General features: G+C 38.5%; 8 protein-coding genes, 1 long non-coding RNA gene and 1 pseudogene across 22 annotated transcripts; 7 read left to right on the forward strand and 3 right to left on the reverse strand.

Annotated features, from left to right (window-relative positions):
• LOC133641467 (vesicular glutamate transporter 3-like) overlaps positions 1-4789 on the reverse strand; it is a 6504-nt pseudogene extending 1715 nt beyond the window's left edge.
• A 12826-nt stretch (positions 4790-17615) lies between these two features.
• Positions 17616-41289, forward strand: LOC133641774 (basic helix-loop-helix ARNT-like protein 2). Of its 3 annotated transcripts, none has more exons than XM_062035767.1 (17): positions 17616-17926; positions 23535-23664; positions 23756-23809; positions 23961-24002; positions 24092-24249; positions 26337-26416; positions 26559-26651; positions 26908-27025; positions 27098-27247; positions 27427-27670; positions 30936-31042; positions 32370-32520; positions 32600-32670; positions 32747-32855; positions 33495-33588; positions 34082-34181; positions 40987-41289. In XM_062035767.1, the coding sequence occupies exons 1-17, from the start codon at positions 17869-17871 to the stop codon at positions 41124-41126; spliced, it is 1899 nt and encodes a 632-aa protein (XP_061891751.1). In that variant the 5' UTR covers positions 17616-17868; the 3' UTR covers positions 41127-41289. The 3 variants fall into 3 exon arrangements, with proteins under 3 accessions (XP_061891751.1, XP_061891750.1, XP_061891752.1); XM_062035766.1 differs by having other exon boundaries at positions 34707-41130; XM_062035768.1 differs by lacking the exon at positions 26559-26651 and having other exon boundaries at positions 34707-41130.
• Positions 41290-45565: 4276 nt separating this feature from the next.
• On the forward strand, positions 45566-93072 carry LOC133641825 (liprin-beta-1-like). Of its 7 annotated transcripts, none has more exons than XM_062035864.1 (28): positions 45566-45755; positions 61191-61272; positions 61857-62062; positions 63755-63844; positions 63928-64041; positions 64158-64289; positions 65100-65192; positions 67658-67750; positions 68218-68335; positions 68505-68537; positions 73053-73114; positions 73187-73271; positions 73594-73724; positions 75331-75428; positions 75518-75575; positions 75659-75833; positions 80995-81027; positions 81525-81666; positions 81756-81887; positions 81980-82130; positions 86396-86507; positions 86605-86693; positions 88322-88444; positions 88519-88644; positions 88718-88906; positions 92303-92467; positions 92572-92637; positions 92706-93072. In XM_062035864.1, exons 2-28 carry the CDS (start codon positions 61209-61211, stop codon positions 92784-92786), a joined length of 2961 nt encoding a protein of 986 aa, XP_061891848.1. In that variant the 5' UTR covers positions 45566-45755; positions 61191-61208; the 3' UTR covers positions 92787-93072. The 7 variants fall into 7 exon arrangements, with proteins under 7 accessions (XP_061891848.1, XP_061891847.1, XP_061891849.1 ...); XM_062035863.1 differs by having other exon boundaries at positions 45567-45755; positions 75515-75575; XM_062035865.1 differs by lacking the exon at positions 80995-81027 and having other exon boundaries at positions 45567-45755; positions 75515-75575.
• A 2355-nt stretch (positions 93073-95427) lies between these two features.
• LOC133641954 (uridylate-specific endoribonuclease C-like) lies at positions 95428-110868 on the forward strand. The gene is made up of 8 exons (XM_062036105.1): positions 95428-95521; positions 95644-95703; positions 95777-95876; positions 95942-96053; positions 103625-103746; positions 106360-106472; positions 109524-109674; positions 109742-110868. Exons 1-8 carry the CDS (start codon positions 95511-95513, stop codon positions 110015-110017), a joined length of 945 nt encoding a protein of 314 aa, XP_061892089.1. The 5' UTR covers positions 95428-95510; the 3' UTR covers positions 110018-110868.
• A 141-nt stretch (positions 110869-111009) lies between these two features.
• Positions 111010-127796, forward strand: LOC133641749 (uncharacterized). 2 transcript variants are annotated; one of them, XR_009824334.1, is made up of 4 exons: positions 111010-111434; positions 116611-116688; positions 125969-126137; positions 127189-127796. It is a non-coding gene; the product is annotated as an uncharacterized LOC133641749 (long non-coding RNA). The 2 variants fall into 2 exon arrangements; XR_009824335.1 differs by lacking the exon at positions 125969-126137.
• On the reverse strand, positions 117236-136685 carry LOC133641748 (phospholipase A2 group XV-like). Its single transcript, XM_062035715.1, has 7 exons — positions 136390-136685; positions 127597-127753; positions 126001-126119; positions 125081-125179; positions 124741-124965; positions 124419-124531; positions 117236-118685 (listed from the first exon to the last, which is right to left on the reverse strand). Exons 1-7 carry the CDS (start codon positions 136535-136537, stop codon positions 118284-118286), a joined length of 1263 nt encoding a protein of 420 aa, XP_061891699.1. The 5' UTR covers positions 136538-136685; the 3' UTR covers positions 117236-118283.
• A 5245-nt stretch (positions 136686-141930) lies between these two features.
• On the reverse strand, positions 141931-164917 carry LOC133641747 (phosphatidylcholine-sterol acyltransferase-like). Of its 3 annotated transcripts, none has more exons than XM_062035714.1 (8): positions 164769-164843; positions 164213-164258; positions 155729-155885; positions 155427-155542; positions 153388-153483; positions 144799-145023; positions 144530-144725; positions 141931-142801 (listed from the first exon to the last, which is right to left on the reverse strand). In XM_062035714.1, exons 3-8 carry the CDS (start codon positions 155821-155823, stop codon positions 142426-142428), a joined length of 1104 nt encoding a protein of 367 aa, XP_061891698.1. In that variant the 5' UTR covers positions 155824-155885; positions 164213-164258; positions 164769-164843; the 3' UTR covers positions 141931-142425. The 3 variants fall into 3 exon arrangements, with proteins under 3 accessions (XP_061891698.1, XP_061891697.1, XP_061891696.1); XM_062035713.1 differs by lacking the exon at positions 164769-164843 and adding an exon at positions 164455-164660 and having other exon boundaries at positions 141932-142801; positions 164213-164372; XM_062035712.1 differs by having other exon boundaries at positions 141933-142801; positions 164213-164372; positions 164769-164917.
• A 7258-nt stretch (positions 164918-172175) lies between these two features.
• On the forward strand, positions 172176-191307 carry uba2 (ubiquitin-like modifier activating enzyme 2). 2 transcript variants are annotated; one of them, XM_062035379.1, is made up of 17 exons: positions 172176-172391; positions 176183-176266; positions 176401-176471; positions 177889-177953; positions 178036-178136; positions 178257-178378; positions 180952-181019; positions 181137-181258; positions 182244-182343; positions 182508-182659; positions 185465-185558; positions 185637-185749; positions 187548-187703; positions 187943-188039; positions 188271-188376; positions 188468-188610; positions 190788-191307. In XM_062035379.1, the coding sequence occupies exons 1-17, from the start codon at positions 172251-172253 to the stop codon at positions 190985-190987; spliced, it is 1935 nt and encodes a 644-aa protein (XP_061891363.1). In that variant the 5' UTR covers positions 172176-172250; the 3' UTR covers positions 190988-191307. The 2 variants fall into 2 exon arrangements, with proteins under 2 accessions (XP_061891363.1, XP_061891362.1); XM_062035378.1 differs by having other exon boundaries at positions 172179-172391; positions 190779-191307.
• A 7219-nt stretch (positions 191308-198526) lies between these two features.
• On the forward strand, positions 198527-223050 carry ca5a (carbonic anhydrase Va). 2 transcript variants are annotated; one of them, XM_062036030.1, is made up of 7 exons: positions 198527-198972; positions 206514-206711; positions 209306-209424; positions 214060-214155; positions 215923-215985; positions 219266-219424; positions 219515-223050. In XM_062036030.1, exons 1-7 carry the CDS (start codon positions 198828-198830, stop codon positions 219683-219685), a joined length of 951 nt encoding a protein of 316 aa, XP_061892014.1. In that variant the 5' UTR covers positions 198527-198827; the 3' UTR covers positions 219686-223050. The 2 variants fall into 2 exon arrangements, with proteins under 2 accessions (XP_061892014.1, XP_061892015.1); XM_062036031.1 differs by lacking the exon at positions 198527-198972 and adding an exon at positions 205613-206374.
• A 33306-nt stretch (positions 223051-256356) lies between these two features.
• Positions 256357-285888, forward strand: slc7a5 (solute carrier family 7 member 5). Its single transcript, XM_062035938.1, has 10 exons — positions 256357-257103; positions 261838-261963; positions 272268-272373; positions 272548-272592; positions 272679-272802; positions 275372-275475; positions 275585-275681; positions 279166-279315; positions 283567-283744; positions 285154-285888. Exons 1-10 carry the CDS (start codon positions 256548-256550, stop codon positions 285198-285200), a joined length of 1533 nt encoding a protein of 510 aa, XP_061891922.1. The 5' UTR covers positions 256357-256547; the 3' UTR covers positions 285201-285888.
• The last annotated feature ends 1612 nt before the right edge of the window (positions 285889-287500 follow it).

Here is a 287500-nt window from a genome sequence, read left to right on the forward strand (position 1 = left end):
TGTATATATTATATAAAAATATTAGATAATAATATAATATATCAGTATATATTATATACTGTATATATAATATGTAAATATTACATATATGTTATATTTTATATTGCTACTATGGTGCATTTTTAGTCTACTTAATACCTGCATTATCCTTTCCATCCTTACCCTTTCCATCCTTTGAAACTGAGCTACTGTGCGGAACAATTTCCCTTGTGGATCAATAAAGCTTGTGTAAGTCTAAGTCTAAGTCTAAGTGATTTAAAGGAGACCGATTATGCAAACACAACTTTTCTTACCTATTGGTACCTCCTATTGGTACCTGTTTTTGAGTATTTGGGATTTGTAAAAGTCCCAAAAATGTCAAATCAAATCATGAAGGCATAGCGGAGATATTTATAAAAACAACCTTGCTTTCCTTCGAACTTCCTCCAAAAGAGCCATTTGGAATTTGCTCCTTTTGTGACATTCTTCCCATCGGTGACGTCAGCGGATATCTCCATATATGGTAAAGTTTTACCCGAAGACCTTTGCGTGAGTCCGCGCTGTGGTCAATAAGTTCCTTCTTTTTCTCTATCTTCTTGTTGTGGGGCAGACTGGCTCGTACATTCACATGCATCTTCTGCTGTTGCCATTTCTAATACAAAGTAGCGTGTAGTTCAAACTTTTATTCGTCAATAGACTCATTAAAACGTACAACATGGCTGACGGGGAGAAGACGGAGTTGTAGTGTACCCACATAAATAAGACCGCCCACAAAAAGGTGCATCCAGAGGAGACGGTCAGAAAGCGGCCTGTACGGTCGGTAAAACATAATCTATTTTGACCAATGAACCACCATTACATTAAAATCTGAATAAGACCCCTTTAAGGGTTTATTTCATGTCTAGAGGGGTCTCATGTCAAAAAGTATGTTTAGAACCTAGTAAACCGTTTTTTTTGTATGCTCTGGCTAAGAAAATATTAAATTCATAATTAATGATTCTTGCTTTGCCGAAATATGTTTGTCGCGGTCATGTCCAGAGCCAATTAACAGCAAAAACGAGGGACAACTGTAATCATACTCACCCCATCCCCTTGCAGTACACTCAGACATGCCCATGGAACCTCTCCCCCTACACTAAGTGCATTTTATATACATAATATTTTGTCAATTACTGCTCACTGGTCAGGTCATTATTCATACATGAATAATTTTAGTCATTTATGCTGTTTGGTTATCACTTATGCTGCTACTGAGTACTTTGATCATGTCACCAACCAATCACCAACTCCTGCCTCTATGACTTACCACCCATTATCTTAGTTCAATATTTGCAAATATCGTTTTTTGGTAACACTTTAGTATGGGGAACATATTCACCATTAATTAGTTGCTTATTAACATGCAACTTAGTAACATGTTGGCTCTTAATTAGTCATTTTTAAGTACTTATTAATGCCTTAGTCTGCATGGCCTTATTATACAACCTAACCTTAACCCCAACGCTAACCCCAACCCTAACCCTAACCCCCTAACCCTAACCCTCTAACCCTAAACCTAACCCTCTAACCCTAACCCTAACCATAACCATAAACCTAACCAAATAACTCTAAATGAAGTCTTTGTTACTTAGAATATGTTCTCCTAGTGTCCAAATAACTCTAAATTAAGTCTTTGTTACTTAGAATATGCTACCCCATACTAAAGTGTTATAAATGTGTTTTTTTGTCATTGTTTTTAAAGTGTCCTTTATTTAAAGCCTCGACAAAAATGTTGTTATGTTTGATTGACTGATTGAGTAGTTTATTGACATCTTAAAGAATTGAATCCATGTAATGCTTTAAAAAGGCAAATGGGTGGCACAAAAAGCCAAAAGGCTTGTTTCCATTGTGGTCCATTAAATATTGATCACATTTGATACATTGACATCCATTGCTTTCGGTCTCCCCTATATATAACCCACATATGCGGTCCTCTCCCAGGTTTCTCATAGTCATTCACACCGACGTCTCACTGGGGTGAGTTTTCCTTGCCCTTATGTGGGCTCTGAACCAAGGATGTCGTTGTGGCTTGCGCAGCCCTTTGAGACACTTGTGATTTAGGGCTACATAAATAAACATTGATTGATACATTAAATAATAAAATATATATAACCTGTAACATGTATATTAAAAAATATGTTAAAAAATTGATAAATGATAAAAAATTGATAAATGATGTACATATACACAGTATACATGTTAGGTGATTTGAAAAACAATATATACAAAAAATGGGGGAGGGGGGGAGGGTTATATACACTACGTTGACATAAAGACAATAAATGCCCTTGAATCTTGCATCTCGGTGATGGCACTTTAAAAGTGGAAAAAAGCAACAACAACAATGGCAAAAGTAAGAACATCTCTGCTGTCATGCCGAGGTCAGAAGGTAAGCAGTCAAGGCACATAGCACAAGGTTGCCAGACTTTTGCTATCAGGTTGCATTCAGGTAGATTACACCTGTTCCATTACCATCTTTTTCAATAGTAGTCTGCACTCCTGAACTACATTTCATCCGATATGTGCAGTACATGCAACACATATGCGCGACAAAATCAACAACAAAAAAAGTCTTCTCCTTTATTCCACATTTCCACAATTTACTTTGTTCTTGTCATATTGTTTGTGCCACATAGAAACATGCAGATCTTGTCATGTCTGTTGATCATGTTTTTGTTTGGCCATGTGCTGTTTGTTTTGTGGACTCTTTTTTTAGTTCCTGGTGTCACTTCCTTGTTTGGTTTGGTTTCCATGGTCACCCATTAGTTTTCACCTGTCATGTCACGCACCTGTTTCACGTTTTGAGTCACGCACCTGTTGTTAATCATGTCTGTGTTATTTAAGTCTTTCTTTCTGTTCACTCGTTCTGCGTTCATTATCTTTATGTCACACCAGTTCAGGTATCATTCTGACCAAGTAAGTTTTCATAGTCCATGTCATAGTTTCTGTTAACTAGCAGCTTCATTTGTGTTTTAGGCACGCTTGCCTTTTTTGTTGTATTTTTGTGGTTATGGTAGTGATTTATTTATGTTAAATAAATCCAAGCCTACCTTCACGCTGTCGTCCGGAGCCGTCTTTGCACTGGAAGAACAACCCCGCAGCACGCTGCGACCCCCCAACGCGACAGATCTCCAAATTGTATAGTTGTCAACCGTATATCCTTATTTGAGAATTTATTTCAAAGAGTAGCCTGTCTTACTTGTTGATAGTAGGTTGACTATTGATTTTTAATAAATATTTTGTGTAGCCAAAATGTTCAAAATAGATATAATTATATATTTTTTCTATAACTTACATTGCAGTTTTTGTCTGATTTTGCGAAAACTGCATCCAGTGGCATCACAGTAGAAGTGTTCATTGGTTACACCAGATATGTAGTGAATTAATGAATTAAATATATATTTTTAATATATGATAATATTATTATGATCATATTAAACATAATACTGTATATGTTTACTTTGTACTTTGTATATATGTGCATGTATATATAAATGATCATATGCATGGATATAAAATGTTTGTTTTTTTTGTTATAAAAAAATACAATCATGTGTGCTTACGGACTGTATCCCTGCAGACTGTATTGATCTATATTGATATATAATGTAGGAACCACAAATATTAATAAACAGAAAGAAACTATCCTTTTGTGCGAATGAGTGTGAATGAGTGTAAATGGGGGAGGGAGGTTTGTTGGGTTGGTGCACTAATTGTAAGTGTATCTTGTGTTTATTATGTTGATTTAATAAAAAAATAAAAAATTTTTTTTTTTTTTTTTTTTTTTAATTTCTTGTGCGGCCCAGTACCAATCGATCCACGGACCGGTACCGGGCCGCGGCCCGGTGGTTGGGGACCACTGCCCTACATCACATTTATAATACACGTCAATTTACATAGTGATGTGAATTTTACAACTCCTCACGATCCAATTTGATTCCAATTTTCGGGGTGACAGTCCAATTCATAACGATTCTCGATGTAACCCATTCTCATAATATATAATTTGGTATAAAATCATAATAAAAACATTTTCAAAACAGGTTATAAAAGCTCTATTTGGCCTGAGAGCCGAATATTTAAAAAAAATTATCGAGGTTTTATATAAATCCCCTGATGAGCAGGGAAACCTGCGAAACAGGCTTGTAGGGATGATATAGCCTCTTGTGTTTTTTCCTGACCTAACATATATTCCGCTCTACCCCGGTATTGAGCACTGTATAACTGATAAACCACAGAAACCTATATATATATATATATATATATATATATATATATATATATATATATATATATATATATATATATATATATATATATATATATATACATATTGTTGTTTTTTTTATTAGATTTTTGAAAATTGAGCCAGATAAATGAGATTCGCGAATAGAAAATAAAGAAAAAAGAGTTGATATAATCACCAGTACGAAAGCATGTACCAGCACCAAACACTGTAATGTATGAGACATCAAGTAATTATTACTGTCTTTTAATACATTCTTCAGCCTGGCAAGCACAACAACCAAATATGTATCTTCTGATAACAATTAACATATTATTATACTACCAGACTCTGAGTGACACACCAGCACTCTACAGGTTTTTTTAAATTACAGATGAAACATTGCTCTTCCCATCATTCTCTTTATAATAAAAAATGCTCTTACCTTTGCAGTTTGCCTAACGAATTTCCAACTGTACTCTTCACATCTTCTTTTCCAGGCTTTAGCACCTGTTCCTTCAAACCCCCCAAAGCACCAAAAGGCATGTTGACTGGTCTCCGTTAAGCAAAAGGTGTCTTGGCGTCTCTGACCGACAAAATCCACTAGACGTCCATCCTTCATAGGCTTGTGGCACGAGATGTTGACTCCACTGTTGACTGCAGGTGCCAAGGGTGACACAGACAGACTAACCCTGCACCCTTCTCAGACGTGCAGTGAGGATTCAGAGGACAAAGATGATGTTGGCCAAGTCCTCGAATATAATTTCATGTCTTTGGAAGACTTTTAAACTAACTATTTCAAACTACAGAATCCACTTTTTTTAAGCTCCTTGCCACGTTGATCATCTATGTATCCAGCTGGAGTGGAAGCATATCTTCAAGCCACCGCTCCATCTCACGCTCTCCAAGAAAGGAGGGGAAGGTGTTGCCCAGCCCCTCTATTCATCCTCTTTATCATTACCACCATCTTCCCCCCAACGTCATCTCTGCAGGTTCATCTGATGTCAGTCTGCTGGGCGAACAATGAAAGATGAATGAGCCTGACAAAAGGTATATAAGTTCAGGTGACAAACTTCTCTACATGCTACTCTCATAATTTCTGTCTGTGGACCAAATGACAAAACTTATTACAGAATCTCAATTTACAATTTATTTGTATTTTTATTTTTTTAAATAAATGAATCCATCCAACACAATAATACACAATAATACCATAATAATACAATTCCAATTCCAAAACCAAACATGGCCCAGCAACATTCAGAATAGCAATCGACTGAGCAATTGAGAGGACACACCAACATGACACAAAACAATCCAAAAGTAGTCAAACAAAAATGAATATCAGCAACAGTATCAATATTAATAATACTTCCAACATAACAGTGATTAGAAATCCCTCATTGATATTATCATCACAGCCATTTATAACATATAAAATAAAAACATTTAAAAAATGAACAATAATGTTACACTTGCATCACATCTCATAAGCTTGACAACACATTGTGTCCAATATTTTCCACAAAGATAAAAGAAGTCAGTTTTTTCTACTGATATAATTTCCATAGCTTGTGTATACCAGTCAGTATGAGTTGGACTATCAACATCTATCCATTTTTTTTAGTATTACCCTTTTTGTTATCATGCATGTTGAAAGAAATGCCTTTTTACTCTTTAATGACACGTTACTAAATTGATGCAGATCACCAAGAATACAAGTTTGCAGTGTCACTGGGATGTTTATATTTAGGAATGTGATTGCTTCTTTAGTTGTTTTTAACCATAACTCTTTTATTCTCTGACATTCCCACAATGACAAGAGTTCCCTCAGCTGCCTGACACTTCATACATAATTTGCAATCTACTGCACCAATTTTAAACAACTGAGAAGATGTAAAATACAATCTATTCAAGATCTTGAATTGACTCAGTTTAATGCTTCTAAAGGGCTTATTGGCAATTTTCCATATATCATTCCATGATATGTCTCTTTCATCTAAAATGTTTAAGTCGATCATCCATTTCCGAACACATGCATCATTTCCATTTCTAGTATGGTGTTCATTTGTTATTCCATACAATCTTTTAATTAATTTCTTAATTGTATCTTGATTAAAAAGTGCATCTTCCAGTCCATGGCTATTTAAAGACATACTTTCAGATTGGGTTCTTTGATAGAGTTCTTAACTCAAAGCACTTGCATCTCAAATCAACGTCTCCCATTGAAATTAATTCATATCAATTTAATAGGTGCCTGGCCCCCCAAGACAGCACAATTTGAACATGTCTTTTAAAAAGAATAACAAACTTTTAGATAAGAAATATTTTGTGAAAACCACACAATAGAATGTGATACTTACAACTACAGTAGTTTTATGAAGTCATGTAATAATAATGTTCACCATTCACGTTGTAGAGTGAAGTGAATTATATTTATATAGCGCTTTTCTCTAGTGACTCAAAGCGCTTTACATAGTGAAACCCAATATCTAAGTTACATCTAAACCAGTGTGGGTGGCACTTGGAGCAGGTGGGTAAAGTGTCTTGCCCAAGGACACAACGGCAATAACTAGGATGGCGGAAGCGGGAATCGAACCCAGAACCCTCAAGTTGCTGGCACGGACACTCTACCAACCGAGCTATGCCGCCCCAGTGGACCTCTACGGTATCGCCTTCCAGTTGCTTCTGTCAATTACACCGTCAACAGCTTTTCTATATTTTCATGGATACATGTAGATATTATTTTAACATTCTTAGACTCATTCTGCTTCTGTATGGTGCAGGCCAGCAGTGATGCTCTCCAATTCCTTCGCCAAGTTGGGGACACGCTCTGTCACGTTCTTTATGATTTATTTCTTTTAATTCAATGAATAGCATCCACTTCTACTTCTCAGCGCTGTTTTTCGCGTGCATTCTTCCTTCCCCTGGTTGGAAAAAACAAAGTTTGTTTTAGTCAGATCTTACGGGGTTCACTGTGACATTTGCTACGCCGACGAATGGCGCAGATACTTGTAACTCAAATGTTTGCTTGCAACTTTTAAAGCATAACAATTAACTGAGAGGCAGCTCTTATCTCAAAACAATCTTAAAGGGGAACTGCACTTTATTTGAAATTGTGTCTGTAATTCACAATTCATTTGTAAGACAAGAACACATACTGTATGTATTTTTCTATTGCATTCTAACCCGTAAATAAACAGAAATAAAAGTCAGTTTACAATGGAGCAAATGCGAGCCATGACGTCATTGCACTTACTGCGTTTATTCTAACCATAAAACCCAATAAATAACCATCTAAAAAGCGCCAACAATATTCCATTTACAATTCATGACCTGAATATTAACCATGTATAAGTGATATTGTATTATAAGCGCTAACGTTAAGGACCTACATTTAGCGGCGCATTGATAAGAGAGAGGCAACTTTTATGCTGGCTGTATTGACATCCTCAGCTACTGAGCTGCTTTCTCGCCTCGGAACTCGTGAAAGTTAATTCTAGTTCAAAAATATTGCCTCTCACCTTGAAAATAGAAGGATAAAGACATAAACTGAGAAGTTGGTAAACTTTGACAGCCAATTTAGACCCGGAAATGGTGAAAAAGACAAAAAGACGGCGGTTTCCATGCCCTTTTTTTCTTTGAGAAGATTATGAGTCATTCTTGATCGAAACGGGAAGATATAGACATCCCATCAGTCGGCATCCCAGTGATAGCAGAAATGGTACAGTAAGTGATGTTTTATTATGTTTGTTGGCTATCGTGAAGTCTGCTGCGAGTAGTATCAGGGATGTTGACAAAGGAAAAAGCAAAAGTCAGGATGAGTTTTTTAAATTAAGTATGCTTAAAATGACCAAAAATTTTAATATCACATTTTATTATAAATGTGCCTGTTACTACATTACATATATAGGTGTTGAGAGGCGACACTTAAGCAGACTTTTGATCGCATTTATTTACCAGTAACTTAGAACGCATAAAAAAGACAAAAAATATGTATGCAGTTTAAGTTGGAGCACTCTCAAGTTGAGGTACCACTGTACATGTAAGGTGTGTCAGGAAAGTTCCAGGACTAATGTCACAAAATGTATAATTCAAATTTACACCCTTCAAAGTAATCCGTCTATAGCCTCACACACTTTCCAAGCCCCCATACTTTGGCAGTGATCTTCTTGGCCAGATGCTCATACATTATGAGCAGGCGCCACCTGCCACAACTCTCGCCTCTCCTTGCGTACTGAACAAAGCAGGATCTCTTTGTAGACGAGCTGGTTGATGGTCTGGCCTTTTAACAGCAACTGTCCTGGAATTTTTCGAACACAGCTCCAACTGTGCATGGCTGAGCCCTAAAGAAAAGTGCACAAATCAAAGTCCATAGATACATACTTAATACAGTGGTTTAGAATTTAAATAGCAGAGCAACAAGTTTATACAGATTGTCATACTTTTTCTTGCAATGTCTGGTTTTCGGGCTTTAGGGCGGAGCCACCTTCGCACACACCTGATACCCATTTCCTCCTGAAGACTTAAGCTCTCCAGTCCATTCACTCGGTGCCCGTTGACTCCTGTTGCTTCACCCTTCCTGTGGGGTTCATCTCCTCTGCTTTGGCTCCATTCACGCACCTTATTCCTGTGTCTCTTTCCCAGCCCTGCCGTGTAGTGTTTACTTTTTCCTCTCCAGACCTTTTGTGTGCCATTTCTGTTTCTCCACAACTTTTGTGTGCGTTCTGAGTTGCTTTTACTCACTCCTTTTTGAGTGCGCTTTTTGTTATTATTTTTATTCTTTCTTCTCTGCGTTGAAGTGCTACTCCGGCAAATTCTGATCGTGACACATGCAGATATGAGAGCAAACTCCACATTAAGATATTAAATTCACCATTCAGAATTTGGTAAAGAGTTATTAGACTTTTTTTTTGGCAATTTTACACCTATTTTCAATATTATTGCCTTCGTTTACCCTCCAACAGTTCTTGTTTCTGAGAAATGGTATACTGCACTAACTCTCATGCATACAGCCAATAGGGCACAAGGTTTGACGGCAACAACTCAATCAATACTATTGCCTTTGTGGTTAATATAAAAGGGTTTCCTATATGTGGAATTATCGTATGTTTTCATGTTTACTCTCAAAAACATGTGTTGGAGACTCTATACTGTCAAGTCAGCTGGGAGAGGCTCCAGTTCAGCCATGACCCTATTGAGAACAAGCAGTTAGGAAAATAGATGGATGGCTTTATCATATTTGTGGGGGTTTATTTATTTTTTATTTCCCAGTGGTTTGATATATAGTACAGGACTATAGTATAGTATAGTGCTGCCGCAATGTGTATTTACAGTATTTACATTTAATTTAGGCAAATGAATATCAGAAGTTGGCAGAAAATGATTAAAGGAAATAAATAAAGATAGTGCAGTTTTAGGATTTTTTATACGATATATTTTAAAAAATCTGATTTAATTAGTCATTCGTTTCTTGCTGGTGTATTTACAGATTTTAATTGTTTTTATTTTGCCTGTAACACTGTATTGATGTCATTATTTAATCCATCCATCCATCCATTTTCTACCGCTTGTCCCTCTCCGATTTAAGCATCTTAATGGAATAACTGGCATTATAAACAAGTGGACAGACAATTAAAAAAACAACTATGTGGAGGGGGGGGCGTGGTCTGCGGGTCTGCCGCGCAGCTGGGTGTGTAAGGACCGGCCTCGAAGCCAGCGGCAGGTGAGTAGATTGCCCAGCTGGGGCTGCTTATCTAATCACCTGTCGCCTTTATTAGCAGCAGCCGGACCGAGACACGTGGTTGGAGTTGGAGCCAGAGAAAGACACACGCACAGAGACAGAACGAGGAAGAGCAAAGACACGCCGGACTGGAAAGTCCAAAATATATTACTGGAAAGTAATCCATACTTGTGTGTATGACAATAAAAACTTGCTCAAACCCTGTACACCGGGCTCAAACACAGATCTATCGAACTCAGGAGAACCCTCCACAAGCAAAGACGCTCACAAACTATTTTTAACAGCCTCTGTTGCTATTGTAAATAAGTATATTTTTAACCAGGATAAGATTTATATCTATTGGTTAATTTGAGAAGTGTTTATGCAAAAATGACATCACTGCACAGTACAGTACACAATACATGTTATGGAGCTCATAGGTGCCGATCCCGTGGGTGCTTCGAGGCCCGAGCACCCACGGACAATGCCGAGCACCCACGTGGGATTAATGGCAAATTCTTTCTCACCACCAAGCAAAAACTGCGCATGTGCATCACAAAAGTAGGGTCAGATTTACCGCCCGTCCGAGCACCGACTGGCAGAAATGTAGATCGGCGCCTATGATGAACAACACAGTACAGATTATACATATTTAACAATCATACACATTTACACACAAAAAAAAGAAAAGAAAAAGAATGACCAAAAAAGGAATAGGCTGAAGCCAAAGCTTATATTTGCCTATCCTATACCTCCAGTGAAAATAAGATTGCCTGGAACATCAATGTTAAAAAAAAAAAATCAATGGGATGAAAGTAATTGTTACTATATTTTATAATTGCTAATTATTTCACCTTTCAAGGTTTTCTTAAACCTTAACAAAGAACTACATGTCTTCAACTCATCACTGAGCTTGTTCCACCATTCAACTCCTTACTCGGAAATACATTTGTATTTTATATTCGTTCTTACTTTACCTATTTCAAAAATCAATATCCCCCGTAAATTATAATTTTCTCCTCTTAATTGAAATAACTTAAGAATACAAGCTGGAAGGCTGTTGTTCTTTACTCGAAACATAATTTCCATTGTTTTTAAAAACACAATATCTAAAAATGTTAACACGTTAGAACTTATAAATAATGCATTGGTATGTTCATAGTAGCACGCTTTGCGTATTATTCTAACGACCCTTTTTTGAAGGTTAATTATTGGGTCTATGTTTGTTTTATTAACATTTCCCCAAACTTCAACACAATATGTTAAATATGGAAAAATAAAAGAATAATATAACATATGCAGACATTTCTTATTCAGCATGTGTCTTACTTTATAAAGAATAGCAATGGATTTAGATATTTTTCCCTTTATATATTGAATATGCGGTTTCCAACAATGTATGTATGATGTACCTATAGAATGTAGCTGTCTTTTCCACACAAAAAGTCATTGAACTGGACAATAGTTTGTCATTATTAACAATGTGTTGCATTTGTATAACGTCACTAAATTATAAATTGGCTTTCTTTGCTTGTAGTGTATATTTAAGTTGTATTTACTTCATATTTATATTCATTTCTCTGACCATTTTTGTATTTATGTTCCTATAACTAATTATATGTCAACATTGCATATTTTATTTTATTCTTTAGTCGTTCCATTCTTTTGCTGTTGTGATCGTTTTAGTATGGTTGGTATTGTCTAGTACAGGGATTCTCAAACTGTGGTACATGTACCATAAGCAGGCTCTATCTAGTGGTATGCCAAATAATCACTTGAATAAAGTACAGTGTTTTATTTTCCTATATTCAAATGCAGTGTAAATGTTCAAACTGTGTGTAACGTTACAGTGGCCAGAAATATTAAATGTACTTGTCAAATAGAACCTTTGTGCTGTTTTTAATGAATACTCAGGCCTACTACGCTGCTGTATTTATTGTTGGTCATTATGGTGGTACTTAGGGAGCCAATAGTGTTTCCAATAGATTGAGAAGCACTGCTCTAGTACATTTTATGTATTATTTATTCCTCTCTTTTTAGTGCCATTAGTTACCCTTACCTATTGTAATTGAGCTACTGTGTGTCAAACAATTTCCCTTGGGGATCAATAAATGTGCCCACTGTTAGTCTAAGTCTACGTTGACTGTGCTGTTAAATTGGTAATGTTTCGAGTTTAAAATATATAAATTATATACATTTGTAAAAAAATATAAAACTATAATTTCAACATAATGTATGGCCATTTTTTTAAGTTTTTTTTTTAAATTAAAGGCCAAGCCATAATATTAAGTAGCATTTTATATGTTTGGAAAAGATACATTGTTGTGGTCTTTATTGTGTACAATTGAAACATCAGAGTTTGTCTTTTCGTGTTAGTTTTATCTTTTATTGTAGGTAAGCTTTCTTTTTTAGTTGTTTGTCTAAATGCAGTATAGAGATATTTGCTGATGACATACTGCTCTCTACTGGTATAACCTCTGAACAGACCCTTTTACTGTTTGCAAACAGTGATGGAATTATGGAATGGATTAAGCACATAAATTAAACAATATGATCCAGTTTAAGAGGCTGTTCAAACTAAAATATAATTTTGGTGAACATCTTCAATCTGATTGAAAATTAGATAATATTCATCTCGTGGCGAAGTTGGTAGAGTGGCCGTGCCAGCAATCGGAGTGTTTCTGGTTACTGGGGTTCAATCCCCACCTTCTACCATCCTAGTCACGTCCGTTGTGTCCTTGGGCAAGACACTTCACCCTTGCTCCTGATGGCTGCTGGTTAGCGCCTTGCATGGCAGCTCCCGCCATCAGTGTGTGAATGTGTGTGTGAATGGGTGAATGTGGAAATACTGTCAATGCGCTTTGAGTACCTTGAAGGTAGAAAAGCGCTATACAAGTATAACCCATTTATCATATATGAACCATAACTGACTTAACTATTATTAAGAGATCTGATGTATTCATTGATGGAAATTGTGTTACAAAATGAGGACAGGAAGTGACTATGTCCTACAAAATTGCTATGAATTGGAAAAGGGGTAGGAATAAATAAGCTTGGCTTCTTCCAACTCCTTTTCAAACATGTTGTAAAGAGAAATGTAAATGTGTAAACTATATGATATATCATTTGTAATTGCACACATGTTCGAAATAAATTTAAACCAACCAACGTTGATGTTGATGCGCGCGCATTTAGCTCTGTTTAGACTCGCACTTGTGGACCCGGGCGTTCAGTGCTTGTGTATACGGAAGATTGATGATGGTAGGCACGTGAGTATCGAACGTGAATCACATTTTTTTGTTGAACTTTATAAAAGTTTTTTTTGCCGAAACTGTATTTTACAGCGTAACTAACGTTTGACTGTAATACGTTTACTGCTGGGGCGGGGGGAGCGATGGCCAGAGACAGGAGCAGACCCAACAAAGCAACAAAGAGAGCCGACTACACCCTCGGCCGCCCACTAACTCTCGGCCAGTGTCCAGTCCGCATGGATGAGCGAGGATGCGTCTAAGGAGGCCGAGGTGTCCGATACCTGCTCATTCAGCCAAGACACTGTGAAGCTTGTCCGTCCCGGCGCTCAGCGCTAGCTACTCAACCCTGTCTCTTCATCCGCATCTATGTAAACTATTTGATTGTAGACTATTTAAAGCTGTTTTGTCAATATAACTCCATGCAATAAATGATTGCATGCAGTTATCCGTCCATTTTGATTGATTGATTGATTTTCTTTCTTGCGGTGGGGCTGCCGCCTATCCCGGATGCAGTTGGACGGAAGGCGGGGCACATCCTGGACAAGTTGCCACCTCGTCGTAGGGCCAACACAGATTGGCAGACAATCACACTCACATTCACACAGTGTCTTTCAAATTATACAAGAGGATTAGCAACAGAGGATGGAAAAATTACTTTGATAAATGATTTATGGCGAACGGAAAGGGTCAAATCTATACACAAATTTGGTTCACACATTACAGTTCTCGAACCTTGAACATTTTTCAAGATCATTGAATAGTTGTGTAATGTTTGCCTTAATTTGTTGATCATGATTATAATTACAATACAGGACAAGGATTTTAGGCAAATATTTATCAACACAAGTTTTTGAACATTGTACAAATACACTATTATTAAGACCCTGTAACAATTTAAACAAAAATTATAAGATTATTACTTACAATTTTTTGAAGCAAAGTAGGTATATATTACATTCTGATTTACATTCTGATAAACCGGAGAGGGAACGTCCCAAATCTCAGATAGACGGGGAAGTCAGCCAATCATTGTGTTCATGTGAGCAGAGCCCGGATGAGGAAGTAAAGACTCAGCGGCTGATTGGTTGATTTAGTTTGTGATTTAGGACATTCCCTTTCTGGTGTAGGAAATTGTAAGTTGTTTTGACTCTAGTTTTTGTGTTTTCTGACATTGTGAATTGTTTCGTCTTTTGTAAATTTGTTTTCTGAAATTGTAAAATGTTTGGTCTTTAATTTTTGTGTTTTTTGAAATTGGAGTGTTTCGTCTCTTGTTAATTTGTTTTCTGTTGTTTTAGTCTTATTTTGTGTGTTTTCTGAAATTGTAAGTTGTTTTAGTCTTTTTTTGTGTGTTTTGCAAAGTGTGATACTAACTATCTACACCATAAATCTATGGATCGATCCTCCCTCCTTTTAAGCGCTGTGTACTGCCTGCAACATTGCTGACACATTGTTATACTATCCTCCTCTCCTTAGACCACCAATTAATATCCATCCATTTTCTACCGCTTGTCCCTTTCGGGGTCGCGGGGGGTGCTGGAGCCTATCTCAGCTGCATTCGGGCGGAAGGTGGGGTACACCCTCGACAAGTCGCCACCTCATCGCAGGGCCAACACAGATAAACAGACAACATTCACACTCACATGCACACACTAGGGCCAAATTCTGGTGTTGCCAATCAGCCTATGAATAACTTTGGAGGTGGGAGGAAGCCGGAGTACCCGGAGGGAACACACGCAGTCATGAGGAGAACATGCAAACTCCACACAGAAAGACCCCAAGTCCAGGGATCGAACCCAGGACCTTTGTATTGTGAGGCACATGCGCCAACCCCTGGTCCACCGTGCTGCCCTGCCAATTAATATCTAATAGTTAATTTCCTGGTAATATCTGCTTATGTAACATTTTACTGTAATGTGTTTTCATGTGCACTTCTTAAACTTTACTAAGCATTTATTTCATCTGTTGTTTTACACTACTGTACTTTAGCTACTAAGATGCCCGATCTTGGAATGCTCTTACTCATTGTGTATAATGTTTAGCCTCATCCTCCAGTGATAAGGGTACATAAGATACTGAGCAATGCAGTTTTTTTGCTGTAATGGAGGTGATGATTATTAGCTTAGAGGAGCAGCTCCACACTGTGTATGGAAACACGTAATTAGCTGCTGTAGATGCTTGTCAACTAGGGCACTAAGAATAAATACAGTGTTATCCAAAGGGGATCGGCGTATGTGATCAGCATTAACCAGCAATGGGGATTATATCCTTTTTCACAAATATTGCCTGATACTGAACAGTGGCACATCTCAATCAATCAATCAATGTTTATTTATATAGCCCTAAATCACAAGTGTCTCAAAGGGCTGCACAAGCCACAACGACATCCGCGGTACAGAGCCCACATACTGTAAGGGCAAGGAAAACTCACCCCAGTGGGACGTCGGTGTGAATGACTATGAGAAACCTTGGAGAGGACCGCATATGTGGGTAACCCCCCCACCCCTCTCTAGGGGAGACCGAAAGCAATGGATGTCGAGTGGGTCTGACATAATATTGTGAAAGTCCAGTCCATAGTGGATCTATGGACTGATTATTATCGTATACAAACGTTTGTCTAATCAATAGGAGTGTAACATCTAATATCGATTAATATTCCTGAGTTTCAACTATGTTGATCTCTGCTCTGCAGGTTTACACCCTGGAAGATAAGTATCGAGCCAAGATCATTTTAAAAGGAAATCCATTGATTTGATCAATACTAGAAAAAAGAAAACATTGGATTCAAGAACGGCAGACTCAGTCTGTTGCATGATCAAATAAAAAATGGCGGATACCTGCGGTGATCGAGAAAGGTCAGAACATATGCACAAGATAATATCATAAATTACAACACAAAAACTTTCAGCTACAGCACGATTGCAAAAGCCACAACAAAGATAAACGACACAACACAATAATATAAAGCTGCAAAACAACTTTAAGCCACAAAAGATGTTGAAAATGTGAGCAGAATAGGTATCCTCTTGTTAATTCAACCTAAAGTTTTGGTTGCACTTCAAATAAAATGTGAATGCATTGGTCATTAGTTGTTGATTACCGGCTTGTTTGTATCCATAATTTCTTTATACACAATTCCCTTACAATAAGTAGCAGAAATATAGTAAACATCACCTGTAGTGCACAGTATCTAGTATTTATTTCTTAGTCAAACTTCTTGATTTTTTTTTGCTAAAAATGTACTGAATCGTTATGGATCGTATCGTTCTAAAATAACAATAACAATAATGAACCGTATTGGCAACCACAAATTCTGAATCGAATCGAATCGTTGTTAAAACAAATCGTTACACTCCTGATAATGAAGGTTACAATAGCAGAAACACCACATACAGTATACAAGACAATGGAAATAGCTGCACACCACATAGACTAAACAGGTGAAAATGAAACACAACAGTTAAAAAAAATGATAACAACTACCTGAGAAAAATCAGTTTTTGTTTGATGATAAAGGCAGAGGCTGTATCGATCCGTTGTGGTGAAGAAGGAGCTGAGTCGGAAGGCAAAGCTCTCAATTTACCGGTCGATCTACGTTCCCATCCTCACCTATGGTCATGAGCTTTGGGTTATAACCGAAAGGACAAGATCACGGGTACAAGTGGCCGAAATGAGTTTCTTCCGCCGGGTGTCGGGGCTCTCCCTTAGAGATAGGGTGAGAAGCTCTGCCATCCGGGGGAGCTCAAAATAAAGCCGCTGCTCCTCCACATCAAGAGGAGCCAGATGAGGTGGTTCGGGCATCTGGTCAGGATGCCACCCGAACGCCTCCCTAGGGAGGTGTTTTGGGTGCGTCCGACCAGTAGGAGAAGACCCAGGACACGTTGGGAAGACTATGTCTCCCGGCTGGCCTGGGAACGCCTCGGGATCGACCGGGAGGAGCTGGACGAAGTGGCTGGGGAGAGGGAAGTCTGGGCTTCCCTGCTTAGGCTGCTGCCCCCGCGATCCGACCTCGGATAAGCGGAAGAAGATGGATGGATGGAATAAAGGCAGATGATCATATTATATTAAAAATGTAACAATATGAACAACACAACAAAAAAACATTTGAAAACAAAGAAATTGAAAATAAATATATTTACATTTAACCCTTACCCTAACCCACAAGACATTGAAACAATGTTAACTTGTCCTTTAAAACTGACTTTGAAACAATGTTGCGAAATAGTTATATATTTAAATTGGGGCAAAAATTGATGTCTTGGTTTGGAAAAGACCACATTTCATCAATGTCAGAAGCAGACAATAATACATTTCGTAAAAACGTTGCCTAATGATAAATAACGCAACAACGTTGTACATAGTGGTAATAGAGCGTCCACATAACAGAAGAGTTATAGCACAGTGTGACACTACAGTGTGCCGATAGGAGGAGACTGTCATCTTCCGTGCTTTCACCACAAAACTGACCCAAAACAGTGACGCCTCCTGTGCATGTTTCTCAACACTTTTTTGTTGACTTGTGCGTACAATTATGCACTTTTGATCGGCTTTACAACTCCTCCTTTTGGATTTCAAAACAAAAGCACAAAATCTGCGTCCCTCGACGGCCTCATCCATGCATTGGAGTCCTGGGCCGCAACGCACCGGCTGCAGCCATGGCGGCCAGGAACACCGCCGCTGGCGGCTGTGACCGAACGGAAGGCGAACCGGGAGGTAAAATAATTGCTTTGATGGCGGTACGGTCACGATGACATTACCGGTGCTGACATTTATTAGACGAAAGAGGTGTTTGTGATAGCTTGTCTGCTCAAAGGCTTGACCCTAACTTTGCGTTTTTGCAAAAAGTAGGTCAGTAGATCAGTAGAGCAAAGTCGTTATTTACATAGTTTTTGTAAGGCTTCGCCATATTTCATGTTTCCAACGGCATAAGTCAAACACGACGACGCTTCAGTGCCATTGGTGAATATTACTCTACATTAAACAAGCGCTTTCCCAAAGTAGCCCGAAAGAGAGGCAAATGTTAGCTTAGCATCATAGCTTGGCCTGTTTACCAGGTCTCAATCAGCCGAGTGGTTAAAACTACTCACCACAGCCTTTTTTTTAAAATGATAATAGACTTCACGGTAATGCGTCCATTTTGTCTTTTTAAAATATAAACAATGCTAGTGTTTGGCCAAACATAACTTTTGCTTTTTAGACTATTTCACGTCTGTGATCCTTTGAACGGTGTTGTTGTTTATTCACTTGACACGAGTAAGGACAAAAGCTGTACATAAACCTAGACGAGTGAGTTTCTTCTAAAAGTCCGCTGTTGAAGTAAAAATGGCCTTTTGGGAAGAATCCATTTTTATTACACCATTACCTCAATGTTCTTATTTTAACCTTAAAATTGTAATTATCCATATACAGTAGTACCTCAATTTACGAGCATACTTGGTTGTGTGACCGAGCTCGTTACTCAAAAGCCTATTTTAAAGCAACATCTCCCATTGATATTAATTGGTGCTCCCCCACCAAAAACATCACAATTTTAACATGTTAAGATATTAGCAAATTGTATTATATTGTACAAACACTACAATATACTGTAGTACCAACAACTACAGTAGTTCTATGAAGTAATGTAATAATGTGTTGCAGATGATTTAAGAAAAAACAAATCCATGTTTTTTATCCTTTTGCTCCAGCATATTTTTTTCCTCCCAAGAGCTTTCGTAGCTTTCGCCCTACCCCTTGCTACCTTATAGATGCACACACCTAGTAAAACTTGGCTAATTCTAACACAAACAAAAGTGAGTCGTAAGTTCCTAAGAAAACAAATGTATGATGAGAAAGAAGCACAATGCACAGAGCAAACAGTAAAGCGCCAAGATGTGGCGCACATACAATGGAAAAGCCTGCGTTTATCCAGTTACTAAAAAGCTTTAGTCGTCTCAATTTAACTTGATAATTTATTTGCCTACAATGTACAATACTAAATACATTTTTATTTACAGAATTTTTATTCAAGAAATAAGTTCTAAGTTCGTACTTTATCGAACTGATTATTTTTTATTACTATTTATTGATTATTGGTGTTTTTATGGATTTATTTGAGTTTATTTGAAAGCAATTTTGTAATGCTACATTTGTGTTTACAGAAGTATTTTATTTAAGACAGAAGTTTGAAGTTTGTACTTTATTAATATCAATGTTGGAGATGATTTATTTGCTTGCAATGCTATATTTTGTGAACAGCAGTAATTTGTTCAAAATATTGGTATTGGTAAGGTAAGGTATTGCCTACCATAGAAAGCTCTTAACTTAGTTATTTGAAAATTGTTCCATAAAAAGTACAATTATTTGGTCTAAAAAGAATAACATATAAATGTAACTTTTGCCACGCGTAAGATGCAGTGCATGGTGTCATTCCAAACCACTAGTTTTGATGGGGAATTTTTTTTTTTAAATGATCTGTAATTTGTATTCATTGGTTTCTTTAAAAAGTAACAGGGAAAAATCAAATAGAATTATTTTGTAAAAAATGTGAGATTTTATTTTCAGTCCGTATTGCCCAGGCTAACTCTACAGTATTCAGCTGCTTCTCCATCAAACACACCGTCATCAGCTTCGCCATATTTTCATGGATAAATGTCTGCCATTTAGATGGTAGAGTCTATCAGTGATACTTACCAATTGGTTCACCAAGTTGGCGACACGCTCAGTCATGTTCTGATGATTTTTTTGTTTTAATTCAATGAATATCATGAGCTTGGACTCATGCATGTAAGTAAGTGTATGCAAACTAACTATAGCAGGAATCTGAGCAGAATGCTTGCATGTAAACAGTCATTTTGACCAAGCAGTTTAGTTAACTGGTTTCAGTAAAGTCCCAATTTTTTCATTTTGTGTAGAATGGATGAAGCTCACATTAGTCCGCTTTCCACCAGCATTTTGAGGAATTTGTATTGTTAATTGTTTGTTGACCTGTACAAAAAAAATATTGGTAATCTGTGTGCTTTGTGTTTCCGCCACAGCTCAAAGGAAAACAATGTTGTAACCTTAACTGAGCCAAGGAACTTTGTTTACGTTTGAAAAGTTTCACGGCACACCACCAAGAGTGTGATTACTTATTCTGTTGTATTAAAGGAAAGGTAACTTTCCACATACTGTATGTACCTTCTGCTACCAACAGCATGTAATTGTTCTGCCTGTTACTATACATCATTGGCAGCCATAGATAGATAAATAAAAATGCTTATTTGACCAATTAAGTGAAATTGGATAATGTCCTTATGATTTCTCAAAAGTGCAACAACACATTACTTTGGAATCACTATGTAAATGAACAGATTATATCAGAATCAGAAGAGTTTTTATTGCCATTGTTTGAGAACGGGTTCACAAACTAGGAATTTTACTTGGCGCAATCGTGCAACATAAAACACACATAACACAGAATAGAATAACATGAGCTGTAACTGAGCTATCAGATATTGTTATTGTTCATGTGCCATATGGGTCAGATTGGTCTGTTTATGTTGCAGATGCATTGGGAGATATGCAATTCATATAACATGTATATCTACTTATGCAAGACTGGCAATCAGTCCAGGCCCAGGGTGTAACTTGTCCAAACTTCTCCCTAAAGCATTCCGACTTCACACTTAAAAAAAAAAAAAACTGTCCTCTCATCTTGTTGTCTTTACTGTTGACTGTAACCTGGTAGTCCAGCTGGTAATTTCTATTTGGGTCACAGTGTGGAAAAGATCTAAAAATAGATGTCATGGCTATCTGCTGCATTGGGTCTGTTGTAGTCGTTAGCTCACATTTCTTCTCCCTGGCTCTCTTCAGAGCCATGTCAGCTTTGCCTTAGCCTTGCCAGATAAACAAGTTCAAACTAGGGCAGTGTAATCCAGAAATGCTAAAGTAAATCCTATGTGAGGTTTACTATTTCAGCTAATGTCTGATTGAGAGGGGTGTTATATGAATGGGTTCATATTTAAAATGTGCTGATTAAAAGTAATAAATGGTATCAGTGAAGGGATGTAATGATATAAACATTCCGTATCATGGATATCGTGACAAAAACTATCATGGTTATTATTATTATTGCTATATTGTTGAATGTGCTCAAATAGTACTTATACACACAGAATTTTTTGAGCCAAGTTTTTTTTTTTTAATAACTAGACACACTTAGAAAACACACTATTTTGCATGTTTTGTTATGCTTCACTGATAGTGTTTTAGTCTTAGTATTTTATCTGTTTTCATGGAGTGTTTTAGTCTTAGTAGGTTATCTGTTTTATGGCTAAGCTTTTATCATTTTGGAATATTGCTTTGTACTTTGGCACTTTAAAGTACCAGTAGAGTGGAAAAACAAGTTGCTTCTATATTGAAGCTATTATCATATATATCAGATTTTTATGACACAGAAAGATTTATAAAGTTTGCGAATAAATAGATATGATCAAAATAGTAACAATCACACAAAGATTCCCAAGCCATTTTTAAAGGATAATGACAAAGCCCGTGACGTAGAGGTAGGGACAGCAGATCCCTTCTCTACCAAAAACAATGCAAATCATGCAGCCTTTGTGAGGGCCAACAACAATTTCTTTGGGAAAAATTATGAAGAAGAACCTTATATTTTTTTATCCTGAATAATAAGGAGGATGATATACAAGTTTTAGAAGCTCTGCTAAACAAATCCAGCTTTAGTGAAACACTAAGCATCATGTAGCAGTATTGCTAAGTTCGAAACAAGAAATACAAACTACAAACATAATTAATTACTGCACCATGTCTGCTCTTACTTCGATGACGACTGACAGGATGTCCATATCTTCCTGTTTAGATGAACAATTACTCGTGATGCACATGAAGGGTTAACAAGGAAAAGTCTCCCTGCAGACACAGTCTTCGGTTGTGTGTGTTTATCTCTATCTCTGTGTATAAATTGAATGTCACAGATGAGCAACTTATAGATTCATGGTTAAATCCTCCTATTATCCAGATGTGAGGCATGATTTATAATTTAGTATAACTTTAACGAGCCAAGACACGATGATTCGGGAGCAGCAGAACATCGCTGTCAGCTCACAGTAAAGCAGCATAGGGCTACTTAGGTGTTTAGATCATTGTCCCGCTAAAAAAAGTTTGTCTGCGTTTGCACTTATAATAACAACATCGCTAATATTTGGTTAATATTCAGGTCACTATTTGTATATAGAGTATTGAATGTGTTATTCTTATAGCCACATCTGTGTGTTTACTTCCGTACCTGACGGTTTTGGCAACAGTTGTAGCCGAAACCGTCAGTTACGGAAGTAAACACACAGTTCTGACTATAAGAATAACAAATTGCATAATTGTTTTGAAGACTTAATGAACATCTTTGGATTATATAGAGTATTGTCGGCGGGTTTTGGATGGTTATTTAGAGGGTTTTATGGGCGAAATAGAGAGCCCTCATTGACTACCGGTACATTGTTAGCGCACTTTTTATGTGTTTATTTATTTCCGACTTAGAATGCATTAAAAAAAGAAAAACATGTGTTCATGACTTACATAGGGATTGTGAAATCATAGACAGCACGTCTAATTTTTGCCTATTTGTAGTGTGACTGATCTAATCAGAAGCGTTACACCAGTGACGTCAATCTGCAGGAATAGCCGAAGGTATATGGAAGGGAATATTTAAAATGGCGGCCTGAATTTGTGGCAGTTTGTGATGTTTAAACTGTGTTTTTACATACTTTGCAAATTGTAAATATGATTGGATATGGTTTAAGATGTATTTAAATGAAAAGTGTAAAGAAAATCTATAAATTATTTCGGGTGGGCGTTGCGGCATCCTACTGTGTTCAGCTGTCCTTGAACGGTAAATATAGAACGATCACTCTGAGCACAGCCTGTAGGTTCAATGTGCACAATTCAATAGCTTAGTTGCTCAGAAAGCAATGTGTTTATATAACTTTAGATTGGTGTATGTCATTTCTTAATGGGAAAGACATTGTCTCCTGTTTTCATGTTAGCATTTAAGCTACCGAGCTGGCTGGATAGTTTTAACCATCAGGAGTTTCACCGCAGTTATCATTAATACCGTTTATCATTACATTCCTGTATCAGTGTTTCCCATACATTCGTTTATTCTTGGCGGTCCGTGACGGACCGCAACAGAAAGATTGGCCCTGCCTTTTTCTTTTTGAAATTTTAAATTATTGCTTCTGCTGTATTATTATTTTCAGAAAGAAGCAATATATAGGACATGCCTTTTTCAACTTTTAATTTTTCTTATTGAATCTGCAGTTCATTTTTATTTTCCCTTCTTTTTCAGAGAATGTAATTGTTGAGGAAAACCAAATGACCTCCATCTCTCTACCCAGTCTAATGGCTCCGACCTCGATGGTTGGCATGTCCTTGGGCCTGGAAATGCCCCGTAAACGAAAGGGCAGTGTGGACAACCAGTAAGTATGAGTGTTTGCTTCTGACTTAGCTCTTCTCAAAACATATGAATCAAATTAAATTAACTTTGTTGATGTCGCTGTTTTTTCTTAGGGAAACTAAATTGCCATCCTTCTCAAGTGAATATATGGATGAGGACCAAAATAGGTTGGTGCTGTTTACTTGAAATAAAGCTGAATTCTACACTTTGTGGTTCGAGCTCAACATTTCTACATTTTACAGGAGTTTGTTGCCATTTTACACCCACTCTATTGAAATATGCCACATAGTTGAGAATTGTTTTTTTTCTTGTCTGCAGTTCTGATGGAGAGGACCAACATGCTAAAATGAAATGTTTTAGGTAGTACAGTACATTAATATTGAATCAATTAGCTGCGCTGCTGAAGAAAAAATATCTTAATCCTCATCATCATCTTCATCTCCTTGCAGGGAACCACACAGCCAAATTGAGAAAAGGAGACGGGACAAAATGAACACGCTCATTGACAAGCTGTCAGTCATGATTCCAACATGTAACCCAATGTCTCGTAAACTGGACAAACTCACTGTGCTCAGAATGGCCGTGCAGCACCTCAAATCCCTCAAAGGTACTTTGAAAAAACTATAGTTGATTATTAGTGTTGGCTGACCCATTCACTTAATCATGAATAATTATGACTTCTGGTAAAAAAAAAAATGGACTCACCAGTCTTGGTGGATGTCCATCATTTGTTTAATTTTGTAGAAAAAAAGAAGGTAACAGACATGACACAGAACTTGTCATTTCAAATGGCTACTTTATGGCTTCAAGAAATCAAGAAAATACATTGTGGTAGTCAGTAACAGTTTCATTTTTAGCCCAATTACAGTAAAAAAAAATATGAAAGCACTCAATTCTCAGGAAAATTATTGAATCATGAAAAACAAACAAAAACACTTCAAGACACACCGTGCCTCACAGCCTGAATGCAGTCTGTCAGGCATGGACTTAGCGAGTGACAAACAGTGCTCTTCATCAATCTTGCGCCAACTTTCTGATTGCTGTTGTCAGATCAGCTTTGCAGGTTGGTGTCTTGTCATGGACCATTGTCTTCATTTTCCACCACAGATTTCTAAAGCCTAATGACTATATTTTTGTGTCATGTTTGTCTGCTTTTTTTAAATAAAAAAATTAAACAACTGAATGAACGTCCTCCAAGTCTAATTTGCAATTCCATGAGTATACCCGCAGGGTCTTAAAAAGCTTTAAATTCAATAATTCGAATTCAAGGCCTTAACAGGTCTTAAATTCTATCAAAATCTTGTTAAGTCTTAAATACGACTATGAAAGGTCTTAAAGATAATTAGTTATGCTTAGAACAAATGGATAAACTTCAGTCTCATTTTTAAATGTTTTGATTTTTAAGGGGGGTATATAACTACAAAACTGAATTAATTAATTAACTTTGCAGCCCGGTCAGAATTTATCGAGCACAACAAGTGTGTGCATTTTGTTACAGCAGAGTTTAGCTAGCAACGGTGGTTATGAAAGCCCACCATTATTTGTGTAAAATGGTAAGTGCAATTTCAACGATTTGTGGCTGTGGAATTAACAAGTTAATGCATGATTGAAGCTGGTGGATGGAAAAATTATTATTTTCACCGATTTTACAACTCTGGTCAGGATGGGCAGCGTTTGTAAACATTGCAGTGAAAGTGAATGGGACAATAATGAAAAAGGCGAAAATCCGAAACAAGTTTTTGTCAAAATATGTTTAAACGCCACAACACCTGCACAACTGTAAAGGGATCAACTTCAAAAAGAGCGTTATGTGGGTAAAGTGACAATAATTACAGAAGAATCAGAAATAATGCATCTCAGCTTTTACAGTATAAGGATGATGACGTAATCAGACATGTCGGTATACTTTGACAGCCATTTTAGACCTGGGAATGGCGAGAAAGACACGTAAAAACGCATGGTTCCACCCCCCTTTTCCTCGCGAGGATTATGAGTAATTCTTCATCTAAACGGGTCTATAACAAGATTCTATCAGTAGCCGTACCAATGAGAGCAGACATTGTACAGTAAGTGATGTTTTATAATGTTTGTTGGCTCGAAAGAAAGTCTGCAGTGAGTAATAATCAGTGATGTTGTTGGGGGGGGAAAAAAACTAACCTTGTGATGCGTTTTATTAAATTAATGTGCCGCGTATGATTTAAAATGAGCAAAAAACGTAAATATTAAATGTTATTATAAATGTGCCCGTTACTACACTGCATATACTCACAGCATGTATATAAAATATTAATGAAGGTGTTTGGATGTTTTTAAGGGCCTTATAGGCAAAATAAAGCGACTCCCAAAGGCTCAATCGTAAGCAGACTTTTGATCGCATTTATTTATTATTTGGAATGCATAAATCAAGTAAAAAATGTTCTTGTCTTACATAAGGATTGTAAATTTAAAAAAGTGCTCTTCCCCTTTTAAAATGTATTCATTATGGTCTTAAAAAAGTCTCAAATGTGACCTGTAATAACCCTGCAGAGACCCTGTATATCGATTAATAATAACTAATCAAGAAAGTTATGTTCCACTATAGCTTAGGTTTAATTGTATTGTTATAGTTTTGGCCATGACATATTGTTGTAAGACTCTCAATAATAGCAGGATGTAACTTTTGTGGAATGGTTTTTAAATTTGCGCGCATTTCAGGTTCCTCAAGCGCTTTTTCTGAACTCAACTGCAAGCCATCATTCCTGCCTGACGAGGAGCTCAAACACCTCGTCTTAAAGGTAAAACAATACTTGATTTGCACAAATCTGCCATGTTCAATAATTGATTTTAAAGGCTTTTATTTTTGAAGGACTCTCACATTTGATTATCAGACTGGCACATCAGATGCTTCCTATTCTCTCTCTTTTTGTTGTCGTGCAGGCTGCGGATGGCTTCCTGTTTGTAGTTGGCTGCGATCGGGGGAAAATTGTTTTTGTCTCTGAGTCCGTCTCGAAGATATTAAATTATAGTGGGGTAACATCTTTTTTTGTTATTGTTTTTTTCCTACTCTATCTGCAGTAATAATGTACATGTTTCGACAGACCAAATAGGCTTTTTATAAAAAGTATCAAACTTTCATTATCCATTACTTTCTTTTACATTCTTCCTTTGTTTGACTCCGGTGTCCAACATGTTTGTACTTTGTGTTAAATACTTTGTAACTGTATGGTTTTGTAATTATTGGCAGCCAATTTTGGTCAATTTGACAAGCTTTACCTTTTCATTACAGGCAGAGCTGATTGGACAGAGCTTCTTTGATTATGTACATCCTAAAGACATGGGAAAAGTAAAGGAGCAGCTGTCAGCGTCTGAACTGTACCCTCGTGAACGGCTAATTGATGCTAAAAGTAAAGCATTTATTTGTTTCTTACTGTGGGAGTGTGTTTGGAGTGTGTGTAATGGTTCTGTCGTTTCCGTAGCTGGTCTGCAGGTGCAGGCAGACCTCCCGATTGGAGCAGCACGAATATGTTCAGGCGCACGACGCTCTTTCTTCTACCGCATGAAATGTAACAAAATATCTGTCAAAGTTGAGGAGAAAGAATTCCAGGCCAGCACCTCCAAAAAGAAAGGTAATTAAATAATTCTAATCAAATATTAATTACTTTTGATACTGATCTTAATATAATACACTATAAAAAAGGCAAATACCTTACCTTAAGCAGCCCTAAAAAAAAAAAAAAGGATTTTAGATACATGTATGCCATGTAGTTTATAACAGTCAGTTTATATACTGTATGTGTGCCTCCAGAGTTACAGAAGTACTGCACAGTCCATTGCACAGGCTACATGCGCAGCTGGCCCTCAAGTCAGCTGGAAGCAGAGGGTGAGGGTGATGCAGAGAAGCAGGAGAGCTCCCACTTCAGCTGTCTGGTCGCCGTGGGGCGCATCCACTCCCACTTGTCTCCTCAAGTCAATGGAGATTTCCGGGTCAAACCCACCGAGTTCATCACACGGTATGCCATGGATGGCAAGTTCACCTTTGTCGACCAAAGGTAAAATGTAATTGTACGTTCTAACCTGCAAGTGTTATTAGGGTTGTCCTGATCCGATATTGATATCGTTCAGATTACAGCAAAAAAAAAAAAAAGTATTGGATGATATCGGCTTGCATCTAAAATCCCTGATACAAACAGTCCTGCGGCGCATTTACTTGTACAAAGTTTGACTGACAGTTAACAGCTAAATGTCTTCCAGTTAGCACACATGGTTGGTCTTTTCTTGTACTTTAGTGAAGTAATTTTACAAAAGTTAAACATGGTAGGCTATACTGTTGGCCAGGTGTCCCCAAACTAAGGCCAGCGGGCCAGATCCGGTGTATATGTATTAGTGCATGTGTGCGTGCAAGCTCACACGATTATTCCATCCATCCATCCATTTTTTCCCTTTTACACTTATTTTACCATCATACAGTGAATGCTTTTTGGGTAAAATAGAATAAAATATTTGTTAATTAAATGCAAAAATCGTCCTATTTGCGTGCGTAAAGTACTTTTTTGAAACCTTTATTTTGTTAGTGCAGTCAGACCAGATGTGGCGCACCGCACTATTATTGTGAAGGGAGGAAGTGTGTGTGTTGCTGTTGTTCTCAACTTGACGAATAAGACAATTTGAGACTATAAAAAAAGAAAGCCTCTCAAGGTGCGACTGCTGTTTATTCATCTTACATAGATGATGTCGTTCACAACAACAGAAGTAGATGAGATGTGTTGTGGGTGTATGGATCGATCTTGCTCGCTTTAGCTTTGTATATTTAGTTGCTGTTTCAAGTGACCGTATCGACATTGTTTAGTTCAGGATGTGGCTGTCGACTGTGTCGGGATGAATGAACGGCCCAGAACACATTATTTTCCCAAACAAATGTTCTTTCTCTTCACAATAATAACATTTCACTTACATTTTTCTCGATTTCTCTGATATTCTATGCTTTTAACAGTGGAAATCCCCTATTATATTGGCCAATTATGTGGCTCTGTCCGTGGTTACGTGAACTCGCGCGGAAATCATGTGCCTTACCTTTTTTTGTTGAGTTGAGTGATTATTGATTAGGCATATTAGCGCTGTGTTAAGTAAAAAGTAGCAACAATGGTGAGATCCTAAACTTCTAGTAGGTGTGGTCTTGTTTTCACTCATTCGCTCCTCATCTGTTTCACTGTTACATGCTCCAGAATTTGAGTGCACCTGTCGCGGCCCATTAATCTTTTTTTTTTTTATTACCGGTATTATATTTTCATAACCGTGATAAGCCATAATCTAAATCATAATTTGATTGTGTGTGTGTGTGTGTGTGTGTGTGTGTGTGTGTGTGTGTGTGTGTGTGTGTGTGTGTGTGTGTGTGTGTGTGTGTGTGTGTGTGTGTGTACAGTAGGTATATGCATGTATGTATATATACATACATGTACATGTGTAATAGGTCATTAAGTAAACAGTACCACATTTGTCAATATAAACCAGTATTCAATTACAAACCCCGTTTCCATATGAGTTGGGAAATTGTGTTAGATGTAAATATAAACGGAATACAATGATTTGCAAATCATTTTCAACCCATATTCAGTTGAATATGCTACAAAGACAACATATTTGATGTTCAAACTGATAAACTTTTTTTTTTTGCAAATAATCATTAACTTTAGAATTTGATGCCAGAAACACGTGACAAAGAAGTTGGAAAAGGTGGCAATAAATACTGATAAAGTTGAGGAATGCTCATCAAACACTTATTTGGAACATCCCACAGGTGAACAGGCAAATTGGGAACAGGTGGGTGCCATGATTGGGTATAAAAGTAAATTCCATGAAATGCTCAGTCATTCACAAACAAGGATGGAGCGAGGGTCACCACTTTGTCAACAAATGCGTGAGCAAATTGTTGAACAGTTTGAGAAAAACCTTTCTCAACCAGCTATTGCAAGGAATTTAGGGATTTCACCATCTACGGTCCGTAATATCATTAAAGGTTTCAGAGAATCTGGAGAAATCACTGCACGTAAGCAACTAAGCCCGTGACCTTCGATCCCTCAGGCTGTACTGCATCAACAAGCGACATCAGTGTGTAAAGGATATCACCACATGGGCTCAGGAACACTTCAGAAACCCACTGTCAGTAACTACAGTTGGTCTCTACATCTGTAAGTGCAGGTTAAAGCTCTCCTATGCAAGGCAAAAACCGTTTATCAACAACACCCAGAAACGCCGTCGGCTTCACTGGGCCTGAGCTCATCTAAGATGGACTGATACAAAGTGGAAAAGTGTTCTGTGGTCTGATGAGTCCATATTTCAAATTGTTTTTGGAAACCGTGGACGTTGTGTCCTCCGGACTAAAGAGGAAAAGAACCATCCGGATTGTTATAGGCATAAATTTGAAAAGCCAGCATCTGTGATGGTATGGGGGTGTATTAGTGCCCAAGACATGGGTAACTTACACATCTGTGAAGGCGCCATTAATGCTGAAAGGTACAAACAGGTTTTGGAGCAACATATGTTGCCATCCAAGCAATGTTACCATGGACGCCCCTGCTTATTTCAGCAAGACAATGCCAAGCCACGTGTTACATCAATGTGGCTTCATAGTAAAAGAGTGCAGGTACTAGACTGGCCTGCCTGTAGTCCAGACCTGTCCCCCATTGACAATGTGTGGCATATTATGAAGCCTAAAATACCACAACGGAGACCCCTGGACTGTTGAACAACTTAAGCTGTACATCAAGCAAGAATGGGAAAGAATTCCACCTGAAAAGCTTCAAAAATGTGTCTCCTCAGTTCCCAAATGTTTACTGAGTGTTGTTAAAAGGAAAGGCCATGTAACACAGTGGTGAACATGCCCTTTCCCAACTAATTTGGCACGTGTTGCAGCCATGAAATTCTAAGTTAATTATAATTTGCAAAAAAAAAAAAAAGTTTATGAGTTTGAACATCAAATATCTTGTCATTGTATTGCATTCAATTGAATATGGGTTGAAAAGGATTTGCAAATCATTGTATTCCGTTTATATTTACATCTAAAACAATTTTCCAACTCATATGGAAACGGGGTTTGTAATAATAGTTGCATATTACTTGCACATACTAAGTCTCCTCGGCAGATTCGTGCTAATATTGTATTGGATTAATATCGTTATCGGCCAATACTCCAATATCAGTACCGTATTTGAAGTGAAAAAGGACACCCGTATGTAGTTTGAAGAAAAAAGACTGAGTGACATGTCAAGAGGGAAAGTGTTTTTCTACCAGATTCTGTCATTGAGACTTGTTTTACAGAGCAACAACCATTCTTGGTTATCTTCCCCAAGAGTTGCTTGGGACTTCATGCTATGAATACTTCCATCAAGATGACTTACCACATTTAGCTGACCGGCATCGAAAAGGTAAGTTTATATGTAAGCCCATGTATTTAGTTTTGATGTTTTTTATAATTGTGTAGACTAGGGCTGCACGATTAATTGAAATTGAATCGACATTGAGATTTTAATTACTGCGATTAATAACCAGCATATGTTTTTTTGGGGGGGGGGGATCTCTGCCGTTGGCCGCCATTTGAGTGACAGACATGTTGACCAATCAGAATTGTTGAGCCTCACATTTGTTTGTCTCTCACTTCAAACAGGAAGAAAGATGTCTTATCTTGTGGATCGCTCTCAGCACCTGAGCGTGTTTATTTAACAGTGTACCGTAAATAGCTGAACCGAGTGACCCCTCTTTTCAGTCATTAACAACCTTTGTGTTGTTGGAGGCGAAAGCAGGGCGCGGCCGCAGACACAGACTACGGAGAGCCTAGCGACTCGCCGATGAAAAGTGCTGCAAACTAACACAAATTAGGAAAATAAAGATTACAAAGCTAAGTCCCGTTGTGGGAATATTTCAGCTTCAAATCGAATGGGTGATCTCAGCGGACACGGACAAATTAACAAAAATGCCATCGCGATCACGTGATAGCAATAAACAAAAAGACAACATCCAACCTCATTTTTCCCTCTGGGAAAAAACAATGCACAGAAATGAGTAAAAAATGTTGTTTATTCATTTAGGATAACAAAGTTATTTTATTTACCGTCCAATGGTAAACCATTCTACTGTAATGAGAAATAAACGTTTATATCCTTTTAAATGTTTACTTGCATAATTATATATTTTGATTACATCCATTCTTCCATCCATTTTCTACTACTTCTCCCTCTTTTTGTGTGGCGGGGGGTGCTGGAGCCAATTCCAGCTGCACTCGGGCGGAAGGCGGGCTACAGCCTGGACAAGTCGTCACCTCATCACAGGGCCAACACAGATAGACAGACAACATTCACACACTCACAATTACACACTAGGGCCAAATTACATTATAATCACTGTATAGTTTTAAGAAAATATTTATTCAGTTAAAGAGCATGATGTTGAAAAAAGTTCTGTCTGCATAATGTCAAATATGTTTTACAGTAAATTATTGCACATTGTTCTTACATGTGGCACCATGAGACAAGAATATGTTGATTGACAGTTTAAAAGTTAAATGTATTCCTTCACTCATTATTTTTGCAGTTTTATGCAATTGTATGTATAAAATAAAAAAATCGCAATTTTGGAGAAAAAAAGAATACAATAAGGTTTTTTCTCAACATCGTGCAGCCCCAGTGTAGACCTCTTCAACCAAGCTCGAATGTCGAGACTGAGATTTTTCCAATGCTGACTGTTTCTTTTTCTTAGTGCTGCGGAGTAAAGAGAAAATAGAGACAAATCGCTACAAATTCAAAACGAAATATGGCTCTTTTGTCACTCTGCAAAGTCAGTGGTTTAGTTTTGTAAACCCCTGGACCAAAGAAGTTGAATATATTGTGTCAACCAATACAGTTATATCGTAAGTAGATGTTTAACACGTTATCTCATTGTATAAATCTGTCTGCTTTTAATAGAGCTTCCCCTTTTTTTCACTTCAGGCATGACCACAGTCGAACAATCCGGTCAGGAAACAAGACTGAACAGTCAAACCCTTCAAAGGCTTTTGGAGGTGAGTTAAAATAGGCATTATAAACATTGAGACATACAGTAGTATGTTAATGACATGTGGTATTTCTTTCTGTCAGAAGATAGAAAGAAATCTCTTCCAATGATACCAGGCATCTCTACCACACCTGGCGTATATGCTGGAAGCATCGGGACCCAGATTGCCAATGAGCTGCTTGACTTCCACAGGTTTGGCATTAAAACGCTGAATTTAGTATTTTAGATGTTTCGGTTTAGGTTAGGGCTGCACAAAAGATGTGGAAAAAAATACGATCTCAATTCAGACGAACATGCAATCTAATTTCCAAGTGACGACAATCCTTTTTTCTATTTTTACCTAATAAGCTGCAATATATACAACCCATCCATCCATTTTCTACCGCTTGTCCCTCTCACACACTCGGGCCAATTTAGTGTTGCCAATCAGTCTATCCTCGGGTGCATGTCTTTGGAGATGGGAGGCAAACACTGCCATTTTACTCAAAATTACTACTAAAACTACTACAGGTATTACTGTCTAGTGAGTAAGAATGCCAGGGGTTTTTAATTTGATGGATTATTGTCAGTCTTCCTATTAATTTCTTTCAAGAAAGTCCCCAGTCAACTGTCCCCCATGTAGCAAGGCAGAGTGACCAAAGGAGCCTTCTTTAAAGCAGAACAAGAAAAAGAGTGTGATTTCTTTAAATAAAAAACAGATTGGTGTGCATGCGTGCGCGCACGTACATTTTCCAGATTAGTGCAGCCCTAATCATAATGCATGTTATTGTTAAACTGTTTTATCATGTTTAAATGACAGGGTTTGGCATATTAAAACGTGTTATCTTTTAGAATGAACTCAACGCCCTCCAGTGGTAGTGTGAGCCCGTTTAGTCTGCTACAGGACAAATCTCCACTCACTGTTCACAATCTAGTCAACAACAATGTAAGTGCATCTTATATATATATTGTATTTGTTTGGCTGTATTTGGGTTTTGATTGATTTATTTGTTACTGTTTTTTGTAGTCATTATAGTTGTTCATTTTAGATGGCAGAAAATGTTTTTTTCCGACATGCATTCTTTTATATCTAGAATAGAATATCACTGTGAATGATATGAACTTTTGTTTTCATTGAAGTGTCACATCGAGCAAAATGATTTAATTATTAAATAATATTTTAGATTTTGAAAATTCGGAATTAGAAATTAATGTCATAAAATATAATCATGGAGACAAACTGGTATCTTAGCTGTGACTCATGCTTTTTTTGTTCAATCTGAATGGCCTGTAATGCAATGGACATATTTGTTGTGCCTTCCATATTACAGTAACGGTTTTATTAGGTTAAATCAATTGATTTTGTTGCCAGGTTAGATTTAGCCTCAACAGATGAATTGCCATTTTCTTTTCATTTCATTATGTCTTTTGCTGTATAGATGCCAAATGGTGAAGCCACAGAAATGGAGATCCCAGAGAAATCGAGCTCAGAGGGTGACCCTAAAGGGGCTTTATTCCCTGGAGAGGAGAAACTCATGGGTACGTTTTTTGATACTGTTCATAAACACATCACTAAATGTAGTCAGGGAAAATTGTTTTACGCCTTTAGTTTAGGCATGTGCACGTATGTCATAGCCAAAACAATTATGGCCAACCACTGGACACTTGCAGTATATGTACGTAAAACACTTCTCCAACTAAGTTACGGCACCGTTATGCATCCAACTTATTACATCAGTCAATCAAACTTTATTTATATAGCACTTTTCATGCCAAGGCAAGTTGTGCACACAAGGTGCTCTAACCTATTAAAAAAAAAAAACAGCACTAAAGAAAATATTAAGATGTGGCATGGCACTGAAAATTTAGGAAAAAACGCCACGGTTGTGGCATCTGTGCAGATGACGTTAATTTTTAGTTATTCTCCAGTGTAAACACCCTAGGACATTTAGTTGTTTCTTTGATGGTGTCTATTCAAAATTGTTTAATTGGATAAGAAACTGTCTTTATGACGAAAGGGCTTCTCACCTTGTTCTTGTCCAATGTCCCTTAATCTCACCACAGGGGAGAACTCCCAGTTAGATTTGGACAGCGTGGTTGAACCGGGCTTTGGGAATCTTACCAATGACGAGGCAGCTATGGCCGTGATCATGAGACTTTTGGAGACAGACTCGAACTTGGGCGAAGCAGAGGACTTTGAAGATATGCACTGGTCCTTATAGAATCCACACTTGAAAAGCAAGACAGTGACACCAGGTTTTTAGTTTTTAAACCAATCGTATGAACTGTGCAGTCCTCAAATGGCAATATGCAACCGTTTTGTCGGCGAAAAGGAACATCTGCTCTTTCTCTGGAGGAGGTCATGCGCCAAACTCGGCCTTACAGCAGTCTGCCTGCCATGGAAAACCTTCATCACATTTACCTCTTTTCCACTACGGCTGTTTCAGAGTTGGTTCGGGTGGGTTCCAAAAGTTCCTGCAGAGATTTTATTTTCTGTTATTAAGTGTGCTGAGCAAGATATGTTTTTTCTGATTCTCGACTGTCTCCAAAAGCTTGTTGGGCGGAGTTACCTCCCGTCATGGCCGGATTTTAACCGTCCAATTTTGCAAACATTTTTCACTGCCAATCACGATGTCCGACAAACAGTGTAGTAAATGATGTTGAGTATTATTAAAAGTGATTTTCACAGGCACATTCTGTAATAATACATTCGCTGTTATTTTGGCCATCAAAAGCGTGCTGCCGTGCCATAGAAGGAATGTGCTTCCACCGCTTACACACTAGAAACTTTGCTTTATTCTAAGTTTTTCGTTTTATTCACCCTCATATAACATTTACTATGTTTATGGTTCATATATTGGTGGCTGGAGAGAAAACTTTTATTTGGAGCAGACCATCACAGAGCTGTGTTACTGTGTGTTTGACCTAATTTTACATAACGTTTTCCTGTTTGCACTTAGTTTTTGTTTTTTTACGTGCTCAAAGTTATGCACGTTTCTCTTATTCGTATTCTCTCATCCAGCCTCCGTACACGCCCCAAAAGTACTTAAGTTTTGAATGAAGGCAGGCTCATTTTTAATGAGGCGTATTTGCTGTGACACCTTTTTTTGGTTGCATGAAAATTGTAGAACATGGAGTTTTAAATACCAGTTGTAAATGTAATTTAAATCCATGAAAAAGATAACACTTTAAATTTGAAAAGACTGTATCCATCCAGACAGTGCTTGTCATGTGAACGTCTGTGTCGCCGTGGTAATGTAGTGTGTGTATGCACGCTTCAACAGCGTCTTCTACTTCCTGGCTGGTTGTGAATAATAATCCCTAGATAGAACTTTATTTACTTATTATAACCATCCTGATGTCATTTGTGGTGTTAAGAGTTATGTTTCGTACAAATGTTTGGGAAGCTGGGACGCGTCAGAGGGGCTTGAACAGCTTATATGTGTGTGTGTGTGTGCGTGTGCGTGCGACAGTTTGATTTTAACTGTCAAAAAATCAATTGATAGACGCCATATTTTATACGTATTTTCTATAAAATAGTCACATAGTTCAATAATCACAGTCCTGACGCATTGAAATTCGGTTACGATGTTCAAACACCACAGATATACGTTGTCTTCCGCTGTCACACTTACGAGACAACGATGTGCATTTCGATTTATGATAGTTAATATAGAGTGACATGATGGTCATTTCATCTTCATTTTAATGGATGTTTCCAGGTGTGTCAATTGAAGCAATCAGAATGGATTAGATAGTTTTCTGGAAGTTTCGCTTATCATTTTATTACATGTGGTGTACACTGCATCCCAACTTTAGGAGCAATGCAATAATTCACCTTCTGGAGGCGCTGAACTTATTCCAGCCTCAGAAACATGTAAGAACAAAAGTACTTAAAAGTAAACTGCACTTTTTTGGAATTTTGCCTATCGTTCACAATGATTATGAGAGACAAGAAGACAGACATACTCTACAAAGCACCAACAATACTTCCATTTACATTTTCTAACTTCAATTTTAACCAAGTATTAGTGATATTGTTATTATAAGCTCTAACGCAGACAAACTATTTTAGTGGCGCGTTGTCGAGAGAGCTAACTAGCTTGTTGCTGCTATATTGGCATTATGAGCTAGTAGACTGCTTTCTTGCCTCCGACCGTTTATTTTCGATCATAAATAATGCCTCTTACCTTGAAAGTAGAAGGATGAGGACATAACCTGACAAGTTGGTCAACTTTGGCATCCAATTTAGACCCGGAAATGGTGAAAAAGACGCTGGTATCCACACTCTTTTTTCTTTGCGAAGATTATGACTCATTCTTGATTAAACTGGAAGATATAAACATTCCATCAGTCGGCATCCCAGTGACAGCAGACAGTGTACAGTAAGGGATTGTTTAGTATGCTTGTTGGCTATCATGAAGTCTGCAGTGAGTAGTAATCAGGGATGTTGACAAATGAAAAAGCGAAAGTCATGATGCGCTTTTGAAGTTAATGCATCGCCGTATGCTTTGAATGAGCAAAATGTGTAAATAATACAGGTTATTTTGAATGTGCCTGTTACTCATTACATATATACATACAGTGTGTATATACAAACTTGATGGAGGTGTTTGGATGTTTTAAGCGCTTTATAGGCAGATTAGAGCGACTCCCACTAGCTTCATTGTAAGCAGACTTTTGATCTCATTTATTTACTATTTAGAATGCATTTAAAAAAAAAGAAAAATCTAGGTGTGCTTGTCTTACATAATGATTGTGAATGATGGGCAAAATTCCCCCAAAAAGTGCAGTTCTCCTTTTAAGTTGACGAGAGAATACGCTTAGGGCCAGGTTTGTCAGGGAATGCCCACATTTAAGATTGCTCTACTCAAAGTATGTGGATGAAGGCGCGCAGCCGTGTCTGCGCAGTTGCACACTATTTTTCACATAAGCACGTGGGAGAATAGGGAGTTACATGAATCGTACTGTACATGCAATAACACCTGGAGGTGTTTTTCATTGATTAATTGGTACATAATGGGGAACTGCACTTTTTTGGGAATTTTGTCAATCATTCACAATCCCTATGTGAGACAAGAACACACGTTTTTTCTTTTTTTATGCATTCTAATTCATAAAATTAGCAAGTATGAGGTGGCTAATAATGCAGCCACTGTAATGCCATCCATCCATCCATTTTCTACCGCTTGTCCCTTTTGGGGTCGCGGGGGGCGCTGGAGCCTATCTCAGCTACAATCGGGCGGAAGGCGGGGTACACCCTGGACAAGTCGCCACCTCATCGCAGGGCCACTGTAATGGAAGTACTCAATTGCATCTATAAAGCCCATTAAAAATATCCAAAAACCGCAACTCCATTTACATGCCATGGCCTCAATATTAACCAAGTATTAGCGATATTGTTATTATAAGTGCTAAAGTTAAGTAACCATTTTAAGCGGAGCTGTGATCACAGAGAGCTAACTAGCTTTTGCAGCTACAGTAATGACATACTGAACTGCTTCTTTGCCTCTGAGTTGGTGAAAGTTAATTCTAAATTATAAATCATGCCTCTCACCTGGATGATAGGAAGTTATTGCCATAAACCGAGACGTTGATAAACTTTGACATCCAACTTGAACCCAGAGATGGAAACAAAGACGCTCGTTTGCGCCCACCCTTTTTTAAGAAATAATTCCTCATCTAAACGGGAAGATATAAACATCTCATCAGTCAGCATTTTAGTGAGAGCAGACATTTTACAGTTGGTGCTTATTTTATTATGTTCGTAGTTTTTTATTTCTCTTTTAGCGCTTAGCGATACTGATACTTATCACTCAGCTTCTAAAACTTGGAACTCATCCTCTGTATATTCAGGCTCAAAAATATAAGGTCTTGGATCATTATTTGTCCCAAAGTAGTCCTTGTCTCATATGAAGTCTGCCATGATTAGTAGTAGTTAATTTTGTTGTCGAGGGAAATAGCTAACCTTGTGATGTGTCTGTGTAATTAATACGCTACTGTATGCTTAAAATGACTAAGATACATAAATACTACATGTTGTTATGAATGTGTCTGTTACTGCATTATATATATACCTAGTGTGTATACAAAACGTTTTCGGAGTTTTTCAGAGCAATTCATACGAGAAATACATCGAAACCCATTTTACCCATTGTTAGCTGACTTTTGTTAGCATTTATTTACGAGTTAGAATGCATAAAAAAAGAAAAACGTGTGCTTGTCTCACATAAGAATTGTGAATGATAGGCAACATTCTAGAAGTGCAGTTTCCCTTTAAATACTGTGATATAATGGCATGGTTTTCCAGGATGGTGAAATGGGGTGGTGTGCTTTGAACTGCATCGCCTCCGAACTAACCGGTCATCAGCACCAAAGTTGGCTATAGTGGAAAAGGAGTGACTGTCATTTAGTGAGGACTAACACAGTTGGAGAATCTTAGTGGTTTGGCAGTCCCACTTATACTTGAACAGAGGACAGGAATAATGCAACAAAATGCACTGAATCAACTTGCTGTTTTTTTGTTGTAATTTTTTTTACGGTGTACTTTAAAAGTGTCTGTGAACCCTGCCCTCTATACCCGCTTCTCAGACCATTTGCACGGTTCAGCAGCCATTTTTTAAAATCATGAGACCTTATGGTTTTGTGAGCATAATAGCACTTAAATAGACATTTAAAGCCAATGACTACACAATCACCTCACACCTGTTAAATTATAGTTTTTTGTCTGAGTGATATAGCAGTAGAAAAGGTGACTACTCAGGAGATGGTGGATAAAAGCCACCAGATTTAAACATACAGTATAGTGACGCAGTTCTTAGTAGCAGTAGTTAACATAGTTCCCTACTTATTGTAACCTGAAATATGTTTTGGTTCACATGTGCAACAGTGTACTTACGGTCTGTTTCATAGTGTCCCGAAAGGATAGAGTTTAGATGTTTATTCATGTTATTTTCAATGGCAGTCATCCATGCATAGATTTTAGGGTTATATTATGCAGTCGTCATTCCATAAATGTTGAAAGTAGGCCCTATTTTCCCAGGCTTACTCCCCATATCAAGCAGGTACATTTGTTGCTGTACCGTGATTTACATTTGAATGAGTCCTTCACTTGCAGTCATCCCGTTGCCATTCTTACCTCATCTTGTATCACAATAAAGACTGACCTGCATGTACGCAGTGAAGTAAAATGGGCTCAAAAGGAGCTTTATGACAGTATGTCAACTCTGAATATGTATACTAAAGTATTAGGTTATATAGATTAGATATATATTCATCCGGAAGAACATTTGTGAGATGTCACTAATTCTTATTCATCCCAAAGGTTTTAAGAGCTTGGATTTGTTGTTTGAAGTTTCATATATAATGTGTTAAGACTATATATACATGTTAAATGGTACCCTAATGATGAAAAGTAGAATTTATATTTCTACATGATTTAAAGGAACGTATTGCATTATAATGTGTTTTAAAAGAAATGTGTTCCACACCAATATGTGATATTGTAACCTTCATTTGTCATGATAAAATGAGTGCATGAAATCAAGAATACACATAGACTTTATTGAGCACCCACTCAGTTAACTGACACCAATTTGGCCACACTGAATTGAGAGTAATATAAATCCATGCTGCCATTTTTTCCTATTGGTATCTCTTAAGGTTTTATAATAACATCTGTGTATAAATCATGATCTGAAGAATGATGTCTTTCCTGTCATATGCTTGAAATATGATGTGTCCACGGATGGAGCATCTTACCTCACGGACGCTCTCGCTTGTGTCCAAAGTGCCTTTGGACGTTTCCGCCATGACACACGATAAGCATGTTTGTGATTTTTTTTTGTCTTTAATTGTTTGTTTTTTTTGGTTACACATCACCTAACTGAAAGGAGAGGGCATCTTGTACTACGTTCAAATGCATTTTTGGACCCAACTTGACACCATGTGGCACAATTTATTGACTGCATTAACTATCTGACCAAACTTGGGGAACAGGGCAGCTTTTCACAGACACAGGCTATCACTATCCGTTTTCTATTATCTGTCTGTGTTTTCTATTTGGATTCAATTATCGTCCTGTTGTAGTTCTACATTTCTGATGTATTGTGGGTGCTTACACTAAAGCTTCTTTTGTGAATAACCAACCATCCAGGAAGATGTCATTCTTTGCCTCATACTCTTTTTGAACTGAAACGGTAACATTTCTGTTTTCATTTGCATGCCACTTACAATACTCTTTAACTGGCACTTGTGTGCCTTGATACAGTTGACTGCCCATGCACAGGAAGTAGAACGCTGACCTTTTGAGCTTGAATTTAACACTCGTTGAAACTTCTTTCAGCCACTTCCTGCCACTCTGACTCAAGCGGAAGCCCTTACTGTATTGTTCCATGTTGCTGCTACAATGAACTGATGTCTCTGGCCATCTTGTCAATAAATGTTAGTTTACTCTCAATGTACTGTGACCTGAATTTGACATGATTTATTTCAGTGATTCTCAAATGGTATGCGGGATCCATCTAGTGGTACAACAAAGAATGACTTGATTGAAGTAGTATTTTATTTTCCTATATTCAAACACAGTGTTACTGTTCAAACTGTGTGTAATGTTACGTTGGCCTAAAATATTAAACGTGTTAAAACTTCTGTCTTGTATTTAATAAATACCTGGGCCTATTACGCTACTGTATTTTAATGTTGGTCATTGTGGTGTAAGTATTTCTGGGTTGGTACTTGGTGAAAAAAAGTTTAAGAACCACTGCTTTAGTCGAACACAAACGTATTGTGATTATTGTACACTACTGTGTCATGGGAACAAATATGACCTTTGATGGTAGCTGCATCTCGAATGGGATATGCAAGATCAAAAAGGGTTCCAGCTTCTTCTTTTTTTTTTTAAATGGAAGATATTGGTGGAATTTGTGAGTGGCACAGAAGCTTGACTATAAACTTGCTCTGATTTGTGTTTGACTATGGCAAGGGTCGGCAACCCAAAATATTGAAAGAGCCATATTAGACCAAAAATAGCAAAAAAAAATCTGGCTCCAACAAATTAAAAGCCTTATATAAGTGTTATAATGAAGGCAGCACATGATGTAAGTGTCTATATTAGCTATATCAGCCTACTATCAAAGGCTGACGCAAATCTTTGTTGACAGAAATGTATTTTAATTTTTATTCTACGCATTTTTACAACATTGGAAACCATTAATAAAATGGAGGCTTCTCACAAGATGAGATAACTTCTGGAAATTACTGGCTCAGAATGGCCAAATGTGTAGATGTGTGTGTCCAAGTTTAAGGAAACGGCAGGCTGTCTTCTTCTAATGGATTTATTACAATATTTGCAAGCTGGGTAACGTTTGCTGTGGTCTGGAACAACATGGCACACAAACAACTATCAGAAATGCAGCCAATATTACATACATAGATTAAATACACAAAGGACATAAGTAAAGGAAATTAAATGAGCTCAAATATACCTACAAACGAGGCTTAACGATGTAATATGTACATACAGCTAGCCTAAATGGTACTTTAACTTTAACTTTTAAATAGCATGCTGGCATAAATTAGCTTGCAGTCATGGATTGACCAAATATGCCTGATAAGCACTCCAGCAAATCAATAACTTCAACAAAGCTCACCTTTGTGCATTGACGCACATTATAAAACGTTTGGTGGACAAAATGAGACAAAGGAGTGGTATAAAACATGTCTTTCTGTGGCAGCATCGGAGAAAGTTGTACATGTAAACAAACTACGATGAGTTCAAGGATTGCTAAAATTAGTAGGACAAAACTATGCTTGCCAAATACTCTCATCAGTGAAATATATTTAATATAAACAGTGGAATTTCTAACAATTAGGAAGGTTTGAGTCATGTTTGTTCTCCTACAGAAAATATATTAAAATAAAAAAATGTCTTCATCTTTTTCCATTTTCACACATCTCTGAAACACCACAAAGCAAATGCAAAGGGGACATGCTGCAAATTCAAAATGGAAAAGCAAAAGTGCATTTTGCCAGGCTACCATAGGGGAGCCAGGTCTATGCTACGTTAACATTAGCTATGTACATTAGTTGCTCTTTAGTAGATTGTAAAATATGGGGAAGGGTATATTTCGCAACCCATACTGGTACTAATAAAATGAAACATGTACATATATTTGTGTTACATGTTTTTTTTTGACATTTGATTTGAACAGATTAATAATCGTAGTAAATAATTATTGTGCTGCACAATTTTTTCTGGTTTAGCATTATAATTGTATCATAAGAGTGTCCCAATCTGAGTTGACTGAATTTGTATATGGTGAATGGGTATCTATATTATCAAGATGCAATAAAGTGACAATATATGATGTAAAAAATAAAAGAAAATAAAAACTTTTTCAACTGAATATAATACATATATTGAACTACTGAAAATGTGTATTTATTGGCCCAACTCATGCAACTTTGTTTTTTATTCAAGCTTTATGTGGCAAAAATGGTTAAATTGAGTAACAAGACTAAAAGTAACAGGGTTGTGTTTTAAGCATAGAATTGGCAAATATAATAACCTTAGCCAAATGACCATTATGCAAACAGCATGTTGGCACTAAAGCACATTACAATGATTCAACAAAAAGATATTTAAAAAATAAATAACACGAAAGGGACAAGCGCTAGAGAGTGGATGGATCAAAACAATAATTTAGGTAACAGGACTGTGTTGAGATTTCCATAGTTGAAATATCAGCGAAAGTCCGAGAGGGACAAGCGGTAGAAAATGGATGAATAGATTCTTGGGGGTAACAATTCGATTCAGAATTGATTACTTTAACAATATGATTAACTACATTTCTCCATAAAATAGATAAAGCTCTAATACATTTCTATATTACTTAAAAGAAAACTGTTTTTTTTATTGTTTTTAAAATATACCAAACATTAAGTAATGTCAAATACAAATAAGGCAACAAGAGAAGTATCCAACATTTCTCTTTTCTAAAGTATATCTGTACAGCAGATATGGGCATCTACATCAACCAATCAATCAAAGTTTACTTATAGCCCTTAATCCCAAATGTCTCAAAGGGCTGCACAAGCCACAACGACATCAAATCCCACATCAGGGCAAGAAAAAACTCAACCCAATTGGAACAACAAGAAACCTTGGAAGGGAACGCAGATGTGGGGACCCCCCGCTGGGTGACCGGTGTAATAGATGCCGAGTGGATACAGTTAATAATGTGAGAGTCCAGTCCATAGTGGGGCCATCAGGGAATCCTCCTGCATGTAGACACGTTGGGGCACAAAGATGTCATCGAGTGGTCACCTTGGGTCCCGACTTTATGTGAAAGACCAGTCCATTGGGAGACCAACAGGGGATCATCTTGAATGGAGACAAATCAGTAGAGCAGAGACGTCACTCACTGATGCACAGAAGAGTGGTCCATCCTGGGTCCCGACTTGGAACAGCTAGCGGGTCCTCCGTGGAGGCTGATCTGTGGTCACCTGATAACCTCTCCACGCAGGAGAGAGGGGCTGAGCAGAAAAGAGACGGCAGATCAATTGGTCTAAAAAGGGGTCTATTTAGATCAGGGGTGTCAAATTAATTTTAGATCAGGGGCCACATGGAGAAAAATCTACTCTCAAGTGGGCCGGACTGGTAAAATCACGGCACAATAACTTAAAAATAAAGACAACTTCAGATTGTTTTCTTTGTTGAAAAATAGAACAAGTACATTTAGAAATTGTACAAATCATAATGTTGTTGGGTTTTTTACACTTACATGTTGCGGTTAATAGTATTTTTTCTTTATTTGTAGTTATTTCTGAATAAATTATGTGATAATGTTCATCAGTCAACTCATTGGTTTTAAGTTTCAATCTGTTAAGATAAAAAATGATATATCAATCAAATTACAGTAGGTTATTTATGTAGTTTGATAATTTTCCTCGACTGATACTGTACTAACGTGGTTTATTTTGTACATATGTAGCATCATCTACAAAGATACAAATAATTGCTATTGCGACATCCAGTGGACATATTTAGAACAGCTGTTTCTTTCATTTAAAAATTTCAGGTTAATTTTTATACTTAGCAAACCCAGCCCGCTGGCCAGATAAAATCTGTTTGCGGGCCTGATCCGGCCCTCGGGCCGTACGTTTGACACCCCTGATTTAGAGGCTGGAGTATACAAATGAGTTTTAAGATGGGACTTAAATGTTTCTCCTGCCCGGTACAGCATTCCAGAGTACTGGAGCCCGAATAGAAAACGCTCTAAAACCTGCAGACTTTCAACAATATGATTTGCCTGAGTGGCTGGACAGTACCGATTAAAAAATTTACTTTTTCATTTATCACATTTTTTTTTTTTTTTAATCGATTAAAGAATCGTTACAAATGCAAATCACGAGGGACAAGCAGTAGAAATTTGATGAAATTCGAAAATTGGAGTGTGAATGTTCTCTATCTGTGTTGGCCCTGCGATGAGGGGGTGACTTGTCCAGGGTGTACCCCGCCTTCTGCCCGGATGCAGCACCCCCCGCGACACTGAAAGGCACAAACGGTAGAAAAGGGATGGATGGATGGATTTTAATTTTTTTTACACTAGTACTTACAGCTTGGAAAGGATACGTTTCCATACGTGACCACTAGATGTCCCTGGTCTTTATAAAATGGAAGTTGTATTTACAGCATCGTTTGAATCCAACTATAGTTTTTAATATTTCTTCTTATTGTGTGTGAGTTCTTGCAGATACATTCTGGCAGTCGACAATGACTGAAACGTATTCCTTTCCCTATATATATTTTTTTATTAACTTTTGTGATACCGGTACGTCATCATTTCAAAGTTGTCCGCTGCTGAATCCCTCAAAATTAATTTGTGTCCTACTTTCGCCGGCGCGCTTGAACGCATCACGAATCCAAGGGTGGGATTCTTTGGCTGTGACGTCACAGGCGTCATGTCAGGGGCACATCATGGCGTAGCAATGTGGACCCACGGCTGCACTGGTGGACACGGAGAAGTTCACAAACGAGACACGCTCGGCTTCGAGGACTCACTTAAACGCGTAGAGTAACGGAAACGCGGACGTGTTCTGTCGAGGGTTTCGGTAAGTGTCCTCTTTGTAACGAGTTAGGTTCTCCGTTAAACTTTAGTGTTTAAAAAAAAAAAAATCTGCGCATTTCATGTTAGGGGAGGCAGTTGGCTTTGTGGCTCGTTTTCCACGTCGTATAACCACTGGAATGTCTCTTTGTCACTCTTTGCTTCTTTATAACTCCCCGCCGGGCTGAGATTTGACACTGGCTTGAATTGGCTAGCAACTTTAATAACTGTAAATAATTTAGTGGTACTCGTAAAATGTTAGCATGGAGGAGTTTCCGTGTACTGTACAAACTGTCCAATTGTAATTGAAAGCAACATACTGGACGTATTGTCGCAATTTGACGGTATAATTGCGTCTTCTGTCTTTGTTAAAAGGCGTTTTGAAGGCTGCCACCACAGTTGTTGATCAGAAACTAAACTAGACAAGGGGACACACACACACACACACAAAGCCCGGCCCCCGGCCAATTTTTTTTAAACCAAGTCAAAAAGTTCGGGGACCCCTGCTCTATAATGTACGTAATAATCATGGAATAATTTACCATTTACACGTCTTATGCCCTAACTTGGGATAGATCCCCAATTTTGTTTTACACTTTGCAATGACATTAAACATTATAAATTCCTTCGTTGGCACAGATTAGTTCATCTGTTTGACAACCTATTTTGATAATGTTGTTTGCCTGCACTGCAAACAAAGAGTTTTACAGTCTGCATGTTTTTTAATGTATACCGGTGACATTTGATCAGCTGTTGACCTTTTTAAAAATCAATTGTTGTGGACTGGCTAATGATAATGTCAACACAAATTTGTATTAAGTAGCACCTGCATCTTGAGTATACAGTGCATAGTATTCACAGTGCTTCATGTTTTTTTTCATTTTGGTATGTTACAGCCTCATTCTGAAATGGAATAAATACATTTTTTTAAGTATTATAAGTAGGGCTGGGCGATATATCGATATACTCGATATATCGCGGGTTTGTCTCTGTGCGATATAGAAAATGACTATATCGTGATATTCGAGTATACGTTCTCACGCAGTTGCTTTTAGGTGCAGGCATTACACTGCAGGCTCTTCTCACTCTTTCTAGTCTCTCCTTCTCACAGAGACGTAAAACAAGCGCACCTTTTTACATACGTCACATACGTATACGCCCCCGCGGAGCAGAGAGGTAGCAGCATGGGTAACGTTAGCTGTGGTGCGAGTGGTAATACAAGAGAAAGAAGGTGCGAATCTGGTGATAAATGAAGGAATAATTAATTCCCAAGAAAAACAGCAGGGGGTCCATCGTCTGGCGGTGGTTTGGCTTCAAGTGGGAATATGTTGAACAGACAACCGTAATTTGTCAAGTGTGGAGCAAAAGCGTTGCTACAAAGAGTAGCTTTACTGCTAATATGTAGCATCATTTGAAAAGTCACCTGCTAGAGAATGAAGAGTGCTTACTCCGCATGTCAACATCTCCGTTCGGTGCCACACCAACAAAATGCAGAGGCAACCATTTCCACATCAACACCGTATGAAAAAATAGTCCACGACCTAAGGAGATAACGTCCACCGGAACCTACCACATAGCGAAGGATTTTATTTCCTATTATGCAGCTCATTTTTATTTGACAGTTATTGAAATATCTTGTGTGACATTATGCACAAAAGTGCACTTTATTTGTTTTAAACTATCGTAGCGGCGTTCTGTACAAAAAGTGCACTTTAATTTAGTGTTGTTTTGATATGTCATCTTAGTGACATCATGCACAAAAGTGCACTAATAGCTTGTTTTAAAAAGGTCTCTGACAATCTCGCAAGTTCTGCTTTGAAATGACATGAATGTTTGTGCCACTGCTTAATAACTGTTTAATAAATACAGTTTTGGTAAATTGACTTACTTGTTATTTCCCTCTCTGCATGAAAGTTTAAAATGAGCATATATTAATGCAGTATGAACAAGAATGTTTTAATGTAGACACATAGAATCATCATACTGGTGTGATTATATGCATCAAGTGTTCATTCAAGGCTAAGGCAAAATATTGCGATATATATCGTGTATCGTGACATGGCCTAAAAATATTGAGATATTAAAATAAGGCCATATCGCCCAGCCCTAATTATAAGTATTCACAGCCCTTGCTCAATACTTAGTTGATGCACCTTAGGCAGAAATTACAGCCTCAAGTCTTTTTTAATATGATGCCACAAGCGTTCCTCTTTGCTGCACCTCTCAAGCTCCATCAAGTTGGATGGGAAGTGTTGGTTTTCATCCAGGATGTCTTTGTACAATTCTGCATTCATCTTAGTCTAGTCAGGGAGGTGACCAAGAACCCGACGGTCACTTTGTTTGAGCTACAGCATTCTTCTGTGGAGAGAGGAGAACCTTTCAGAAGGACAGCTATCTCTGCAGCAATCCACCAATCAGGCCTGCATAGTGTAGTGGTCAGATAGAAGCCATTTATTTTGTAAAAAGTTTGCCAAAATGCACCTAAAAGACTCTTAAACCATGCTAAACAACATTATCTGGTCTGATGAGACAAAGATTAAACTCTTTAGTGTAAATGCTAGGTGTCATGTTTGGAGGAAACCAGGCACCACTTATCACCAGGCCAGTACCATCCCTACAGTGAAGCATAGTGGTGGCAGCATCATGCTGTGGGGATGTTTTTCAAGGACAGGAACTTGTGAGATAATAAAGTTGGATTTCTCACCGCCTAAACAAAACTGTATGCATTTAAACAAGTCCCACGTCGTAATATGTGTACACCTAGAAAAAAGAGAAGACGACTCAAATCGACTAAATTTACTGTAATTTTAGCTGAGTAAAATGTTGTGTAATTTAGTCGACTTAAACTGGATGGACTAAACTAAATCAATTAGATGGTTAAAATATGGCTAAAACTAAATGGTATTTTCATCAAAAGACTATTAAAAAAATTAAATTACAAAATTCTGTCAAAATTAACACTGACCAAGAATAATCATTTAAAAAATTACCGGTAAATATCTCAAGGGGATTAGATTACATATAGCACAATTTTTTTTGCTTTTTTACCCGTAACACAAAGCTAAACTGTGGATGTTTTGTTTAGATAGTTTAGATGATTTTGATTAACCTACAGTGTATTGACTTTGGTATCTTTTAATGTACAAATTGTATCAAAGTGGCCCGCACATTCTTTGACTTTTCTGTATGCAATCCTCGCTGAAAATAGTGGACAGCACTGCTAAAAAAAAAAATCAGATTTTGATTAAAACTAAGGCCATGTAGAATACTGATATTTTTAAAATGCATATTTTTGGCTTCACATCCACATCCAAATGTAGGTTTTTGGGCTTTAAAACTGAGTTTTTGAAATACTTTAGCCAGAGTAGAGATATACAAAAACTCAGACTTTAGTGATTGTGCATGCATGGGTAAAACTGAACTTTTTAATAACAGAATGTAAAGTTATTGACATATGGGTGTGGGTTTCATTTTGTGCAGCGGTAGTTGGGTGTGCTTACCAGCGAGCTTAACACACACAGGCGTTTAAAAAAACCAAACAACATGTATTATATTTCTTGGGCTCCGTGTAAGTGTGTTGATTTTAAATGTAATGTACATGTCATTGTACATTTAATATCATACTACCGTATATTGATGAATATACAGTCATCAGGTCACCGCTGCTGCTCATTGCTTCCCTCACCTCCCAGGGGGTGATCAAGGGTGATGGGTCATATGGTCAGAGGATCATTTTACCACACCTAGTATGTGTGTGACAATCATTGGTACTTTAACTTTAATAACGTTAAACCAAGTTAGTAATGGTTGCTTTTTCAGGCTTCTGATTGCGAATGTGTTCTTAAGTATTCGTTTTTTAGTTTTGCCTCTAGAATTTTCCTTTTCACGTTATCTTTATGTCTACCCTTGTGAAAAATAAAAATAAAAAAACGTTTTTTGACCTTTGGACCATATTTTCCTTTAAATTTTAGTACTTATTTATTGCATTCCGATGTCCATAATTGATCAATATTGTGTGCAAATTATATATCTGTTATGTTTTAAGCATCAGTATTAAGGGCCCTGCTCTGTTTGGGACATTGTCAAATAACTACAGTAATAAGTCAAGTAGAATGCAGTTGGTTCAAATGAAAGGAATGTGCCCTGCTATCCAACTTCAACAACTGTCTGCTAAGATCTTTGGCAAACATTCAAGTCTTTGACATTTTAGACTATTTTAATCACATGGAATTTAAAACAACAGAATCCATTTCCTATCTTTTACTTAGTTGCCGTGTGCAGTTTCTTTTTCCCAATTTCTTCTCTAAACTTCCATATAATTTGTCAATTGCTTGTATAAAATTACTGGTGATGCAATCTGCCCATTTGCTGAGGTTGGAAATAGTGTCAGTTTATTCTCAGAGCAGGCGACTGGTGCTTGCGAATTCCACAACTTAACTGGACGGCAAGACAGCATTATTGGTGTTGTGATGAGAGTATGTAGTAAGACAACTATTATAATGTGTATTCTTTATAGTCTTTTTCATTCTAATGGTGGTGGAGCCACCTTTTTAGTGTGCTAGTAGTTTGTATGTAATTAACAAATCAGGGCACTGTGTCTTGCGCAAAGCCAAGGTGACAGGGATCAAACTAACAGCTAAGAAAGATTAGTGGACTACCTCCCAAGCAGGTTGCTTTAAAATAGACTAGCTTGGCCTTTAAGTGTGTCATAAGTTTAGCGGCCTAAGCAAATTGCAAAGTTCTTATAGACACGTTTAATCCTAAATTGTCGTCTCGTGATTAAACCTAATCTGTACGTTTAATGCTTTTACCTGATTAAAAACCGAGCATGTAAATGTCTGCATGATTTATGGGGAGAAGGAAAATTCTACTCAGCGCAGACTGTTTTGTTTACAGTCTCATCCCCAGCTGTGAGTTAGTAAATTGTATGGCTGCTGTGAGGCAAGGGGCCCTAAAGCTATTGTTTTTGGGGGGGTTATTTCTCATGTGTTCAGACTCGAGGCAGATGGGGTCGCACACAGATTGAGGGATTGCAGGTTGTCCCTTGGATAAAATGAATACTTCAGCTGTTTTGTGCGTCCAGTGATAACAGAACTGTTCTCTCTGCCTGAAGGGACCATAGCTGATGGATTTAAAAAGCCGTCATAATGGCCTACTCTCTTTCTCTGCATGTCCCAAGAAATGATATGGATGTTTTTGTCCCATGGGTTTGTTTGGAAGCACTCTGGATTAGAATATGAGGGCAAGTTTGTGATTCACATGCCATGTGTAGTGTAGCGTTGCTTTTCTTCTACCCTTTAGTCAAAACACCCTGCTAGCAGCAACAATGATGCTCTATGTGTTATGGCGGTTCTAAGGGTTACTAGGGAGATTTAGACAGTAAGACTTTGTGTTTGAGAAGGATGCTTGCATATTCAGACTTCAAGAGATGTCTCCTTTTATAGCCATTGTGCACAGATGGGATATTTACATATGGATCAACTGAGGTACAAACTGATCCTCCATAGTTCTCTTTTGCTTCAACATAAGTAATAGCCCAGTAAAAGCAATCTATGAATGTATAAATTTTACTCATTGTAAACTTTATAGTGGAACTTCTAGTCGATTGAATGACCCCTAAAGGCTGGCACACATACCAAGATTTTCTAAGTCTCAAAAAAATGGTATCTGTTACAGACCCCACACGCCCCACTACAAAGACAAAAAAATCAGGCATTGAGCAGTTTTGATGTTTAGAATAGAATAGAATAGAACAGAAAGTACTTTATTGATCCCTGGGTAAATTCAGTGTGTGATATGCTACAATAATATCAATACAGCACAACAAACCCATATAAACATTCTTTCCCACCATAGAACCAGACTCTAGTTCTTCAAACCCAATGTCTCGCTTGAACAAACGGGATTTAAAGGGGAAAGCGAATTGATACTATCTAAATATAGATAGTATCGTTACCAAGGTGGGTATTTGTTTCAGATTGATACTAGCCTGGTGGGATTCATACTTTTGGTGTTTCTCTTTTATAGGTCCATTATTTGCAGAACATATTTTCTAAAGGCAAATGCACAAAATTATTGAATGATCTTGACGTTTCAATTAAAAAAGTGTTGATTTCTGTATCGTTTAGGCGGTCCTAGCCCTGTATTTACAGTACTTGGTATCTTACCGATACCAAAATTCACAGTATCGCCTACCGCTGGTGACCTAACAAAATCCAAGAAAAGGAAGCTTCATAACAACCAACTGTCGTAGCAGAAGCAAAATAACAGGCAAAATAGAAGGAAAGAAGGGAATGATGGTTATCTTGGGACTATTTTTGAAAAAACATTCCTAACCAAAACAAATGAAATAACTTTAAAAGTCTTGGAGACAACGTGAACACAGATTTTATCATCTTGGTAGCGAGCTGAATGTGAGTATGTTCTCAACAAAGTATCAATGCTTTTCTTTTTAGCTTCCTGAATGGTTACTCTGTGTAGTACGTCACAATTCAGCTTTCCCCACAGACATGAAGAGTTTTGATTGTAAATATTAAACAATATTAAACGTGTTTAATATTTAAGATTGTCACCCGACTCGTTTTGGAGCCAATTATTCGGACAAATTCACTCTTTGACCACAAGACAATCTCAAAAGACAATCTTATAAAATAATCTGGCATTTGCTGTCTTTGGTCGGAAGGTGGAAAATTTGGACAAAAACAGCCCGATTGTCTTTATGAGTGTACCCCGCTTAAAGGCCTACTGAAATGCGATTTTCTTATTTAAACGGGGATAGCCGGTCCATCCTATGTGTCATACTTGATCATTTCGCGATATTGCCATATTTTTGCTGAAAGGATTTAGTAGAGGGCCCTGTGATGAGGTGGCGACTTGTCCAGGGTGTACCCCGCCTTCCGCCCGATTGTAGCTGAGATAGGCTCCAGCGCCCCCCGCGACCCCGAAGGGAATAAGCGGTAGGAAATGGATGGATAGATGGATTTAGTAGAGAACATCGACGATAAAGTTTGCAACTTTTGGTCGCTGATAAAAAAGCCTTTCCTGTACCGGAAGTAGCAGACTATATGCGCGTGACGTCACCGGTTGTGGAGCTCCTCACATCTGCACATTGTTTACAATCATGGAAACCAGCAGCGAGAGCGATTCGGACCGAGAAAGCAACGATTTCCCTATTAATTTGAGCGAGGATGAAAGATTTGTGGATGAAGAAAGTGAGAGTGAAGGACTAGAGGGCAGTGGGAGCGATTCAGGTAGGGAAGATGCTGTGAGAGGCAGGTGGGACCTGATATTCAGCTGGGAATGACTAAAACAGTAAATAAACACAAGACATATACTGTATATACTGGGCAGCACGGTGACACAGGGGTTAATGCGTCTGCCTCACAATACAAAGGTCCTTAGTAATCGTGAGTTCAATCCCGGCCTCGGGATCTTTCTGTGTGGATTTTGCATGTTCTCCCATGACTGCGTGGGTTCCCTCCGGGTACTCCGGCTTCCTCCCACCTCCAAAGACATGCACCTGGGGATAGGTTGATTGGCAACACTAAATTGGCCCTAGTGTGTGAATGTGAGTGTGAATGTTGTCTGTCTATCTGTGTTGGCCCTGCGATGAGGTGGCGACTTGTCCAGGGGGTACCCCGAATTCCGCCCGATTGTAGCTGAGATAAGCTCCAGCGCCCCCCGAGACCCGAAGGGAATAAGCGGTAGAAAATGGATGGATGGATGGATGGACATATATATACTCTATTAGCCACAACACAACCAGGCTTATATTTAAAGGCCTACTAAAATGACATTTTCGTATTTAAACGGGGATAGCAGATCCATTCTATGTGTCATACTTGATCATTTCGCGATATTGCCATATTTTTGCTGAAAGGATTTGGTAGAGAACATCGACGATAAAGTTCGCAACTTTTGGTCGCTGATAAAAAAAGCCTTGCCTGTACCGGAAGTAGAGTGACGTCACAGGCTGAAGAGCTCCTCACATCTGCACATTGTTTTCAATCATGGACGCCAGCAGCGTGAGCGATTCCGACAGAGAAATCGATGATTACCCCATTAATTTGAGCGAGGATGAAAGATTTGTGGATGAAGAAAGTGAAAGTGAAGGATTAGAGGGCTGTGGAAGCGATTCAGATAGGGAAGATGCTCTGAGAGGCGAGTGGGACCTGATATTCAGCTGAGAATGACTTAAACAGTAAATAAACACAAGACATATATATACTCTATTAGCCACAACACAACCAGGCTTATATTTAATATGCCACAAATAAATTGCGCATAACAAACACCTCCCCCCTCCCGTCCATATAACCCGCCAATACAAATCAAACACCCGCACAACACACTCAATCCCACAGCCCAAAGTACCGTTCACTTCCGCAAAGTTCATACAGCACATATATTTCCCCAAAGTTACGTACGTGACATGCACATAGCGACACGCACGGACGGAAAAGCGATCAAATGTTTGGAAGAAAGCTGCGTACTCACGGTAGCGCGTCTGCTATCCAACTCAAAGTCCTCCTGGTTGTGTTGCTGCAGCCAGCCGCTAATACACCGATCCCACCTACAGCTTTCTTCTTTGCTGTCTTCATTGTCCATTAAACAAATTGCAAAAGATTCACCAACACAGATGTCCAGAATACTGTGGAATTTTGCGATGAAAACAGCTGTTTGTATTGGGACACAATGGTGTCCCAATACTTCCGCAAACCCCGTGACGTCACGCGCAAACGTCATCATACCGAGACGTTTTCAGCTGGATATTTCCCGGGAAATTTAAAATTGCACTTTATAAGTTAACTCGGCCGTATTGGCATGTGTTGCAATGTTAAGATTTCATCATTGATATATAAACTATCAGACTGCATGGTCGGTAGTAGTGGGTTTCAGTAGGCCTTTAATATGCCACAAATTAATCCCGCATAACAAACACCTCCCCCCTCCCGTCCATATAACCCGCCAATACAACTCAAACACCTGCACAACACACTCAATCCCACAGCCCAAAGTACCGTTCACCTCCCCAAAGTTCATACAGCACATATATTTCCCTAAAGTCCCCAAAGTTACGTACGTGACATGCACATAGCGGCACGCACGTACGGGCAAGCGATCAAATGTTTGGAAGCCGCTGCTGCGTACTCACGTACCGCGTCTGCGTATCCAACTCAAAGTCCTCCTGGTAAGAGTCTCTGTTGTCCCAGTTCTCCACAGACCAATGGTAAAGCTTGACTGTCATCTTTCGGGAATGTAAACAATGAAACACCGGCTGTGTTATCCGGCACAACAGTCAGGGGGTGCATTTACAGCGGGGGTGGGTTATCCGGCACACCTGCCGCAATACACCGCTTCCCACCTACAGCTTCCTTCTTTGCTGTCTCCATTATTCATTGAACAAATTGCAAAAGATTCACCAACACAGATGTCCAGAATACTGTGGAATTTTGCGATGAAAACAGACGACTTAATAGCTGGCCACTATGCTGTCCCAAAATGTCCTCTACAATCCGTGACGTCACGCGCAGGCGTCATCATACCGAAACGTTTTCAGCAGCATATTTCCGCGCAAAATTTAAAATTGCACTTTAGTAAGCTAACCCGGCCGTATTGGCATGTGTTGCAATGTTAAGATTTCATCATTGATATATAAACTATCAGACTGCGTGGTCGGTAGTAGTGGGTTTCAGTAGGCCTTTGAGGTCATACAACTACAGAGATTACCAAAATTTACATGAAAAACAAAAGTCAAGAAAAGTCACCATTGAACCAATACAGTACCTAGCCCCAGTGCTTGGGAATCAATATTCAATACTTATGTAGTAATAAATGTTAATTGTTTAATAATACAATCTCATATCAGAACCAGCTCATCACAATGGTTACTATACGTTTGAGCATTTTCTATCAGGCATGCTTGCTTTGTTAGAATGGCTGAGTACACTCTGAGTGCTGTTTCCCTGCCAAGTGTTTGAGCCTGTGTCTAGTCTGCAACTAGACATGACGTCACAGGCAACAAAGGTTTGAAAATATGGCACCGTATGATTTTAACTGAATCAATACCCAGTAGTGCTGACGTAATCTAGTCACTACCTATAAAAGTAGCGAATTTGGTACCCATCCCTAATTGTGGAAAATAATTACACCTTTACCTGCTGATTTTAAGTTAAAAAACACATGAACAATTCTGGTCTTATTGGACACTTTTGGAGACTCTAACATTAAAGCATATATTGTTAATCTCAAAATTTAGAATTCAAGGTGCTAATGTCAGTGTGCTGAATAGGTTCCTTAACTGCTGCATTTGATCGTAGGTTCTGTTTGGTAACGACCGTGTGTTACAGTTTTAGTGTTGTGCCATCTAAAGGAGGTGTTCCACGAACTAAGGGCAATCTGGGTTTCCCTGTAATTAGTTTTTCTCTGTCCTCCACTCCACATGATGATGCGTGTACACAGTCTTTATTTACACTTGTTAACTGGAGACTGAAACAGACTGACGAGCATGTCTGGTCTTGTGTTTGAAATGTTTCTGCAGGAAGCTTTGTGTATAGCTACCCCCTTTCTTGCATGGCCTCTTTTGTCGTCATGATGTTTAAGTATCGTCTTAGATTTAGTTTGCTATTTTAATTCATACAAAGTTTGTTCTTTTCTGATTTTTAGTGTAGACATGTCTAATTGACTAAAGTCACTTGACAAACATTAAATATTGTTGTAATTTGGGATGGATGCCATGTTAAGGTACCTGTGTTGCGCATTACATCACGCCCGGTTGCAGACTCTTCGCACTTCGGCACATTGCGATCACTCCAGCAGTACTGAGAGCACACTCAGCCAAACTACATCAAAGTAATGTTGCTATTTCCAATGCCAACAAAGCAATTGACTCAAAAAAAACTCTCCAGCACAAGTTAAGTAAAGCTCCACTCTTTATAAAATGCGCAAGCTTAAAGCTAATATACATTGACTTTGCTGTTGACATGCTACTGATTTGCATTAGCGATTTTACATGGTGATTTCAACACCTCCAAATTTTAGACTATGTTTACACTGCAGGCAAGACTGGCCCAAATCGGAATATTTCGAAATCCTATTTTTTCCAGGTGACTGTTTGGACCGCAAGTAAATTGTGATATTTATTAGACTCCAATATAAATGCGCAAAGGGCCCAATGTGGCACCTATGTGGCCTCGACGTCACTTGCATGCGCTGTTCGATAAAGTGAAAACAAAGGAAGTTGACCGTATTCCGTAAAGGAACAAGGAAGTCGCTACTACTAGTACAAAATAAAATAAGTTACCCCACCTTACAAATGTGTTTTTTTACGTGAAAATAAATTAAAGTAATATAATGTATGAATTAATGTATATAGTGTAATATATTTAGGAGGGTTCTAATCTTTTAATGGCTGTTAAGTTGAGGAGGCACGGACATTAATGTGGATTTACGTTAGATTTATTTTTCAACTCACCTACGTAAACAACTTCCGCAATGTATGTAAGCAAATACACAGCGTCGATTCCTATTCGTCAGCAATCATTATTTCTTCAGATTCAAAATATAAATATTACTAGGGATGTAACAGTATCATTATTACATACATATTGTGGTACAATATTATCACAGTATGAAGGCCACGGTACGATTAGTGCGGTATATATCAAAACCAAAAAAAAAAGCTTGGTAAAATTGCCGTAGTGTGTAAAATTAAGTAACAGGAATGTTTAGGATACACACTTTCTGTAATTGAACACACATGTAGTGTTCAAATGTTGTAGTTATATTTTTTATGACAAACAAGTATTTTTAAGTGCAAATAATTGTGCAGGAACACCTACTGTTTCAAGCAAATATTAAAAATAATACTTACATTTGATGTATTTAAAGTAACAATGTAAAAATCCAGTGTAACAAGTGTTAAACAAAAATGTCTTCTAACTTTTACATTATTGGAAGCAGTGTCCTCAACAGCGGTCATTTTTTATATCAGTCTGGAAAGTGTTGTTTATCAGAAAAGTAAACCAACAATATACTGTACCTTTTAATAATGCAAATACCTCACAAACTGATGTTTGGCATCAAGTATTGTTTCTTTGTGGCAGTTTGATGTGGCAACTTGTCCAGCCCTGCCTTCCACTGAAGTGCAGCTGGAATAGGCTCAAGCCCCCCCTCGACATAGACAGTTGAAAGATAGATGGATGGATTGAGGATGTATCGAGTAGCTTATTAGTTTATTCTTATTTCCTGTGTTGACATTTTTTTTGTGTGATTTCCCGGCGTGCGGTACGCTGCGACCGGCTGGCCATGTGTCGCCTTGAAAACGCTCGAAATTGCTTTGTCAGACGCAGACTTTCTTACCTCCGCCAAACAGGTTATGTTTTCTCCTGGACTTTTCAGAGGCGGTATAGTACTGAATATGATTCATTAGTATCGCGGTACTATACTAATACAGGTATACCATGCAACCCTAGTTTATGCTGATAAATGAAAGTTAAGTCGGTAAGTTTTCCATAGTCGATAAATCGCCATGTGCATGCTTTAAGAGCATTTACACTTTTCATTGGTTTAAGCAGCTGTGCGTGTTTGTGCCCCGGCAGAATGAAAAGAAAGGGGTGAATTATGTTATCCTTCATCAAGTGATTTGACTTTTTGTGAGTTGAAGCTGGGCTGACGCTCTTACGTTCATATCGAAGTTTGTCTTTTTTTAAATTAATGTACAATTTCGGCGAGCGAGACGGTCTGCAAGATCAGTCACTCTTTTACATCTGTTTCTGCAGCTGCAGGCGTTTGTACTACAGATAAACGTTAGTAATGATAACAGTTTTAAAACTCCTGATGGTTAGTATTACCGTATTAAATGAAAATGATCTAAGAACCGTCATTTATAACTGCACTTTGATATGGACGGACTGACGGCGCTACAATGCTCACATGTAAACAACAGACATTAACGTCTTTCCCCATCACGAAACATCATTTCCCAATCTAAAGTTGTACAAACACATTACTGTTTATACAACTGAGCTACAGTATTTACATTAAACAAAGAATGTGCTGTTTTTGCACAGTTATGGATAAACTCGACGAAGTCAAGTTGAAAACAGATTTACACAAACTCCGTTAACAAGAAATGTAAACAATTGATCTAATATTGCAAGTATTTTACTTCATATCCCACACCCCGGATTGTAAATAATTCATTGTATATACTCTGATGATTATCTTGTGTGATGACTGTATTATGAAAATAGTATATATCTGTATCATGAATCAATTTAAGTGGACCCCGAATTAAACAAGTTGAAAAACTTATTCGGGTGTTACCATTTAGTGGTCAATTGTACGGAATATGTACTTCACTGTGCAATCTACTAATAAAAGTTTCAATTAATCAATCAATCAATTTCAAATCAGCAGGATTTTTTCCTTTACACCCACAATAGGTATAGTAGTTTTTAATTGATTTAATTGATTTTCAAACATACAAAATACATGTTCTTAAGATAGATGCACATAGACAATGGATGAACATGCTGGGCACTTACAAGACTGTGTTTTAACCTCACATATTCAAATAAATATTATCACTGACTTTTGGTCATGAAATTTTAGTGTGTGAGAAAAATGTCCAAGACCCAACATAAAACGGGAAAAAACAATTATGTCAATGTTATGGCTACACAGATATGAGCTTTTATGTATTATACTATCCATGACCTGTAAGGGTCCTTGATAAGCTAATATGGTTGTACAATAGGTGCACATCCTGAGTCGTGTGTATAAATAACATTTAATTATTAAATGTTTGGTACAACTATGTGCCGGGTTGTCCCTTTTCCTCATGACTCTCCATGTTTCTGTTTTTTAGTGGATGCTAATTTAATATAAAGTGGAAAATTTGCCCACAGGAATGCTGAAATAGCAGTGCTAAGTCTGTGGGCGGTTTCCATAAAGTTTGAGAATGTGTCCCAGTGTTGGGCACTCCCAGGATGTGAGGCAGCCAATTGAATGGAGGAGGGTGTGTGTCAGATATTCCTCCCATGTCGCCAACATTTTGGGACAAAATAATACAGTATACATAACATAAACAGTATACAATGGAGTCAGGATTTAATTAATCACAGTTTAAGCTTAAATGGCTGCAGTGTTCCCCATTAGATGGAAATGTGCACGCATACACATGAGTGTATGTGTGTTGTCCCTCCATGGTCATACTGCTCAGCCTTTTGGTAAGACACAAGAATGGGACCACTATGCTCTTGCTGTCAAATGTTTAGTTCAAGTGTCCACTGTCTTATGAGTGAAAGCTCATTCATCCAAAAGTGTATGCCTCATTGATATTCTGAAAGGCCACGCTAACCAGCTTTTTCCTATCAAAGCTAATTTTATGCACTATTATCATCATGTAGCAATACATAGGAGCCTTTCTAATAATTAATTTGGTCATTTCTGCACATTGAACTCCTGACAAAAACAGCAAGTGAGCTAAAACTATAATGCAGTGTATTTCATCAGTATGCTGTCGATTATTTACTCAATTGTGTTTATAATATTTTGTAGAGGAAGCTGTGCAGTACTGTTAAAAGTTGGCTCAAGTTAGTAGACTGTAATTAGTGTGTGTGTGTGCGTGTGTGTGTGTGTGTGTGTGTGTGTGTGTGTGTGTGCGTGTGTGTGTGTGTGTGTGTTTACAGTCGAGTACTGTTAAACGTTGGCTGAAGTTGTATAGACTGTAAATAGTGTGTGTGTGTATTTACAGTATATTAGTTAATATATGCTATTATGGGGGCAGGACGGTGAAACGGGTTAGTGTGTGTGCCCCACAATAAGAAGGTCCTCGGTTCGATCCCCGGGCGAGGGGTAATTTTGTGTGGAGTTTGCATGACTCCTTGACTGCGTGGGTTCCCTCTGGGTACTTCGGCTTCCTCCCATCTCCAAAGACATGCACCCGGTGATAGGTTGATTGGCAACACTAAATTGGCCCTAGTGTGCGAATGTGAATGTTGTCTGTCTATGTTGGCCCTGCAATGTGTACCCAGCTTTCCGCCCGAATGCAGCTGAGATAGGCTCCAGCACCCCCCACGACCCCGAGAGGGATAAGTGGTAGAAAATGGATGAATGGATGGATGATATTATGGTAAACCCTATGAACTCTGCCTGAAAACAAATACTTCATCAACATAAATTCATGCTTTCTTTAATTTGTAGAAAAACTTGCCTAAAATATTCAATTTAATTATGAATACATTCTTACTTGTATTTTATTTAATTGCACAATTCATTATAATAATCCATTTCTTATTTGGCTGCATCACATTTACTCCTGTCCCGTTTGTATTTTAGAGCTATCGTCTTTTGCATGTTTAGTGACTAGAAAATTGCTAGAGATTTTTGTTGAAATACCAAATGTAAAAAAAATAAACATATTCATTTTTTTTTACAGTTTCATCAGAGATTGAAGATGATGGCGGATGCCAGCGACATGTTGGCAGCTGCTCTTGAGCAGATGGATGGCATTATAGCAGGTAGTCTGTTTCAGTCGTATCGAAACCATGAGGGCTCCAGGAGAGTACAGGCTGAGATTTATTTTATTTTCAGAGAGATGAACACTATTGCACAAAACTGGCATACAATTTATTGTTTCTCAATTTAAACTTTGTATCTTACAGCCATGTTCACCAGTATTGCAGTTATGTTCAGTGCTGTATTGTTACTCATCTCCAAGGGGTCACATGACAGGCCAGCCATTAGTTACTGTTGCAGGAGTGTGTCTATTTCCATTTTGTGCCTACAAAAGTATTTATGATGCATAGAAGAGTGAATCATGAATTTGTGTACAATTAATTTAGATTCTTAAGTAAGACCACCCAATATGTTCTATCATACCAATAGTCTGCCAGTAGACATACCATAATTGACAAACGGATTCAGTAGACACTGAGGTTAAACATTAGCAATTGAGGCTTATTGCTCATTGGAATGTTTGTGTTAGGTTGATGCACAGCAATCGGTGTTTGTCTTCCATCCTACTTTTACCTTTAGGAAACAGAAAGTTGTTAAAAACTGTAATGTTGCACTTGGTATTCAACCTTCTTCTCAACATTTTCAGGCTCCAAGGCTATGGACTACTCCAATGGGTTGTTTGACTGTCAGTCACCCAGCTCTCCCTTTATGGGCAACTTACGGGCTCTTCACCTTTTGGAAGACCTGAGAGGTATCCTGGAGTTGCTGGACAATGAAGGAAGAAACAGTCTTCGCTGTCAGATCCCAGACTCCACTGCCGAAAGTATGGTGGAGTGGCTACAGGGTCGCCTGGTGAGAGCCTCCTAGCCACAAAATGTATTTTTGTCTCAATAGCATACAGTCTCACTCTTAACATCTCGTCAAACTCCCTTACCCAGAATTAAATTTTGCAACCTAAATATTGGTGATGCCTCATTTTCAGAGTAAACGCAGTAAGATTTTACGGTTTACATTCATTTCCTATGTTAATTAAAAGACACAAGTACATGATATTTAAAATGTAATTTGTTTGTGTTGACTTAGCACATCTTGCTGTGCATAAAGTGCTTGCTAAATTGTTTGCTAAGTGAAAACATGACTGCCCTATTTGCGCAGCTCCACCGGAATGCAAGATGAAGTGTTTGTCTTTTGTCACAAGAAACTGACTTATTGGAGAGCTAAGTTGTGTCTGGGAAAGAGTTGGGCTAAAGCCAGCCAAATGCCACAATTTGTGTGTACTGTTGTCAGTCTCTCTGTCCAACGGTCTGATTGTCAGCCTCCCTTTGCACCATGTTGGTTTTGTTTATGCTCTTTACTCAAGAGTAACTAACTCATGTCAGCATTTAAAACTCACTTTGTCGTTAGAAACTAAAACATTTACTGTTGTAAAATGTTTGTGTTTCCCACACAATCATTTAGACAACAACAAAAATATGTTCCGATACTTGTTCGTTCTCGCTTATAAACATGTTGTTATGCACCTTGTCTGCCAAACAATAAGAAGACCCAGCAGGAGGGTTCGATGTTACCAACATGGAAACATTATCAGCATGAGTTATAAGTTCCTCTAGAAACTTGCAACCAGTGACTAAGCTAGTGAAGATAACCATATATTGTCCCACAAGTGATTGCTGACAAATGATATTATTGTAACCATTATTTTAGATAGATAGTACTTAATTGATTCCTTCAGGAGAGTTCCCTCAGGAAAATTTATTTTGAGACCAAATTAATGTAATGTACATGTAACGTAATCATAATAATAATCAAAGCAGGCCTTTCAAACACAATACACTTTTATTTTTCATTAGTATTTTTTTACCATTGTAGTTGGACGGTCAACAACGTTTAATTACCCTAAATAATTAAAACTTTAAAAAAAATTAAACCGACTCAATTTCTGTTAGCAAAAATTGAAATTCAATAAATGTCAAACATGCTGAAGTGCAATTTTTTTATCCAGTTGGAAAAATTGGGTCGGGTGGTCTTTTTTTTGCCTTCACTCTACAACAAATTCTGCATGCTGGCTCGTTCCATCCCTGTAGATGAGCTCATCTTGATCATTCAGTATGAAACTGAAATATGTTTGAAGCGACAAACAAAGAAAACAGGCACACACATATGTGGCAATTTATCAATGCCAGCAAAGTTATCAAGTTCATTTTCATTTATTGTTAGACAAAGGATGTACTGTTGCTCATCTCAACGAGAAGCGCGCACTGCTCTTGGCCCTTCCTCCGTCTAAAAGCACTCAAAGGTGGCATTGTCTTGTTGGTGGAAAAAGCTACACAATCAGAAAGTTAATTTGGAGTTCTAAACATATTTGTTTTGATTTTCATGTTTTCACTCACTTTTTGGGACTGTGTTGTCATTATGTCACCTCTGCCACAAATAGATTGTAGTGTTGTGGGAATCACTGCATCTGTATGTTTCTCATACATTACACTTCCAGCCAGTTCTATAAACAATTATTGGACTAATCTTTTTTGGGTTCTGTGTTTGCAGTCCAATGGTCACATCAATGTGGGTGGAGGTGACCATTACCAGGAGAGGCTTACTCGGCTAGAGGGTGATAAAGAGTCCCTGGTGCTTCAGGTCTGATCTAAGCCCACAAAGGCCACACATACACACATCTTTTTTTAAAGTATTCTAGGAACTAATGTCTTGTTTGCATGCAGGTCAGTGTGCTGACAGACCAGGTGGAGGCTCAAGGAGAGAAGATTCGGGACCTTGACGTGTGTTTGGATGAGCACAGGGAAAAGCTAAACGCCACTGAAGAGATGCTGCAACAGGTTGCCTTTATGCTCTGTTATTTTTCTATTGTTTTGGTTTTTTTTGCGCTTTCTCCTATCAGCTTTCATTTGCTTCTTACAAATTCTGGCATTGTGTTTTTTCTAATACCTTGTAGGAGCTTCTGTGCCGGACAGCCCTCGAGAATCAGAAGCTAGAGCTCATATCAGAACTGTCCAACTTAAAGTTGAAGCAGAATTCCTTGGAGAAAGAGCAATTGGACTTTGATGAAAGATCTCGGGACAGTGAGGTATGCGGGCTTGTGCTGTAGACATGAGAAGTCTGTTTTTTTCTTTGCGTCTTTCTCTTGCAACTCCTCCATTCCGACCCCCAAAACACACACACACAACCACCCTTACCACACACCAAATAGATGAGGATTCATGTTGTCAACTGGGGGCGGGGGGCAGATTTTTCAAAGCAGCTGCATGCTTACCTTGGGGAAATGCCAACATTCCCTAATCAAGGAATGTGGTGGGCTTGATTTCAGTGTTGTTAATAAAAGTAGTACTGTTATGTATTAATTTATTTTGAACATTCATACAGGCCAGGAGTGTGTCTGCATGCATACAGTTACATTATGGTACATCACATTCTCTTATCGGAATTAAATTACTGTTGTTATTGTGAATTTAGTGTACTGGCTCCTTGTCGAAATGTTAATGTTTGAATTTTGTCCTAGATGAATGTTTAAGAATACATAAAAACGTTTTGACACACGGCACACTAGTGCTGTTGTCGTCTCCGCCCTAGTGAAACAAATTGTTCTTTTCAGAGAACTCACATGTTCCATCAATCAATCAATCAATCAATGTTTATTTATATAGCCCTAAATCACAAGTGTCTCAAAGGGCTGTACAAGCCACAACGACATCCTCGGTACAGAACCCACAACTTTGCATTGTCCCTGCCCCTACCATTTGTCAACCATCTGTACACAACTATGGTTATCCCAGATGTCACAGGGTGCATTGTTTTTATAGAACTTGCTAATTGGGGGCTGTTGGAGCTGATTACCTTTTGGAAAAAATACTTTTACAAGAGTTTCCTTTTCTTTCAGGATTTGATTCTAGAAATTAATGAACTGCGGTACAGATTGACCGAGCACGAGAGTGAAAAGCAACAATATGAAAAGAAACTTAAAACCACAAAGGTAAGTTATCGCACACAATGCTTTAAATACAAACCATTCTTGTCTAACTGTTTGCTTTACTTGGTTTGTACTTTCTTCTTTTTTCCCCTTTACGGTCATGGTCCAAATAAAACCTAATTTAAAGCAAGCACACATCTTCAGCCTTCCATACTACATCACTTCAACATACAATAACCTTAAAAGTTTCACTCATTTCATGTACCGTAGAGATTAGCATATATCTATGAACGTTCTCATTCATTCAGGTTATTGTAATCACAGGGCTTTTAATCGACCGCAACTGGACTGTTTGGTTTGTCTCATCCGAGTAGGCTTCATCAGTTCATGGTCATAGACTTAGCTTGGTCAGATCAAATCAAGATTGGCATATAGTTTTATGTTACCTCTATACTAGATATGATGGCGAAAAACCGCAAATTATGGATGCAGCCATAAAAAGCCCTAAAATGTCTATTTTTGATACTCTAAATTCGACTATATACTCTTACTGTTCTTAAACATATTTTGAATTCAGTTTTACATATTTAAAGGTGACTTGTCCAAGGTGTACCCCGCCTTCCGCCCGAATGCAGCTGAGATAGGCTCCAGCGACCCCCCCGAGACACGGAAAGGGACAAGCAGTAAAAAATGGATGGATGGATGGATATTTAAAGGTGCTGTTTGCAACTTCCTCACAGTAACATATTTCAAAGCAAAACATTTAAACAAGTACACCAGCTTATGTTACTATTACTGGTTTAACAGAACACATTTGTTTGACAATTGCCTATATTTTTTACAATTACAAAGTTTATGTAATACAACTTTTTTACCAGCCCAAATAAAATGATTGGTGTTCACGGTGGTCACTCACCCTGCCTCGTCAACACGTACATACAAAAACAGTCCAAGAGAAGCAACGAACAAGTTGCAGTCATGTTGTTGTTATGTTAATTGATACAGTCTAACGCTAGCAATCCATCCATCCATCCATTCATTTTCTACCGCTAGTCAATCCAAATTGCTATTTTTAGCTAACCACACCTAAAGCTAATGCATGTGCATGTGTTCCGTAATTACGTCATTACGTACTAGAAGTTGTGAGAGAGTGGGAAATACTGTGTAAAATACATTGGAAAATTGGCGTCATCTAGGCATCTGTGTAAATGTTGCAAAGAGCCCCTTTCAAGAGACAATTACAGGCATACAGTACACAGTATTCTACCAACAAAACTTGTTAAAGCATCTTTCTGCTAGAAAATGTTTGTGAGTCAGCACCTTCTTCTGGATTTACAGCAGCAGCCTTTTCCCTTGTAGATAGCATTCTCTATTTAAGTTACCATTCAAAATACAATTTATAGAACAAAAAATTCATTTAGCAAATGCCAAACTGCGAATACGCGGGGATCTTCTGTTTTACTGTATGTGAACAACTTAAAATCATGATACCACAACATGTGGGGGCTCTTAGTTATTTATGTTTAAGGTTCTGAACTGACTAAAGTTTATTTTACAAGCTCCAAATTGTCTTGTATTTTTATCGGGCTATAATTAAGCACCTTATTGAGCCCATTTCTTGTACAAAGCAAGTAGCAAGTAGCTTCTACAAAGCCACTAACCTGCGATGTCCATGTCTTATTTTGAGATGCTTGGTATAAAGTTAAAGGTTTATTGAGTTGGGACGGCTATTCAAACACATTTTCTTGATAATTGTCTCAGATACCGAGACAAAGGTTTTGTCTTCATGCATTTGATTTCTTTTTTTACTGTCCAGCCTTTGGTTTGCAGAGTTAATTCCAAGCCGACTGTACCAAGAGTGTGCACAATCCATCTCTTTTTTAAATTGCCTTGTTCTACAGAACCCAATTACAAGTGTAAAGACATACCAGGAGAAATCACCAATGCTATGCAGGGCCGCCCCTGGCTAAATTGACCCCCATTACAATTTTTTTTTTCACTTTTTAATTTATCTATATGATGAAAAGTTTAATTTAATTTTAATATGTTTTGGACTAAAACCAATTCATCTGAAAGAAATTGTTCCGTCTTTGCAACAGTAACAGTTACAACTCTTCTGGTGAAGCTTTTAAAAAAACAAGGTGTTGGCGCGCATGTGAGAAATTGTATCCTTTCAAGCTTGCGGTAAGTTCAGTGGTCACTAATGTTTAGGGTCAGACCTTCTTTCAAACCAAACTTGTCCAAACATGCCTTTATGGACCTTGCTTTGTGCACTGGTGCACAATTTTATGGGAACATACTCTGCTCCCTAAACTGTTCCCACAAAGGTGAAAAAATATAGAATTGCCTAAAATGCCTTAGTGAGAAATAAACATACAATTAGGATTTAAGTAGTTTGAAGTGCCCCAACCTTGAGTAATGATTAGAAATATGTGCTTCAGTACTATTGTCTTTATGGTGTATCTCTTTCACTTCTTCTTTCTTTCACATTTTTTCTCCTTGTCTTGGTTTTCTTTCTCTACCGTTAGTCTTTAATGGCCAAGCTTTCTAGCCAGAAAATCAAACTGGGCCAGATGCAGTATGAGAAACAGAGGAAGGAGCACAAACTTCTGGCTCTGAAGGTTGGCGTTTCTCAGATCACTGTTGTGTCTGCTGTATCATTATAGGTCTGGCCTCTCCCTTCCTACGGCTCCTCCTCTGTTTTATTTTTAAGGATGTCAAACAGTTTCAGTGGCCTTGCAGACCTACTTTGGGCTTTAACCCTTTAGACCCAACATTTACAGAATGTATATCCTTAATTCAGACTTAATTTTAACATACCTTCCTTGAATTTGTTTTTATGTCTGAGTCCTGCACTGATCCTCCTATATTTGCTTTTATAATGTGTCCTGAATGAGTTGGTTGTTCCTTAATGAAGCTTACTCTGTGCTTACAGTACCACTCACCTCACACCTTTGCAGTAGGTGTGGCCTGCTTGCCTGCGCATCACATCTGCATCTGTGAACCTTGTGTTGTGCTTTTTGTAATGAGACGTTGGGCTTGGTATAAATGTGTAGAATGACCTCAACACCTATTCTCTGTTTGATAGGAGGAGATTGGCATGCTGAGGAGACAACTGGAGGGCAAAGATGGAGAGATGGACAAACCTCAAGAGGAAACGGGCTTCAAAACCATGGCCTCAAGCAGTGCAGATCCTTCAGAGAGAGGTGAGAAATGGTTCAGCATGATTGAACAGGAGCATACATGACGTGTGAACTCGCATGTTAGCAATATAGTTGAATCACCAAGACAGTGGGGTACTTTTTAATCAAAGTCCCGATTGACGGCAGATTCTGTTTTTCCCCTATTTTTTTCCCTCTTTATTCTCTCATCCAGATGAAACCCTTAAAAAGAGGCTGAAAGAAAAACGTAAGAGGGTCTATGCTTCCATTTATAATTGCACCCATCTTATCTTCTACTTGCATGAACGAGCATGAGCCATGTGAACTCTGCTTGTCCGTTTTTGTCCATCCGAGTGCTAATATTTGCCCTAAGAGCACCACAACTCTGACAAATTGTGTCATTTTCATGCAGCTTCTAAAGATCTAAACCGAACCAAACCAACATCATCCTCAAGGCAGTAGCCGTGTGTTTTTAACATGTAAGCTGGTACAGCAACAAGGAGTGTTTTGTTTTGTGATTTTGACAAGAATGAGGAATGAAATGTGTTTGTAACCTTTCAAGCTGTTCACTCATCCCTCTGCCTCAATTCCTGCAGCCCTCATGAACCCACCACCCCAAACCTATCTAAAACACTCCCTGTTCACACCAGCGACAAATGTGTGTCCTGCTAACCAATGTCGTTATGTGCAGTGACCTGTGAGACACTGTTTGTAATGTGTCCATATTTGTGCGTTCCAATCTCTTTTGTGCATTTAAAATGCTTTATCACTCTAGTCTGTTACAAATACACATTTAAAGAGTGCCTTGTTTAAGCTACTGTGCACTTTCTCACTTGAACTTTATCGTATAATTCAGCAGCAGGTTGACTTATTACACGTTCAATACTGTGTCTCCCATAAACCGTTCCCTCTGAACCTGTGTTATCTAGGAAAATTTACATTGCAATCCTAGATATAGTAATAGTCATCAAAGCGGTGGCACTTGCAACTTTCTTTGGGTCCACTCCATGGTGACCTATTTTACAGCTATAATCAATATAAAAAGCACAGACTCTCTGAAAGCCAATTCGCCCAACACTACGCAGTGTACTTGAACGCCTCATAATTGCAGGGTACACAGTGCTTAACAGAAGGAAGAAAATAGACATCAGTTGTTTGTTTTTCGTTCATTCTATGAACAAATAACCCCCACCACTTACACACACACACACACACACACATACACACACACACACACACACACACACACACACACACACACACACACACACACACACACACACACACACACACACACACACACACACAATAAAGATGATTAAAGGAGTTCCTGGCTGGAATCTGTCCATAGTGTCCCAACTCTTAAAGAACCGCTATCCGTTCCTTACAGAGACAGTCACCAACCCGTGGAATATTTTGTTTGGGTTCTCATCCATGGAATGATGTAGTGGCAAAAGGACGAGTTTGTTTGGCGCAATGTTTGGCTGCACAATAACCGAGACATTTCTGACATTATACTTCCCCGAAAACCCAAATACTGATGTAGCACTGTATGTGCTCTTGGGGTTGTCTGTACTGAACTTCAGCAATGATTAAACTTAAAATGAAATATTCAAATATTTTTTGGTATCTTCTAAAGATGTAGGATGTAATTATATTCCATCCGTAGGTCGTAAAATACATCACATTTATTACCCGGGCGGCGTGGTTCGGTTGGTAGAGTGGCCGTGCCAGCATTTTGAGGGTTTCAGGTGCGATCCCCGCTTCCGCCATCCTAGTCACTGCCGTTGTGTCCTTGGGAAAGATACTTTACCCACCTGCCACCCACACTGGTTTAAATGTAACTTAGATAATGGGTTTCGCTTTGAGTCACTAAAGAAAAGCGCTATATAAATATAATTACCGTTAACATACTCGGTCGTTACTATTTTTAACATTATTAAGATGCATCAGTGCTGGAAAAAAACAATTTGGTATTTGTTGGAAACCTTTAAAAAATAATTAGTGCTGTCAAATGTTTAAAAAAAAAAATCTGATTAATAACTATTTTCTTTTGGAATTTAGATTAATCATGATATCCATCCATCCATCCATCCATCTTCTTCCGCTTATCCGAGGTCGGGTCGCGGGGGCAGCAGCCTAAGCAGGGAAGCCCAGATTTTCCTCTCCCCAGCCACTTCGTCCAGCTCCTCCCGGGGGATCCCGAGGCGTTCCCAGGCCAGCCGGGAGACATAGTCTTCCCAACGTGTCCTGGGTCTTCCCCGTGGCCTCCTACCGGTTGGACGTGCCCTAAACACCTCCCGAGGGAGGTGTTCGGGTGGCATCCTGACCAGATGCCCGAACCACCTCATCTGGCTCCTCTCGATGTGGAGGAGCAGCGGCTTTACTTTGAGCTCCCCCCGGATGGCAGAGCTTCTCACCCTATCTCTAAGGGAGAGCCCCGCCACCCGGCGGAGGAAACTCATTTCGGCCGCCTGTACCCGTGATCTAGTCCTTTCCGTCATGACCCAAAGCTCATGACCATAGGTGAGGATGGGAACGTAGATCGACCGGTAAATTGAGAGCTTTGCCTTCCGGCTCAGCTCCTTCTTCACCACAACGGACCTATACAGCGTCCGCATTACTGAAGACGCCGCACCGATCCGCCTGTCGATCTCACGATCCACTTTTCCCTCACTCGTGAACAAGACTCCTAGGTACTTGAACTCCTCCACTTGGGGCAGGGTCTCCTCCCCAACCCGGAGATGGCACTCCACCCTTTTCCGGGCAAGAACCATGGACTCGGACTTGGAGGTGCTGATTCTCATCCCAGTCGCTTCACACTCTGCTGCGAACCGATCCAGTGAGAGCTGAAGATCCTGGCCAGATGAAGCCATCAGGACCACATCATCTGCAAAAAGCAGAGACCTAATCCTGCAGCCACCAAACCGGATCCCCTCAACGCCTTGACTGCGCCTAGAAATTCTGTCCATAAAAGTTATGAACAGAATCGGTGACAAAGGGCAGCCTTGGCGGAGTCCAACCCTCACTGGAAACGTGTCCGACTTACTGCCGGAAATGCGGACCAAGTTCTGACACTGATCGTACAGGGAGCGGACAGCCACAATCAGACAGTCCGATACCCCATACTCTCTGAGCACTCCCCACAGGACCTCCCGAGGGACACGGTCAAATGCCTTCTCCAAGTCCACAAAGCACATGTAGACTGGTTGGGCAAACTCCCATGCACCCTCAAGGACCCTGCCGAGAGTATAGAGCTGGTCCACAGTTCCACGACCAGAACGAAAACCACACTGTTCCTCCTGAATCCGAGATTCGACTATCCGGCGTAGCCTCCTCTCCAGTACACCCGAATAGACCTTACCGGGAAGGCTGAGGAGTGTGATCCCACGATAGTTGGAACACATCCTCCGGTTCCCCTTCTTAAAGAGAGGAACCACCACCCCGGTCTGCCAATCCAGAGGTACCGCCCCCGATGTCCACGCGATGCTGCAGAGTCTTGTCAACCAAGACAGCATCCAGAGCCTTAAGGAACTCCGGGCGGATCTCATCCACCCCCGGGGCCTTGCCACCGAGGAGCTTTTTAACTACCTCAGCAACCTCAGCCCCAGAAATAGGAGAGCCCACCACAGATTCCCCAGGCACTGCTTCCTCATAGGAAGACGTGTCGGTGGGATTGAGGAGGTCTTTGAAGTATTCCCTCCACCGATCCACAACATCCGCAGTCGAGGTCAGCAGAACACGATCCGCACCATACACGGTGTTGACAGTGCACTGCTTCCCCTTCCTGAGGCGGCGGATGGTGGTCCAAAATCGCTTCGAAGCCGCCCGGAAGTCGTTTTCCATGGCCTCGCCGAACTCCTCCCATGTCCAAGTTTTTGCCTCCGCGACCCGATAGGACTCCTTCTTCAGCTTGACGGCATCCCTCACCGCCGGTGTCCACCAACGGGTTCTAGAATTACCGCCACGACAGGCACCAACTACCTTGCGGCCACAGCTCCAATCAGCCGCCTCGACAATAGAGGTGCGGAACATGGTCCACTCGGACTCAATGTCCAGCACCTCCCTCGTGACATGTTCAAAGTTCTTCCGGAGGTGGGAATTGAAACTCTCTCTGACAGGAGACTCTGCCAGACGTTCCCAGCAGACCCTCACAATGCGTTTGGGCCTGCCAGGTCTGTCCGGCATCCTCCCCCACCATCGCAGCCAACTCACCACATGATATATCACAGGTTATTACTTGGGTGTATAATTTAAATTAACTTAAATAAGAGGCCAATATTTGGACACAAATGCAATTTTATTGTCAGAATGGCACACACAAATAGTTTTTTTAATGTTTTACTTGAATGCACTTCCATTTATTTGCTCAAAATTTGGTAATAGTTTTATCTAAATTCCAGTTAGTATTTTGAAGGGAAATTTGCCAGAAAGCACAATATTTAGTCTCCTACTCACCTGATCACTGACCGTATAACAACCTGCACCACTTTTCAGGTGACCATCCGCGGTTAGGGTAAAGGAGCAAGTATGGTTTAAATACATTTTGTGATTAATCTGCGTATATAATGATTCATGCGATATTTTTTTGTGATTAATCACATGAGTTAACGCGTTAATTTTGACAACACTATTGATAACACAAAACCACTAATGAAGTATGTTTTTTAGCAGATCCAATAATTACAGTTTGTGCTCCAACTGACTGCTCATCGAGAAACCGCTGACTTTCACGGGTCTAACAATTGTTGTTGCTCACTAGATGTGGAAGTGCAGAGAATGAAGAAGGCGGTTGAGTCGTTAATGGCATCGAATGAAGAGAAGGTACAGTTGATTATTTGCCTTGAAAGGTCGTATGCGCTCCATTCTTCATGTTAGTTCATCTCTTGTTTGCAGGACCTTAAGATTGAGGAACTGAAGCAATCTTTGTTGAGGTACAAGAAAGTTCAGGACATGGTCATGTCAGTGCAAGGAAAAAAAGGTTAGACATCTTACAGTAGAAAGTAATTCTTACAATGTAAGGTCATCAAAAATAGAGATAATGACAATACTTGTGTTCATAAAACTAGAACCCATCTGGGTGCTAGCCTAGTGTACCATAAACATTCTTTGAGATGAGAGAATCTCATTTGAAAGGATCTTTGTTTAGTTTTTACTCAGTTGGGAAGCTGCTTAAACCAGGATTTTATGTTGTTTGTTACTATGTGACCTGTGGACAGTATTACAATTGATATTATATATAATCGAACAAAGTACTATTCTGTCACGTGACATGGTGTTTTATTTTTAATTATCTGCAACAGAGAAACCCAAAGATAATGAGCATGTGGAGAGTAATGGCGATGGTTCCTCTTCATGCTTACCTGCCGACCATGTGTTTGTTGACCAAGACGAGCTTAAAAATGCTGCATCGCAAAGGAGGAACCGGGATGAGGTTTGTACAGCACGATGTCAACATCTAAATGTAAAGTAGAATCTAAACTATATTCAGTAGGGCTGTGAATCTTTGGGTGTCCCACGATTCGATTCAATATCGATTCTTGGGGTCACGATTCGATTCAAAATCAATTTTTTTTTTCAATTCAACACGATTCTCGATTCAAAAACTTTTTTTTTCTCGATTCAAAACAATTCTCTATTCATTCAATACATAGAATTTCAGCAGGATCTACCCTAGTCTGCTGACATGCAAGCAGAGTACCGGTAGTAGATTTTTGAAAAAAGCTTTTATAATTGTAAAGGACAATGTTTTATCAACTGATTGCAATAATGTAAATTTGTTTCAACTATTAAATGAACCAACAATATCACTTATTTTATCTTTGTGAAAATATTGGACACAGTGTGTTGTCAAGCTTATGAGATGCAATGCAAGTGTAAGCCACTGTGACACTATTGTTCTTTTTTTTTTTTTAAATGTCTAATGATAATGTCAATGAGGGATTTTTAATCACTGCTATGTTGAAATTGTAACTAATATTGATACTGTTGTTGATAATATTCATTTTTGTTTCACTACTTTTGGTTTGTTCTGTGTCGTTTGTGTCTCCTCTCAATTGCTCTGTTTATTGCAGTTCTGAGTGTTGCTGGGTCGGTTTTGGTTTTGGAATTGGATTGCATTGTTATGGTATTGCTGTGTATTGTTTTGTTGGATTGATTACCGGTAATTTAAATAAAAAAAAATTTTTTTTTTAATAAATTAAAAAATAAAAATCGATTTTTTTAAAAATGAGATTCGATTCTGAATCGCAAAACGTAAGAATCGCGATTCGAATTTGAATCGATTTTTTCCCCACACCCCTAATATTCAGTAATGTAAGCAAGTTTGGACACCCCAAAGGTGTACAGTATGTATTTTCTGTGTAAGCTACTCCTGAACGGCTGCACACAAAAGAACATTTGGCCAAAAGGCCCAACCCAACCGAATAGAGGTGCACCCTAGTGGGTTGCTCGTGCTATTATTATCTGACAAATACATCACCCGGGCTGTTACTAAACTTATGACTTGTAATTTCTCACACAGCTCAATGCACTTTACAAAACATTCGTAGTAGCATTGGGGTCTCGTAGAAATTTGGTACACACCTTTAGGGGACTATCAAGCACAAGATCAGCAAAATCGGAGCAGGATTGGTTGAAAAACATGGCCACCATCAAGCAAAACATCTTAACAACTCATTGGCCATAAGTCATTATGTCTTCCAAAGCAGTTTGACGACAACTCAAAGGGGGCACCACAAATACCAACATTTATTTCATGACATATTGAATGATTAATCCATCATGTGTCAAAATGTCAATGTGTAGAACGAAGGGCACAAGGGACGTCAACTCTCAATAAACTTTAAAACGGTTAGACACAAATGGCTCACATACACACACAATTCACACATTTAAAATTAGCATTGACGTGTTGACAGCCAATTTAGCAAATCATTTATTCTGTCAGTTATTGTGCAGTTTATGCTGGAGGCTTTGGCAGGAAACCTTCATTGACAGTGGACTCTACTGCGTTTTGTTATTTTGTCTTTGGCGTGTAGCTGGAGCTCATAAATAGGCTGAATGATGATGGTACACCCTCGCCCAGCCCTGCTGATACAGAGCAAGTCGCAGAGTCTGCAGAAGCACATGTGGAAAGGTGATTTATTAGAAGATATTGTCCCCAACATAATACAGTAAGTCATGTGCTAAATCCGCACAAGCTGATCCTGATGCTTTTTACAGCAGCCTAGATGCAGCCATGACTGTCTCCCACAACCTTGTAGAAAGGAGCAAGAATGACAAGGCAAGGAACATGTTGATTCAAATTGTATTTTGTTTTAATCAGCTCTTTTTAAGTCCCAATCCAACTGTGTTGCATTATTCCAGAACACAAGTGAGGAGATCATTCAAATGGCTGAGAAGCCACCAGTGAATCCCCCTGCCACCTCGATCGCCACCGCAGGGGATGAGAGCTTTGGCTCCAAAAAGGCACGATCATCTTTTGGAAAGGGATTCTTCAAGCTCCGCGGGGGAAAGAAGACTGGAAACTCACAGAATCTTGGTAAGCACGCAGCAAGGTGACTGGCCTTTTCCCCCCTCACGGAGAAATGTTTCTATAGCTCCAAGCCACACCCAAGTGAAATACCACACAGACCATAATTTGCTGCTCACAAACTGTGGCCCTCATTTTTATACAAAAGTCAGTTTGCATGCTGGTGTATACTAGGGCTTTCAAATTATCATGTTAATTAAGAAAAATTAATTACAGTCAAATTTAGCGCGTTATGTTTTTTACTTGCATTAATCAAAATTGTAATCTCTAAGGTTACTGTCTCTGTATGCCTGCGAGTTGTCTCACCCTTTTCTTGTGCTTGACTGAGATAAAAACACAATCGCCATGCCGCAAAATAAAAAATAAAATTAAAAAAATATATATAAATATATATATATATATATATATATATATATATATATATATATATATATATATATATATACTACCGTTCAAAAGTTTGGGGTCACATTGAAATGTCCTTATTTTTGAAGGAAAAGCACTGTACTTTTCAATGAAGATAACTTTAAACTAGTCTTAACTTTAAAGAAATACACTCTATACATTGCTAATGTGGTAAATGACTATTCTAGCTGCAAATGTCTGGTTTTTGGTGCAATATCTACATAGGTGTATAGAGGCCCATTTCCAGCAAATATCACTCCAGTGTTCTAATGGCACAATGTGTTTGCTCATTGGCTCAGAAGGCTAATTGATGATTAGAAAACCCTTGTGCAATCATGTTCACACATCTGAAAACAGTTTAGCTCGTTACAGAAGCTACAAAACTGACCTTCCTTTGAGCAGATTGAGTTTCTGGAGCATCACATTTGTGGGGTCAATTAAACGCTCAAAAAGGCCAGAAAAAGAGAACTTTCATCTGAAACTCGACAGTCTATTCTTGTTCTTAGAAATGAAGGCTATTCCACAAAATTGTTTGGGTGACCCCAAACTTTTGAACGGTAGTGTATGTATATATGTATATAAAAAGAGGTCTTGCTCTGTCACAAGATTTTTTAGCGACTATAAAAGTGGCGATAGGATGATTATTATACAAATAGTCTAAAATATTCATAATGAACCTAAAGACAGATCAGAAGTGTGTTTATGGTTTGTAGAAGTTTGAATGTTGTCTTGTTTTTATCGTTAATGTGACAATGCCTTTTTAAAAATGTTTCCAAGAGTAATGGCGAAGTTGGTAGAGTGGCCGTGCCAGCAATCGGAGGGTTGCTGGTTACTGGGGTTCAATCCCCACCTTCTACCATCCTAGTCACGTCCGTTGTGTCCTTGGGCAAGACACTTCACCCTTGCTCCTGATGGCTGCTGGTTAGCGCCTTGCATGGCAGCTCCCGCCATCAGTGTGTGAATGGGTGAATGTGGAAATACTGTCAAAGCGCTTTGAGTACCTTGAAGGTAGAAAAGCGCTATACAAGTATAACCCATTTATCATTATTATAATATGTATCGCTTTATTAGACAAGCTATAGAGGAATGTGTCACTTCTAGATGTGTTTTACATTACACATTAAGCTGACTTTATACTACTATAACACAGGGCTGGACGATATGGACCAAAACTCATATCCTGATATATTTTGGCTGAATACCGATATAAAATATATATCGCAGTACTTTTTCTGGAAAGCGGATTTAGACAAAAGTCAAACCCAAATATGCGTGTCAAGTTGTTATTTAAACAAATACTTAACATGAGTACATTTCTGGAATTTTTTAAGTTTCATGCATAGATAGATAGATGCACAAAAAATATTAAAAAAGCCTTGAAAATAATACAGTAAATATTATTGATATTCATCAATAATATAGTAAAGTATAATCCTCAATCTTCTTTAAAACAAACCTTTAGCTATGCTCAATTCTTTAGCTCATAAGAAAAACACACAATATAAAATAAAGTCCCTGGTTTAAGAGGACATTTTAAACCTCAGCAGCAACTTGGAAATAATTTACCTTTAACAAAAATGTTTTTTTTTAGCTCAACATTTGTAGAAAACCCTTAAAATTGAAGGCCAGGAACACCAAGACGCCAACTGCAGGATGCAGTGTGGCAGCTGACAATGTTGCCACTGCAGCTAAACACCCTTTCAGATTGTGTATACATTTCTTGTGGCAGTGCTTCTTGAGCAAAGTAGTTGTGACTAAGAAGCTCATATAACGAGTTAATTACTTCTGGCAGCTTTTTAAATCTGTTTTTTTTCATAATGTTTAATCTAGAACATATCTATTTACACAAAGTTCATATTTTGGCAGCAATATGGTGAACCCCCGCCTTCCGCCCGCATGCAGCTGGGATAGGCTCCAGCCACACCCCGTGACCCCGAAAGGGAAAATTCGTAGAAAATGAATGGATGTCTTCTCCATCGTTTTTTAAGTGCATCCTTCTCTCTCGCGTTGTTAATTTGATATAATCACGTAAATTGCAACTCGCCACGCTGCTGTCATAAATGCGTGTTGCCGAGGCTTAGGTCAAAGATCCCATTGCTGGCAATACTCCTGAGGATTTTTTTTTTATTGAGAGCAACATCTGGGGGGAAATTGGGATCGGCATAATTTGTCCTCCTTTCCCGGGAAAGGAGGACAAAATACGTGACTTCCCGGCAAAAAGGGAAAGGTTGCCAGGTATGCTCCACACACTCAACGTACTGGACTTTGTGTCAAGTGAGCGTGGTTTATACCCTTCCTCACTCTTTGCGTGGAGGAGGCGGGACAGCACCCTGCGCAGACAGGATGAGCAGAAAGACTTCCGCGTCCACACATCAAGGCTTACATATATTGGTATGGCATAATTGTCCCAAATACAGTACATACCTCTTTCTAAAATATACCAGTATAATTTGTAATACCGGTATACTGCCCAGCCTTAACAACACATCTGCGTATCAATATAGTGATATATTACATGTATAATATGTATATTATTATTATTTTTTAAATCAGAGCACACTTACATAGCGAAAAATGTTGTTTTAATCGCGAGGGCAATTCATAAGTTGCATGCTTGTGTGTCTGCCGGTCCACAAAATGAAACTAATTGCATAGGTTTATGTTATGTTGTTAAATAAGGTTAAAGACATGGTATAGTGTATACATGTACGTAGTGCTGGGCGATATGACGATACGTATTGTGGGCACGATAGAAAAATGTCTATCGTACAATTTCTATTTTTATCGTTTCAAGCGATAGGCTGTATTTTATCCATAGGCTTTGTGCCATCAGATGATTCATAGTAACAACAATAATAATTGCACACATTCAGTAAGTGTATTTGGTGTCAAACGGGAGAGAAAACAATATTTTCTTACAAAGAAAAGAATGCGTTGACATGTAGGCTCGCATTTCTCTTTCGATTTTGCGACATGACGCCGCATTACGTGCCCTCTTTGTGTCCAGCGTCTCACGCCGTTGCGGGTTACCTGGGTTACACACATGAGGCAGAGACGGAGTCCAAGGACGAACTCCTACCCAAACGAGGGCGTAGCTCGTCAGTCTGGCTTTATTTTGGTTTCAAAGTGACGGATTCAGAGCAGAAAACGCTCATATGCAAAGTATGCAAGAAAAGTGTTCCGTCACCTGACGCTAACACAACCAACCTATTCTACCACCTCAGAAAACACCACGAGAAGGAGTACATTGAGACCCAAAAGGCAAGAGTCACACCAATCAATGCTACCAGCGCTAAACCCAATCAACCAAAAATTCAAGACGCTCTGGTACGAAACAAACCCTACGAGAAAACGTCCCGCATTTACCGACAAATAACAGACGCCATTGCACGCCTCATTGTTAAAGGTATGGTCCCGGTACACTTGATAAACCAAAAGTATTTGTTTAAATTTCATTCTGATCTACTGTTCTGACTGCACTAAAGGCTAACGTTAATGATGCCAGAGACGTGCACTTCAAGATTTTTTATTGCAATTGCTTACATCGGATACCAAAAGTATGTTTATTTTTAGTTATGATCTAGCGTTCTGACTGCACTTCAGAGAAACTTGAATACTTGTAAAACTTTAAAAATGTGTTTTAAAAACTTTAAAAATTTGTTTTGTTGCTATTGTTGTTTGCTATATCAAATGTATTTGTTTATTTCACTTGCAAATAAAGTGAGAAAAAAGGTAAGAGGTCATGTATGTTGTTAAATTTTTCATAGAACTGAAAGCGTACCATAGCTATATCGTGGTATATCGTGATATAAAATGATCCATATCGTGATATACATTTTTTTCCATATCGCCCAGCACTACATGTACGAGACATTATCACATGTGACTGACAGTCAGGAAAACCAATCAAAGCCAAAATGTCCTTTTGATCCATTTTACAAATTTTAACATGTAATTTTGACAAAGTTTTATTTGTAAAATTTATTCTCTTAAACATTAATAGATTACATTTAATGGCGATGTTTTATTTAGTTTTTTAACATCTGAAGCAGGGACAACGTTCAAGTTCAACATTCAGTACTAATTGCTCAGAAAAATGGTAACGGTTTTGATGTTAACTTCAACACTTTATATTACCTTGTGTTTTATTGTAGTAAATAAAACAGACGCTTTAAATCTGTTAAAAACAATAAATTATTTTATAAACCACTTTTTTGTTTAAATACCTATCTTAATAATAATGTAATAAATTCAAATGAAAATATTTCAAGTTGAGGACTTTTATTATAATTTTTTATCCATACATCCATTTTTTACCGCTTGTCCCTTTCGGGGTCACGGGGGGTGCTGGAGCTTATCTCAGCTGCATTCGGGCGGAAGGCGGGGTACACCCTGGACAAGTCGCCATCTCATCGCAGACAACATTCACACTCACATTCACACACTGGGGCCAATTTAGTGTTGCCAATCAACCTATCCCTAGGTGCATGTCTTTGGAAGTGGGAGGAAGCCCATGCAGTCACGGGGAGTATGTGAGAATAAAAAGATTAATTTTGTTAATAAATTACAGATCCTAAGGAATTAATCGCTATTTTTTTTGTAATCGCTTGACAGCATCAGAATGTACCTTTTGTCCCCCAGGACAGACCCTCGTCTATTAGTCCCCTTCCAAACTTTAGTTTTTTTCAATCATGAATTCTGATTGTCTTGTTTTTCTTTTTGATGGGTACCTGTGGTGTGTTGTGTGTCCATGTAACACATGAAGACCGCAGCCGGAGTGCGAGCGCACCTATGCTAGGTACAGTATAACACACGGGTCACTGCAGGAAGGACGGCGGAAAAAAACAACTCTTCCTTCTTCTGCTCATCCTCCGGCTCACATTGTAGCAGCTGCATTGTCCCAATGGCAAAACCATTGTAGCTAGTCACATGCCTGTGCAACATACAAGTAGTCTGTTGTGTATGTTCATTTTCCTTTGTGCCTGCATGTATATTTTTCTTCTTTCTTCTTTGCTGCAAAACCCCACCCAAGACACAAACATGTATCCAACCGAAATGATACATCATACATCTTGATCCTCCTACAATGAAACCTTTAACTCTTTTTCATTAAGGAAAAAAATAAAAATGTTTTTGGATGCATGCACCAATCTGCATGCAAAGACCAGCTTTCTAGCCCCATGTCAAACAAGGAGTCATCACATGTCTGTTTGGCTGCTTTCAGGCACTACAAAGGAGTTGTGCTTTTTAATGCTCATCAACCTGTTAACGTTCTGTTTCCATTTGTCTGCACAGCTGAAACTGAGCATCAAGGTACCGACCATCTGGACCTGGCTGGACTGCCTCAGAGGTCGGCAAACAGCGACAGCACAAACACACTCTCCACCACCCCAGAGGGCAAGAAAAAGTCCAAAGGAATTAAGAAATTATTTGGCAAGTAAGTGCAAAATTACATAGCTTTAATTTTTTGTATCAAATATTCCGACAGACACCTTTTAAAATGTTAATTATATTATTTGATTTAAGGCTTAGAAGAAGCCAGTCTACTACATTTGACCTAGACGCCAACCTGCCACCTGGAGATTTTAAGAGGGGTGGTGTGCGAGCCACAGCTGGACCCAGACTGGGCTGGTCTCGTGATTTCCAGCAAGTCAACAAGTAGGCATTCATTCAGTAATTACACACCCAGTGGGAGCTTCTTGTCTTGAAAAGCTGACTTTTCATTTTATTCTACTTTCTGATTATCTTAGTGACGTGGACGCTCCCTTCGCACGCTGGTCAAAGGATCAAGTGTGCGACTGGTTGCAGGATCAAGGTCTTGGTCTTTATGTGAACATGGCACACGTGTGGATTTCCTCCGGACAGACACTGCTTCAGGCTTCCCAACAGGACCTGGAAAGGGTGAGATGAATCAGTATAGCAGCTGTCTTCTAGTAAATAGTAAAGGAAAATAAAGAGTCACAAATGATGTCATTGACTAGTTTGCATAATTGACCATGGACGAATAATAACGGACACAAAATAAGTAAAATGACATCTTGATATACAGTCATAGCTCATAATAGCTTACTAAATAAACACAGCTGTCATGGTGACTATGATATTCATCAATAAAACGTCATACACACTTAGGATACATCAATGTGTTTTACATAAAAAATGTTAGGATACAGCAATGTGTAATACATTAAAAATGTTAGGATACATCAATGTCTATACAGTAATAAACTTTAGGATATATTAATGTCTATACAATAATAAATGTTAGGATACATTAAAGTCTTACACGTTAGAAATGTTGGGATACATCAATGTCTTATGCATAAAAAAATTAGGATGCATCAATGTCTTCTTATACATTAAAAATGTTAGGATACATCAATGTCTATACCAAGGGTCACCAACGCGGTGCCCGCGGGCACCAGGTAGCCCGTAAGGACCAGATGAGTAGCCCGCTGGCATGTTCTAAAAATGGCTCAAATAGCAGCACTGTCTCGTCAGCTGATGCGCGAGCGCGTAACTGCGGCTGCTTGGCAACCAGCCAAACCCCACTTAATAAAATTGTATTTTATTTTACAGCACATCCACATCCCTATTCACCTAGGCAACCCCAGGAAATGTATATAATTCGGCATTATTATCAGTTTACGTTCACGCGCAGGTATAACGCGGCACGCTCCCGTCTCGTCTGCTGGTGCGCGAGCCCGGTAATTAGACAGCTGTGTCAAATCAAGGAGTACAAAAGACGCCAGCGCAGAGTGGAGAAAGGTTTGGTTCATTACAGATAACACAGAGTTGTGCCAAAAGTGTACCAAAACCAAAAGCTGAACGGACAGCCGGTAAGATTGCACTTTATTTCTCTTTGTGGGTGTGGCGCACCTGTTGCGCTGGTGAGATGGAGGGGGGTGCTAGGAGTTGTGTGCATGTAGCGTGCTTAGTCTGGAGGCTAAATACACACGGTGTTTTGTGTAACTGTTGTTTAGTAAGGAAGTGTTGTGATTCTTTGCTTAGTTTGATAAATGTTGGAGCAGTTTGCTTCATCAGGAGGGTGAAGTCGCTCAACTTAAATTGTTGGATTTAACTGTGTTGGATCATTGGCTGCTAGTGAGGGCATAGAAAAGGGGTATTTTTCTACCAGTAGACAGCGTTTAAGATTGAGTGTTTCACTGCTAAATTAATAATATATTTATATTGGATATGGATTTTAAATATGTATCTAAAATAGGTGGTTAATTGGTTAGGTATTTATGTATTTGCATTTTGGGTTTTCTGCGGCATTTATCTATTGTGTTTCTGGTGTTAAATGTATTTTATATGTATCTTGGTGCATTTATGTTGAGACAATTTATTTAAAATCTGAATTAACTTAAAGGGAAAATATTAATCCATTTTCTTGCACTTGTTTAATTGTTAAGTGTTTGATAGCCTAATTAATAATTGTAAATTATGGGATTGATAATTGATTGATTTTTTTACAGCATGTTAATCTTGTGGTGTTTTGTCCTTAAAGGTTTTTCACCTACTAAAGAAGCTAAAGGCTACTAAAGACAGCTAAAGAAACTAAAGTCTACTAACACTGCTAAAGACTGCTAAAAAGACTAAAGAAGAAAAAAGAAGCTGTTTCTTCGTTGGAAAAACTGTTGCAAACTAAAGGAAAATAAAAGGAAAAAAGTAACTACAGTCTGGTCTTTTGAGTGAAATCCAGAAGCTACATTCAGCATTGGTACATCCCTACAAGTGTGGGATAAGCACAGTGAAAAAAGCAAAACACTTGACAAGCACTTACCAGTGAGCTGCCTCTATTTTTTAAATGTTATTTATTTACTAGCAAGCTGGTCTCGCTTTGCTCAACATTTTTAATTCTGAGAGACAAAACTCAAAAAAAAAATTAAAATCCAAGAAAATATTTTAAAGACTTGGTCTTCACTAACTGACAAAGAAACAGATAACAGATTTGGTGTTCAGTTCAAAGTGTGACATGATTTATTTAAAAATTTGAGAGTTGACTTTTGTATTTTACATAAGTTATTATTTGTACAAACATGGTGCAAAGTAATTCATGATTTGTTCAAAAATGTTAGTGGCTAGCTAGTTAAAATGGGATATTGTGATTTCACAAGACTATCTTAAAAGTGATCATTTGAAAATGTTCAATTTGAAAAATGTGCACTTAGAGAAAATATAAAAATAAAGTGTTGCATATTGATATTTATCTGTTTCTATATATATTTATTGTGAGAAATCATTAAGATGATCAGTGTTTCCACAAAGATAAATATCATTAATTATTAATAATAACATAGAGTTAAAGGTAAATTGAGCAAATTGGTTATTTCTGGCAATTTATTTAAGTGTGTATCAAACTGGTAGCCCTTCGCATTAATCAGTACCCAAGAAGTAGCTCTTGGTTTCGAAAAGGTTGGTGACCCCTAGTCTATACAGTAATAAATGTTAGGATACATTAAAGTCTTGTACATTAAAAATGTTAGGATACATCAATGTCTATACAATAACAAATGTTTTGAATACATTAAAGTCTTATACATTAAAAATGTTAGGATGCATCAATGTCTTATAAATTAAATATTGGTAGGATGCATCAATAAAATTGCACGCATTTTGGAAAAGCCGTTAATGCTTCAAATGTATCTTTCAAAATGTTAAGACAATGGGTACAGACAACCCCAATGCAATGACTTGTACACCAATAGAAAGTGGCGATCGTAACAATCAGAAGCAAAAGTACACTAGCAAAGTAAAAGTGAATTATGGTTATGCAGCGCTTTTTCTCTAGTGACTCAAAGGGCTTTACATAGTGAAACTCATTATCTACATCTTTAAGCTACATTTAAACCAGTGTGGGTGGCACTGGGACCAAGTGGGTAAAGTGTCATGCCAAAGGACACAACAGCTGTGACTAGGATGGAGGAAGCGGGAATCGAACCTGGAAACCTTAAGTTGCTGGCACGGCCGCTCTACCAACCGAGTTCTGAATGCGTAGCAGAAAATCTTTTTGTAGCGGTCCAAATGTATCTGTGGCTGGCCACGACAAAATAAGTAAATGTATTGGAAACAATGACTTTTGCTCCAAAATTTGTCAAATTGCCTTAAGCACACTTTGAGATTTGGATTTAGTTGTGTGCTGAGTCACTAAAAAATGTCAATCTTCTTCTTATAAAGCCATTATTTTGTTATTTTTGTTACATCCTGGTGTGGTGTTGTTGACCCCAAGTTGCAGAGTCAGGAGATGCAATGTTCCAGTCCAGAAGATAGGGCTGGCATATTAAGTATCCTAATTGGCAATCAGGGATAGGTGAGTAAGCCAGCGCCCAGACTGGAGATTAGGGGAATAAAGCAAATACATCTAGCTGCGGCCATTTTAAGTTGAAATTGCGCCCACTCTAAGTCATGTCCATTGTAAGCCGCGCCCCCTTAAAGATGCCCACAGGAATGACGACAATGGAAGTGAAGCTTGAGAGACAAAACGTAACACGGAAATCAGAAATAAATAAATAAAATATTGCTGAAAATAAGTTAGGGGTTAGGTTTGCATATAATCAGCCGAAAAAGCAATACATTCAACAACTTAAATACAGTAATGGTGCGTTCATAGAGCGATATGGGTGTGTTTCAGTATCCACCTTGGATCACGTTACAAATCAAGTGTCCACTCGCGTGTTGTCCGCACCACTATGGGCATGTCTTTAAAACACGGTTCACTTCTGTTGTCGTCACAACTGTGGGTGCGACATAGAATGTCTGCGGCAAGACCCTTCTCGAAAAGAGGCAAAGAGGAAATGGAAACCAAAATAAGAGCGCTGGACAGGAAAATAAACAAAATACAGGAACATAATAAGAAAACAAAGTCCCAACCTGTCATGACATGTAGTTATTAGTTATACATTTCTAGACGTATTGTTGGGGAATTTATTGTGTTAAGTGTTCTTCTTACGAGACTGTTTTGTGTCAAAAATGATAGAAGTTGTTAAATCCTTCTCCACAAGCCCAGTTTTCAGTTGCAAAACAACACTTTTTAGTGAATGTAGAAATAAAAAAAAACCACCTTACTTTGTCATTTACATTTTACATGACAAAATGTGTTTGTCAACTCTTTCTCTCCATCCAAGTCGTGTACTATTGACACATGTGTCCTTGGTGATTTTCAGGAGCTGGGCATCAAACACCCACTGCATCGAAAGAAGCTGCAGCTGGCTCTGCAGGCTCTCGGCTCAGAAGAAGAGGACAGCAAGGGAAAGCTGGACTACAACTGGGTGACGAGTAAGTATCAGCTGTTCATTCCACTCTCCTCAGAAAATCTCTTTTGCATTGACACTTTGCGGCAGTGTTTTCATTGTTGTTTTTGCTCGTCCATTAGGGTGGCTGGATGACATCGGGCTGCCACAGTATAAGACTCAGTTTGATGAGGGACGGGTGGATGGTCGCATGTTGCACTACATGACTGTGGTGAGTGGTTTTGACGGGTGACATAACAGCATTTTGCTCTGCTGACAGTACCAGAAGCTTAAAATTATTGTATTTTGAGGGAAATTATCTTTCATACCGGATTTGACGTTTCTCAAACCCACCTGCTACAGTAAAAAATTATTGCAGTTTTTCTTTCAACCCTCAAGGGACAAAGGCTGACTTTTTTGTCCTTTCGGTACATTTTTGCTGTATTTTGGCAATTGGTTATTCCATTATGATTTATTCAAAAAGTTTTTTTCCCCACATAACATTTTTTTATTTCAATGTTCAATTGTTTCACAGGTGTACAATACACTGGCAGTTTTTTCACAATACCCCAAAGCCAAACGGGATATTTAAGTCCTTCATTTTTCAAAGGGCATAAAAATATTTGGATTCTTTTTTTGTACAAATCTCTCAATTGATTTCAGCCCTAAATAAAAATACCGGACATGTTATGTTTTTTTAACCCTTTGAATGCCTTTTGATCAAATGATGTCATTGTTTTCAACTGCAAAACAAGTAAAAAAAAATAAATCCAAAATGTTTTACATCCATCCATCCATCCATTTTGCACCGCTTGTCCCTCTCGGGGTCACAGGGGTGGTTGGAGCCTATCCCAGTTGCATTTTATGCCTTTTGTCCTGTTTGGTTTTCAAAATAATTAAATTAAATGTCTGCAGAGGGTTAAATAAACATAGAGCACTGTTTGGAAAAAGACTGCCACTGATAGAACAGCGCCCCTAACAGGCTGTAAAGAGGCATGTAAGACAATGCACAACACCAGGTGCAATGCAGGATGCATCCTGTTATTGTTTGATATTTAATAAAGGGGTCAAATTATCATACATTTTTTAGTTTTGTATCTATTGTAATACATTAAACATCATACGTGTGTGAATGCTGTTCCTGACTGTTGACACCTCACTAACAGCAGTACGGGGTAAACTCATATTGCCTCACAATTTGCTTCTTTTTGTTATTCAACATTTTTCTAGAGAAATAATGAACGCTTGAGACTCTTGGCCTGCCATGTATTGAATATACTTTATTAAGAATTAAATTGTAGGTAATTCTAAGCAATTTCTGTTGTAATACATTTTTTACCGTATTTAACTGAGGTCTGAGGCCCAGCTGTGAAATCACATGGCAGGACTCATTAATTATAGATCAAATGATTTCAAAGCTAGAACATAAAAACTGTTTACCACATTCTAAATAACTTTGTGAATATTATGAGAGGCCTTTAGACATGAAATAACACCTTTTAGCCAACTTACACTGTTCCAATATGTAAGCCTGATGCTGAGCCAATCAGTGGCAACGATACTGAACAGACCGCTCTGATTGGTTTGGTCTCCTTTTTATTGGCCAATGCTACTGTGGTGTTGATATTTTTAGTTCACTTAGCAATTTTCAAAGCTTGAAAATGCTGAATTTAGGACCCAAAAAATGTTTAAAGAAAAAAATCCTACTAAAATCTGCCACGTGATGAAGCCGCAATATTTGAAGCGAGGTGTGGCAAGGAACGTCGATATGAAATGTTGGTACCAATGTTGCTCGTGCTTTTATATTTATGTTATGATTATTCTTCACTGTTGGTAATTGATGTGTCCTCGTCCCTTCAGGATGACTTGCTCTCCTTGAAAGTGGGCAGCGTCCTACACCACCTCAGTATCAAGAGAGCCATCCAAGTGCTTCGACTCAACAACTACCAGCCAAACTGCTTACGCCGCAGACCATCTGATGAGGTGCGCACCCTCATTTCTCTGCTCTTTTGAACACTCCTTTTACAAATGATTCTCCCTCTTGCTCGTGTCCACAGAACAATATTTCCCCTGCAGAGATTTCCCAGTGGACCAACCACAGGGTCATGGAGTGGCTGCGCTCGGCGGATCTGGCAGAATACGCTCCCAACCTGAGAGGCAGCGGCGTGCATGGAGGCCTGATGGTGACATATTCTGATTTCCATTCTTACTTCGTTTTTGTAAGAAACAGATAAAAGACAGTTTATCTAAACTCAGGTGCTGGAGCCCCGCTTTAATGTAGAGACTATGGCGCTGCTGTTGAACATCCCCCCCAACAAGACTCTTCTGCGTCGCCACCTCGCCACACATTTCAACCTGCTTGTTGGTTCAGAAGCCCAGCAGCTCAAACAGGAGTGTCTGGAAAACCCTGACTATATGCTGCTTACTGCTACCATCAAGGTTAAGGTAGGTATACTGCACTGCTTCCTTGTTTACCTCATATATCAGGTGTTATTTTCTTCGCTAATTGGCAAAAGTTGAATTGTTGCAACCAGACTACTTCATATTATGGTGTACTCGCACTAGGCACCCCACAGCTTAATTTGTATTGGACCCCAGGGAATATTCCAGGGTTTCCCCTGAAACTGAGGTTTTATAAAGTAATATATTGTATGTATGGATATGCACTATTATTTATGCACTATTGGCCATAGTTAGTTTGAAAAACAGCTAAAATATCATAAAAATATTCCTCTATGCTTTATTTATTTTTTTAAAGCGTGCCTCTGAATCACCTGTCAGCTTAAGCGCTACAGCTTGTCACGCACCTGACCGTAATTGGCACTAGGCAAAAGTAAGGACAGAAAAAAAAAAGGTATTTCTTGTTCAAGGTTATGAAAACTACCCTCATTTTGACATTACAACCGACAGTAATGTCTAACTTACGCCATGCGTGTCTTCGAAACTCCCGTTTTACACCTCTGTGTGGGGTTTGCATGTTCTCCCCGTACGTGCGTGGGTTTTCTTTGGGTACTCCAGCTTCCTCCTACATTCCAAAAATATGCACGTTAGGTTCTTTGGGGACTCTAAATCAGGTGTGCCCAAATTGGATCCCGGGGGCCAAATTAGGCCCCTCGTGTCGTTTGATTTGGCCCGCCAAAGGGTGGTTTCCAAATGTAATACATATTCCTATAGACCTTTTAAGCTCACTAGGGGTGCCCCGATCTGATATTGATATCACACATCAATCCAATATCAGCATAAAAAAAGTATTGAATTGTATCGGCCTGCATCTAAACTACAAGCAGTCCTGCGGCATGTTTACTTGTGCGAAGCTGGACAGCCAGTTAACATCTAAATATCCTCCAATTAGCACACAATGTTGGTCTTTTCTTCTATTTTAGTCAAGTCATTTACAAAAGGTCCCCATGGTAGGTTATAGGCTACTAGAAGCTAGCTACACAACAGCTAAGCACACAATAGCACACAAGCTAGATATAAGTAATAAGTGTCCTTACTTGAACAATATTGCAGTCTAAAGCAGCACATTTGTCAATATAAAGAGGTATTAAATATTTATAGTTGTATATGACTTACACATACAAAGTCTACAAGGCAGAAGCGTATTAAAAAGTATCCAGTAACAAACGTGTCCGCATCATCATTCAACTTACTGTGCCATGAGCTCAGCCTAATTAATTGTTGTGACCATTAGGTGTCGCCAAAAACTATTACCACTCCACTTCAATTGAAAGACAAATTAAGTTAATTCCAGACGGTCAATAATAAATAGATTAGTGTATTTCATACCTACCATTGATTTCTGTTTGACTAGTATCACTTCATCAAACTATTTCTAACATTCCACGCTACGAAATAACAAAAGTATGTATAATTCCTGCTGTTATCGGATCAGATCAGTATCGACACTGTATCGGAAGGGAAACAGTTTGGGACACCCTTAACGTTCACACAATCATTAATGGAATGTTCGCAAGGCTAACTAGTTTGCTAACCATTTGTCATCTATCATTGTTATTGGCACTAAATATAGAAAGTTTTTGGGTATTTGTGTTTCATGCTAAAAATTGCGATGTTTGGCCCGCGACCTATTGGCTCATTTTAACTTTGCTGTGGAGGTTGTGCGGTCATGATAGTGTGACATGTTGTGCTGTAAAGGGCTGTCTTACGTATATGTTTGATCGCATCAATTGATCTTGGCTATATAGCATGACAAGTCAGCACTATTGAAATATATAATAGGAATTTAAGAACTCCAACCAAAGTACGACAGAGGTTTTAGTATTTGTTGTGCACAGGTCACAATGTTGTTTGGATGTTGTTGTATGTCAATTTATATGAATTTTAGTTTAATTTAAACAGCTGGTGGACATCAGAGGTGGGGTTTGTAGTTGCAGGTACCAGAATCTTTTGAACGGAAACACAATAATAGACAAATCAAGAAGAAAAAAACGAGACGTTTTGTTGCATTGCCTTCTGCTCTGTGACACAGATGACAAAATTACCAATTTATGACTCATATAGTCGTTTCAAGTATTATGCAACTCTACCGACAGATGTTAGCCTCATGAGCTACTTTAGGGACATAATTATAATATAAATCAAACACAATTGTTATATTTTAATTATTTATCATAGATTTAAAGGGGAATTGGACTTTTTTTTGGAAGTTTGCCTATTGTTCACAATCATTATGAAAGACAAGACGATGGATGTTTTTTTTTTATTATTATGCATTCTAACTTGTAAATAAAAGTCCCCTTACAATGGAGCCAATAAGAGGTCCTCTATTCTGCCCATAAAACCCAATGAAAAAACATACAAAAAGCGACAACGATACTTCATTTACATTTTGTGACTTGAATATTAACCAAGTATTAGTGATATTGTTACTATAAGTGCTAACGCAGACAAACTATTTATAGCAGCGTAATCACTAGCTTGCGGGGCTATGTTTACATCATCGGCTGGTGAGCTGCTTTCTTGCCTTGGAGCTCATTAAACCTTATTCTAGATCATAAATAATGCCTCTCACCTTGATAGTAATAGGATAAGTACGTAATCTGACAAGTTGGTCAACTTTGACAGCCAATTTAGACCGGGGAATATCGAGAACGACACGGAAAGAAGCTCGGTTCCACCACACTTTACTTTGAGGATTATGAGTCATTCTTCATCTAAACGGCATTATACTAAGATTCTATCAGTCAGCATCCTAATAACAGCAGACATTGTACAGTAATTTATGTTTTATTTTGTTTGTTGTCTCTCATAAAGTCTACAGCGAGTAATAATCAGCGGTGATGTTGAAAAAAACGAACGTTGTGATGCGTTCAAAATGAGAAAAGTATGTAACTATTACATGTTATTATAAATGTGCTTGTTACTACATTACATATATACTTAGTGTGTATGTAAAACTTAAATAGAGGTGTTTGGATGTTTTTAAGGCCTTTATAGGCAGAATTAAGCGACTCCCATTGGCTCCATTGTAAGCAAACTTTTGATCGCATTTATTTACTATTTAGATTGCATAAAAAAAGAAATATATGTGTTCTTGTCTTACATAAAGATTGTGAATGATAGGCAACATGCAGTTCCTCTTTAAATAATACCGGTTCATTGAAATAATACTGTAACAAAATGCCATGGTATTAGTTTCGGGGAGGTAAATTTCATTAACATGTTCTGCAACCCTCTCAGATGTGACTAACAACATTTTACCTGTTATTAGTCAACGTAAATACAAACAAAAAATATATCTGCTATTGTAGAATATGTCTAGCAGGTTTGGTTGTGAAAGCACACTTAAATTTTGTCCTGTTTTTTTACTCTCCTCAGCCCAGGAAACTTTCGTTTGGTAACTTTGGGAGTCTACGCAAGAAAAGGCAGGAGGAGAGCGAGGAGTACGTGTGTCCTATGGACGTGGAGATGCCCAAAGGAAGAAGTTTTCAAAAAGGCTTTGAGCTCCAAATCTACGAGGACGACCTGGATCGGCTAGATCAGGTGACATTTGACGCCACTTCTATGAATACGCTACAATAATCAGGTACATCTTGCAGTTTTAGTCATTGATATTTAGTCTGATGGTGTTTCTTTGTAAAAACAAGATGGACGACTCTGAGGGAACCGTCAGACAGATCGGCGCCTTTTCTGAGGAAATCCAGAACTTGACGGTAAAATAGTCCAATTTTGAACTATATTGGTATTTTGAACTAACAAGTATTTTTCTCTGTTTGACCAGAGTATGTTGAAAGAAGATGAATTTTTCAAGATGTCCCACTCCCCAAACCCGAGTGTAACAGACGATGACTCCACCGCATGAGACTGACGGCTCCGTGTGACCTGGTCCTGCTGTGAAAACCCTAAATTAAAACGTCTCCACTTGCTCAACACGCTCCCTTCAAAAGATGAGCCATAGCTATTCACATCCCCTTTCTCCGTTTATCGCTTATTTTTGTCTCCATTGCCACCGAAACGTCAAAGGGAACATTTGTAGGACGATGCCACTGCCTGCCAGCTGGTTTCTGGAAATATTTTGTACTAAGTTATGTGCTGGCATTGCTCTGTTTATTGTCAAACTAATGCCAATATAGATTTAATATACCTTTCCCTTTGCCTCGTCATTGAAAATACTTCATTGGATATTATTTTTCAACGACAGCTGCTATATTTTCTACAAAAAATAACCTTTCAAATTCAGAGTAAGTTGTCTTATATTTTCTATTACACAATAATATTCTGCATGCATTTGCACCAATACCTATACAGTACACACCTAATGCATACCAAACTGACACGATGCCATGTTTTTGTCTTTTGTGGTTTTGTTCACAATGGATTTTGAAATATAATTCCTATTAGCATTTCCACTGATTACAGAGCTCTTATGTTTAGTGGTAATCATACCATGCAGAAAAGGATTTTGTTGTACTGCAAATATGTCAAATCCTGTGAGCAATAAAGTAATTTAAACTAGTGTGTTTGTTTCAAATGTGCAGGATATGTACCAAGGTACCTATAATGTTACACCACAATTTGTATTATAGTAGTAGGAAATCTAAACCTTCTGCTCATATTGGCCCCTAACTATGCACTGTTTTATTGAGCACAGCGACACCTAGCGGTGTTTTTTCCGTGTTGTCACTTGACCAGAGGACAGTGGAGAGTAGGGGTGGGTGATACAGCACATTGTGGTATGGATTCGACATGAGATAATTATAGGGACAATAGTGTTGATACCGACGCTCTTATGCCTAATAAGATCGTTGAATGATTTTAAGAAGCTGCATTTGATTTGCTGTTGATTAAAATAAGCTTTTATTTTTTCAGCTTTTTGCTTGTTTGTTTTTTTAAACAATTCTTTACTTTATAAAGTAATTTGCAAAATATTATTCTACAGGTTCTCCTTTCAACTTCATTAATGTTGCTTCTTGTTATAAGCTTTTAATCACATTTTAATTGTCTATTACTTCTACCCTCTGTAGCACTTTGAGATTCCAGAATTATAAAGTGCATTATCATATTAATTATTACAAGAGGTTTTTTTTTGATTGACTGATTGAAACTTTTATTAGTAGATTGCACAGTACATATTCCGTACAATTGACCACTAAGTGGTAACACCCGAATACGTTTTTCAACTTGTTTAAGTCGGGGTCCACGTTAATCAATTCATGGTAAGAGAATATTATGCAAACATATTCTTATCAAATACTCAAAAGTCAACATGCCTAGTTGTGATTAATTTAATGATTTATGAATACCAGAATAGAAGACAATGTTCAATATGAACAAAATAATACAATCATTGCCCTTTAGTTCATACACTTGTTTGAACAAAAATAATGTCAGCATTGCAAAATAAGTAAACAAAAGCAAAAACTACAATTCTCCCTTATTCCTTAGAACAGTGATTCTCAAACTGTAGTGGTACGCCAAAGAATCACTTGAATAAAGTACACTGTTTTGTTTTCCTATATTCGAATTAGGGTTGTACAGTATACAGGTATTAGTATAGTACCGAAATACTAATAAATCATATTCGGTACTATACCGCCTCTTAAAAGTACTGGTCTTTTGTTTAAAAAATATATATATATAATGTTTATAAATTCAGGAAATATGTCCCTGGACACATGAGGACTTAGAATATGACCAATGTATGATCCTGTAACTACTTGGTATCGGATTGATACCCAAATTTGTGGTATCATCTAAAACTAATGTAAAGTATCAAACAACAGAAGAATAAGTGATTATTACATTTTTAACAGAAGTGTAGATAGAACATGTTAAAAGAGAAAGTAAGCAGATATTAACAGTAAATGAACAAGAAGATTAATAATTCATTTTCTACCACTTGTCCTTAATTTTGACAAAATAATATAATGATAAATGACACAATATGTTACTGCATACGTCAGCAGACTAGGAGCCTTTGTTTGCTTACTTACTAATAAAAGACAAGTTGTCTTGTATGTTCACTATTTTATTTAAGGACAAATTTGCAATAAGAAACATATGTTTAATGTACCCTAACATTTTTTTGTTAAAATAAAGCCAATAATGCAATTTTTTGTCCCCTTTATTTAGAAAATTACTGAAAAGTATCGAAATAATTGTGGTACGGATACCGCTACCAAAATATTGCTATCAGAACAACACTAATTCGAATACAGTTTTACTGTTTAAACTATGTGTAATGTTACAGTTGTTAAAAAAAATATATATATACTTGATAAAAAAAAAACTCTGCCTTGTTTTAATTAATACTTTGACCTACTACGCTACTGTTTTTTAACATTGATCATCAAGGTGATACTTTGTGACAAACGTCACTTTTTTTTTTTGCCCGAGTTTGTAAAATATATAAATGTTAATGTATAGTCTGACCATATAAACAAGAGAGATTTGTAAGAATAAACATAGAGGCAAAATTTAAAAATATCGAGTATCGAGGCGATACTGATACTAAGCTAACTATCGATACAGCTGATATTTGGATCGACCCGCCCAGTCTTCGTGAGGAGTTCTTCTTCGACTCACCATGTCTTCACGGTGCGTATATTTTTTCTTGCATTTCCACTATTTAAAGTGTGAATTACACGTTTTTATTCCATAATATACAAGTATCATTGATGGATATAACTTTAATGACCATTAGTATGTGTTTTAAACAGCTTGTGTGGGCTCCTGCTTCTTCTCGGAGTGTTGCTCGTAGTTGGACTCGATGCATCGAGGTATTGCTCAGGTTGTGTTTGTAGACTGCGTGGAAACGTGAACAAAGCCGCAAATGTTGTTTCCATGTCATAGACTGACCGTAAACCAAGAACTTTCTACCTTGTTCGATGAGCTGTGGCTGCTGGACGCCAACCGGATGACGCCCGGTGTAGATTACAACATCTCCGTGCAGGTAACGCGTGTAACAACGTCCGTGTTGTGAGTCTTTTGTTTGACAAAAGTTGTGTGTCCGTGCAGGGCCGAGCTGGTTACGTAAGTCAGGGGACTCACGTCGCCCACGACCACGCATCCCTGCCGCTCTTCACCAACGTCAACGAGAACAAGCTGAGGAACACGACCACCATCTCAAGTAAGATGTGTCAACTTTCTAGAAACTACAAAAAGGGCTTATGTGCAGTCATGAACGAGTCGTTCAAAGAGGAACTAGGCTTTTTTAAAATGATTTCAATTAGGGATGTCCGATAATATCGGCCGATAAATGCTTTAGAAAATGTAATATCGGTTTCAAAAAGTAAAGAAGTACAGAGCGGCAATAAACCTTAAAGGCCTACTGAAACCCACTACTACCGACCACGCAGTCTGATAGTTTATATATCAATGATGAAATCTTAACATTATAACACATGCCAATACGGCCGGGTTAACTTATAAAGTGACATTTTAAATTTGCCGCTAAACTTCCGGTTCGAAACGCCTCTGAGGATGACGTATGCGCGTGACGTAGCCCGGCGAACACGGGTATGCCTTCCACATTGAAGCCAATACGAAAAAGCTCTGTTTTCATTTCATAATTCCACAGTATTCTGGACATCTGTGTTCGTGAATCTGTTTCAATCATGTTCATTGCATTATGGAGAAGGAAGCCGAGCAAGCAAAGAAGAAAGTTGTCGGTGCGAAATGGACGTATTTTTCGAACGTAGTCAGCCACAACAGTACACAGCCGACGCTTCTTTGTTTACATTCCCGAAAGATGCAGTCAAGATGGAAGAACTCGGATAACAGAGACTCTAACCAGGAGGACTTTTGACTTGGATACACAGACGCCTGTAGAGAACTGGGACAACACAGACTCTTACCAGGATTACTTTGATTTGGATGACAAAGACGCAGACGTGCTACTGTGAGTATGCAGCTTTGGCTTTTTTTTGCGTATGTACGTAACTTTTTAAAAATATATAAGCTTTATGAACCTTGGGTTAGGTGAACGGTCTTTTGGGCTGAGTGATTGTGTGTGTTGATCAGGTGTTTGAATTGTATTGGCGTGTTCTATGGAGCTAGGAGCTAGCAGAGGAGCTAGGAGCTAGCATAACAAACACGCAGGTGTTATTATGCAGGATTAATTTGTGGCATATTAAATATAAGCCTGGTTGTGTTGTGGCTAATAGAGTATATATATGTCTTGTGTTTATTTACTGTTGTAGTCATTCCCAGCTGAATATCAGGTCACCCCCGGCTCTCACAGCATCTTCCCTATCTGAATAGCTTCAACTCCCCACTAGTCCTTCACTTGCACTTTACTCATCCACAAATCTTTCATCCTCGCTCAAATTAATGGGGAAATTGTCGCTTTCTCGGTCCGAATCTCTCTCACTTCATGCGGCCATCATTGTAAACAATAGGGAACTTTGCGTATATGTTCAACTGACTACGTCACGCTACTTCCGGTAGGTGCAAGCCTTTTTTTTATCAGATACCAAAAGTTGCAATCTTTATCGTCGTTGTTCTATACTAAATCCTTTCAGCAAAAATATGGCAATATCGCGAAATGATCAAGTATGACACATAGAATAGATCTGCTATCCCCGTTTAAATAAAAAAAATTCATTTCAGTAGGCCTTTAAAGGCACTGCCATTGCGTGCCGGCCCAATCACATAATATCTACGGCTTTTCACACACACACACAAGTGAATGCAAGGCATACTTGGTCAACAGCCATACAGGTCACTCTGAGGGTGACCGTATAAACAACTTTAACACTGTTACAAATATGCGCCACACTGTGAACCCACACCAAACAAGAATGACAAACACATTTCGGGAGAACATCCGCACCGTAACACAACATAAACACAACAGAACAAATACCCAGAACCCCTTGCAGCACTAACTCTTCCGGGACGCTACAATATACACCCCCCGCTGCCCCCCAACCCCACCCACCTCAACGTCCTCATGCTCTCTCAGGGAGAGCATGTCCCAAATTCCAAGCTGCTGTTTTGAGGCATGTTAAAAAAAATAATGCACTTTGTGACTTCAATAATAAATATGGCCGTGCCATGTTGGGATTTTTTCTCCATAACTTGAGTTGATTTATTTTGGAAAACCTTGTTACATTGTTTAATGCATCCAGCGGGGCATCACAACAAAATTAGGCATAATAATGTGTTAATTCCACAACTGTATATATCGGTATCGGTTGATATCGGAATCGGTAATTAAGAGTTGGACAATATCGGAATATCGGATATCAGCAAAAATGCCATTATCGGACATCTCTAATTTAAGTTCATTATCTGAGACAAGAACACGCCTCTTTCTCTTTTCTGTGCCTTCTAAATAGTAAAAAAAAAAAAAAAAACAGAAACTTAAAGGCCTACTGAAACCCACTACTACCGACCACACAGTCTGATAGTTTATATATCAATGATGGTATATAGCTAAACTACGTAGTTTAGAATAGAATAGAATAGAATAGAAAGTACTTTATTGATCTCTGGGGGAAATTCAGCACCACAGTTCGCTCACAATAGACAAGAATAATAATAAATAATATAATATATATAATATATAAATAATATAAATATATTCTACATGTAGCTTGGCGGTAGCTTAGCTACGTTTTCAACGAGTAGCTTTTCTTGTCGCCTAGCTACTTTTAGAGCGGGGTCAGCAACCCGCGGCTCTGGAGCCGCATGCGGCTCTTTAGTGCCGCCCTAGTGGCTCCCTGGAGCATTCTTAAAAAAGGATTGAAAATGGAAAAAGATGGGGGAAAATATTTTTTTGTTTTAGTATGTTTTTTGTTTGAGGACAAACATGACACAAACCTTCCCAGTTGTTAGAAAGCCCACTGTTTAATATGTTTGTGTGTATGCTTCACTGATAATAATGAGAGTATTTGGTGAACATCGTTTTGTCCTACTAATTTCAGTGGCTCTTGAACTCACCATAGTGTGGACATGTAAACAGTTTGTTTACATGTAAAATCTTCCACTCCTTCTTTGTCTCATTTTGTCCACCAAAAGTTTTATATGTGCGTGAATGCACAAAGGTGCGCTTTGTTGATGTTATTGACTTGTTGGAGTGCTAATCAGGCATATTTGGTCAATGCATGACTGCAAGCTAAGCAATGCTAACATGCTATTTAGGCTAGCTGTATGTACATATTGCATCATTATGACTCGTTTGTAGGTATATTTGAGCTCATTTAATATCTTTGACTTTTATCCTCTTTGTATATAATTTAGTTTTGCATGTCTCATGACACATTATCTGTATTTAACATTGGCTGCATTTTCAGATAGTTGTTTGTGTGCCATGTTGTTCCAGACCACAGCAAACATTACCTAGCTTGCCAAAGATTGTAATAAATCCATTATAAGAAGACAGCCCGCCGTTTCCTTTAACTTGGACACACACATCTATACCTTTGGCCATTAAAAGCCAGTAATTTCCAGGAGTTATCTTATCTTCTGAGTAGCGTCTGATTTACTAATGATTTCTAATGTTGTAAAAATGTGTAGAATAAATATTTAATTTCAACATTTCTGTCAACGAAGATTTGCTTCAGCCTACGACACAGTCATTTTGATAGTAGGCTATTTATAGACACATGTGTTGCCTTAATTATAACACTTATATAAGACTTGTAAAGTAATTTTAATAGAAGGCTATTATAGTTCATATAGACACTTACGTCACGTGTTGTCTTCATTATAAGACTTATATGCAGCTTTTCATTTTTTGCGGCTCCAGACAGATTTATTTTTTGTATTTTTGGTCCAATATGGCTCTTTCTGTTGTGATCCGCTGCGCGGATCGTGTTCTGTTTTGGTTTTCGGGTCACTTGTGTTTTTCTGTTAGTCTTGGTCTCCTTCTAGTTCCTGTTTATGCACCTCTGAGTTGGTTACCATAGCAACTTATTACTTTCACCTGCCGCTTGTGTTCCCGACGTGCACCTGTTTGTCATCACTGAAATTATTATTTAAATCTGCCTTCCCAGTCAGTCTGTCTTGCTTCCTAGTTTGTTTCCATACAACAGATGACGACTTTTGTTTCCTGCTCTGAACCTTCTAGCTCCCATGCTAAAGGCTCTGTTTACCTTCTAGCTCCCACGCTAGCTCCTTTTGTTTCTGCCTTAAGTGCTGTGAGCACGTTTTTGTTTGTTCCAGTATTATTTATTTCTTAAATAAATAATTTGTTACCTGCAAGCTGTGTCCAAAGCCCGTCTGCATTCCTGGGAGAACAACACCCGCATCACGATGCGACCCGGTCGTCACACTTTCAACGTTTTGGGTAGCCGACCCCTGTTTTAGACCCATGTAGCGAGATAGCTTACATCAAAGCTACAAGCTACAAAGAAGAGAAAATGGACCACGTATCCAGGCCAAAAAATACTGTACTGAGTAAATCCAATGACCTGGATGAATGACAACATCCATACATATGGAGAAATTCCATGATGATTGGTTGGTGTTTGCATGATGAGTCAGAATGGGCTAAGGTTGGGCGAAACATTACAGACTGGCCAATCAGAGGCAAGATAAGGCGGGTCATCGAAACCAGTAAGCAAAATCATAACATTTATGTCACATGACGACAAGGGAGTTGGAGACAGAGGGACGCTTCAAACTGACCACTCAAAAAAAAGAAATGTACTTGAATTCTCTCCTGCCGATTAGATATTTCCTTTAGTGATGAAGATGACATGCAGAAAACCCACAATAATGCGTGTCTTTGGCCATGTTTAGACAAATGTATGCAGTAAGAGAAAACAATGCACAAAACCTTAGTTTTTAGTTGTTTACTCTGTAAACCAGAATCATAACTGCTCTCCTCATCCAAGACGTCCAACACAAATTTAGGAACACACATTAGTTTTTTTTTTGTCAAGATATAGATAGATGCTGTTTTTTGTACTGTAGGCAGAGAAAATGAATAACATTATAAGGGTGGGCCAAAGAAAAGGCAAACTAAATAAATACATACAGTGGGGTGCGGGGACCACTAGAGGTAGTTGTAGGGTGTCCCCAGCGAAATGACAGATAGTTAATAGTAATTGAGCCTTATTGGGTCCATTTGTACACTACATTAACATTGTTAATATACAGGTTGGCCCATAGATAGAAATGCCGTTAAATGTAGCAAGCTACTTTTGCTGTGTAGTTTGCTACAATTCTCCGGGGATAGCTTCCCCTGTGGCTTAGCTACATTTAATCGAGAGTAACTTGTAGCTTAGCTTACTACATTTTCCAAGTAGCTTGCCCATCATTGATAGTAACATATAAATGTTTCACATATTTCACTTTACATGTAATGAGTTTATATCACTTATTAGTTTCACATTTGAAGTTAAATAGCTGACATGAATGGACATTTGCACGATATTCAAATTTTTGAGTTTCACCTGTATATGATGTGTGTATGTATGGAATATAGTAACATGCACATTCATGGTACTATGTAAAAAAAATGTTTTATTTTTTTGTCATTAAAAAATACAATCATGCGTGCTTACGGACTGTATCCCTGCAGACTGTATTGATCTATATTGATATATAATGTAGGAACCAGAAATATTAATAACAGAAAGAAACAACCCTTTTGTGCGAATGAGTGTAAATGGGGGAGGGAGGTTTTTTGGGTTGGTGTACTAATTGTAAGTGTATCTTGTGTTTTTTATGTTGATTTAATTTAAAATAAAAAATTTTACTTATTTTTCATTTTTTATTTCTTGTGCGGCCCAGTGCCAATCGATGCACGGACCGGTCCTGGGCCGCGGCCCGGGGGTTGGGGACCACTGGTGTAGATAATTCCCAACAATACAGTAATATGTGTGTACATTTTAATTATTCTGATCCACATCTTATCTAATAATTGCTACTAGTGATTGTTTCCTTGATAATAATAATGTGTAGAGCGGAAGTGCACTGTTTTGGTATTGTGCCTACTGTTTACAATCTTTACGAAATACATAAAAGATTTTATTTTTTTTGCATTCTAAATATTATATAACTGCAATCTATTGACCGCTTACAATGGAGCCTATGGGAGCCGCTCTATTATGCGTATAATGCCGTTAAAAACCCCTCCATTAAGGTATTATATACATGAAGTAAGTATATACAGTGTGTAATGTAGTAACAAGCACATTTATAATAACATGTAACATTTACGTATTTTGATCAATTTAAGCATACGCGGCACATTAATTTCAAAAACACATCACGACGTTGGCTTTTTTTTAACAACATCACTGAATCCTGCTCACTGCAGACTTCATGAGAGCCAACAAACATAATAAAACATCACTTACTGTGCCAGGTCTGCTGTCATTAGGATGCCAACTGTAAGGATGTTCATATATTCCCATTTAGATGAAGAATGACTTATAATACTCACAAAAAAGAGGGTTGCAAGTATATACGTAAATCATGGCACTATAAATAGTTTGTCTGTGTTCGTGCGTATAGTAACAATGTCACTAATACTTAATTAATATTCAAGTCACAAAATGTAAATGGCATATTGTTGGCGGTTTTTTAATGTTTTTTATTGGGTTTTATCAGCGGAACAGAGGACCTCTCATTGGCTCTGCTGTAAGCAGACTTTTATTTACATTTATTTACGAGTTTGAATGCATTAAAAAAAATACATCCGTCGTCATGTTTTTCATTTTGATTGTGAACAATAGGCAAAATTCCAAAAGAAGTGCACTTCCTCTTTAAAATACAAACTCTAATAACGAGCCAGTCATTTGGCAGCTCTTTGAAAACAATGGCTCCTCGAGATCGGTCTCCCTTTGAGGAGATATAAATGCAATCTCTCATGGAGAGTCAAGTTGGCAGCAGTCATGCAGCCCCAGACCATGAATTTACCACCAGCTGCATGCCAGACGTTAGACAAGACATAATTATCTTACTACTCACTTGTGTTTTCAGTTATGTAGAGCAGTGGTACGGTACACGGGCTCCATCTAGTGGTACACCATCGAATTACTTAAACACAGTGTTCCTGTTCAAACTGCATGTAATGTTACAATGTTTAAAAATATGAAATATGTGTGTTGAATAAAACTTTAGTTCTTAATGAATACTTAGGCCTACTACGCTGCTGTATTTTAGTGTTGGTCATTATTGTGGTACTTGGTGAAGAAAAGTTTGAGAACCTCTGGTATATATAGAATAATAGCTGTGTGTTGAGTCATATTCTGTTGATAGATGTACAATTACTACTCTAAAAAGTATCTCTGAATGTCTGCAGTATTGTCCCTTGTGAAGACACATTGTGCTTAAAAAGTGGGCGGCATCCTCACTGACATTTATTTTGGGTTTTTTATGAATTTAACTTTTAATGGATGAATTTCAGATTTTTACATTACAATATTTTGTGTTTTTTCCAAATATTTCTTCAAGAATGTGTAAAATAGCAAAACATAGGATATAGTTAGCTGAGATTAAACAGAAACTACACAACAACAGTAGCCATTGCATTTTGGCAAAGATCTAGATAAAGGTGCAAATATAGCTGTTCATTTTTTGAGTGGTTTGTGTGCTTATGGCCTTTATAGATGGCTCCTCACTAGTGTTAACAGGTTGTAATATTATGTGGTATTCTAACATTAGCACAGTACTGCACATGCTTATGTAGTGTGGACAGTACAGTATTAGTATGTATAAAAACAACAATATATGTTCCCTCAGGGATGATGAGGCTGCTTGACAACTACGAGACATCTACTGGTGTGTCTGAGCGCGTCACAGCTGAGGAACGGATTGAGACCAACCGATTCCTGGATGCTGTCTTGGACACAGAAGTCATGAAGGTACTTTTGATAGCACCTACAGTACAGTGCAGTACAATACAGTATTACAAGTCTGATGATGATGAGGAGGAGTTCCTCCTCTTTGTGAGGTTGTAGTTGATCCCCAAGGGGAGTTTTGGCCTTTGCAAAAAAAAAACACATTCCATCACGCAGAAGAAGAGAAAACATGTGCAACATCTGTGTGCAGCTGTGGAATGTTGCATAGACTTGAAGACTTTGGCAGCCATCTTACAATAGTTCTTAGCTTCCTGTTGCTCGTCTTATACAACTGCTTTACTCAGACGCAATGCAGCATTCATTAATAATGCTGTCACTCAAAATCTTGCATAATGATGACATTACGTAGTATTGTGTGTATTGCAGTGGGTCTGTTATTATATACACTGCAAAAAAGAGTTGTCAAAATATAAGTCAAAAGGACTAGATTTTAGGGAAAAAATACTAAAAAATAGTTAGATTAACAAGCTACATTTTACATGATAAGACATTCGAAATTAAGAATTGTATATGTTGAAATTTGCAGGATTTTTAAGATAGAAGAAAATAATTTATTCTGAAAAAAAAAAGCCTTATTCAACTTGTAATTCTTATGCATCCTCGAGATGCTGCGGAATCTTTAAACACACTTTTTTATGTGGAGTAAAAAACAAGAAATCTTGTTGAATACTTATTTTCTCAATTTTAAAATTTTTGAACTAGAAAAGAAAAAAATATAATTATTCATTGTAAAATTAGTCATTGACTAAAAATAAGTAAATAGCTCTTAAAACTAGGGACATTCATAGAAACAACATTTTAAATCTTCGCAAGTGGCAAATCATTTGCAGTGTATATTATCCTAAAATATAATTTTTCATGTATAAAATCAAATTACAAAGTACTGTGGTGGTATAATTGAGGATATTATTTATGGTTTACATGCTTCTGCCCGAATGCAGCTAAGATAGGCTCCAGCACCCCCCGCGACCCCGAAAAGGACAAGCGGTAGAAAATGGATGGATGGATGGATGTGGTAGTATAATTGAGGGTATTATTTATGGTTTACATGCTTCTGCCCGAATGCAGCTGAGATATGCTCCAGCACCCCCGCGACCCCGAAAGGGACAAGCGGATGGATGGATGTTTTTTGTAGAGTAGTGCATTTCAGCTTGACGTTACGTTGCGTCATATACACGTCAAACCACTAGGGGCAGTAAAAGTGGTTGAATTAAAAAAGAAGAAGAAACATAAAGTGTGGTGATATTTTGATGTATTTTTTATTGATGGATAAAAATATTAACTTTTAATGAGCGCAGTAAATACTGATAGCATATGGTATAAAATAGGGTTTGATAAAAATAAATACAATAAATAAATGATAAATGGGTTATACTTGTATAGCGCTTTTCTACCTTCAAGGTACTCAAAGCGCTTTGACAGTATTTCCACATTTACCCATTCACACACACATTCACACACTGATGGCGGGAGCTGCCATGCAAGGCGCTAACCAGCAGCAATACAGTAACAAAAAGGTGCATCTAAATTGGTATGGTATTATAGGCATTACAAATAGCGGCAAAAAAGGAATACATTTTAAATGATAAGCAATTGTCAACATATATTCCTTAAAATAATTAATAAAAGCATAAGGATGTTATCAAGGAAATATGGAAAATGGAGAAAACGACTCATTAAAAACAGGTTTAAAAAAAATGATGGCTGAAGAAAATAATTCATTTAGAATTTTTTTTTATTATACTTATGTTTGGTATAGAAGCACCTTTTTTATTATAATTAGCCTACTGGAAGGGTGAATGATGTTTAATGTATGTTCCCACAAGCATATTTTGTTTATTTCCATTATTATTATTTTTTGAACAAAATACATTTGTATTTCTTTCTTCTTCTTAAGTTTTGCGCTATATTAAACTAAGACATCTTTAAATTCTTATTAAATCTATGTATATTTTTTCCCCCTAAAAATTACATTAAATTACGGTAAGTAAAAAATGTGCACGTTAAATAACATATGTACACAGTAAAACAACAGAAGTGTGATATGGGCTTGAAGTGAAGTGTATAAAACCAAACAAACACATTACATGTCTACATTACAGATAATTTTAAAAAGTCTAAAGACTTTTACAGGGCCAGTTTTAGCTTCCATAGCACCCTGTGCGAGACCCCCATTCACCCACCCCCCACGCCCTTATGGCACTCAAGTTTGTTGTTATCTACCTCATGTGAGCAGTAGGCAGGATGCCTGTAGGCCACCTGTAGAGGGCACCAATTTGACACATATCCTGACATCCATTTTCTACCGCTTGTCCCTTTTTGGGGTCGCGGGGAGGCTGGAGCCTATCCCAGCTGCACTCGGGCGGAAGGTGAGGTACAACCTCCTTATGAGCACAGATAAAGATAATTATTTTTCCCCCTCATCCTTGCGGTGCCCCCCAGAGAGATCCACCCTGGGCAATTGCTCATGTGGCCCATATCTAAAAGCACACTGGCACCAAATGTAAGCGAACAATAAACAGACAAGGTAAAGATGGTTCACAGCAAATCATGCAAACAATGTTGTTGTTCAGACACCAAACAGGAGATTTATGTGCCATAAATGTGTTTTGTCAGCGAGCACACAGATATCTGGTGACTAAAGGCCAGTCTTCCTCCGACGTGAGGGTCTTTAAGAGTCAGCTGCACCTCATCTGGTTCCATCTTTACTACAGACAGAGGAACAGCGGGTGAGAAAAACGTTACCATGTATTGTTTGCCTTTGTTGGTGTAAAATAATTGTGTAAATACTGGAAAGCATTCATACTATTTTTATTTATTTAATTGTATTGTATTTATTATTCACACTATTTTTTGTCCGTCTTCTTCCACATTTATCTTCCGGTTAAAACCATTAAGCTTTCAAAATGACACACCATTTTTTATTTTCCAAAAATTCAACATTTTCCGGGAAATGTTTTCCCATTTGAAGCGAATGGACTTTTTTTTAAACACCCACATTTCTCAACCGTTCAAAAGTCAAAATTGTCTTTGTCATGTTTGTCAATTGCTAGCTTTTTATAGCTATATTTTGATGCGTCATATATTTTTGCATGCTGATGTTAGCCTGCTCGCTTTGTAGCTTAATATACACCTATAATACTAGAGTCATATATTTTGATATTTGATGCATGCTAACTTTAGCATGTTAGGGTTTTTTTTAGTTATTTTTGAAGGTATACACCTCAGAGTAATATTTTGGTACTCAACCTATGTTAACCATTAGCATGCTTATGTTAGTGTGTTGGATTTTTTAGCTATTTTTTGAGAGTATACACCTCAGAGTCACATATTGTGGTACTTGATGCATACATTTGCAACCTAATAGCACAAAGAAATGTAAACTCTTATTTTCTCCGCTTAAATGAACAGCTTGTTGCTTTCTGTTCCTTATGCTCATACAGAACTTGGTAAAGGTTATTTTATGTTTTCTGCACTTTCTACATTTAGGTTTAGATTAAAAATTTAGGTTTGGATTTAACATTTAGGTTTAGATTTAACATTTATGTTTAGATTTAACATTTATGTTTAGATTCAACATTTAGCGCTCATATTCAACATTTAGCGCTCACATTTAGGTTTAGATTCAACATTTAGGTTTGGATTCAAAATTTGGTGTTCACATTCAACATTTAGCACTCACATTTAAGTTTATATTCAACATATAGGTTTAGATTCAACATTTAGGTTTGGATTCAAAATTTGGTGTTCACATTCAACATTTAGCACTCACATTTAAGTTTATATTCAACATATAGGTTTAGATTCAACACCCGACTTCTGCCCGAATGCAGCTGAGATAGGCTCCAGCACCCCCCGTGATCCCGAAAGGGACAAGCGGTAGAAAATGGATGGATGGATGGACTTAGGTTTAGATTCAACACTTAGCGCTCACATTTAGGTTTAGCTTTAACATTTAAGTTTAGATTCAACATTTGAGTTTAGATTTAACATTTAGGTTCAGATTCAACATTTAGTGTTCACATTTAGGTTTTGATTTAACATTTAGGTTTAGATTCAACATTTAGATATAATATTTAGAGTCAACATTTCATTTAAACTTAAATGTGATGAAATGTAACTAAATCTGAAAAAAGTGAGTTAAATCAGAGAAAAGTGAGTTAAATGTGAGAAATATATTTGTTAGAAAAGTTTGACTGAACTTTTACATATGGCACCCTACACCAAGATGGCTGATGCAACAATTGGTTGTTATTGTTTCGGTTGTGGAATGTATTACTTTTTCGGCTGACTATATATAACCCCCACCCCCAACTCTGACCCTAACTAAATCCCGAACCTAACCCTAACCGTAACCATAACCTGTTTTCAGCATTATTTGTTTCTATTTATTTCTGATTTCTGGGTCTCTCTAGCTTCACTTCCTTTGTCATCACCTCTGTAGGCATGTCTTTGAGTGGACGCCACTTAGAGTGGGTGCGATTAAGAGTAGTTCTGCATGGCCGCAACTATATAAACTTTAACCCAGCAGCGCAGGAAGTGATCACTAAACAGTGGGAGTGACGCACTATCAGCCAATCAGGCTGCAGCATCAACTATCTTATTTGGTTGCGCATTCTCATTGTCTCGCAGTTGATTATTTTGCATGGAGTGAGAAGAGAAAGTAAGAATGAGTGCGGCACAGAGCGAAGAAAAGACAGGAAAAGTGCATTCCACAGTATGGCAGTTTTTTTTAAACAGACCGTTGTCAGACTAATGTGGACCACCTGAGCCGCGCTCACTCAAGCACATCCTGGTTTCTCTCGGTTTACATGTTCACACTTTGCACTATTTTGTTACACTTTAGTAAGCATTTCTTACATGTTCCTTATTTTTGTACCTTTTTTTAAGAGATTGTTAAGTTTTGAATGTGATTTTAGAATGTTGTGTCACATTGATTGTTTGAGTGTGTTCATGGTTTGATAGCTGATGGGTTTAAAATCAGAGGGAAGTTAAATTTTAAATAAAAATGTTAACATTTAATGTTTTTTTTTTCTGGTCCTTATTTTCAATGGGTCATAAAAATATCAATAATTACAGATACAAAACACTAATATAGGGATACAGTTTTCAGCCATATTATGTATGATGTAACTTTATGTTTTACTTGCTGCTACCTCTTGGCCAGAACTCCCTTGAAAAAGAGCTTTTAAATATCAATTGGATTTTTCCTGGGAAAATAAATAAAAACATAAATCACTAACTGTTAGCATTTAAATATGCTAACTTTATCATGTAAACATGCTAATATTAGCATGATAGCTTATATTGGCCAATTTTGCATTTGCACAGTCACATATTTTGGTACTTATTGACGCATGCTGACTTGTTGATTCAAATATTTGTTACCTGACGCTATCTGACTAGCATGCTAAGTGTCCGCCCTGAGATCGGTAGGTTCTTAGTTCAAACCCCGGCCGAGTCATACCAAAGACTATAAAAATAGGACACATTACCTCCCTGCCTGGCACTCAGCATCAAGGGTTGGAATTGGGGGTTAAATCACCAAAAATTATTCCCGGGCGCGGCCACCGCTGCTGCCCTCTGCTCCCCTCACCTCCCAGGGGGTGATTAAGGGTGATGGGTCGAATGCAGAGAATAATTTTGCCACACCTCGTGTGTGTGTGACAATCATTGGTACTTTAACTTTAACTTTTCAGTTCGGCTTTTCAGCATTCACACGCAATTTCAACCAAGATTGCTTTTTCTTTAATTATTTATCATATTTCATTTTTTGTCAGGCCGGACTCCTGTGGCTTCGAGCACGTCTTTGTCGGAGAGATCCGATCCGCCAATGAAATCACAGGATTTCATAACTGGATCCAGTTCTACCTGCAAGAGAAGGGCATGCAGCTGGACTACAAAGGCTACAAGGCGCGGCAACACGACTTGGTACGGGGAAAACTTTCACCAATTACGCCGTGGCGTCATCTAACAACCGCCTCTGTTTCTATTCCAGCCGGACCATGACGACCACGTCCTCAACCTGCAGTTCAGCTGGCACAGCGTGCTCAAACCTGTGGGCAGCTCTTTCATCGGCACCAGCCCCGAGTTCGAGATGGCCGTCTTCACCGTCATCTTCCTCATGAGCACGGAGAGAAGCACCACGGTGCTGGTCAACATCGACCAGTGTCAGATGGAGCTGGTGGTCATCAGACACGGACGCTCCCTCGGCACGGCGTATCCTAAACTGCTCAGCAGCAACAGCAGACATGTTAGACCACACTCGCTCTGATTCAACTTTTAATCACTTACCCTCCCACTCTTCTTATATAATATTCTTTAATAACCAATATTGTACTGCAATGGAGTGACTATGAGTTGACATAATTGTAATAACAAAAACATTCGCTGCAATGGCACTGTCCTATGAAGACTTTTTTAAAGATGTCTATTGTACACAGGAAGTGTTTTTAATCCGATTCTGTACGTGTGATGTAAACACCGTTGTTTTGCATAAACAAGTCTTGCAAAAATTTGTTCACTCTATAATTTTTTTGCATATTCTATTAATTCAAGTATGAAAAATCTCACGTGAGCAACCTAAATTTGTGTTCAAATTAGGGCTGCCAAAGTAAATAACGCGTTAACTATAAATGTCAATAACGACACTGTTGAGAAAAGGTGACTTACAATTTAGCCTCAGTTACAGGAAGTTGTGACAACGTGTGTTGAAAGCTCACTTTCGTTTTAGCATCTTAAACATCCACATTCTGATTTCACTCACCTGACAAGGACCCTTTCCAAATGTAGTCACCATAATCACAAAAGCGATTTTTTTTTAAATTACATTGCTAAGTCAAAATAAGAAAATTCATTTTTAGTCAAATGTTACATAATTGCATAATTAGTTACATGGCTAAATTAAAGACACTATAGGATAAATGTGACACTCACTGTAGACAATGAACCTTTCCACAGACATTTAACTCTTTTTGTTGTTGTTTTTATTTCAGTGACACTTCTCAGTATGTTTGTGATTTTTATTTTTGTTGTTACTTTTTTTCCTTTTAGTCAGTCCGTGTGATTCTCTATCTGCTTTTGGTGAAGAGGAAGGCAGTACATTGCTACCCACTGTGACTGAAATGTAGGACAGGGGGTGGGAGGGGTGTTATTATTCTACGTTTTATTTTTTGTAATTTTTTTGGGGGGGAGGGGAACTAAAAAAACTGTTTGTTTTCTCAGTACCTGTATTATGATTTCCCTATCAAATAAATATATATTACAAAACAAAAGTGACATTACAATAACTCAACTACAATTCATCTAATCATTTATTCTGTTGGAGGTTAGAATTTGTCAAATTTGGTAACTGCAATACAGTCGTCCCTCGCTTATCGCGGTTAATAGAGGGGTTTCGATTATTTGTACATTTCCCACAATGCATTGCCGATATCCATTAAGGGCGGAAGTTAGTGAAAAGCTCATTGTTTCCGATGATATGTCCAATAATATTCATAATGCAGACGAGGTGGAAGGAATAAAACACCAGGTAGAAGGAGTAAAACTAGCTTGTATCGCATTCCTAAGCGTATTTCTGGACGAACGGAAGCGGCTGAAAAGAAAAGTTAACGGCGAAGACGAGCGTGGATTGCTACAATAAACCGAGACGTGACGTGCTGAAGACTTCGTGTTTGTTCGGATCATTTCAGGTAAAACCTTTTGTAACTAAAACTAAATTACACCCCTGCTTTGCATTAACTTGGTGGGCGTGGTCGAAAAATGTTGACATATAAAAAAAAATATTACTCACTTCTCTAACTTAGACTGTAGCCTCCACATAAAAAAAGTGAAGCGACATGCCTTACAGCAGTAGTCCCCAACCACCGGGCCGCGGCCCGGTACCGGTCCGTGGATCGATTGGTACCAGGCCGCACAAGAAATGTAAAAAAAAATACTTTAAAAAAAAAAAATTAAATCAACATAAAAAACGCAAGATACACTTACAATTAGTGCACCAACCCAAAAAACCTCCCTCCCCCATTTACACTCATTCACACTCATCCGCACAAAAGGATAGTTTCTTTCTGTTATTAATATTTCCGGTTCCTACATTATATATCAACATAGATCAATACAGTCTGCAGGGATACAGTCCGTAAGCACGCATGATTGTATCTTTTTATGACAAAAAAAACCCCAAAACATACCATTACAATTTTTTCGATTCAACACGATTCTCGATTCAAAAACGATATTTTTCCGATTCAAAACAATTCTCTATTCATTTAATACATAGGATTCCAGCAGGATCTACCCCAGTCTGCTGACATGCAAGCAGAGTAGTAGATTTTTGTAAAAAGCTTTTATAATTGTAAAGGACAATGTTTTATCAACTGATTGCAATAATGTCAATTTGTTTTAACTATTAAATGAACCAAAAATATGACTTATTTTTTCTTTGTGAAAATATTGGACACAGTGTGTTGTCAAACTTATGAGATGCGATGCAAGTGTAAGCCACTGTGACACTATTGTTCTTTTTTTAAATTTTTATAAATGTCTAATGATAATGTCAATGAGGGATTTTTAATCACTGCTATGTTGAAATTGTTACTAATATTGATACTGTTGTTGATAATATTAATTTTGTTTCACTACTTTTGGATTGTTCTGTGTCATGTTTGTGTGTCCTCTCAATTGCTCTGTTTATTGCTGTTCTGAGTGTTGCTTGGTCGGGTTTGGTTTTGGAACTGGATTGCATTGTTATGGTATTGCTGTGTATTGTTTTGTTGGATTGATAACAAATAAATAAATAAATAAAAAATAAAAAAATTGATTTCTGAAAAATGACAATCGATACTGAATCGTACAACGTGAGAATGGCGATTTGAATTCGAATCGATTTTTTCCCACACCCCTATTATCCAGGGTAAATCCCACCTAACCTTATCTTTGTCCACACACACAATGGTCGTTTGAATGTACAGGGTGAGTGGAGTGAGTGGATTTTGGAACGGTACGAACCAAAATCGTATCATGCCCATTCATTTTGAATGGGGGAAAATTCCTGATAATACCAGGTAATCAGTGAATTTTCGGAAATGGGAAACATGCTGGCTTGAATGACCAGGGTAAGTGGAGGGTGTGGATGGTGGAACCCTGTTTAATTTCCAGAATGCTCCAAAATTATTGAAAAAGTATTTACCAAAAGATTAGATACATTGATAAACAAATTACAATATGGATACAGAGAAAACATTTCAACAGCAATGGCATTGATTGAAATAAAAGTATCGTAAACCGTGTGCAGCTTCGACACAATCAAGCACGATATTCTCTTCGACAAATTAGAACGTATTGGCATTAGGGGTGTTCTTCTGAATTGGGTAAAAAGCTACTTAAAAAAAGGTGGAAACCATTCAGAGGGTTGAGTTAATCTCTGTATCCACTTTTCTCTTTTTTGACAGAAACATTTTGGGAAAATGAGGGTGCCAAAGCTTGATGTGTTCAAGGCAGAAGACGTAAAATGGCAGGTTTTACGTTTCATTTGGTTCAAGGGGGAGGAGCCACAGTCACGCTTCACGGTGTACCTCTTGCTTGGCCCCACTATAAACTGTTCGCTTGCCTAACAGACTTGCTGTTGCACATTCAACGGACACATTTAGAACAGCAGTTTCTTTCATTTAAACGTTGCGGCTCATTTTTAAACGTAGCAAACTCATCTCGTGGGCCGGGTAAACCTGTTCGCGGGTCTTAGCCGGACCACGGGCAGTGCGTAGGAGTGGTAAAGCACATTTTTAGGAGTTATTCGATTCCCGGGCTCGGGGTCTTTCTATGTGGAGTTTGTATGTTCTCCCCGTGACTGCGTGGGTTCCCTCCGAGTACTCCAACTTCCTCCCACCCCCAAAGACATGCACCTAGGTATAGTTTGATTGGCAACACTTAAATGTCCCTAATGTGTGAATGTTGTCTGTCTATCTGTGTTGGCCCTGCGATGAGGTGATCCAGGGTGTACCCCGCCTTCCGCCCGAATGCAGCTGAGATAGGCTCCAGCAACCCCCGCGACCCTGATAGGGACAAGCGGTAGAAAATGGATGTAAAATAAGATAATTCAATGAGCTGGAAAACATCCATCAAATACATACAACATAGAGTGGCAAGAAATATTTGAATAAATGAATGAAATAAGTTTATTTCAGTCATATAATCAACCATCAACCCTTAACCATATTATGTGACCAGTTTAACAGTACAGATTATACATATTTAACAATCATACACATTTACACACTAAAATAAAATAAAATAAAAAGAATGACCGAAAAAGGAATAGGCTGAAGCCAAAGCTTATATTTGCCTATCCTACACCTCCACTGAAAATAAGATTGCCTGGAACATCAACGTTTATAAAAAAAAAACCAATGGCATGAAAGTAGGGCTGCAACTAATGGTTAATTTGATAATCGATTAATCTGTCGATTATTACTTTGATTATTTGATTAATAATCGGATAAAAGAGACAAACTACATTTCTATCCTTTCCAGTATTTTATTGAAAAAAACCAGCATACTGGCACCATACTTATTTTGATTATTGTTTCTCAGCTGTTTGTACATGTTGCAGTTTATAAATAGAAGTTTATTTTTAAAAAAAATAAAAAATGCCTCTGCGCATAGCATAGATCCAACGAATCGAGGACTAAATTAATCGCCAACTATTTTTATAATCGATTTTAATCGATTTAATCGATTAGTTGTTGCAGCCCTAGATGAAAGTAATTGTTACTATATTTTATAATTGTCTATTATTTCACCTTTCAAGGTTTTCTTAAACCTTAACAAAGAACTACATGTCTTCAGGTCATCACTGAGCTTGTTCCACCATTTAACTCCTAAAACTGAAATACATTTGTATTTCATATTCGTTCTTACTTTACCTATTTCAAATATAAATATTCCCCGTAAATTATAGTTTTCTCCTCTTAATTGAAATAACTTAAGAATGCATTATATTTCAGTAATGAATAAATTGAATAGGGCAGAATAACTCCTGAATCAAAAGTCACAACATACTCTGTACTGCTCATTGATGTTATTGTACCAGAGTTATTGTGTAGAGATATGGGGAAACAATTACAACAGTACACTTGATTTGATAACAGTACTGCAGAAAAGATCAGTGTGAATAATACATTAGGCAGGATATAGAGAATACAAATCCTAGTCGAACCTCGGATTCAGGAGGAGCAGTGGTTTTTGTCCTGGTCGTGGAACTGTGGACCAGCTCTATACTCTCGGCAGGGTTCTCGAGGGTCCACGGGAGTTTGCCCAACCAGTCTACATGTGTTTTATGGACTTGGAGAAGGCATTCAACCGTGTCCCATGAGAAGTGCTGTGGGGACTGCTCAGAGAGTATGGGGTATCCGTCTGTATGATTGTGAAGGTCCACTTCCTGTATGATCGGTGTCAGAGCTTGGTCCACTGTAAGTCGGACCCGTTTTCAATAAGGGTTGGACTCCACCAGGGCTGCCCTTTGTCACTGGTTCTGTTCATAACTTTTATGGACAGAGTTTCTCGGCGCTGTCAAGGGTGTTGAGGGGATCTGGTTTGGTGGCTGCAGGATTAGGTCTCTACTTTTTTGCAGATTATTTGGTCCTGCTGGCATCTTCGGACCAGGATCTTCAGCTCTCACTGGATCGGTTTGCAGCAGAGTGTGAAGTTACTGGGATGAGAATCAGAACCTCCAAATCCCAGTCCATGGTTCTCGTTCGGAAAAGGATGGAGTGCCATCTCCGGGTTGGGGCGGAGATTTTGCCCCAAGTGGAGTAGTTCAAGTACCTTGGGGTCTTGTTCACGACTGAGGGAAGAGTGGATCCTGAGATCGACAGTAATGCGGACCCTGTGTCGATGCATTGTGGTAAAGAACGAGCTGAGCCAAAAGGCAAAGCTTTCAATTTACCGGTTGATTTACATCCCTATCCTCACCTATGGTCATGAGCTTTGGGTTATGACCGAAAGGACAAGATCACGGGTACAAGCGGCCGAAATGAGTTTCCTCCGCCGGGTGGCGGGTCTCTCCCTTAGAGATAGGGTGAGGAGCTCTGTCATCCGGGAGGAGCTCAAAGTAAAGCCGCTGCTTCTCCACACGGAGAGGAGCCAGATGAGGTGGTTAGGGCATCTGGTCAGGATGCCCCCTGAACGTCTCCCTGGGGAGGTGTTTAGGGCACGTCCGACCGGTGGGAGGCCACGCTGAAGACCCAGGACACGTTGGGGAGACTATGTCTTCCAGGTAGCCTGGGAACGCTTCGGGATCCCCCAGGAGGAGCTGGACGAAGTGGCTGGGGAGAGGGAAGTCTCGGCTTCCCTGCTTAGGCTGCTGCCCCTGCGACCCAACCTCGGATAAGCGGAAGAAGATGGATGGATGGACAAATCCTCTGTTCATTGATTCTAAAATATTGAAATTAACTGATCTTGTACATCTTCAAACTCAAAAAAAAAAATCATGTACAAAGCAAATAACAACAGACTGCCCAGAAATGTGCAAAAGAAGAGAAATACAATCTTAGGAATATACTAAATGGAACCTTTATAGACATGCACAACTTTGAAAGCATTTCGTCAATTTATCTGTGTATAACGGTATGTGGGTTTAAACTATGGAATGGACTGAGTAAAGAACTTTAAACAATGTACTAACATGAGCCGGTTTGAGAAACATTACAAGCAGATGGTGTTTATAAAATATACAAAAGAACTGTTGAAGTAAAGTGTTGGATATTATCATGTACTCATTCTGGGAATGGGGAAGAATAAGAATAAGGTCTGTTTTATACTCCTTTTGAATTATTTATTTCTTATGTCTCGCTACTCTGTCCCTCTACCCAGTGAATCTACACAACTCTGCCTCTACACTACTGGTCGAGACGGATGGCCACCCCATCAAGCCTGCGTTTCTTCCCACAGGTAGTTTTTCCTTACCTACGTTGCTTAAGTGCTTGCCTATGTGGGGTTCAGTTGGTTCTTTCATTCTTTTCTATTTGGAATGCTGCTTATGGCACACGGGTGGGACCAGACAAGCTTTGCATCGTCACACTCCTGTTGGACGGTTGATCCTTTTAGCAAAAACGTGTGCTTGTGAAGTTTCAACATGTTCCCAAAATAATAAATGGATTGAATGAAAAATGGACATCACTCTACCTGAAAATGCTGAGTTCTTGTAACATTACTCATTAGAACATGTTAAATATGGTGGTAGAGTGGACATAAATTCAAATGGTTTTATATTTCTATGCATCCATTGTTAGTTTGTTATTGCTAAGGTAAAACACAAAATCAAATCATTCATAACCCGTCTTGACTTTTCCTTAAAAAGCATTTTAAGCCCAGTCAATAGGAGGCGCTAAAAACATCAAGCAACAGAACATACATTTTACTTTGATGGTACGACCAGAATTAATTTGTTAAGTTTTTAAACATGGTGGGAGAAATGTTTGAAATAAATGTCAAAAGATTGAGTGATACCATATGAAACATTTTATGGAAGGCCAGCACTTACAGTAATGCAGCAGTTCACAAAGGATCTGACCATTAAAAATCATCTTTGAGGTTAGAGCTCGATACAGGTGAGATTTGAAAAACTTTGGGGAAACCACAATAGGAACTCGTCATGATTGTCTAGAGAGAGACTTTTTTAAATTAAATGAAACACAAATGCAAAAAGTTGCACGCAAAGATTCAATTTCACTGGATGACAACGTCAAACTGGAGCAAAAGAGACAATCAAGATTTCAATCAAGTCAATTACAATTAAACCAGAAGGACAATTCGATAGTTTGGCAAACAAATGGTAATACTTTTTAAAAAAGGGGCAAACACAGAATTTGGCACTTTGGAAATAAAGGAAAAACAGATGTTGTCTAACTAGCGTGCAGAAAAAGACTGAGGACAATTGAAAAATTCAGACCAACACAAAACATGACCTTTGAGCCTGATTATTCAACACCATAAGGACTAAATCCTGAAGACTCAAGAAAATACAATTAGTCATTAAAGAACAATAATCGAAAATAATGTATTTAAAACGTCCCTGGCACTTTATGCGAGACAGATAACTTACTAAAATATAGTTTGTCATGTAACATAATCAACCACGAGAACATAGTCAAGTTTTAATTACATGCAGTAAACGTACGAAACAACACAAAAAATTGTATCAATATGAGCTTATTGAATTCAAAGCTTTGCAGACTATCTTAGACCACACGCTCTGTATATCCTGTTTAGCCTCTTCAATACAATAATCACACTTGATGTCTTGGCTTCTTTAAAAGATAAAATACAAAAGTCAATAAACATTCTGAGTGATCTTTGATACGTAGTTAAAACTAATATATCAAATTATTTTAAATAGTTTACTTGAAAAAAAAAAAAGTCTGAGATGACTTCTTAAATGGAACACGGCCCAAATAAATGTTATTGGCTGAGAGGTATCAAAATGGCTGCTGCGCCTTCAAGTTGCGTTATGTCCAAGAGAAGGATTTTGGCGAGCAAACCCTGCATCACGGCGAGAAAAGCACTTTCTTTATGTAGGCCATAGTGGTGACATTCAACAGCATGTTCACATGCTCGTTCCCTGGAAGCTCTTGCAAGCTCACTGGCTGTTTCTGAAGCCCCGCCCACCGCTTGCATTGGGTGGCACTTAGCAGGTTGACCGTCCCATCACCGTCGCCCCACACCACGGTGGGCTCGACGTCAGGGAACTTAGCCGAGTACTGGAAAGCTTCCGACGTGGGAACGCCGGTCCCGTACAAGCAGTGGACGGTCACGCCAGGCGGTGTGAGGTCAAAGAGCAGCGACTCCGTGTCCTGACGCATTAGCCAGCCGTCCTCGAAATCTATGTCGGAGTATAAACGCTTGTAGTCCATCACCGTGTAGTTGGTGGTGGGCGTCTGGATTAAAACCTGCAGGTGCACGCAGAAAGACAAAAACTGATTTAACTTAGTGCAATTGAAGGTTTTATCGGAACAGAATTACCAGCATGTTATCCAGGTACGTTAAATTGATAAAAACATTGAAGCGCAATTTTCTGCAGCAGCCGGTTTTCTTAATGTAGTCGGAGGTATCGACTGCACACGCTGTGCTATAAAAGCACCATCACGTGATGGATATGTCAACAGGAATCATTTTCATTGAAGCAATCTTTTTATTCTTGTTTTATGGCGGGGCACTCAAGCTACATTATCGCCACCTGCTGTATAGGAGTGTGAACCAGAGTTCCCGCCCTTCTCCCTCCCTCACATACGGTACATATACTGTACATATTTACCTTCTCATACTAAATCCTCCATCTTGCCTTTGTGGCCGTGGGGGTGTGACAAAGGCCGTGGTCAATATTACATAATCGTATAATTTGCATAATCTGCAATGATTATTAAGATTAAGATTCGTTAATTTCAAAGGGGACAATGCAATTTCATAAAACACATGACTACACATGGTTAAAAAAGCCAGAATTAGCTAGAAGGCTAGTTTTCATCTGTAGTCGCCTGGCCATGACGTAAAAAAGGCAGTAAAATTACAATTTAAAAGAAAAAGAGAGAGAGAAAAAAAAAAGCACACAATATATATATACGATATGATAAAAAACAAAATACAACATCACAACATAACATTTATCTTAGCATCAAAACAGGCTCATCTTTTAGTGCTAGCAGGCAGCTGTAGGCATTGATAAGACACATTTAAAACATTTTTGTGAAGGCCAAATAATGCAAATAATTTTTACAGTGCTGAAGAAGAGCGTTCATTGACTTCAATGGGGGAGCTTAGAGTGGGTAGTTCCACTGCAGAGAAACGAGACAATCATTGGATAAATGCTCGGCTTTGTCCCGCTCATGGACTCCATGCGTCACCGGAAGTGAATGAGAAGTTGGCTCGGCCTTGGATGCAGGGCTTCCGCATGATGATTGGATGATCTGTTTGAGGATTAATCCCTTTTTGATTGACCGCAAAATGAGCAAATCAGCGATCTTGAAATACAAACTACTGCCAGAATATTTTTCAACATTCATTCTGTTGCTCCTTGTTGTTGTGGAGAATTTTACAATCCTGCAAGTTATATGTTCTTGGTAAAATCTAGCATCTTTATATCGTGTATCTGTTATTGGAGACTGTACACGTGTTTAAAGTAGTAGTAGTAGTGTTTCGAGACAATGAGCTTTCTGCTATACGGCCAACAAGCTGCAACAAATAAAAAAATAGAGCAAAACCATATAATATAAGAATAAATATGTTATACCAATTAATAATAACACATATGTGTCTTTAAATGTGCGAATATATTTTTTTTGTCTTTAAGAAAATAAATGCATCTTAGCTCATTATGCGAAATCATGATGTCATATTGACCCATGTCCAGGCCACGCTCCTACCACCACAAGTATATTGGCAATCAGGGGGAAACCCCGATTATTATACAAACCCCGTTTCCATATGAGTTGGGAAATGGTGTTAGATGTAAATATAAACATACAATGATTTGCAAATTCTTTTCAACCCATATTCAATTGAATGCACTACAAAGACAATATATTTGATGTTCAAACTCATAAACTTTATTTTTTTTTGCAAATAATAATTAAATTAGAATTTCATGGCTGCAACACGTGCCAAAGTAGTTGGGAAAGGGCATGTTCACCACTATGTTACATGGCCTTTCCTTTTAACAACACTCAGTAAACGTTTGGGAACTGAGGAGACACATTTTTGAAGCTTCTCAGGTGGAATTCTTTCCCATTCTTGCTTGATGTACAGCTTAAGTTGTTCAACAGTCCGGGGGTCTCCGTTGTGGTATTTTAGGCTTCATAATGCACCACACATTTTCAATGGGAGACAGGTCTGGACTACAGGCAGGCTAGTCTAGTACCCGCACTCTTTTACTATGAAACCACATTGATGTAACACGTGGCTTGGTATTGTCTTGCTGAAATAAGCAGGGGCGTCCATGGTAACGTTGCTTGGATGGCAACATATGTTGCTCCAAAACCTGTATGTACCTTTCAGCATTAATGGCGCCTTCACATATGTGTAAGTTACCCATGTCTTGGGCACTAATACACCCCCATACCATCACAGATGCTGGCTTTTCAACTTTGCGCCTATAACAATCCGGATGGTTCTTTTCCTCTTTGGTCCGGAGGACACGACGTCCACAGTTTCCAAAAACAATTTGAAAAGTGGACTCGTCAGACCACAGAACACTTTTCCACTTTGTATCAGTCCATCTTAGATGAGCTCAGGCCCAGCGAAGCCGACGGCGTTTCTGGGTGTTGTTGATAAACGGTTTTTGCCTTGCATAGGAGAGTTTTAAAGGCCTACTGAAACCCACTACTACCGACCACGCAGTCTGATAGTTTATATATCAATGATGAAATCTTAACATTGCAACACATGCCAATACGGCCGGGTTAACTTATAAAGTGCAATTTAAAATTTCCCGCGAAACTTCGGGTTGAAAACGTCTCGGTATGATGACGTTTGCGCGTGACGTCACGGAGTGAATGGAAGTATTCGGACCCCATTGGATCCAATACAAAAAGCTCTGTTTTCACCACATAATTCCACAGTAATCTGGACATCTGTGTTGGTGAATCTTTTGCAATTTGTTTAATGAACAAGGAAGACTGCAAAGGAGAAAGCTGTAGGTGGGATCGGTGTATTAGCGGCGGACTACAGCAACACAACCAGGAGGACTTTGAGATGGATAGCAGACGCGCTAGCCGCCGACCTCACCTTGACTTCCTCCGTCTCCGGGCCGCCGACCGCATCTATGATCAGGTGAAGTCCTTCGTCGCTCCGTCGATCGCTGGAACGCAGGTGAGCACGGGTGTTGATGAGCAGATGAGGGCTGGCTGGCGTAGGTGGATAGCTAATGTTTTTAGCATAGCTCTGTCGAGGTCCCGTAGCTAAGTTAGCTTCAATGGCGTCGTTAGCAACAGCATTGTTAAGCTTCGACAGGCTGGAAAGCATTAACTGTGTAGTTACATATCCATGGTTTAATAGTATTGTTGATTTTCTGTCTATCCTTCCAGTCAGGGGTTTATTTCTTTTGTTTCTATCTGCATTTAAGCATGATGCTATCACGTTAGCTCCGTAGCTAAAGAGCTTCGCCGATCTATTGTCGTGGAGATAAAAGTCAGTGTGAATGTCCATTTCGCGTTCTCGACTCTCATTTTCAAGAGGATATAGTATCCGAGGTGGTTTAAAATACAAATCCGTGATCCACAATAGAAAAAGGAGAAAGTGTGGAATCCAATGAACCCTTGTACCTAAGTTACGGTCAGAGCGAAAAAAGATACGTCCTGCACTGCACTCTAGTCCTTCACTCTCACGTTCCTCATCCACGAATCTTTCATCCTCGCTCAAATTAATGGGGTAATCGTCGCTTTCTCGGTCCGAATCGCTCTCGCTGCATTGTAAACAATGGGGAAATGTGAGGAGCCCTTCAGCCTGTGACGTCACGCTACTTCCGGTACAGGCAAGGCTTTTTTTATCAGCGATCAAAAGTTGCGAACTTTATCGTCGATGTTCTCTACTAAATCCTTTCAGCAAAAATATGGCAATATCGCGAAATGATCAAGTGTGACACATAGAATGGATCTGCTATCCCCGTTTAAATAAAAAAAAAATATTTCAGTAGGCCTTTAACTTGCACTTACAGATGTAGCGACCAACTGTAGTTACTGACAGTGGGTTTTTGAAGTGTTCCTGAGCCCATGTGGTGATATCCTTTACACACTGATGTCGCTTGTTGATGCAGTACAGCCTGAGGGATCGAAGGTCACAGGCTTAGCTGCTTACGTGCAGTGATTTCTCCAGATTCTCTGAACCCTTTGATGATATTACGGACCGTAGATGGTGAAATCCCTAAATTCCTTGCAATAGCTGGTTGAGAAAGGTTTTTCTTAAACTGTTTAACAATTTGCTCACGCATTTGTTGACAAAGTGGTGACCCTCGCCCCATCCTTGTTTGTGAATGACTGAGCATTTCATGGAATCTACTTTTATACCCAATCATGGCACCCACCTGTTCCCAATTTGCCTGTTCACCTGTGGGATGTTCCAAATAAGTGTTTGATGAGCATTCCTCAACTGTATCAGTATTTATTGCCACCTTTCCCAACTTCTTTGTCACGTGTTGCTGGCATCAAATTCTAAAGTCAATGATTATTTGCAAAAAAAAAAATGTTTATCAGTTTGAACATCAAATATGTTGTCTTTGTAGCATATTCAACTGAATATGGGTTGAAAATGATTTGCAAATCTTTGTACTCCGTTTATATTTACATCTAACACAATTTCCCAACTCATATGGAAACGGGGTTTGTATATTCTAAACGTATTACATTTAATTAATAACACGTGTACAAGGCTCCTCCTTTGCCTATTGAGTATGCTGTAATGTGTAATTTTATATATATATATATATATATACATTAGGGCTGTGAATCTTTGGGTGTCCCACGATTCGATTCAATATCGATTCTTGGGGTCACGATTCAATTCAAAATCTTTTTTTTTTTTCAATTCAACACGATTCTCGATTCAAAAACTATTTTTTTCCCGATTCAAAACGATTCTCTGTTCATTCAATACGTAGGATTTCAGCAGGATCTACCCTAGTCTGCTGACATGCAAGCAGAGTAGTAGATTTTTGTAAAAAGCTTTTATAATTGTAAATGACAATGTTTTATCAACTGATTGCAATAATGTCAATTTGTTTTAACTATTAAATTAACCAAAAATATGACTTATTTTATCTTTGTGAAAATATTGGACACAGTGTGTTGTCAAGCTTATGAGATGCGATGCAAGTGTAAGCCACTGTGACACTATTGTTCATTATTTATTTATTTTTTATAAATGTCTAATGATAATGTCAATGAGGGATTATTAATCATTGCTATGTTGAAATTGCAACTAATATTGATACCGTTGTTGATAATATTCATTTTTGTTTCACTACTTTTGGTTTGTTCTGTGTCGTTTGTGTCTCCTCTCAATTGCTCTGTTTATTGCAGTTCTGAGTGTTGCTGGGTCGGGTTTGGTTTTGGAATTGGATTGCATTGTTATGATATTGCTGTGTATTGTTTTGTTGGATTGATTAATAAAAAATAAAAATAAAATAAATAAAATATATAAATAAATTTAAAAAATCGATTTAAAAAAAAAAAAGAGAATCGATTCTGAATCGAACAACGTGAGAACCGCAATTCGAATTTGAATCGATTTTTTCCCATACCCCTAATACACATACAGTATATATGTGTCAAGGGTGATGGGTCAAATGCAGAGAATAATTTCGCCACACAATCATTGGTACTTTAACTTATATATATATATATATATATATATATATATATATATATATATATATATATATATATATATATATATATATATATATATATATATATACATATATATATATATAATCATTGGTACTTTAACTTTATATATATATATATATATATATATATATATATATATATATATATATATATATATATATATATATATATATATATATATATATATATAGCTATAAGCTAATGCTAGCTTTAGCTACTTTGCGCTAACATTGTCGTTCTTCTCAGATATTCTCATTTGGATTTTTAAAGAGGAAAAAAACACACCTGATCTTTGGGCCAGGTGTGGGAATAGGGTAGGAGCCAAGAGGTAGACACAGCTGAACGTTGCTGAGAGCGAATCTTCAGCGGTCCAATCACTGGGATGCCATTATTGTCACCTAAACACACACAGAAGAAACCTGAGTTAAGACGTAGAACGTAGACTCATCTGATATTTGTGATTAATTACAACTATCATGGCTCATCTTCCAGACTTTGTTGATATCACCAAAAAAGGCTACTTAAAGTACAAACATGAACATGTAACTAATTTGGAGTTAACTCAGGTTTGTAGTATGATGGTGACACATGCAATTTCTTCTCTCACCAGAGATGATCACGCGGAGTGTCTTGGTCACACCTGCCCACGGTGCCCCCAAAGCGATGAAAGCTTTGATGTATTTGTCTTTCCAGGCTTGCGGCTGATGATTGAGGAAATATAAAGTGTACATATTGCCCATACTGTGAGCGATCAGGACCACAGGCCCACCCGCCTTGTCTGCCATCTCCTCAATCATCTTCTGCAACGCCAGGAAGTACTCCTTATTCTCGTCTGTCCACAAAGCAACAAGAGAGTAAACTCTTCATTTGTAGTAAAGAAATTTCATTTTACTCATTTATATGAAGCGTCAACCAAGACAGAAGTGTGCGTGCGTGCTTGTGCTTACTGGGTGCTTTCCTCCAATCATAGGGAGCTCCTCTGACATTGTCACCTCGTGTGTAGCCCCAATCCTCCAGCGCCTGTGCGATATTAAAGAAATACATACCTAGAAGGCAGACATTAGCATAACATGGCTTTAGTGGAATTAACGCAGAATAAAAGTTTCCAATCACAATTTTAGTCATGTTTACTTGACAAATAACAGATAGGTTTGTCTTCAGGTGTGTTTATTGGTCTGTAACCACAGACTCTGCTCATTTATCCAGAAGAAGAACATTTGTGAACTTTAGTTGGATATGAGGGTCTGGTTCAATCATGTCCTAAAGATGTTCGATAGGTTGGATGTCGCCACTTCTTCCATACCAAACTCAACCTAGCAGTCTTTAGACCTCAATTAGTGCAGTCATGCTGGGACAGAACATGACCTTCCCCAAACTGTTCCAACAAAGCACAGAATTGTGTAAAATGTCTTAGGAAGACATGACTGTCCTGGCTGACTGACTGGTTGATTGATTGACATACAGTGGAACCTTGATGTACAAAGTTTTTGATTTACAAACCACAGTACGTACATTTAATTTAGACATTGTGTGTCAGAGCACAGCAATTGCAGGCGGGCTGATGGATCTCTAGGGCTCATTCAGTCAGCATAGTGCTGCTGTTAGCTACTGTGCTACTTTGTGTGCCTTTTAAGTGTTTTCCCCCCAGACATGTTTCTAGTTTTGCTAGCTCAATAGGAGTCCAGAGAAAGCAATGGACAAGCTATGAGTAGTTTGATACATTCAGGAATTATCCACAGCGGTCGACAATTCAGGTTGTTGGAATCAGTAACCAATGTCAACCAAGAAGAGGACGAAATAAATAATCTGATTCTTGATTTACTTTTTTTTCCAAGGCTTGTTGGTCAACATGCAGCCTTGTACTCACCCACACTGCGTTTACTGGGGTCCAAATACTCCACTGAGTATGTCTGGCCAAATCCAGGGACGCTGATGTTTACGCCAGGTGGTGATGAGGTGGTGTGTGTGGTCCGGTTGTAGATCAGCCTTTACATAAAAAAACAGGTACATACACGCACACGTGATACAGGAATTAGAAATTGATTAGTGTTAGTTCTGTTTTTGTGAGAAGACAGATCCACAATTACACAAGGAAATAACACATTTTCATGCAAATCTGTCACTATGTATGACACAGTTCTCTTTTTTTAACATGCACGTTTCTTCTTTTTACGAGACCATAGATAAGAATAACCTTTCCAATTGAACAGGTGTTTTTATCAAACAAAATAAATAGCGTTAATCTACGGTATTTAGCTTATGTACACAATGGCGCATGTCATTTCTGTCTCTGCATGTTTGCAGATTTTCAATACTCTGCTGTCTTTATTGCACACAATGAAGCGATCACATTTATTTTGTGACATCATTATTGTAGTCAGCTTGTGAAGAGTTTTGACGGATATTATTTCTGTTGATTCATTTTATAAAAAGGTGACAGTTAATATGTGCAACTGGAGAAGAACGATCACATTACATTACAGTCAGTCTTTGTATGAGTGTATACAGCAATTACAAAAATGACTTATGCTAAGACGGATAACTGAAGACGGATAGGTTTACTCAAAACAGAAACCAATCTAAACAATAATACACTCTAGAACGAAAATTAACTTTGAACAATATAAAAATAATGAGGAAGATGCGAGCCTGAACGGTTGTTAAACCTATGACTTGTAGCTGTAAACTTGTTTACATACAGACAACAAAGGTTTATTGATGTAATGATTGGATGTTAACAAAACTATTTTAGTTTGGTGCAAAAAAACATCACTGCTACAGATAAAGACTTAAGTTACAACATCAGCCAAAAGCATTCAATAAAGGTTGAGTGTCAAAGTTCACTGGTAGTTTTCGTCACAACTCATATAAACATATTGTTATATTTTTATTAGCAGACTTCTACAATAAATTACGATTAATGCTGCATAACACTGAGTATATAATACAACATACAAATGCCTGCTGTTGAAACAAGTTTTGTGGATAGGTGCTCAAGTGTTTGTTATGAATTACATCTGTTACACCACCTCTCTCTTTCCATATCCTTCCAAAGGTCTGTTTGTCCAATAAAGATGGCTGGCTAATGGTTCAAAGACTCAACAAGGTCATCAAATCCATCCACCTCATAGTCCGTAAACAACATGACTTGACCCCACTTCTTCGAACTATTCAAACATCAAGTAAAGAGGAATACAATGTGAAGTTATGATGGGGCTGCCTCGTAGAATTTCGGTTCCCACTTCGCTGACTCTTGATTAGGAGCAGCATCGACTATTGTATATATCCATTCAAATGTTACCCTCAGACCATGAGACAAAAACTGACACCTGTATTTGATGAGTGATTTTACTATGGCCAGCCACTCGGTTCTAGTAGGGTAATCCCTCATGATGGGGATTTTTAAAGCTAGTCCCTCCAGGGATAAGTATTTGATTACATTTGTGTGGCCCCTATGCCATACCTTATGTTGTCTATCCAGCAGTCAATGGCGACAGGCACCAGCTGCTCCAGGTTGAGCCACAAAGTGAAGAAGGCGGCTGTCTTCTTGTAACAGATGTAATGAACCACGCTGGGTTTATCCAGCTTCGCCTCCAGCTGGTTTCCCAGGTCTCCAGGAACTGTAACAATGTAACAAGTAAACATTTTAATAAAAAGACACACACCGCACATAAATTCTAAGTTCTTTTTGCTTAACACTTTTCAACAGATTTAATTATTTAAAACTCCGCAAGGCAACATCTATGTGAATTCTATTGTTAAAGATAAGCAATGTACGGTAGAACCTCAACTTAATTGGTTCTGTGATGGAGCGCTGAAATCAAAACACCTGTATCTAAATTCAACGCCACCCATTGAAATTAATAGAAGTCACTAACACCACAATTTATACACACCGCAATTTTAACATGTCTTTCAAAAGACAAACAAACTTTCAGAAAAGGAAATATTGTACAAAAATGTTTAGTATTGTTGCCGGTTTTTAAATGATTATTTATTGAGTTTTATGGGCAGAATCGAGGACCTCCAATTGGCTCCATTGTAAGCAGACTTTTTTCCTCGTTAATTTACGAGTTAGAATGCATTAAAAAAATACATCCGTCATGTTTTTCATAATGATTGTGAACGATAGGCAAAATTCCAAAAGAAGTGCATTTCCCCTTTAACATTTTGTGAGTAGTGTGTTCAAGATACTAACTTCTCAAGCACTTCCCCATTTGTCCTGCAGGAGAAAAATTGCCTTTTTTTCCCCACTGTAGCGCTCACGCGGCCACGCCCCCCTCCCCTTTCTCTCCCTCCTGCAATGTTGGCCACTTGTCTTCTGCTTAGCTTCTTTTCTGGCGTCTTACTGCTTGCCGATCAAGCCTATGTCTGCAGCCCTCGGAGTGTGTGCTCATTAAAGGAGGGCAGCGAATTTCATGTTCCGAGATTTCATGAAATAACAACGCGATACAGATCGATGGACATAAAGATGACAGAAAATATTTCTCTGACCAAAAATCCACACTTTTTGAAACTATATTGTCAAATAAGAGACTTATTATATAAGTAAAAAAGAAGAGGAAGCATTCCTATACTTTCTGTAACATCCAGCAAGAAATGTCAGCCAGCTTGAAAACGTCTCGCTTATAAGCTACGTGAAGGAGCCCCGAATGTATTTATTTAAATGTTCGCAATATACTAAAGTTTCTCACAAAGAAACCGTTAAGTGTAATAAATCCATAAACTTTTATAAAAATAGAATAGATGGCGAGTTATTGTGAACCATTTTTACCAATTTTCCCAGGAGATTTTGCATATTTTGAAATGCAAATGTTGCTGCTCCTCTGACCCATAGAGTAAGACACACATAATAATGGTGTCTGTGAAATCCCCTGATGTCGTCGCTTGGTGCTAAATAACCACAATATTAGCGCCGCATTAAACATTATGTCGCTATTGGTCTGACATTTCTTTAAAGGGGAACTGCACTTTTTGGAATTTTGCCTGTAATTCACAATCCTTATAAATGATAAATGGGTTATACTTGTATAGCGCTTTTCTTCCTTCAAGGTACTCTAAGCGCTTTGACAGTATTTCCACATTCACCCATTCACACACACATTCACGGCGGGAGCTGCCATGCAAGGCGCTAACCAGCAACCAGCAGGAGCAAGGGTTAAGTGTCTTGCCCAAGGACACAACGGGCATGTTTGACTAGGATGGTAGAAGGTTGGGTTTGAACCCCAGTAACCAGCAACCCTCCGATTGCTGGCACGGCCACTCTACCAACTTCGCCACGCCGCCCCTTATGAGGGACATATGTCTTTTTTATGCAGTCTAACTCCTAAATAAATGTAATAAAAGTCAGCTTACAATGGGGCCAATGGGAACTATGACGTCATTGCGTCTATTCTGACCATAAAACCCAATAAATAACCATCCAAAAAGCGAGAGCAATATTCCATTTAAAATGAATGACCTGAATATTAACCATGTATAAGCAATATTGTATTAAAAGCGTTAACGTTAAGGACCCACATTTAGTGGCGCATTCATCAGAGAGAGGCAATTTCCTTATGCTGGCTGTATTGACATCATTGGCTGCTGAGCTGCTTTCTTGCCTTGGTGCTTGTGAAAGTTTATTCTAGATTATAAATTATGCCTCTCACCATGACAGTAAAGAATGAGGACATAAACTGAGAAGTTGGTCAACTTTGACAGCCAAACTAGATCCGGAGATGGCGACAAGCACACGCGTAAGATGCTGGTTTGCACCCACCATTGTTTTTTACCTTTTCGCAAGCATTATGAGTCTTTCTTCATCTAAAAGAGTATACTGTATATCAACAGTCTATCAGTCAGCATTCTATTGAGAGCAGACATTGTACAGTAAGTGATGTTTTATTATGTTTGTTGGCACTCATGATCCCTGCAGTGAGTAGTAATTAGTGATGATGTTGAAGGAGGGAGCTGAGCCAGAAGGCAAAGCTCTCGGTCTACCGAGCTATCTACATTCCTACTCTCACCTATGGTCATGAAGTGTGGGTAATGACCGAAAGAATAAGATCGCGGATACAAGCGGCCGAAATGAGTTTCCTCAGAAGGGTGGCTGGCATCTCCCTTAGAGATAGGGTGAGAAGTGCAGTCACCCGAGAGAGACTCGGAGTAGAGCCGCTGCTCCTTCGCTTGGAAAGGAGCCAGCTTAGGTGGTTCGGGCATCTCGTGCGGATGCCTCACGAGCGTCTCCCTAGGGAGGTCCTCGTTGCACGTCCCACTGGGAGGAGGCCCCCCGGCAGGCCAAGGACCAGATGGGGGGATTACATCTCCTCTCTGGCCTGGGAACGCTTCGGGATTCCCCAGGAGGAAGTCGCAAATGTTGCTCTGGAGAGGGAAGTCTGGGGGTCTTTGCTGGAGCTGCTGTCCCCGCGACCCGATTCCGGATAAGCGGTTGAAGATGGATGGATGGATGGATGGTTGAAGGAAAAAGTGAACGTTGTGATGCACCGCCATACACTTAAAATTATCAAAATACATACCGTATTGTCTGAACTATAAGGCGCACTTAAAATTCTTTTTTTTCCTCAAAACTTGACAGTGCGCCTTATAATCCGGTGCGCCTAATGTAAGGAATAAGTTTGCTTGAGCCCTCCCACCTCGAAGCTATTTTGTTTGGTACATGGTGTAATGATAAGTGTGACCAGTAGATGGCAGTCAAACATAAGAGATAAGTGTAGCCTGCACTATGATGGGTCTCAAGTAAACGACACCAACATTTTAAATGTTCCATTGAAAATATAGAACATTACACACGGCGCTCAAAAATCTATCAAAATGTTTTAGTACGACTTTGGTAAGCTATGAAGCCGCACCGCTTGAAGGATTGTCGGCGCATTAAACATACGAGTATTGTTATGGTGTGTGTGTAAGGTAAGACATATTATCTGGCATTTTGTTTTGCAATATTATGCAACAGCAACTTTTCTTACCTTCTGGTACCTGCTGATCTGTATTTGGGATCTGCCGAAATCCTGAAAAATTGCGCGCGTCTGCGCCGACACCGTAATGGATAAGCTTCTTTTTCTCTATCTTGTTATGTGACATTCATCTTCCGCTGTTGCCATTTCTAATAAAAAGTAGTCAGGGCCGGCCCGTGGCATAGGCCGTATAGGCAAATGCTAAGGGCGCCGTCCATCAGGGGGCGCCACGCCAGTGCCACAAATGTTGGAGGAAAAAAAAAAAAAAAAAAGTTGGTACTATTATTTCTAAATACATAAAATAATCCCACGTTAATTAAAATGCAAAGTAAAGCCTATTTAATAGAAGTATTATTTGTTACAACATTACGCCCCCCCTCCCCCGGCACGGTGCGCCCCCTCCGTTCCCGTATCATGACTCTTTTTGGACGTCACCACATAAAAAAAATCAACACAAGATGTCAAAACGGCCAAAACTGTCAGGTGCCCAGGGGAGAAAAGAAGGGGAGAAACGAGAAAAAGACAGAGGTAGCAGGTAGGTAACGTTAGCCTACATGAAATTATTTGTCTGTTACAGAATGTGATAGTAACCTGTCTTTTTAGCATTAAGCTAATGTTACATGATTCGGCAATTGCTAATCAATAAATAGCTAGTTCTGTTTTAACGTCGGGTTAATATTGTGGAGGGGGCTAAATTGTTATGGAAAATAATAATGTAACGTTAGGTAATTACAGTACTCCCTGGTGTACAGTAATTTGTAAGTCATTCTAGTTAATGCAATATTAAAAAGCACAAATAGAGAACTCTGTAGGATCCCCTTTTTTTGTAATATAGTTGTTAAAGTCATACTGGTTTGATATCTTGTTTTGTGCAGTGCCTTATTTATATTGTATTTTTAATTTATTTTATGCAACTTGTTGACACGTTTTATTTTGTGTTTATGTATGTAAAAAATATTGTTTTTCATATATTCATTTTTTATTTTTTGTATTCATTTATTTATCCATATTTTTTTTTATCTTGTTAACTATTCTGATTGTTAATTTGCTTTCTTTAAGTAAAAAAAAAAGGTCAAAGACAAAGCTATTCGGTTTCTTGTGAGTATATACACTTCACTGCCGATGTGGGGGGGGCGCCACCTAAAATCTTGCCTAGGGTGCCAGATTGGTTAGGGCCGGGCCTGAAAGTAGTGTAAACTTCTTACTTATATCTGTCAGTAAACTCGCCATAAAAGCACTAAAACATACCTGCGTAGTGAGTTTACATTATTCACCCAAGGTACTTTAGTCACTAGAGAGTTCCGGTCAGACGGTTTTTCACGGGACACATTTCCGGCGTTGTTATTGCACTAGTGAGCCACGGATGAGGAGATGCTGCTCCGTTATTGATTTAAGTAAAATCTGAATGTCATTAAAACAGTTAGCGCCATCTTTTGACACTTCTTCCACTCCCGTCCTTGTATGCTACACCGCTATAACAAAGATGACGGGGAGAAGACGCTGCCGAAGGTGAGCCACGTAAATAACACCGCCCACAAAACGGCGCATAAAGCGGCTTGAAAATGATCTGTAAAACATAATCTATGCAACATTTTGACCAAAGAATCACCATTACATGTTATGTAGACCACAAGGAAGTGTTTTCAATTAAAATAATAATAATAAAGACTCCTTTAATGCGCCCGATAATCTGGTGCGCCCTATAAATGAACAAAAAACAAAAATAGACCATTCATCAGCAGTGCGCCTTATAATTCGGTGCACCCTATGGTCCGGAAAATACGGTACATAATACAGGTTATTATAAATGTGCCTGTCACGACATTACATATATACGTACAGTGTGTATATAAAATGATCATGGAGGTGTTTAGAGTTTTTTTTTTTTAGAGTGCTTTATAGAGCGACTCCCATTGACTCCATTGCAAGCAGACTTTTGCTCGCATTTATTTACTAGTTAGAACGGGGGTCAGCAACCCGCAGCTCTCCAGCCGCATGCGGCTCTTTAGTGCCACCCTAGTGGCTCCCTGGAGCATTTTTTTAAACAGGATTGAAAATGGAAAAAGATGGGGGGGAAATATTTTGTTTTTGTTTTAGTATGTTTTTTGTTTGAGGACAAACATGACACAACCCTTCCCAGTTGTTCGAAAGCCCACTGTTTAATATGTTTGTGTGTATGCTTCACTGATGAGAGTATTTGGTCAACATAATTTTGTCCCACTAATTTCGGCGGTTCTTGAACTCACCATGGTGTGGACTGTGACGCAACAGTTTGTTTACATATAAAATCTTCCACTCCTTCTTTGTCTCATTTTGTCCACCAAAAGTGTTATACTGTGCGTGAATGCACAAAAGGTGAGCTTTGTTGATGTTATTGACTTGTGTGGAGTGCTAATCAGGCATATTTGGTCAGTACATGACTGCAAGCTGATAAATGCTAACATGCTATTTAGGCTAGCTGTATGTACATATTGCATTATTATGCCTCATTTGTAGGTATATTTGAGCTCATTTAATATCCTTTACTTTTATCCTCTTTGTACATAATTTAGTTTTGCATGTCTCATGATACATTATCTGTATGTGATATTGGCTGCATTTCAGATAGTTGTTTGTGTGCCATGTTGTTCCAGACCACAGCAAACATTACCTAGCTTACCAAAGATTGTAATAAATCTATTACAAGAAGACAGCCTGCCGTTTCCTTTAACTTGGACACACACATCTATACCTTTGGCCATTAAAAGCCAGTAATTTCCAGGAGTTATCTCACCTTCTGAGTAGCCTCTGATTTACTAATGTTTTCCAATGATGTACAAATGTGTAGAATAAATATTCAATATCAACATTTCTGTGAAAGAGACGAGACTTGCTTCAGCCTGCGACACTTAGTCATTTTGATAGGCTATTATAGCTAATATAGACACTTACATCATGTGTTGCCTTAATTATAACACTTATATACGGCTTTTAATTTTTTGCGGCTCCAGTCAGATTAGTTTTTTGCATTTTTGGTCCAATATGGCTCTTTCAACGTTTTGGATTGCAGACCCCTGGGTTAGAACAACAACAAAAACATGTGTAAGGATTGTGAATGGTAGTCAAAATTCACCCCCAAAAAGCGCAGTTCCCCTTTAACGGATTGTCCATCTGTTTACTGACTTATACTATTCATGTTTAAATAACTTTAACAAAAAATAAACGTCATCACCAAAGTTTTCAGCCTCCTTGACTACAAATAATCAGTATCGGTCCTCTGTAATCCCAACACCCAACCTCATGTAAACAGAGCAAGAACAAGATAAAACTACCTTTGATCAGTGTGGGAAGGGGATTTCAGATAGTTGTTTGTGTGCCATGTTGTTCCAGACCACAGCAAACATTACCTAGCTTACCAAAGATTGTAATAAATCTATTACAAGAAGACAGCCTGCCGTTTCCTTTAACTTGGACACACACATCTATACCTTTGGCCATTAAAAGCCAGTAATTTCCAGGAGTTATCTCACCTTCTGAGTAGCCTCTGATTTACTAATGTTTTCCAATGATGTACAAATGTGTAGAATAAATATTCAATTTCAACATTTCTGTGAAAGAGACGAGACTTGCTTCAGCCTGCGACACATAGTCATTTTGATAGGTTATTATAGCTAATATAGACACTTACATCATGTGTTGCCTTAATTATAACACTTATATACGGCTTTTAATTTTTTGCGGCTCCAGTCAGATTAGTTTTTTGCATTTTTGGTCCAATATGGCTCTTTCAACGTTTTGGATTGCAGACCCCTGGGTTAGAACAACAACAAAAACATGTGTAAGGATTGTGAATGGTAGTCAAAATTCATCCCCAAAAAGCGCAGTTCCCCTTTAACGGATTGTCCATCTGTTTACTGACTTATACTATTCATGTTTAAATAACTTTAACAAAAAATAAATGTCATCACCAAAGTTTTCAGCCTCCTTGACTACAAATAATCAGTATCGGTCCTCTGTAATCCCAACACCCAACCTCATGTAAACAGAGCAAGAACAAGATAAAACTACCTTTGATCAGTGTGGGAAGGGGATTTCAGATAGTTGTTTGTGTGCCATGTTGTTCCAGACCACAGCAAACATTACCTAGCTTACCAAAGATTGTAATAAATCTATTACAAGAAGACAGCCTGCCGTTTCCTTTAACTTGGACACACACATCTATACCTTTGGCCATTAAAAGCCAGTAATTTCCAGGAGTTATCTCACCTTCTGAGTAGCCTCTGATTTACTAATGTTTTCCAATGATGTACAAATGTGTAGAATAAATATTCAATTTCAACATTTCTGTGAAAGAGACGAGACTTGCTTCAGCCTGCGACACTTAGTCATTTTGATAGGTTATTGTAGCTAATATAGACACTTACATCATGTGTTGCCTTAATTATAACACTTATATACGGCTTTTAATTTTTTGCGGCTCCAGTCAGATTAGTTTTTTGCATTTTTGGTCCAATATGGCTCTTTCAACATTTTGGATTGCAGACCCCTGGGTTAGAACAACAACAAAAACATGTGTAAGGATTGTGAATGGTAGTCAAAATTCACCCTCAAAAAGCGCAGTTCCCCTTTAACGGATTGTCCATCTGTTTACTGACTTATACTATTCATGTTTAAATAACTTTAACAAAAAATAAATGTCATCACCAAAGTTTTCAGCCTCCTTGACTACAAATAATCAGTATCGGTCCTCTGTAATCCCAACACCCAACCTCATGTAAACAGAGCAAGAACAAGATAAAACTGCCTTTGATCATTGTGGGAAGGGGATAAAGAAAGGAATGGTAATGGCATTAAAGTTGCTGTAGAAAGCAACAATTGGCCTATTAAAAAGAATCACATGATGAAGTGAATCATGGCTTTTAGCACAGGGCTTTCTGATCGTCTGCAATATGAATCATATGATTAGACTGTCGGTAAACAAGATGTAGAAATCAAGAATATAAATGCCATATAATAGCTTAACCCATTATAATTTGGGAATGTACGTGGTGCGTTGCTGTTTTAGTCATTTGTCGAATAAACATTAAAAATGAATGTAAACTGACCGGACTAGATTAATGTTCAAAACGCCAGAAATAATAAGATTTACTGAACATATACTAACGATATTTTACCAACATGTTTTTGCTAGCAAACAAATTAGATGATTAGAAATCCTTCGGTTATTTGAAGTCTGGTTCGGCCAGTCTTGCTTGTTGTCACCCATCATTAGTCGAAGGTTGACATTTTCCAATTGTGCAACGTGAGCCACAAACACTTACCGAGGACCACTGGGGGTCCCGGGGACTGGCACGGCGTGTTCCCCACGCATTTCCCAACAGGACTGCCGTAGCTCCCTCCAGAAAACAGCAACAATAACACGCCGAGTGTAAGCAGGGAGAAAGCGGTTATCCGCTGGCGACTTGCCATGACTCCTGATGTTTCATAGCAAACAAGACATGGCCGTCAATCAAGAGACGCAGCGGGAACTCATCTAGTCTTGTTTACCTAACGTCTAGGAGTTGAGGCTCGCTTGGGTGACAATACTGATCACGGGGTGCACTATAGATAGCAGAGAAATCCACCTCGCGAAGCAACTTCAGTCAAGTCAGAAGTAATGGAACTAAGATACATCGAACATACAGGAACTACGGTTGAAACCATAGACATCTCCGCCTCGGCCGCTGCTGCCTATTGGCGCGGACGAGCCGTGGGGCCGCCATCTTGAACCGGTCAACATCTCTATCAAGTGTCAAGCGCAATGAAATGTCAGCGCATTTAAACCATCATAACTTTCTAGATACCCAACTCATTTTCACCCGGTTGTATAATGCAAACTTCATTCATGTAGTTATGATACAGGCCAAATTAATTGTCGTATTTTAATATTCACAGGGGGATTAACAATAATACAAATATTCTGATTTGACACTTTAAACACATATTATATATAAAAGTGTATATGTATATTTATAACCTATACCAGTGGTTCTTAACCTTGTTGGAGGTACCGAACCCCACCAGTTTTATATGCGCATTCACCGAACCCTTCTTTAAAGAAAAATAAAATGTTTGTTTTTTTCAAAATCAAGAAAAAGTTATGTTTTTTACTTGTGCACAAAATGAACCGGGCATGAACATCCCCTTGTTCAAAGAACAAAACCAACACAGTGCATGAACTCACAACAAATTACACCCTTTACACACATTACCATGAATTGATTAAAGTGGACCCCGACTTAAACAAGTTGAAAAACTTATTCGGGTGTTACCATTTAGTGGTCAATTGTACGGAATATGTACTGTACTGTGTAAACTGTACTGTTTCATATAATGTATTCTCTTCCTTTGCAATTTGCTAGTAAAAGTTTCAGTCGATCAATCAAACAACCTGCAAATCAGATGGAAAATTAGAGGGAACATTGTTTGGGGGTATCCATAATACGCTGATAGGGAGAAGTTTTTATTTACACGATAAGTCGGATGTGTCTTTACCTCCGTGGCGTAAGCTCCGCCGAACCCCTGAGGCCACTCACCGAACCCCAGGTTAAGAACCACTGATCTATACCTATGAACTTATGTTTTTTATAACCTACTCTATTCATACCCCTTTCTTTGTAAATGATGCTGCTGTGGTACTCATTGAACTAAATATGGTACATTGGATGGATGGATGGATATACACTATAGTTTCACGCCACCTCATGTGTGCGGTATGACAAAGGTCCTTGTATATATAGAGTAGAATAGAATATGACATATACATATATATGGTATACATACAGTATATACTGTGTATATATATATATATATATATATATATATATATATATATATATATATATATATATATCAGAATCAGAAATACTTTTTTAATCCCCGAGGGGAAATTTAAAATTTTTGGCACAATCCCATTCAAGATCAGATAAATAATACAGGGAGACAGAACAGGATCGCTGATGGGTCTGCCAACTTCCGGCGCCCCTTACAAAGAAGGTGAGATACAGGTAAACAATGGGGGGTGAGGGAAAAAAAAAAGGTCTAAGCCTGGGCCCTTGGAGAGGGGGTCCAGACTGAGGCCAAGGGAAAAAACAACTCATAGCCATAGAACACATCCCTCTTACATGTGTGTAAGAGGGAAACATCAAAGAAAACAAAGGACATTAAAGACATTAAAAGAGCAGAGCTGATGCAACCGGCCACTTCTACATACAGCTATGAATAAAAAGTAAAAGAAAAATACACACTGTGGTGGCCTCTGCGGTGTTCCACGCCATCGTCTGCTGGGGTGGAGGGAGCATGGCCAGAGACAGGAGCAGACCCAACAAAGCAACCAAGAGAGCCGATTCCACTCTCAGCCGCCCACTAACTCGGCCAGTGTCCAGTCTGCATGGATGAGCGCGGATGCGTCTAAGGAGACTGAGGTGTGTGTATATATATATATATATATATATATATATATATATATATATATATATATATATATATATATATATATATATATATATATATATATATATATTGGGGGTGTAGGAAAAAATCGATTCAAATTTGAATCGCGATTCTCACGTTGTGCGATTCAGAATCGATTCTCATTTTGAAAAAATCTATTTATTTTTTATTTATTAATTTTTTTTAATTAATCAATCCAACAAAACAATACACAGCAATACCATAACAATGCAATCCAATTCCAAAAACAAACCCGACCCAGCAACACTCAGAACTGCAATAAACAGAGCGATTGAGAGGAGACACAAACACGACACAGAACAAACCAAAAGTAGTGAAACAAAAATGAATATTATCAACAACAGTATCAATATTAGTTACAATTTCAACATAGCAGTGATTAAAAATCCCTCATTGACATTACCATTAGACATTTATAAAAATTAAAAAAAAGAACAATAGTGTCACAGTGGCTTACATTTGCATCGCATCTCATAAGCTTGACAACACACCGTGTCCAATATTTTCACAAAGATAAAATAAGTCATATTTTTGGTTCATTTTATAGTTTAAACAAATTTACATTATTGCAATCAGTTGATAAAACATTGTCCTTTACAATTATAAAAGCTTTTTACAAAAATCTACTACTCTGCTTGCATGTCAGCTGACTGGGGTAGATCCTGCTGGAATCCTATGTATTGAATGAATAGAGAATCCTTTTGAATCGGGAAAAAATCGTTTTTAAATCGAGAATTGTGTTGAATTGAAAAAAAAATCGATTTTGAATCGAATCGTGACCCCAAGAATCGATATTGAATCGAATCGTGGGACACCCAAAGATGCACAGCCCTATATATATATATATATATATATATATGTATATATATATATATATATATGTATATATACATATATATATATATATATATATATATATATATATGTATATATATATATATATATACATATATATATATATATGTATGTATATATATATATGTATGTATATGTATATATATATATATATGTGTACAATATATATATATATATATATATATATGTATGTATATACAGTATATATATGCATATATATGTATGTATATATATATATATATATATATATATATATATATATATATATATATATATATATATATGTACGGTATGTATATATATATATGTATGTATATACAGTATATATATGCATATATATGTATGTATATATATATATATACATACATATATATATATACATACATATATACATATATATATATACATACATATATATATATATATATATATGTATATTACACACACACACACCCGTATATACACAAACATAATTTACTTTAATATATAAAGATTTTAAAAAAACATGATTTTGGAATCAAATCTTCATTGTGCCTTGTGATGGAGTCACTAGGCCGCCATTGTTTATCAGGGCTAGAAGGTGGTAGCTCTCGTCAAATGATATGACACGACGGCATCTCTGACCAAGTTGCATGGCACACGTCCCAGGACAGCTTCAGCCACTACTCTGACTACAAATCCTGCTATGTAGAATGACAATTGTAAACAGCTACAAGAGCAGATAGATGATTAGTTTGCATTCATGTTTTTAAGAATGTGATCAGTTTCTAATATAAAATATACATTATATTTTATTTTTGATCTGGCATTCTCTTCTTACTGTTGCTTTCTGATGCTCAAAGAGGAGTAGATGACCGGGTTAAAGTGGCGGCCGAATTACCTGCGCCCCAGCACCCAATGCAGCGTCTATTCATGTATGATGTCTATGGTTGGAAAGGTCTTCTGACATAGAAATGCTTGCCAAAGCTTTCTCACCTGAGATACACAATTTGTTGATAATGACATGTTAATATGTATATTTAAGTATTGATATTGTGTGTCTAATGTGGAATGTTAAAGGAAGGTCTCTAAGTTTGGTTTACGGAAGGGACTATTGTTCACAGAAATATGTTTTCAACATGAACAGTAAACTCCCTACACAGGACACCAACCAAAGTCATGCTGTCAGAGAAAGAAAATAAAAGAGTAAATGTGTGGGGAAAAAAATTATATATATATATATATATATATATATATATATATATATATATATATATATATATATATATATATATATATATATATATATTCAAGGTTTCTATGGTTTATCCGTTATACAGTGCTCAATACTGGGGTAGAGTGGAATATTTTGTTATGTTACAGTCTCATTCCAAAGTGGAATACATTAATTTTTGTCCTCAAAAGTCTACACACAATACCCCATAATGACGATGTGAAAAGTTTAAAAAACTAAACAAATCACACGCACATTACTATTCACAGTACATGCTCAATAATGTGTTGATGCACCTTTGGCAGCAATTACAGCCTCAAGTCTTTTTGAATACGATGCCACAAGCTTGGCACACCTATCTTTGGACAGTTTCACCCATTCCTCTTTGCAGGACCTCTCAAGCCCCATCAGGTTGGATGGGAAGTTTTCATCCAGGATGTCTCTGTACATTGCTGCTCTTAGTCTAGTCTGGGAGGTGACCAAGAACTCGATGGTCACTCTTTGTCAGAGCGACAGCGTTCCTCTGTGGAGAGAGGAGAACCTTCCAGAAGGACAATCATCTTTGTAGCAATCCACCAATCAGTCCTGTATGGTATTGTGGCCACACGGAAGCCATTTCTTAGTAAACATTTTGCCAAAATACACCTGAAAGACTCTGACCACGAGAAACAAAATGATCTGGTCTGATGAGAAAGAGACAGTTTTTGGCGTGAATGCCAGGCGTCATGTTTGGAGGAAACCAGGCACTGCTCATGTCAATACCATCCCTACAGTGAAGCATCATGCTGGAACTGGGAGACTAGTCTGGATAGAGGGAAAGATGAATGCAGCAATGAACAGAGACATCCTGGATGAAAATCAATGCTTCCCATCCAACATGATGGAACTTGTGAGGTGCTGCAAATACTATACTGTCAAAAAAAAGGTGTGCCAAGCTTGTGCCATCGTATACAAAAAGACTTGAGGCTGTAAATGCTACCAAAGGTGCATCAACAAATTATTGAGCAAATGCTGGGAATACTTAAGTACGTAGGATTTTTCAGTTTTGTTTTACTAAATTTGCAAAATTAAAAAAGAACCTTCACATTGTTATGAGGTATTGTTTGCAGAATTTTGAGGACAAAATTGAATGTAATTCCATTTTGGAATAAGCCCGTAACATAAATGTGGGGGGAGGGGGGGGGGGCATTGTGAATACTTTCCAGCTGCACTGTATACATTCCAGGCAGATTACATTTCTTAGGACTATGTTGTATCATACACAATGACAACAAATTGCGGCTGTTTATCATAGATGTATTTGTGCTTGACAGTGTATAGCTTTCTTAGTTTCAGTAAGCATGTTTTACAAATAATGCTGTTGAGAACATTGAATTATTAAACACAACTAAAACACATAATTAAAAGGCCACATACAATAGACAATCTGTATACATTCTATGTTACACTGAAAAAGGAAAAAAAACCCAAAAAAGCCTGACTGAAACTTTCAAAGTATAGTTGCAGTCTTAAGTTTACTTACACACATGTGCATCTATGCCATCAATTTTAGGCCCTTTCTATGTATCGTTGCTTTTCCAGGGTGGAAATACAACAAACATGTTCAATGATTTTTAAAAAGACGACTAGAGTGCACAAGTTTGAATTTATTAGAAATGCCGAGTATGTAAACATCTGACCACAACTCTACATAATCTGCTCGTTTACAGGCTTGGCGTCAGGTTTACACAGTTTGTTATCCCTGCTCGCATTTTAGCAACAAGACTGTTTTTAACTCCTAAACGCTCGTTTTATTCTGTCCAGATCTGATGTCAACCTCTTTGGGTGTTTCTGATATACCCTCTAAGATTTTCTGGATTTGAATGAGCACCTTTTCGTTGAATACAATATCCAGATGTGGCAATCCTCTGTACTCAGTGACGTGGACGGGCTTATTCTGCTGTCCCACCCATCGTCTGCAAAGACTCATGCTGCGGCTATCCACCGTGTCGTCCCCGTCATCGTAAACAAAGTCTATGGGGTCTGCGTTGGGATACTGCTCGTCGTAAATTTGCGTCACTGCAGTGGGGATTCCAACGCCGTACATGCACCACACTTCTACACCAGGAGGGTGGAGCTCACTCGTCAGGTTCTTGGAGTCTTCCCACATGTACCTGAAACAAACAAGTGCACATTTGGTGGATGTTGACATTTCACTTTCATTTGCGGACTTAAAAGTAGAGTTGTTAAAGTATCGATACCTGCTTTTTTCAGAGTACCGTACACTTTTACCTCGGCGAGCCACTTCAATTCTCACCGCGTGATCACTGAAGAAAAACGTCAGCTGTCCCAAATATTTACTAATTCGGGGAAGGTTGTGACGAAAGCTAATTTGGCGCTTCCAGTTTGTCCTCGCTCATAAACAATGCACACTGCAAATTATTATTGCCACGAGTTACAATTTTATTTGCTGAGATAGGCTCCAGCACTCCCCGCGACCCCAAAAAAGGGACAAGCGATATAAAATGGATGGATGGATGGATGGACTTTACATCATAATCTTAATTTTAGCGTGAACAATTATATGTTGTCTATTCTAGCAGCTGAGATAGGCTCCAGCAGCACCCCCCCCCCCCCTTTCCCTCCGCGACCCCGAAAGGGACAAGCGGTAGAAAATGGATGGATGGATGGATTCTAGTTTGAAAATGTTACAATTGAGACATGTATTAAGATATGGTTTTCCCCCCCACATAGAAAATCCTGTTTAAAGATTCTGCAACATCTCGAGGATGCTTCATTTAAGAATTGCAAGTTGAATAAGGCTTGTTTTCGGAATACTTATTTCAATCTTATGCTATTCCAGCTATACAAATCTTAATTTAGGATGTCTTATCAAGTAAAATTAACTAGCTGTATGGACAGATAATTGTATTTATCTAACTTATAATTTTTCCTAAAATGTATTGCTTTTATATTTTTTCAGCTCTTTTTTGCAGTGTAAGTGTGGCAGCATAGCAAAACTGTAGGTATGACTTAACTATGCTTCACAACATCTAACACGTGGTCAGAGAATAAGACATGGCAGAAATTATTTGTGATGCACTTTAGTGACTCGGTTGCTATATTTACTATGTAGAGGTACATATAACATTTTAAAGAAGTATATCTGGCATCATGCATTTATTCAGTAATCAAACACAGGTGGTCACGAAATGACTCGCCACACAACTAAGAGCGGAGATCCACCACCACAAGCCCAGGGAGTGCGCATTACCACAGTGTGCAACCCAACCTTTATCACTTCTAGAAGTACTAAGAAAACACTGCTTAGAGACAACATGTTTTAGCCTTTTCATTATCTTTCATCACAAATTACATCTCACACTACCACCACATTAAAATATTAACGATATTGTTTTATATACAGTACTTGCAGTCTCCACGCCACTGTTTTTTTTAGAATATTCAATCTTACGGGATTGTTAGTTTCGATATACTAGGAGGCTATGGACCACTGCTGTTCACCTCTTGATACATGCTTATACTGCAATTTGTTTTCTGTGCAAACAGCTGTTGAAGCACAGCAATCTTAAATATTTGACCGTTTGAATCAGTTTTAAAAGAATATTGAATTTAAAAGTACATGGGTTTAGTTTTTCAATTTGAATCGTGGTATCGAATAAGTCAAGAATCGTGGAAATTAATGAGTATAGAAATTCTGCCATCGTCACAACCCTACTTTGGATTTGTAAAATTGGAATATGAATTTCAAAACGCTTGACTGATGTGAGAGTAATTTAAATACTGCACAATAATTAATATTTCTTCAGTTACTTTGTTTGGCTTTATGTCTGCAGAACTATTGCCACTAAAGGGGCTGAAACTAAAATCTGTTACTCTACCAGCCATCTTCAAAGTCGATATCTGTGAAGTAGCGCCGGTAGTCTTGGTAGGTGTAGTTAAAAGTTGGTGTGGAAAGGAAAACGTGGTCCTTTGGCCATGTTTTCTCTGTTGGCAGCATCCATGGATTTGTCGCCGCCATCCTTTGCTCCTCCCGAATCTTGATGTTGGAAATCATTGGGATGCCGTCATTTTCACCTTAAAAGAAAGGCAACATGCAGTGAGAAGTCTCTTATATTGCCTTCTAATGACACTCTTTACTTGACGTTACCTGAAGCCATCACTCTGAGTACTTTAATAGCGCCCCCCCATGGAGCTGCCAGGGAAATGAAGCCCCTGATATACTTGTCCTTCCAAGCCTGAGGCTGGCTGTTGAGGAAGTAGAGGACATAGTGGCAGCCCATGCTGTGTCCCAACAAGTAAACAGGCTGCAGGTACTGATTATACATCTCCTCCACCAGTTCCTTCAACTTCATTAAGTACTCTGCATTCTGATCTGTCAACATAGTAAGGAAATGACATCTACATTTATTGCATCATCATCATTAGAATTGTCACTCATGTCAAAATTGGAACATTTACTTAAATACATTAAAACACTGGTTTTCAAACTTTTTTCACCAAGTACCACCTTAAAAAAAACAAGGCAGAGGTTTTATTTACCAAGTACACTTAATTTTTTGGCCACAGTTTGAACAGAAACAATGAATATATAAAAATAAAACACTGTACTTTAATCAAGTGATTCTTTGGCGTACCACTAGTACCACAGTTTGCACTTAAAAAGGCCCATTTACCGTATTTTCCGGACCATAGGGCGCACCGCAGATGAATGGTCTATTTTCTTATCTTTTTTAATAGATTATAGGGTGCATTAAAGGAGTCATTTTTTTTCTTTTTCTAAATGGAAAACACTTCCTTGTGGTGTACATAACATGTAATGGCGGCTCTTTGGTCAAAATGTTGCATAGATTATGTTTTACAGATCATCTTCAAGCCGCTTTCTGACAGTATCTTCCGGATGCGCCGTTTTGTGGGCGGTCTTATTTACTTGGCTCACCTTTGGCAGCGTCTTCTCCCCGTCAGCTTTGTTGTAGCGGTGTAGCGTGCAAGGACGGGAGTGGAAGAAGTGTCAAAAGATGGAGCTAACTGTTTTAATGACATTCAGACTTTACTTAAGTCAATGACGGAGCAGCATCTCCTCATCCGGAAACAACCACACAGGAATTGTGTCTCGTGAAAAACCGTCCGACCGGAACTCTAAAAACTAAAGTTCCTTGGGTGAATAATGTAAACTCACTACGCCGGTATGTTTTAGCGCTTTCATGGCGAGTTTACTGACAAATATAAGTTAGAACTTTACACTACTTGTATTATAAATGGCAACAGCGGAGGATGAACGTCACATAAGAAGATAGAGAAAAAGAAGAAGCTTATTGACTACGGCGTCCGCGCGGACGCTCGCAATTTTTCAGGATTTACACAGATCCCAAATACACATCAGAAGGTACCAGAAGGTAAGAAAAGTTGCTTTTACATAATATTGTGAAACAAAATGGCAGATAGTATGTCCTACCTTATACACACAGCACAACAATTCTCGTGTGTTTAACGCACCGACAATGCTTCAAGCGGTGTGGCTTCAAAGCTTACCAAAGTCGTACTAAAACATTTTGATAGATTTTTGAGCGCCGTGTGTAATGTTCTATATTTTCAATGAAACATTTAAAATGTTGGTGTTTACTTGAGATCCATCATAGTGCAGGCTACACTTATCTCTTATGTTTGACTGCCATCTACTGGTCACACTTATTACACCATGTACCAAATAAAATTGCTGCGAGGTGGGTAAACTCAACCAAACTTATTCCTTACGTTAGGCGCACCAGGATATAAGGCGCACTGTCGAGTTTTGAGAAAAAATAAGGATTTTAAGTGCGCCTTATAGTCCGGGGAAAAAAGATGTGTTGGTTTCTGAGGCAATTTTTCCTCTGGGGTAAAATGCAAGAATCAACAAATGCTGATATGCTGAATGATAATCTGCTCATAGAGGGACTGCACAATCATTTACATTTTAATCCCGATAATGATGTTGGCTGCCATTAATAACGAAAAGTAGAGATGTCCGATAATATCGGACTGCCGATATTATCGGCCGATAAATGCTTTAATATGTGATATCGGAAATTACCGGTATCGCTTTCAAAAAATAAAATGTATGACTTTTTAAAACGCCGCTGTATGGAGTGGTACACGGACGTAGGGAGAAGTTCAGAGCGCCAATAAACCTTAAAGGCACTGCCTTTGCGTGCCGCCCCAATCACATGACATGTACGGCTTTTCACACAAACAATTTTTTATTTTTTTTTAATAATGTCCTGCCCAGCTTCTCGGGCAAATCATATAGCAGATGTAGATGCCCATATCGGCTGTTCAGATTTACTTTACAAAAGAGAAGTGTAGGATACTTCTCTTGTTGCCTTACTTGTATTTTGACTTTATTAAATGTATTTATATTATCATTTGGTGCAGCCGGGCCGGAGCAGGAGGGGATAGAAAGAGAGAAAAAGGAAGACAGAGGGGGGAATTGTGGGGACAAGAGGGGGATTAGACAGAGAGACAAAAACAACAACAGCAAACACAACAACAACAACAACAACAACAGAGCAACATCAGCAAATACGACATGTACAAATATGGTAAAATTAATAGCAAATAAGCAGTTAGCGAAAATTTTAAAAAAAATACAGAAATGACAATGAGCATTATTACACTAAAAATGGAGCAATATGAATACCAATAGAAATAGTGCTATTGATAATAAACAATACCAATACTTTACCTTTATTATCAACAATACAATTGTTCAAATGCAACAATACATATACGTAATGATAACTTGAGATACGAAAGAATGCAGAAAAATGGAGGGGAAGAAAGAGAAGCAACCTACATTAACCTTGTAGATTGTTATAGTAACAATAGGTTAAGCTTTGTCAGTGTGCCATGTGTTATACCCAGTATACCCTAGGGCAACAACGTTAATATATGTTTGATGAAACGTGATTATGTGCATGAGTGTATGTGTGCATATGTACTTGTATATGTACAGTATGTGTATATGTGTGCTTGTACAGTGAATGTATATGTACAGTATGTGTATATGTGTGTACAGCGAATGTATATGTACAGTATGTGTGTTTGAACAGTGAATGTATATGTACAGTATGTGTATATGTGTGTTTGTACAGTGAATGTATATGTGTAGTATGTGTGTGTTTGTACAGTGAGTGTATATGTACAGTACGTGTATATGTATGTTTTTACAGTGAATGTATATGTACAGTATGTGTATACAGTATGTTTGTATAATGAATGTGCGTGTGGATGTACGAACTTTGAGTGTGTAAATATGTACTGTATTTATTTGTATATGTATGTGGGAGCGTAGGTACCTATGTATGTCTGTATGTATGTGTGTGAGTATATGTGAATTTGCATGTACAATACATTTGACTCCCAGTGTGTGCGGGAGCCAGAGTACGGCCCCAGCCTCCCCGAGAACCCATCCCACAAACAGTAGGTGTGGTGCCCAGGGAACCAGGGGCCACCGCCTCCACGCAGCCAAGCCGGACAGCGACAGGAACCCCAGAGCCTGGCCCACCGCGCCGCCCACAAGGGCCAGCAGCAGGCCGCAGACAGACGCACCCGGCAGAGGACAAGGCACGAGAAAAGCAGGGGGCAGCCAGACCCCAAGCCAGCGAGAGACCACACCCCACACGGACAGAAAGGCGGGACGCCCCGCCCGAGGGGCCCGGAGACCCCCCACAACCGGACGGGAAGACCGCCCCCGCCCCACCGGCAACCGGGCCCCCACGAGCCCCAATTGAATGCAAGGCATACTTGGTCAACAGCCATACAGGTCACACTGAGGGTGACCGTATAAACAACTTTAACACAGTTACAAATATGCGCCACACTGTGAACCCACACCAAACAAGAATGACAAACACATTTCAGGAGAACATCCGCACCGTAACACAACATAAACACAATAGAACACAACAGAACCCCTTGCAGCACTAACTCTTCCGGGACGCTACAATATACACCCCCCGCTACCCCCTACCGTCCCCCCCACACACCTAAATCCCGCCCCCCCCAACCCCGCCCACTTCAACCTTCTCATGCTCTCTCAGGGAGAGCATGTCCCAAATTCCAAGCTGCACATTTCATGCTTGAAAATGCTTAACTTTGGCCCAAAATGTTGTAGAATGCACTTAAAAAATATGTGGTCAAGCCACAATATTTGAAGCGCGATGTGGCGAGGGACGACGATTTCCCAAGTAGATTTCTGATCTGTGTAAAACACTGTTTTACAAAAAATTATAAATAATTATGATTAATATTTGGGATTTCAACACTGATAAAAATAATTGTAATTATTTTGGCATAATTATGCAGTGCTGGCTCATACAGGTTGATTTGAGTTTGAGTTTATTTCGAACATGCAAGCATACAACATGATACATCACAATTTCCAGATTCTCTTTTCAACATGTTCGAAAAGGAGTAGGAAGAAGCAGAGCTTATTTAATCCTACCCCTTTTCTTTACATAACAGTTGCAAAACTTTTTGTTCACTTCCTGTTCACAATTTTTTCCCAATAAACTCCATAAGTAATCACAATAAAAATAAATAAATAAATAATAGTAAGAATTTAATAATAATAATTGGTGAAGTAAGTCATATTTCATATGATGAGATAAGTAAGATTACTTTAAGAATGAATGAATGGATGGATGAAATAAATTGAGAATGTTTGTCATGGTTCTTCTTCTTTGTACTTTGTAAACACTTTAAGTTTGAAGAGTTTCTTGAAGTGTATCATATTAGTACATTGTTTGATTGCTTTGCTTAATCCATTCCATAATTTAATTCCACATACTGATATACTGAAGGTCTTAAGTGTTGTACGTGCAAACAAATGTTTTAAATTACGTTTTTCTCTAAGATTATATTTCTCCTCTTTTTTTGAGAAGAATTGTTGTATATTCTTGGGTAGCAGGTTATAGTTTGCTTTGTGCATAATTTTAGCTGTTTGCAAATTCACTATGGCGTGGAATCTCAGTATTTTTGATTCAATAAATAAAGGGTTTGTATGTTCTCTATATACAACATTATGTATTATTCTAACTGATCTTTTTTGTAACACCGTTAATGAATGAAGTGTACTTTTGTAATTATTTCCCCATATTTCTACACAGTAGCTCAGATATGGTAACACTAGTGAGCAGTAGAGAATAGGAAGGGATTTTTGGTCTAGAACATGTTTTGCTTTATTCATTATTGACGTGTTTCTTGCAACTTTATGTTGTATATTTTTTACGTGATATTTCCAGTTCAATTTATCATCAATCATTATACCTAGAAATTTGGTTTCATTTACTCTTTCAATTTCTATTCCGTCTATTTGTATTTGTGTTTGACTTTCTCTTCTACTGTTACCAAATAGCATTATTTTAGTTTTACTAAGATTCAACGATAGTCTGTTTTTGTCAAACCATCTTTTTAATTTGTTAATTTCTTCTGTTATTATTTGTATTATCTCCTGTGTGTTCTCTCCTGAACAAAACGCTGTTGTATCATCCGCAAATAATACTAACTTTAAATCTTTTGTAACTTTACAAATGTCATTTATATAGAGATTGAATAATTTAGGTCCTAGTATTGATCCCTGAGGTACACAGGATATATTTAGCATTGTAGACGTGTGTTCGCCTAGCTTCACGTATTGTTTCCTGTTCGTTAGATAACTTCTTATCCAGTTTAAGACTAACCCTCTGATGCCATATCGTTCTAGTTTTTTGATTAAAATATTGTGATTAATTGTGTCAAATGCTTTAGTTAGATCCATAAAAACCGCGGCCGCACATTTTTTTACTATCTATTGCATTGGTAATTTCTTCTGTAATTTCAATTAAAGCCATTGAAGTTGAAACATTAGCTCTGTATCCATATTGGTTCTCTTCGAGTATTCTATTTTTATTTATGAAACTCTCTAATCTGTTATTGAACAGTTTTTCAATGATTTTAGAAAATTGTGGAAGTAGAGAAACAGGTCTATAATTTGTAAATTGATGTTTGTCTCCAGTCTTATAAATTGGTGCAACTTTAGCTATTTTCATTTTGTTTGGAAATGTACCTGTTTGAAATTATAGGTTACTATTCACTGTAATATTCTTTTCTACATGATCGTAGTATGTCTGTTAACTTGTTTTTATACTTTTTGTACTTAATTTCTGCCTCTATTAGTTCTTTGTGCTATAAATTTTCTATTCTTCTTCTTACAAGCATTTTTTAATCATTTTGTCATCCATGGTTGATTATTCTTTCTCTGCTTGTTACTGAGTTGTATCCATGGACAATGTTTGTCATAAAGTATTATGAACTTGTTTAAGAAATGTTCATATGCTTCATCAACCTCTTTTTCATTATACACATTGTCCCAATCTTGCTTTTGTAGCTCAATTTTGAAGGCAGTCATCCTCTTCTCTGTGCATAGTCTTCGAAATGTCCTTTTGTCTTCCATGTTCTTCTTGTAGTTTACATCATATATTGTAAAAACTGGCAGATGATCACTAACGTCGGTTATAAGTAGACCACTTGTACTGTTATTATCAAAATCATTGGTAAAAATATTATCAATAAGCGTGGCACAGTGTCCTGTGATTCTGCTTGGCTTTGTGATTTTAGGATATAAACTGATGCTGTACATTGTATCAATGAAGTCATCAATAGACTTTTGCTTGTTGGGGTTCAATAAGTCAATATTAAAGTCACCACATAAGAACATTATTCTTTGACCATTGTCCATGTAAGTTGCCTTGATCCATTCTTCAAATGTTTCTATACCTGACTTAGGTGATCTATATATACAACTGATGAATATGTTTTTGCTTTTTTCCTGACATATTTCAATGGTTATACATTCTAAGATATTATCTATAGCAAATGACATGTTTTTTACCACTTTGTAGTTCAGGTTCTTCATCACGTACACAGCTACTCCTCCTCCATTTTTGTTGGTTCTGTTGATGTAGTTTAGCTCATATCCCTCCAGATCAAAATCTATTCCTTTCTTATCATCAATCCATGTTTCTGTGACAGCAATCACTTTGAAGGGTTCGTTGATGTGTTCCAAAAAGTTCTTAATGTTGTTGTAATTTGCATACAAGCTTCTACTATTAAAATGAATAATTGACAATTTGTTATCACATTCAATGTTGCTATTATATTGATCATCTGTATAATAAAAACAACTATTACTGATGTGGGAGAAAAAATTTGTATCTGGATCGATATCATTTTCCAAATCCTGGTTTTTGTGATCTTTGTTGCAGAAATTTTTTAGTTCCATATTTTCTTGTTCAACAATCTTTCATGTTGTTTCAATAATCTCTATAAGTGTAGGTGGATGCAATCCTGAATCTAGGTCCTCTTGTTTAGTCGTCCCTTGGAACATAGTAGTGTCGATGCTGGGTGTTTGTTTTCTGTCAGAGTCCATTATCATCGTTGTTGTGGTAGCTGTGTAAACTTTAAAAATTGTCCAGGTCCTTGATGTCATTGACAACAATTACTCTTGCTTCTGGACTTCCATTCAGCTTGATGTAGATTTTACAGTTGGTGCTCCAAGTTCCCTGGATTTTTCCCTGCCTTCTCAAGTCGCGTGCTTTCTTGGCGATTCCAGCATTACGTTTTGTGAGATGCTCATTCATGTACACATTTGTTCCCTTCAGCTTCTTTCCCTGTCTCAGCAATGCCATTTTAGATTTTCTGTTTACGAGTTTCACGAGCACGACTGGAGTGGCGTTGTTGTTTCTTCCGTTCAGTGGGATGCATGTTTCGATGGTATTAATGTCAATTTCAATTTCTTTTGATTGCAGAAAGTTGACCACTTGCTGTTCTGCTGAGACCATATCCATTTAATCAGGTTCACCTTCATTATTCACAGCTTTCGCATAGGATCTTGGTTTAATTCGGTGCCCTGTCACAATGATATAATTCATTCGTTTATCCTGATCCATTTCATCTATGATGTTCCTCAGCATGTTGTCTTCTTGAAGGATCTTCATTTGTTTGCTCATTTCAGTGGCTTCTTTATTTCTGGAGTTCTCTTTTTTCATTTCTTTAATTTCTTCTTTCATATCCTCTTTCCATCCATCCATCAATTCTTCCCATTTTTCTATCATTTCTTCTTTAAATTCCTGGAGTATTTTTTGTAGTATCCCTTCTTGAATCCCATCATGTCCTGTGCCCAGCTTCAAATCAGTCTTTCCAGTCAATCCTTTAACTTTTGGCATCGCGGCAGTCACTGACGTCAGCGCCTCTTATGTCTTAAGGGCAGTTACTTCTTTAGCGACTTGCGGCACTTTTAACTTGTTTTTTCAACAATTTCGTACCTTGCGCCGTTCAGAGATCAATTTGAGGTGTCAGCCTGTCAACTTATATCACTCTGCGACGTCGGGATCACTTTAAAACAGCTGTAAACTCGCCGTAGCTTTTTGTTGCTAGGCAAACGCTTTGAACTGCAGGAGGCGCCTTTGGCTTGAGGCTAACGGCTCTTCCACTCGCCTTATTTCAGCGTATCAGTGCCTCTCAACTGACCAAAATCAGATCGAAGATGCCAGGTGACTCTCCTGTGGCTGTGATCGCAAATCAGTGGTCAAATCAGTGGTCAAAATCTTCAGACTTAACAAAAACTCCGGTAGCAGAAGCGGAGCTTTTTTTCTTTGCGTCGAAGGTAGATGTAGTAAATACACTTCTGTGTGAACATGTGAACAAGGTTTTGACAACTTACTCGGAGTTAATCTCCAGTCATACGGTGCCCCTCGTATAGTTTCGTTTCGCTTGTAGCCAATGTTGACTAAATGCTGCACCATAGAGTGAAAATAACCTGCAAAACACAAAAACAACATTTGACCTGTATGTAAATAGTATGGCAATATGAACACAATGATTGGGGAACGGTACCAGGCGACTTTGATACAGTAGTCTGTTCTCACGATACTTATATACTGTACATAGGAAATTCATATCATGCAAATATACACCTTAATCTAACGTATTCATAAAAGTACAGAGTTAATGCACACAATGCTAAAAAAAAAAATTATGTTAATGACAGTATGGACACAATGATTGGACAGACCGCAAAATTGGGGAACTGTATCAGATGACTTTATATTGTTGGTTTACAGCGCAATACATATATACAGTGCATCCAGAAAGTATTCACAGGGTTTCACTTTAAATGAATTTTGTCCTCAAAATTTCAACAGACAATACCCTATAATGACAACGTGAAAATGTTTAATTTTGCAAATGTATGTGGGTTCCCTCCGGGTACTCCGGCTTCCTCCCACCTCCAAAGACATGCACCTGGGGATAGGTTGATTGGCAACACTAAATTGGCCCTAGTGTGTGAATGTGAGTGTGAATGTTGTCTGTCTATCTGTGCTGGCCCTGCGATGAGGTGGCGACTAGTCCAGGGTGTACCCCGCCTTCCGCCCGATTGTAGCTGAGATAGGCTGCAGCGCCCCCCGCGACCCCGAAGGGAATAAGCGGTAGAAAATGGATGGATGGATGGATGAAAAATAAAAGACAAAAACAATCACATATACATAAGTATTCACAACGTTTGCTCAATACTTTGTTAATGCACCTTTGGCAGCAATTACAGCCTCAAATCATTTTGAATACGATGCCACAAGCTTGGTACACCTATCTTTGGGCAGTTTCGCCAATTCCTCTATGCAGGACCTCTCAAGTTCCATCAGATTGGATGGGAAGCGTTGGTTTTTATCCACAATGTCTCTGTATATTGCTGCAAAAATCTTTACCTCTATTATGACTAGTCTCCCAGTTCCTGCCGCTGAAAAACATCCCCACATCATGATGCTGCCACCACCATGCTTCACTGTAGGGATGGTATTGGCCTGGTGATGAGCGGTGTCTGGTTTCCTCCAAACTTGACACCTGGCATTCACACGACCAGATCATTTTGTTTCTCATCGTCAGAGACTTTCTGGTGTATTTTTGCAAACATTTTTTTGCTAAGAAATGTCTTCCTTTTGGCCACTATAGTATACAGGCCTGATTGGTGGCTTGCTGCAGAGATGATTGTCCTTCTGGAAGGTTCCTCTCTCTCCACAGAGAAATGCTGTAACTCTGACAGAGTGACCATCGGGTTCTTAGTCTCCTCCCTTACTAAACTAAGATGAATATAGCAATATACAGACACATCCTGGATGAAAAACAACGCTTCCCATCCAACCTGATGGATCTTGAAAGGTGATGCAAAGAGGAATGGGCAAAGAGGAATGGGTGAAACTGTCCAAAGAGTGGTGTACCAAGCTTGTGGAATCGTATTCAGAAATAATTGCTGCAAAAGGCTGTGAATACTTATGTACGTTATTTTTATTTTTTTTATTTAAATACATTTGTAAAAAAAAATTAAAAAAATAACATTATGGGGTATTGTCTGTAAAATTTTGAGAATAAACATTTATTTATTCCCTTTTGGAAAACATAACATTTGGAAAAAGCAAAGTGCTGTGAATACTTTCCGGGTCCACTGTACAGAGGAAATTCAGGATACCATGCAAACAGCTAAATCTAACCTATTCGTACAAGTATGGACTTAATGCACACAATGCTCAAATGTACTTATGTAAATGATAGTATGGCAAAATAGACAATGATTGGGGAACTGTACCAGATGACTTCATATTGATATTGGTGTACGGTGCACTAATTATATACATGCAAAATTAATAATCTAACCTATTTGTACAAAGAACAGGGTTAATGCACACAATGCTCAAATGTGTTTCTCACCTGCTAACTTGTTATTGTCAAGAAACTCAATGGGATAGGTTTGTCCAAACCCTGGCACCCGCACCTGCACCCCCGGCGAGTTGAATGATTGCCTCGTTGTCCTGTTGTACACAAGCCTGAACACAGACATTTGTTTTCACAGCTCTAAAATTATTCTAACCTTTGTGTCAAATGTCTCATCAGGGGGTTTTAACCAGTTACAGATTATTTGGGTTAAAATTTGGGGAACAGCGTAAACCCAAACAACAACATTATAAAACATGTACAATACATACAGTAACATGAGCCAAAGTCTAGGTTACCTAATGTTATCAATCCAGCAGTCTACACCGATGGGCATGAACATGTTGAGATCAATCCACAAGGGGAACCAGTGATCGGTTTTCCTGTAGCACATCCAATGGACAAGATGTGGCTTGTCTATCTTAGCTTCCAGACGGTTTCCCAAGTTTCCTGGTACTGGACAAACAAGTGCAAGGTGAGCATCCAATGTAAACATTAAATCCCTTTAGAGATGCATTGATATAAGTGCTATCATAAAAAGTTTAAGCATTCTACATTATCATTAAATAGTACTTTGAGAAATAAAGAGCAGCACTAATTACTATTTACTAAAATTACTATTTAAAGTCCCGCTTAAATGGGGTCAAACCAGGGGTTTTAGAAAAACACATGAAAGGGCAACCTCATTTTGACAGAAAGGTTGCAAAGCAAATTTAAACTCTAGTTTGATAGTTATGAGGTGTAGTTGTGTGGTTCTTGGGCTAGTCCTGGGAAAATTATTTTATACATAGAAAATTCATTGGCTGACTGTCAAATGTATACAACAAACTAAAAGGGAATCTGGATTGTGGGAACTGGAGGCAACGCCACACCAGAAGAAAATCTTAGCGCAGTCTTACCTTCACTTTTTTTTTTTAAAACTTATTTAGTACTACAACTGGGACTTTAGCCTCCTCTGTCTTTAAAAACTAGTGACCCCACTCTGTTCCAATCTTCAATGTTCCTTGATTGCACTACAATTATGTGCTATGAGATGCAAAAGTGAAACTTCAACATATCTTTGTGCTATGCTGCCACAAATAGGTTTATATGTTTATCTTTCTTTTATCACCTCATCCTTGTTCCCAAAATGAGTGTGAATACGTGCATACAGGTGAGCTTTGATGACGTTATGACATCTATGTTGCGTGAACACTAAAGTGTTCCATGCTGGGTTCTTGTTGGTACCAGATAGAATAAAACAGTTTGCACTTTTGCAAAGAGGTATAAGTTGTGTTACACATTACTAATTTGATTCAAACAACCTAGTTATTGAACTGGGACTGCAAAATGTATTTGTTTAACTTTTATGACATCATATTTTATAACTGACTGATTTAAGTGGAAAAAAAACCCCATCTTAAAATCTTTACAAAAACCCAAACCATGATCATGTGGCCCCACTAGTACTAGAACTTTCCATCAGGCACAATACATTCAAACAACGTTGAGAACTTGTTGAATTAGGTCTTGAAGTTGAGCAACTCCAACCTTAATATGTGTATTAGCAAATTTAAAGTCAAGGGGATAGAAATAAGAAAAAAGACGGAGGGAAATTGCGGGGACAAGTGGGGGATAAGACTGAGAGACAACAAAAACAACATCAGCAAATACGATACGTACAAATATGACACGAAAAAAGATAGCAAAGAAGCATTTACTGAAGTAGATTGTAATAACACAGAAATGACTAGGAACATTATTGCACTACAAATGGAGCAATACAAATACCAATAGAAATAGCACAATGGATAATGAATAATAATAATTCCCTCTATTATCAACAGTACAATTGTTTCAAATGTATTTTCCCCATCATTCACAATCAATATGAGACATGACGATGGATGTTTTTTTTTTTGCATTTCAAATATTAAATACTAAGTCCGCTTACAATGGAGACTGTGAGAGCCGCTCTATTCCGCCTATAAAGCCCGTAAGAAAACATCCAATCACCTCCATAAAATGTTTCTTTACATGATGTAAGTATATGTAATGTAGTAACAGGCACATTTATAATAACATTTAATATTTACATATTTTAAACATACGCGGCGCATTCTTTGAAAAAACGCATCACGTTTGCTTGTTTTTTTCTTCTTTACTGATTTCTGCTCACTGCAAACTTCATGAGAGCCAACAGACATAACAAAACATCACTTACTGTGCCAGGTCTGCTGTCATTAGGATGCCGACTGCTAGGATGTTCATATATTCCCATTTAGATGAACATTGACCATAATCCTCGCAAAGCGACGGGTTGAGATTTGCAGGGGGAACCAAGCGTATTTGTGTGTCATTCTCACCATTTCCTAAATGACTGTCAAAGTGTACCAACTTATACGTCCTCAGACCTTTTCTGTCCAGGTGACATGCATGATTTATGATCTACAATAAACTTCCAGGGAGTAAGGAAGCGAGGAAACACCTCGCCAGTCGATCATGTCGAAATTGTACACAGGCTTGTGATCACAGCGTTGCTATAAATAGTTTGTCTGCATTAGCGCTTATAATAACAATATCACTAATACGTGTTTAATATCCAAGTCACAAAATGTAAATAGAGTATTGTTGGTGGTTTTTGAATGGTTATTTATTGGATTTTATGGGCGAAATAGAGGACCTCACATTGGCTCCGCTGTAAGCGAAATTTTATTTACAAGTTAGAATGCATTAAAAAAAATCCATCCGTTGACATGTCTTTCATAAGGATTGTAAACTATAAGCAAGATTGCAAAAAAAGTGAAGTTCCCTTTTAAGCTTTATCAGTGTGCCGTGCTTTACCCAGTTTCCATATGGCGGGGGGACACTGTTAATATATGTTCGATGAAACATGATTATATACAAGAGTCTATGCATGCATAGCCACCTAGACAGCAGGTGCAGTACCCAGGGAACAAGGGACCACCGGCCCTATGCAGGCAGGCCAGCAACAGGACCCCCAGAACCGGGCCCACCGTGCTGCTGGGCAGGCTGTAGAGACAGACGTGCCCGGCAGAGGACAAGGCACGGGAGAAGCAAGAGACAGCCAGCCCCCAAACCAGCGAGAGACCTTACCCCATGTGGGCAGAAAGACGTGACGCCCCGCCCCAGGGGGCCCAGAGACTCCCCGCAGGTCAAAAATAATCTTCTTAAACATTATATAGATTCACATAGTCACCACATTAGGTACACCTGCACACATAACGATGGATTCAGACATGCATAAAAAAAATTTCACTGCATGTCGATGTTATTATGCAAATTTCAAGCAAGATTAGATGAAAATAATACTTTATTCTACATTACTTTTGCGTATCATAACATGAAGAAGATGGGGGGCGGGGGGGACACTTCCTCCCCTCTGGCTTATAGCTTGACTTATTGTCCAAATAAGTACGTCCACTTCGTTGTGATGTCACAACATAGCCAGACTGGAAAAGTCAGCCAACCGAACTGTGTCCAAACTCATGCCAAAATGCATGAACCGTATGATTTGACACTTTTTTAACACAAGTATCCGACATTGTAACATTTATAAGTCAGAAAATATTACATTAATCTAAAGCCCCTTTTAAAAAAAAAAAGTATATACACAAATTAAATATCCTGTCTAGTAGCCTGGAAAACTTCCATTTTATTCAGTGAACTTGCAGCATTTCTCTGGTGCAGTTTTTTTTTTTTTTTTTTTTAAAAGGAAACTGCACTTTTTGGGGGAAATTTTTTCAATGATTCGCAATCCTTATGTGAGACAGTCACACATGTTTTTCTTTTTTAATGCATTATAAGTAGTAAATAAATGCGACCAAAACTCTGTGCACAGTGGAGCCTATGGGAGTCGCTCTATTCTGCCTATAAAGCGCTTTAAAAAAAACACCCAAACACCTCCATTAAGGTTTTATATACATGAAGTATATCAGGCATATTCATTATAACATGCAATATTTACGTATTTTGCTCATTTTAAGCATACGGTGGTGCGTTAATTTCACATATGCATCACGCTTTTCCTTTCACAACATCACTGATTACTACTCACTGCAGACATGAGAGCCAACAAACATAAAACGTCTCTCACTGGGATGCAGACTGTTAAAATGTTGATATATTCCCATGTAGATGAAGAATTATTTAATCAAAATCCTTGCAAAGAAAAAAAGGGGGGTGGAACGAAGCGTCTTTTCGGGTCTTTTTCGCCATTTACGGGTCTAAATTGGCTGTCAAAGTTTACCAACTTCTCGGTCAATGTCCACATCATTTTACTATCAAAGTGAGAGGCATGATTTATTTTGCGAGCTCAGAGAAAGAAAAAAAACATTGACAACACTCAGCGGTGGATCACTCAGCTTGTGCGTCAATGAAGGACACAACAAGCTGCGAGAACTAATGTGAAATAATATTCAAGTCACGAAATGTACAGTACAGGCCAAAAGTTTGGACACACCTTCTCATTCTATGCGTTTTCTTTATTTTCATGACTATTTACATTGTAGATTGTCACTGAAGGCATCACAACTATGAATGAAAACATGTGGAGTTATGTTCCTAACAAAAAAAGGTGAAATAACTGAAAACATGTTTTATATTTTAGCTTCTTCAAAATAGCCACCCTTTGCTCTGATTACTGCTTTGCGCACTCTTGGCATTCTCTCGATGAGCTTCAACAGGTAGTCACCTGAAATGGTTTTCACTTCCCAGGTCTCATAGTTTTGATGCCTTCAGTGACAATCTACAATGTAAATAGTGATGGAAATAAAGAAAACAGTGTCCCACCGCGGTGAGGGATGTCTTGTCTTGGTTTTTTGTCTTGTGAAATTCATGTTTTATTTTGAAAAGTAACTCTCTTTTCGTTTCAGGTCACTTGCCTTTCCTCTTGTGTTATCAGTCTGACGTCATCCCTGATCCCTGATTGTTTCCACCTGTTGCCCATTACCCCCATGTGTCTTATAGTCCGTGTTTCCCTTTGTTCTGTGCCAGAATGTCTTGTTGTAGCGTGCATCTCCAGCCCCATGCCCAAGCCTTGTCTCGTCTTGTTTTCATTTATACGGATCCTGAATTTTCAAGTTGGTATTTTGTTCCCTGGGTACAGTACCTGGCTGATGTCAATATAGCAGCATAAGCTTGTTACTTCTCTGCGATCAATACGCCACTAAAAGTAAGTCTTCAACGTTAGCGCTTGTAATAACAGCATCGCTAATACTTGGTTAATATTCAGGTCACGAAATGTAAATAGAGTATTGTTGGCGCCTTTTGGATGTTTTTTAATGGGTTATATTTTCGGAATAGACAGAACGGGCCCCATTCAGCAATAAGTTCCGAACTTTTCCTCTTATCTTTCTTCCTAAGTGATTTCCTAAGAAGAGTCCATTCAAATTCATGACGTGTTCTTAAATGGCCAAATTGTTCCCACCTGCTGTTCTTAAGTTGCTGAATTCCAAATGGTTAGCGCGTGCATGTCCATAATTTGCATATACACACGCACTTATTTCCCCAATATGCATATGTAAACACCCTTATTTGCGTAATTTGCATAGGTAAACCCCCTTAATTCCCCATATAAGGGCCCAATTCCGGCGGAAAAGCCGAACATCAGACACACGGAGAAAACACAAACAAATTACGGAAGAGAAATGCGTATTATCCCGCGGGGGAAATACATAATGTCAAAACGTAAGTTCAAGAAAGGGGGGACTGCTGAGGATAGTCCAAAGCGTTCAAAAAAATATTCGTCACTTTGGGCAAATAGGTCTACATGGTGGTGAAATGTGCGCTCCCTCTCCAGGGCACAATTTGCAGCATCTTGCAGTAGCAGCAAGATGTTGGTCTTTTAAAGAGTCACCAATCACTAAATCAACGCCCCGTAATTTCTGATTGTGTGCGTACAGGGTATTTGGAAATGTCTATATATTGCTCATTTTGCTATATGTCTGTCTGATATCTATCTATCTATATTATAATAATATAGGAAGGAGAGAGGCAGTGTCACAGGTGCATCGCACGCTGCTTGGCATGGGGGAATTCCGCCCTCAATGAAGACTCCCAGGTTTGATGGCAAGGCGAACTGGGAGGCATTTCATCCCACTTCTGGCAACAATTGTAGCGTCCAGAAGAAGTGCACACAAAGTCTGACACTCGTTTTAAACTTTTATTGAGCAACCTATACTAACACAGCTCAACTTATCTCGTTCTTTCCACACGCACATCTATCCTCACTCCTCATTTCCGCAACAGCAACGCTTCCTCCTTCTTCGCCAATCACCTTACAGGCGTGCTACGTTCACATCAAAGAGGATGCAGGATAAAGTGACAGAAATTGAAATTTTTGCATGGTATTATACATCAGGAAGTGTTGTGTAAGAAAGTGTTAAAAATAAAACCATCAAAAGCCATCTGCTTTTGTATAAAGATAAGTTAGGTTAAATGAAAATATTATTATTATTATTTATTTTACGGTATATCAAAAATAATTTGAGCAAAATTTAATTGAAATATTGTCGGTGTGGCCCTCCAGCAGTGCTCGGGTTGCTCATGCGGCCCCCGGTAAAAATTAATTGCCCACCCCTGATCTACAAACCCTGTTTCCATATGAGTTGGGAAATTGTGTTAGATGTAAATATAAACGGAATACAATGATTTGCAAATCATTTTCAACCCATATTCAATTGAATGCACTACAAAGACAAGATATTTGATGTTCAAACTCATAAACTTTTTTTTTTTTTTTGCAAATAATAATTAACTTAGAATTTCATGGCTGCAACATGTGCCAAAGCAGTTGGGAAAGGGCATGTTCACCACTGTGTTACATGGCCTTTCCTTTTAACAACCCTCAGTAAACGTTTGGGAACTGAGGAGACACATTTTTGAAGCTTCTCAGGTGGAATTCTTTCCCATTCTTGCTTGATGTACAGCTTAAGTTGTTCAACAGTCCGGGGGTCTCCGTTGTGGTATTTTAGGCTTCATAATGCGCCACACATTTTCAATGGGAGACAGGTCTGGACTACAGGCAGGCCAGTCTAGTACCCGCACTCTTTTACTATGAAGCCACGTTGATGTAACACGTGGCTTGGCATTGTCTTGCTGAAATAAGCAGGGGCGTTCATGGTAACGTTGCTTGGATGGCAACATATGTTGCTCCAAAACCTGTATGTACCTTTCAGCATTAATGGCGCCTTCACAGATGTGTAAGTTATCCATGTCTTGGGCACTAATACACCCCCATACCATCACAGATGCTGGCTTTTCAACTTTGCGCCTATAACAATCCGGATGGTTCTTTTCCTCTTTGGTTTGGTGGACACGACGTCCACAGTTTCCAAAAACAATTTGAAATGTGGACTCGTCAGACCACAGAACACTTTTCCACTTTGTATCAGTCCATCTTAGATGAGCTCAGGCCCAGCGAAGCCGACGGCGTTTCTGGGTGTTGTTGATAAACGGTTTTCGCCTTGCATAGGAGAGTTTTAACTTGCACTTACAGACGTAGCGACCAACTGTAATTACTGACAGTGGGTTTCTGAAGTGTTCCTGAGCCCATGTGGTGATATCCTTTACACACTGATGTCGCTTGTTGATGCAGTACAGCCTGAGGGATCGAAGGTCATGGGCTTAGCTGCTTACGTGCAGTGATTTCTCCAGATTCTCTGAACACTTTGATGATATTACAGACCGTAGATGGTGAAATCCCTAAATTCCTTGCAATAGCTGGTTGAGAAAGGTTTTTCTTAAACTGTTCAACAATTTGCTCACGCATTTGTTGACAAAGTGGTGACCCTCGCCCCATCCTTGTTTGTGAATGACTGAGCATTTCATGGAATCTACTTTTATACCCAAATCATGGCACCCACCTGTTCCCAATTTGCCTGTTCACCTGTGGGATGTTCCAAATAAGTGTTTGATGAGCATTCCTCAACTTTATCAGTATTTATTGCCACCTTTCCCAACTTCTTTGTCACGTGTTGCTGGCATCAAATTCTAAAGTTAATGATTATTTGCACAAAATTTTTTTTATCAGTTTGAACATCAAATATGTTGTCTTTGTGGCATATTCAACTGAATATGGGTTGAAAATGATTTGCAAATCATTGTATTCCATTTATATTTACATCTAACACAATTTCCCAACTCATATGGAAACGTATATAGATAGGCTCCAGCACCCCCCGCGACCCCAAAAGGGACAAGCGGTAGAAAATGGATGGATGGATATATGATATTAATTTAACATTAGACAGTAGAAGTAAGGGAACTTGTCACACTTAAGAACAAATAAACCACCCTCAGAGTGCTCTGGAGCATTTGAAGATTGTGTTCTTACCTACGAACAAATCCCAGCTAAGAAAACATTGGTGAATACAAAAATCTCCTTAAAATCTTCATAAGTGGGCCTAAGAACAAAATTTGTTCTTAAGAACGGTTGCCGAATGGGGCCCAATGACGTCATGGCTCTCATCTGCCTCATTGTAAGCAGACTTTTATTTAAGTTTATTTACAAGTTAGAACGCATTAAAAAGACGTGTTCTTGTCTCTCATTAGGATTGTGAATTATAGGCAAAATTCCAATCGCAACATTTATGTGTTTTTGGCTCCTTGCTGTCCATTGGTAACTGGCATTCGCAAAATCCTCTGACCCCTCCGCCTGGCAACGGGCAGTCAGGCAAAGCAGTGACATTACTGTCTGAGGGTGTGCTTTTCACGGAATGTAGTCTACAGTAGCATGCGTTATTTTCCTGCTAGAACAACAATGAAAAAAAAGGCAGACTTACCTATAATCAGTGGTGGTGTGCTGTTGCCTGGGGCTTGAACTTTCGTCTCAGGAGGAAACACAACATTGAGGATCCAGAAACATGAGGCATGATGAAAGCCCAGCAGAAGTACAAATGTCACAGAAGGCCATATTTGCACCAAAGAGCACATGTTGCTTGACTGGGGGGGGGAAACAAAGAAGTAGAAATGTTACCTTTGCCACAGTCAAGTGATACAAACTTTTTAGCAGCCTCTGACACACCTGCTTTGTGGGATGGATGATTCATTCAACTAATCAGCCCAGGCCGGTTACTCACAATCACCACAAAGCCCACAGAAAAAGACAAATAAACGTGTTGTTTGATACCCACTGCCCTATTGATTTGTAGCTATTTATTTACACAACCACACTGAAAATGATTGACCATGCCGGCCGGGTAGGAGCATTATGTACAAATGCTAAGGACACGGAATTGGGATCAACCATTGTTTACATTTGGTAGCATTGTAGTTGGCTTTATAAAAGTACATTTTACAAAAGTGTAATGTAGAAAAATGATGTTTGAGGTGACTTACTTGAAAGGGCGGCTATGCTGTCCTCTCGCTGGAGTCCAACAGACAATACTGAGGCGACGAGAGGTGGATCGATTGCAAATGTCGACACTAAGGTATTATTGGTATATGGTCGATACAAGCGTGATGAGATCGATATTTTTTAGATTTCTCCTGGAAACGTTTAGTTTCACGTATAGTTGTGGTATATTGGTAAAAACTCAGAGGAAAGTTTTTGGAGGCAAAACTGATTTAAAAAAATATTTATAATGCTCTATTGACTTTATTTTTCTTTAACAATTGTATGTATTAAATGGGAATTATTTTATTAATTATTTAGTTTATATTGTCACATTGTCCAATATTGTGGGACAGAAATAAATATTGTTAAGTTGTTCTAAGATAAGTTTTGATTACATTATTTTTGACTGCCTAAAATCATTGATATATGTTTTATTCTGACCATAATCATGATAAACTAATTGAGGACACGAAATAATTCAATTATCGCAAGAAGAAAAGAAAAAATCAAGTATAAAGTATCGGGTATCGGTATTGATACCCAAAAACGTGCCGTATCGCTCACCTCGAGAGGCTACTCTGGATGAACCAACCACTTTCCGGTCAGCTGCTGTTGCCTTCAGGGTCCTCGCAAAATGTCCGCTATTCATCATTATGGATTGTGGAGAAAATAACTTTTAAAAGAAACGAATAGAAAACAATAATACTAGTTTGACTGTATATGGGTATACAATACAATACAATGTCCCCAACAATTCAGTAACAATTAGTGTACACATCGGTTGACATGTTTTGATCCACCACCCTTTTGACTTACCCATAAACCTATCATTAACTACTTTATCTTTTTGAAATAGTTTTGCAGTCTTTTGTAACATGTTTAAAAACATTTAATATACGGCGTGATTGTTGCAATGGCTTTGTTTTCACGTATGCCAGTACATCTATCAGAGGTTAGTATAGGACAACAATTTATAGTTCATTTACTTTTAAGTAGGCCAGATGACCATTGCATTGCATCATGACTTTATACTGGGGACTGACCTAAGCCAGCATTAGACGTGTTAAAGTCCAAAAATATGGTAGTCCAGAAATGCACAGCGGAATGGTAAAAAAAAGACACATTTAATTGTGAATTGGTAACAGTGACGTGCGGTGAACTATACACCAGGTGAGGCATAGATACTTTTGGAGTTTTTTCTTCTTTTTTATATTTTTTACTTCAATTCATATGTGCAGCTTTAATCATTGTTGTCTGTCAATCTGTGTTGGCCCTGCGATGAGGTGGCGACTTGTCCAGGGTGTACCCCGCCTTCCGCCCGATTGTAGCTGAGATAGGCTCCGGCACCCCCGCAACCCCGAAGGGAATAAGCGGTAGAAAATGGATGGATGGATGGATGGATTTAGGTTGCACATTAGAATAACAGGAACAAGAAGGGAGTCATTCGCTTTCATAAAAACGTTATCATAATGAAATTATGATATGAATGGGTCTAAAAAGTACTTGATAAAGTTGTTATTAGATACTTTTTGGTCCCATTTGCTTTTAACAAAATAAATCAAGTATTGTGAGTGTATCTTACCTTTCTGTATTTGTATCTGAAGCAGCAATAGGTATCCTCCATGGAAACGTACTTTGTAGGATCACATTCATTTTGTCTTAGAGTCCAGTTTAGAGAAGTATTTAATCTTGGATACAGTATATAATCCTCCATATTGGCAGACACATTCATTTATTTCAATTTCATTCCAAGCAATAAAACAATATTTTTGCATCTGACAAAAAAACACCCACAAACGCTGGTTTACTCTAATAAAAATGCCATGTTTGTTATAAATACATCCATCCATCCATTTCTACCGCTTGTCCTGTTCGGGGTCGCGGGGGTGCTGGAGCCTATCTCAGCTGCATTCGGGCAGAAGGCGGGGTACACCCTGGACAAGTCGTCACCTCATCGCAGGGCCATTGTTATAAATATAGTTTAAAAAAATGTTTACTCGTTTACTTTTAAGTAGGCCAGATGACCATTGCATTGCATCATGACTTTATACTGGGGACTGACCTAAGCCAGCATTAGACGTGTTAAAATCCAAAAATATGGTAGTCCAGAAATGCACAGCGGCATGGTAAAAAAAAGGCACATTTAATTGTGAATTGTTAAATAAAAGGCCTACATTTTGCAGGGAAAATGTGTAATAGATAGATTCAATTATTTATTTATTTCTAACCAACCAGTGCAATAAAGGTGTGTTGTGTGTATAACAGTAACCCTAAAATGTCTTTGGCATGACGTTAAAGTGCATCCGGCAGTGGAGGCTCCTCTATGGGGTCTTGGGGCACTAGGAGGTTAACCCCTTTACTACTGTTACCCCAGGTGGCCCTTGGCAAAGGCCTAGTACCTGACTGCCCCCTAGCCAGGGATACGGTGAAGACCTCAACGGCGGAGCAGGCGGAAGACGGTAAATGTAAGAACCACCACAACGGCTGCAATGGCAGAAGAAGGCACCCCCACATCCATGTGGGCCCAGTTATGGGGAAATAACAACCCAAGACCTCAACGGTGGAACAGGCGGAGGATGAATGCTAAACCTATGGAGCGTCACAACAGCTGCGATGATGGAAGAAGGCTGCAGCAGAAAACGGTCTCCAGTCGTCTTGGACTCCATGCCACTGGACCCTGACCCGGATCTGTCAAGGATCGTGTGGTGACTGTCTGTGCACCAGTCTCTCCACGTTAAACAAAGTCACGCACAGGCATCCTCCATAAAGGGATACACCCCTACCAGGAGGATCGTCATACTCGTTTGAGTGACCGCCGATGATGATGAACCCTAAAATAATTTATGCATAGCTATTATACGCAATAAAATGGATGATACGAGATAAATAATCAAAAAATAAACACGGTGGAAGAGGGGTTAGTGCGTCTGCCTCACAATACGAAGGTCCTGGGTTAGATCCTGCGCTCGGGATCTTTCTGTGTGGAGTTTGCATGTCCTCCCCGTGACTGCGTGGGTTCCCTCCGGGTACTCCGGCTTCCTCCCACCTCCAAAGACATGCACCTGGGGATAGGTTGATTGGCAACACTAAATGGGCCCTAGTGTGTGAATGTGAGTGTGAATGTTGTCTGTCTATCTGTGTCATCTAGTCTATAAAATCCGCTACACCTCCTTGATACCAAAGTACATGTCAAACTACTTCCTTAACGTAAATGACCGCCATAACCACAACACCAGGGGGAACTCCACTAACCACGTTAAACCCAGATTCCGATCTAACAAAGGTCTTAAAGGCCTACTGAAACCCACTACTACCGACCACGCAGTCTGATAGTTTATATATCAATGATGAAATCTTAACATTGAAACACATGCCAATACGGCCGGGTTAACTTATAAAGTGCAATTTTAAAATTCCCGCCACACTTCCGGTTGAAAAACTCCTTTGGATATGATTTATGTGCGTGACGTCACAAAATCCACGGAAGTGGTTGGACCACATCGGACCGGATACCAAAACCTCTTGTTTTCTTCGACAAAATTCCACAGTATTCTGGACATCTGTGTTGGTGAATCTTTTGCAATTTGTTTAATGAACAATGGAGGCTGCAAAGAAGAACGTTGTAGGTGGGATCGATCGGTGTATTAGCGGCTAAGTACAATACTTACAGCAACACAACAAGGACTACTTACTACGCCTAGCCGATGCTTGCCGCCAAACCCACGGATGAAGTCCTTCGTCGCGCCGTCGATCGCTGGAACGGAGGTGAGCACGGCTGTTGATGGGAAGATGAGGGCTGGCTGGCGTAGGTGGAGCGCTAATGTTTTTAGCGTAGTTCTGTGAGGTCCGGTTGCTAAGTTGCTAAATTAGCCTTAGCGTCGTTAGCAACAGCATTGTTAAGCCTTACCAGGCTGAGAATTTTTAACCGTGTAGTTACATGTACATGGTTTAATAGTATTGTTGATCTTCTGTCTATCCTTCCAGTCAGGGGTTTATTTCTCTTGTTTCTATCTTCATTTGAGAACGATGCTAGCACGTTAGCTCAGTAGCTAAGTGTGTCACCGATGTATTGTCGTGGAGATAAAAGTCACTTTAAATGTCCATTTCGCGTGCTCAACTCTCATTTTCAAGAGGATATAGTATCCGAGGTGGTTTAAAATACAAATCCGTGATCCACAATAGAAAAAGGAGAAAGTGTGGAATCCAATGAGCCAGCTTGTACCTAAGTTACGGTCAGAGCGAAAAAAGATACGTCCATCACTGCCTCTCTAGTCCTTCACTGTAACGTTCCTCATCTACGAATCTTTCATCCTCGCTCAAATTAATGGGGTAATCGTCGCTTTGTCGCTCCGAATCTCTCTCGCTCCATTGTAAACAAAGGAAAATTGTGAGGAATATTACCTCCTGTGACGTCACGCTACTTCCGGTACAGGCAAGGCTTTTTTTTATCAGCGAGCAAAAGTTGCGAACTTTATCGTTAACTCATTCTCTTTCTATGCCACATCAATGTGGAATGCACTCCCAACAGGTGTAAAAGAAAGGGCATCTCTATCCTCCTTCAAAACCGCAATAAAAGTACACCTCCAGGCAACTTCAACCCTAAACTAACACCCTCCCCGGATTGTTAATAATCAAATGTAAATAATCAAATGTAGATACTTTTTCTTATGCTTTCTGATCTCTCTCTCACTCTCTCTCTCTCTCTCTCTCTCTCTCTCTCTCTCTCTCTCTATGTCCACTACTTGCTGTAAATATCTTACCAAGTCAGACTTACACTGTTTCAATGTCCATTTCTCTGTTCTCAATTGTTGATGACTGAAGTGATGATAACAACCAAACCTACCCCCCCCCCCCCTCCACATCCCACACCCTGGATTGTAAATAATGTAAATAATTCAATGTATATACCCTGATGATTATCTTGTGTGATGACTGTATTATGATGATAGTATATATCTGATAGTATATATCTGTATCATGAATCAATTTAAGTGGACCCCGACTTAAAGGCCTACTGAAACCCACTACTACCGACCACGCAGTCTGATAGTTTATATATCAATGATGAAATCTTAACATTGCAACACATGCCAATACGGCCGGGTTAACTTATAAAGTGCAATTTTAAATTTTCCGCTAAACTTCCGGTTGAAAACGTCTATATATGATGACGTATGCGCGTGACGTCAATTGTTGAAACGGAAGTATTGGTACCCCATTGAATCCAATACAAAAAAGCTATGTTTTCATCTCAAAATTCCACAGTATTCTGGACATCTGTGTTGGTGAATCTTTTCGAATTTGTTTAATGAACAATGAAGACTGCAAAGAAGAAAGTTTTAGGTGGGATCGGTGTATTAGCGGCTGGCTGTAGCAACACAACCAGGAGGACTTTGACTTGGATAGCAGACGCGCTAGCCGACGCTAGCCGACGCTAGCCGACGCTAGCCGACGACCGCACAGATGATCGGGTGAAGTCCTTCGTCCTTCCGTCGATCGCTGGAACGCAGGTGAGCACGGGTGTTGATGAGCAGATGAGGGCTGGCTGGCGTAGGTGGAGCGGTAATGTTTTTATCATAGCTCTGTGAGGTCCCGTTGCTAAGTTAGCTTCAATGGCGTCGTTAGCAACAGCATTGTTAAGCTTCGCCAAGCTGGAAATTATTAACCGTGTATTTACATGTCCATGGTTTAATAGTATTGTTGATCTTCTGTCTATCCTTCCAGTCAGGGATTTATTTATTTTGTTTCTATCTGCATTTGAGCCCGATGCTATCACGTTAGCTCAGTAGCTAAAGAACTTCGCCGATATATTGTCGTGGAGATAAAAGTGACTGTGAATGTCCATTTCGCGTTCTCGACTCTCATTTTCAAGAGGATATAGTATCCGAGGTGGTTTAAAATACAAATCCGTGATCCACAATAGAAAAAGGAGAAAGTGTGGAATCCAATAAACCTTTGTACCTAAGTTACGGTCAGAGCGAAAAAAGATACGTCCTGCACTGCACTGTAGTCCTTCACTCTCACTTTCCTCATCCACAAATCTTTCATCCTCGCTCAAATTAATGGGGTAATCGTCGCTTTCTCGGTCCGAATCTCTCTCGCTGCATTGTAAACAATGGGAAAATGTTAGGAGTCCTTCCTCCGGTGACGGCACGCTACTTCCGGTATAGGCAAGGCTTTTTTATTATCAGCGACCAAAAGTTGCGACCTTTATCGTCGTTGTTCTCTACTAAATCCTTTCAGCAAAAATATGGCAATATCGCGAAATGATCAAGTATGACACATAGAATGGATCTGCTATACCCGTTTAAATTTAAAAAATTCATTTCAGTAGGCCTTTAAACAAGTTGAAAAACTTATTCTGGTGTTACAATTTAGTGGTCAATGGTACGGAATATGTACTTCACTGTGCAATCTACTAATAAAAGTCTCAATCAATCAATCAATCAAAATTGGCCCTGTGATGACGTGGCGACTTGTCCAGGGTGGGTTCCCTGCGGGTACTCCGGCTTCCTCCCACCTCCAAAGTCATGCACCTGGGGATAGGTTGATTGGCAACACTAAATGGTCCCTAGTGTGTGAAGGTGAGTGTGAGTGTAAAAGAAAGGGCATATCTATCCTCCTTCAAAACCGCACTAACAGAACACCTCCAGGCAACTACAACCCTAAACTAACACATAATACCTCTTCGGATTATAAATAATCAAATGTAAACAATCAAACAATCAAATGCAGACACTTTTTCTTACACTTTTTTTTATACTTTCTGATCTCTCTCTCTATGTCCACTACTTGCTATACATATCCTACCAAGTCAGTCCTACACTGTTTCAATATCCATTTCTCTGAGGATGCAATTGTTGATGCTGATTGTTGATGACTGAAGTGTTGATACCAACCAAACCTAACCCCCCCCCCCCCCCAACCCCTCCATATCCCACACCCCGGATAGTAAATAATGTAAATAATTCAATGTATACTCTGATGATTATCTTGTGTGATGACTGTATTATGATGTTAGTATATATTTGATAGAATATATCTGTATCATTAATCAATTTAAGTGGACCCCGACTTAAACAAGTTGAAAAACTTATTCGGGTGTTACCATGTAGTGGTCAATTGTACTTCACTGTGCAATCTACTAATAAAAGTTTCAATCAATCAAAAACCCCACCTTCCGCCCGATTGCAGCTGAGATAGGCTCCAGCACCCCCCGCGACCCTGAAAGGGATAAGCGGTAAAAAATGGATGGCTGGAAATAATAAACAAAGTCAACGTTTGTTTGTTTTCTGGGGCTTAAAAAAACAACGTTCTGCTCCGTTGCCAGTGAGAGCGCTGTTGAGCCCAAATAAAAATAAAAACATGCAGAGGAAGACGTAAGGGGCGGGGCGTCACTCCTTCAGTGGTGGAAGACAAAGCTAACCACTAGCGTCCCGGTGTTACGCTACAAGGCTGCAGCTTTGGTACTACCCACTCTCAACATGGTCCAACTTGTGGGTGCTCTCCGAAAGGAACTGGCTGACTCCCTCTTGACGTGCAAAGTGCTGGTGGTGGGAGCGGGAGGGATCGGCTGTGAGCTGCTCAAGAACCTCGTCCTCACCGGATTCAAAAACATTGAAGTGGTTCGTAGCACTCACGTTTGTTTCCCTCTTTAGCTATCATGCTATCACGCTAGCCCGGGCGCCGTTTGAGAAGGCGCAATGGCTAACAGGCTATCATGCTATGGTTTTGTGCTAGAGCTGACTAGCTTGTTGTTATTATGCCATAACTTTGTACTCGACTGGCTATCATGTCTTTGAACTAAAGCTGACCAGCGTGCTGTGATGCTCGGGCTTTGTGCTTGAATGGGTTATCTGGGCTAGCCCTGACTAGCTTGCTATCATGCTAGGTCTTTGTGCAGCACTCGAAGGCTAATTCTCAGGTGTAGCCAGGAAATATGCTCATGTTTTATGATGATTCTTTATGCAACATACTCAAACAGATACGTAGAAACAATAACACGACGGCAATATTATACATACGCACACGCTGAGCGCCGAAAACGGTATTTGGCGCCTCTAACATTTACCAAGTCAATCCTCCAACAAACTGGTTATGTTATAATATGTCAATGTGTACATTAAAGTGTTTAGTGGATTAATATGCGTTAGTAGTAGTGGTGTGATGGGTCAGGTGAATTTACCAGACAGCATGGCTTCAGCATTCAAAGGGTTTGAGTTCATACGAATTTATAAAAATACGCAGGATAGGTATAACAATAATTACCACTACATTACACTCTCAAATAATCCCTAAACCCTGTTTACACTAAACCGGCTAAGGTTATCCAGGGTAAGTCCGACCTAACCTTATCCTTGTCCACACACAACAATGCCACCCCTGCCGGCGCAACGCGCCCTAATACGCATGCGCGGAAAATGCAAACGTCATAGTCACCTCCAGTGTTGCTTTGTGTGCAAGTTCTTAAAGGCCTACTGAAATGAATTTTTTTAATTTAAACGGGGATAGCAGATCTATTCTACGTGTCATACTTGATCATTTCGCGATATTGCCATATTTTTGCTGAAAGGATTTAGTATAGAACAACGACGATAAAGATTGCAACTTTTGGTATCTGATAAAAAAAAAGGCTTGCCCCTACCGGAAGTAGCGTGACGTAGTCAATTGAACATATACGCAAAGTTCCCTATTGTTTACAATGATGGCCGCATGAAGTGAGAGAGATTCGGACCGAGAAAGCGACAATTTCCCCATTAATTTGAGCGAGGATGAAAGATTTGTGGATGAGTAAAGTGTAAGTGAAGGACTAGTGGGGAGTTGAAGCTATTCAGATAGGGAAGATGCTGTGAGAGCCGGGGGTGACCTGATATTCAGCTGCGAATGACTACAACAGTAAATAAACATAAGACATATATATACTCTATTAACCACAACACAACCAGGCTTATATTTAATATGCCACAAATTAATCCTGCATAAAAACACCTACGTGTTTCTTATGCTAGCTCCTAGCTCCTCTGCTAGCTCCTAGCTCCATAGAACACGCCAATACAATTCAAACACCTGATCAACACACACAATCACTCAGCCCAAAAGACCGTTCACCTAACCCAAGGTTCATAAAGCTTATATATTTTAAAAAAAAGTTACGTACGTGACGCGCACGTACGGTCAAGCAATCAAATGTTTGGAAGCCAAAGCTGCATACTCACGGTACCTGGTATTCAGCTGGGAATGAATAAAACAGTAAATAAACACAAGACATATATATACTCTATTAGCCACAACACAACCAGGCTTATATTTAATATGCCACAAATTAATCCTGCATAAAAACACCTATGTGTTTGTTATGCTAGCTCCTCTGCTAGCTCCTAGCTCCATAGAACACGCCAATACAATTCAAACACCTGATCAACACACACAATCACTCAGCCCAAAAGACCGTTCACCTAACCCAAGGTTCATAAAGCTTATATATTTAAACAAAGTTACGCACGTGACGCGCACGTACGGTCAAGTGATCAAATGTTTGGAAGCCAAAGCTGCATACTCACGGTAGCACGTCTGCGTCTTTGTCATCCAAATCAAAGTAATCCTGGTAAGAGTCTGTGTTGTCCCAGTTCTCTACAGGCGTCTGTGTATCGAAGTCAAAAGTCCTCCTGGTTAGAGTCTCTGTTATCCGAGTTCTTCCATCTTGACTGCATCTTTCGGGAATGTAAACAAAGAAGCGCCGGCTGTGTACGTGTTGCTGCTGACTTCCCTCGCAAAATAGAGCTTCGCACCGACAACTTTCTTCTTTGCTTGCTCAGCTTCTTTCTCCATAATGCAATGAACAAATTGCAACAGATTCACCAACACAGATGTCCAGAATACTGTGGAATAATGACATGAAAACAGAGCTATTTCGTATTGACTTCAATGGTGTCCGAATACTTCCGTTTCAATGATTGACGTCACGCGCATACGTCATCCTCAGAGGCGTTTCGAACCGGAAGTTTAGCGGGAAATTTAAAATTGCACTTTATAAGTTAACCCGACCATATTGGCATGTGTTGCAATGTTAAGATTTCATCATTGATATATAAACTATCAAACTGCGTGGTCGGTAGTAGTGGCTTTCAGTAGGCCTTTAAATGTAAATTTTAACTTATCTGAACAATATCCAGTGTTGTGGTATTTCAATTAACTGGAATCCAGTGTGCTGTGGCGCCCTATTGTAGTGAATCACCTTAGCCATCATAAATTAATAAAATCTTTATTAGACATGTAAACAATGTAGTAAAAAACATTTTACATCAATCAAACTAGGGATTTATGTATCTGGTCAGGACACTCCACTCTCTTTTTGCCTTCACCTTCATTGTCCATTCATTTTTGGTGACTTTATATACTCTGGACCTAGACGTGGAGTCCGTGACATACATGGCGGACAATAACTGATACAGTCTGCTTTGCCAGTCCAAATGCATTCTCTGCTTTCTGTGGTTTTCCCTCGACGGCCAGGTAATACAAAGCACACGCTACCTTTTTTTATCACATCCACGGGAGCTCGCATTCTCGCTGACTCTCCTTCGACAAATGGACAAAGGTTTTCCCTAAGTAGAATCACAGCTGACCTGGACATTCAAAAGTTCTCTTGCCGTCTGAGAAGTGTTGTATCCGAAATAGTTGCAATCGCTTTCTCTTAAGGTATTCATGTGTGATTTCCACAAGCGCCTGTACATGTACAAGAAGGAGAAACACGAGCGTGTCTGGATGACTCACCTCCTTATTTCCAGTGGTTAGCTCCGAGTTACGAAACTGCTTTATTATGAAGCTGGCTGTGGCGCGTTCTTTCTGACGTCACTTCCTGTGTGGGGCGCTGTCTTTCTGGCGTCACTTCCTCTCCGAACTCACTTTGTAAACGATCAATGAGTCCATGCAAAGCTAAGAGCCGGAGATTCAAGAAATACACGGCGCATTTACCCGTGTAAAAAATTGAGGAGGGGGACCTTAAAAACAATGGTTTAGTGTGGCTGAAACAGGGCTTAGGCTAAATAAATATTCGTTTTAAAGGGTTTAAGTGTAGACATAGCCTAATACATGCATGATATATCTCAAACTAATATTTGCATTTAAATAATTGCTTAAGGTCTACCATAACTCAGGATCACTTTAGCTGCTAGTAGAACTAGTTAGTTAATTTACTTACATGATTCAAACGGTATTCTGAAGTGAATACTTTGTGCAGCCCAGATTGTACCTACAGTGACTCGCAGTTAAATTGCATTTGAGTCCCCTGATATATGGTATATAAATAAGATATGCGAATGTATAGACCTGTTCACATAGTCTTGTGTATAGCGATCGCATAAACCTCAGTGACACACTGGTGTGGGATTCATGATATCACACAATCATTTCTTTGCAGATTGACTTGGACACAATTGATGTCAGCAATCTGAATCGCCAGTTCCTCTTCCAAAAGAAGCATGTGGGCAAGTCCAAAGCACAGGTATGTTCACAGACACATCTTAAGATGGAGTTGCTGCTCCAAGTCAAAACAGATCTACACCTTCTCTTAACAGTTGCTTGCATAAGTTTGTCGCTGTAACTTCCCTTCTCTTGTTGTGTATGTATTTATTCCAGGTGGCTAAAGAGAGCGCCTTGCAGTTCTGCCCCTCTGCAAATATCACCGCATACCATGACAGCATCATGAAGTAATTCATTTTTTCTAATAAATCACTGTAATGGTTAGGGGTGTAAAGATTTGTATTAAATTGATTCCATATTTGTGGCTGCCGATACGATTCGGTAACGATCTAATTTGTTAAACAACGATTCGATCCAAAATGACTCAGTGATTTGAAATTGATTCAGTAACTTTTTTAGCAAAAAAAAACCAACAAAATTAGCAGTGTGACTGTGAAATAAATACTAGATACTGGACACTGCAGGTGGAGTTTACTATAATTATGTTATTTCTTGTAAGGGAGTTGTGTATAAATGAATTATGGATACAAACAAGCAACTCAATACAATTAATGGCCAATGCATTCGCATCTTATTTAAATAAAGTGCAACCAACACTTTAGGTTTAATTAACAAGAGGAAACCTTTTCTGCTCATATTTTTTCAACATTCAAGCAATTTTCAATAAAATACATAAACCAACATTTTAACAGTAGATTTACCTGCTAAATAAAGTTTCCCAACCTGGCCATACAGTATCTGTTCTCCCCCTGGCGTCACCGATGATGGACAGTGTCCTAGGTGTGCGGAAGCATGTATGTCTCCTCATCCCTGTTGGTGATGCTTGCTCGCTTCCTAATTTACATAGCCTCCTTCACCCATCTCTTCTATTTCTAATGAAACAGCTTTTCCTTGGCTGCCAGTTGCATGTTGTTGTGTTACGGAAATCAGTGGGTCGCCATAACTTGCTCCGTTGTCACTCCTGTTGTGTCATTCTCGTCTATTGTGGCTAAAAGTTGTGTTGCGGCTTTGAATTATTGTGTTGTCGTTTGTCTTTGTTGTGGCTTTTGTAATGTGTTGGAGCTGAACATTTTTGTATGGTAATTGTTGATATTGCCTTGTCGCATTTGCGTTTGTTTTGACCTTTCTCAGCCACCATAGCTATCCGCAATTTTTGTTTAGATGACGACCCCGAGTGGGCAAACACTCATTAACGCTATCAGTAAAAGTGCTAAACTTCATATAAAGTCTGCAGTTCTTAAATCCAATATTTTCCTTTATCTTGTATTGATAACGTTTTATTTTTCTTCAAGTCCGTAGCAATCTCAAATGTCGTTCTGCTAGTATTTGGCACAGGCCACAGCTGATAGGGTAGGTTCTGCCAGGTCTGGACTGCACCAGGTCTTCTGGACTGCACCAGGGGACATTGTCTGCTTTGATCTACAGCTGCACGTGTCATATGCTATGTAGTTCCAGTTGATAACATCGATCGATTCCCTTTTAAAACGATCTTGGATTGATACCTATTTTCCGGAAGGCAAACTTTTTGAGCACTGATCGATATACTTGAAATTTAGGAAAATAAATTTATATATTGATCAATCATTACACCCCTACTAAAAATGTATTTAGATGTAATTGAAAACCAATGTATTCCCCCAACAGTCCTGACTACACTGTGGAGTTCTTTAAAGATTTCATTCTTGTGATGAACGCTCTGGATAATAGAGGTACGCACGTCTGGACCCGTTTGACCTTTTTATATCCCTCCTCTAAAAACTGAAGATATAACATTTGTATCTGTATCCTCAGCGGCCCGTAATCATGTAAACAGGATGTGTTTGGCAGCTGACATCACTCTAATAGAGAGCGGTACAGCAGGATACCTTGGTCAGGTCACAGTCATCAAGAAGGTATCTAAATTCAATCCCACCTTAAAATGTCCACTGACTGTCAAATTTCATCAAGCTTAGAAGTGTAGTACCTTGTCTAGAATAATGTTTAACTTTGTTTTATTTCTCCTACTCCTTCAGGGAATGACGGAGTGCTACGAATGCCAGCCTAAACCCACTCAAAAAACCTTCCCCGGCTGCACTATCAGAAACACTCCGTCCGAGCCCATTCACTGCATTGTCTGGGCAAAATATCTCTTCAAGTGAGTAGAATTCAAATAAGAATTCCAACTTTGTCTTGTACAAGGGTCGGCAACCTTTACTATCAAAAGTGCATTTTGCTCCCACTTCCACTGTATAAAAATAGTTTAGAGCAGGGGTGGGCAATTAATTTTTACCGGGGGCCGCATGAGCAACCCGAACACTGCTGGAGGGCCACATCGACAATATTTCAATTAAATTTTGCTCAATATTATTTTTGATATATACCGTAAGATAAATAATAATAATAATAATAATTAATAATAATAGTAATACTTCAACATAGTGTATGTAACAGCATTCCATGACTAATATAAATAAATTAACATTAATAATAAATGACAGTAAAATAAGCACACGTATGACTGAGGAGTCATAGTGTAACTTTGTGTGATGTTTGAGTTGTCCGACTTTTTGTGTGGCCATAAACGCACCAGTGGTTTAGTGCTATGCGTGTTGGTGACAGATGACAAGTTGGTTTTGGCCTGGTTTGTACGGCAGAAAATGACTAGTTTTTCGAGATAGAAGTGTTTTACTTATGTTTTTGGTGTGGTTATGGCCGAATATAAACAGGTTTGCTCAATAAAGTGATCGATATAATTCCTGGCCTCGAAGCATCTCGATAGACGTTACAATAATTGAACGGTGTTCAATTGAACGGTGTTGACGAACACCGTTAGGGCCGCTTGTTGTCACTGTCACTCAAAGTTGCATTGCAAAATTACATAGAATAAATATGTTTATTTTGTTTAGAATTCAGATGGGATTTGTTTTGGTGCGCGGCATATATTTGCTGCGCGCAGCAGACGCTTGAGCAGTGCGCAATTGCGCAGGCACGCACCTTAGAGGGAACGTTGCATGGCAGTCCATGTCTTGTTGGAAACACGCCATTCTTCATCAACTTTTCTCTTTTTAGCGTCTTGGGTGTAAACCGTGCATCACTTGTCGCTGCATGTGCACCTTCACTCGCAGGTTACACACTGACACACGCCCATAAATAATAATTTTCAAAATAAAAGCAGCACAGTTGTATTGCGCGCACGACATAGATGTTTTTTCAACTTTATTTTGTAATTAATGATTGCAGCTGTTCACATTCACTCACAATCACGCACACGCATACGTCCACACGGAAGTAATACAAATAACGATTTTCAAAACAAAAGCAGCACCGTTGTATTGCACACTCGACATAGATACTTTTTAAAATGTATTTTGTAATTTATAATTGGCCTCACGCGGGCCGGACAGGGACCCACAAAGGGCCGGATGCGGCCCACGGGCCGCAGAATGCCCAGGTCTGGTTTAGAGCCTCAAAATATAACACAATTTTATTCATCCTCGTGGAGAAATTAAAGGTTACCTATGTTGATGTATTGGTGTAAATTTTGCTCCACAGTCCCTTTTTTATTAATTTTTTAAGTATCTGCAAGATGTTCAACTGTGGAGGCGTTCCCAGATTGCTAATGAAACCACGCCCTGCCCTTTCCAAAAGTATCATGAGTTATCTTTTGAAAATGTACATGGTTTAAATTAGGGCTGGTAGATATGACTGATAACTTTCACGATATAAGTGTTTTATATTGGTCGATATCGCCAATTTTTTTATATCGAAAATAAGGACCAGGAGTCTTTTACATGTAAGCATTCTTATTTAAAATGTAACCTTTCTCTGATTATATAGTCACCTCCGCTATCAAGGCAGAAAGGAACCGTCAACAAAACCATGGAAAACACTCAATGTAAACAAATGTTAAAATCAAATTGAACACTTAACAATAACCTCTTACAATTCCGTGCAAAAAAAACCGTCTGATTCTCTTCTCAAAGCCTTCTACCACTGTAATGGGTCACAGTACCCGAGGGAGAATACCGTGCTGGTAAATACAGGCCTTGAATTTGTCAGGAAGACCAGACTTGTCCACTTAGGCTAACTAGGTCTCCAGGTCTTGGTTGGTCGCTTCTATGGAAGCTGCGTCCTTTAGGCTGCAGCTGAACACCTTACCCTAGCGCTTTACGGGTTTCTCAGCAAGTGATTGTATTTTGGTGGTGCCAAGTGAGAAGCCATATTACCGGTACATATTTTTATGAACATGTCTGTTACTACATTGTTTATAGACTTGCAGCGTGTATATAAAACGTTGATGGAGGGTTTTGACGTTGTTGTAGAGGGCTTTGAAAGCTACAATGGTGACTCCCATTAGCCGCTTCTTGCGAATGTTTTTTATCATCTCTAGAATCCTAAAAAAAAGAGACGTGAGTTCTTGTCTCTCATGATTGGGAACGATAGGCAAAATTCCCTAAAAAGTGCACTACCCCTTTAATTGGCCCTAGTGTGTGAATGTGAGTGTGAATGTTGTCTGTCTATCTCTGTTGGTCCTGTGATGAGGTGGCGACTTGTCCAGGGTGTACCCCGCCTTCCGCCCGACTGCAGCTGGGATAGGCTCCAGCACTCCCTGCGACCCCGAAAGGGACAAGCGGTAGAAAATGGATGGATGGGTTGTATTGCTAAAGTTAGAGCAATTAATTGATTGTAAAAATATGGATGAAACTTACTTACCTTATTGTATTTCAGCCAGTTATTTGGAGAAGAGGATGCCGATCAAGATGTATCCCCTGACACGGCAGACCCAGAGGCTGCATGTGAGCTTATCTTTTTTTTCTTTTTTGCAAAATTTACCAAGGAGTTATTTTTTTATACAGTGTTTGATATTTTAAGCAGTAAAACCCACTTTGTGGAATATGTGTTCCTTTATACAGGGAAACCGGAAGAAACAGCAGCCCGCGCCACGGCTGCAGAAAAGGACGGAGGCATCATGCGCATTTCAACTAAGCAATGGGCCCGCACTAACAAATATGACCCTATCAAAATCTTCAATAAGGTACTAGTCTTTTAAAGCTGCTGTAGGTCACTGGCTCCAAAATTAAAAATGTTTTGGACCAAAAAAGAACATTGCCAACGGCTAGCATATATCACCAATAGTAGGAAGGATATTTGGTAAGGGTCTTTGTCAACAAAATTTCATTTTCAGCACAAACCAGTTTAAGAGCAGCCACACATTGCACAGGGTAACAGAACAGGACTGCTGATGGGTCGCCTTTTACCGCACCCCATGAAAGGTGGGAAGAAGGTGGACAAAGGGGGAGGATGAGTAAAAAAAAAAGTTGATCTCAGACTGAGCTCCTATGGGGGGTGGCAGTCTACGGTGAGGAAAATAAAACTTCATAGCAAATCACATTTACATATTACGACTTACAACTCGAAACTTGCAACAAATGATGAGGGGGCGGGCACCAGGCCCGAAGGTACCAGTCACTCGGTGTGCTGTTCAGTTTTCGGTAATACCACATGGGGTGAAGCCTCAAAGGCCTGTGATGGAGAGTGGAGTACATGTGTGTTTGGGGTGTCTTTTTTTCCGTGGATGCATGTGTGTGTAAGCCGCGTGTGTCTGTTATGCGACCTTGGTGCTCTCGCAAACGTCTCATTTAGAAGTTAAACTTTGTAAAAAAAAAAATGGCAATAAGTTGACCTAAATTAAATGATTGGTGTTCATGGCCGTCAATCCGTCTCGTGCTGGCGTGCATGCCTGCTGCGAAATGAGCGGATCTGAAAATGGGTTCTATGCTTGCTATATTGATGTTGAAACGGTGATGACATACAACAGCTACCAGAACAGCCATGCATGTTAAAGGTTATTTTCAGCAATGTTAGGTGAATATTAAATATATTTATATTTATATCTGAACGTGTTAATTTCTGCATGTTGTTGGGGGGCTTTTTACAGGGACACGTTTCCATGTCAAGTGAAGTCGTGCTTTCCAAATATGGTGACACAATGTGACAATTACGTGGCCTGTGTTTTGCAGCTTTTCAAAGATGACATCATGTACTTATTAACTATGGACAAGCTGTGGAAAAAGAGGAAGGCTCCTACACCCCTGGACTGGCAGCAGCTGAAGAACACTGGTATGTTTATTGTGGACACACCAAAATAGTGCTGGTGATGGTGTGTTACCATTTGTTGGCCGTTGGCAAATAACACAATAACCAGGTCTATTCCTTTTTATTATTACGGTATTTGCTTTGCTTATATTTTGTGTTTGAGTGACTCTGGCTATTATTTGTTGTAGTGTGTCCTAAGGAGGATTCAACAGGTTCGGGTTTAAAAGACCAGCAGGTTCTTGGGGTTTGGGGCTACTGCAAGCTCTTCCAAGAAAGTGTGGATACTCTCCACTCGCTGTTGGATGAGAAAGGGGATGGTGCAGAGCTCGTTTGGGACAAGGTAACACATTTCTAAACCTCTTACAAAAAGGATTGTGGAAATAATAGTCTAGTTCCTTGGACATTAAACACATTCTTGTCTACTTACATTAATGTTCATCATGTTATAGATTATTTTACGCAAACCCAAGTGTCAGTATTTAAACCCATGTAAAGTCCACTGATTTAGATTTGACTGCTTTTAAATAAAAATCCTCTGTTACATCTTCAGTCAGTCACAGTCAACACATCATTAACTGCATCAAGGGGAGCAAATGGTTCAAATGTATCTGTCAGGATTAGGGAGTTACATTCTGTTACAGGACCTAAACGGGTACTTTTGAAAGGAACCATACATGAGCCAGTACCTACAAATTGGAAAACATACACATGTTGTCAATGCTTTTTTATTTATATTTAATTTTATGACGCGCAAGTTGAACCGAAAAGTGATTTAAACACATCAATTATTTTAACTAAGTAATGCATTCTACAATATGAAATACAAATCACAACAAATTGGCATATTTATTCCAGCAATACAGAACCCAGAGACTACAAAACAACAAGGACCTGCCTGTGTTGTAATGTTGATGTTCAAAATTCTGGGGTTAGTGAATGCACCTTGTTCGCCATGACTGTAAGTGGTGCATAATGCTTAGGGTTGCTGTGTTGGCTACTGTTGGACCTAAGGACTGCTGTTTGTAGGGATGTCCCGATCCGATATTGATATCGGAAATCAGTCCGATATTAGCCAAAAAAGTGAATATCGGATTTTATCGGACTGAATCTAAAAACTCCGATATAAGCGCTCCGATATAAGCTGTCCATTTTCCGCTGCAGCACGTCTATAATAGGTGACTCTGGTTTGATCACACTCCAACACAGTAGGTAGCGGCAATGCCCCTTAATTAACGTTGGTGCCGGCCGCCGAAGAAGAGCGTCTCTGATCCAGCATGCACAGCCCACGTGGTCACAACAACGACAACGCGTGTGCTTGCAGCAAAGTGTAGTGATGTCGGCTGTGTGGAAGTATTTTAACGTAAACTTGGACAAAGACGTTGCCGCTAAATGCAACATTTGTTAGGAGCAAGTGTCCCGTGGAGGGACAGAACCGGGAAGGTTCAATACAAGCAACCTCATCGCACATTTGAAAAAACACCACAAAAAAGAACATGAGGATTTTCGCGAGAGCAGCAAGGCGAAGCAACAAACCTCTGGCTCGCTTCAGCAACCCACGCTGGCCGAAAGCTTTGCAAGACGTGACAAACTACCACGGGACAGCAAAAAGGCAATGGCCATAACAGAAAAGATAGCCCAGTTTATTGTGCTTGATGACCAGCCCCTGTCGGTGGGGAGTAATGTCGGGTTTAAACGCTTAATGGAGCACCTCGAACCTCGCTACATTATTTCTAGCCGCCACCACATTGTAGACAAAACTATACCCCAGATACACGAAGAGGTTAAAAAGTGTATTGCCGCACAGCATGCCGAAATGCTTATCTTCTTAAAAAAAATCTCCACATTATGCTCGGACTGCAGATAGTGGAGGAGGAGGAGGAGTAGTAAGGGTAGTCAGCACTGACTGATTATTATTTGTTTTATGCTCTTGTTATTAGAGTGATATGTTTATTGTGTTTACACTATTCTTCAGTGATGACTAAGAGTAATTACTACATTGTTTTGGGCACAGTCAGTCAGTGAAACTGGAGCTGTGAACTCTTAACTTAGAGCAGTTGGACAGTGGACAATATTGTGTTGTTTTTGTCCCTGCCCACAGTTGTTTCCAACATATGCTGACAGTAAAAAAATAACTGAAGTGAACTTGAATTGTTTGCACTTTAAAACTTTTTTTTTTTTTATTGGATTTATTTAGGTTATTTTTCAGGGTCTTCTAATTTATTTTTAATTTATTCTATTCAATTGTATAATTATGTTGGTATTAGTGGTTATTTTGCATTTTAAATATAACATTTTGTATTTATTGGATTTGGTAAGATAAACTCTTATGTTGAAGGTTAAAATTTATGTAACCAATTGGTTAATAATAAATGGGTCAGTTTTTCCTATACCTACTCTTGCTGACTATTGTTTTCTGTTTTAACACTACAACATCAGTAACATTAACATCACTTTACAAGCCTTTTCTAACATTCCACACAACAAAATAAGGAATAAATATATGTATGATTCGTGCCTGTATCGTATTGATATCGGTATCGGCCAATACTCAAGGCTACATTATCGGTATCGTATCGGAAGTGAAAAAGTTGTATCGGGACATCCCTAGCTGTTTGTGTGTTAAGGTCAACAATAACGTTTGAAAATAGCATTAGACCCTGTGTGTCTCTGTCAGTAGGCTACATTACTCACAAGACTTGCACAATATCACCTTCAAACACTTGTTTCAGGTGGCTGAGTCTGCATTCATTAAGCACTGAAATAAATTAAGCTACTGAAATAGCAATTTTTTTCCCTGATCTGGTTATTGGCGTTTACATCGGCACCGGCGCCATTATGGAACTCTTGGCTGAACTGTGGTCCACATTGAAGGCTGTCGTCAACATGTGGCATTCCAAATAACTATGTGCCTCCAGAATAAAAATGAAAAAGTGCAGGAGATGTTTGTAGAACCTTGTTCTATGACCATTTATTTCTAGTTGGTCTCATTGCACAAAATCAAATCTCCATATAAGAGCACAGAAAGGGCCTTTTTTAGTGGATTGTGACTTTTTGGACACCTAATTGAGCCAACTTAATCCAATGTGGGATATTTTGTGCTGTTTTGATTGACTGATGTTAATTAAGCCTTTGCTTGTCTTGTCAGGACGATCCTCCTGCTATGGATTTTGTTACTGCAGCTGCCAACTTAAGGATGCACATTTTCAGCATGAACATGAAGAGTCTCTTTGATGTCAAATGTAAGTTGGTTGTGCCACAGTTTTTGAAATATGTCAGTAAAAGGGGAAAATATGTTATTTCTGTATTTGTCACATCAGCCATGGCAGGCAACATCATCCCAGCTATCGCAACTACCAATGCAGTCATCGCTGGACTAATTGTACTGGAGGGCCTCAAGATTCTGGCAGGAGAAATCGAATCCTGCCGCACGGTTAGTTGATCACTTTACCAATTATGCGTAAGACGTTTGAACTTTCCTTTTGCGCATAGATTTAGAGCTTGGATAGCTTTTTAACTGTATCCAGTTCTAGCTATTGTAAAATGTAGGGCAGTCTTTGATTAAATATTTTCATAGTCAAATCTGATTCAGCCATTTGTATGTAGTGATGAGCCACTGCTTGAAGAAAGTTAGCTTTTTTGGGAGGAAGATGTAGAGGGTTAGTGGCACTTATTCTGTAATTAGGTGCAGTAAAGGAGGAGACAGAAGTACATACAGGCGATGTTGAGGTACTATTGCTAGCCTGATCAGTAGCAGTGGGAGCAGAAAATACAGCTGAAACAGTCAGCTGACCAGCAATAGGTCTTATCATTTTCCTCTGTGGTATGTATGCGTTCTTCTTTCCCTGCTTACTATCTTGTCGGAAGCAGCATGTATGCACAAACGCCATCTGAGCATAGTAAAATAGCGACTGCCAATCAAAGGTTTTTTCGTCAATCCCAACGGCCGAAAATGCATAATAAAGAAGGAAAAAAACATAAGTCGCACTGGAGTATAAGTCGCATTTTTTGGGGAAATTTATTTGATAAAACCCAACACCAAGAATAGACATTTGAAAGGCAATTTAAAATAAATAAAGAATATGGAACAACAGGCTGAATAAGTGTACGTTATATGACACATAAATAACCAACTGAGAACGTGCCTGGAATGTTAACGTAACATATTATGGTAAGAGTCATTCAAATAACTATAACATATAGAACATGCTATACGTTTACCAAACAATCTCTCACTCCTAATCGCTAAATCCCATGAAATCTTATACGTCTAGTCTCACGTGAATGAGCTAAATAATATTATTTGATATTTTACGGTAATATGTTAATAATTTCACAAATAAGTCGCTCCTGAGTATAAGTCGCACCCCCGGCCAAACTATGAGAAAAACTGCGACTTTTATTTTAAAAAAATACGGTAGCATCTGTATCTTTAATTGTTGAAATAAAATCTGCGATGAGTGGCTAGTTGATTTGATAGCGGCTAAACTAGCATGTTGCGATACTACAGGCCATTGTGTCTGCTCAGAGGGTTTAAACAACGCTTGTGTAGTCTGCTGACAACAAGGTTTCTTTTGCTTGTTACTATGATTTTTTTAACAGGAGTTGTACACAAAGTATTGATTATTATGGGGAAAATTCAATGCGTCCCTTGGTGGCATGGATAGTGAGTTTTCTGCTTATTTTTAGATTTTAATGTGTGTTAGGTACACATCACTGTTTTTCTTTAGTGGGATGTCTCGTGACAGGCAGAAAAGTCTAGATTGAAATAAAACATTTATACATTCTTCATCTAAATGGGAATATATGACCATTCTGGCAGTCGGCATGCTAATGACAGCAAAACGTGTAGAGTAAATGGTTTTATTATGTTTGTTGGCTCTTATGAAGTCTGGAATGAGTGTTAATCAGTGATGAAGAAAAAAAGGCAAACGTTGTGATGCGTTATTACATGTTGTTATAAAGGTGCCTGTCACTACATTACATGTATATAAAACCTTAATGGAGGTGTTTGGATGTTTTTTTTAAGGGCTTTATAGGCGGAATGGAGTGGCTTCCATAGTCTCTTTTGATTGCCTTTATTTAATATTTAGAATGTAGAAAAAATAACATCCATCGTCATGTCTCATAATTGTGAACAATAGGCAACATTTTTTTATTAAGCTTCTTGCTCTGTTCACAAATAAGAGGACTGATCATTGATCTTTCATGTTGGTTTGTCTCCTCTCCAGATCTTCCTAAACAAGTGCCCTAACCTCAGGAAGAAGTTGCTTGTTCCGTGTGTCCTTGACCCACCCGTGGCCAATTGTTATGTGTGTGCCAGCAAGCCTGAAGTTACCGTCAAAGTCAATGTCCACAAAACAACGGTGCTCTCTTTGCAGGACAAGGTGATATGATAAGATTGTCAAGACCCTCATGCCTATTGATTGCTAATCTAGTGACACTTATGTCAATGAGCTCAACTAATCCTCCTGACATTATTATTATTAATGTTCTTCTTTGTACCAGCTTTTTTGGTGGGTGGGGGGTTGAGTTGTGCCACTCTTATCTCCTTAAAATACCCACTGAAAGGGAAGATATGTACTATTCTATCTTGTTTATGATTTTATTTCTTGTCCTTATCCAGATATTAAAGGAGAGATTTGGCATGGTAGCTCCAGATGTTCAGATAGAAGATGGAAAAGGAACCATCCTCATCTCCTCAGAGGAGGGAGAGACAGAAGGTACAGAAGAATGATCATCAATCTCAAAGGGAAACTACTATAATAGCCACTATACATAACATGATGTTGTTGTCTTAAAAGGTTATACGAAATGATCACCTTGTGTTTGAAGATTTTTTTTTACTTGAACCATTTGGTACATATTTCAGTTGGATGATTCAGACAAACCATGCCTGCATTCACATTTATATCTACTGTGACAGTTGATCGCTTTTTTGTCTCCCTTAAAAGCCAACAACAGCAAGTTTCTTTCTGACTTTGGACTTCGAAATGGCAGTCGACTACAATCGGATGACTTCCTCCAAGACTACTCACTCCTCATTAACGTCTTGCACACGTATGTCACCTGGCACCTCACTTTTTTCTGCTGTTTTTTGTGCATCTCCATACATAACACTGAATATTTTTGTGTTTGGCTTCCATGGCAGTGAAGAATTAGAGAGGGATGTCGAGTTTGAAGTAGTTGGTGAAGCTCCAGACAAAGCACCACAGCCCCAGAGTAACAAGGAAGAGGTCAACAGCATCACCAATGGCAACAAGGATTCTGCCCAGCCATCCACTTCCTCCAAAGGTAAACCTTTTGTCTTTTTTTCCATGTCTCTCACACAGCAAATGTCAACAATACAGGATTGTTCCAGAGAAGGCATATTGCAATGGTTTAGAGGCAAATATACAAGCCAGATGGGTAAAAAAATAGCTGAATAAAAGAACGGAATGTGTTAGAATGAATAAGTAATCACTTATTGCTAACAGTCAATGAATGTTATGTATTAATATAGTAGAATCAGTCATTATATATGTTACTTCTGCAGAGTTTTTATTGTTGACTTCAGATGCAGCAAGTCTTTGTGAGGTGTCTTTTATTTCCCTGTCGTCGAGATGATGTCATCTTTGGTATTTGTCAAGTTCTTTGACGACTTTGACAATAAGTACTTCGTCACCTGCCTGTTCTTGGTGTAGGTTTTCAGTTGGTGCTCAGTGACCTAAATGTAGTCTGCTTCCTCAGCTTACGTGTCTTCTTGGTGATGTCATCGTTGCGTTTTGTCAGATGCTCACTGATCTAGACCAGGGATATTCAACTACATTGTTTTATGGGCTACATTTCCCGAAAGCAAAGGACGGGACTTCTCCCTTTTAGTATTATTCCTAATTTGTTTATTCCGGAAAACCAGTGTCCTCTACAGTAGACATCTAATTTTGGTCCTTTTATTTTTGTCACTTACAAGAGCGCTCTGCTGTTTTTAAAGACCTCCTGCAAAATAGGTAGTCAAGGATCATCTCTATGACAACACTCTAGTGTTTTTAAGAACCTGCTGCAAAAATGTGAGTCTCTCACACATTTTTTTAACTGAACTCCCAGGCCGCCAATTAAATAACCCAAATGTTGAAGATGAAGAGAGGAAAGGGCTTAAAATTTAACCTTGAGGAACACTACTAAAGAATTTTAACAAATGACTGCATCTGAAGTAAATGAGTTACAACAACAACTTGGTTGAATAAATTACATTACGGATAAATGTGGAACTTTCATAAAGGAGAGGACTTAAAGAGGTGCCTTAAAGAACACCTCAGTTATGTAAATCAAACTTTTGGATCCCAGTGTTTTATGTTTGCTAGCAAAGTTAAAAGTTCAGTGCAAGAATCTGCCAATGTGTTTATAGTGGTCCAAGTTCCTATATACAACAGGAACAATCAGGGTTTTTTTTAGGAATTTGCTGCAAAAATGTTTTGTTTCCCAAGTTTTCAACTGAACTCGGGAGAGGAGGTGGTCTGTATGGTGTCATTCCCAGCTCGTATTTAAGACTTTTGTTCCTTTCAGCTTGACTCGCTGCCTCAGTAATGCCATTGTGCTTTTTTGTTGGTGAACTTTATAACGACAGTGTGTGAGGTGTGTGTTATTCCTATTACACCTTGGTATGCATGTTTTGCAAACTTTTGTTGAAGAAAAATGGAAATCTTTAGGCTCTTTAAGATTCGATTGATTACGATTCAGGGGCTACAATTTCATTATAAATCGATTATTTATACATTTATTTACTATATTGTATGTTATAATTTTTAGGGGTGTAACAATTAATAGATATTTCAATATATTGATTTATACTCCTAAGATTCAACTACATCTCTGCTTGGCAAGTTGGCCTTCCGGAGCATAGTATCGATCCAACATCGTTTTAAAAGGCAATATATACATTTTATCAATACTAGAAAAACAAAACATTGGATTAAAGAATGGCAGACTTTACATCAAGTTTAGCACTTTAATGATAAGGACTTTAATGTTATTCAAGTCTGTCTGCCCGACACATTCAGTCATCAAAACAAGGATGGCAAAGAAAGGTCACAACAAATGCAAACGCTACAAGACAATATCATAAATTTCAACACAACAACTTTCAGCTACAGCATGATTGCAAAAGCCACAACAGATACAAACGCCACAACAGAATAATATAAAATAGCAACACAACTTTATATATGCCTTCGGTTTGATAAAAGTTGGGAAACACTGCACTAAACTTAATATTGGCACTGTTGGTTACATTTCTATGTACGGTAATATGAATTTGAGCTTAAATGCATTTCACAAGACTTGTGCATTTAAAGCATCGATTTATACATATACACCAAGCACACACCATACTGTCTTGAAATCAGTTGCGACCTGATGTTTTACAGATAGCTTGTACTTTGTTTTTAAACTTTAACATTTTAATATTCTTGTCTGACAATTTTCAGTCCTGGCAGATAACGATGACGTTATGATTGTGGACTCTGACAACGAGGTCGAAGCACCGTCCAGCTCCGCATCAGTAACAAGCAGCACCAAGAGAAAGCATCCCGATGCGGAAACGGGCGAGGCTTCTACCAAGCGCCAACGGACAGATGTGTCAGGTGATGCAGCGGCTCCCACTGACGACGACGATGACATCATTGCTTTGGACTAACCCCACCGCTGGTTTTCTGGTAGCATCGAGAACTATTTGAAAACTTGCCATTTTGTATGACGACAGACAAACGTAACTTTTCTGAAGAACTGTTAACTGTTGAAGGTTGTTTTGTGCTGATCCCACAGCCAGTTGTACTCCTACTTTCATACTCCCCTGCCCTAATCACGTGTAAATATAGTTGACATTTGAAAATACTCAACTGTTTTGTTATTGTCCACTTCTAGTATCTTTGAAATGAATTGCTTGAGGGTATAAACAAAGGCTTTTTGTATTATGTTTGCTGTACTTCTCATACTTAAGCCCCCCCCCCGGGCAAAGCATACATCCCCATGTATGCTTTGCCAATTTACATAAAAATAATTAAATCAAAACATTTCCTTGTTATGTAATGTTTGATTGATGAATTTGACCAAAAACAGACTCGTATGTCTGGCGGATGCCTGCCTTTCTCAGTGGAACTCATTGGCTTTGTCTCTGTCCTGCATTGGTATAGCAGAGTGTGTGCCATGAATGTATTATGTGCTAAATACCTACGCTCTGTACGTCTAACATGTAGGGCTGCTGTCATAAAGATACCATCTGTAAGGCTTCCTCCTTTTGTGTTTTTAACTCATCAGGTATTACAACAGGACTAAAGTGAATACCTAAAAACTGCCTGTGGTTTTAGTAATACAAGCTCAGTGATTGTTTATAAGTCTAGATTGTTTCAAAGGTTTCATATGATATTCTTAGCCTCATGTGAAGTGATCCCTTTCCAACTAAGCAGTGCAGATGGGCGGTCCTCCCCTGTGACCAATATAGTACTGTATTTGTGATCAGATATGTTGAAAAGGCCTTCAAAGCCTTTCTGGACCAATAAATAAGCATTTTTTGTTTTGTCTTAACTTTATTTTGCCTCAGCTTCATACATTGTTTCCTTTTAGAAAAATGATATTGAAAAAATTAATTTTATGAAATGATATTGAATAATACTATCTTATTACATTGTTATATCTATACACTTAAAAACAAAAGCATTTTAAAAGGATCTTTAACCAGGTAGATCAGGGGTGTCAAACTCATTTTTAGCTCAGGGGCTGCATGGAGGAAAATCTATTCCAATGTAGGCTGGACTCTTAAAATCATGGCATAACTTAAAAATAAAGACTATTTCGGATTGTTTTCTTTGTGTTACTTTGGCCAAAAATAGAACAAGCACATTTTGAAAATGTACATATCACAAATAATTCTCTTGATGAAGCATGTCAAGTTAGTTAAAAATTCAGAGAGAAAAATAAACACAACAGAATGAACACTTTTGTCTCTGTATCTTCAAAGCCATAAAATGTAAGTCCTATTTAGGCTTGAACAAAATAAATAAAGCTAAAAATAAAACTAATTTAGGTATCAAATCATCATTTACACATATAAATCCTGTGCTAACTCTACAAATGGAGGTAAAAACCATTCAAGAGGGTTGAGTTACACTCTGCGTCCACTTTTCCCTTTTTGACGGACATTTTGGGAAAATGAGGGTGCCAAAGAAGATGTAAAACAGCAGGTTTTGTTTCACTTGGGTCGAGGGGGAAGAGGCTCAGCCATGCTTTACTGTGTACATTTGCGGGTATAAACTACTTGCTTGCGTAACAGAATGGCTATGGTGACATCCAGTGGGCACATTTAGAACAGCAGCTTCTTTAAAAAAAAAAAAAAAGCAGACTCATTTCTTCGCTGGCTAAACATTTTTGTGGGCCTGATCCGGCCCGCGGGCCAGCTGTTTGACACCGCTGATGCAGATGATTAAACAGTGTCTTTGCATTTTTTTGTCAACGCCTATCTATAGAGCAGGGGTGCCCAAACCTTTTTTAGGAAGGGCCGTATACAGGAAAATTGAAGGATGCGTGGGCCACTTATATTTTGTTCATTTAAGATACTAAAAGCAATACAATTTGGGCAATCAATCTACCTGAACAAAACACAACTTTGCTTTCTGTTAAAGGTCACAATTGGTCGAAACATAACTGCCACAAAGGAATTTCCAAAAAGTAGGAATCATTATTTATAAATCAAACATTTTCGTAGCTAGTGCATAAAAAAACATGTTTACAACCTTCTAAATACAGATAGACATGAAATAACACCCTTTAGTCACCTTTTCACCAATGGCGCCACCCACTCCTCGTGGTTAGAGTGTCCGCCCTGAGATCGGTAGGTTGTGAGTTCAAACCCCAGCCGAGTCATACCAAAGACTATATAAATGGGACCCATTACCTCCTTGCTTGACACTCAGCATCAAGGTTCGGAATTGGGGGTTAAATCACCAAAATGATTCCCGGGCGCAGCTGCTGCTCACTGCTCCTCTCACCTCCAAAGGGGTGATCAAGGGTGATGGGTCAAATGCAGAGGATAATTTCACCACAACTAGTACCAATCATTGGTACTTTAACTTAACTGGCCAGTGTGAATTGTAGTGAAGTGAATGAACTCATATTAAGTTTTACATATGGTGAATGTTTATATTCACTTTGGAGAAAGCAAACCACCAAGTTTAAGTAAATAGTGGTATTTCAGTTTGAGCACATAAGATAAGGCCATTTAGTTTGATATTCGCATGTTCTCGTAGGAAAGAGGCCCTAATTGGGACTTCGGAATGCAAAAGTGATAACCATATCCTTGAGAAGAGACTACCTGTCTAGACGCCAACATTTAAGTTATGACTTAAAGCAGTTGTTTTCCGGACACTTACACACCAACATCTCCTTTTATGGTCAGGATGTGCTTTTCTGACCCAGCGCGCGCACACACAGACAGGAGGTAGGAATATACGACTGGTGGTTTGGCTTCTCTCCAGTTTAGGAGTCCTTCATTTTTTTACCTAAGTTCCTCCGGGTACTGCAGACCTGTTTAATGACGCTCGTTTGTAATAAAGCAACTTTTGGTTCAGTAAAGCGTCTCCGACGTCTCTTTTGATCCGGCTGCACTGCCGTGACCGTGGAATTAACACATTATTATGCCTAATTTGGACAACCAGGTATGGTGAAGATAAGGTACTTTTTAAAAAATTTTATAAAATAAGATAAATAAATTAAAAACATTTTCTTGAATAAAAAAGAAAGTAAAACAATATAAAAACAGTTACATAGAAACTAGTAATTAATGAAAATGAGTAAAATTAACTGTTAAAGGTTAGTACTATTAGTGGAGCAGCAGCACGCACAATCATGTGTGCTTACGGACTGTATCCCTTGCAGACTGTATTGATATATATTGATATATAATGTAGGAACCAGAATATTAATAACAAAAAAGATACAACCCTTTTGTGTGAATGAGTGTAAATGGGGGAGGGAGGTTTTGGGGGTTGGTGCAATAATTGTATGTGTATCTTGTGTTTTTATGTGGATTTAATAAAAAAAAACAAAAAAAAAAACAACGACAACAAAAAACGATACCGATAATTAAAAAAACGATACCGATAATTTCCGATATTACATTTTAAAGCATTTATCGGACATCCCTAGTTGCAACCTCACTTCAGAATGCAAAACACACAAAGTAAAACAAATATTTTACTTTTGTAGTTGTGAGGACCAGGCAAATGTCCTCACAAGTTAAAAACTTAAAAACTTTCCTTGTGGTCTACATAACATGTAATGGTGGTTATTTGCTCAAAATGTTGCATAGATTATGTTTCACAGACCATCTTCAAGCTGCTTTCTTACCATCTCGTTTTGTGGGCGGTCTTACTTACACTATATTGCCAAAAGTATTTGGCCACCTGCCTTGACTCACATATGAAGTTGAAGTGCCATCCCATTTCTAACCCATAGGGTTCAATATGATGTGGGTTCACCTTTTGCAGCTATTACAGCTTCAACTCTTCTGGGAAGGCTGTCCACAAGGTTGCGGAGTGTGTTTATAGGAATTTTCGACCAATTTTCCAAAAGCGAATTGGTGAGGTCACACACTGATTAATCAGTCTCCGTTCTAATTCATCCCAAAGGCATACTTGCCAACCTTGAGACCTCCAATATCGGGAGGTGGGGGGCGGGGGGCGGCGTGGCCCGTGGGGGAGGAGGGGTTTGGGGCGGGGCGTGGCAAAGGGCGTGGTTAAGAGGAGAGTATATTTACAGCTAGAATTCACCAAATCAAGTATTTCACACACATACAGTATATGTATATATATGTATGTATGAAATACTTGACTTTCAGTGAATTCTAGCCATATATATATTTTATTTTTATTTTATTATACATATAAATAAAAGACATACTTGAATTTCAGTGTTCTGCACAGTCTATCCGGTAGGTGGCAGTATTGTCCTGTTTAAGAGTGTCACAACATTGCTGTTTACAGCAGACGAACTGCTTTACAGTAGACTAAAGTGACTGCTGTTGTTGCGCTGGGAGGACGTTAATGAAACTGCCTAACAATAAACCCACATAAGAAACCAAGAACTCTCTCTGCTTGTTGTGCACTCTACTCTCTAAAAGCCATAGATGTTATGACGTCATTGGGCAGGCAAGCTGCTGGGCAAGCGGACGTAAGAACGGCTGTCCCCACTCAGGTCCACATTGAGCTGGAGGGGGCGTGGCCTCCAGCTTCGGCTGAATACCAGGAGTTTGTCGGGAGAGGCGCTGAATACCGGGATTCTCCCGCTAAAAACGGGAGGGTTGGCAAGTATGCCAAAGGTGTTCTATCGGATTCAGGTCAGGCCAGTCAAGTTCCTCCACACCAGACTCCGTCATCCATGTCTTTATGGACCTTGCTTTGTGCACTGGTGCACAGTCATGTTGGAAGAGGAAGGGGCCCGCTCCAAACTGTTCCCACAAGGTTGGGAGCATGGAATTGTCCAAAATGTTTTGGTATCCTGGAGCATTCAACGTTCCTTTCACAGGAACTAAGGGGCCAAGCCCAACTCCTGAAAAACAACCCCACACCATAATTCCTCCTCCAACAAATTTCACACTCGGCACAATGCAGTCCGAAATGTAGCGTTCTCCTGGCAACCTCCAAACCCAGACTGGTCCATCAGATTGGCAGATGGAAAAGCGTGATTCATCACTCCAGAGAACGCATCTCCATTGCTCTAGAGTCCAGTGGCGACGTGCTTTACACCAGTGGTCCCCAACCTTTTTGTAACTGCAGACCAGTCAACGCTTGAAAATTTGTCCCGCGGACCGCGAGGGTGGGGGGGAGGTTGTTTTTTGTTGTTGTTGTCATAAAAAAATACAATCATGTGTGCTTACGGACTGTATCCCTGCAGACTGTATTGATCTATATTGATATATAATGTAGGAACCAGAATATTAATAACAGAAAGAAACAACCCTTTTGTGCGAATGAGTGTGAATGAGTGTAAATGGGGAAGGGAGTTTTTTTGGGTTGGTGCACTAATTGTAAGTGTATCTTGTGTTTTTTATGTTGATTTAATAAAACAAAACAAAACAAAAAAAAATATTTTTTTTAATTTCTTGTGCGGCTACAATTACCGGGCCGCGGTAGGTTGGGGACCGCTGGCTTAGATGATTCCATGAAGCTCTCTGCGTACTGTACGTGGGCTATTTGGAAGGTCACATGGAGTTTGGAGCTCTGTAGCAACTGACTGTGCAGAAAATCTTTGCACTATGCGCTTCAGCATCCGCTGACCCCTCTCTGTCAGTTTACGTGGCCTACCACTTGGTGGCTGAGTTGCTGTTGTTCCCAAACTCCTCCATTTTCTTATAATAAAGCCAACAGTTGACTTTGGAATGTTTAGCGGCGAGGAAATTTCACGACTGGATTTGTGGCACAGGTGGCATCCTATAACAGTTCCAAAATCACTGAGCTCCTGAGAGCGGCCCATTTTTTCACAAATGTTTGTAGAAACAGTCTCCATGCCTAAGTGCTTGATTTTATACACCTGTGGCCGGGCCAAGTGATTAGGACACCTGATTCTCATCATTTGGATGGGTGGCCAAATACTTTTGGCAATATAGTGTATGTGCCTCCACTTCGGCCGAGTCATACCAAAGACTATACAAATGGGACCCATTACCTCCCTGCTTGGCACTCAGCATCACTGGTTAGAATTGGGGGTTAAATCACCAAAAATGATTCCCGGGCGCGGCCACCGCTGCTGCCCACTGCTCCCCTCACCTCCCAGGGGGTGATCAAGGGTGATGGGTCAAATGCAGTGAATAATTTCGCCACACCTAGTGTGTGTGTGACAATCATTGGTACTTTTAACTTCGACTGTGTCTTCTCCCCGTCATCCGAGTTGTAGTTTTTGGTCTGTCTCCTGGCAGAAATTAGAACTATAAGTCCTTGTATTAGAAATGGCAACAGTGGAGGATGCATGTGCATGTACGAGCCAGTCTGCCTCACAACAAGACAAACTCATTTTAGGTCAGGGGCCGCATGGAGGAAAATCTGTGCACACGTAGGCCTGACTATTAAAATCATGGCATTAAAACAAAAAACATAAAGACAACTTCAGATTGTTTTCTTTGTCTTACTTTGGCCAAAAATAGAACAAACACATTATGAAAATATTACAATAAAAATATAGAAAAAAATACCGGCAGCGGTAAAGTTTAGATACATGAAGGAAAGAAGAAAGTGAATGAAGGTTTAGAACTGAATAAATTTACATATGCATAAACATTTGTTTTCTTTTGTATTTTTTTTTTTCATGAATTAAGTAACGTTTCTGACAACCTTTTTCCAAAACACAATATAGAATGTGAGATATATCAGGATAATTCGTACATTTATCATTTGTTTTCAAAACGGTTACAAAAAAGTGGCACCGCAAACATTTACTGTGGGACCCCATTTTTATGACTTGATGGGGTCCCATAATAAATTCACAAAAGAACCAAACTTCATGAATGTTTTTGGTGACTACAAGTATGTGCTCCAATCACTCTATCACAAAAAAATCAGAGTTGTAGAAATGATTGTAAACTCAAGACAGCCATGACATTATTTGTTCTTTACAAGTGTATGTAAACTTTTGACCACGACTGTATTACTTAAAACGTTCCAGCAAAGTAACTTGAGTATTACAAGGCAGGTTGTAAAATCTATTGAGTTGGTGGATTGATTGATTGATTGACTGATTGAAACTTTTATTAGTAGATAGCACAATATAATGCACATTCCGTTTAATTGACCACTAAACGGTAACACCCGAATAAGTTTTTCAACTTCTTTAAGTCGGGGTCCAAGTAAATCAATTCATGGCATAATGATGTCATTAGACAGCCATCTACAGAACCGTGTAGTGTTTATACACATATTTAGTGTAGACTTGGAATAAAAGTGTGTATAAATAAAAGGATTTTAAAGAATGTGATGATGTTGAGCCATCATCACTGATGACACTGACGCCCCTCGGTGGGTCGACGCTGATTGGTCCACACTCGAGACCCCCCCCCCTTCTGATTGGTCCAAACTAGAGACCCTCCCCCTTCTGATTGGTCCAAACTAGAGACCCTCCCACTTCTGATTGGTCCACACTTGAGACCCTCCCCCTTCTGCTTGTGGACAAACACTGTACATTAGTGCTCAGGTCACGTGTGTGGGTCATCGACTTTTCTATTTGCTTTTTATTGGGAAATTCGCGGCAAAATGACGCTGTAGCTTTACAATAACACGTTTACCTTTTCCCCCTCGGCATTTTTGTGGCAGCGCCTGGAAGCAGAAAGCAGACTTCACCCCGCCTTCTTGACACATTACGGAAGCAAAGACACACCAAGCTTGGCGTATGACTGACAGCTAACTTTTAGCTAGTGAAGCTAACCTTTAGCTTTCACATTCCCGGGGAAAAGAAGGCGTCCCAGTGCGAGGAAAGCGCTTACTAAGGAAAAAAAGATGGTGATCTTGTCTTCAGTTATTCGACCTCTGGCTGCTCAGCTTCACCGACAGCTCTTCAGACATACAGGGAGGAGTCAGCGGCTCATCCCCGTCCGAGGATGCAATCTGACGGCGTGCTCCAGTAGATTTGTGCTGTCGCAAAGTGAGTAAAATATAAAAATGTGCTTTGAACCACAATGTGTCACTATTGACTGAAAAACATGCGCATGCAGAAATTTAGGTAAAATACATTTTTAAAATGAATGCCAGTCAATAGGAGTTGCAAGTTATTTCCCTAATCTCTTCATCTGATTCTTTGTTTTTAAAATGCACAACTTCCTGTTATGTCACATGGTCTACTCTACATTGGCAGCCACTGTGTGATGTTGCATCCTTTTTAACCATGTATTCTCTTTGCTGCAACATCAGAACTGTATTACTGTATGTGCTGGAGCTCTTGAGTTGAGCCATACAACCTCCTCCAGTTTTTCACCACACCCAATAACTGGATTTTCTTGTTCTTGTCAGGCTTGGTGAAAAGGATAGGACTCAGATACAGAGTAGGGAATACTTCGACAGACTTTTATTTTGACAGCTTCCTTTCACCTCCTGAGTCAGGGTAATACAATATCTATATTAACAAAAACTAGTCGGTGAAAAAAGGTTCCAAAAAATAGGAACAACCGAAAATCCCTCCGAAAAGGAGGAAAACACACAAAAAAACGCTCCAACAGGAGGAAGAAACAATGGCTATGAAAAATTCTACACTTATCTAATCTAATATAGTTTAACAAAAAATGTCACTCAAAAATTTGAGGAAAGAAGGAATCGTAAGAAAAAACTGATAACTCACCACTTCGGCTGAAAAAACTAAATAACAAAAAATCACTCTGCTGAGGAGGAAAAAAGGAAAACTCAAAATAGCAACGAAGGAATTCAGGATCAAGGAATATAAACGCAAGGCATGGACATGGATGCTAGAGAGGCACGAATACACGAGACAATCTGGCACAGAACAAAGGGAGGCGTGGGCTTATAAGACACACAAGGGTAATGGGAAACAGGTGGAAACAATCAGGGGTCAGGGATGACGTCAGGCTGATGATACAAAAGGAAGGGCAAATGATCTGACACGAGAGGAGTTACTTTTCAAAGTAAAACATGCAATTCACAAGACAGAAGAAACCAAGACAAGACATCCCTCACCGCGGTGTGACAGTTCTCTAATGCCAGGCTTCAAACCTATTCAAACCTTAGCCTGGGCTGATCATATACATAAAGGACGACAATCAAAAGCAAAAAGGAACTGCTTTTAGACTTACATCTAGACTTCCTTTTATTGTCATTCAAATTTGAACTTTACAGTACAGATAAGAACGAAATTTCGTTGCATTAGCTCATTGTTGTGCAGGATAAAAGTGATTGATTGATTGATTGAAACTTTTATTAGTAGATTGCAGAGTACAGTACATATTCCGTACAATTGACCACTAAATGGTAACACCCGAATAAGTTTTTCAACTTGTCGGGGTCCACGTTAATCAATTCATGGTACAAATATATACTATCAGCTTAATACAGTCATCACACAAGTTAATCATCAGAGTATATACATTGAATTATTTACATTATTTACAATCCGGGGGGTGGGATGTGGAGGGGGTTGGGGCGGGGGGGTTAGGTTTGGTTGATATCAGCATACAGTCATCAACAATTATATCATCTGAGAAATGGACATAGAAACAGTGTAGGTCTGACTTCGTAGGATATGTACAGCGAGCAGTGAACATAGTGAGCTCAGAAAGCATAAGAAGTGAAGTGAAGTGAATTATATTTATATAGCGCTTTTCTGTAGTGACTAAAAGCACTTTTACATAGTGAAACCCAATATCTAAGTTACATTTAAACCAGTGTGGGTGGCACTGGGAGCAGGTGGGTAAAGTGTCTTGCCCAAGGACACAACGGCAGTGACTAGGATGGCGGAAGTGGGGATCGAACCTGGAACCCTCAAGTTGCTGGCACGGCCATTTTACCAACCGAGCTATACCGCCCCAAAAGAGCAGTAAGGTGCAGATATAAATAAATAGATAACTGTACAGATAAATATATTGCACTTTTGCATATGCAGCCACGTTTATGGATGTATGTTATATTGTCTTCATATTCCAGCGAGTTAATCCGTTTTTGGGGGGAATTGAGAGGATTGTTATGATGCGTTCAAGAGTCTTATGGCCTGAGGGAAGAAGCTTTTGTAGCCATGATACTTAATCTTTACAGTTGTTAGGGGCAGTATAGCTCGGTTGGTAGAGTGGCCGTACCAGCAACTTGAGGGTTCCAGGTTTGATCCCCGCTTCTGCCAACCTAGTCACTTCCGTTGTGTCCTTGGGCAAGACACTTTACCCACCTGCTCCCAGTGCCACCCACACTGGTTTAAAAATGTAACTTAGATATTGGGTTTCACAATGTAAAGCGCTTTGAGTCACTAGAGAAAAGCGCTATATAAATATAATTCACTTCACTTCACTTAGAATCTAGCCACGTTCTTGTCAAAGGTTGGATCTTCTTGGAAGATGTCACAAGTATTTCTTTAAAACTGGTCACATGTAAATGTTCAAATGTTGGTCTCACCCCCACAAAATCGTTATCAATTGCGCATGTAAACAGCCCAAGCGGGGGCCTCAGTGTGAGCGAGTTTCCACAAAAGTGAGCCCCGATTAATAATTTTTCCCCTCTTTTAGGGATGTAATGATACGTTTTAACAACGTTTCGATTAAGAATTTGTGGTTACCGATGCAATTCAGGGACGATATTATTATTATTTAGAACAGTGGTTCTTCCAGCAACCCCCGCGACCCCGAAAGGGACAAGCGGTAGAAAATGGATGGATGGATGGATGGGTTCTTAACCTTGGTTCGATCGAACCCTAGGGGTTCGGCGGAGCCTCCACTGCGGAGGTCAAGACACACCCGACTCATCGTGTAAATAAAAACTTCTCCCTATCGGCGTATTATGGATACCCCCAAACAATGTTGTCTCTAATTTTCCTTATACGTGAGCAAACGCAAAAACTCCTTGAGTATTCAGTGGAGCACATGTGAGCGACGTCAGACGTGCACATGCACTGTGGCCACACCAGCAGCACACCTGCCCCAAATCTGACCAAATAACAAGTTAAAATGGTTTATTATTATAATCAAATGACAGCAGTCATTTCTATGAGATTATTTTCTAATATAAGTGTTTTGGCCCACTTACAATGACAGTAACAAAAAATCTTGTTTTTCATGAGCTGTTTACTAGTATTGTATGTCTGGGTGGGGTTCCTGCTTTGGAAATAATGTGTACCCCTTTCAGATATCGCATTTAGTTCCCACTAAAACATTCACATGTTGCACAATAAGATGTAAACATGTGAGTTTGTTGTGAGTTCATGCACCGTGTTGGTTTTGTTCTTTGAACAAGCTAATGTTCATGCATGGTTCATTTTGTGCACCAGTAAAAAAACATAACTTTGTCTTGAATTTGAAAAAAAAACAACATTTTATTTTCTACTAAAGAAGGGTTCGGTGAATGCAGATATGACACTGGTGGGGTTCAGTACCTCCAACAAGGTTAAGAACCACTGTTTTAGAACAATACGATCTGAAACGACTCAGTGAATTGAAATTGATTCAGTAACCTTTTAGCCAACGAAATAAATAATATATACTGGACACTGCAGGTGAAGTTTCCTGTATTTTTGTTACTTCATGTAAGGGAATTAGGTATGAAGGAGTTATGTATACAAACAAGCTACAAAACAACAATTAATGGCCAATGCATACGCATCTTATTTAAATATAGCGCAATCAACACTTTAGGTTGACTTAACAAGAGGAAACATTTTCTGTTCACATTTTAAACATTCAAGCAATTTTCAATAAAAGTACAGTAACCAACATTTTTAACAGTAGATTTACCTGCTAAATAAAATACACCGACCCGGCCATACAGTATCTGTTCTCTCCCCTGGCGTTGACATTGAAGGACAGCGTCCCAGGTGTGCAGAAGCATGTATTTCCCCTAATCCCTCGCTTCCTATTTCCATAGCCTAATTGATTCATCTTGTGTATTTCTTTCTTTTTGATTAAATGACTTTTCCATTGCTGCCAGTTGCATGTTGTAGTGGTGCGTCACTGTAACTTCTTCCGCTGTCATTTACCTTGTGTTAGTTGCGTCTTTTCTGGCTTAAAGTTGTGTTTTATCTTTTTATTATTGTGTTGTGTCGTTTGTCTTTGTTGTAAAGCACCAGTTCCATTGGCAGCGAAACATACCCAGAGCATAATACTACCAACACCATGCTTGACGGTAGGCTTGGTGTTCCTGGGATGAAAGGCCTCACCTTTTCTCCTCCAAATATATTGCTGGGTATTGTGGCCAAACAGCTCAATTTTTCTTTCATCTGACATCACATGGACAAAGATAAGACCTTCTGGAGGAAAGTTCTGTGGTCAGATGAAACAAAAATTGAGCTGTTTGGCCACAATACCCAGCAATATGTTTGGAGGAGAAAAGGTGAGGCCTGTAATCCCAGGAACACCAAACCTACCGTCAAGCATGGTGGTGGTAGTATTATGCTCTGGGCTGGTTTTGCTGCCAATGGAACTGGTGCTTTACAGAGAGTAATTGGGACAATGAAAAAGGAGGATTACTTCCAAATTCTTCAGGACAACCTAAAATCATCAGCCCGGAGGTTGGGTCTTGGGCTCAGTTGGGTGTTCCAACAGGACAATGACCCCAAACACACAACAAAAGTGGTAAAGGAATGGGTAAATCAGGCTAGAATTAAGGTTTTAGAATGGCCTTCCCAAAGTTCTGACTTAAACGTGTGGACAATGCTGAAGAAACAAGTCCATGTCAGAAAACCAGCAAATTTAGCTGAACTGCACCAATTTTGTCAAGAGGAGTGGTCAAAAATTCAGCCAGAAGCTTGTGGGTGGCTACCAAAAGCGCCTTATTGCAGTGAAACTTGCCAAGGGACATGTAACCAAATATTAACATTGCTGTATGTATACTTTTGACCCAGCAGATTTGGTCCCATTTCCAGTAGACCCATAATAAATTCATAAAAGAACCAAACTTCATGAATGTTTTTTGTGACCAACAAGTATGTTTTCCAATCACTCTATCACAAAAATTAAGAGTTGTAGAAATGATCGGACACTCAAGACAGCCATGACATTATGTCCTTGACAAGTGTATGTAAACTTTTGACCACGACTGTATATGAATACAAACTTATAGATACTTCATGACATTTTTACTCAACGGCTTATGCATTTGATTATCGTATATATTTAGTTAACAAATTGATGGATAACTTGCTTTGAAATCAAAAGTTATATTGACAAGACAATATATATTTTTTATCACAACAAATGCTTGGAATATTTTGTTGTACAATAATAAGATAAGCATTTTTCTGTCAAAATCAACTACATTCAACTAAAAATATGAAGTGATTTATTAATGCAGATTCATTCTAGGCTTTTTTGGGCCATATAAAATGATCTGGTGGGCTAGATCTGGCCCAGAGCCTTGAGTTTGATAAATGTGCTGTAGTTCATCCTCCTTATATCCAGGCTAAAAAAATATAAGGTTCTGGATCATCATTTGTTCTGAAGTCGTCTTTCTTTTGCCTCTCATGAAGTTTGTCATGATTATAGCGTTGTTGTTGAAGGGAAAAGCGAACGTCCTGCTACTACATTACATATACTGTATACTTACAGTGTGTGTACAAAACATTGATGGGGGTTTTTAGATGCTTTTGACAGGGTTTTATAGAACAACTACCATTGACTCCATTTTTAGCTGACTTTTGCTAACATTTATTTACAAGTTGGAATGTATTAAAAAAAACATGCCTGCTTGTCTCACATAAGGATTGTAAATGATACGCAAAATAAATAAAAAAAGAAGTGCAATTCCCCTTAAAAATAATATACACATTAGCACTGATCAAACACACTGTAGTGAACAGATACTGTAAATAAAGGCAGGATACATCTTCCAGTCAGGAATGCACACTTTCAGCAACGCACAGGAGCTCTTTCAAGCAGAGCACCTGTTTATTCACCTGTCCCTCCAACGAGAAGCACCGTGCCCTTCCCTTTCGATGCTCTGCCAATGACAAGGCTCTGTCAGGTTCTCCGTGATTGGTTGAGAGCCCTTTATCAGCTAATAGCAAGTTTTTAAGTGTTTGAATTGGGAAAAATTTGATTGTTTTGTAACGTGACCAAAAACCCCCCAAAAACAAGCAGTAGAGAGATAAGCCTATCTTCCAGCTCAAAAACCGCAGGTTAACAAGATACCTTTAGGACCAGTTTAATTTAAAGGGGTCATAATAAATTCTACATTTAAAACAATTCCTTACACTCTACATAACCTAACATGTGATGTTGGTGCTTTGTGAATGCACCGTTTCGTGGGCGGTCTTAATTATGTGCCAAAGCTCTCCTCCAGGCCAAATCCCCTTCTACTGCGTCTCCACCTTGTAAGCCATGTTGTAGTTTTTAGCCTTCTACAGCAGAGGTTGCTCTTGTTATTCTGCAGCAAATATTACAGGCTTACTTTAAAACCATGTGATTTCAAACCAGATTCAGTAGCACAAGGAGAGTTTAGATGAAAAGCGCCTTTTATGACTGTAAGTTAAAGTTTGAGATAAAACAATTTTTTAAAGTCTTGCCATGTTGATCTTTTTAGCTTCAAGTTATGTAATATCCCATGCCAGGCACCTACAGGACATACGGGTTTGTCTACTCTACTGCGGTGTTCTGGAGTTCACACAGTTCCAACTTGAAACAACTTGTTCAGTGTTTGAGGTTTTGCGATAAGGAAGATTTATGATGCAGAGAAGAAGTGACTTTCACCAGCTGAATGAGCGTGAAATGCTTTGTTGGACATTTATTTGCACCGTTGCAATAACATAATTAGGCCGCCTAATATCCATGGAGGAGTTGCTTAAGGCTTTTTAAGGAGATGACTTCAGACCTGTTCTTAGCGTAAACCGCAAGCTGCATGATTGTAGATGAAGTTGTTTCTGAGCTTAAAGATTTTTCAAGTGTGTGCGCTCACTCGCACAGCAAAGACACCGTTCTTACACTGGGCTTTTTAAACGCACAAGAGGACTTGTTTCCTGTGGATTTCAAGAGAAGAAGACAAGGAAGGAAAACACAGTTATGTGTAATTAAAAGTCCGGTCTTTTGACAGGAGACTTTTTGACCAGCCAGACGTTCGGTCTGATTTGCTCCCTGTGGAGGGCAACTGGGGGAGTGCCAGGACATTCCGTAGGTCACTTTCTGCACAGCCGGCCCACTTTTCTCCCGATTAGTCATTTCCTTTCAGGAATAAAAGGAGGGCTAGAAGGAAGTACAATTGCTCAGTGTGTACTTTTATGTTTAAAACTATCAGGCAGCTGGTGGACGGTGTCTTGTCTATGACAAAGTGTCATTTTTCATAGTGTCTTTTTATACATTTTAAAATGGACTGTTTATCAAAGAAGGGCGCCGCTGAATACAACATGAAAAGTAAGGTTTTTCCTTTTGTGTTTGACCTGCACTTTAGTAAACCACTGTTTTCAATGTTTTTTCATGCATTTATTTACAAAAAAATCTGATCGATTTTGCCTTTCTGTCTTTCTTCCAACCCTCCTACCTTTTTATTCAGTGCACCCCATGTGGCAGGGACCCCTTGCAGTTCCAGGAGGTGATCGCCAGTCTCCCATTGATATCGTGGTGCGTAAGAGTGTCTTTGATTCCCAACTGGAACCTTTGACCACTCGTTATGACCCAACCACTTGCCAGCAAATCTGGAATAATGGTTATTCCTTCTTGGTTGAATATGATGACACTACAGATAGGTCCAGTAAGTATACAAAGTCGTTTTTATCGGGTTCCAACTTAAGATGGCTAGTTATGGCTTGATTTTAAGGTTTCACTGCAAAAACTGAACTCTGAGAAAGATTAAACATTTGAAATCAAGACATAACAACATGACAATCTAACTTGCATAATTTAGCAAGCCACATTTTTCCTTCATTCAGAACACAATCTAAAAAGCCTCTGCAACAGAAGTTGGTAATCAGTGTTACACTGAGAACCGCAGATAAAACCACCATGTGGATCTGGTGACAGTCATGTGACTACTACGCTTCACAACCTTTGTAATGTATAGACTGTTTTTTGGTATCATTTGGTAAAGCAAAATAATAATTACTAGAGTACACATTACATCTATTGAAAACCCAGCAATTCTTATAACACATGTGCTTATTTGTGGAACAGAAATAGAAAACTCTTTGTTTATGTGACATAATGCAGTCTTTTGTTAAGACCAGTTGCACAGTCTAATAAGATGATTTACTGACAGTGATGTGTTTACCTCATTTAGCTCAATGAGTCATAACATTAGAGACAGCCCTTAGAATGGCGGAGTACAGTTATACACCACAAATTACAACACTTAATAGTAATTGTTTAATGCATATGTATCAAAGCCAAGGCTTGGGGGCCAGATCTGGCCCGCCACATCATTTTGTATGGCTTGGAAATAATATGCTTCAATAAAGTACTTTATATATAATATATTTATTATTTCCATTTTGACTGAAAAAAATACATGCATATATTTTAAACATTCATATTTTTTAATAATGCAACACAATATTATTGTCATAAACTTACAGCCCTATTGTTATTACAGTATACATTGCAAACATATTTTAATGTTAAAATAAAAATAAATACTTAAATATCTGCCTGACTTATGATTGATTTCAAAAGCAACTTATCCATCAAAATGTGCACTGTAAAAATTATTATATATTTTACATAAAAAATTGTTAGGTTAGTCCCCAGAATATTACCATAAAAAATTGTGGTACTGTTTTCCATTTACAGTTGCACACTGTACAAACTACTGTACATTTTACAGTAAAATTCTGGCAACTGAGCTGTCAGGTTTCTAACATAAACTTTTCAAAACATTTTTAGAATCCATGTTAAATATATAATGAAATGCATAGTATTTATTAATGTAATGAGGTAAATCTTTACACATTTATAATATTCATTATACATTACTCACTGTTACTGTTACTGCTCTTTAGATGCTGTAAATGTATTGTTGTCTTACAGTATTTCAAAGTAAAAAGTGTTTAGATTTTTGAAGGATATTTGAAGAAATTTGGGCTAGCAGAGGTGAGCTTGTCATTTCTACAAGCTGGCCAATTGCCGAATAATCCCGCTAAAACTGCTAGACATTAATACCTTACTACAAACAAGACTTTTGTCTTGTAGTATCTTGGTTACATCACTGGTCACTTTAAGGGTCATATTATGATTTTTTTATACATTTAAAACACTTCTTTGAGATCTACATAACATGTAACGGTGGTGCTTTGGTCCAAATTTTGCATAGATTTAGTTTTAAAGACCATTTTAATCCGCTTTCTGACTATCTTTTCAGAATGCGCCTTTTGTGGGTGGTCTTATTTAAGTGTCGACGCTGTTCTCCACCCCATCAGCCATGTTGTAGTTTTTATGTAATTCATGGGATGAAAAAAGTCTATCCTATCCTATCCATATCAAGTTTACTGACAGATACTGTTTACCGTATTTTTCGGAGCATAAGTCGCTACGGAGTATAAGTCGCACCGGCCGAAAATGCATAATAAAGAAGGAAAAAAACATATATAAGTCAACCTGGAGTATAAGTCGCATTTTTTGGGGAAATTTATTTGATAAAACCCAACACCAAGAATAGACATTTGAAAGGCAATTTAAAATAAATAAAGAATAGTGAACAACAGGCTGAATAAGTGTACGTTATATGATGCATAAATAACCAACTGAGAACGTGCCTGGTATGTTAACGTAACATATTATGGTAAGAGTCATTCAAATAACTATAACATATAGAACATGCTATACGTTTACCAAACAATCTGTCACTCCTAATCGCTAAATCCCATGAAATCTTACCCGTCTAGTCTCTTACGTGAATGAGCTAAATAATATTATTTGATATTTTACGGTAATGTGTTAATAATTTCACACATAAGTCGCTCCTGAGTATAAGTCGCACACCCAGCCAAACTATGAAAAAAACCGCGACTTATAGTCGGAAAAATACAGTAAGTTAGAACTAGCTCACGTCAAAATTCGTGAAAACGTCACAAATTGGGCAAATTCCAAATGGCTCGCATGTAGCAAGTTTGGATGAAGGCGAGATTGTATGATAAATATCTCCGCCATGCCTCCATGGGTTGAATGTATGTTTTCGGGACTTGTGGGCGTCCCAAATACACAAAAACGGGTACCAACAGGTAAGAAAAGTTGGTTTTGCATAATACGACCCCTTTAAATGACAGAACCTTACTAGAATACATGGCCTGTATTAACTACAGTGCTAGGATTGGTAAAGTGAACTAATCTATATCCTGTCAATTGTTGCAACAGCACTGAAAGGAGGCCCCGTGCAGGACACATTTAGGCTGTGTCAGTTCCACTTCCACTGGGGTGAGAGCAATGCCTGGGGGTCAGAGCACACTGTGGACAGAAGGTTATTTCCTGCTGAGGTATGCTACAATTTCTGTGACGTTAAGTGAAGTTTATTCATTAGTCAATCCATTGGATAAATGGAAAGATCAGTGTATTGATTTTAATCTTAACGTGTATTGATCAGATGAGAATAAAAAGTTGTTCAAATGCACTACGATCACCTACAAAATGATAGATAGATAGATAGATAGATAGATAGATAGTACTTTATTGATTTCTTCAGGAGAGTTCCCTCAGGAAAATGAGTTGATATTGATGTCTGTGCGGGAAAATTGTTAAAAAAATGCATGCACTTAATGTAGTAACTATTTAGACACGCTTCAATTGAATGATATACAACTGCACAGAAAGTACAAATGCATGAAATAATGTGTGAATATGAAGATGAGATTAGGAGTATGCTAAAACATCCATGAATTAAAAATCAAAACAATTCCATTGTTTATAATTGACTCTGTTTTGCTTGAAGTAGTAGAACAGTACAAAGCTTGGTCTCCACAGATGAATACAAATGTTGTGGATGTGAGTACACATCCCTGTAATGTTTAAAGAATGATTCATATGCTCTACTGTACTCAAAATGGTTATTAGAGGCTCTGGATCAAAGTGCTACTATGTGGGCAGTAAAAATAGAGTACAAATGCATTGTAAACAACTTCTCACTTCCTTTTAGCTCAGTTCAAGTGTTAGTCAGCTCAATTTCTTACTGTTCACACACTTACTGCTGTCATCACAGCAGGCCGCTGTGTGTGATGAACAAATACTTGCCCGTCACATTTAGTTGTAAAAAAGCACTCATATGCAGTTTTCAGAAAAAATATGCACATTAATCAAAGTAAATGTGTCACTGTGTCATGGTTTATGACGTAATCCTGGGTTTTGTCTTCTAAAATAAGCTGTTTTTTGGCCAATCAGCTCCCTAAAAAGAGCTGACTGGCTCCTCCTAATTTTTGTTGTTTGAATTGATTTATAACCAAATAATGTGTAAAACAATTCTGATGTAAAAATATTACATCAAATGTTTTTTTAAATGTCTTGATTTATGTGCGCAACATGGAACAAAAACAAAAAAAAAAAGATTAAATATAGACCCATCTCAAGTGGACAAAAGTTCCAGATTGTGTGTATTATATGTAAATGTCCAACTGTTTACAGTGAAACAACCAACATAAACAAATATTTTAAAAATGTGCATCCAGGTAAAGGTTTTTGCTTGTCTTTAGCAAAAATTTACATCCAGAAAAACAAAGCGCCTCAGCTTTAGTTTACTGCTGCTCATTTTCTTCACCTTTTCGGCATGTAGTCTCTAGGTATAATGTAGCAAAGTTCTTTCACTCTGTTGTCTCCCTCGCTCCTGCTTGTGTCATTGTTTACTAAGATCTCCATTTGCTGCAAAATGTTTAAAACACTTTCATTTTGAACGTATACACATTGTTTAACAATGTACAACATTAAAGGGGAACTGCACTTTTTAACACGTTTTTGCCCTTCATTCAACATCTTTATGTGTGACAAAAACACACGTCTCCCTTGTCTGTGCCTTCTAAACAGTGAAAATCTGCTAGTAAGAGGTGGCTATCAATGTCTGTAATGGGGATACAATCTATTTCGCTAATAAATAAATCCCTCTAAAAACATAGATAAATGTATCGACATGCAGTAAGAATGTATATAATGTACTAACAGGCACATTGATAATTTTTCTTACTTAAGAATTATCGTAACTTATTTCTGAGACGCATTGATTTCACAGAGTGCATATGCAATGCACTTGCTCGCAGTCGGAGGAGCAGTGTGAGCAAGGCAATGTGTCACAATGCCAGAAAAATAGTTCCTCTATGTTAGTTCTTATAATAACAATTTCGCTATAGCTTGGTTAATATGGAGGTCACAGCATGTAAATGTAGCGTTGTTGGATTGGAAAATCTGATGTTTTTAGAGGATTTCATAGGTTGGGTAGATTTCTTGCATTGTTAGCTGCCTCGTACAAGCAGTTTTTCCCATATTTAGAATGCAGAAAAAAGAAAAAGCCATCAGTGTTTTTGTCTCACATTAAGATTGTGAAGATGGCCAAAATTCCCCTTTAAGGCAAAAGGTAACTCACACATTTTCATATATGACAATAACACATTCTGACTAAAGTAACAGCTCCACATTAATTACATGAGAAAGTTATGCTAAAGTAGGATTAACTTATTTTCACTAATCAGCATCAATTCAACATAAATTTGTGACTAGGTTTTGTGCGTAGTAAATATTGGAATCATCAGCGTGTACAACAATGGTGGAATTCTCTGAAACAAAAGGCAAATCCATCCCATCCATTTTCTACCGCTTGTCCCTTCAGAGTAGCGGTGGGGCTGGAGCCTATCCAACCTGCACTTGGGCAGAAGGCAGGGTACCCTGGACAAGTCGGCACCTCATTACAGGGCCAACACAGATAGACAGACAACATTCACCCACTAGAGACAATTTAGTGTTGCCAATCAAACTATCCCCAGGTGCATGTCTTTGGAGGTGGTAGCAAGTCAGAGTACCCGGAGAGAACCCACGCAGTCATGGGGAGAATATGCAAACTCCACACAGAAAGACCCAGAGCCTGGAAAACGAACCCAGGACCTTCTTTTTGTGAGGAACGAGCACTAACAACTGCGCCACCGAGCTGCCAATTTGTGAAAATAAGTGTTCTAAGACAAATCTCTTGCGGCACACCCCAACAAAGACTCTGTATTTAGAATCATTCCCATTCAGCGTTACCGTAAATTACCTGTTGGTTCGATGGCTATTACGTTTAAATTTTGGAATGTTCTTAGAAGTAGCACGATTTGAGCTATTTCCAAGTAGGACTACTTGTCTTTTTCTACACAAATTGATCCTACCACTTATGGGCACAGCATACACATGTTAGTAATTTCACATCAAGGTTATCTGCTTTGTACTTGGGGCTGTGGTGTGTATGTAACCCCCCTTTCGCCCCTTTGTCTCAGTGTCGACACTTATTGGCACCACAGGTATTGACCAATCATACTGTATGTGGCTTTGACAGGAAAAAAAAACGGATCATTCGCTAATTACCCATCACTATTGTCTACATTACAATATATACTCTGCTAGTGGCTAAACTGGTAAACCAAGTGTGTGTTGAGGACTCTTCTTTCATTTACAAGTGCATATTTTACCAATTCTCTCTCTGTATTTAGCTGAAGCGGGATTGCTAATGCTAGGAATGTCGTAACGTCATGTATTTTCCTATCACTTAGCTGACTCTGCATGAATGCATATTCTCACAGAGGATCAAGTTGCAGTCCTGTATGACAACTTTACATCCTCGTTCTGTATTCTATCCTGTTTAAATAATCAGGGTCCAGTCAGGCTTACAACTGGAAGAAACATAAAACATGTACCTAACTTAATGGGAGTCACATCAAGTATTAAATAAATAAATCAGCTAGTATTAAAAAAACAATGTGTTAACTTATTTAAACTAGAAGAATTGCAACATATGTGTATGTGTTTGTGTGTGCGTGTGTAGAAAAGGGCAGCACGGTGGAAAAGGGGTTAGTGCATGTGCCTCACAATACGAAGGTCCTGAGTAGTAGTCCTGGGTTCAATCCTGGGCTCGGGATCTTTCTGTGTGGAGTTTGCATGTTCTCCCCGTGACTGCGTGGGTTCCCTCCGGGTACTCCGGCTTCCTCCCACCTCCCAAAACATGCACCTGGGGATAGGCTGATTGGCAACACTAAATTGGCCCTAGTGTGTGAATGTGAGTGTGAATGTTGTCTATCTGTGTTGGCCCTGTGATAAGGTGGCGACTTGTCCAGGGTGTACCCCGCCTTCCGCCTGAATGCAGCTGAGATAGGCTCCAGCACCCCCTGCGATCCTAAAAGGAACAAGCGGTAGAAAATGGATGGATGGAATTGCAACATTGTACACGCACTGCACAATGAACCCATCTTAGTTGTGAATAGGGATGTAACGGTAAACGGTATAATGATAAACTGCGGTAAAATTCCTGACGGTTAGTAATACCATCTAAATTTGTAATTACCGAAAAACTATAATTTAATAATAAATTTTAGGCAACACTGCTCACTTCTTGAAAACTGAGTCACAGCAGCACTGGCGCATGCGCAATAGTGTCATTTGGCTTGAAAATTATGGCGGACAAACTACACAGACTTTGTTCCGGAGATTTCCCCTCGGAGTAAACAGCCAAGCGCTTGGTTTAACTTCATTTTTCCTCGCTTCTCGGCATGCTTTTAAGAGCGCACTGCTGTTTGTAGATGGAGACAGGTGTGGACAATATTGGAGACAGAAACACTTGCCCCCCACACTGAAAGTATACAATGAAGAAGAAAACTATTTCATGTTGCTTTTATTTTCTCAATATTTAGATTTTTTTGAAAATGTTGAGCAAAATTAAAAATTCTGCAAAAATAATGATAACCGTGATAATTTTGGTCACAATAACCGTGATAAGAAATTTTCACACCGTGACATCCCTAGTTGTAGACATAACCATTACACCCTTGTTTTGCCTAATCCTGACAATTTATTTTGAAAGCAGGAGTAAAAAGGAGTTCAATGTTGGAGTTTATTGCCACTCTTGCATGGTAGCTCATGTTTGACTCGTGTGCCGCTTGTCTTCTCAGCTTCACTTGGTTCACTGGAACTCGGACAAGTACAGTCTGTTTGAAGAGGCAGTGATGGAGGAAAATGGGCTGGCTGTTATTGGAGTCTTTCTAAAGGTATCACTCACACATGCATACAGTGGTCTGATGATTTTTTAAGATTACCCCCTGCACAAAGACCATAAACAGTATTTATGGTAGCTTCATTTTGTTGACAGAGACAGAATAGCAACAAAAAATATCCAGATAAAAGCATTACATTTAGGCTAGTATTCTCTTGTTTATTGCTTTTGATTTATTCCAGGCCTGATCGTGATAAATTAATCTCTGCAAAGTATAAATTATTAATTATAAATTGACTATTTCCATAGTTAGAACATAAACAAATAAACAATGAAATAACACCGATATAGTCAGCTTGTAAAGGTGACTGTGTGGGTGTTACTGTATGCCATGTCTAGGGGACTGTTTTACTATTAAAACACATATTTTAAAAGTTTTTTATGCTCTAGCTATTAAATTATTGCATGTATTATTAATAATTTCTACTTGACCATTTAACAGCGATAAACAAGGGTTTACTGTATTACTCTTGGCGACAAAAAGTACATTTGGTTTTGGGAGTGTCTGCATAAATGACACAACAAACAAAAATGTACGTTCTTATTTAGATAGTACAAATAATGTATTACCAACATTTTACGTGGTATGTAAAGATTTGTATTTACTATGAATAATCATGTGTGATCAATAAACAAAAAGACGCTCGTATGCACCCACAATTTTTTTTAAATGGGAATGTGACTGTTTCTACATTACACTTAAAGTGTGTATATAAAACGTTGCTTCCTGTTGGTTAAGTAGCTTCTAACCCAGTTCAAGACCAACCCTCTGATTCCATACCTTTCTAATTTGTTCATTAAGATGCTGTGATTAATTGTGTCAAATGCTTTTGTCCAGGTTGTACCCCGCCTTAAATGTTAAATGTTAAATGGGTTATACTTGTATAGCGCTTTTCTACCTTCAAGGTACTCAAAGCGCTTTGACAGTATTTCCACATTCCGCCCGAATGCAGCTGAGATAGGCTCCAGCACCCCCCGCGACCCCGAAAGGGACAAGCGGTAGAAAATGGATGGATGGAAATGCTTTTGTTAAATCCATTAACACTGTAGCAGCACATTTTTTGCTATTTATTGCATGGGTGATCTCTTCCATAATTTCGATTATTGCCATTAATGTTGAGACGTTGGCTCTATATCCGTATTCGTTGTCTGAGTGTTTAGTTTTTATTTATTAATTTGTCTAATCTGTTGTTAAACAGTTTTTCAATATCTTTTGAAAATTGTGGAAGTAGAGAAACAGGTCTGTAGTTTGTAAACTGGTGTTTGTCACCAGTCTTATAAATTGGTACGACGTTTGCTATTTTCATTTTATCTGGGAATTCGCCTGTTTGAAAGGATAGGTTCCTGATATATGTTATAGGTTCTGAAATCTCTTCAATAACTTTTTTAATTGTTTCCATATAAATTCCGTTAAAATCAGTTGAGGTTTTGGATAATAAACAATCACTAATTCTTACAGTTTCTAGTATTACTGATAGAAGAAAAATGTATTGAAAAATAGAAAAAAACAATATACATTTTTTTACTTAATTGCTGATTGGAAACAACTATATTTAATGTTGAATATTATATGACTTTGCAGATAGCCTAAAAAGTTTTGCTATTCATCTCTGAATTTCTGTTTTGAAATTCAATGGTAGCCCAGTGAGGCAGCAAATGAGGGGCCTGATTTCTCTTACCAAATTGTTATCTCTATTCGTGTCCACAAGCAACACAAAATGTCCAATCGTGCCCATCACGAAACAACTCTGCTCTTGTGTAGGTGGGGAAGAAACACGATGGCCTGCAGAAACTAGTAGACGCTCTGCCTGCCATCAGACACAAGGTCAGTCTGCTCTTTCACGCACACACGTACACACGTACGCACGCACGCACGCACACACACACACACACACACACACACTCACACAAAGTTGAGTGTGTATATAGTGATGTACACACACTTATACACACAACATTTTTGCGTTTTTTTGGATAACATGGTAAGTTTTCCAGTGTAGTGACAAAATATATTGAACCATATTTTGTTGCCTTATCTTTCAATAGCTATTGTTCAGATGTGGAAATCTTTTCGCAGCATTTAGCAAATATTTGAACTTTAATTACCAAAAATATGGGCGTACAATGTCAAATCTGGGTTTGCTCGTATTCTCTTATCAATTTAAGTACTTTAGTTCTTTCGTGCCTCTGAGGCTGGAATACGTCCAGAGCCCCTGGAAGGTGAAACATTATATTGCACTTCAAGGTTGGATGCCATGTACGCCACATGTAATAAAATTATAAAAGAAACTACCATAAAACTATCAAATCTATTCTGATCGCTTCAATTGAGATACCTGGAAACATCCATGGAGATGAGGATAAAAAGGACAATTATTCCCCTTTCTATTAACTATCAAAAATCAAAATGTACATAATTTAGGCCTACCTGCATTGTCTCTGAGTATGTGGAAAAAAAGAAGGGCGCAACCACGGCTTATAACGCAAGGCGACCACACATACATATATACCAGTCGACTGCACATCTTGGGACGTTAGCGTAAGGGTTACACAACGATTTCATCTGGACTGTGAATCCATCATTGAACTAAGTGACTATTTAACAGAAAATATCCCCACACCTGTCCAAATCTCCCCAAATGTGTCCCAATCGTTTGTGCTGCAACATTTTTTGTTTGTGCCATCAAGGGTTTTAAACTAATTTAAAAATACATTTTCTGACTTCTGATGTCATCCAGCACAATTTTTTTCTGCACAAACAAGCACAAACAAAGCACAAACGATTGGTACTGGTTTGGGAAATTCTTGAAATGGTAGGGGAGGGCTGGTTATGAATCATAATTTGTCAATAACCTAGAATTCATAATAGTTAGACCAAAAAGTTTTGCAGCACAAACGAGCACAAATGAATGGGACAGATTTTGAGAGATTTGGACATGGTTGGAGGGTTCGATATGAATAATATCACTTAAAAACCGTCAAAGCACAAACAACATTTTTTGTATCACAAACCAGCACAAGCGATTAGGACAATTTTCAGGAAATTTGGACAAGGTGTGTGTGTAGCGTAACTTCACACAGGTGAATTACAAAATATAAATAACTTAAAAACTATTAATAGTTAGACCAAACAATTTTGCAGGACAAACCAGCACAAACATAACACAAACAATTGGGGCCAGGTTTGGGGATATTTTGACATGGTTGGAGAGCTAGTTATGAATAATAACACGTTATTCCATAAAAACTAGGGATGTCCGATAATGGCTTTTTGCCGATATCCGATATTCCGATATTGTCCAACTCTTTAATTACCGATACCGATATCAACCAATACCGATATATACAGTCGTGGAATTAACACATTATTATGCCTAATTTGGACAAACAGGTATGGTGAAGATAAGGTTTTTTTTTTTTTAAATAAAATAAAATAAGATAAATAAATTATAAACATTTTCTTGAATACAAAAGAAAGTAAAACAATATAAAAACAGTTACATAGAAACTAGTAATTAATGAAAATGAGTAAAATTAACTGTTAAAGGTTAGTACTATTAGTGGACCAGCAGCACGCACAATCATGTGTGCTTACGGACTGTATCCCTTGCAGACTGTATTGATATATGTTGATATATAATGTAGGAACCAGAATATTAATAACAGAAATTAACAACCCTTTTGTGTGAATGAGTGTAAATGGGGGAGGGAGTTTTTTTGGGTTGGTGCACTAATTGTAAGTGTATCTTGTGTTTTTTATGTTGATTTAATAAAAAAAAAACCAAAAAAACAAAAAAAAAACGATACCGATAATAAAAAAAACGATACCGATAATTTCCGATATTACATATTAAAGCATTTATCGGCCGATAATATCGGCAGGCCGATATTATCGGACATCTCTAATAAAAACTATAAATCCTTAATAACTTAAAAACCGTGATGTCACAAACTATTTTTGTTTGTGACATCACGGTTCTCTGCAGCACAAACGTAGCACAAACGAATGCGGCAACTTTGGGGAGATTTGGACAAGGTGGGGGGTGGCTGGATGACAACACTAATCAGAAAATTTATTTTATAATAATTTAAAAACAGTAACTCCATGTTCCATAATTTTTGCGCATCCCAAAAAAAGGCTTCATGGCAAAGCCCACCTAACTATTCATTCACGACTTAAGCACTTTTGCTTGACTTATGCAGGGCGGGCGTGTCCGCATGCTGGACGGGAGAATACGAATAAGAGAAACTTGCGGAACTTCAAGCTCGTTAAAAGAACACAAATGGTAAAATAGGGCCTCCAATCACTAAACAGTGACTTAATTTTCTGTTGTTTATTTAACCAAATAAATAGAAAATCAACATTTTATCATTGAACTGAATACAAAGTGGTAGTTAAATAATGCAGTCATTAATATGCAAATATACAAAACAAGACAATTTATGATGCATATTAAACTCAGTACAGTGCCTCCAGCCAATTATTTTTTTTAGGATATACCGTACTTCAAAAGACAAATGCAACTCAAATTTAGCTGTTATTAAAAACATGATTAAAATGTTTTAAAATATGATTTTGAACCGAATGTTCTCCACATTCTTTGCTTACGTTGGCCCTTTCCCAGTCTCCCATACAATCAACACGCAAAACACATTTAAACAAAGACCAACCTTGGCAGAGAAAGCTGCACATAACAATGAAGAAAAAACCCCTGTATTTTTATATGTATTTTAGTACAATGTTTATTTAACTTGTATGTGCATTTAATTGGGTTTGATTAATGATTTAAGTACAGTGTTTTCTTTTCCTATATTCAAACAGTGTTACTGTACAAACAGTGTATAATGTTACTGTGGCCAAAAATACTAAATATACATGTTAAATCCAATCATTGCCTTGTTTTTAATGAATACTTGGGCCTACTACGCCACTGTATTTTAATGTTGATTATTATGGTGGTGCTTGGAGAGCCAAGTGTTTTCTGAGGTGGTACTCAGTGAAACACGTTATGAAAACCACTGCTGTAGATATTGTAAGTATGATATTGTATTGTATCATTTTTAATAAAATAAAAAAAGTCAAGATGTTGTGTGTCTGGCTGCAGGGTAGCGTGGTAGAGTTTAATAAATTTGACGCTGGCTGTCTGTTACCCGCCATCACCGATGAATACTGGACATATCACGGCTCTCTTACAACTCCTCCCCTCACCGAGTCTGTCACCTGGATCGTCATGAAGCAGCACATAGAAGTCAGCCATGATCAGGTGTGTCATTGTCTACTTTGCTATGATTGTTTTACTGCCCTGCTAGCTAAACTGCTAACTTGAAGCTTTCAATGGCATTCCTCCTTTAAGCTGGCCGTGTTCCGTAGCCTTCTGTTCACCTCTGCTGAGGAGGAGACCCAGAAGAGCATGGTGAACAACTTCCGCGTGCAGCAGCCTCTGAGGGATCGCACAGTGCGCTCCTCCTTCAGTCCTTTCCTGAAGGAGGCGCCGTCTGACCAAGGCGACCAGCACACACACTGACACCACCCAGCTTGTGTTCACCACCGTTACACCAAAACAAACACATGTTTTACGGTACTTTTATTTTCCTCTTTTGCTGACAAACTGTCCTTTCATTTTAGGCTAGTTTTAACTATTGGATTAACTGGAGTAATTGGGTTTTTAACTAATAATTTAAAATGCTGGGTGACTGGTAAATAGATTTATATCCACTTGAATTGTATTTATTTTTAAATTGACTTGACACTTTAATTAGTTGTAGTTTTTTTTAATCAATCAGTAGCTGAAGATAAACAATGGAGCTGCTAGTGGGGACTCAACAGCACTGTGTGCGGGTGGAAGTTGGTACTGCAATGGCACTTACAGGTAAGCGGCTGTCAAACTCGTTTTTTTTTATTGAGGGCCACATTTCAGTTATGGCTGCCCTCAGAGGGCCGTTTGTAACATCAAATAATATATGAATATAAATGTATAAGGAGTCGCTTCATTCTATAGTTGCACAATTTCCTATGCATTTAATTATTGTATATATATTTTATGTAGACTGTAAAAAAAAAAAAAAAAAAAATACATTTTGCGGTAAAACATTGTCAGCTTTGTCGCCAGAATAAAAATAAAACATTTTGAATTTGGAAAAACCGTACCACTTTTTTATGGTAAAATTCCAAAGTACCACTGTTTTTAATGTAGAATTCTGGCTTTTATTGTAAAATCTACCTTTACATTTTTTTTACAGCATAGTACTGCAAGTAGAAAAACAGTACCACTGTTTTAACGGGAAAGTTGGGGCCACTGAGCTTTTTTTTCTATCGCAAAATCTGTTGTTTTTACAGCATATTACTGTTAGCGGAAAAAGGTACCATTTTTTTTCCGCGGTATTATTCTGGTGACTGAGCTGTCTGATTTTTTTTTTTACCATAAAATCTATTGTGATTTTTACAGTGTAAAACTTGATGGACAACTTGCTTTAATATCATAGGTCAAGCAGATGTTTATGTACCGTGTTTTCCGGACTATAAGCCGCTACTTTTTTCAGACGCTTTAAATACTGTGGATTATAAAACAGTGCAGCTAATGTTTTAATTTTTTTTCGATAACCACCGTAATGTTTTATGTTCAATAAATAATTTTCATATTACACTGACACACACTAAAAAGGTGTGTTATTTTTTGTGCTATGGCGCCATCTTTTGGATGAGTTCGTTCACTGCAGGTGCTGCGGCTTGAAAATGTACTTTCTTTTTTGTGCCTTGAACTGGAGGTATAACAGTCAATAACGGTTGTGCTTGAAAGGATTCTTCATCACTCCAACCAACGTTTGTAAGTTTTACAGTATAACTAAACTATTCATACTTACTAAACCGTCACGTGTGATGTCTGTAGGAGTGTTTTCATAGATATTTGTACGTGCTAACATAATGTAATCAAGCTAGCGTCATTAGCATTAGCGAATATGCTAATACATTTACAAGTCTGTTAGTATTATTAACTTACAATGACGTTCTTTTTGTATTGTTTCAGTTTTGTAAATTCACCAAAACATCACTGAAGATTAATTGAATCTGTTTAGCTGATTGGAGAGATAGCTCCTATAGCTAGTGGGTCCATCACGATGACTTTTGTATTGTTTGATCAGCCGTTTTATTGCCGTGTTACAGGCATCTTTTGGAAACAATTAGGGATGTAAATAAAAATTTGCAAAATCTTTCGTACTGGCATATATCTGCGGTTTATAGTCCGGTGCGGCTAATATATGTAAAAATATTTTTTTCTGGTGTGCTCTGTAGCCCGGAAAATACGGTGTTTATTTCAACAAAAAAATGGTTGATAATAAATTTGTTGCATTATTATATAAAAGTCTAAAATAAATGTCACTGTATGCAGTACAGCTTTTTTTCCTGTCAAAATGGAGATAGCTATGAAGACAAAGTATTTTATTGACACATATTATTATTTCCAGGCTTCCGCGAGCCATATAAAATGACGTTGCGTGCCAGACGTGGCCTCCGGGCCTTGACTTTGACATCTGTGCTTTTAAGAGCCAATATGGAGGTTTTTGCACCTTTTAATAGGATTTGGTTACCTGATGGGTTGATGTTTGACATGATCAAGGTGACTGTAAACAGCACATTTAAACTTTTATACTGAAATGTGTGTCTTCTCTGTAATTATGCATACAATTATGTCAGGTTTGTTGGTATGTCATGCATTGTGCGTACATATTCATTTTACAGTGCCTTTAAATCTTTTCATCATACTTCTACGGTTTGATGGCTGAGAAGATTGCTCAAAAGAACTATTTTGCGTACAAAGAGTTATGTTTACTTTTGCAGCCGCAGTCATGTTTTCTATCTTTTCCACCACTCAAGGCCTGTTCAAGTGTCGCTAGAAGGAAGTCGCTGACCGTTCATTAGCATTTGGACTGCATGCTTTTCTTTTCAATCTAAATGTAACAAAGCTACTATCCAAACATAGCCTCTTTTGGTCCTTGCTGGCGTCCAAGCGTGAAGACACATTGACTGGTTATGCAGTGAATCGTTACAATGTGTGCCTTTGGGAAGGCTGCACGCTGACATTGAATAGTTTGTGGGGGAGGGACATCTTTTTTTGGTATGTTTTTACAGACAATGTAGTACAGTACTGCCTTGTTTCATGGTATTTTATCATGTCAAACTACATTTAATGCCTGGATGCAATATAAATGCAACATAAAATCATGAATATGAGCATATTCTACTTGTTACACTGTGATGATTGTTAGAGGTTAAAGTGATGATCTTTGTCAGATCTTACTGTACTGTATTGCTCATTGTAACGTTTTAGGATGAAATACATTCTTTTTTCTTTACAAATGAAATGATTAAACTGTCGTTAACATACATTGTATTCTTTTTATGATGCCTTCTATTGTCTGTTTTTAATTTTACTGCTGAATGCAGATGTTTCCCAACCTTTAAAAAAGTACAAAACATAATTTCACCCCAACAAAAATGCATGAATGGCAACAGGTGGATACACACATTGTGTAAGTGGACATGCCTGTCACTATACATTGCTGCCATGTATAATAAACAGTAATTTTCAGGACAATTAAGTGAAATGTGATCATTTGTGTCTGCACAGGGGTTTGGAATCACTGCTGTGCAGTAAGTACACTTGCTTATTTGTTTAATGGGCAGTTAACATTCCTGTTCTGTGGGGGCTGCTTGAGGCCTTTCTGCATGTTTCTTCTCTAGTCCAGTTGTGTAACCACCTTCTTTTTGAAGTCATGTGCACAAACTGTTGATTCAAGGTAGCATGTTGGTAACGATTGTTGAAGTCAACTTGACATTCATTCATGTGTCTTACTCTTGACAAATATATTCCTCATGAGGGATGTGAAATCATTATGTCTTTGTGATTTTGTTGTTGTACTCTTTTACTCATAATATTTTGTCTTATTATCCAACTCAGTTTAAATGTGCAATGTCCCGATAATGCGGGAGTGTTGGAGATAAGAATTGAAATATTTTCATGTATGAATTATGTGGAGGTTAATTTGTGTCTTTATTACAAAAACTTTTTTGGAAACTGAATTTTGTGAACTGGATTTTTTGACACATTGAATACAAATGTGTGAGCAACATTAGTGTTTTTAAAAATTCAGTTTTTTAAAATAGTGTTTCAAAATTCAGTGTGTGAAAATGTTGTGAGAAAAAACTCAGTGCAGAAGAATTCATTTGAAAAAAATTCAATGCAGAAATATTTTTTGCTTCAAAACTCAAGACCCACTTATGGTAACTTGAGACTGAAGCACCTAATTGGTTGGTTCTGAGACAGGATCGATTGATTCAGTTTTAATTTACTTAATGGGTGTTACATTTTGAAGCAACAAATATTTCTGCACTGAATTTTTTTATAATGATTTTTGCTCACAAATTTTTATTCAATTACATTTTCAGTACAATGTGATGTAGAAAAAAATTCAGTTACATACATTCCGTTTAAAAAAAAAAGCTTTCATAATAAAAACACATATTAACCTCCATAGAAATACTTACAAAGTTGTGTTAAGAGAGGTATGGTACAGTAGTACCTCGGTTTTCGTATGATTCCATTTTCGATGACACATTTTAGTACAGGGGTAGGGAACCTATGGCTCGCGAGCCAGATGTGGCTCTTTTGATGACTGCATCTGGCTCTCAGATAAATCTTAGCTGACATTGCTTAACACGATAAGTGATGAATAATTCCGCTGGAAATCAAAGTGTTAAAAATAACGTTCAAAATATAAAACATTGTCATGCATTTTAATCCATCCATCCATCCGTTTAGTACCACACCTGTTCAAGGTTGCCGGTGGCTCAGCCAATCCCAGCTGTCCTTCGGGGTAATGGTAAGAAGTATTTTATTTATTATTGGTTAGCTTCAGAATAACAATGTTATTAAAAATAATAAGAGACTTATTATACTCTAAAAATGTTGGTTTTACTTAAAAATGCACGCATTTAGTTGTATTCAGTGTTAAAAAATATTATATGGCTCTCACGAAAATACATTTTAAAATATTTGCCTTTCCTGGCTCTCTTGGCCAAAAAGGTTCCCGACCCCTGTTTTAGTATAACCTCTTAGTATAGCATCTGGGGGGGTTTACCCACATCTGCGGTCCTCTCCAAGGTTTCTCATAGTCATTCTCATCTACGTCCCACTGGATTGTGAGTTTGGATGTCGTTGTGGCTTGTGCAGACCTTTGAGACATTGATTGATTGATTAGTTATAGTAAGTAGTGTTTAGCGCCTTGTATGGCAGCTTTCACCAATAGTGTGTGAATGTGACGTATAATGTAAAGCACGTTGGGTATCATTCCAGGTATACTAAAGCACTATATAAATAAATATTATTTACCATAGTAGGACCAAACATTACTGTGTGTTTAACAAACTAGTCCGTTTGCCAGTAATATTGTGCGGGATCAAGTACCCAAACAGAATCTCAGTCTTAGTCCTTTTTCCCCACCAATTACAGTCAAAATAAATATATAATATATAGAGATTACTGATAAATAGATGGCGGATATTGATGGAATATTGATGAAGGAAAGAAAGAAGAAAATATGTTTTGTAACAGGAGCTAAAACTTTGAACATTTCATATCTTAAAAGGATCCACACATGAAATTATGTGAATTATGAAATTATGAGTTAGTACAATCTTTTTTCATCCATGAAATAGTTTCTTAATAAAACAAATACACACTACAGTAGACAAAAGAGCAACATTCTATCCTATATTATACAAATATGCTAGATATAAATACATATGTATCTAAATACCTATTGTTCTTCACAGGACTCCACAAAGCAAACTAAATCAAAGTCGCAAAGAAAAAAGTCTTCAACTTTTGCATCACGTTTGGTTTCGTCCCCGCGGAAACCTTTGAAGCCCCGTCGCACAAAAGGGATGTTTTCTTTTGTCCCCCACCCAGACACCTGGGGTCCACAGGGCGTGTTGTTTATGGACCCTTATACACTGTTACCACAGCTGGGTGGGATACGCTTTTACATCGGATTTAAGAAGGAGTCACTGAAGCTCACCTTTTTTGTTGTGTTTGGCCACAGGGGAGAGACTCCAGTCCCCCTCATTGTATGAATCCATGAGGTCATTAGTTTAAAGATTCAAAGATAGTCGGTTTTTGTCAAATCATCTCTTGAATTCATCGATCTCTTCCGTTATTATTTTATTAGTTTCTGTGGGTTCTCTCCTGCATAAAATGCGGTTGTGTTGCAACCGCAAATAGTTATAACTTGAAGTCCTTTACTTTACAAATGTTGTCCGAGTGTTGATCCCTGGGGTACGCTGCAAGATATATATGGAGCTGTATTAAATATTTATGATGGTCGTACGTTACTACAATAACTCAACAATACATTCCTGAACAGTTACTATTTTTTTCTTATTCGGGACAAAATCAGCAAAAAGCCAGCGGACTGTTCTGATAATAACACACTTTACGCAAAGGGGTTGACCTAAATAATTCAAATACCTCGGTTTTCATTCACCCCGGTTTTTGCCAAATGTTTGCCTCGGTTTTTCTTTTCATATGGTCAAGCATTGCGCTTAATAATTGAACTAGTTGATTTGCCATTCTGTGGAATCGTTGCTTTTTAGGGCCAAAGAAAGTTGCGAGTGACAGGACTTTGAGAATGAAGGTGGGAAACATTATTGAATTCAACTCATAGCAAAGTACAAAGGTGGTGTCCGTGTGGCATCGCTAAGAAGAGTCTTCAATAAAGGTAAAAGTTAAATGTTAATTTATTCATTTTATTCGTCATTTATGTTTTTTACATTATTTTCTGAATGTAAAGTTATAAATATTCACTATAAAGTGTTTGGGTGTATGGAGCGGAGTTGGATTTACATTATTTATCGTGGGGAAAAAGTGCTTATAGGTTTTCGTACGATTCGTCTGACATTTTGGAACGCAGTACGTACACCGCTCTACTACTGTACACGTGTTCTAAGAATACAATAAAAACGTGAAAAGTGAAATCAACAGTAAAATATGAATCTTTGAGATGATTTCTCCTGCTACGTAGTCATGATAACACCACCTTGCATCATCATATGAAGTAGTAATTGGACTACCATCAAACGGCAATAATGATAAAGTCAGAGTTGTTTTGAGTAGTTTAATAAATCACTACCGTTTTGAACGCAACCGACGATAGAACAGCAACAAGGCCAAAATGTCAACCATTTTAGAAATAATTTTGTTCATGAATACATCATCTTCGCAACAGGCGCATGCACGTCTGTGTGAGTGTAATAGAAGCCAGTCAATTTCAAGTAAAGCGCTGGCGATCCGGGAGACTGCCCGTTATCTTAGCTCAGCAGTAGTACGCTGGTCTCTCACACAGGCGATGTGGGTTTGAGCCCCACTTGAAGTAGTAGGAAAAAACAACTCAGCCAAGAGAGAGAGCGAGTACACAATTGCTCGACGAAGCTGAGCTGTTTGTGATTGACATCTATGAACTCCAATCATTGCAGTCTGCCGTCAAAATCGAGGGCCCTTGATTGGGTGGGGCCCCTGGGCTTCAACTAAGGTAAGCCCTTGAGCATAATAACCACAGCTCTCTTTAAAAATCATTGCATTTTTACATTACTTTGCATTTCTATTTTTACGACTCATTAAAAGCTGAAAAATCCCATTTCAGATTCCTTGTGAATGGCTGGCAACCAGTCCAGGGTGTGTCGCCAAGCTGTTGTCCAAAGTCAGCTGGGATAGGTTCCAGCCCCTTGTGACCCTGAACAGGATAAGCTATACAACATTAATGTATGAATGAATGAAATTCGGATGTACTGTATTTATTGGTTCAAACTACGTGTGGATGAGTTATATATGGCAAACTGGCAACATTCACTAGTAGTAAAGTACTAGTAAAGATAAAGTACTAGTAGTAAAGTACTGAATACTGTACTAACAACCAACATGCACATTTTGGTATGATCAGATACGTAAATACAAGGCCAGTGTTTCGATAACGACAATTATACTTTTTACCTGACATTCTTTCAAGATTGTTGAAGGATTTTGTGGTTCTGTCCTTATTTTGTCAATCATAATTATCGTGATTGTCGTCATGGACATAATTTGGGTGGGGGACAGTGGGGACATGTCCCCTACACTTTTTCAAAAAGCAGATGCCTATTGAATGGAGACAAGTCAAACACTAGCGCCAGGCGGAAAACGGACGCTTAGGCTGATGCTTGTCACTTTAGATCGTCCACAAGTTCGTTGATTGGCTTTCTGTGCCAACGTGACAATGACTGACAGCACACAGCAGCTGAACAATCAACAGTCAGATGCGACATAAGAGCGAGTTAGCTACCACAGGTAAAACAAATAAAAAATCCAAACAAGCGGAGTCTAGTTCTCTACTCAAGTTATGTTAGTCATGTTGCTGACTAAAATTTGCATGAAAGGAATAAGAGGTGTTTGCGATTCCTGGTCACGCAACGGCTTAAGTACCAGTCTTTTCAAGGGCTACTGAAACCCACTACTACCGACCACGCAGTCTGATAGTCTATATATCAATGATGAAATCTTAACATTGCAACACATGCCAATACGGCCGGGTTAACTTATGAAGTGCAATTTTAAATTTCCCGCGAAACTTCCGGTTGAAAACGTCTATGTATGATGACGTATGCGCGTGACATCAATGGTTGAAACGGAAGTATTCGGACACATTGTATTCAATACAAAAAGCTCTGTTTTCATCGCAAAATTCCACAGTATTCTGGACATCTGTGTTGGTGAATCTTTTGCAATTTGTTTAATGAACAATGAAGACTGCAAAGAAGAAAGCTGTAGGTGGGATCGGTGTATTAGCGGCTGGCTGCAGCAACACAACCAGGAGGACTTTGACTTAGATAGCAGACGCGCTATCCGCCGACCGCATCTATGATTGGGTGAAGTCCTTCGTTGCTCCGTCGATCGCTGGAACGCAGGTGAGCACGGGTGTTGATGAGCAGATGAGGGCTGGCTGGCGTAGGTGGATAGCTAATGTTTTTAGCATAGCTCTGTGAGGTCCATAGCTAAGTTAGCTTCAATGGTGTCGTTAGCAACAGCATTGTTAAGCTTCGCCAAGCTGGAAAGCATTAACCGTGTAGTTACATGTCCATGGTTTAATAGTATTGTTGATTTTCTGTCTATCTTTCCAGTCAGGGGTTTATTTCTTTTGTTTCTCTCTGCAGTTAAGCCCGATGCTATCACGTTAGCTCCGTAGCTAAAGTGCTTCGCCGATGTATTGTCGTGGAGATAAAAGTCACTGTGAATGTCCATTCCGCGTTCTCGACTCTCATTTTCAAGAGGATATAGTATCCGAGGTGGTTTAAAATACAAATCCGTGATCCACAATAGAAAAAGAAGAAAGTGTGGAATCCAATGAGCCCTTTTGTCTAAGTTACGGTCAGAGCGAAAAAAGATACGTCCTGCACTGCACTCTAGTCCTTCACTCTCATGTTCCTCATCCACGAATCTTTCATCATCGCTCAAATTAATGGGGTAATCGTCGCTTTCTCGGTCCGAATTGCTCTCGCTGCTGGTGTAAACAATGGGGAAATGTGAGGAGCCTTTCAACCTGTGACGTCACGCTAATTCCGGTACAGGCAAGGCTTTTTTTTATCAGCGACCAAAAGTTGCGAACTTTATCGTCGATGTTCTCTACTAAATCCTTTCAGCAAAAATATGGCAATATCGCGAAATGATCAACTATGACACATAGAATAGATCTGCTATCCCCGTTTAAATACAAAAAATTCATTTCAGTAGGCCTTTAATCCTACATAAAACATAGAGGTGTAGATTTTGATCAGCTCCCAGAGGATGTTGGCGTCATTGATGAAGGTGTCCAGGTGCTATCAGGGGTGTCAAACTCATTTTAGCTCAAGGGGCCGAATGGAGGAAAATCTGTGCACACGCGGGCCGGACTAAATAAAATCATGGCATTAAAACTAAAAAATAAAGACAACTTCAGATTGTTTTCTTTGTCTTTCTTCGGCCAAAAATAAAACAAACACATTCTGAAAATATTTCTATAAAAATATAGAAAAAAATACCGGCAGCGGTAAAGTTTAGATCCAAGAAGGAAAGAAGAAAGTGAATTAATATTTATAACTGAATACATTTACATATGGATAAAAAAAAATAATTTTGTAGTTTATTTTTTTTATGAATTAAGCAACGTTTATGACAACCTTTTTCCAAAACACAATATAAAATGCGAGATATAACAGGATAATGCATACATTTATCATTTGTTTTCAAAATGCTTACAAAAAAGTGGGGCACCAAAAATTTACTGTGGGACCCCATTTTTATGACTTGATGGGGTCCCTGGCACCTCATTTTGAAAATTCCTAGCGCCAACACTGATGGAGTATCAGTGCGTGCAAAACAGCAGCAGGCGGCTGTGGCCTGCGGGCCGGTTCTGATACTAATCAAATATCATTCTGGGGGCTATAGATCATTCATTTGTGGGCCGGATCTGGCCTGCGGGCCTTGACTTTGACACATTGGTGCTAGATGGACTGACGGATTTTGCCACCCCCTGTGCCTTGCTTTTATCTACGGCCTGAATTGAAGTCTGACCTCAGGTACTATTTTTCATTCATTCAAAAGATCATGATTGAAGTGGATGCACACAGACGTTCCAAACAAAATCCAGGTCCCCAAAAACTGCTTGGAAAAAAAAAACTCTTTAAGTGTGCAAAAATGTGTTTTTTTAGGACCCTGTTTACTTGATATTTCATATGACTGGTTTACCTCCTGGAACAAATTCATTAGGCTGTTTGTGTGAGTGTCTAAAGGCTCTGAAGTATACAAACATTTTCTTTGTGATCATCTTTACTTGATATTTGAGTCAAAACAGGCGTCGGGGATGCAACAATAAACAGTATGGTAAACTGCGGTAAAACTCCATACGTTTAGTCTTACCATTTTTATATAAAGTAACACCATGATTGATAACTGCACTTCAATATACTCACGGACCGTTGATTCTGCTCATTTCCTGGAGAACTAAGCTAGCACCAGCACTTTTTGTGCACATTCAACAATAATGGGATGATAACATCCATCCATCCATTTTCTTCCGCTTATCCGAGGCCGGGTCGCGGGGGCAGCAGCCTAAGCAGGCACTTCGTCCAGCTCCTCCCGGGGGATCCCGAGGCGTTCCCAGGCCAGCCGGGAAGCATAGTCTTCCCAACGTGTCCTGGGTCTTCCCCTTGGCCTCCTGCCGGTCGGACGTGCCCCAAACACCTCCCTAGGGATCGGTGCGGCGTCTTCAGTAATGCGGACGCTGTATCGATCCGTTGTGGTGAAGAAGGAGCTGAGCCGGAAGGCAAAGCTCTCAATTTACCGGTCGATCTACGTTCCCATCCTCACCTATGGTCACCATAACCATGATATGAAATGTTTATATTTCTGCATCCCTAGTTTACATTATTGTTTTGTTTTCCACTGCATTTTTAGTTACAGTGTAATTATGCAGGGCCACCACTCCCTATAAGCAGTTCTAAGTTTTATAAGTTCTGCGTAGGACCCCGTGATCCGTCAAGGGCCCGTTTTGCATGAAGAAGCACATCTAAAATGTCAGTGAATGAATGACAGGGCGCTTCATTTGACATTTTTGCGCACATTTATTCCTAGCCCCCTCCTGCTCTATCATTGATAAGATTATAATGTAAAATCAAGATGGACTAAAACATTTGTTTTGATTTAAAAACAAAAAAAAAGAGAGAACAATTTAATTCCCATTCATTTGTTTTGGTACAAAACTTGCATCAAATTCAATTCAAATTTGAATAAAAAAGTATAACAATTGTTTCACATAAATGAAAACTTTTTGGGAGAACATGAAAACACGTGTTTCACTTGTGTCCTATCTGCAAGTACACAATCTGTGTTTATTTGCAGTGAACTTGTGCTTCAGCTCTTTCTGAAGGTGCATGTTTGTATTCCTGTGTTCTGGTTGAAGGGAACGACCCCCATTGGGGAAACATGTAAACAGGAACTTGGACCAACTTCTTTGGAGGTTTTTCCTCATCTTCCTATACACTCCCTTGTACTTGTTGTGTTTCACCCAGCATTGTTTTCCATGCAGGAAATACTTAGTTGAGGTTTATTTGTCAGTTTGCAGTATTTCACAGTGTCATGCATCTGTGTAAGTGTAGACTAGAGGGGGGCGAATTGGTCCAAATTATCAATATGGATCTACACCTTGATATCCACTGTAATGATACCAAGTACAAGAGCGTATCTAGTCAAAACTACTATGATTACATCAATATTTTTTATTGTCACAAAATATTTTTTCTTTAAAAAAAAAAAAAGTAATATTATGTTTATAAATTCAGGAAATATGTCCCTGGACACATGAGGACTTTGAATATGACCTATGTATGATCCTCTAACTACTTGGTATCAGATCGATACCTAAATTTGTGGTATCATCCCAAACTAATGTAAAATATCCAAATAACAGAAGAATAAGTGATTATTACATTTCAACAGAACATGTTAAAACAGAAAATAACCAGATATTAACAGTAAATGAACAAGTAGATTAATAATCAATTTTTACAGCTTGTCCTAAATAATTTTGACAAAATAATGGAATGAGAAATGACACAATATGTTACTGCATATGTCAGCAGACTAATTAGGAGTCTTTGTTTGCTTACTTACTACTAAAAGACAAGTTGTCTTGTATGTTCACTATTTTATTTAAGGACAAAATTGTTCTTCGATTGCAATAACAAACATATGTTCAATGTACCCACATTTTTTTGTTAAAATAAAGCCACTAATGCCATTTTTTGTGATCCCCTTTATTTAGAAAAGTATTGAAAAGTATCGAAATACATTTTGGTACCAAAATATTGGTATCGAGACAACCCTACCTGGCTGCATGGATCATCAAATACCTAATCGTGCGTGACTGTTCTTCAGATGTGGTAGATTGCAGCAGCCTTGCTACCCAAGGAACGGTGCTCTCACCTTACCTGTTCACGCTCTATACCTCAGACTTCAGGCAAGACTCCAACCTCTGCCATCTGCAGAAGTTTTCAGACGACTCCGCAGTGGTGGGATGTGTGTCTGTGGTTTTTTGTGGTGTGCAATACGGATGTGACTGTTTTTTTTGTTGTATTTTATCTTTTATTTATACAAATTAGTGAGCAATATGTAGTATTTATTACTACTTTACATATGTTACTGTATGTAAAATCCTGCACTGCAACAAAGTAATTTCCCCATTGTGGGTTGAATAAAAATCTATCATACCCTATTTTATCATATATAAGAATAGATAAAAAAAATAGGTATATACAACAGAAAATATACATTATAAACAAATAAATATATGGAGATCTCTACTGACATAATTAAGGCAAAATATGTCACAATCCTTTCAAAACTTCATATGGCTCATTTGGAAGACGACCAACATTGTTTTATAAATATCTCCGCCTTGACTCCATGGTTTGAGTTACATTTTTTGGGACTTAAACAGATTGCAAATACAAAAACATAGGTCCCAACTGGTATGGAAAGTTGGGTTTGCATAATAGGTGCCCTTTAATCTAACAATCGTAGGTTTTTTTTCACTTTCTGATGTTCCCTTTGAGTTAAAAAGTATCAATATTGGTATCAGCAATACTGTCCCTGTACTGTCCACTACTCTAGACAAAGATAAAACTAGATTGGAACAGAAAACGTCAGCTGTTGAGGTCAGATTAAAAAGTCCATCAGCAATTCTGTTAGTATCAGATTTGGTATCCCACTAGATGTTTTCAAAGTGTCACACGACTCATACCAGCGATATCAGATTCTCTGAGAGAGAAGTTGGAGGCAGAGAAACAGAGACGTGTACCACACCCACACTTCAGTGACAATTCTGCTTTGGTAAACATTTTCCCACCAGTGCACAAATGTCTGTCATGACTGCAATTATTATATGGAAGTGGGCGAGTTCTTTGATTTATTCAGGCACCCTAATGTAGGCGCCACATTGTCAAGTTCTTATGTCATTTCAGCTGCCTGAACTTCAAACAGACCTGAGTAGACAGTATAGGATGCTTTGTCAACTCAACTCCAGTACGTTTTCTTGTGTTGAATATCGCACCTCAACTATTAACAAGATCTTGTCAGGTTAGGATGATAACTTATTTATCCAAGAGGGATACTTTGGCACCAAATTACCACTAAAAGTTAAGGAACTTTAAATTCCTGGAACCTTTAATTCCTGCAACGATAGGTTCCTGTGGTCCTGTGTGGTTTACGTTTTCAACGCTAATAACTACACAAATGGTGTGTCGCTGACCACTTTTACAACATGTAACAAACCAAATAATGAAGACTTGATGTGTTTAACCTACTCTAGGGCTGTAACGATAATGATAGCCGCGGTAAAACCTCTTGACGGTTAGTATTACCTCTTTAAATTGAAATGATCGAAAAAGTTGTTTGCATTCATCTGGGCGCTGTGCTGGGCGCACCTCCAGGCACGCTTCTGCGCTCGCCACTCCGGCTGCAGAAAGCAGCTGCTTTCCATCAGCACTCAACACACCTGTCGCTGATGAGCTCCCTGGGCTTCTTAAGCCAGTGCAGACCTGCGTTCCGGGCCAGAACGTAGCGATCTGTTCCCGTACAGTAAGCCGTCAGATCTAGCTCTATGCACACTCTCTCTCTGTGTTTCTCCCTCTCCGTGTTCATTTGTCTCGTGTCCCTTGTCATCTTCCAGCAGCATTCCTCCGTTCCCGCGTCACGTGCTGCGTGTCTCGTCTCCCCGTATTCCCCTGTGGGTCTCTGGCTGCCCCTTTTGGATCTCGACCTTCCCGCCTGGACACAGACTTTTGACGCCTCGCTCCTGCCCTTGACATCACGCCTGCTCACGGACCTCCGAGCTTGCCTTGCCCCTCTTGGACTTCCGCCTCTCACTCAACACGCACCTTCAACAACTCCCGGTAACACTCAACACATAATCACTACACATAGTCGCACACATATACATTTTGGTTTAGTTACATGCCTGCGATGAGGTGGCGACTTGTCCAGGGTGTACCCCGCCTTCCGCCTGAATGCAGCTGAGATAGGCTCCAGCGACCCCCCGCCACCCCGAAAGGGACAAGCGGTAGAAAATGGATGGATGGGTTTAGTTACACGCCTCATTGCATATTGTATATATAAAATAAATAGAGCTAAAACGGCGTTCTGCATTCTGTGCCGTCCTCTTCCCCTGTACCGTAACAAAAACAACTGTTTGACCAACAAGCGTTCAACATCACAGCCCGCCCCTTAAAGGTTCCTGGGGAACTTTACAAAGTACCTACAAGTGACTAGGAACTTGAAGGTACCTCTTGAAACTTTATTTATGTGGTTGTTTTTTGTTTGAAATGCAAAAAAAAACAAACAAACATTAATATACCAGAGTAAATTGAAAGTTTCTGCGGTGGAAAAGGCTTTTTGTTAAATGCTAGGTAAATAGTATTTGCTTCTAACAGTATATTATTCTGAGAACAATCATCCTTTGCAGTAGACATTTGTGGACTTGCATAACAGGGCTATTTTTTTCTGACCTAAAAAACTCTGGCAGAAAAGACTCCGAACAAAAAAACCACTGCAGTGGACAATGCTTCTCAGGAGGATTTCTGAGAGCCAAACAATAGTGTAACATACCAATAGTCCAGATGTCGGCAACTCAAAATGTTGAAAGAGCCATATTGGACCAAAAATAAAAAAATTGAATCTGTCTGGAGCTGCAAAAAATGTAAAACCTTATATAAGTCTTATAATGACGGCAACACATGACGTGTTTATATTAGCTTACTATCAAAATGACTATGCAAATCTTTGTTGATAGAATTTTTTTTTACATTTTTACAACATTTAAAAATATTAGTAAAACGGAGGTTTCTCATAGGGTGAGATAACTCCTGGAAATTACTGGCTTGGAATGACCAAATATATAGATGTGTGTGCCCAAGTTAAAGGACTTCTAATGGGTTTAATGTTTGCGGTGGTCTGGAACAACATGGCACACAAACAACTATCATACATGCAGCCAATATTACATACAGATAATGTGTCATGAGACATGCAAATACAAATTAAATACACAGAGGATACAAGCAAAATAAATGAGCTCAAATATACTCACAAACAATGCATAATGATGCAATATGTACTAAATAGCATGTTAGCATCGATTAGGTTGCAGTCATGCACTGACGAAATATGCCTAATTAGCACTCCAACAAGTCAATAACATCAACAAAGCTCACCTTTGTGCATTCACGCTCAGCATAAACGGTTTTGGTGGACAAAATGAGACAAAGAAGGAGTGGCATAAAACACGTCTTTCTGTGGCAGTATCAGAGAAAGTTGTACATATAAACAAACTACGGTGTGTTCGAGGACCGCTGAAATTAGTAGAACAAAACGGCGCTCGCCAAATCCTCTCATCAGTAAAGCATGTTTAATATAAACAGTGGGATTTCTAACAATTAAGAAGGTTTGTGTAATATTTGCTCTCTTACAGAAACCATATTAAAACAAAAATTCTATTTCTTTCCACCATCTTTTCCATTTTCATAGATTTTTGAAAAAGCTCCAGGGAGCCACCAGGGCGGCGCTAAAGAGCCGCATCTGGCTCCAGAGCCGCGGGTTGCCGACCCCCGCAATAGTCTCTCTGGCCTTCTCTGGTTACAATCATTCTTCAGTTATTACATAAAACCTTTTTTAATTAAAAAAAATGAATCCTTTAGTTTGTGGCTATTACAAGGCGTGGGTTCCCTCCGGGTACTCCGGCTTCCTCCCACCTCCAAAGACATGCACCTGGGGATAGGTTGATTGGTACCACAAAATTGGCCCTAGTGTGTGAATGTGAGTGTGAATGTTGTCTGTCTATCTGTGTTGGTTCCGCCCGAATACAGCTGAAATAGGCTCCGTGACCTCGAAAGGGACAAGCAGTAGAAAATGGATGGATGAATGTATTTTTACAGCATGTTTTAAAGAGATTTATTAACATTTACAAAATTACTTCTTGGTATTTTATATTTGTCAATGCATTGACTCAATGTATTCTTATTTAAGGGGTTTTGTGGGTGGAATAGAGGCACTCACATTGACTCCATTGTTAAAATGAGGTGAGTTGGGATTCTTTTATCGTTTATTTATGACTTACAATGCATGATAAAAGAAAAACGTGTGTCCTTGTCTTACATAATGATTGTGAATATTAGGTCAAATTAAAAAAGTTCAGATTCTCTTTAAGAAATGTTCTATATCCTGTGAATGTGCTGATGCTGAGGTGAAAGTGAGAAAATAAATACATGTCGGGAAAATGGCAATTTCAGCAAAAGTGGCTGGCTGGCTAACTTTTCAAAATGTGGTTAAAGCTCGTTGATGGTGAACTCAGAGATCCATATGTATGTTGTAAAATTATGTTAGGATTAGCTTTATTATTTGGGTTTAGGGGGCCCCCGTCATGAGGCCCGCCCCCTGACTTGTTCTGCCACCGTTGGTAACAAAAAGCTTCTGTCCTGTCACTTAAATCTCATGGTCCGACGTCAATTATACATTTTTCCCCCCCTACCAGTAGTCGCACAAAAGGATACTTGCAACAAAAACGAAAATGAATACCTTAAGCAGTTATCAGCAAATTCCTTCTCGATCTGCTGAACTTTATTGAGGGTATGCTTGTATTTCAAAGAAGTTTTTCCAAAGGGAATATATAAATCATGTTTTATGAGAAAACAGTTCTTGGTTGTTTTTGCTTCAACAGAAAGTGGTATTTTCAAAAAAAGTTTTCACAAGCATGATGAAGTGAGGAGTTGTATGTAAGTGTGTGTCAAACTGCATCCAATGTTCCCAGGGGTCTTAAGGGCCCGTGAGAGCTTTGCGCTGCACCAAAAAGACAGACACACAGATCAAGATGTAGTTTGGACTCAATTCTCTTACATTCTTAAGGCTTTGGGGAGCCAGACAGAGTCCCCTGGAGCTAAAATATCATATACGTTTGTCTTGTCTGAGCACGGGTTATATAAACTGTCTGCAGCCACGTGTGGGGCACCTGATGCATGTGTGAACAAATATGAGCAGGAAGTGTGCGTGTGGAAGGATGGGCGTTAACTGTTGCGCATTGGTGCTTATCAGTGGTGCAGCACGTTTCTGTTGGTAACCCCGTGGACTGGCACAGGAAGACTGTGCCGTACGTGGCACACCACACTGCAAAAACTGAAATCTAAGTAAGATTAAATATCTCAAATAAGGGTGATATTTGCTTATTTTCTGTCCGATAAGATAATTCTTCTCACTAAGCTGATTTTATGTTAGAGTGTTTTACTTGTTTTAAGGGTTTTGGTCCTAAATGATCTCAGTAAGATATTATAGCTTGTTGCTGAGATTTGATGACCTATGTTGAGTAAAACATGCTTGAAACTAGAATATCAACTGTTGCAAAGCTGCGTCATTAACACTCACAAGTATAAAACTACTTTTTTAAAGTAATAATTTCTTACTTCAAGCATAAAAAAAAAAATCATGATGCCGAGCGCATGTCATTATGTCAAGATAATGGCACTAGCATTTACTGATTTAAGAATATTTTTCAACATATTGAGCAAAAAGGTCCCTCTTTTTTTTTCTACCAAGAAAAGTGCACTTGTTATTAGTGAGAATATACTTATTTTAAGGTATTTTTGGGTTCATTGAGGTTAGCTAATTTGACTTGTTTTGGAAAGTCTTGTTCTATTGGCAGATAATTTTGCTTAGTTCAAGTAAAATACCCCTTATTTTTGTATTTTTTTTTCTTGTTTTAGAACACTGACTTTTTGCAGTGCATTGTGCTGTGAGAGAGTGTGAGGTATGCAGCGGGAAATTATTTAATGCAGGGGTGTCAAACTCATTTTAGATCGGGGGCCACATGGAGAAAAATCTACTCCCAAGTGGGCCGGACTGGTAAAATCACGGCACGATAACTTAAAAATAAAGACAACTTCAGATTGTTTTCTTTGTTTAAAAATAGAACAAGCACATTCTGAAAATGTACAAATCATAATGTTGTTTTTTTTACACTTACATGTTGCGATTAATAGTATTCTATCTTTATTTGTCAGTATTTATACTTTCTGAATAAATGATGTGATAATGTGTTATGTACAACAAGGGGGGCCCGACACAGGAAGTCTCGCTCAACAGGGTTTATTGAGCTTGTGAGGAGTGAGTGGAGTGTGTATGCTACTATGTGTGTGCATGCAAGATTATGTGCAGGAATTAACAAGATAGTATTTACCAGGAGTTTGTTGTTAGTGTGTGTTGGTTGTAGAGGCGAACAAGTCCAAAGGGGCTGGGCAGAAAGAGGTCTGTGATCCAAGCGTGAGGTCCGTGGGGTGGGAGAGAGGCGTACTGAGGTCCGGGTCCAAAGCGAGGGAAGTCGAGGATTGAGGGAGGCAGTCAGGATCCAGAGAAGTGAGGTGCACAGCTCACTTCTAAGGCGACGGAGAATACTGCGGGAACAGGGAAACGGCAGGGACAAGTCAGCACAAGGAGCGAGGGAACGAGGAGAGCAGACACAGGAGAGGAGCCAGAGACGCGAAGCTTACTGTGAACAAAGAACTACGTTCCGACGCTGGATCGTCTGCTGCGTTGGTCTTTATACTGCTGAGGCTCATCAGATCCAGGTGCGCCGATTGCAGATTGCCCGCGGCCGTGTAGGTGCGCTGATTGCAGATTGCCCGCGGCCGTGTAGGTGCGTGACCGCGGTCTGAGCAGGGCGTGCGGGGCATCATAGGTTTTTTTGTTTTTTTTACATATGTAGCATCATCTACAAAGATACAAAGAACTGCTATTGCGACATTTAGAACAACGGTTTCTTTCATTCCAAAATTTCGGCTCATTTTTGTACTTAGCAAACTCATCCCGTGGGCCGGTTAAACCTGTTCGCGTGCCTGATCGGGCCCGCAGGCCGTACGTTTGACACTCCTGATCTAGACTGAGTTCATTAAAAAGGATGAGAAATCCTTCTGAATACACTTACAACTAGAAGCGTATAAGATAACTAATATGATATTTCTGACCCAAACAATCCTAGAAAATGCTCTAAATCACACATGAGCAGTTCATGTGGGCGTCAACTTCCTGCAGTCACATCTAAAGAGAGTTACTCGTGGAGTGAATTAGTGTCATAAAAGTAATTACCTCATGAGCTTCATCCATGTTTTATAATTGGAATAACTTTGATATTGTCTGCTGACTTTCTCAGTTTTGCTGAATGGAGTCATAGAGTTGTTCTTGCTTTTTAGCCAATCACTTTAAAAGTAATGGCATTGTTGTGAATTGCCACCTTCCGCCTCTAGAGGGAGACAAGGCAAATGAAACAGGAGTTTCTTACTGGCGGAATCCTTCAAGTCCATCCCTACGAACCTGGACCTACAATTTAGGAATTGTTTAGGGCACGTATATTTTGACTGGCACAGCTATTATAGACTTTACGGTACTGGTTGATCAGATCAGGAAATCTATTGACCAATTGCATGCGAGTTAAGCGCCACGTGATGCTACTCAACCAATCAAGTCATTGACATATTAAAATTAAAGAGTAAAGATACAAAGAAAAAGCACAACATTTTTTTAGATTGAAACTGTCTCGCCCCAATCCTGAACAATTCATTCACTGCCCAACAGGTGGTAGTGAATGTTCCCTCGGAGTCTATTTTATGATATTACTTCTACTTTGTGTTTAAATCCAGCATATGATTTAGTTGGAGAGAAAGCAATACATTGTCACAATGTATTATCATGCTAACGTTTGCATGCTAATGTTGCTAATATTTTTTTTTTTTAAGCTAACTTTGCAGCCGTACACCTTAGATCAGTGGTTCTTAACCTGGGTTCGATCGAACCCTAGGGGTTCGGTGAGTCGGCCTCAGGGGTTCGGTGGAGCCTCTGCCACGGAGGTAAAGACACATCCGACTTATCGTGTAAATAAAAACTTCTTCTTATCGTCGTATACTGGATACCCCCAAACAAAGTTCCCTCTAATTTTCCATCTGATTCGCAGGTTTTTTGATTGATTAATTGAAACTTTTACTAGTAGATTGCAAAGGAAGAGAATACAATATATATAACAGTAGAGTTTACACAGTACAGTATATATTCCGTACAATTGACCACTAAATGGTAACACCCTAATAAGTTTTTCAGCTTGTTTAAGTCGGGGTCCACGTTTATCAATTCATGGTAATGTGTGTAAGGTGTGTAATTTGTTGAGTTCATGCACTGTGTTGGTTTTGTTCTTTGAACAATGTGATGTTCATGCACGGTTCAGTTTGTGCACCAGTAAAAAAAACGTATAACTTTTTCTTGAATTTGAAAATTAAAACATTTTATTTTACACTAAAGAAGGGTTCGGTGAATGCGCATATGAAACTGGTGGGGTTCGGTACCTCCAACAATGTTAAGAACCACTGCCTTAGAGTAATATAACTTGATACTTGAAACATGTTAAAAGTGCTGTTTGCAACTTCCTCACAGTAACATTTTTCAAAGCAAAAAATATAACAACACCACCGGCTAGCTTATGTTACCATTAGTGGTTTAACAGAACACATTTGTTTATATTGCAATTAGAGATGATAAATGCTTTAAAATGTAATATCGGAAATTATCGGTATCGTTTTTTTAAATTATCGGTATTGTTTTATTTATTTATTTTTTTATTAAATCAACATAAAAAACACAAGATACACTTACAATTAGTGCACCAACCCGAAAAACCTCCCTCCCCCATTTACACTTATTCACACAAAAGGGTTGTTTTTTTCTGTTATTAATATTCTGGTTCCTACATTATATATCAATATATATCAATACAGTCTGCAAGGGATACAGTCCGTAAGCACACATGATTGTGTGTGCTGCTGGTCCACTAATAGTACTAACCTTTAACAGTTAATTTTACTCATTTTCATTAATTACTAGTTTCTATGTAACTGTTTTTATATTGTTTTACTTTCTTTTTTATTCAATATATATTTTCTAAATTTATTTATCTTATTTTATTACTTTTTAAAAAAAAGGACCTTATCTTCACCATACCTGGTTGTCCAAATTAGGCATAATAATGTGTTACTTCCACGACTGTATATATCGGTATCAGTTGATATCGGTATCGGTAATTAAGAGTTGGACAATATCGGAATATCGGATATCGGCAAAAAGCCATTATCGGACATCCCTAATTGCAAATATTTATACAATTGATATTTTTCACAATTACATTTTTTGCCGTCCTGAATAAAATGATTGGTGTTTACACCGTTCACTCACCCAGTCTCGCCAACAACAAAAGCAGCCTATGAGAATCAACAAACATTTTGCAGTCATGTTATGACGGAATGACAGTTAACGCTAACTGTCCAAATTGCTATTATTAGCTAACAACACCTAAAGCCAATGTGCGTGCATGTGTTATATACTTACGTAATTAAGTCATTACGTATGGGAAGCCATAAGAGGGCAGGATATACTGTGTAAAATACATTGAAAAGTTAGCACCCTCTAGGCCAGTGGTTCTTAACCTTGTTGGAGGTACCGAACCCCACCAGTTTCATATCTGCATTCACCGAACCCGAACCGTAATCATAAAATGATGTCATTACATTACATTAAATAAATACTAATAAAGATATATTTTACAAACAAAAAGTTACAGGAATGTACACATGATCCCATGTTTACATCTCATTGTGCAACATGTGAATGCTTTGGTGGGAACTAAATGCGATATCTGAAAGGGGTACACATTATTTCCAAAGTAGGACCCCCCCACCCAGACATATAATACTAGTACACAGCTCATGAAAAACAATATGTTATAGTCATTGTAAGTGGGCCAAAACACTTATATTAGAAAATAATCTCATGGAAATGACTGCTTTCATTTGATTATAATAATAAAACATTTAACTTGTTATTTAGTCAGGTTTGGGACAGGTGTGCTGCAAGTCTGACGTTGCTCACATGTGCTCCACCGAATGCTCAAGGAGTTTTTGCGTTTGCTCACACATATGGAACATTAGAGGGAACATTGTTTGGGGGTATCCATATTATGCCGACAGGGAGAAGTTTGTGTTTACACGATGAGTCGGGTGTGTGTTGACCTACGCGGCGGAGGCTCTGCTGAACCCCTGAGGCCGACTCACCGAACCCCTAGGGTTCGATCGAACCCAGATTAAGAACCACTGCTCTAGGCATATGTGTAAATGTTGCAAACAGCCCCTTTAACTGTTAGCATACTAGCATTTTTTCGCAATTTTGCAGTCGTACACATCTAGTCATATAATTTGGTACTTGACACATGCTAACTGTTAGCAGGCTAATATTTTTAGGTAATTTTGCAACCGTTCACCTCAGTCACATAATTTGATACTTGCTAACCGTTAGCATGCTAACATTAGCATGCTGACATTTTATTTAGCTAATTTTACAGCTGTACACCTCAGAGTCAGATAACCTGGTACTTGACACATGCTAATTGTTACGTTGCTAACATTAGCATGCTAGCATGCCTGAAATTTTTGGTGGTGGGTCAGGGCATTGGAAAAATGTGACCACAGGCGTCAAGTGCGTCCACCGACAGGCGTGAAACCCGAGGTGCAAGTGGGGTAAGGGCCCGTTCAACACTGCTTCGCAGCTTTAATTTTATATTGAAGTGTTAACACGTTTACCACTCTACATAACAGCTAACAGTAATAGGCTGCTTTGTTTGTCTTGTACGTTACAGGCACACATTGTGGCAATACTTTAAATTCTATGTAAGTGGTTATTGAGTTCGAACTGTTTGGGTCTCTGACCTGATATTTTTGGAAAAAATAAATAGGTATGGCACAGGGATGTACGATAAACGGTATTAATACAAACCGCGGTTAAACTCCAGGCGGTTAATATTCCATCCATTTTCTACCGCTCATTCCCTTCGGGGTCGCGGGGGGGCGCTGGAGCCTATCTCAGCTACAATCGGGCGGAAGGCGGGGTACACCCCGGACAAGTCGCCACCTCATCACAGGGCCAACACAGATAGACAGACAACATTCACACTCACATTCACACACTAGGGCCAATTTAGTGTTGCCAATCAACCTATCCCCAGGTGCATGTCTTTGGAGGTGGGAGGAAGCCGGAGTACCCGGAGGGAACCCACGCAGTCACGGGGAGAACATGCAAACTCCACACAGAAAGATCCCGAGCCCGGGATTGAACTCACGACAACTCAGGACCTTCGTATTGTGAGGCAGACGCACTAACCCCTCTGCCACCGTGCTGCCCCGGCAGAGGGGTGCCTTATTTCCTTTGCATTGTAGTGCGCCCAAACAACACGTAACTATCACAATTATTCAGCTGACCGAACTCAATATAGGTTAAACATGGGCTTATTTGGTACAGCCTAGGTAACGTAGACTAATTCGTTTAACATATCCAACCATATGTCTACTTACTTTTTTTTTTTAGCACTATGCAGGAATAAAATGGCATCTACAGTGCCAGGATTCAGGCAAGAGCGCCTGGCCTCTAAAATGCGCCCTGCTGCGCTGAAGGAGCGCTCACTTGCGGCACCTGTTGCTGGGATACATAGGATTCTCTTTATACATTTAACTATGTATATATATTTCCGAATTGGTTCAACCGCCATCCGCCCGAATTTATTTAAAATCTATTTTTTTTCGTCATTCATCCGCCCGACCCGCGGATTACCCGCGGACACCGCGGGTGTGCCCGCAAACCGCGCATCTCTACTGGTGAGCTACGGTGTGTAGTGAAGCATGTTTAGCTATTCCTCGTCCTGCAGGGATGATACTTGTAAGAAACGTACTTTATTTGTCGCCATGGAGGCGAGGATTAGTGATTTAGAAGTAGCTACAACACTGCAGACTGCGGCTGGACTTTAGCCACTAGCTAGCTAGCCATGTCTTAAAGCACCTCTTCCTATCACGCCAAATTAAAAGCCAGACAGCATCTCGACAAATTCGACAAATCAGAACCCCCACAGATGAACTTACAGTCATTCCTTCAGTCATTAATGACACCTTCAAATCATTCTACTCTGAACTATATACTTCACAATGCGCTGCTGATAAAACAATCATGATGAGTTTCCTGGATAACTTGAAATTTCCATCCATAACTACTACTCAAGAGAGCGCTTTGGATCAACCTTTAGTAATCCGGGAAATTGTAGATTTAATTAAACTAATGCAGAGCGGCAATGCCCCTGGCCTAGATGGCTATCCTATAGAGTTCTATAAAAAAATTTCAGATAAACTGACTCCTCTCCTTTTAAATATGTACAATGACTCTCTGGACCGGGGTACCTTGCCTCAAACTCTCACCGAAGCGTCAATAACTTTATTACTAAAACCGGGTAAAGTAGATTCTGATTGTAGTTCTTACCGTCCCATCTCTCTCTTAAACGCTGATTATAAGATTTTAGCTAAAGCACTGGCCCTTCGCCTTGAATCAATTTTACCAAATATCATATCACTTGACCAAACTGGGTTTATGAAAAACCGGCACTCTTTTTCCAATATTCGTTGCCTTCTTAACATTATTTTTTCTCCAGCATCCGAGGAGACGCCAGAAGTGGTGGTCTCTTTGGATGCGGAGAAAGCTTTCGACAGGGTGGAGTGGGGATATTTATTGGAGGTCTTAAAGAGGTTTAACATTGGGTCCAGATATATATCTTGGATAGCACTTCTATACTCTTCTCCTAGGGCTGCCGTAAGCACAAATGGGATGTTATCCCAATTTTTCACACTTGGCAGAGGTACACGCCAGGGGTGGCCTTTAAGCCCATTGTTATTCGTTACTGCAATCGAACCCTTGTCCATTGCTCTTAAATCGGCTGGTATCAGTAAAGGAATCCATAGATGCGGTCTAGAACACACACATTCTCTATAAGCGGATGATTTACTATTGTTTATATCTGATCCAATCTCTACCATTCCAAAGATTATTGAATTGCTAAACAATTTTGGATCATTCTCTGGCTATACATCGAATTTTGCTTAGAGTGAATGCTTCCCTGTGAATAATTTGGCCCTTGAGATCCCTGATGGATATTTCCAATTTAAGATGTCCAGGAACAGCTTCAAGTACTTAGGTGTACATATTTGTCGTAAGCTACCAGCTCTCTACAAGGACAATTTTCCACCTCTAATCGACAAACTTAAATTAGATTTGGAAAGGTGGAATGATTTACACATAACTATAGCTGGCAGGGTAAACTGCGTCAAAATGAATGTGCTTCCTCGATTTTTGTATCTGTTTCAATGTTTGCCTATCTTTTTACCAAAGGTGTGGACTCGAGTCACATGACTTGGACTCGAGTCAGACTCGAGTCATGAATTTGATGACTTTAGACTCGACTTGAGAAAATGTAAAGAGACTTGCAACTCGACTTAGACTTTAACATCAATGACTTGTGACTTCACTTGGACTTGAGCCTTTTGACTTGACATGAATTGCTACTTTCCCCAAAACCCAAAGATTAAAAAGTTATTCAGCGCTCCGTAGCTTTAATTTTGTACGTGTCTGTCTATCTATCAGCGTGTGTGCTGCCTGTCAGCGTGTGTGCTCGCAGTACAACAGCCAATCAAATTAGATCTACGTTGTTTTCATCACACAGCATTCAGCCAATCAAATTGCAGGACAACCAATGAACAAGAGTTGTCAAACAACGCGCCAGTGAGAAAGATTTATACCAAAGTTGGTTTCGTTCGGGTATAAAAACTACGACTTGGTCAACAAAAAACGAATTGCAGTATGCTAAACATGCAGTTCGAATATTACAGACTGAGACGCAACAACTTCTAACTTCGTTCGACATTTGAAGTTGCATACAGAACGATTAGTTTTGAATGTAAGCTAACGTTTATTGGCTAAGTACGTGACTTTTATTTGCTGTGTGGTTAAATGAGTGAGGCTGTAAACTCACTGCTAACGTTATAACCATAGACATCTTATAAGGGTACGCAGCATCGAGCGCTACTGCCTACTGGCGCAGACGAGACGCGGGGCCGCCATTTTGGAGTGGTGATCAGCTCCACTCAGTGCAATTCATTTGGCAGGAGCAATGAACTGTCAGCACAATTTAATTCATTTTACCTCACTGAATACCATTGATTTTCACGCGGTTTTTTGTCATACGTGTAGCTATGATAAAGGACACATGTTTTGGCGTGTTTTATTATTCATAGTTTGCTTAACAGTAATAGAATAATCTTATATGCTATAAGTGACCAGACGTCCGAGATCAAAACTGGGAATATAATCCCAGAGAGGGGGGAAAAAATGGTCAGCTATTTTTAAATTGAAGAAAAAATATGATTAGGTTATATATACATGCGCATATCCTACATAAACAATGTATGAATACATTAGATATCTATATATCTTATAGACTGTATCTCTGTTGCTGCAGCAGCAGAGAGTTTATTCTGTTTTGACATTTTGTATTGATATTTTGTATTCCATTCTTCCCTTAAATTATCATGTTTACAGTCATTGTTTTATATGTATTTTTTATGTATGTCGCTTTGGATAAAAGCATCTGCCAAATACTTAAACATAAACATATATAACCACCTGAAAGTCTTTATATCAGCTAAAACCACCAATCTGTCTCTCTGGATTCGTAATAAAACCAAATTCTGTCTTACCCAACAATGTTAGTATTTGAATATTGTTACTTGAAGACTTATTCCTGGTTACAATTATACTGTTAAGAAAGTATTGTTTTATATTTTGCCTAAAATGAGAATGCATCATAATCAGTGGCGGCTGGTGAATTTTGTTTTAGGTGGGGCTGAAAGTTTGTAAATCAAAACCCTGTCGGGGGGTCATCCTCCCCCAGAAGATTACTTTGTGATTTTCACATATAAATATTGAAGATCTTTGCTCCTTCTCAACTCTGTGCTAATATTCTTTTCACAAAACAAACCAATAATACGTTAATGTCAAATCTTACTTGTGAAAAGTAGTCCCCCAATTCCTATTTTCAACAGTCCGCTCATTTGAGCAAGAAAACGCTGAACACCATCTTTGTTTTCTACCTGTCAACTGTCAGTTTAGGCTGCTCGCTGGCTCCTCATCACCACTTCAAGATGGCGGCCAAATTGCTCGCGTCACAGCAGCCAATGCTGCGTCTACTTATAAGATGTCTATGGTTATAACGTCATTGCAAACACGGCAATCTGTTGCGTCCACTGCAGTTCGCTACCTTATTCATACTTTTTGTCAAGTGATTTTTTTTAAGCAAGGGTTGCATGAGGTACCTATACCTTACGTTACGTTAGTCAATGTATCACACACAGTAACGTAACGTTAGACGGCGGTCAGCAGCACCGCATACTTTAGCCACCTACAAAAAGACAAACGTAGTCAAGTAAAGGTCAGTTAAAATGTATACTATATTAAGAATATGTGTACATATTGCATAGGGCCCTGACATCTAAAAAGTACAACTCTGTTCATTGTTATGTTCATGTATTTGTTATGTTTTTCATGTGTACGCACACATTAACACACATACTGTATGAGATGAGATCAATGAGATAAGGTAAGAACAGGATATAAACTGCTGTGGAACTAGTTACAATGCAATATGCCATGGAAATACAATGTTAACACTTTTGTGCAAATAAGTACAGTTGCACTTGTTTTTTCAAATGTGTTTATTCTGTAAAGGAATGAGTTAAATGTTTCAAATGACTAGTTAATAGTGCTATTATGAAGTGCAATGTCAGCACTATTTTTTTTCCTGCAATTTCAAATGCACTTGTTTTAATAAATAAATACAGCGTTTTACAAGCATAAACAATCTGTGTAAATATATTAGTCTGTGGTTAAAAGGACTTGAAAGGACTCGAAACTCAAAATGCAGGACTTGGGACTTGACTTGAGACTTTCCAGTCTTGACTTTGGACTTGACTTGGGACTTGCCTGTCTTGACTCGGGACTTGACTCGAGACTTGAGGGCAAAGACTTGAGACTTACTTGTGACTCGCAAAACAATGACTTGGTCCCACCTCTGCTTTTTACCCAATTCCTTTTTTTGCATAATAAACAAACTAATTTCATCCTTTATATGGAAAGGTAAGACTCCCAGGATTAGGAGAGAGTTCCTGCAAAGGCATAGGTCCGTAGGTGGTTTATCACTCCCTAACCTATAACACTACTATTGGGCAGCTAACATACACAAAGTGACTCTCTGGATCCAATAACCTGAATTAATCTGGTGCAGGTCTGAAGCTAGTTCCTGTTCTACCTCTCTCTTGGATCTGCTTACATCAAAATGACCTTATAGACCATCCCAATTTACTTGTAGTCCAATTGTCATTTATACCCTTAGAATCTGGTCTCAATTTAGAAATACTTTCGGCCTGCAGGGCTTATCCAACCAACGCCCCATTCACAATAACCACCTCTTCCTCCCTCCTAACACAGATGTAGCGTTTTCTCTATGGAAGCAGTCAAGCCTTAGCAGGCTAAAAGACTTATATATTGGTGATGTCTTCGCTAGTTTCAGTGAACTGTGTGAAAAATTTGACCTACCAAAATCTCACCTATTTCGATACTTTCAGGTTCGTAATTTTGTTGAATCAAATAGTCTCTCTTTCCCTAATATTCCACCTAATTCGCTAATTGACTCAATTTTAGATATTCCCACAAATCAGAAAGGCCTAATCTCCAAAATCTACATCTTAATATCCCAGTTTGGTAAAACGTCTCTTGATAAAATCAGAGGGAATTGGGAAGAAGAGCTTGGCAGATCTATAGATAATGGAGATTGGGATTATGCCTTAACCCAAATGAACAACAGTACATCCTGTTCAAGGCTTAATTTAATACAATTCAAGGTTGTCCACCGTATTTATTTCACTAATTCCAAACTCTCCAAAATATAACCCAATATCTCGGATACTTGTAACATATGTTAAATGTCACCTGCAAACATGACGCACATGTTTTGGTCTTGTCCCCATTTGCTGGATTATTGGACAACTATTTTCAAACACCTTGCTAAGGCATTGGACTTAAATCTGACACCATGTGCAGAAATGGCTATTTTTGGGACGGTATCAGATCCCCAAATAAGGAGAAAATTTAAGGATAGTATCGCCTTTGCATCCTTATTAGCACGTAGGAGAATTTTGCTGGAGTGGAAGTCACCAGTCTGCCCCGAAGCCTCCTTATTGCTTAAAGACCTTATGATGTATTTAGATCACGAGAAAATAAAGTTCAATCTTAGGGGGGCACCTGGGAAGTTTTATTCTGTTTGGAGCTGTGTGGTTGACTACATAGTTAAATTAAAGACGCTACAGGACACATGAAAAGTTCACCTTTCATAAACCAGCTTCCTTTTTTTTTTTTCTTTTCTTTTTTTCGCTCATTTCATTTATTGTATTTATATTTATTCCGGGTGTATATTTACTATCTGCCCATGTTGAGAAGAAAGTGATGTACTAATTATTTTCCATTTGTGACTGTACCTTTAACTTATGTAGGACCTGGGGGGGGTGGGGGGGTTATGTGTGTATGGGGTATGTGTTGGGTTGCTGTTCTTGGAAGTGGGTGGGTAAAAAAGGGGAAAATGTGATTACTGTTTTATTGTATATTGTAATACCTGTCAAATTCAATAAAAACATTTATAAAAAATAAAGCACCTCTTCATGAGGGTGTTTCAGTGTTATAACTTCACCTTTATCTTTAGTTTTTTAGCCAAAATGCGTCCGTTCTCCCTTTTCTGTCTACATACTGTGTCTGCTTGTAAGTACTCTGTGAACATGCTCCTCTGCTCGTAAACCAGCAATGACACGACGTGACGACAGGGAGCGCGGGGGGTTCTTTTCAGAGGCGGTATTGTACCAAATATGATTCATTCGTATCGCGGTATTATACCAATACCGGTATACCGTACCTGGAACCCTCAAGTTGCTGGCCCGGCAGCTCTAACAACCAAGCCACGCCACCCCTGACTTCACAACAGTATTTAATGTTTCTTCTGCCAAGAAGTTATATGGTCTGTTTATTTATTTTGTCAAAATAAAACTTGGTTCAAAAAAATATAGTGTGTGTACAATAGGGCTGGGTATCGTTTAAAAATGTTCGATACCAGTACCAATAACAGTACCCTTAAAACGATACCGATACCAACTGACTGTCATGATCCGTGGTCCGGATCATGTTTTGTATTTTCTGTTAGTTTTGGACTCCTTTAGTTCCTGTTTGTGCACCTCTGAGTTTGTTTTGGTTGCCATAGTTGCTCATTGTGTTCACCTGTCTCTGATTAGTGCTCGCCCGCTCACCTGCTTCCCGAGCACTAATCAGAGGCATTATTTAAGCTTGCCTTTGCCAGTCAGTCGGCCTGGCGTCATTGTTTGCTATATGCACCTGTCAACGTACGTTTTCTTTGTCCATAGTCTATGCTAAGTGTTAGTTTAGCTTCGAGTGCGATCAGGCACGTTGTTCTGTCGGCTCGCTTTCTGTTTTTGTACTCCTTTGATATCTTGAGAATAAATCATGTTCTTACCTGCACGCTTTGTCCGGAGTGGTCCGTCTGCATTCCTGGGAGAACGACCTCGCATAAAGATGCAAACCAAACATGACACTGACTACTTTATTCGATATTAATCATGTGAAAAGAATGCAATGGGTTGCGTGATTTTCACCACTCCTCCCCATTTAAAATTTTTACCCGAATACATTTTGAAAGTGTTCAAATATTTATTAAATAACTGTACAAACTTTTATAACAAAGTATTATTTCGGCAGTGTAACTAGCCAGCAAGCTAAGCTAGTGTTAGCTCACATGCCTACGACATGCCCAAAACGATTAACTTGACAATAGGGCTGGGCGATATGGCCTTTTATTAATATCTCGATATTTTTAGGCCATGACACGATACACGATATATATCGCGATATTTTGCCTTAGCCTTGAACGAACACTTGGTGCATATAATCACAGCAGTATGATGATTCTATGTGTCTACATTCAATCAATCAATCAATGTTTATTTATATAGCCCTAAATCACAAGTGTCTCAAAGGGCTGTACAAGCCACAACGACACCCTCGGTACAGAGCCCACATACGGGCAAGGAAAACTCACCCCAGTGGGACGTCAATGTGAATGACTATGAGAAACCTTGGAGAGGACCGCATATGTGGGTAACCCCCCCCATTAAAACATTCTTGTTCATACTACATTAATATATGCTCATTTTAAACTTTCATGCAGAGAGGGAAATCACATCTAAGTCAATTTAGCAAAACTGTATTTATTAAAGAGTTATTAAGCAGTGGCACAAACATTCATGTCATTTCCAAAACAGAAAGTGCAAGATTGTCAGAGACATTTTAAAACAAGCTATTAGGGCACTTTTGTGCATGATGTCACTAAGATGACATATCAAAACAACACTAAATTAAAGTGCCACTACAATAGTTTAAAACAAATAAAGTGCACTTTTGTGCATGATGTCACACAAGATATTTCAATAAGTGTCAAATAAAAATGAGCTGCATAACAGGAAATCAAATAGTGTATGTCCTTCACTATGTGGTAGGTTCTCCTTCGGTTGTTGATTTTTTTTTCATACGGTGTTGATCTGGAAATTGTTGCTTCGGCATTTTGTTGGTGTGGCACCGAACGGAGATGTTGACATGCGGGGTTTCAAGCACTCTTCATTCTCTAGCGGGTGACTTTTCAAAAGATGCTACAAATTAGCAGTGCTGCTACTTTTTGTAGCAACGCTTTTGCCGCATAATTGTTCAACATATTCCCGCTTGAAGCCAAACCACCGCCAGACGATGGACCCCCTGCTGTTTTTCTTGGGAATTAATTCTTCCTCCAATTGTTACCAGATTCGCACCTTCTTTCTCTCGTATTACCACTCGCAACGCACCGTTAGCATCACAGCTAATGTTACCCATGTAGCTACCTCTCTGCTCGGGGAGGGCGTGTGACGTTGCACGTGTGACGTATGTAAGAAGCTGCGCTTGTTTATGTCTCTGTGAGAAGGAGAGACAAGAAAGAGTGGGAAACGCATGTAGTGTAATGCCCGCAGCTAAAAGCAACTATGTGAGAACATACTGTATACTCGAATATCACGATATAGTAATTTTTTTATATCGCACAGAGACAAACCCGCGATATATCGAGTATATCGATATATCGCCCAGCCCTAATGGCGCATTGAATCAAATAACGCTTGCAGTGATTGGCTGCGAGCAAAACCATAACAAATTTATTTTTTTCTTGATCTGAGAACAAAAAGAACCGATTGCAGGTAGCGTTTGACAGACGCAGTTTCGATACTACTTGGTATTGGGTTGTTTCGGTCGATACCTGAAAGGTATCGAGTACCGATACCCAGCCCTAGTGTATATGCACATTCAACGATATGCGATAATAATGATAAACTGTGATAATTGTGGTCACATTAACCCTGATATGACATTTTCATATTGTTACATCCCTTGTATGTAATAATTATAGCAAATGACGGCATTTTATTGGTTATACTGGTGTCGGTGCAGTACAAAAGGGAAATTAACGCATGGACGCTGATCCCGTGGGCGCGTCGGGGCCCGAGCACCCACGAACAATGCCGAGCACCCACGTGGGATTGATGGCAAATTCTTTCTCACCACCAAGCACCCACACTGAGCACCCACTGGCAGAAATGTAGATCGACGCCTATGAATTAGCGGGTGCAATATGATCAATCAATCAATCAATGTTTACTTATATAGCCCTAAATCACGAGTGTCTCAAAGCTGCACAAGCCACAACGACATCCTTGGCTCAGATCCACATCAGGGCAAGAAAAAACTCAACCCAATGTGACACAATGGGAAACCTTGGAGGGGACCGCAGATGTGGGAGACTGGTGCAATGGACGTCGAGTGGATCTAGATCAATGGTTCTTAACCTGGGTTCGATCAAACCCTAGGGGTTCGGTGAGTCGGCCTCAGGGGTTTGGCGGAGCCTCCGCCACAGAGGTAAAGACACATCCGACTTATCGTGTAAATAAAAACTTCTCACTATCAGCGTATTATGGATACCCCCAAACAATGTTCCCTCTAATTTTCCATTTGATTTGCAGGGTGTTTGATTGATTGATTTAAACTTTTACTAGCAGATTGCAAAGGAACAGAATACCCAGTACAGTTTACACAGTACAGTACATATTCCGTACAATTGACCACTAAATGGTAACACCCGAATACATTTTTCAACTTGTTTAAGTCCACGTTAATCAATTAATGGTAATGTGTTTAAGGTGTGTAATTTGTTTTGAGTTTGTGCACTGTGTTGGTTTTGTTCTTTGAACAAGGTGATGTTCATGCACGGTTCATTTTGTGCACCAGTAAAAAAACATAAGACTTTTTCTTAAATTTGAAAAAAAAAAAAACATTTTATTTTTCACTAAAGAAGGGTTCGGTGAATGCACATATGAAACTGGTGGGGTTCGGTACCTCCAACAAGGTTAAGAACCACTTATCTAGATCATAGTGTGAGAGTCCAGTCCACAGTGGGGCCAGCAGGAGATGATTGTGTCTCATAATGAATTGATTAACGTGGACCCCGGCTTAAAGAAGTTGAAAAACTTATTCGGGTGTTACCATTTAGTGGTCAATTGTACGGAATATGTACTGTACTGTGCAATCTACTAATACAAGTTTCAATCAATCAATCAATCAATCAATCAATCAATCAATCAATCAATCAATCAATCAATCAATCAATCAATAAGCAGCTTCTCTTCCATTTATGCACATTTTCCTTAGTGTAAAACCGATCCTAGTAAAGGTTTTGATTGATTGATTGAAACTTTTATTAGTAGATTGCACAGTTCAGTACATATTCCGTACAATTGACCACTAAAACAACTTGCACTGAGCCTAGTCTATAAAATCCGGTACACCTCCCTGATACCGAAGTACATGTCATACTACTTCCTTAACGTAAATCACCCCCATAACCACAACACCAGGGGGAGCCCCACTAACCACGTTAAACCCAGATTCCGATCTAACAAAGGTCTTAACTCATTCTCTTTCTATGCCACATCGATGTGGAATGCACTCCCAACAGGTATAAAAGAAAGGGCATCTCTATCCTCCTTCAAAACCGCAACAAAAGTACAGCTCCAGGCAGCTACAACCCTAAACTAACACCCTCCCGGATTGTTAATAATCAAATGTAAACAATCAAATGCAGATACTTTTTCTTATGCCTTCTGATCATCATCATCATCATCGGCAGTCACTCGTAGTCGAGTACGACTGTCCTCAGAATGGATGGGTTCCCATTCGGGAGGACGCCTGCGCGTGACGTCTTTTAGCGTGGGAAGACTGATGCGCCTGCAGCCACCACACGGTCCTTGGCAGAGAGGGGCCTTGATCCAGTGGCATGGATCCATGACGACTGGAGACCACCCTCTGTTGCAGCCTTCATCCGCCTTCAGTGCCGTTGTGACATGCAATGTCATCCTCCGCCACTTCCACCGTTGAGGTCTTTGAAATGCTATTCAACCCATAGCTGGGACCCTGACAGGTACTACCACCCCGGGTCAGAGTGGACCTGGGAGCAATGATGACTGAGGGGTAACTCCACCTTCCCCAAAACTCCAGAACTCCCGAACTGAAGCATCCGATCTCTCTCTCTCTCTCTCTCTCTCTCTCTCTCTCTCTCTCTCTCTCTCTCTCTCTCTCTCTCTCTCTCTCTCTCTCTCTCTCTCTCTCTCTCTCTCTCTCTCTCTCTCTCTCCACTACTTGCTGTACATATCCTACCAAGTCAGACCTACACGGTTCCATAATCCATTTCTCTGTTCTCAATTGTTGATGACTGATGATAACAACCAAACCTAACCCCCCGCCCCCCTCCACACCCCGGATTGTAAATAATACAATGTGATTATCTTGTGTGATGACTGTTATGATGATAGTGTATATCTCAGGGGTCGGCAACCCGCGGCTGTAGAGCCGCATGCGGCTCTTTAGCGCCGCCCTAGTGGCTCTCTGAAACTTTTTTAAAAATGGAAAGAGATGAGGGGAAAAAATTTTTTTTTTTGTTTTAATATGGTTTCTGTAGGAGGACAAACGTGACACAAACCTCCCTAATTGTTATAAATCACACTGTTTGTATTAAACATGCGAGTATTTGGCAAGCACCGTTTTGTCCTACTAATTTTGGCGGTCCTTGAACTCACCTTAGTTGTTACATGTATAACTTTCTAGGACGTGTTTTATGCCACTTCTTTTTCTGTCTCATTTTGTCCACCACACTTTTAACGTTGGGCGTGAATGCACAAAGGTGAGTTTTGTTGATGTTATTGACTTGTGTGGAGTGCTAATCAGACATATTTGGTCACTGCATGACTGCAAGCTAATCGATGCTAACATGCTATTTAGGCTAGCTATATGTACATATTGCATCATTATGCCTCATTTGTAGCTATATTTGAGCTCATTTAGTTTCCTTTAAGTCATCTCAATTCTATGTATATCTCATGACACACTATTTGTATGTAATATGGCTTTTAATTTGTTGCGGCTCCAGACAAATTTGTTTTTGTATTTTTGCTCCAATATGGCTCTTTCAACATTTTGGGTTGCCGACCCCTGGTATATCTGATAGTATATATCTGTATCATGAATCAATTTAAGTGGACCCCGACTTAAACAAGTTGAAAAACTTATTCGGGTGTTACCATTTAGTGGTCAATTGTACGGAATATGTACTTCACTGTGCAACCTACTAATAAAAGTCTCAATCAATCAATCAATCAAAAAAAAACACCCGAATAAGTTTTTCAACTTGTTTAAGTCAGGGGTCCACGTAATCAATTCATGGTAAAAGGTATACATCTTTGGTGGAGTTTTGACATTATTTGACACCAACTTGTTCTGGATTTTCGACAATTTAATCATGGCAAAATTCCCTTTTTAAATCTATGTTTACAAGTGTTGTCCTCCAAGATGGCGTTGCATCCGGGTCCTGGTCCGAGTTGTGACGTCAGTGGAAACACCCAAATCGGATTTACCATGGAGGCATGTCTCGGAGGGGGCGGAGCTACATGGCAAGTCGCACGGCCACTGACGAAGTAGAGACTAGGGATAGTTGAGAGCACACTGCTCGCAGTCACATTAAACTGGAAAGCCACGTTGAGCCTGGCCGGCATCAGGCAGCGCACCCGGCCCACGACACAGTAGCCGGGGAGAAGAGGAAGAGAGTCTGTGAAACGTGTTAGCGAGGCAGTGAAGCTCAGCAACAATGTCCGGGGTAAAAAACAGACATTCGAACTCCTCGTTAAGCAAGGAGGAGGACCAGCAAGTGACGGAGAGGATGCTGGGCAGCGGTACGGAGAAGGGGGACGCCACAGCCGGGAGCCCCGCCAAAAAGGCGGCGGGCGAGGAAACAGTCGTGTTAAAGAGAACCATCACCCTGACGAACGGCGTGGCCATCATCGTGGGCACCATCATCGGCTCCGGCATCTTCGTCACGCCGTCCGGCGTGGTGAAAGAGTGCGGCTCCGTGGGTCTGTCCCTGGTGGTGTGGGCGGTGTGCGGGGTCTTCTCCACCGTGGGAGCGCTGTGTTACGCGGAGCTGGGGACCACCATCAGCAAGTCAGGGGGGGACTATGCCTACATCTTGGAGGTGTACGGCTCCCTGCCGGCTTTCCTGAAACTCTGGATTGAGCTGCTCATTATCCGCCCGTCCTCCCAGTACATAGTCGCTTACGTTTTCGCCACCTACCTCATCAAGCCGCTGTTCCCCGTGTGCCCGGTACCGGAGACCCCGGCTAAACTCGTGGCCTGCCTTTGCATCCGTGAGTATCCGCACTTCGTCGTTGATTGCCTGGATGATGCAACCTCATGCGCGCCTGTTCGTGTGATGTATATTAAAACACATGCTTAAGTTCCTGTTTTTTACTCCTATGATAATTGTGTTATAGAGCCGTCGAACTGGAGACTTTTCCCCCGAACGTTGTGCAACTTTATATTTTCACACATAAAGACACACACACGTGCGTGCATAATTAACGTTACTGTACTCACGCGCCCCATAGTAAAAAAAAACTCATATTACGTAATTTTACCAAACGTTTCATCATTACATGTATATAAATTTGTATGATTTATAGTCCCCATCATTCTAATAATTCACATAAGAGCCTGTTTAATCGTTGAAAACTGCGATGATGCGGATGATTTTCGAGCTATTTATGCATACACACACACACACACACACACACACACACACATATATATATATATATATATATATATATATATATATATATATATATATATATATATTAGGGCAGCAACTAACTATTAATTTGATAATCGATTAATCTATTAACTATTACTTCGATTAATGGATTAATAATCGGATAAAAGAGACAATCCACATTTCTATCCTTTCCAGTATTTTATTGAAAAAAAACCAGCATACTGGCACCATACTTATTTTGATTATTGTTTCTCAGCTGTTTGTAAATGTTGCAGTTTATAAATAAAGGTTTATTAAAAAAAAAAAAAAGCCTCTGCGCATGCGCATAGCATAGATCCAACGAATCGATGACTAAATAAATCGGCAACTATTTTTATCATCGATTTTAATCGATTTAATCGATTAGTTGTTGCAGCCCTAATATATATACTTTAGGTCAGGAAAAAACACAGACGCTATATCATCCCTACAAGCCTGTTTCGCAGGTTTCCCTGCTTGTCAGGGGATTTTATAAAATTATTATATTTTATATTTTATAAAATTATTATATTTCAGGAAACCTGCAAAACAGGCTTGTAGGGATGATATTGCCTCTGTTTTTTCCTGACCTGACGTATATTCATATATATATATATATATATATATATATATGAGTGTGTGTGTGCATATATCCATCCATCCATTTTCTACCGCTTGTCCCTTTCGGGGTCGCGGGGGGTGCTGGAGCCTATCTCAGCTGCATTCGGGCGGAAGGCGGGGTACACCCTGGACAAGTCGCCACCTCATCGCAGGGCCAACGCAGATAGACAGACAACATTCGCACTCCCATTCACACACTAGTGCCAATTTAGTGTTGCCAATCAACCTATCCCCAGGTGCATGTATTTGTAGGTGGGAGGAAGCCGGACATATATATATATATATATATATATATATATATATATATATATATATATATATATATATATATATATATATATTTACGTATTATGAAATTTGATTTCACTTTTACATGTTGTTACAAATGTAATATTTTCTCTAGACCAGGGGTGTCAAACTCATTTTAGATCGGGGCCACATGGACAAAAATCTACTCCCAAGTGGGCTGGACTGGTAAAATTACGGCACGATAACTAAAAAATAAAGACAACTTCAGATTGTTTTCTTTGTTTAAAAATAGAACAAGCACATTCTGAAAATGTACAAATCATAATGTTGTTGTTTTTTGTTTTTTTACACTCACATGTTGCGGTTAATAGTATTCTATCTTTAATTGTCGTGATTTGTACTTTCTGAATAAATGATGGAATAATGTTCATCAGTCAACTCATTGGTGTTAATTTTCAATCTATCAAGATAAAAAAATATAAAAATTCAATTACAGGATGTTATTTATGTAGTTTGCTCATTTTTCTCGACTGGTGCACTATAACATCATGTGGTTTATTTTGTTAACATATGTTGCATAATCTACAAAGATACAAATAATTGCTGTTGTGACATTTAGTGGACACATCTAGAACAGTGGTTTCTTTCATTCAAAAATTTTGGCTAATTTTTGTACTTAGCAAACTCACCCTGCGGGCCGGCTTAAACCTGTTTGCGAGCCTGATCCGGCCCACGGATCGTACGTTTGACATCCCTGCTCTAGTCAGATGACACTTTTGAATGTTGACTCGGCATTACAACTGATGTGTTGGTATGTGTGTGGTGTCAGCCAGTAAGTAGTACCTTAACCTAATCTTCATGTGGGCTGACGGTTAAATCCGCCCTAAAATGCATGCCAAGTAAAAAAGAAAGTCTTTAAGTTGTTTCACGTCATTGTGTGTATTTACAAGCATGTATGTGTGTACAAGAAGCTATGTCATGGGTGTCCAAAGTGTGGCCCCAGGGGTAATTTAAAAAATAAAAATAATTAATTATCAATATAATATATTATTAGATAATACACCAGATTACTTTGCCACTCATAACACTAAGCTAAGATTTGCGGCTACTATCTATAAATGTCGCGTCCTTAATATACAAAATGTGGTCCCCATTTTCTTTCTTTTTTGTATGATGCCTTGGTGGCAAAAGTTTGGACAACCCTGATTTATGTACATGTACAAGCATGTATGTGTGAGTGCATGCCTGTGAAAGAGAATTCAGGTCACATTCCGGCTATAGACAGATCGGCAATTGCAAGCCAAAGTCCAATAGTCATGTTATTTCTAAAATGTGACACTGTGATAAGTTTGTATCGATATGGTGAGTGACAATCTACCATTATAGCGAAATCACATAAACAGAATCAATCAATCAATCAAAGTTTATTTATATAGCCCTTTAAATTTTCCTGAGGGAACTCTCCTGAAGGAATCAATAAAGTACTATCTAATCTTATCTATATCACAAGTGTCTCAAAGGGTTGCACAAGTCACAATGACCTCCTCGGCTCAGATCCCCCTTCAGGGCAAGAAAAAACTCAACCCAATGGGATACAACGAGAAATCTTGGAGGGGACCGCAGATGTGGGCGACCGAATCGCATGTGGAAGTTAGCCGGGATGAATATAAACCTGCTTGGACAGTTTTAAGTGACGAACCGTATTTTAGCGTCCACTGTTAAGGATGTTGAGAAGGTAGTCAATCAACAATCGCTTTTTTGTGAAACCGGCGACTGTCGGCTGTAACCACAATTAATGCCATCTCATGTGTTTAGTGAGATGGTATGACAATAAAGTTCCCTGAATACTTAGATTACAAACTACAGTAGTAAACCTATAGCACTCCCAATACTTTTAGATTAAATAAATTATAGTTTAAGGATTTTGTTTGTGCATCTAAATTAATTATTTCTGAAAAAGAAGAATTTGTTTTGTTTTCAACTTGCTAATACCAACACCCGTGAAAAGAGCAGAGCATTTTAGTTAAAATGTGTCTTATTTCAAAGGGCACTGCATGTATTACTCCTTATATAAGAAGAGCAACTTTTTGTTGTAAGAAAAGAGTTAGATCGTTCTTGCTAATGCTCACGACCACCTTGTTCAAAATAAATCTTTGATGCATAGGCAATATTAATCGATTAATAATCTAAATTGTAGCACCCAAAATTGTAATCGGACCAAATCCTGAGGTGCCTATGATAGCAGGCCCTTAATGCTCGCACCCCATGTGCACATCATTCACTAGTGCGGGTGAGTCTGCTTCCCTTTATGCGTGTGTGTTGGTGTGTGTGCAAGTGTGGAACTCACTGTACTGTAGAGACTCCCCTTCGTCCCCCTTTAAAAACAGACCATCATTGTGCTCTGTCTCATTTTTCTGTTGTGGCTCTGTCCTGATTTAAGAATTTAGAAAGGACCGGCTGTGTTGAATAATCACTTTTAATTGTGTCCAGTGTCAGGGGGCTTCACTACCTCCCTGGTGATTGAAGAAGGGTCACAGCAATGTCTATGTTTTGGTTGGATATTGTTTTCCCTGACAGTTGATATTGATATATTGATATGTCCCACAATATAAAGGTAATCACTATTTTTGTCATGCTTAAATATTACATTGCTCAAGGGTTATATCAGAATCAGAATGTTAATTTTGATTTAAATATGTATTTTCTGTCAGGGATTGAATATGTCAGATGTACTGAAGAACATGATAAAACATGTTTAAGATAAATAAAGTGGGTGCATAATTTAAGGCTGGACAATTAGATTTTGATTTTGGATTTTCACGATCTTAAAATATTATAATTGAGAAAAAAAAAGATTTATGGGCCGTGCAACGTGCATACAACTTCTTGAGCTTTTAACGGTGAAATGAATGAGGACCTTCTGAGTGAAAAAAGACAATTTCTACAAGAACTTTTGGGATCTCACCATGGTGGCTACTTTTTATTTGACACAGCGATAGTATGCCCAATCAGTAACTAATGACTAAACTCAACAAAAAAGTAACGTTCTATTCTATTCTATTCTATTCTATTCTATTCTATTCTATATGATTCCCGCGTCAACGTAACCGCAAACGGAATTACAGTATTGGCCAATAAAATGGTATTTGCTGTTAAACGCAGAATATTACTGAAATTAACATAAATGTGAGTGAAATGCTGTCATTGTGAGGAGAAGGAACATTTGTTGGGGAATATGTGTCCAGGACCGCTCATACATCCATTCATCAAGTTTTCAAAGAGAACACAAACATAGGAATGAGGTTATGTTTTGTTATGGTAGAATGGGAGATTACACTATCATGCATTGCAGCCATTTGAGGAATTTGTGATTAAGAGCTATATAAATAAACTTTGATTGATTGATTTTTTTCCTTACCGCTCTTTTGTTTCTTTGCAGTGTTGTTGACATTTGTGAACTGCTACAGTGTGAAGGCAGCCACCAGAGTCCAAGACTTCTTTGCTGTGGCCAAGCTGCTGGCTCTTGGCCTTATCATCATCATTGGCTTCATCAAGATTGGCCAAGGTACCCTGCTACACATCCACACGCTTACATTTTTTGATATTCATCAAACCACCTTCCTCACAACTTACAATTACTGTTTTTTTTTCAGATTCAAATTTAGATTCAGATTGGTTTTATTTGAACATATAGTTTCAAAATGATGTGTCACATTTTTACATTTTCTTTACTTGTCCAAAAAGGAGTAGGAAGAAGCAGTGCTTATTTAATCATAACCCCTTTCCACTTTATATCAATTAATTACACTCCTTGCACTCTGTATTAGGGCTGGGCGATATATCGATATGCTCGATATATCGCGGGTTTGTCTCTGTGCGATATAGAAAAGGACTATATCGTGATATTCGAGTATACGTTCTCACACAGTTGCTTTTAGCTGCGGGCATTACACTTCAGGCGTTTCTCACTCTTTCTTGTCTCTCCTTCTCACAGAGACGTAAAACAAGCGCACCTTCTTACATACGTATACGCCCTCGCTTAGCAGAGAGGTATCGACATGGGTAACGTTAGCTGTGGTGCGAGTGGTAATATGAGAGAAAGAAGGTGCGAATCTGGTAACAAATGAAGGAAGAATTAATTCCCAAGAAAAACAGCACAGGGTCCATCGTCTGGCGGTGGTTTGGCTTCAAGCGGGAATATGTCGAAGAGACAACAGTAATTTGTCAAGTGTGGGGCAAAAACGTTGCTACAAAAAGTAGCTGCACTGCTAATATGTAGCATCATTTGAAAAGTCACCCGCTAGAGAATGAAGAGTGCTTGAAACTCCGCATGTCAACATCTCCGTTCGGTGCCACCAACAAAATGCCGAGGCAACCATTTCCACATCAACACCGTATGAAAAAAATATTCAACAACAGAAGGAGATAACGTCCGCAGGAACCTACCACATAGCAAAGGACCTATTATGCAGCTCATTTTTATTTGACACTTATTGAAATATCTTGTGTGACATCATGCACAAAAGTGCACTTTATTTGTTTTAAACTATTGTAGCGGCGTTCTGTACAAAAAGTGCACTTTAATTTAGTGTTGTTTTGGTATGTCATCTTAGTGACATCATGCACAAAAGTGCACTAATAGCTTGTTTTAAAATGTCTCTGACAATCTTGCACTTTCTGTTTTGAAATTACATGAATGTTTGTGCCACTGCTTAATAAATCTTTGATAAATACAATTTTGGTAAATTGACTTAGTTGTGATTTCCCTCTCTGCATGAAAGTTTAAAATGAGCATATATTAATGCAGTATGAACAAGAATGTTTTAATGTAGACACATAGAATCATCATACTGGTGTGATTATATGCATCAAGTGTTCATTCAAGGCTAAGGCAAAAATATTGAGATATATATCATGTATCGTAACATGGTCTAAAAATATCGAAATATTAAAAAAAGGCCATATCGCCCAGCCCTACTCTATATATACACATTTCAAACATTTTACACATTACAATCGATGTAGTGTTCAGACAACAGTTTTCTCCATAACAATGTAAGTAATTTTTAATGAGATAAATATATATTTTTTTACTCAAGTTCAAAACATTTGCCACTATTATACTTTGTGAACACTTTTCGTTTGAACTGTTTCTTACAGTGGATCATGTGGATACATTGTTTCACTTCTTTACCTTCCACATACTGATATGCTAAAAATCATTACTGTTGTGCATGCATACAAAGGTTTTAGGTTACTTTTTTCTCTAAGGTTATATTTCTCTTATTTCGTGGGGAGGAATTGTTTTACATTCTTGGGTAGCAGGTTATAGTTTGCTTTGTGCGTGATTTTAGCTCTTTGCAAATGCACCAAAACATTGAATTTCAATACTCTTGATTCAATAAATAAAGGCTTTGTTGTTCTTTATATCTAGCATTATGTATTATCCCAATTGACATTTTTTGTAACACAATTAGTGTATGTAATGTACTTTTGTAGTTAATTCCCCATATTTCTGCACAATAACTCAGATATGGTAATACTAGCGAGCAGTAGAGAATATGAAGTGTTTTATATAAATATTTCTTGCTACTTTATGTTTTATATTTTTACATGATATTTCCAGTTTATTTGATCATATATTATTACACCCAACAATGTGTTTTCCTTAACTCTTTCAATATCTACTCCGTCTATTTGTATTTGTGTTTGACTTTCTTTTCCACTTTTACCGAATAGCATTATTTTAGTTTTACTGAGATTCAAAGATAGTCTGTTTTTGTCAAACCATCTTTTTAATTTTTTGTTCATTTCTTCTGTTATTATTTGTATTAGCTTCTTTGTGTTCTCTCCTGAACAAAATGCTGTTGTGTCGTCTGCGAATACTACTACTGTTGCCCTAGAGTTGATTTAAGTTGTCCATTAATTTAATATACTAAAATGTTTCATCAAATACAATTAAACTCAAATAATGCGACAATATAAGTATTTTACAGTTTTCATTTGCAGAGTAAATCTGTACAGCACATAAGAGAATATAAATCAACAATATTATTTGCCACGTTGGCTGGGCAGGACAGGAAGAGAAAATAAAATACAATGTAATTATTTAAAGTCAAAGGTCAAATACTATGTCACTGCCATCTAACAAACACACGTGTGTATATATATATATATATATATATATATATATATATATATATAATGGTTGGCGCTTATTTTTTGTATTGTAATTGTCCGTCTGTGCTGCTGCTAGTTTAACTGCAGCAACGCTGCTGCTTTGTGGTACCATTTTTACCTCACTACAAACTTTACGGGGAGAGTTGTCAACAGCATTGTACTGTCTCCGTTATTATGCATCCATGGTCAATTATACATCATGAGGTGGTGCAAGTTGTCTACCAGAACCTGTTCAAATATGAAACACTTTTTTCAAGAAAGAAACTCGAACAGAAACACTGCTGTTTAATCATTGAAGAACCGCATTCTTATCATCTTTGAAGGAAGATCAAAGATGTACCGGTAGCCATGCACAACATAAATGCAACAAATGTCTTAATGATAACATTGGCTGTTTCCACAAGAAACAAAATCGCGTGTTTTGAAAACAACACACTCAAGGTTGGAGTTTTTTAATACAGCAGACGTGGTGAGTATTAAAAATAGAGTACAACGAGCAATTGGTTCTTGTGTGTGTGGTACTGTCACATTATGCAAATTACAGTATCATCTGCCAATTTTGCAGCGCACTGTGAATGGGCATTATTTCAAAAAATATTGTGGTGTAATTTTGTAAATATGCAACACATTTTTAGCTATGAACTACAGTAAAGATACAAAGTAGAATGTTGGCTCAACTTCCTCCTTAAAACTTTTGACTATGACATTTCAAAGAACAGTTGATCATAGCGGAATGGCTGACAGTTCCCCAAGGCAGTTGCACATACAGTAGACATTCCCAGCTGGATTGCCCCTAAGACATGCTGGAATTTACAACCACCACCAAGGCCAACAGTAGTTTTATTACCGCAGCAGAAGTTCAGAGTGAATCTGTACAAAGATTATAGCTATCTTACTCAATGCTAAACATTGTATTAACAGAAGACTGTATTTTTAGCTTACTATGAACGTTTGCAGTGAAACAAATATAACTAGTATGCGTACTATAGAGAGAAACTGTGAGTACCAGTACCACTTACCTGTCTGTTTGCTCCACATGCATATAATAAACTGACCTCATCGAGGACCTCTCACCGTTTGACTTATCACCTAATATTGACTGCTGTTTCAAACGCCTCTCGATATTCTCAGTTGGCCTCGATTTACAACACTTATCCTACATTTTTTTTGTACTGCAAAACACTACAGCAGTGTCATGATTCTGAAAAGGAATACCGGTAGCTTCCTACATTTTTAACCCTTTACAAGTAGTACATATTTTCTATAGGTTCACTGATCCTGTTTTCCGAAGTCTATCACCAGGCCTACAATCTGCATTGCTGTGTTGAACGGGTACATCTGGAATTTTCTCGGTATTGAAGCGTAAAAATTCAAAAGTCTTTCCAAATGCGTGGCTGACATTGATGATGCATCAGATTAATAATCATACATAGCATCCTGAAAGTATTCACAGCGCTTCACTTTTTCCACATTTTGTTATGTTACAGCCTTATTCCAAAATGGAATAAATTATTTTTTCCCCCTCACATTTCTACAGACAATAGCCCATAAAGACAATGTGAAAAGTTTTGTTTTTTTAATTTCCTAAAAATTCAAATAAAAAAACATCACATCAATACTTTGTTGACTCACCTTTGGCAGCAATTAAAGCCTCATGTCTTGAATACGATGCCACAAGATTGCCACACCTATCTTTGGGCAGTTTTGCCCATTCTTCTTTGCAGGACCTCTAAAGCTCCATCAGGTTGGATGAGAAGCGTTGGTTTTCATCCAGGATGTCTCTGTACATTGCTGCATTCAACTTTCCCTCGATCATGTTAAGTCTCTCAGTTCCTGCTGCTGAAAAACATCCCCACATCATAATGCTGCCACCACCATGCTTCACTGTAGGGATGGTATTGGCTTGGTGATGAGCGATGCATGTTTTTCTCCAATTGTAACGCCTGGCATTCACGTCAAAGACTTCAATCTTTGTCTCATCAGACCAGAGAATGGTGTTTCTCATGGTTTATAGTTAGTATTCAGGTGCATTTTTTTTTTTTTACAAAGAAATGTTTTCGGTCAGGCCACTCTTACCATACAGGCCTGATTGTGGTCCTTTTGAAAGATTCTCCTCTTCACAGAGGAATGCTGTAGATCTGACAGAGTGACCATTGGGTTCTAGGTCACCTACCAGACAAGACTAAGATGAATGCAGCAATTCAAGTAGACATCCCAATGAAAACCAATGCTTCCCATCCAACTTGATGGAGCTTGAGAGGTGTTGCAAAGAGGAATGGGCTAAACTACCCAAAGATAAGCGTACCAAACTTGTGGCATCGTATTCATAAAGACTTGAGGCTGTAATTGCTTCCAAAGGTGCATCAACAAAGTACTGAGCAATGTCTGTGAATACTTATGTACATGGGATCTTTTTTCGTTTTGATACATTTTCAAAAAAAAACAAATAACTTTTTCACATTGTCATTATGGGTATTTTCTGAAGAATTATGAGGACAGAATTGAATTTATTCTATTTTGGAATAAGACAGTAACATCACAAAATGTGGAAAAAGTGAAGCGCTGTTAACACTTTCCGGATGCGCTATATGCCCTAGTGGTCTGTTTATTGCTCCTTATGCGATAGTAAACAGACACTTACTTTGTATGATGATAATGATGAAGATGACCGAATCAACCAATATAACAAAAATGATTGAAAAGATTGTAATTAACATATATGGCTTAGAGCTGTGGTTCTCAAAGTTTTTTAACCAAGTACCAACTTCAAAAAACACTTGGCTCTCCAAGTACCACCATATTGACCAACATTAAAATTTATTAGCATAGTTGACCTAGTTACTCATCAAAAACAAGTATATTTAATATTTTTGGCCACTACAATTACACACAATTTTAACAGTAACACTCTGTTCGAGTGTAGGAAAATAAAACACTGTATTTTAATCAAGTGATTGTTTGGCGTACTACTAGTGGTACACGTACCACAGTTGGAGAAATAAAATAAAATGACCTGAACTGAAAAACACCATGCCCACAATGCAACCCACAACCAACCAGTGTAGTGCTCAAGTGGCCAACCACATACATGCACAATTTAGGGGCTAGTAAATGTGGCTTTTACTCTAAGCATATTGCTGTTGCTCCACACCTATCTACCCCATTCTTAAAATATGTGTTTGATACGTGTTTGACGAGTAATACATGTTTTTCAGTTGTTAAAACAAAATTGGGGTCAAACTCTGTAATACATTACAAATCATTTTTTAGTGGCACAGGTCCTCAAGCAAAAATGCTGACATAGTAATGTGTCTGGGAGCTGGACATATTAGAATATATGGAGCAAGCAGCATTTTAAAATATTGTATGTAAATCAGTGTTCTGTCAATAACTACACATGACAGCTAAAATTGGTAAAGCCAATGGTCAACAAAATTTTATAAATATAGTTCTGACCATGCAATCCCTGCAAAGTCACCGTGTTGATGGGGTGTCGGTAGATGTATTTTTATCACGCTACAACACATCAGGCACATGGCATTGGGTCAGGCATAACAAAATATCAATCTTGTCATGTCTTGTCCATTCAAAAAATGCTATGCCGCTCTATTTCAAGGGAGCAGTCATGAAAGATAATGACCCTTGTGCAATCTGTACGCTTTTAACATCCAGAACAAAGATTTACAATAATGACATTTCCTCGACAGACCTGTTTTCCCCAAACCAAGACTTTCACAATGTTGATTTGGCCTTGAAGAGCCTCAAATGTTACAATCAAATCATTCTAGTATTTATGTGGAAAAAGTTAACATTTGTTGTAGTTGAGTACAAATAAGAATGTTTTATTGATACAGTAGTTAAACATTTTGAACAGTTACAACTTTTGATAATTACTTGATTTAAAGGCCTACTGAAATGACATTTTTTTATTCAAACGGGGATAGCAGATCCATTCTATGTGTCATACTTGATCATTTCGCGATATTGCCATATTTGTGCTGAAAGGATTTAGTAGAGAACATCAACGATAAAGTTCGCAACTTTTGGTCGCTGATAAAAAAAAGCCTTGCCTGTACCGGAAGTAGCGTGACGTCGCAGGTTGAAGGGCTCCTCACATTTCCCCATTGTTTACACCAGCAGCGAGAGCGATTCGGACCGAGAAAGCGACGATTACCCCATTAATTTGAGCGAGGATGAAAGATTCGTGGTTGAGGGACGTGAGAGGGAAGGACTAGAGTGCATTGCAGGACGTATCTTTTTTCGCTCTGACCGTAACTTAGGTACAAGAGTTCATTGGATTCCACACTTTCTCCTTATTCTATTGTGGATCACGGATTTGTATTTTAAACCACCTCGGATACTATATCCTCTTGAAAATGAGAGTCGAGAACGTGAAATGGACATTCACAGTGACTTTTATCTCCACGACAATACATCGGCGAAGCACTTTAGCTACGGAGCTAACGTGATAGCATCGGGCTTAACTGCAGATAGAAACAAAATAAATAAACCCCTGACTGGAAGGATAGACAGAAAATCAACAATACTATTAAACCATGGACCTGTAACTACACGGTTAATACTTTCCAGCCTGGCGAAGCTTAACAATGCTGTTGCTAACGACGCCATTGAAGCTAACTTAGCAACGGGACCTCACAGAGCTATGCTAAAAACATTAGCTATCCACCTACACCAGCCAGCACTCATCTGCTCATCAACACCCGTGCTCACCTGCGTTCCAGCGATCGACGGAGCGACGAAGAACTTCACCCGATCATCGATGCGGTCGGCGGCTAGCGTCGGATAGCGCGTCTGCTATCCAAGTCAAAGTCCTTCTGGTTGTGTTGCTGCAGCCAGCCGCTAATACACCGATCCCACCTACAGCTTTCTTCTTTGCAGTCTTCGTTGTTCATTAAACAAATTGCAAAAGATTCACCAACACAGATGTCCAGAATACTGTGGAATTTTGTGATGAAAACAGAGCTTTTTGTATTGAGATACAATGGTGTCCGAATACTTCCGTTTCAACCATTGACGTCACGCACATACGTCATCATACATAGACGTTTTCAACCGGAAGTTTCGCGGGAAATTTAAAATTGCACTTTATAAGTTAACCCGACCGTATTGGCATGTGTTGCAATGTTAAGATTTCATCATTGATATATAAACTATCAGACTGCGTGGTCGGTAGTAGTGGGTTTCAGTAGGCCTTTAAGGCTGATGGTAACACATGGGTTTGTCTAACAAATCTAACATTTATTTTTAAACCTTTTTGGTAGTGACTGATAACACGTTGGGGAGAATTCCGATGAGCAACAAACACATCTGCATTCTGATTTTTTAAGCGTTTCATGGCCATCGGTCCCAAGCCCTGATTGTGTAGATTTAATGTTTTACTGTATTGATGCAGTTATTAAAAATTGCTGCAAAATAAGTTTAATCAAAATATTGCTGTTTGAACCTGAGCTATCACCAGCTTTGTTACAGTATTTTGTAGTCAAAGACAGAAAAGAGTGATGGTTGCATAATGACTGACGTGCAGTCAGGGAAATCAAAGCCTACAAAAAAAAATAACATCCACCCATCCATTTTCTACCACTTGTGGGGGGGTTGCTGGAGCCCATACCAGCTGCACTCGGGTGGAAGGCAGGGTACACCCTTGACAAGTTGCCAACTTATTGTCGAGTCAACTCAGATAGACACACAACCATTCACACTCACATTCACACTCCTGGGCCAATTTTCTTTTAGTGTTGCAAAAAATTGCGCATTTCCTGGGCAAATACAGGGCAGTAACCTAAGCCTAGTCTGCGTGAGCCAGTCCTACACTCTTGATTGTGCAATCCTTCAAAAGCTTAGTTGGATGGGGTGTGCATGTTTCTGTCTGTCAACAATATGTTTGCAGAAACATTTTGATACACCATGCCTTTTTACAGCATGTGTAATGACTTTAACTGTAAGTATGATATCATTATTTTTAGTTAATAAACGGCAGACAAAAGTCATACGGCGAGGTGCACAGTACTTGGTGCCAAAGACACTTTCCAGAATAAGGAGTTACAACAAAGTCACAGAGCTTTTACTGGAGAAGGATAAGTGAATGAATGTCTTACTCAAAGGTAAAACCACAAATGTTTTGGGAGAGATGTGCCGATAATGGGATTTGATAGGGGGACAATATTTGCTTTTTTTTTTAACTGACCTGCGATCGGCTGATGAACAACCAAAATTGCTGATCTTTACTTCAGCTGTGTCCCAGTGTTTACATGCTAAAGATTGTACTCAAGTGAAATATCCCTTCAAAAGGGATGCACTCTCAGGGAGAGACAATTACATTTCCGGAGTCTTTGTTTCAGGAGGGTGCGCATCTTGCCAGAACACCGGTTCAAATTAGAGAGCAAGCTGCAACGAATGTGTCGTCTACAACAGTGCGAAGCCACTTCTAAGATACTAATATTCACCACTAATGCGGAAAATAAACTGTTTCTTCCAAGTATCATTATTATTAAAGGACAAAAGAAAACGTAACGGTTAAGCATGCTATTCACACACACACACAGCAAGACAATACAAGAAGCTAACCGCTAAAGCGTCAATGTAAAGTGGGGGTGTGGCTACTATCAATACCAGGTATACTATCAGTATGTGTACAATATAAAAGTGATTAAATCAATATTTTTATTTTTATTTTTCTCATCGTTACAAATAATCTTTTGATTGTTTACAAACTCAAGGAGTAAGTCTCTGAATACAGGAATGGGGTTTGAGGGCAAAACCCAAATTACTTAAATAGGAGCCAATAGTAGTTTTTGCTTTTTAGTTATTGTGCACCAGCCACTTTATTTTGATAAGTATATATGTAGCATTCAAACCACAAATTTAATACACTATCTGATTTACAACAAAACTAGCAAATTACTTGCCATAGAACATTTTCAGTTCTATAATCTATTGTCAAAGTATCGGATCAGGACTCAATCGGAAATGTTGATTGGGGTATCCCTACTTTTTAGTTTCATAAATAAATTGGTTTAAGAAGTATTCACAAACGTATTGAGTCATTAAGTGAATTATTGTTTTTTGTTTCTTGCTATCCTCTAAATGAGCAACCTGTATTAACAATGATGACAGCACAATATTTCAACGTGTAAAAAAAGAATAGTGCTTCATCAGACATGAACCTCACCACATGTCACTGGTCATATTGTATGAAGGTTTGGTCATCAAGCGTTTCCCACACTGTGTATACTTTAGGTTTAGAGCTAACCTCTCTAATAGCAACACTGCCAGGGGTATGTTGAGTTAGCAACCGACGCGTTGTCTGAGAATGTGTGTGCAGGTTGCGGGGATCTGCTCCGTTAGGAATGTGGTTAGAAACTTAAAAGCCTACAGAAGTTGCCAAGACCACTATGTTCTTCATACCAAAGAAAGAAGCGAACATCCCCCCTTAACAAACATTTGTTGTTAGTCTCTTCTTGTAAAGCAACAGTCCTGCTGTTTGATTCCTGTTCTCTTTGTCTCTGACTGACTTACCTTTAAATGTTGAATTCCTTCACTGATCAACACTGAATTCCACCATTTTTTGTAATCCTCCACCAAATGTTTCTGTGTTCTTGGACAAATGCTCACTACTGGTTTAATGCCCCACATCTGAGCCATTATTTATCTTGTGTTCATTGTCACCAGGTGAGGTTGATTCTCTTCTCCCAGAAAATTCCTTCAAGGACTCCAAATATGAGTTTGGTAATATTGGACTGGCGCTCTACAGTGGCCTTTTTGCCTACGGTGGCTGGTATGTGTCATCAAATAGTGATATCCATACATCAAATTGTATTGTTAATAAAAGTAGGATATAAGACCTTTTACATCCCACATCTGCTCACAACTACTTACATTCTGTAATTTGTAAATAAAGCCACATCATAAATATTAATGACAGAGGTCTTTCTTCCTCTCCTCTATTCAGGAATTACTTGAATTTCGTCACAGAGGAGATGATCGATCCTTACAAGTAAGTCATTGCTTGAATATCACAATGTCATGTAAGCTGTAGAAAATAAATTATAAAATAATGTGATTGTATTTTTTATTTTCCAGAAACTTGCCTCGAGCCATCATCATCTCTTTGCCAATTGTGACAGCGGTGTACGTCCTCACCAATCTGGCGTACTTCACCACCCTCTCCCCAGAACAAATGTTCAACTCGGAGGCTGTGGCTGTGGTAAGTGCTTTAACAGTGGTTAAATATTATTATTGTTGACATAACCCTTAGATGGTGTTTCAGTTGTAATCCTGGTGAATTATTCTGACTTGTATACACGGAGAAGGAACCATCACTATTTACATCCACACTACATAATCTCTTATATTATAGTATCAGAATTAGTATCCGGATCCGCCTGCGTACACGCACCATGCATCCAGTACTGGGAAGAGAAAGCGGCACTTAACACAATCTTTAAAAATGCTATGTCTTAAGTTATAAATGGTACCAAAAATAGTTATCCGTTCATAAAAGTCTTTTTAGCACCTCTTTATTGTGTCAAAAAAGTGCCAAAAAACAACGCACTGCATGCGTGTGTCCTCTCTAAGCGCGAGGACTCATTTTGTACGCACAGAGGAGAAGCAAGTGTAAAATTAGTTTTTATGTCATGCGTTAACTGTTTTGGCTCGCAATGTCTCTTACTCTTTCTCCATGCACGCAGCATTCCTCCCCTTTGGCACTTAGGGGCGGGCATTGAATGCACGTGGGAACTGTGTCCTTTCTTAAAAAAAGGAGTCTTTAGAGTCTGAAGTTTAGACAAACTATAACCATTATATCATTATTTATGAAGTAAAGTGCTTAAAATAAAAGCAATACAATGACACAAATTTGAACACATTGTGAGGGTATCACACAAGTGATTCTGGCACTATGACATCAGAGCATCCGTAAATCAGATACCTTTTATCTTAAAAAAGTAGGTCTATGCCAGGGGTTGGGAACGTTTTTGGCTGAGAGAGCCATGAAAGCCAAATATTTTAAAATGTATTTCCATGAGAGCCATGTAATATTTTTTTTAACACTGAATACAACTAAATGCGTGCATTTTTAAGTAAGACCAACATTTTTAGAGTATAATAAGTCTTTTATTATTTTTAATAACATTGTTATTCTGAAGGTAACCAACAATAAATAAAATACTTCTTACCATTAATGCGACTTCTGGTGCTGCATGGTTTTGCTGATGGCTTTGTAGTCGTTATTTTTAACACTGTGATTACCAGCGGAATTATTCATTACTTATCGTGTTAAGCAATGTCAGCTAAGATTTATCTGAGAGCCAGATGCAGTCATCAAAAGAGCCACATCTGGCTCTAGAGCCTTAGGTTCCCTACCCCTGGTCTATGCAATTACCTGGGGAGCATATATCCAGAAAAATATTTTGTCAGAACAAAATAAGCTATGTTTAATGACATCAAGTTGTTAAAGGCTTTTGTAAAAGAGTCATCGTTAATAGGTTGCAGTGTAGAATTTAATATAGTAATGACAAAATACACTAATATTGTTTTTTTTTGTATAAAGACTAATCTTCAGAAAGGAAACACAACAGGCTCTCTCGAAATGGCTTTGAGCAGGAGACGCTAGGTGTTTAAAGTGACCAATCATAAAGGAGGGGAGTTGCTTGGCAGCGTATTCAATGCCCGCCCCTAAGTGTCAAAAGATAGAACATGTGAGGAGGAAAGAAACATGGCAAGCGTACTAAATGGAATCATATTTGTTGTCAAGAAGAAAAAAAAAATGTGTACAAATGTGAAATCCCCTACATCTTACAATAACTTGGTATGCCACAAGTTATTATTATTATTATTATTATTTAATGACCTACCATAAGTTTGTCCATCTAAAATCATTTGCCAGATGCACGCAGACGATGCTGTTCTGTATGTCCATGCGAAAAATTATTATAATAATAATAATCAGATGCAGTGTCAGAAGTATCAAGTTGATTGCAACTCTCCCATTTACACTTTATTGTTTCCAACTCTGTGTGCATGTTTTTCTCCAAAACAACCAAGTATTGCTACTGATCCAGATGTATTTGCACTTGGAGCAAAACTTAGAGTAGTCCAAGATTTTAAGTATTTACGAGTCGTGCTAGATTTACAGTTATCCTTTAACCAGCAGGTTACAAAAACGGTGAATAAAACCAAATTTAACACAGCAAATTTCAGATATATAAGAAATAATTTAACAACAAACTCCGGTAAATTGTAGTTCAAATAAACGATTATACCCTATTTAAATGACTGTATCACAAACTGGACACTGACAAATAAAGACACATTTTATTGGTGCAAATTATTTGTAAAAAAAAAACCCAATAAAAAAAACATAGTATTAATAAAAGCCCCATAATGTATCATAATTGCAGAATACTTGAAAAATACAATCTACTCAATTGGGAAAACTTAATCAAGTATGCAGATTCAGTTCTTCTATATACATACAATTGTTTACTACCTAGCACCACCTCCTCTAAACACTTTGCAAAGAGGAAGGCCAACAGGACAACTAGGTCCTGCTCCAGAAGGGACATGTTGGTGCCGTTTAGAGAAAATGTGTTTAGGCAACTCTCATTTTCCTATCGAGCCTGTCCAATCTATCCAGTTTAATGGAAAAACAAACGGCAAGAATAATAACCACAACTGGCTGAATGTTTACCGCGTCGCAGTGTTTTGCTTTGTTGAAGTTATTACAGGGTTATTAACGTAAATAACATTTCATTGACATACTGTTTGTTTTGTAGGATTTTGGCAATACCCACCTGGGTCCGATGGCATGGATCATCCCGGTGTTTGTGGGGCTGTCCTGCTTTGGTTCAGTCAACGGTTCTCTCTTCACGTCATCCAGGTAATCCACATTTTATAAATAAACATTTTACTAAATAAAATGAGTAAATGAAGTGGTGTCCAAATGTGAAGTATCAGTTAGTATTATGAACATCTTGTTTAATTCGTAGGTTATTCTTTGTGGGCTCACGGGAAGGTCACCTGCCCTGTCTGTTGTCAATGATCCATCCAACCCTGATGACCCCACTTCCTTCTCTTCTATTCACTGTGAGTATAGTCAAATGACCACTGTGCACACTATTAATCAACTGCCTTAATTATCTGTTTAAAGCAGGTACATATATCAAAATAAATGATCAATTGATCTATTTTGTATTATACATTTAGGCACTTCCGTTTCATGCATCAAGCGATGTGGATATGTAGCTTACCAAAGTCGTACTAAAACATTTTGACAGACTTTGTAAAAATGTAAGTAAGTAATGTTCTATATTCTCAATGAAACATCAAAGTTTTTTAGCTTGCTTGCTAATCTGTACTTGCCAGTGTAATTTACTAAACAGGGGGCGTCGACCTGCAGTCCACTCTTATTACACTTATCATTACACCATGTACACAATAAAATTGCTTCGAAGTCGGTAAGCAGTGAGCACAACCAGGATTAATACGTATATTAGGCGCAGTGGGTTATAAGGCGCTCTGTCAATTTTTGACAAAATGAAAGGATTTTAAGTCTGATAAATACTTATTTTTGTTACAATAAGGGTTCTCACACGTCCTGGACAACCTAGAACAGTGGTTCTCAACCTTTTTTCAGTGATGTACCCCCTGCGAACATTTTTTTAATTCAAGTACCCCCTAATCAGAGCAAAGCATTTTTGGTTGAAAAAAAGAGATAAAGAAGTAAAATACAGCACTATGTCATCAGTTTCTGATTTATTAAATTGTATAACAGTGCAAAATATTGCTCATTTGTAGTGGTCTTTCTTGAACTATTTGGAAAAAAAGATATCAAAATAACTAAAAACTTGTTGAAAAATAAACAAGTTATTCAATTATAAATAAAGATTTCTACACATAGAAGTAATCATCAACTTAAAGTGCCCTCTTTGGGGATTGTAGTAGAGATCCATCTGGATTCATGAACTTAATTCTAAACATTTCTTCACAAAAAAAGAAATCTTTAACATCAATATTTATGGAACATGTCCACAAAAAAAATCTAGCTGTCAACATTGAATATTGCATTGTTGCATTTCTTTTCACAGTTCTTTTTGACAGACATTTTAGTGAGGGTCAAACCATCATGGCATGGGGGAAACTCTGGGTTTATGGTAATGAATGGAATAGCTTACTTGATTTGATGTTCAGTTTATGAACTTACATTCATATTTTGTTGAAGTATTATTCAATAAATATATTTATAAAGGATTTTTGAATTGTTGCTATTTTTATAATATTTAAAAAAAATCTCACGTACCCCTTGGCATACCTTCAAGTACCCCCAGGGGTACGCGTACCCCCATTTGAGAACCACTGACCTAGAAAATGGTTGACATATTTTGCAGTCATGGAAAACATATGGCAAATGTTAAACAAAATCAAAATCCTGGAAAAGTATTTATTCTTCCCCTGCCTTGTAAGTGAAATGTTTTAAAAGTTTTGCGCATGTACTGTCTGTTGTCACCTTATCTTCTGGGCAACATTGAGGCACAGCATTTCTTTTGAAAGACTATTCATTTTGTTGTTAATTTCCAATGGAAGTTTAACAGAGTATAGATGCGTACAGAGACCACAGCGTAGAGGTGGACCTTAAATTGAGAAAAGCAGGTAATGAACACTTAACTGTTACACCTTCATTTGAAAAACTGGCATTTCTTATTCCCACTGTTGTTGGCATTAAAGAAATGTGATTTAACATGGCGAGATGAGCATTGCAGCTGTCAATCAGTCAATTCGACTTTATTTTGTAACTTTTAAACACAATTGAAAGAGCAATTTTGAATGTGATTTTTTAATGTGTTTGACAAATGTAGGTATCATATATGTAAAGTAAACTTAAATGAAACAAAGCAACTTTTTCTGTGATTTATTGAAAATATATCCATAGTTTTAGAAGAAGTGCAGAAGAGAAATGAACATTGCATCGAATCTCCACTTTTAGCTCGGTAGCTAGCACGCTCGTCTTTCATGCCGGACGACCAAGGTTCGTGTCCTGAGCGGAACAGAAAAAGCCCAAACTTTACATTGGTGCCATGACCTGGATGAGAGTGATGTTTAGAAGGGTGAGTGTAACAGACGCCAGCCGGTGTGGATGGGCCTTGTGTACATTGGTAAACCTCACTCCCTGACAACCTCAAGAGCACTGCTGGCTATCGGGTTGATATAGCTTATTTTTAACTCGATAGCTAGCACGCTCGTTCCTCATGCCGGACAACTCAGGTTGGAGTCTTGGGCGGAACAGAAAAAGCAGGGACTGAATTAGGCAGGTTTCAAATGCATTATTCCATGATACCTTTGTCATTATTATTTTTCATCAAATGCCCGACTGATAAAAATAAAAACAATTTGGATAAATAGTTACAACTGTAGAAAAGAACACTTGCAAAGAATGAGGGGGATAGGGGAATATATTAGTGTATGACGTGATAACATGTCTCTGGAGTGGCTGAAAAAATGTCAAATTATTAAAATAAATTATATATGAAAATAGTTTTAGGAAAAGAGTATGTTTCTAAACTGTTATTTTTCTTCTACATTCAAACAGATCAATAAGTATTAGGTATTAAGTAAGCATTATTAATGTGCTGTTTTAAACAGGAAGTGCTTCGGTGAAAAGAATACTCATTCCTGCAGTGTGCATATTTTATGTCAGTCGACTTTTGCGTCATGTCCTTTTTCTGTACTCCGATTTCCCATAAAGGTAAAGTCATCAACGTGCTGTTAAGCGTCTTCCATATTGACTCGTATGCTTCTGCCGTCTGGCACTATATCATCAACTGCATTTGTGCATGCCAGATAGCACTACTTGAAATGTGTTTCAGATTTTAGATTTAGATTCAACTGTCCCCGTGGGGAAATTAATTTTCACTGACCGTACATTTAAACAATAAACATTACACATCACGGACAAAAAATAGCAAAAAGACACCATACATGACCAACACATTTACAGGCTTGTCAGACAGGTCGGCCGGGCCTGCTGTTTAGGGCGGCTATAGCTGCAGGGATAAGGCTTTTCCCGAGGCGGGCCTTCCGGAATTTGATAGTTCTGTACCTGCGTCCTGATGGTAGTGGGATGATGTATTGGTGTGTAAAGTGAAGTGAAGTGAATTATATTTATATAGCGTTTTTCTCAAGTGACTCAAAGCGCTTTACATTGTGAAACCCAATATCTAAGTTACATTGTTAAACCAGTGTGGGGGGCACTGGGAGCAGGTGGGTAAAGTGTCTTGCCCAAGGACACAACGGCATTGACTAGGATGGCGGAAGCGGGGATCGAACCTGCAACCCTGAAGTTGCTGGCATGGCCGCTCTACCAACCGAGCTATACCGCCCCAAAGTGGTATGAGTGATATCCTGGACTATTGTGTTTGCCAGTGTTGCCAGATACTTTTGAGGGATTTTGAGTCATTCTGTGCTGCATATGGGTTAATTATTTTTTAAATCAGATAGTGGAATTATCTGCATTAATACACAAATTTTGACAGAAACAAATTTTTCAAATGTTTTGTTGTCTCCTTTTTGCTAGTGTCTGATGACGCTGCTCTACGCCTTCTCCAGCGACATCTTCTCTGTCATCAACTTCTTCAGCTTCTTCAACTGGCTTTGCATTGCCATGGCGATTGTTGGGATGATGTGGCTCCGTTATAAGAAGCCTGACCTCGAACGGCCAATAAAGGTGAACCCATTTGATAAACATGCTAAACTAATTTTGTGTCGGAGAATGGCTGGGCAATATGTTAATAATCTATATTGCAATATACTGTATTAAGGGTGTAATAATTGATCGATGTATCGATAAATTGATTTATATTCCTAAATTTCAAGTCTATCAATCTGTGCTCGGCAAGTTTGCCTTCCGAACGATAGGTATCGATCCAAGATCGTTTTAAAAGGGAATCGATCAATTTTAACGATACTAAAAAAAGGAAAACATTATATGAAGTTTAACAGTTTTAAAAATAAGGACGTCAAACATCACGTCTATTTCGACCGTCTGTGACGCCATCAAAACAAAAATGGCGTAAAACTACTATGGCTGAGAAAGGTCACAATAAAGGCAAACGCCACAAAACAATATCGTTATTAAATGTGCATATGGCAGCCTCCTGCGATAACAATCTATATCACAATATATTATTTGGTTTATAAATTATAATAATCATTTCAAAATGGGGTACAAAGACTTCTAATTTGGAGTCCAAATGCGGTAACATATTGTGTTATTTCCAGTGGTATTATTTTGTCAAAATTATTATTAATCTATTTGCTAATTTACTGTTAATATATGCTTATTTTCTGTTGTAACATGCTTCTATCTACATTTCTGGTGAACAAACTTAGCACTTACTCTTCTGTTGTTTGGATACGTTACATTAGTTTTGGGTGATACTATAAAGTTGGGTATCAATCTAATACCAAGTAGTTACAGAGCCAGTATTGGCCACATCAACAATGATACTTACAATTTTCAAGATCATTGAATGATTACATTTTGATTCATAATCAGACAAAAACACAGGATCGCGGTGTAGGAATATCAATTTAAATATTATAATCATATCCATGTTCCCTTTTATTACATACAATAGTTTGAGAGAATCAAAGTCAATTGTGCAAAATAACAACTATTGGCTCTGATTAAAATAATTGGTTTTATTTTACTCTATTTATGTCCTGAGTTTGTAAGCAATACCAAAAATGACAAAAAGATTATGTGATAAGGAAAAATATCACTGTAATATAGATTATATACCGATATTGACATTGTTACTGTCGATATTTGTATCAAGCTGTGCACCTGTTTACATCCAAGAGCTCTATCTTAGCGGTTAACATGGCTTATTGTATCCTCCTGTGGTGTGTAGTCGAGCATGTTTAGCTATTCCTTGTCCTCCAGGGATGATAGTTGTAAGAAACTTAGTTCATTTGCTGTCTTGGAAGTGGACACCACATAATGTGTCATAAACATGTACTATGTTATGACAGTAGTTTTAAAAGCTCTATTATTGGCCAAATGTATATTATTTATATCGTATATCGTCTGTATCGCACAACCCTATGATGCAGTAACACTAACTGTTTTCAAAAGTCAACACCTTTTTTCACACTCAGATGTTGTAACTTGTAAGGGTTTGAATTTGGAGTGTAGACAGTCGATGACAATTAATTCTTACATTCAGTCCCACTCCATTTAGCTTTGGCAATCATAGACGTTTGTCTTTTGTCTCACGCCGCCAACAAAGGAGCATTCATTCCAGCCGAAATTAAATGAATGAACACTGATGTGAGATTAAAGGGCATGAGAGAAGTTGGACGCTCATCAGCTGGTGGTAGTAGCTGGTCCACTTGCTGCAGGACTCTTCAAATACAGAGAGGACCATTGTGCCATCGTTGCACTTTGTTTGCATGCGAGCATGTGAGCTTTCACATGCTACATAATGAATATGTGAATGAGTCCATTTTTAGCACCTCATCACTGCGCTGATTGTACTCCTCTGCCTGTTTAAGAGATATATCAGTGTGTGCGTGGTGGAACTGTTCTTTTACTCCTCGTTTCTCTGCCTGTCACATTCCTGCTGTTCACCACAGTTAGATTGGTATTGCCAAGTAAACCACAAAGAGCCACTGATCAAACACTCCACCAGTTTAGTTGCACTTAAATGGGTCATATTATGATTTATTTTCTACAGTTAAAACATTTCCTCGTGGTCTGCATAACATGTCATGGTGGTTCTTTGGTCCAAATTGTACATAGATAATGTTTTGAAGACCATCTTCGAGCTTTTTTCTGACAGTCTCTTCAGGATGCGCCGTTTTGTGGGGGAGCTTATTAAAAGTTAAAGTTAGAGTACCACTGATAGTCACACACACACACTAGGTGTGGTGAAATTATCCTTTGCATTTGACCCATCCCCTTGTTCCAACCCCTGGGAAGAGAGGGGAGCAGTGAGCAGCAGCGGTGGCCACACTCGGGAATAATTTTTGGTGATTCAACCCCCAATTCCAACCCTTGATGCTGAGTGCCAAGCAGGGAGGTAATGGGTCCCATTTTTATAGTCTTTGGTACGACTCGGCCGGGGTTTTGAACTCACGACCTACCGATCTCAGGGCGGACACTTTAACCACAAGGCCACTGAGCAGGTCTTTACGTGCCTCCACTTCGAGTGCGTCTTTTCCCCGTCAGCCATGTTGTAGTTTTTAGCGTTTCCATACGGTGTCCACTGATAGATATAAGTTAGAACTATACGCTTCTTTGTATTAGAAATGGCAACAGCAGAGAAGGCATGTGCATGTACGAGCCAGTCATCCCCACAACAAGAGGATAGAGAAAAAGAAGGCGCTTATTGACTACGACGTCGGACTACATCAGCGGACTGGCGCAAAGCACTTTGGGTAAATACCATATATGGAGATATCTGCTGACGTCACAATTGGGAAGAACGTCACAAATGGGGAAAATTCCTAACGACTCGTTTGAAGTACAAAGAAAGACAAGATTGTTTCATAATTATCTCCGCCATGCCTCCATGGTCCTGTATATTAAAATATACAGCACTTATTCAGTTCCCAAATACACAAAAACTGGTACCAATAGGTGAAAAAAGTTGTTTTTTCATAATGGGTCCCCTTTAATACTATTTGAAATATTCACTATACGGCCAAAAGTAGTGGCGTTGGTGAACATTTGGTTACTTCCATTCATTTATTGTCCTTTAAAATCAAGTTTAAGTAGGCCACCACCATTGAGTGACAGCTTCCTTGGAATATTTCTCGGCCCATACCAATACTGATCACATGTATTAACTGTATATTGTTTTATGTAATTATAGTGCGTGTTATTGACCCGTGTAGCAATATCAACACAATATTTAAACTACTTCTTTATTCTCCTCGATTACATACTTTTTATTACAATACATTTGTTTGATCACAACAAAGTCAATAGTACACAATAACTAAACAATACTATCTACTATTCTTTTAAATCCTTTGCCCTGTGTTTGCCCTCAAAGTCCCTCTGTTTCCAGGGAATTATTCCCTGTGTTTGTGAACATTGACAAAAACAACAACAAAATATTTTGATATAATAAAAATATCGACCTTATCACTCTTGGTATTGGCGCCATCAATTCATGAATTGATCGTCCCTCTTACTTAGACTTAGACAAACTTTATTGATCCACAAAGGAAATTGTTCCACACAGTAGCTCAGTTACAAAGGATGGAAAGGGTAAGGATGGAAAGGATAATGCAAATAAGGGCACTAAAAGAGGGCGAAAACAAAAGGTATAAAGTAGACTAAAAATGTACCATACATACATACACACATATGTATGTGTTGTGTATTGACTGTGACAATGCGGACACACCAACAGTTGTTGTTATATTATAATTTTTAGACTCTTATTATTCTACTTGTTAATTTCCCACTAATACCTTTCTTTCTGCTGTAGTACATCTCCACTTTTTCAATTTGATTATGTACTTTTTTCTTCAGTGTTTTAAAGCTAGCTTAGTGATTAGCTTAGCTATTAGCATGCCTGCTCCTGGCTGGATCTTTGTGTGTAACATGTTTAGCCGCATCCTCCAGTATCATAAGTATCATTACATGATAATGATACTCATGATACTAAGAAGTGCAGTTTAATTGACCTAAGAGTGATGATTATTTTTAGAGGGAGCAGCTCCACACTGTGTATGGAGACACATTATTAGCTGCCGTTAAAAATAAATAGAGTGTCAGCTAGAGGGCATCGGCATTTGTGATCAGCATTTAAAGACATTAATTGGCAATTGCAATCATACTTTTTCACGGAAATCGGCCGAAACTGATCGGTGGCCAATGGATTGACACATCCCCAAATAGATCACATTGAAATGTAGCAGCAGATTTTACATTTCTATTTATTTGTGTCCTCACTTGCAGGTTAACATTCTGCTTCCGGTGTCATTCGTGCTCGCCTGTCTCTTCCTGATCATCGTATCCTTCTGGAAGACACCGAAGGAGTGTGCAATCGGGTTTGGCATCATTGCCACTGGTTTACCCGTCTACTTTGTTGGTGTGTGGTGGAAGAACAAACCCAAATGGCTGCTGAATGGAATATGTGAGTAGCAAGTAGACATTTGACGTTTGTGATTGAATCAGATCTATTGAACGGCTCTTTTAATTGAACGTTGAGAGCCTATACGCAGTCGCGAGATGTTTGTTTGCGAGGCATTTTATACTCAAACTGCCAGACATGTGCACGCCACCTGATTGGACTGGGAAATTAGTTAATATCAAAGGACTCAAAGCAGCGTTTTTATATTCACTTTTTCAATACAAGGATTGAATTAACTTTATTGTCCTAACAGCCCACATGAGATGGCGTGTAATTTAGTACCTGAGGTCCCAGACTAAGCCCAATGAGTATAAAAAGAATCCTAGAAGTTCTTAAAATAGAATAGAAAAATAGATGACGGACTATAACAGTGTTATTTTTGACAGCAGTTTTGTAATTTGGTTGTAATTAGTCTTTTATCGATAATCTATATTAGTCAAATCCTCAAATGGATTAAATTTTAGTCTCATTTCAATCAACTAAATTACACTGCTAAATTGCAGTAAATTTAATCAATAAAAATGTAAATTAAAAAAGATAAGACATTTTTAGAGTCTTGTCTTTACTTAGGTAAAGTCTGAATAAAGTTAAAGTCAAGTCAAAGGAAGTAGGTGTGGAATCCAAATTCCCTATTTCACTGCTGGCCCCTCTCTCGCACGCTGTTGAAGAGCTATGATGGGATATTTTCCAAGCTTGTCCCAAGACAACATTTAATATGCTTGGATTTTGTTTCTGTCAACCTTTTTTTGTTGGCTAAAATGTCAGTAGATGTGATCATTGTCTTAGTCAATGTGCCTTTGTTTTGATTAGTTATCTTCTTTTAGTCAGGGTGAAAAAGGGTAGGTGATAATAAGATGAAAATTATTACTCAACGAAATTAATACTGGCTGTAGTGTAAATAAAATGTCAAACGGTGACAACAAAACCAGACTAAATAAAAGCCCAGCTCAGCACAGTTCGGAGACATGTGCAAGTTAAATGTTCCTCGTGCAGGGCCATCGTTCTCCTGTGGATTTGTAAATTATTTCAGGTATACACACACCAGGTAGGGTAGTACAATTTTGCCTTAATTTTTATTTAAATTTTGTTCATATTTGTATATACACACACACATTATTCATATTTTTTATTGGTATTTTTTTTTTCTGGACTTGTGAGCCACAAAGTTTTGTAGGTGAGGTAAATTTTGAAATAGCAATCTCATTGTCAATGCAAATGGTATGGGGCATGGAACCACCTTATGGAATGTTTACAATAAAAACTGAATTAGATAATTAATCAATGTTTCAGAATAATCCCCATCAATAGAGAACACATTGGTAGATTGTGTAAATTTCAATTATTACGCCAAGAAAAAGGTGCGAATGTTGTGTATCAATGTTGACGGCTTTCACTTTTCTGTGTTTTTACAGTCTCAACCACGGTCTTTTGTCAGAAAATGATGGAGGTGGTGCCTTAGGAGTGTGGACTGCATTCACCATCACTCCAACTCTGACCTCTGACGTTTCAGCTGACAAATGTCTTCACCCCCCATGAACCTTTTCACTCACTCTTGTCTCTTGTCACACATTTAGTTCGGATGAGGATTTGACTACATCTTTTGTTTTTTTTTATTATTGGGGAAAAATAATAATCCATTGATTTATTACTATTTTTAATAGTCAGTTTATGCATGCATATATACACATATATACATAGTGTATGTGTGTGTGTATGTATGTATATATACATATATTAATATACAGTACAGGCCAAAAGTTTGGACACACCTTCTCATTTAATGCGTTTTCCTTATTTTCATGACTATTTACATTGTAGATTGTCACTGAAGGCATCAAAACTATGAATGAACACATGTGGAGTTATGTACTTAACAAAAAAAGGGGAAATAACTGAAAACATGTTTTATATTCTAGTTTCTTCAAAATAGCCACGCTTTGCTGTGGGGTTTTTTTTCCGCACACTCTCGGCATTCTCTCGATGAGCTTCAAGAGGTGGTTTTCACTTCACAGGTGTGCTTGAAGCTCATGGAGAGAATGCCAAGAGTGTGCAAAGCAGTAATCAGACAAAAGGGTGGCTATTTTGAAGAAACTAGAATATAAAACATGTTTTCAGTTATTTCACCTTTTTTTTTTAAATACATAACTCCACATGTGTTCATTCATAGTTTTGAGGCCTTCAGTGACAATCTACAATGTAAATAGCCATGAAAATAAAGAAAACACATTGAATGAGGAGAAGGTGTGACCAAACTTTATATATATATATTTATATATATATATATATATATATATATATATATATATATATATATATATATATATATATATATATATTTATATATATATATATATATATATATATATATATGTATGTATATATATATATATATATATATATATATATATATATATATGTATGTATATATATATTGTGTATATATATTAAAATATATATATATATATATATATATATATATATATATATATATATATATATATATATATATATATATATATATACATAATATACTTTTTTTAATACAAAACATGCAGACATTTGTTGATACACACGATGTAGATCAAAGTAAGGTAGATTCAAGAGCCCCCCTGCTGATTGTTGCCAAGTAGTGCACTCATTGCTTCAAGATCAATCAATCAATCAATGTTTATTTATATAGCCCTAAATCACAAAGGGAAGATGCGATTAATCAATTTTCACACAATCAATTAATTCTTAATTCATTAAATTGACCCGTCATTAAAACACTTACACACACTGTGCAGTAACTAATAAAGATAACATCATTCATGTGTTATTCTGTACATTAAAGTATTCATGTCAGTCATATTAGTTACTGACTTTACAGTACAGTGTAGAGTTTGATGTTCATCTGTGTTTTTTTTTGTGGCTTTTCTATGTTACGTCATCAGCAAAGTGTTCCTTATGTAGCAGTGAAAGCTTTGGCGCAAAGTAATGCAAAACATTTTTTATTCTTCTTTCAATTTTAGAAAAGTGCCGTTTTTGTACTGGTTTTCTGTTGAAAAAACAACAACGTGTCACCTATTCAATGTTGCTGAGGGTTGTGGGGGAAGTTTGAATTGTTATCAGTGTCCTTGCTTAAATCTAAACAAATAATACGGTCTATGGTGTGGTCTGTCTGTGAGTTAAAGAGGTGCATTTTGAGTTTTGGTATGTTTGCTTTGCCCCTTGTCAAGTCATGTCAAGCAACTATGTGAAAGGAAACATTTGCGATACATACTTGTTAAAAATGTGCACAGCACAGTCTCTCCGGGTTGTATTGCAGTCACATTTAAGTTGTGTGATATTCTTATGAGATAAGTTGAAAGGTAAAAGGTCAAAGGGGTTTGAAGAGCGTTTTTTCCTCTGTTGTAATGGGTTTACGTGTTCTTGTTGGGGGGGGATAGTTGAAGCACATTCCTCCCAGTTTTTCTATATATATATATTTTTTTGTCATGTTTTTATTTCTATGCACAGTTCAGAAAAAATAGTTTCATTACTGTAGTCGTTCCTACATCTCTGGCAACCAACCAAAGTAGCTTCCATGTGATGCAAAACGTGTGACGGATATGTATTGGGCAGCGTTGTTGCCATAGCGACAGGGTCGGAAGATGCAAGGGAGGTTTTTCGGTATGTTATTTTAAAAGTATGAAATCTGCCGCCATTGCGAAGCTGATGGCGAAACTAACCTGAATAGGGCTGTAGATAGTGTTATTTATTTTTTTAGTAAACCTTGTT

This window comes from Entelurus aequoreus, linkage group LG24 (genome assembly GCF_033978785.1).
Source record: "Entelurus aequoreus isolate RoL-2023_Sb linkage group LG24, RoL_Eaeq_v1.1, whole genome shotgun sequence".
Classification (NCBI taxonomy): Eukaryota; Metazoa; Chordata; class Actinopteri; order Syngnathiformes; family Syngnathidae; genus Entelurus; species Entelurus aequoreus.

What these genes read in the sequence shown, in the direction of transcription:
- LOC133641774 (XM_062035766.1), top strand. Translation starts at nt 17,869, where the DNA reads ATGGCGGCCAGGAACACCGCCGCTGGCGGCTGTGACCGAACGGAAGGC. An exon ending in GCTAAAATGAAATGTTTTAG is followed by an intron (nt 24,003 to 24,091) that starts GTAGTACAGTAC and finishes ATCTCCTTGCAG; the next exon opens with GGAACCACACAGCCAAATTG. An exon ending in TCAAACACCTCGTCTTAAAG is followed by an intron (nt 26,417 to 26,558) that starts GTAAAACAATAC and finishes GTTGTCGTGCAG; the next exon opens with GCTGCGGATGGCTTCCTGTT.
- LOC133641825 (XM_062035863.1), top strand. Translation starts at nt 61,209, where the DNA reads ATGATGGCGGATGCCAGCGACATGTTGGCAGCTGCTCTTGAGCAGATG. An exon ending in GTCAGTGCAAGGAAAAAAAG is followed by an intron (nt 73,272 to 73,593) that starts GTTAGACATCTT and finishes TATCTGCAACAG; the next exon opens with AGAAACCCAAAGATAATGAG. An exon ending in AGGAAATCCAGAACTTGACG is followed by an intron (nt 92,638 to 92,705) that starts GTAAAATAGTCC and finishes CTGTTTGACCAG; the next exon opens with AGTATGTTGAAAGAAGATGA.
- LOC133641954 (XM_062036105.1), top strand. An exon ending in GTTGGACTCGATGCATCGAG is followed by an intron (nt 95,704 to 95,776) that starts GTATTGCTCAGG and finishes TCCATGTCATAG; the next exon opens with ACTGACCGTAAACCAAGAAC. An exon ending in ATTACAACATCTCCGTGCAG is followed by an intron (nt 95,877 to 95,941) that starts GTAACGCGTGTA and finishes GTGTCCGTGCAG; the next exon opens with GGCCGAGCTGGTTACGTAAG.
- LOC133641748 (XM_062035715.1), bottom strand. Translation starts at nt 136,537, where the DNA reads ATGGCAAGTCGCCAGCGGATAACCGCTTTCTCCCTGCTTACACTCGGC. An exon ending in GGGACCCCCAGTGGTCCTCG is followed by an intron (nt 127,754 to 136,389) that starts GTAAGTGTTTGT and finishes ACATTGTTACAG; the next exon opens with TTCCTGGAGACCTGGGAAAC. An exon ending in ACTCCGCGTGATCATCTCTG is followed by an intron (nt 124,532 to 124,740) that starts GTGAGAGAAGAA and finishes GTGTGTGTTTAG; the next exon opens with GTGACAATAATGGCATCCCA.
- LOC133641747 (XM_062035713.1), bottom strand. Translation starts at nt 164,363, where the DNA reads ATGTGCTCTTTGGTGCAAATATGGCCTTCTGTGACATTTGTACTTCTG. An exon ending in TGACAATAACAAGTTAGCAG is followed by an intron (nt 153,484 to 155,426) that starts GTGAGAAACACA and finishes TGTGTTTTGCAG; the next exon opens with GTTATTTTCACTCTATGGTG. An exon ending in ATCGACTTTGAAGATGGCTG is followed by an intron (nt 142,802 to 144,529) that starts GTAGAGTAACAG and finishes TGTTTGTTTCAG; the next exon opens with GTACATGTGGGAAGACTCCA.
- uba2 (XM_062035378.1), top strand. Translation starts at nt 172,251, where the DNA reads ATGGTCCAACTTGTGGGTGCTCTCCGAAAGGAACTGGCTGACTCCCTC. An exon ending in CAGAGCTCGTTTGGGACAAG is followed by an intron (nt 182,660 to 185,464) that starts GTAACACATTTC and finishes TTGTCTTGTCAG; the next exon opens with GACGATCCTCCTGCTATGGA. An exon ending in CTCATTAACGTCTTGCACAC is followed by an intron (nt 188,377 to 188,467) that starts GTATGTCACCTG and finishes CTTCCATGGCAG; the next exon opens with TGAAGAATTAGAGAGGGATG.
- ca5a (XM_062036030.1), top strand. Translation starts at nt 198,828, where the DNA reads ATGGTGATCTTGTCTTCAGTTATTCGACCTCTGGCTGCTCAGCTTCAC. An exon ending in TGACACTACAGATAGGTCCA is followed by an intron (nt 206,712 to 209,305) that starts GTAAGTATACAA and finishes TTGTTGCAACAG; the next exon opens with CACTGAAAGGAGGCCCCGTG. An exon ending in TGCCTGCCATCAGACACAAG is followed by an intron (nt 215,986 to 219,265) that starts GTCAGTCTGCTC and finishes GTCTGGCTGCAG; the next exon opens with GGTAGCGTGGTAGAGTTTAA.
- slc7a5 (XM_062035938.1), top strand. Translation starts at nt 256,548, where the DNA reads ATGTCCGGGGTAAAAAACAGACATTCGAACTCCTCGTTAAGCAAGGAG. An exon ending in CTTTTTGCCTACGGTGGCTG is followed by an intron (nt 272,374 to 272,547) that starts GTATGTGTCATC and finishes TCCTCTATTCAG; the next exon opens with GAATTACTTGAATTTCGTCA. An exon ending in TCTCTCTTCACGTCATCCAG is followed by an intron (nt 275,476 to 275,584) that starts GTAATCCACATT and finishes TTTAATTCGTAG; the next exon opens with GTTATTCTTTGTGGGCTCAC.